Consider the following 250000-nt stretch of genomic DNA (forward strand, 5'->3'; position numbering starts at 1 on the left):
GATCCTCTCCATAGCCTTGCAGACTAAGCTAGTCAGGCTTATGGGGCGATAGTTTCCAGGGTCCGTAGAGGCTCCACCTTTGTGGAGTGGGACCACTGTTGCTGTACACCATTCTGTGGGCACATATCCTGTAGTGAGGCTGAGATTGTACAGCTGTTTTATTTGAGGGATTAGTTCCTCTTGGAGTTCATGTAGGACACAACCTGGGACGCCATCTGGTCCCATGGAAGTAGTGTTTTTTGCTTTGGAGAGGGCAGCCTTCACCTGAGCATCAGAGATGTTTGAGAGGCAGACCTCTGCTGGGATAGATACTTGTTCTTTTGGGGGGGGGTGGAGAAGTTTGCACTGAACCTGTCTGCCAGGATATTGGCGATGTCTGTGGGTTCAGTGTATTTTTTGTCGTTTAGAATCAACTCAGAACAAGTGTGGGAGTTGCATCCCAGGTTTCTAACATAACTGAAAAAAGCCTTATGATTGTCTTTGGTGTCCTGTGCAATTTTTCTCTCGAAGCTGGCCTTGGAGGATTTTATGAGGGATCGTAATTTTTTGCTAGTACTGATCAGAGATGCCTTCCCTATTAGGGATTTTGCTCTATCATGTAGTAGCTTCCTCCTTCTGTTGTACAGTTTATTTATGGCAGGGGTCCACCAGACTGGACGCCTGCCTTTGGATGATTGGGTCTTGGTTTTGTTTGGGATAGCATGATCCATGCATTCCTGGAGATGTCCGTAGAATGCGTTTATATAGGATTCTGCAGTTTGGGCGTAGTTTCCACTGGCCCTGGGGCCTTGAAGGATTCCACTTCAGTTTTGAGAAGTGAGAAGTTCGCTTTTGAGAAGTTTTTCACTGTGGTTTTCTGGGCTGGGGTGGGGTCGGGATGTGAACATCCAGTGAAATTAATTTATGGTCTGATCTTACCAATGAGGGATATACTTCTGGTGTGGAGCATAGAGTTCCCATGTTGGTAATGATCAGGTCTAGTATGTTGTCCCCTCTTGTGGGAGTGGTGACTAGTTGTTCCATAGCATTTGAGTTTATAATTTCCAGGAACCTTTGGGCTAAGGTGCTGGGGCTTGAGTAGTGCTCCCAGTCAGTGTTTGGGTAGTTGAAGTTGCCCAATATAATGGTGTTCGGAGAGATCTTCATGTTCTCCAATGTTTTCAGAAAAGCTGAGTGGGATTCCTGACTTTGAGAGGGTGGTCTGTAGGATGCTATAAACTGAAAAGCAGTCTTGCCCACTGTTAGTCGCACATGGATGGTCTCCGATACTTCGTGCAATGCCACTGACCTGGAGGTGTGGATATCCTTGATAAATATGGAAACTCCCCCTCCTTTTGTGCTTCGGTCTGGGTTTTGGAGCCGAAAAGCACGATATGAGGTATAGCCTGGTAGTGATGGGGTGCTCTCTGGAGCCTTGAACCAGGTTTCTGTCACTGCACAGATATCGATGCTCTCCATACTGAGGAGAGCTTGAGGTCTGCATCTTGAGGTTAAGACTTCTGGCATTTAGCAGCATTACCCTTAGTTTCTTGTTCCTTGTGCTGTCTATGGGGGTGGGTTTGACTTTTGAGCCTTGCCTAAAAAAGGCACTATGGGGGTGGCAAGAGCCTTTGCCAGTATCCAAAAGCCCAGTGGTGACAGGTGCAAGCCGTCCTAGCGAAGCAACGTGGCTTGTCGAGCATGTCATCCGAGGCTGACAGACACTGGATCCCCTTTGAATGACACCAAAATTTTAGCCAATTGTTAAAATTGATCATTTTGTCTTTGTACTGTGGCATCATTCTAGGTGAGGGTAAGATGCTGCTCAAGGTCAGGGTCATACCAGCCTGGGCTACATGATCAGAGAGCTCCTCTATGTCTCTTTTCATGTAGTCCAGGGAGGTACGTCTCAGGTCATTCACACCAGCATGTACAATGACTGAGTCATATTTGTATTTGCTTTGGAGTGACCTGAGTGCTTGCATTATGTGGCGGATCCTAGCAGCCGACAGGCAGCTCACCGTGACCTTCTCTTTATTCAGCCTGGTGAGCGGGACGTCAGTGTGTCTGACAATAGAGTCACCTATTACAAGAGTATCAGGTGTGTTATTCAGCCTTAAGGGCTGTGGCTGCTTGGCACACTGACTTTGTGGGCTATGTGTTGTGTGTTTTGTTTTGAGGTAGCGTTTGCTTGGATGTCTGCTCTGGAGGTCTCTGTTGCTTAGGTAGATTTTTATTTAGAGCCTCCAAGTATGTTTTTGTGTATTTTTGTGTTTGGTTCGCTGATGTGGTGGGACTATGTGATACTGGAATTGTGTTGTGTGAGGTTACCTTCTCCTCCTGACTGGTTACGCCAGTTTTGAGATGAGAGAGCTCAGCCTCCAGTTTGGCTAAATAGTTGCATCTCTCACATATATTTGAACCTGTTTGGAGGAGGAGAGGGTTGTCCGTGTACATGAGACAGTTGTAACATTGCCTCAAAATTCCCAGATTCACCAGCTGGACTGGAGAGGAAACCATTGACTGACCTTTGGACATGCTAGAGTAATATAGGGAAACTGAATTTAAGATGGACCAATAGAGGACAAGGTAATCGTAGAGAGTATAAGAGTAAGTAGTGCTTATGGTTTAATAGTGCTAACTTGTAGGATTACTTAATTGAACCAGTGAAGGCCTTAGAATGAGAATATGGTGTTTAAATTGAGAGATAGAGCAGTTCTAAGGGAAAAAGTGAAGAACAGACTTTGTGGAGCCAGGAATAATTTAAACCCAATTAGGCTGCCCGCTGTTGCGCTATGCACAAAAATGTGCAAAACCGCGCAAAAGAGGGTTTTAAGAGAGGAAGATGAAGGAGTTTTGGAATTGACCCAAAATGGCCAATAAAACTACAGTTTCAAGTCAGTAACCACTCCCACAGGGGCAGGCAGGCTGCTCAATGTTTTTCACTGCCACTGATCAACAGAGAGACTTCCCTTTAGCCCAAGCAAAAAATAGCCTCACAGAAACTTACAAACAGTTCAAGAACAGCAAGCCTGTAACTGAACTTTTTTAAATCTCAGAAAAGTGGGAAAAAAGCAAGATTTTTTTTTTCAGAGATAGCAGAGGTTCACAAGTATCAACAAGTTATAACAGTTTGGAGTTCATGTAGGACACAACCTGGGACGCCATCTGGTCCCATGGAAGTAGTGTTTTTTGCTTTGGAGAGGGCAGCCTTCACCTGAGCATCAGAGATGTTTGAGAGGCAGACCTCTGCTGGGATAGATACTTGTTCTTTTGGGGGGGAGGAGTTTGCACTGAACCTGTCTGCCAGGATATTGGCGATGTCTGTGGGTTCAGTGTATTTTTTGTCGTTTAGAATCAACTCAGAACAAGTGTGGGAGTTGCATCCCAGGTTTCTAACATAACTGAAAAAAGCCTTATGATTGTCTTTGGTGTCCTGTGCAATTTTTCTCTCGAAGCTGGCCTTGGAGGATTTTATGAGGGATCGTAATTTTTTGCTAGTACTGATCAGAGATGCCTTCCCTATTAGGGATTTTGCTCTATCATGTAGTAGCTTCCTCCTTCTGTTGTACAGTTTATTTATGGCAGGGGTCCACCAGACTGGACGCCTGCCTTTGGATGATTGGGTCTTGGTTTTGTTTGGGATAGCATGATCCATGCATTCCTGGAGATGTCCGTAGAATGCGCTTATATAGGATTCTGCAGTTTGGGCCGTAGTTTCCACTGGCCCTGGGGCCTTGAAGGATTCCACTTCAGTTTTGAGAAGTGAGAAGTTCGCTTTTGAGAAGTTTTTCACTGTGGTTTTCTGGGCTGGGGTGGGGTCGGATGTGAACATCCAGTGAAATTAATTTATGGTCTGATCTTACCAATGAGGGATATACTTCTGGTGTGGAGCATAGAGTTCCCATGTTGGTAATGATCAGGTCTAGTATGTTGTCCCTCTTGCGGGAGTGGTGACTAGTTGTTCCATAGCATTTGAGTTTATAATTTCCAGGAACCTTTGGGCTAAGGTGCTGGGGCTTGAGTAGTGCTCCCAGTCAGTGTTTGGGTAGTTGAAGTTGCCCAATATAATGGTGTTCGGAGAGATCTTCATGTTCTCCAATGTTTTCAGAAAAGCTGAGTGGGATTCCTGACTTTGAGAGGGTGGTCTGTAGGATGCTATAAACTGAAAAGCAGTCTTGCCCACTGTTAGTCACATGGATGGTCTCCGATACTTCGTGCAATGCCACTGACCTGGAGGTGTGGATATCCTTGATAAATATGGAAACTCCCCCTCCTTTTGTGCTTCGGTCTGGGTTTTGGTAAAGCACGATATGAGGTATAGCCTGGTAGTGATGGGGTGCTCTCTGGAGCCTTGAACCAGGTTTCTGTCACTGCACAGATATCGATGCTCTCCATACTGAGGAGAGCTTCGAGTGCGTGCATCTTGAGGTTAAGACTTCTGGCATTTAGCAGCATTACCCTTAGTTTCTTGTTCCTTGTGCTGTCTATGGGGTGGGTTTGACTTTTGAGCCTTGCCTAAAAAAGGCACTATGGGGGTGGCAAGAGCCTTTGCCAATATCCAAAAGCCCAGTGGTGACAGGTGCAAGCCGTCCTAGCGAAGCAACGTGGCTTGTCGAGCATGTCATCCGAGGCTGACAGACACTGGATCCCCTTTGAATGACACCAAAATTTTAGCCAATTGTTAAAATTGATCATTTTGTCTTTGTACTGTGGCATCATTCTAGGTGAGGGTAAGATGCTGCTCAAGGTCAGGGTCATACCAGCCTGGGCTACATGATCAGAGAGCTCCTCTATGTCTCTTTTCATGTAGTCCAGGGATCGCCGTCTCAGGTCATTCACACCAGCATGTACAATGACTGAGTCATATTTGTATTTGCTTTGGAGTGACCTGAGTGCTTGCATTATGTGGCGGATCCTAGCAGCCGACAGGCAGCTCACCGTGACCTTCTCTTTATTCAGCCTGGTGAGCGGGACGTCAGTGTGTCTGACAATAGAGTCACCTATTACAAGAGTATCAGGTGTGTTATTCAGCCTTGCTGTGGCTGCTTGGCACACTGACTTTGTGGGCTATGTGTTGTGCGTGTTTTGTTTTGAGGTAGCGTTTGCTTGGATGTCTGCTCTGGAGGTCTCTGTTGCTTAGGTAGATTTTTATTTAGAGCCTCCGAGTATGTTTTTGTGTATTTTTGTGTTTGGTTCGCTGATGTGGTGGGACTATGTGATACTGGAATTGTGTTGTGTGAGGTTACCTTCTCCTCCTGACTGGTTACGCCAGTTTTGAGATGAGAGAGCTCAGCCTCCAGTTTGGCTAAATAGTTGCATCTCTCACATATATTTGAACCTGTTTGGAGGAGGAGAGGGTTGTCCGTGTACATGAGACAGTTGTAACATTGCCTCAAAATTCCCAGATTCACCAGCTGGACTGGAGAGGAAACCATTGACTGACCTTTGGACATGCTAGAGTAATATAGGGAAACTGAATTTAAGATGGACCAATAGAGGACAAGGTAATCGTAGAGAGTATAAGAGTAAGTAGTGCTTATGGTTTAATAGTGCTAACTTGTAGGATTACTTAATTGAACCAGTGAAGGCCTTAGAATGAGAATATGGTGTTTAAATTGAGAGATAGAGCAGTTCTAAGGGAAAAAGTGAAGAACAGACTTTGTGGAGCCAGGAATAATTTAAACCCAATTAGGTTGCTCGCTGTTGCGCTTATGCACAAAATGTGCAAAACCGCGCAAAAGAGGGTTTTAAGAGAGGAAGATGAAGGAGTTTTGGAATTGACCCAAAATGGCCAATAAAACTACAGTTTCAAGTCAGTAACCACTCCCACAGGGGCAGGCAGGCTGCTCAATGTTTTTCACTGCCACTGATCAACAGAGAGACTTCCCTTTAGCCCAAGCAAAAAATAGCCTCACAGAAACTTACAAACAGTTCAAGAACAGCAAGCCTGTAACTGAACTTTTTTAAATCTCAGAAAAGTGGGAAAAAGCAAGATTTTTTTTTTTTTTTCAGAGATAGCAGAGGTTCACAAGTATCAACAAGTTATAACAGTGCAGTAAATGACCCCACACAAGAGTGCTAGGCCAAAGACAGATAAAATGCAAGTTTTGAGAAAAAAACAATTTTAAAAATAAGTGCAAACAGGAAATTCAGTAAACAGCTCTTGGTTGTGCTCTAAATACAGTTACTAATGCAGAAATCAAGTTTAACAAGCCAGAAAAATGCTCAAAATAGGCGGCTATGCAGAAAAACTTAGCAAATAAACAGAGGAAAAATACTTAAAATCTCAAAAGTGGCTCCTTTCTTCTCTCAGCGTTTTCTCCTCTTGGTGGGTGCTTCACCAACAGCCAACAAGCCTGAAAAGATGCCAAAACCATGAGGCAACCAGGTTTTAAGAGAGGAAGATGAAGGAGTTTTGGAATTGACCCAAAATGGCCAATAAAACTACAGTTTCAAGTCAGTAACCACTCCCACAGGGGCAGGTAGGCTGCTCAATGTTTTTCACTGCCACTGATCAAAAGAGAGACTTCCCTTTAGCCCAAGCAAAAAATGGCCTCACAGAAACTTACAAACAGTTCAAGAACAGCAAGCCTGTAACTGAACTTTTTTAAATCTCAGAAAAGTGGGAAAAAAGCAAGATTTTTTTTGTTTTTTTATTTTTTTTAGAGGTAGCAGAGGTTCACAAGTATCAACAAGTTATAACAGTGCAGTAAATGACCCCACACAAGAGTGCTAGGCCAAAGGCAGATAAAATGCAAGTTTTGAAAAAAAAAAACGATTTAAAAAATAAGTGCAAACAGGAAATTCAGTAAACAGCTCTAGGTTGTGCTCTAAATATAGTTACTAATGCAGAAATCAAGTTTAACAAGCCAGAAAATGCTCAAAATAGGTGACTATGCAGAAAGACTTAGCAAATAAACAGAGGAAAAATACTTAAAATCTCAAAAGTGGCTCCTTTCTTCTCTCAGCGTTTTCTCCTCTTGGTGGGTGCTTCACCAACAGCCAACAAGCCTGAAAAGATGCCAAAACCACGAGGCAACCAGGTTTTAAGAGAGGAAGATGAAGGAGTTTTGGAATTGACCCAAAATGGCCAATAAAACTACAGTTTCAAGTCAGTAACTACTCCCACAGGGGCAGGCAGGCTGCTCAATGTTTTTCACTGCCACTGATCAACAGAGAGACTTCCCTTTAGCCCAAGCAAAAAATGGCCTCACAGAAACTTACAAACAGTTCAAGAACAGCAAGCCTGTAACTGAACTTTTTTAAATCTCAGAAAAGTGGGAAAAAAGCAAGATTTTATTTTTGTTTTTTTTTTTCAGAGATAGCACATATTTTTCAGATAGCACATATATGACATGCATATTTATTATATGTGCATTTCTAATTGGAAATATAAGACATTATGTATTTAATATCTATAAATAAAGGGCAAAATGTTAAGAAAGAGATCACAGTTTTTGTAGTAGGCAGGCTATGAGCTGGGCTAATCAGAATGATTGGCAATGGGCTGTCAAGCATAGGTGAGAAATTCCAATTGTCTACAAAAGTATAGCTCTCAACCATCTATTTATAAAATGTAGGAGACTACCTCTCAAAGTGTGGTGCACGGAACAAAACTCAGATGGGAAAAAGTCCCTCAACTGTACAGATTTCCTCAGAATGTCCAGATTTTTGCATCATATTTTTTGGTCTGTTCCTCAGTTTTGTGTATGATTGAAATCAGAAAATATTAGGAAACATTTATGTTCCAGACTTCATACCATTCAGAAAGTGCAGGGTAGTGCAAAATCTGCCACTATTTTTTGGGTCTATATCCCCGCATTATGTCTTTGTCCAAATGTCTTGCGCTAAGAGGTTGCAAGATATGGGCAAAATGTAGAACACTTATAGGAACTTCAATTAGGAGGTTAAACAACATTGGCAATATAACTACATCTTTATACTTTCAAAAAGTTCTTTTGATGAATTCAAATGACTCTCTATTTACCATGAATATTTGTTAAAAAAATTAACGAATGCATGACACAATGACATTTCAATATATGACAGTACAGCGCATGGTGTTTTTAAGACTTAGAATGAGGTTCTTCATTTACCATATATTTATTCGCTACAGATATATACATAAAACGTGTAAGCATTCCTAGTAACCGTTCCTGAATTTCAGGGATGCCCCTTATTTTTACTCAAATTTTAGTTCTGTTTCTTTTAATTCCTCCTAAAACGGGTGACTTTTTGGGAAAAGATGGTGAAATGCACTAAATAATCAATGACAATAATTAGAGTTATAGACTTCTTTTACCTCAGAAAATGTATACTAATTCACATTCTGTTATCCTGTCAATGTCTCAAGTTATTAATACTAATATTTTAAAAATGCCCCTAATTATTGCATGATTTGTCCCTGATGAGTATTGCTAGTTTGTTCACGATTTGTTGAGAAACTTGAGGGCTATGCATGTAAACTCACACACTAACAGCTCCACTCAAAGTATCGAGCTATATGATAATATAACAACAATGCAACCTGTTTCCTAATAAACTGCAATCATCAATGCGTAACATACCACGATTTTATCATAGAAAAAAAGTTTACTCAGAATACACTACTGCGCATGCTCCTTAAAGGCTTGAAACACTTCCTAGTCGGACGTGCATTCTTCGGCTACAACAAAAGACGTAAAACATGCGACAATTCGGTGCAAACCACAGGCAAAGCTACCTGTTTGTTTTCAATTAGGAAGATGATGGGATTGGTGTGAATAGGTGACGTGGAAGGTTTTATTTACTAGTACGATGGATACGCAGCCAAAATTTAATCATACCGCATTCCCTTTTGATGCTGTTAAGCATCTAAGAATAACATCATTATGGAAATATCTTCTCTCTGTAAGATTTTTTTTTCCTTTGTAAATATTTGTTTTCTTAAAAATAACTATTTCACTGAAATACTCGGCGGCATTCTGAAAAGTTGACCTCACTTTAGAGCTTGTGGTATACAGATGTTTGGCTTTCCCAAGGTTTTTTTTTTTAATGTGAATTTAGCATGTTAACAATGTTAAACGAGAGTATAACAGTAGAAAGCGACATAAGGATAAGAATCATTGATGTTGGCCTTAGTGATGTTTGTTATTGGTCATGGGTCCTGACTCTAAGAACATTAGATTTATTTAAAAATAATAATAATAATATGTTCAAGTTCCAGAGGGTTTTCATTGCATTGCACCCAACAAGCAGTCTCACCTTCCGTCATACCTCTCCACTCTATACATTTTTGCAGAATGTCCAGATTTTTGGTCCTTTTTTTCATAAAATTGTGGTTTTCTGGCAAATTAGTGGCAAATCAGAAAATGATAGGCATTTGAGTTTCAGACTTCATACCCTTCAGAAAAATCAATGCTAAAGCAAAACCTGTTCTATCACATTTCTAAGTTTGTACGGGCAATATTAAAACATGTCCCTAGTTTTTGGCCTTTGTCCCACTTTTATTAATGGCTTTGTCCAGATTTCTTGCTGTAAGAAGTTGAGAGGTATGCCTCAGTATATTGCACTGCATGCATGCTTGCTTATATTTACACTGTTTTTGTGTATGGTGTGGCTGCAACGCTGCATCTTGCCAGTTTGTAGTTCCTAGAGAGGACACTGAGGTTTGTAGAAGTTATAATCATGCATGTAGGTAGGTTTTTGAATTAATTGTCTTAAGCAGAGCGTCACTTCTATGTTTTTAAGGACTTTCATTTTTTGGCATATTGTATGTTAGTATCCTGCCATACATAGTATAAAATAGTATGATATTTAGTTAATACGTGGTAACATTCTAGATCTAGTATCTGATTTGGCTTGACTGAAAGTAGAATGCAGAGGCATAAATGTAGATTTGACGTATAAATCTTGACCTGCTGCATGGTGTGTTTGCATTGATTATTTGCAGGTGTTCCAGAGTCTCCCTCATGCTGCTACAGCATCTATTTGTTCATTTATTCTAACTATTCACTTCATATGGCAGGCTTTCTTGGTTGTATTGCCCAAAACATACTGTTACCTACTACCATTTGCCCTTAGCCTGGCAGAACAGTACTTTTCCTTCTATAGCTTGCACTCCATGGGCATGGCTGTCTTATGGCTGTAGTGCTAACCTGCACCTGTTTTGACAGCTGGAAATATTTTATGTGGGGCTATATCTTTATAGCTTCTGACCTTCCTGGTGTGCCACAGGTAAGTGACACTACCAAACTCTAATATATTTCCACTTCTCTTGCTTATGAATCCTAAATACCTGTTATTACCTAAGAACTGTCTTGTGTCCCTATTGACAGATGAGATCTGATGGGTAGTGTTGTTACTTTTATTTTAATTAAAAGAATGATCTTTTGATCTAGTTATTTAATGTTAAATAATGTTATACTTAACCTGAGAGGTTAAAGTTTTATTTAAGAATTCCTTGTGGCAACCTCTTTTTTTTTTTCATTAGAGTTTTTCTATGCTTGTGTTGTAATGTTTTGTGTGTCCATAGTTAAAAGGTGATGTTAGGAAGTGGCCTACCCTGTGACAGTCTGCATTTAGACTCAGGGAAGTTTAAAAGATGCCAAGCTCCCTTTCCATTCGTGACTGGGCTGTATCAAAACTCCTTTAAAAGGGTTAGTGTATGTTCTGTCTTTTGGAAGCTTATGTGCCCTTTTAGAAAACACTGTATAATGATGTGTATGACATATGTATAGGCACACACACAAACAAATGTAGATGTGTATTTAAGGTTTTCAGTGAGTTTCTTCTTCAGTTGTATTAAGTCAGCTATTTTGAGTAAGTACTCCAGTATTCCTCAAAGCAGCAAATTATTTTGGTGAGAGGTTGCCTTCATATGTTTGTAACACATTTCTTTAATTTCACACAGTCATTTTTCTGTCTGCCTTTCTTTCCAAACTTGCACTGTCCTCATTTCATTATTTTTAGTTTCAGATTAGCAAAAATGTAATAAAGGAAAACACGAAATGGTAGTGTCTTGTCAGTCATACTGTGTGCATTACCCAGTGCCACAGGTAAAAGCCTGAATTTAGAAAAGGCACTGACTGACAGACAAAAGTGCTAACTGTACATGTACGAGTTTGCTTATTCCTGAGAGCATGAAGGAAGGTTCATTCAGTGATAATTTACTGTATAATGAAGAGAAGTTGTAGGTTACTATTTTTTGTGAATAAACTTGTGAAATGCTACGAGTATTTTAGGATGTTTTAATTCTTAAATGTTAAACATTTGAACGAGTAAGCAGAATAAAATGTAAACTTATTAACTTTTCTAGTTCTGGATCAAAAAAGCAAAGTGAATATCAGTGAAAGTGCCTTTTTTGGGTTGGAAAGAAGTCATAGGCTACTGAATAGTCCAGTCCACTAGTCGATCTACATTTTCATTGTGTATTGAGGTTAACGAAGAATTTGTTACAGGGTTAAGTATGTGATGATTTTTCATATTCTTGTCCATCTGTTACTTTTAAATAAACATGTTGGCATTTTGCAGTAATCTTTTTTTATGATTCAGATGTATTCAGAATAAATTGAAAGGTCTGGAAGTGTTTTCATAAAGTACCTAAACAAGAATGTTCATCATTGGGTATTATTTCAAACCCTGAGCAGACAGACTTTTCAGCTGTCACATCTAATGCCAGAATTTTGTGTGTTTATTTCCTCTTTGGATGAAAGTATGAAGATTTTGTTGCCATAACTAAAAGGTTCAGTCTGCATCACATGTGAAGGTTTGGACTTTAATGTCACAATTTATACGATCCAAATGAAAAAATTCCAGCACCAAGAATGAATTGAGTATAGTAACTTTATTTAAGCTGAAATTCTAGACCGGTTTCAGCACATGGCTTTCATCAGTAGATTGTTACACATAAAATGAGAAGGCCCTGCTATAAATACCTTTATAACTGGAAGTAGAATGACATCATTTCCTGTTTCAAGAGGAAAATGTAATTGTTACAAAAATAAAATAGAAATAAATATTAGTATACATAATGTAATACAATTCAGAATGCATGTGCTTTCAAAATATACATGTTCTAACATCAATATTAAAGTCAAAAAAGAAAAATGTTTGAATTATGATAATTTGTCATTAAGTCCAGGGGAAAACAAACTCCCTAATTTCACTATCCATCTTTTCTCTTTGTTATTCAGAATATCATGCCATCCAGTTTTAAAAGCACGGTTGCCTATAATGTTGTCAGTGATAGTGAATGAAAACTTGGCAGTGGGATGATTCATAGTGTGTCTGTATAAGGCATTTGTAATCCTACCATTTCTGATGTTCCCCAGGTGTTCAGATATTCTAATTCTGAACTGTCTGGATGTCTGTCCAACATAAAAGGCTTGACATGTGCATGTTGCAAGATAGATAATCCAATCTAACAACAGTTACCAAAAAAAACAATATCATATAAATGACCAGTGTTTTTGCTAGTAAAAGTTTTAGTTTTAAATATGTAGCCACAAAAGCTAAAATGACCCCAAGGTATATTCCAACTAGTTTCTCACCTGTTAATGTTCTTTGGGATAAAGTTTCATCCCTAGAGTTAACTTTCTTATAATGTGAGAAATGAGATCCCAGTGTTTTCCCTTTTCTGTATGAAAATGAACATTGCTCCCCCCAAATAGTCCTCTAAGAGTGAATGAGACTTCAGTATGTTCCAATGTTTATCTATAATGTTAAGAAGATGTTTAGTATTTCTACCATAGGTTGTAACAAATCTGCAAGTTTCTTGATTGGTCTGTTTTTGATGTTCTTTATATTCCAATAGTGAATCCCTAGATTGGTTTTTGCTCCATTGCATGGCAGAACTGATAGTATGTCTAGAGTATCCTCTAGTAAGAAACCTATTGGCTAAATCATCATGATGTTGTTTTAAATCTTGCTCAGAGGAACATATCCTTTTGAGCCGCAAAAACTGTGATTTAGGAATGTTATTAATTGTGTGTTTTGGATGTAGACTGTTGGCATGGAGCAAGGTGTTGAATTCGGGAAATTTTCGATATACAGAAGTTTTTAGTGTATTGTCTGGTTGGCGCTGTAAACCAAAAAATGTATTTCATTATGATGATAGTCCACCGTAAATTCTGTACCCCAAATGTTTCCATTAAGATGTTCAACAAATTCTTGAAGATAATCACTGCCCCCTTTCCACACTAGCCAACAGTCGTCCAAATATCTTCTCCAGATATCAATCTCTGGTATATATACATTGTGCAACTCATCATAGATGATGTGTTCCTCCACATAACCCATATAAAGGTCAGCATAAATGGGTGCAAATGAGGCACCCATTGCCGTACCCTGTATTTGCCAATAGCAGTCTTGTTTGAAGTAAAAGATATTCTTGGTAAGGATGTGTTCAGCCATGCAAATAAGTAATGTATTGAATCCTGGGGCATAAATATTAGCTTTGTTTAACCAAAAATCCAAAGCTGCTAGTCCTGCCCAGTGTGGAATACTAGTATATAGAGATTTGACATCTAGGGTACACATTAGCCAATCCAGCTCCAATTCTGATTCAGAGACAGTTTGCAGAAATTCAGTAGTGTCTTGAAGTCTGGCTCTAATTAAAGATAGAAGGGGTTTCAATTTTTCAGTTTAAGAAAACAGAAAGTGGTTCTGTAAGTGATCCAATCCCAGACACAATAGGTCTGCCTGGCGGTTCATGTAGAGATTTATGGATTTTCGGTAATAGATATAAATATTGTTTAGCTGGATCTTTGACCGTCAAATGTGATCTAATCTTATCAGAAATGATGCCGGCCTCCACAGCCTCCTGTAAAGTCATCTATTTTTCTTTTGAAATTAGGTGTAGGGTCAGTACTCATTTTCATGTAGTGATGATGGTTAGACAGCTGTCTATTAACTTCATCCCAATAATAATCGGCATCCATAACTACAACCGCACCCCCTTATCAGCAGAGAGAATGACAGTATCAGTATTATTTTTAAGATGTGTTAGGGCAAGTTGTTCAGATTTGGATAAATTATGATTGGTGTTGTAATCTGATCTCAAATGAAAATGTAAATCTTTGATAACTGCCTGTTGAAAAATAGCCACATGTTTGTCCATTGGAGGATTAAATGTTGATTTATGAAACCGAAATTCAGAAGATCTTTGAGGAGGATCAGAATGATCCTGTTGTCTGAAAAATAAATTCAGGTTAATCTTTCTACAGAATGCAATAGTATCTGATACTAGAGAACTCTCATCAATAAAAAAGCCAGGAATGAATCCAAGACCTTTATTGAGTAATGTGTATTCATCTTGTGATAAAACATACTTTGAAATGTTGAGCACATTAGTACAAGGTAAATCTATTTCACTACTGACATGAACAGATCCTCCAAACTTTTTATCCTTGTGTTTTCTGCCTCCCCTATGTTTTCTACCCCTAAAGGGTCATCTGATGTTCGTCCCCTTTTAACATTTGGTGAGTCACCAGTACCAAAAGATTCTGTGTCTGTTGTTGAAGACTCCTCACCAGAAGTGGTGTTGCTGAAGCCTGTCTTTTTTAAAATAGACCTAGGCCTCTTTTTACGCACATAAGTCAGATTCTTTGTACCCTGGGCAAACCTTACCCCCCCTGTGTGACTCAAACTGTCTTCCTCTATCATAATCCTCCATGTCTCTTGAGAATTTATGAAGTTTTTTAGTTTTAAGATTATTTTCAAGAGTCAACAGTTCCTTAGATAATTTGCTCAGGCCACTTTTGAAACTGGCCTGTTCTTCAAATTTTTTAAGATCATTGCATGTCTTTTCAACTTCCAAAATATTGGTCTGAACAGTTCTTTCGTAAAAAGATGCCAATATATTCACAAATGACATGGCTGCCTCCTGCTGTGCTAGCTGCCAATCTTTGAGTAAAATATCATCTGGTATTCCAATCAATGGTTGAATTTTTGACCTTAACCCCCTAGGGGATATTTTTTGATTCTGATAAGCCTTGAACAATTTGTGACGCCAAATGTTCGTCCTTAGTGTTTTGATTTGCTTGCCTAACTGATTAAACAAGCGGGAGCAACCGTCAACTGGATCTAATGTTAGACCACTAACCGATTCCATTGACATCATGCCAAAGCCAAAAACCTACCTGTATATCATCTTTATCCGCACATAGGCCGGATAATAACTTCTGTAGATCCATGACAATAAGTTGCCTGAGAATGATATTAATTGCTTGCAAATCAAAGCCTATCAAAAATGTGGCCTGAGCAAAGAACCAGGAACAGTATCACTATCCTAAAATTTAATATATGTATATGTATAACCGTATCAGTTTGTCAGACAGGGACGAAAGCATATAACCCATGGATGATCAAAAATAAAGATAAAGATAGACCTAGCTATCAAAATGACCTAAAATTCTAGTTATAATATCAATTTAAACAATAATACTGATATGATATTATCGTATAGTCTATAGAGGTCAAATTAGTCCAACATGTGGCTAGCTTTTATCAATGTTCCCCCTGAAATAACAAATCCAACAAAAGAGGGAGACTGTTCAGATATCTACCAAAAATAAGGTATAGAAATAATCATATAATGTTAATAAATGCTAACCTGGTGTATTCCTACTCAAGAGCAAAAATAAGGAACCATGTAATATGCTTAGTAGGCACGAGATATCATACCCAATAGAATGATACCAAAATGTATACTTTTATATTAACCTAGCAAGTATCTGTAGTCTTGACCCAAATTGTAAGCAATGCCCAAAAAATGAGAATTGCATAGGTTATAGTCATTCCAGTCACAACATAAATACCCTATCTAGATACTACTAGAAATATAAATAGTATACAAAGCCTGACCTAGACATCTTATATAAATAGTCATATAATATTGATGAGTATTGTGATGATATATTCCTGCTGGACAACAAAGGTGTGTTAAGCAGTATAATGTGCTTAATAAACACGATATATCATACCCTACTAGAATTTTTCAAGATGAAAATTATTATATACACATGGCTAGTATCTGTAGTGTTAACCTAAATTATAAGCAAAGCCCAAAAATTGAGATTTGCATAGGTTATAACCAATTAAGCCACAACATGAATGTCCCTATCTGGATACTGCCAGATATATGGACAATATGCAAAGCCTGACATAGACAATATAAAAGTAGTCATATAATATGGTATATTCCTTTAAGATGGCAAAAATAGTCAAGCAATGTAATGTGCTTGATAAGCATGATATGTCCTGCTATAGTCTTTCCAAAATATATATATTTTTAAATAAGCTTAGCAAGTATCCTGAGTTATAAGCAATGCCCAAAAAGCAGAAAATAATGACAGAAATTTATATCCCGCTAAATATATGAACAATATACAAAGCTTGACATAAATGACATATAATCCCATAAATGAGAAAAATACGTGTAAAAGCTTCTTGATAGATAGCAGGAAGTATTAGTAAAAATTAAATACATTAATCTGCTTGAATGAAGACATTCAGTTGCTGTTTAAACACAACATACCTTTTCATGAAGAATCTATAATGGTAATATAGTTAGTTATTCTCACTAAATAATGTGGCCAATACACTAAATACAATAATGAATATCGTTGTAATTTTATTTTTGCTCTTGAGTAAGAATACACCATGTTAGCATTTATTAACATTATATGATTATTTCTATACCTTATTTTTGGTAGATATCTGAACAGTCTCCCTCTTTTGTTGGATTTGTTATTTCAGGGGGAACATTGATAAAAGCTAGCCACATGTTGGACTAATTTGACCTCTATATACTATATGATAATATCATATCAGTATTATTGTTTAAATTGATATTATAACTAGAATTTTAGGTCATTTTGATAGCTAGGTCTATCTTTATCTTTATTTTTGATCATCCATGGGTTATATGCTTTCGTCCCTGTCTGACTCAAACTGATACGGTTATACATATACATACATTAAATTTTGGGATAGTGATACTGTTCCTGGTTCTTTGCTCAGGCCACATTTTTGATAGGCTTTGATTTGCAAGCAATTAATATCATTCTCAGGCAACTTATTGTCATGGATCTACAGAAGTTATTATCCAGCCTATGTGCGGATAAAGATGATATACAGGTTTTTGGCTTTGGCATGATGTCAATGGAATCGGTTAGTGGTCCAACATTAGATCCAGTTGACGGTTGCTCCCGCTTGTTTAATCAGTTAGGCAAGCAAATCAAAACACTAAGGACGAACATTTGGCATCACAAATTGTTCAAGGCTTATCAGAATCAAAAAATATCCCCTAGGGGGTTAAGGTAAAAAATTCAACCATTGGTTGGAATACCAGATGATATTTTACTCAAAGATTGGCAGCTAGCACAGCAGGAGGCAGCCATGTCATTTGTGAATATATTGGCATCTTTTTAGGAAAGAACTGTTCAGACCAATATTTTGGAAGTTGAATAGACATGCAATGATCTTAAAAAATTTGAAGAACAGGCCAGTTTCAAAAGTGGCCTAAGCAAATTATCTAAGGAACTGTTGACTCTTGAAAATAATCTTAAAACTAAAAAACTTCATAAATTCTCAAGAGACAGGAAGGATTATGATAGAGGAAGACAGTTTGAGTCACACAGGGGGGTAAGGTTTGCCCAGGGTACAAAGAATCCGACTTATGTGCGTAAAAAGAAGCCTAGGTCTATTTTAAAAAGACAGGCTTCAGTAACACCACTTCTGGTGAGGAGTCTTCAACAACAGACACAGAATCTTTTGGTACTGGTGACTCACCAAATGTTAAGAGGGGAAGAACATCAGATGACCCTTTAGGGGTAGAAAACATAGGGGAGGCAGAAAACACAAGGGTAAAAAGTTTGGAGGATGTGTTCATGTCAGTAGTGAAATAGATTTACCTTGTACTAATGTGCTCAACATTTCAAAGTATGTTTTATCACAAGATGAATACACATTACTCAATAAAGGTCTTGGATTCATTCCTGGCTTTTTTATTGATGAGGGTTCTCTAGTATCAGATACTATTGCATTCTGTAGAAAGATTAACCTGAATTTATTTTTCAGACAACAGGATCATTCTGATCCTCCTCAAAGATCTTCTGAATTTCGGTTTCATAAATCAACATTTAATCCTCCAATGGACAAACATGTGGCTATTTTTCAACAAGCAGTTATCAAAGATTTACATTTTCATTTGAGATCAGATTACAACACCAAGCATAATTTATCCAAATCTGAACAACTTGCCCTAACACATCTTAAAAATAATACTGATATTGTCATTCTCTCTGCTGATAAGGGGGATGCGGTTGTAGTTATGGATGCCGATTATTATTGGGATGAAGGAAATAGACAGCTGTCTAACCATCATCACTACATCCGACCCTACACCTAATTTCAAAAGAGAAATAGATGACTTCTTACAGGAGGCTGTGGAGGCTGGCATCATTTCTGATAAGATTAGATCACATTTGACGGTCAAAGATCCAGCTAAACAATATTTATATCTATTACCGAAAATCCATAAATCTCTACATGAACCGCCAGGCAGACCTATTGTGTCTGGGATTGGATCACTTACAGAACCACTTTCTGTTTTCTTAACTGAAAAATTGAAACCCCTTCTATCGTTAATTAGAGCCAGACTTCAAGACACTACTGAATTTCTGCAAATTGTCTCTGAATCAGAATTGGAGCCGGATTGGCTAATGTGTACCCTAGATGTCAAATCTCTATATACTAGTATTCCACACTGGGCAGGACTAGCAGCTTTGGATTTTTGGTTAAACAAAGCTAATATTATGCCCCAGGATTCAATACATTACTTATTTGCATGGTTGAATATATCCTTACCAAGAATATCTTTTGCTTCAAACAAGACTGCTATTGGCAAATACAGGGTACGGCAATGGGTGCCTCATTTGCACCCATTTATGCTGACCTTTATATGGGTTATGTGGAGGAACACATCATCTATGATGAGTTGCACAATGTATATATACCAGAGATTGATATCTGGAGAAGATATTTGGACGACTGTTGGCTAGTGTGGAAAGGGGGCAGTGATTATCTTCAAGAATTTGTTGAACATCTTAATGGAAACATTTGGGGTACAGAATTTACGGTGGACTATCATCATAATGAAATACATTTTTTGGATGTCTTTTTACAGCACCAACCAGACAATACACTAAAAAATTCTATATATCGAAAATTTCCCGAATTCAACACCTTGCTCCATGCCAACAGTCTACATCCAAAACACACAATTAATAACATTCCTAAATCACAGTTTTTGCGGCTCAAAAGGATATGTTCCTCTGAGCAAGATTTAAAACAACATCATGATGATTTAGCCAATAGGTTTCTTACTAGAGGATACTCTAGACATACTATCAGTTCTGCCATGCAATGGAGCAAAAACCAATCTAGGGATTCACTACTGGAATATAAAGAACATCAAAAACAGACCAATCAAGAAACTTGCAGATTTGTTACAACCTATGGTAGAAATACTAAACATCTTCTTAATATTACAGATAAACATTGGAACATATTGAAGTCTCATTCACTCTTAGAGGACTATTTGGGGGAGCAATGTTCATTTTCATACAGAAAAGGGAAAACACTGGGATCTCATTTCTCACATTATAAGTAAGTTAACTCTAGGGATGAAACTTTATCCCAAAGAACATTAACAGGTGAGAAACTAGTTGGAATATACCTTGTGGTCATTGTAGCTTTTGTGGCTACATATTTAAAACTAAAACTTTTACTAGCAAAAACACTGGTCATTTATATGATATTGGTTTTTTTGGTAACTGTAGTTCGGATTGGATTATCTATCTTGCAACATGCACATGTCAAGCCTTTTATGTTGGACAGACATCCAGACAGTTCATAATTAGAATATCTGAACACCTGGGGGACATCAGAAATGGTAGGATTACAAATGCCTTATACAGACACACTATGAATCATCCCACTGCCAAGTTTTCATTCACTATCACTGACAACATTATAGGCAACCGTGCTTTTAAAACTGGATGGCATGATATTCTGAATAACAAAGAGAAAAGATGGATAGTGAAATTAGGGAGTTTGTTTTCCCCTGGACTTAATGACAAATTATCATAATTCAAACATTTTTTCTTTTTTGACTTTAATATTGATGTTAGAACATGTATATTTTGAAAGCACATGCATTTTGAATTGTATTACATTATGTATCCTAATATTTATTTCTATTTTTATTTTTGTAACAATTACATTTTTCTCTTGAGACAGGAAATGATGTCATTCTACTTCCAGTTATAAAGGTATTTATAGCAGGGCCTTCTCATTTTATGTGTAACAATCTACTGATGAAAGCCATGTGCTAAAACCGGTCTAGAATTTCAGCTTAAATAAAGCTACTGTTACTCCATTCTTGGTGCTGGCATTTTTTCATTTGGGTCTTACTAGCTTGCTTGCCTTGCACCAGCCGTACTTGCTAGCTTCCTTTTTTCACAATTTATACGATATATGAGAGGAAAGAAATCCTGTAAGCAACTTCAGTATTGAAAAAGCTGTCTTTGGGGCATAGTGGCAAATTATGAAGACATTATGGAAGAAAGTCCTAATTCCTATCCACAAGTAAAGTCTTTGTCCTCTATAGCTTATTGATAAAAACAACACTAGACTGCAGGTTGCTTTTATGGCCCAACTTCACAAAGAAAATAGTTTTCACCCTCAGGAGCATTTTCCTAAATGAGCAAGATTTACGTTGATTTTGTCAGTTTATCCAATTTATACAAGTGTTACACACCCCTTGTGATAGAAATGCACATTCTCTCACTCTTTTCTTGCACTCTGACCAAACTGACTGGTAAACCCATTACACTCCCCATTATTGTCTGACATCAGTTGACAAAGTCTTCTTGTATAGTCCCAAAATTAGAAAGCCATTCCCATTCACATATACAAGTTTCAGTCTTGTTCTGTGTTTCAGGCAGCACAGAGGTTGTCTTTCTCATCCGTGCTTAGGACAGTGTAGAGTGCCGTAAAAGAAAGCATATTTTCCATTTTCACTTTCACTCTGGTCTGTGTAAACTCTGGTCTGCCCTATTAATCTCTTCCTGGAAGTGTGTACACTACATAATTGTACTATCCCCATCTCTAAACTACAAGGTGCCCCTAGATGATTTTAAACACTTGGGGCTCAAATAACAAAATTCACTTGCAAGCTCTCTGCAAACCTGCCAAAACACTATACATAAGAAAGTGTGTATAAATGTTTTTTCCTTTTAATCGTCTTTTCAATTTGCAGTGTTTGGCTTGAATAGTTGTGTTTAATATAATGTGTTTGTTATACTTGCAATCTGTGTAGTGTGCACACCCCCATCCCCCTCCCAGCTCAATTTCTTATGAATTGTACTTGCAGCAGTTTCTGATTCCACTGGGCATAGTTAAGGAGCAGTACCAAACACCCTTAAGCTGATTTTCTTTATAAACTGTAAATGTACCCTTATATACCTTACTACTTTTCACCCAATAACTGACTTTATAAGCAGATTTGTTGCAGCCTCACTGACAGTTTTTTTTTCTCTCTGAGTACTTACCTGCTGGTTCTTTTTCTCTGGGGTGTCATATATCCCTGTTTTACTCTTAGTTTTTCTTCTTCTTCTTCCCTGTCCCCCTTAACTGTGTTCTGATGCCTTCTTCCATGATGCTTTGCTCCATCAAATGCTATCCTAGCTGGCACCATTTTGTGGCCTGTTTTCCCTTTCACTGTGGTCTGCCCTATTAGTCTTTTCCTGGGAGTGTGTACACTACATAAGCATGTATGTATTTATTTATTATCTTTTATTGTGTGTTTGTTTTTTGTATAACTGTAGTAAGTGACGGCTGTGTGTAAGCATCTTATTTCACAAAAAGTAAAATCTTTGTTGTCAACTGCATGCATTGTATATTGTACATAGTGCTGCAGCAGTAGCTTGGATTGTGTATACTGTTGCACTTTGTGTTTTAGTTCATGTTTCGGCTTTGTATTGGAACACTCTCCCACTGGCATTTCTGCGCAGAAATGGGTGTGGTGAATTTGATTGGCATGCGAAGGCCATGTGATATTGCATGCTAATCATGCCTGACTGACAAGGCATACAGATTTGAAAGTGGAGTAATGAATATTCATAGAAAGTATTCATACCTTCGTCGTACTGTACGTTCTGCAGAAAAAGATAATTCTCGGGGAGTTATTCTGTCTTATTAATTCTGTATTTTTCAGTTGTATTACGCAGATTCACAAGGCTACTCTTACAGATGTATTATAGTATAATACAGTCTTGCAGCTTTACTGTTGTACTTTTTTAGCATAGTACAGTTTTTCTTGGCCTGGTTATGTCATGCTTTACTTATGCTATATAATGATGTATTAACACCCCCTTAGTCTTTACTGTACTTTTGTACAGTAATCACTTCTGCAGGGGGGCAGGACCCCCTGCACCCCCCCCCCATGTTTTTTGGTTAAATTGATGAGATGTTAAGTTGTCTATCTCGCCTTCATTCTTGCTGGATGGGTTCGGAGCCGACCTCGGCTCCGACTCGGCCACTGTAAAAGCTCAAGAGTTGGTTCCACCGGCTCGAGGCTCCCCTTATATCCCACAATGCTAGGCGTGAGTTACCTTAGATCTCGTTTGCCGCTACAGCGATCGAGGTGTTGGTTTTCTACCGGCTTCTTGGTAAGTAACTTTGAACTAAAGATGTTAAGTTGTCTATCTCGCCTTCATTCTTGCTGGATGGGTTCGGAGCCGACCTCGGCTCCGACTCGGCCACTGTAAAAGCTCGAGAGTTGGTTCCACCGGCTCGAGGCTCCCCTTATATCCCACAATGCTAGGCATGAGTTACCCCAGATCTCGTTTGCCGCTACAGCGATCGAGGTGTTGGTTTTCTACCGGCTTCTTGGTAAGTAACTTTGAACTAAAGTTAGTGTACTTAAACCCCTTTAATTTTAATTTTATCACTTGTTTCCCTTAGTTTAGTGGATTCCCTCCTACTTTCTATCTAAAATCCCTTTTATTTTCCACAAGAACTTATAAGTTCTTCCCTCGGGCCTACAGGCCTTCTTCCCTCATCCCCTAGTGGTGTGTGTGTGTGTTTCTGCTCTTAATTTAAAACCTTGATAGTTTTATTTTTTGAGTTTAAAATAGGATAGGGTGTAATCAGTGTGTTTGACTGTGTGTGTGATTACACTTTCTAATATGTCTAAAGACTCAAAGGTCTCAGGCTTCAAGAAGTGTGACGCGTGCTGTCAGAAAATGTCTCTGACAGACGGTCACACTTCTTGTGTCTACTGCCTGGGACCTTTGCACCTGCAGGACTCCTGTGCTGTATGCCACGGCTTCAGCCCCAGGGTCCTGCAGGAAAGAAAAAACAAACTGATACTGAGAGGTTTACTCAAGCCTGAGGATTCCCCAACTGTCTCTTCGGGAAAGCCCTCCAAGGCTTCTAGGTCCTCGGCTCCAGCTACTGAGCCGAGACCTAAGGCTTCGAAACCTCCGTCTACATCGGCTCCGGCTGGAGCCGATAAGTCTCAGGCTACAGTTTCTGTGGTTTCCTCGGCTCCGGCTGGAGCCGAGGTATTAGACATTTCCGTGTCGGCTCCGACCAAAATCTCGGAACCGACATCTAGGAAGAGGTCTAGGTCACCATCCCTTGGCTCCGTTCATTCGGCTCCAGCATCTCCTCTGCTGTCTGAACGGAGCCATAGATCTCACTCCTCTAGGTCATCGAGGCTGTCGGACCATGACCTTCAGAGGGTAGTGAGTCGACTTCTTAAGTCCGAGGCACTGGCCCAAATGCTTCAGAGCCCGACTCATCAGTCGATGTCTGCCCCTGTCCCTCAATATGTTCCTCCTCCGACTCCATTGAGCTCGGAGCCGGGGCGTTTCGGAACCGAGACTGTGGTAGCGTCGGAGCCGATACAATTGTCTTCGGCTCCATCGTCGGCTCCGATTTCTTCCTTAGAAGAATCTCGGCGCCGGACTTCCATCGTCGGCTCCGAGGGGGTGAGTGGCATCGGACCATTGTCCGACCCCGCTCTCCCTCTCGGCGCTTCGGCGCTGGTGAGTTCGGCTCCGACATCGGCCTCGGAGCCATCACTGTCGGTGCCGAGGGAGGTTCTTAGCTTTTCGGAGCGGGGACCTCTGGCTTTGCCTGACAGGGGTGCGTTCGAGGTCATGCGGAGTGTGTTAGAACCAGGTTCTACCCCACAGTCGGCTCCGTCTGCCCCCCCCTCTTCGGTGCCTCAGGTCAAATCGACTCACTCCCTCATCCCGGACAGCAGAGAGCCAGCTCCTCAGGAATCCCCTGTGGGGATCTCATCCTCTTCCGAGGCCTCTCCTGATTTGGCAGAAGAGCCCCCTCGGAAGAGAAAGTGTAAGAGGAAACACAGACTCACCTGAGTCCGTCACCTCTGACACAGATTTAGAGGATTCCGAGGGTTCCCCCCGTTCCCCTTCTGAAGATGTCTCTTTTGCAGACATTCTAGAAATCCTTAAGCAGAGGGGAAATTGGCCAGCCCTAAACCCTTCGGAGGATGAATCTGTGTACCTTGAGGCGTTTGGCTCTCGTCCTTCCACCTCCTGGGTATCTCCACCCTTTGACCCCCTCATGCAGGTGGTAGCAAAAAAGGCATGGACGGCTCCTGATTCAGTGGACCCCACTCCCAGGAGACCCTCAAAATTCATAACAGCACCAGCAGATAAACAGTTTTTGACAAAAGGAGTTTCTGTGGATGCTATGGTGGTTGCTGCTGCCACTAAGAAGGAACTAGCTGATCCTTCAGTGCCTGTCCATCCACCTAACAAGGAATCTAGGTCCATGGACAGGTACGGGAAGCGGATGTTCTCGTCAGCGACATTTGCAATGCGTTCGCTGAACTACCTATGCCATTTTACTCGTCTTCAAAGGGACTTGATCAAAGAAGCGAGTGACATGTTGAAGGATCCTACGGCTGCGGGTTTCAAGATAAGATGAACACTCAGCTGGCTACCCTGAACTCCATAGCCAACTCCTCCATGCGCCTCCTCTCTTATGCGGCTGATGGAGTGAGCAGGGCCGCAGGGACAGGTGTGGCCTTACGTAGGCATGCCTGGATGCGGCTATGCAACTTTGCGGACCCCTTTAAAACGTCTTTCACTAATTCCCCATTCGATGGATCATCTCTCTTTGGTCCTCAAGTGAAAGAAACCTTGACTAGGTGCGAGACTGATGGCAAGACTCTTTCTGCCGTCGGAGTCCGTTTTTCTACTCCTTCTAGGCCTTACCCCAAAGGTCAGAAAAGTGGAAAAATGTGGTTCTGCAAACAATCTCAAGGGTCTTCACCTGACGCACAGAGTCGATTCCCCGCCAGAGGCAGAGGCGGGAATAACAATGGTAGACGTCGCCCTAGAGGCAGGGGGGGTCCGCAGAACCAGGGCAATCGAGAAGCCTTCTCTGATAAGCCTTTTCAGCATCCCTGAGGTGTTGCCCGACTGCCCACCTTCGGAGGCAGTCGGGGGAAGATTGTCACTGTACCCAGAAGCCTGGCTATCCCTGACTCAAGACAAATGGGTACAGTCCATCATTTCCGAAGGCTATTCCATTCCCTTTCTTCGCATTCCAAACCAATCAAAAAAATCCCTTCCAGATGTTCCACCCGCTCAAAGGGATCTAGCGGCTTTGGAAATTTCAAAGCTGCTTGCGAAAAGAGCAATTCAGCCAGTTCCAGCAGACCAGCAAGGATCCGGAATCTACTCAAGGTTCTTTTTAGTTCCAAAGAAAACAGGGGACTGGAGACCAATTTTGGATCTCAGTATCTTGAACAGATCAGTCAAGAAAACAAGATTTCGGATGGTCACGCTGCAGTCCATCCTTCCCCTATTGGGAAAAGGAAACTGGATGTGCTCTATAGACCTTCAGGATGCGTACTATCACATAAAATGAACAGGCGCTCCAGAAGATTCCTCCGCTTCAGGCTGGGAACCAGTCATTTTCAATTCAGGGCCCTGCCCTTTGGTCTCACCACTGCCCCCGGTGTTTACCAAATGCATGGCAGTGGTAGCTTCTCACCTGAGACGACAAGGATTCCAGGTGTTTCCATATTTGGACGACTGGCTCCTCACAGCTCCCACCAAGCATCTTCTTCTAATGGCCAGGGATTACACCTTTCGCATTTGTCAAAAGTTAGGCATTTCAATAAATTGCGAAAAGTCTGTTTTGTCGCCTTGTCGTACTATTACCTTCATAGGGTCAAATCTAGACACAGTCGACATGTCTGCGAGACTAACAGATCAGAGAATAACAGACATACACAAACTGGTCTCATTCCTCTTCAGCAACAACAGAATCAAAGCCAGGTTAGTTCTGAAAGTGTTGGGAATTATGGCGGCTGCCATACCTCTGCTTCCATTAGCCAGATTCCACATGAGAATCCTTCAATGGATGCTCTTTACACAATGGTCATACCAGCAACTTCCAATGTCCCACACCATTATGATTACGCAGACATGCAGAAATCATCTCCTGTGGTGGATGTCTTCCCCTCAGCTCTTATTGGGAAGACCCTTTGTTCCTCCCCCTCCGGTTGCTACTCTGACAATGGACACCTCCCTGATCGGGTGGGGGGGCATTATCAGGGCAGGACTGTCCAGGGCACATGGCAACCAGATGAATGCCACTTGCACATAAATGTTCTGGAGATGAGAGCAGTGCTTTTAGCGTTGCAAGCCCTTCAAAACTCTCTTCCCTTGGGAACGATTGCAATCCAGACAGACAACATGTCTGTAGTGTGGTATATCAACAAACAAGGCGGAACCAGGTCCTACCCCCTGTGTCGAGAAGCACTCAGACTGTGGCAATGGGCGATTTCTTCTCAGCGGTTTCTGATAGCAATGCACATCCCCGGGAAGTCCAATCAAATCGCGGACAAGTTGAGCAGAGCTATCCTCATGCCTCACGAGTGGTCCCTGAAAGACTCTGTTGTGAGAGAAATTTTTCTCAAGTGGGGTCAGCCTTGCTGCGACCTTTTTGCTACTCCCCAAAACAGCAAGTGCAGAGATTATTTCACACTATTCCTTTACCAGGCCAGCCCAGCAGAGACGCTGTAGTCCAAGTTTGGCCCCGGGGACTTCTGTATGCATTTCCTCCTTCCCACTAATCTCTCAAGTGATACAGAGCTATCGCTCAGAAGGCCTCGTTGATCCTCATTGCTCCTTACTGGCCTCGACAGGTGTGGTTCCCCTTTCTACATCAATTTCTATTGGAGCGACCTTGGCATCTGGACCTAGTTCCAGATCTTTTGATCCATCAGTCGGGTCAGTTTCATCGCTCCCTTCCCTCTCTGAACCTCACTGCTTGGTTCCTCCAGTTCCAACCTTAGCCAGGCTTCCTCAATTATCTCACTCTGTTCGAGATATTTTGATAGCTTCCCATAAATCTTCCACTCGAAAGATTTATTTGAGTAAGTGGAAACGCTTCACATATTGGGCTCAAGGAAGGGACATAGATCCTTTCACTGCTTCCATCCAAATAGTCCTTGATTTTCTAGCTGAACTCTTCCATGCAGGTTCATCTCCTTCTACTCTTAAAGTTCAATTGGCAGCTATTTCTAACTTTCATGTGGGTATTTCAGAGTCTGCCATAATGTCCCACAAGCTTTGCAAAGCCTTTTGAAAGGAGTTTTTCTACTCAGACCTCCTATAAGAAATCCTCCTTCTCCTTGGGATCTAAATTTAGTTCTTACTTCTTTGATTCTTCTCCCTTTCGAACCTGCAGCCTCCTGTTCTTTAAAATTGCTATCATGGAAGACTCTCTTTCTGGTAGCTATTACTTCAGCTAGAAGAGTTTCAGAACTTCATGCACTCAGCTGTCGACCTCCTTATCTATTGTTCCATAAGGACAGGGTATCCTTACGAACCAACCCGTCCTTTTTGCCTAAGGTAGTCTCGACGTCTAACCTAAATCAAAGCATTGACCTCCCTGTCTTTTTCCAGAATATTCCAATAGGTCTGAACAAAAATTACACTGGCTAGATGTTCATCGTCAGTTGAGGTACTATTTGGATAGAACAAAACAATTCAGAAAATCTGACCAGCTGTTTGTCTCCTATGCAGAAGGCAGAAAGGGACTTTCAGTTTCAAAGGTATCATTATCTAGATGGCTAACATCTCTGATTTCCCTTGTTTATGAAATTAGACACCAAAAGCTGCCTAATAAACCTAAGGCCCATTCCACCAGAGCTTTGGCTACTTCTTTAGCCTTCCAAGACAGACTGCCTATTGACACCATTTGTGCAGCGGCTACTTGGGCTACTCCTCACACTTTCATTTCTCATTATAAGTTGGATTTAGCTTCTAGGCATAGAGCTAACTTTGGTTCCACTGTTCTCAGGAGTCTGTTCCGTTAGGCCACCGGGACAAGGTGCTAGGGACGCGGTCCCATCCAGCAAGAATGAAGGCGAGATAGACAACTTAACATATAGAAGTTATGTTCTTACCATAACGTTCCATGTTAGTTGTCTTCTTCTCGCCTTCTTCTTGTGTCCCACCCTCCTTCCCCCTGGCCTGGACAGACCTAGAGGAGTTGTGATTGTGACCTCTCTTTCTACCACCTCTTTTCTTAGGTATATGCTGTTGTGCATATTTCCTGGATCAGGATGTAGGTCACCCTTCTTTCTCCCTGGTTTAGAGGTGGACTTTGTTATAGTTATTCTGTTACTATTATAAGCTGGGGTTAGCTTACAAACGAGATCTGAGGTAACTCACGCCTAGCATTGTGGGATATAAGGGGAGCCTCGAGCCGGTGGAACCAACTCTCGAGCTTTTACAGTGGCCGAGTCGGAGCCGAGGTCGGCTCCGAACCCATCCAGCAAGAAGAAGGCGAGAAGAAGACAACTAACATGGAACGTTATGGTAAGAACATAACTTCTATATATCGCCCACCTGATCATGAAGGGATTCACATCTAGATCAAGGGAGGTCATCGTCCCCCTGTACTCATCACTCATTAGACCTATGATTGAGTACAGTGCCCCGTTCGGAATGTATCTGACCAGACACCTGATGCAGCTTGAAAGGCCCCAAAAGTTCCTCACCAAAAGGATAAAGGGTCTCAAAAATATGTCTTATGCTGCCCGACTGAAAGAACTCCAGCTCTATTCAGTCTCATACCGCTTGCTCAGAGGTGACCTGTGCCTGACATATAAGGCCATGTCAAACCCAGATTTGATGAATATGCTTCACCTCAAAAAATCTAGATCCCTCAGAACCACAAGAGCGGGAGACTTAAACCTTGACACGGTTATAAATAGAACGTGCTGGAGGGACAGATTCATCACCCAGAGACTCCCTATGCTGTGGAACAAAATCCCGGTACATGTGAGGCAGAGCACCTCGCTGGCCTTGTTCAAGAGGAATCTTGACCAATGGATGGGAGATCGCAGATGTACCCCAGGGATAATTTCAGTGTCACTGCTTGACAGAGGCACAGAAAAATGATAGGCATAGTTTTTATTCAAACTAAAGGGGTGGCGAAAGCCACATAACTATGGGCTAGGCTTATAAATGCCCTTGGGCAGATAGCCTAGTATGAACCTATGAACCTATAATCACAACAAATCTCAGCTAGAACCAACTCTTATATTATAAGAGTTTATTGGAGCTTTTATTCGACACAGTGTCCTTGACAACCTCCTTTTCTTTACCAAGGGTACAAACCATACGATTCCAGGACAAAAAGATAATTCAAAATTCCCCTCTCTCAGTTCGATTGATCCTTCAAGCATTGGTGCCAGTGTCTGCTGCATCTCAGCATAGGAAAGTTTTATGTTTGTTTTGTAGTGTGTAATTTTTTTGTGTTAATATGGATACTGATGGCCATCTTGTTTGACAGATTTGCCTCCATTTGTAAGAAGTATTTGCATTTTTCACATGTTGACTCCTTTGGTAATAGCAAATGGTTGTCAGTAAGCACATATACCAGGTCATACATAGCCTCAGTATGGATAATGCTATAAGGCTGACAATAGATGGAGCAGAGAGAAACTATGTGCTTATGGTTGATCTAGAAATTTAGCTTAGCATATGTTGTGTGAAGTTATTAAATTTAATGATCATTGATACATATGAAAGGGAGGGGGAAGCTGAATGCTATGTAAAGGAGGATTGCAACATGCAAACAGTCCAGTGTGCATAATGTTGCATAATGCAGTTGTGTAATGTATGAGTGGACAGTGAAAATGGTTATGGAATAATGCATCCCTATTCAATGTAGTGCAGTAGAGCACAATATGGTACTTTGTAGTGTAAGACAGCTAAATACAGTTCAGTACTGTGTGTCAGTACAACTGAATACAGTCAGAGTGTTGTAAAGTATTATAAGGATCTGCTTAACATAACATTGAGCTTGGATGCTCATGATAAACTTGGAGATGTGCAATAAACTAGTGAATGGAAGTGGAAGAAAATCGCCTACTGTACTGTTTATTACAAGATACAGATTATTGGCAGCTCAGAGTTAACTGCCAACCTGAAGATAAGTCTGTCCAGTAACATTGCACCCAGAGCCAACTCAGGCTCCTTTTTTCATCAAATGCACCGTAAACATCACTTCCTGCTGGACATATTTGCCCAAAGATAGATAATTGGCTATAAAAAATGTACTAACTGGTATACTTTCATCTTTGTGCGTCTCATGGCAGTGATTATTGTCTTGGTACCTCATCGCTGACTGTAAATGAGAATTTTCACAGACAGTTTGAGTCCAGTGTTCTCAAGAATTTTGAATGTGTGTCCTTTCACATCAGAATTTCCAAGGCTTGCAGTTCCTATCTTCTCTGGTGGTTGGATATGATCTAGGCAAACTCTTCCAGTTGTAGACTTCACAGGCATAGGTCATTATGGTTACATCTGCTCTAGAATGGAGGGTACTACAGGCTCCCTGGACTGTCTGTACAATGATCATCTCAGAAGTCTGCATCTTCTTATAACTGTTGGAAATCTGGGGGATTTTTCTGACCTTTACATTCAGAAATCCCTTCCACAATGGTTATATCTGTACATTCCAACACTGTGGCACTTGTGAGGTACATAGACAAGGGTGAATCATTTTTACCCAGAATATTGGAAAGTAGTGAGAGTCCATCACCGAACAATTCTTCACCACTGATTTCTTCTACTCACATTTTGAAGGCAACCAGTTCCTAGAAGGCCGACAAAGCCTTTGTCTACTAAACATATGTTTTACAATGTGGCCTTTTCACATCCCTGGCCAGTAAGTGCCAGAAATACTTTTCCCTGATTCTCCCCTACAAAGGTGAAGTCAGATGCCCTCATACATGGAAAACCACCTGGTCATGTTACACATTTCCTCATTTCCTTTGATGCTGATGTTAATTCAGAATCTACATTTCAAGGTCAACATTATCTTTGTAGCTGTTTTTGGCCTCAGCAGAAGTGGTTCCCCTACTGCAGATTCTGGAAGATGCAGCTGTCTCATTCCTCAGGCAAACTTCATTCAGTCCAACGACCTCAAAATCTGTCATCAAGACTTCAGCTCCAGTAACAGGCAGAAATCCAGCCTTTTCAGATAGAGTAGTAACCATTTCACCTTTTCCAAATACCTTTCACCCACAAAACTTGCAAGGATAAATTGACCCTTTTTCTCATTCTGGAATCCAACAGTGCTTTTAATAGCAAGAGTAGACGGATGGCCACTTCATCAAAAAGCACTTTGATAAAGCAAACTCAGATTTCATTTGCATGCAAAGCATCACCACTGTTGCACACTATTTATTTACTGAATATATATGGGATCATTTCATATATAATATATATATATATATATATATATATATATATATATATATATATATATATGGGTCTACTTTGAAACATGTAAAACCCATAACATCTAATTTCATAACATTGAGACCAAAGCATCTAAAACCCATAACATTGAATTTCATAACATCTAACACTACATATCACAAGAAAATAACACCCCCTCCACATATAACGACACCAAACTAACTTTTTACTACGTTTCTGCAGGGGGGCAAGCCCCCCCTGAACCCCCCACCCCCCCATAAATTAAATATACCAACTCCAAGATCGCACTACAGTGGGGAAAAAAGTTAATTTCCTAACCCCACTGCATCAAGCCCCCCTGCGGAAATGTAGTAAAAAGTGTGTTTGGTAGTTTGGTGTCATTGTGTCGTTATATGTGGAGGGGATGTTATTTTCATGTGATTTGTACTATTAGATGTTATGAAATTCAAAGTTATGGGTTTTAGATGTTTCAAAGGGGACCCTATATATATATATATATATATATATATATATATATATATATATATATATATATAAACAGTGGCACTTGGTCACCAGGTGTACAGCAAAGAGGATGGCACCAATCCATCCAGGGGCTATATCCCTTTTCAGCCCCCCCCCCCGTCTTTTCTCATATGGACTACTCTTTTTGCAGTTTTTGATTCTGACCTCTTCTACCATTGTGTCAGTGTTCATATAGCTGAAAGTTTCATTATGGAATGGATTTTTCTTCATTTTGCTTCCCTTAACGTCTGTAAAGCCTATGGACAAAGGGCACTTTTAATATTGGCCTTTCCCTCCCGATTTAAAACCTGTTTTCATGCTGAGATATCTACATCATACTAGAACACTTACCATCTTTCCTTTTAAAACCCAATCCCCCTGCAGCATCTAAGTAACTGTCCTGGAAGGACATTACTGTGGCCAGATGAATTTCTGAGATTCGTGCCATCTTAGAGCATCTTACTTAATGTTTCATAAAAGCAGGGGTGGCTAGAAATAGTCCTCCAAGAACCCGTTCTTCTAGAGATGTCATTACTCATTTAGCCTTTTTTCGTAATGCACCTGTACATGATATCTATGCAACTGCAATTTGGTCTTACCTCAACTTCTTTGTAAGGCATTACAAGCAAGGCATGTTGTCTAGCTGTAAGTCTTTATTTCATGCCACTGTTGGCCATGGTACCTTCCCATGAAGATGGCCACCCAGGAAAAATTAGCTAGGGACTCTACCCTGCTGATTATGGAAGATAGACCTGTTTATGAGATGTGAAAGTTGTGTACTTACGGTAATAACAAATCTGTAAGAAGAAAGTGCTTTTTCCCTTCCAATCTTCACTGTTCAACTGTCTGATAGATGTAAAGAGACAGGCATGTGCAGTACTTGATGGGATGGGGGAGAGGATCTGGAAACCGAAGAGTTTTACTTACCATGACGTCTTAATGCCTGTAGCATTAGTCACACTTGTTAAGAAGCATGGACCTTCTGACAGATCAATATCTGTGGTACACACTTAACTTTCATTTCTGCCAAATGGCTGCTAAGATGTTCTGATTCATGTAACATCAGTCCTGCTAGTTATGGAGAATGGACTTGTTATGGTAAGTGCAGGACTTTAATTTCGAAAACTGACACCGCAGACAGCTTTACTGGGCAGCAAGGGAAGGCAGAAACATTTCAGTAACATTTTCATGCCTTGAGAAAATAGTGATGTTCTTCATCTCACATTGCTGCAGTCCTTACATATGGGTAGTCCGCTGTCCTCGGTCGGCCCGAATACCAAAGTATTAGGCTGACGTCGGTCATGGGTGCTCAAATCTGACATCAGAGCGTCAGGGTATAAAAGCGCATGACCGACGTCATATCCTCAGTCTTTTTTGCCGCATGGTCCGATGCAGAAGCAGCGTTGCAAGTGCCGTTCGGCGTTCTGAAATTTTCGTATTCTGAGTTTCAGACCGAAACCAAGTTGGGCTAAGTACCCGTTGGGAATATTTTTGTTTTTTCTTGCCTCAGTTAATTCCGGATGTCAGAAAAAGTGAATAATTGTATTTCTTGTGGGAAACAGATACCGCATAGGGATTATCACTCTCTTTGCATTCCTTGTTTGGGACGGACCACGGCGTGTCGGGTGTCGGTTTTGTGCTAGGTTTAATAAGCGCACTATAAAAAGAAGGTTAGATTGTGCTAGGTTAGTCTTTGGTAAGCGGTGTAATTATAATATGCCGTCGGATCCTCCGATGCCCGCTTCCACGAAGAAGCGCAAAGGCAAATCCTTGAAACCCAGACAGGTTGATTCGTCCGTTTCGGACGCCGGTCCTGCAGAAACTACAGTGGAGCAGGTGGATCCGGCTGAAGTTTCTGTTGAGTCTCAGGGGGAAACTTTGATTTTGCAGGATGTGGCCTCACAGGAGTCAGGTCAAGCTGAAGGGGCCTCTCAGGTTACTGTTCTCCCTTCTATGCCTAAGGTGGTTAGGCCTTCTGCTACTATTTCTAAGGCTTCTTCTAAGGGCAGGTCTGTTTTGCCTTCCTCTGGTGTTCCTCCAGGTACTTCAGGGTCTGTGCCTAAAAAGCACATGCTTAAAATGGCAGAAGATTTGATTACTTTAATTAGAGGTTCTATGCCCCCTCCTGATAAGAGGCCCAGGGTGGAGCCAGAGTTGGAAAGTTTGGATCAGGCCTCAGAGGACTCAGACTCTTCTGCTGAAGATATTCAAGATTTTCCCCCTTATTCGGATTCTGATGCAGAGGATTCCACTCCTTCTGCTTCTCCTCCAGAGGATTTTTCATTTTCAGAAACTCTGCATTCCATGAGGGAGCATTTTAAGTGGGAAGGACAGGATTTCTCTGATTCACGGAAGAGGCTTAGGGAATTCTTGTTTTACCACAGCATAGACCCTTGGCTATACCTCCTGTTTTGGATGTTGTTCAAGATGTTTTCTCGAGGCTTCCCTTAATCCAGATTCTTTGCCTCCTGCCAGTTAAACCGGACAGGTATTACAGGGTGCCTGAGGCTCATAAATATCTGTATAAGAGTCCTAGGGCGGACCCAGAAACTATTAGTCAGGGGCCTAAGGGTGTTAGAGCTTCTGTTGTAAAGAATCCGGTTCCTCTAGATAAGGAAGCTAGAGCTTTGGATAGATGGGGTAAGAAGGTGTATACCTCTTCTACTTTAGCTATGAGGGCTTTAAATTGCCAGTTTCATATGTTGAAATATCAGAATTTCCTCCTTTCTCAGCTAAAATCTAAAGTGGATGCTTTGGCAGAGGGCATAGAGTGTAAAGAATTGCAGGATTTAGTACATGTCTCTGAACAGGTGGGTAAGCATTCTTTGCAGTGTGGTTTTGATGCTGTACAGGCCTCTTCTAGGGTGGCTGCCACTGGTTCAGTTCTTCGTAGGCACGCCTGGCTTAAGGATCAGAATTTGTCCGAGCATGTTAAGACTAAAATTCTGGATGCCCCTTTACAGTCTGAAGTTTTGTTTGGTCCCCCTATGGAGTCGGTTTTGAAGAAAATGGAAGACAAGGCTAAGTCCATGCAGACTGTTAAAGATTTTTTGCAGGTGCAACCTCCAAAGTTTAGTAGAAATTGGCCTACTAAGGGGTGGACCTACCCTTCTTCTGATTCTCAGTCTAGGGGTAGATCTAGACGTGGCAGGGGCAGAGCTCACAGTACATTCAGGCCTAGAACTTGGAGTTCACCTGCACAATCTGCAGGTGAGGGCAGGGGCCAGTCCTTTCGTAAACAGGCCCAATGACCTGCATTTTCAGCTGCCAGATTCTTGTTCCCTGGCAGCTCCTATAGGAGGAAAGTTGGCACTCTTCAAGCAAAACTGGCTTTTAGTCACCCAGGACAAATGGGTATTGGACATTATAAACCGGGGCTACAAGTTCTATTTCCATACATTGCCTCCTTTCAAAGGCATGCCAGACGTTCCTCCTCGGCAAAGGATAGAGGCTCACAAGCAGATTTCTTTACTTCTTCAAATGGGAGCTATACAACCAGTTCCTCTGTCAGAAGTGGGACTAGGATTTTATTCTCGCCTGTTTCTAGTACCAAAGAAAGGGAACACGTGGAGACCAATTTTGGATTTATCTATCCTCAACACTTATCTGGACATTCCAAAGTTCAAAATGCTAACGTTACAACAGCTTTTACCTCTGTTGGGAAAAGATCACTGGATGGTAACTCTGGATCTCAAAGAGGCTTATCTTCATGTTCCTATCAGGCCCAGTTGCAGGAGGTACCTGCGTTTTCGGGCTGGAAATTTACATGATCAGTTCTCTGCATTGCCCTTTGGCTTATCTACTGCGCCCAGAGTGTTCACAAAGGTTCTGGCTCCAGTGATAGCCTTTTTCAGGTTAAGAGGAATACAGATTTATCCTTATTTGGACGATTGCCTGATTATTACACAACACATAGACGAACTTCTACATCATCTACAGTATGTGATGGTAGTGTTAAGATGCCTAGGGTATTCTGTGAACGAAACAAAGTCCAGTCTAGTACCCTCTCAGGACATGTGCTTTCTGGGTGTGAGACTGAATACAGCTTCCCAGATGGCCTTTTTGACCCCGGACAAACAAAGGAGCCTTTCTCTTTTTTTCCATCAAATGTCTCTACAGTCCAGGCTGACTGCAAGGACAGTCCTTCAAGCCTTGGGGTTCATGGCATCTTGTATTCTGGTGCTTCCCAATGCCAAACTGCATATGAGGAAGCTTCAATGGTATCTCAAAAATGTATGGACACAACACTGCCAAGATCTAGACACTGTCATTCAGATAATACCTTGCATTCAGAAAGAATTTTTGTGGTGGGCTCAGGAATGTCACCTAAACAAGGGACTCTCTGTGACCCGACCAGAGGCGAGTCAGAGGCGAGTCAGATTCTAACGACAGATGCCTCAGACAAGGCTTGGGGAGCACACCTCAATGGAAAATGGGTGCAAGACACGTGGCCTGTCAGACTTCAACATTTGCATATCAACTTGAAGGAGATGTTAGCAGTCCAATTTGCATTGATGGCTTTCAAGGATTTACTTCACCCAGGACAGGTGTTGATTCAAGCAGACAACACTACTGTCATGTGGTACATCAACAAGCAAGGGGGAACCCATTCTTACCCTCTTTGCAGGCAAGCGATGATTTTGTGGGAGACTGCTCTCAGTTTACACCTCAATCTTCAGGCAAGGTTTCTACCAGGAGCACAGAACTCCTTAGCGGATGTGTTGAGCAGAAAAATTGTGGATCCTCACGAGTGGAAACTGGATCCTCATGTGTTTCAAAAGTTGACAGTGTTGTGGGGGACTCCAGACATAGATCTGTTCGCTTCTCCACTAAATTACCAGTTGCCAAAGTTTTGCATAAAAATGTTTCATCCCACAGCTTGGAAGGTGGATGCTCTATCATTCAGTTGGAGCAATCTTCATGTCTATGCCTTTCCACCTCTGCCTCTCATTCCCAAGGTACTCCTGAAGGCCAGAATAGACAAGCCATCCATGATTCTGATAGCGCGGATTGGCCTCGACAGCATTGGTACCCACTACTGAGGAGTTTGGCACGGAGCCTCCATGGCCTCTGCCTTTGATTCCATCTTTTGTCTCAGGAGGGCAATCACTTCCTCAATGTCAAGATTCAGTCTCTGCATCTCACAGCCTGGCATATTCTGTTTTAGGCCCTGGAGGGTCTCAGCTTCCACAACAAGTTTTGAATGTTATTTTGGAGGCCAGAAGGCCTAGTACAAGGAAAGTTTACGCTGATAAATGGAGGAGATTTTTTCTTTGGAGCAAAGCGAAGGATTTTGATGTTTCCAAGCCTGATTTAAGTGTTTCTCTTCAATATCTTACTGAGTTATTGGACAAGGGTTTGTCTTTCTCCTCGATAAAGGTTCATGCTGCAGCCATTTCTGCTCACTATGACTGTGACCCTCCTTTATTTTCCCATCCTTTGTTTAAGCAATTTCTTAGAGGGGCAAAGAACATAAGACCCCCACATAGAGCTCCTACTCCTGCTTGGGATCTCAATTTTGTGTTGGAAAAGCTTACTCTACAACCTTTTGAGCCTGCAGCTACTGCCAAGTTAAAGTATTTATCATGGAAGACTGCTTTTTTGTTGGCCATTACCTCTGCAAGAAGGGTCTCTGAATTACAGGCCCTTATGGCAGTGGAACCTTTCCTGATTTTTCATAAGGATAGGGTATCTTTGCGTACTAATCCTTCCTTTATGCCTAAAGTGGTTTCTAGTGTGGCGTTGAACCAAACTATTCATTTGCCTACTTTTTATGCAAACCCCCAAAATAAAGGGGAGAAGATTTTGCATACTTTGGATATTCACAGGCAGTTACGTTATTATTTGAGCAGAACCAAGGGGTTCAGGCAGTCTCAGCATTTGTTTGTTTCTTTTGCTTTGGGTTCTCAGGGAAAACCTGTTTCAAAACAAACTATTTCTAAATGGATTGGGTTTTGTATTTCTTTCTGTTATTCCCATCATGGTAAGGAGATTCCGGCTGGAATCAGACCTCATTCCACTAGAGCTACTGCCACTTCTACTGCCTTTCTAAGGGGGGGTAGCTACAAAAGATATTTTGGAAGCAGCCACTTGGAGTTCAGTACATATTTTTCCAAGCATTACCACCTTCCTCTTTATTCTAAGTCTAGGGCTGGATTTGCCACTGCAATATTACAGGGCATTTTAGCAGCCCCTAATGCTTTATGATTTTGCCATCCTCCCTTTACCTCTGCTTTGGGATTCTACCCATATGTAAGGACTGCAGCAATGTGAGATGAAGAACATAGTACAGTTTTGTACCTACCATAAATGTAGATGTTCGAAGATCCACATTGCTGCAGTCCAATTTACCCTCCCTCCTTCCCCTCTGTAGTTTAGCATGGTTATATGGTTTGGGTGATGGTTGTTGTTGGGCATGTTTTTGGGAGGTATCTTGTTTTTGGGCTGTGGCCTTTCTTTTTAGGGCCTTCTGACATCTGGGGCAAGAAAAGACTGAGGATATGACGTCGGTCATGCGCTTTTATACCCTGACGCTCTGATGTCAGATTTGAGCGCCCATGACCGACGTCAGCCTAATACTTTGGTATTCGGGCCAACTGAGGACAGCGGACTACCCATATGTAAGGACTGCAGCAATGTGGATCTTCGAACATCTACATTTATGGTAGGTACAAAACTGTACTTTTTAGTCTCTTAGACTAGCACATAAAAAAGTTGGTTTGTAACTAGTGTCATTTAGCTGTTGCTAAAACATTTGGATAGATGCTTTAAGAGCTGATGTTAAGTTGTCTATCTCGCCTTCATTCTTGCTGGATGGGTTCGGAGCCGACCTCGGCTCCGACTCGGCCACTCTAAAAGCTCGAGAGTTGGTTCCACCGGCTCAAGGCTCCCCTTATATCCCACAATGCTAGGCGTGTATTACCCCAGATCTCGTTTGCCGCTACAGCTATCGAGACGTGTTGCTTCACCGGCTTCAGGTTAGTGTAGGAACTAGTTTAAAAAAGTTGAATTAAAACCCTTTAATTTAGTTTTCCATACAGTTTCCCCTTACCTTAAAGGTCTTTTATCCCTTTAATCTAGTTTTTCTTTAATTTTTACCTTAAGAACTTATAGTTCTTCCCTTAGGCCTTCGGGCCCTCCCATTCCCTTGGAGTGTGTGTGTGTTTTCTGTAGGGATTTTTATACAGTAAACAACTAATTTCTTAGTTTAAATTTTCTATTTTTAGTTTTATAAGTGTAATCGGTGTGCTTGTGTTTGTGTGTGGTTACACTTGTTCCTTGTTATGTCCAAGGATTCGAAGGTCTCAGGCTTCAAGAAGTGTGACTCGTGCTGTCAGAAAATGTCTCTGACAGATGGTCACACTTCTTGTGTGTACTGCCTGGGACCTTTACACCTGCAGGACTCTTGTGCTGTATGCCATGGCTTCAGCCCTAGAGTCCTGCAGGAAAGAAAAAACAAGCTCATCTTAAGGGGCTTGCTTAAGCCTGAGGGTCCCCCTACTGCTACTTCGGGTAAACCCTCTAAGGCTCATAGGTCCTCGACTCCAGCCACTGAGTCGATGCCTAAGCTTGAGCTTCTACTAAGACATCGGCTCTGGCTGGAGCCGATGAGACTCGAACTGCTACTCCTGGAGCTGAGGCTTTAGAAATTTCTGAGTCGGTTCCGATCAGACCATCGGAACCGACATCTAGAAAGAGGTCCAGGTCACCGTCCCTTGGCTCCGTTCATTCGGCTCCAGCATCTCCCTTGCTGTCTGAACGGAGCCATAGATCTCACTCCTCTAGATCATCAAGGCTTTCGGATCATGATCTTCAGAGGGTAGTGAGTCGACTTCTTAAGTCCGAGGCACTGGCCCAAATGCTTCAGAGCCCGACTCATCAGTCGAAGCTTGACCCTATTCCTCAAAATGTTCCTCCTCCGACTCCTTTGAGCTCGGAGCCAGGGCGTTTCGGACCTGAGACTGTGATAGCGTCGGAGCCGATACAATTGTCTTCGGCTCCGTCGGCTCCGATTTCTTCCTTGGAAGAATCTCGGCGCCGGACTTCTCGTCAGCTCGAGGGTGAGTGGCATCGGACCCTTGTCCACCCTGCTCTCCCTCTCGGTGCTTCGGGCGCTGGTGAGTTCGGCTCCGACATCGCCTCGAGCCATCGCTGTCGGTGCCGAGGGAGGTTTTCAGCTTTCGAGCGGGACCTCTGGCTCTGCCTGACAGAGGTGCGTCGAGGTCATGCAGAGTGTGTTGGAACCTGGTTCAACTCCACAGTCGGCTCCGTCCCCTCCTCTTCGGTGCCTCAGGTTATGTCTACTCACTCCCTCATCCCGGACCGCAGAGAGCCAGCTCCTCAAGAATCCCCTGTGGGATCTCATCCTCTTCGAGGCCTCTCCTGAATTGGCAGGGAGCCCCTAGGAAGAGAAAGTGTAAGAGGAAGCACATAGACTCACCTGAGTCTGTCACTTCTGACACAGATTTAGAGGATTCGAGGGTTCCCCGTTCCCCTTCTGAAGATGTCTCCTTTGCAGACATTCTAGAGATCCTGAAACAGAGGGAAATTGGCCAGCCCTTAACCCTTCGGAGGATGAATCTGTGTATCTTGAGGCGTTGGCTCGCCCTTCCACCTCCTGGGTGTCCCCCCCCCTTTGACCCCCTCATGCAGGTGGTAGCTAAAAAGGCTTGGACGGCTCCTGACTCTGTGGACCCCACCCCCAGGAGACCTTCAAAGTTTATCACAGCACCAGCAGATAAGCAATTTCTGACTAAGGGAGTTTCTGTGGATGCTATGGTGGTAGCTGCCGCCACTAAGAAGGAGCTAGTTGATCCTTCAGTGCCTATCCATCCTCCTAACAAGGAATCTGGGTCGATGGACAGGTACGGGAAGCAGATGTTTTCATCAGCGACCTTTGCTATGCGTTCGCTGAACTACCTCTGTCATTTTACTCGTCTTCAAAGAGACTTGATCAAGGAAGCGAGTGAGATGTTAAAGGATCCTACAGCTGCGGGTTTTCAGGATAAGATGAACGCTCAGCTGACTACCCTAAATTCTATAGCTAACTCCTCCATGCGCCTCCTCTCATATGCGGCTGATGGAGCGAGCAGAGCCGCAGGGACAGGTGTGGCCTTACGCAGGCATGCCTGGATGCGGTTATGCAATTTTGCGGATCCCTTTAAAACGTCTTTCACTAATTCCCCGTTTGATGGATCATCCCTCTTTGGTCCTCAAGTGAAAGAGACCTTGACGAGGTGCGAGACGGATGGCAAAACTCTTTCTGCCGTCGGAGTCCGTTTTTCTACTCCTTCTAGGCCTTACCCCAAAGGCCAGAAAAGTGGAAAAATGTGGTTCCGCAAACAATCTCAAGGGACCTTGCCTGACGCACAGAGTCGGTTCCCCTCCAGAGGCAGAGGAGGGAACAACAATGGTAGACGTCGCCCTAGGGGCAGGGGGGGTCCGCAGAACCAGGGCAATCGAGAAACCTTTTCCGATAAGCCCTTCCAGCATCCCTGAGGTGTTGCCCGACTGTCCACCTACGGAGGCAGTCGGGGGAAGATTATCACTGTACCCAGAAGCCTGGCGATCCCTAACTCAAGACAAGTGGGTACAGTCCATCATTTCCGAAGGCTATTCCATTCCGTTCGTTCGCATTCCAAACCAATCCAAAAAATCCCTTCCAGATGTTCCACCCGCTCAAAGGGATCTTGCAGCATTGGAAATTTCAAAGCTGCTTGCAAAAAGAGCCATTCAGCCAGTTCCAGCAGACCAACAAGGATCCGGAATCTACTCCAGGTTCTTTTTAGTTCCAAAGAAAACAGGGGACTGGAGACCAATTTTGGATCTCAGTATCTTGAACAAGTCTGTCAAGAAAACAAGATTTTGGATGGTCACTCTACAGTCCATCCTTCCCCTATTGGGAAAGGAAAACTGGATGTGCTCTATAGACCTTCAGGATGCGTACTATCATATAAAAATGAACAGACGCTCCAGAAGATTCCTCCGCTTCAGGCTGGGAACCAGTCACTTTCAATTCAGAGCCCTGCCCTTTGGACTCACCACTGCCCCCCGGGTGTTTACCAAATGCATGGCAGTGGTAGCTTCTCATCTGAGACGTCAAGGATTCCAAGTGTTTCCATACTTAGACGACTGGCTCCTCACAGCTCCTACCAAGCATCGTCTTCTGATTGCCAGAGACTACGCCTTTCGCATTTTTCAAAAGTTAGGTATCTCAATAAATTGCGAAAAGTCTGTTTTGTCGCCTTGTCGTGTTATTACCTTCATAGGCGCAAATCTAGATACAATCAACATGTCTGCAAGACTTACAGACCAAAGAATAGCGGACATACACAAACTGGTCTCTCTTCTATTCCACAGCAACAGAGTCAAAGTCAGATTGGTTCTAAAAGTACTGGGGATTATGGCGGCTGCTATCTCTCTACTTCTGTTAGCCAGATTTCACATGAGAATCCTTCAATGGATGCTCTTCACACAGTGGTCATACCAGCAACTTCCGATGTCTCACACCATTGTGATTACGCAAACATGCAGGAATCATCTTCTTTGGTGGATTTCTTCCCCCCAGCTCTTCCAAGGAAGACCCTTTGTTCTTCCTCCTCCGGTTGCTACTCTGACAACGGATGCCTCCCTGATCGGGTGGGGGGGGGCATTATCAGGGCAGAACAGTCCAGGGCATTTGGCAACCAAACGAACGCCACTTGCATATAAATGTTCTAGAGATGAGAGCAGTGCTTTTAGCGTTGCAAGCCCTTCAAGACTCTCTTCCCTTGGGAACGATAGCAATTCAGACGGACAACATGTCTGTAGTGTGGTATATCAACAAACAAGGCGGAACCAAGTCCTACCCCCTATGTCGAGAAGCACTCAGACTGTGGCAATGGGCGATTTCTTCTCAGCGGTTTCTGATAGCAACGCACATTCCCGGGAAGTCCAATCTTATCGCGGACAAGTTGAGCAGAGCTATCCTCATGCCTCACGAGTGGTCTCTGAAAGATTCTATCTTGGAGAAAGTTTTTCTCAAGTGGGTTTAGCCTTGCTGCGACCTTTTTGCTACTCCCCAAAACAGCAAGTGCAAAGATTATTTCACCCTCTTCCCCTTACCAGGCCAGCCCAGCAGAGACGCTCTAGTCCAAGTTTGGCCCCGGGGACTTCTGTATGCATTCCCTCCTTTCCCACTAATCTCTCAAGTGATACAGAAAGCTATCGCTCAGAAGGCCTCATTGATCCTCATTGCTCCTTACTGGCCTCGACAGGTTTGGTTCCCCTTTCTACATCAATTTCTGTTGGAGCAACCCTGGCATCTGGACCTAGTTCCAGATCTTTTGATCCATCAGTCGGGTCAGTTTCATCGCTCCCTAACATCTTTGAACCTCACTGCTTGGATGTCCTTCAAGGATGCATCTGCAGTCCTTACAAATGGGTTGTCCTGTCGTCAGGCAGCCCTTGATCGGATTCCAAAGTCTGGGTCTGGCCTCGGCTGGTGTTGCGCTTCACCCGACGTCATAGCTGCAGTTATTCGGGTATAAAGGCATCAGCCGACGCCATTTTCCTCAGTCTTTCTTGCCGCGTGGCGCTCGAAGCAGAAGCTGTTCGCAAGTGCCGGTTGGTCAGAACCAGAGATTACTACTACCGAATACAACTTCGAAGACTTCTAAAAAGCTAAGTACCCCGTTGGGGACTCTTTCTTGCCTCAGCCGATGTCAGAAAAAGTGAATAACTGTTTAACTTGTGGGAAACAAATACCTCATAAAGATTTCCACTCTTACTGCTTACCTTGTTTAGGCCCAGACCACGACGTAGCAGCTTGTCTAGCCTGTGCTTCTTTTAACCGACGGACGCTTAGACGTCGGTGGGAATTTGCTGAGCAGTTTTTCGCTCTGATTTTGCTTATAAGATGCCGTCGGATCCTCCGACTACACAAATAAGCAAAACGCATGAAAGGACCGACACTCGCGGTCCGCGGTTTCGGCTGAAACCGCGGTTAAGCAAACCGCGAGTGTCTCGGTTTCGGCTGAAACCGAGCAAGCGGTTCTTCCTTCAGCCGAAAGCATGCCTTCTACCGAGGCTTCTTCTAACCTCGTGGAATCGGCTTCTGAAATCCAACCTGCTGTTGCGATTTCTCAGGAATTATCAGACACTATTCCCTTGGATATTTCTACTCCTGCACGTGGAGCTGCTAGGCCTCCTGCAGCCATGTCCATTAAGGCCTTTGCCAGGGCTAAAGCAGCTAAAGCTACAAAAGCTGTGCCTGTTAAGACCCCTTCTCACAGGCCCAGTTCCAGTTCCCAAATGCTTTCTTTGGCAGAGGATCTTATTTCTTTAATCCGGGGATCCCAGCCTCATCCAGACAGGGCCTCTCATCCACCTCCAGAGAAGAGGCCTAGAGCAGAGCCCCCTGAGCCAGTGTCCACAGATGATTCCTCTGATGATTCAGACAATACAGACCCTCCAGAGGCTCCTTATTCCCCTTACGAAGACTCTGATGCTGAAGAGTCCATCCCTTCTGCCTCTCCACCTGAGGAATTTTCCTTTGGGGAAACCTTGCATGCCATGAGGGAACAATTTCAGTGGCAGGGCCAAGTTTTTTCAGACTCCAGGAAAAGGCTTAGAACTTTTTTGCATTTACCACAACACAGGCCTTTAGCTATACCTCCAGTTCTCTCTGTTGTAGATGATGCATTTAATGATGCTTGCACTGCTCCTGATTCTTTACCTCCGGCCCCTGCTAAGCCCGATAGGATGTCCTTCAAGGACGCATCTGCAGTCCTTACAAATGGGTTGTCCTGTCGTCAGGCAGCCCTTCGGTCGGCCGGATTCCAAAGTCTGGGTCTGGCCTCGGCTGGTGTCGCACTTCACCCGACGTCATCTCTGCTGGTCTTCGGGTATAAAGGCATCAGCCGACGCCATTTTCCTCAGTCTTTCTTGCCGCGTGGCGCCCGAAGCAGAAGCTGTTCGCAAGTGCCGGTCGGTCAGATCCAGAGATTACTACTACCGAATACTACTTCGAAGACTTCTAAAAAGCTAAGTACCCGTTGGGGACTCTTTCTTGCCTCAGCCGATGTCAGAAAAAGTGAATAACTGTTTAACTTGTGGGAAACAAATACCTCATAAAGATTTCCACTCTTACTGCTTACCTTGTTTAGGCCCAGACCACGACGTAGCAGCTTGTTTAGCCTGTGCTTCCTTCAACCGAGCGCTTAGGCCGGTCGGAGTTTGCTGAACAGTTTTTCGGCTCAGATTTTGCGTACATTATGCCGTCGGATCCTCCGACTACTCAAATTGTTAAAAAACGCAAAGAAAAGGACCGACACTCGCGGTCCGCGGTTTCGGCCAAAACCACGGTTAAGCAAACCGCGAGTGTCTCTGTTTCGGCCGAAACCGAGCAAACAGGTCAATCTACAGCCGAATCCATGACTACTACCGAGGCCCCTTCTACCCTAGTCGAATTGGCCTCTGAAGTTTTGCCTACTAATGTGGTTTCTCCAGAATTATCAGACACCATCCCTTTGGATGTCTCTACCCCAGCACGTGGTGCTGCTAGGCCTCCTGCAGCCATGTCTATAAAGGCCTTTGCCAGGGCTAAAGCAGCCAAAACTGCTAAGTCTGTGCCTGTTAAGCCCCCCTCTCACAGGCCCAGTTCCAGTTCCCAAATGCTTACTCTGGCAGAGGATCTCATCTCTTTAATAAGGGGATCCCAATCTCACCCAGACAGGGCCTCTCAACCTCCAGAAAAGAGACCTAGAGCAGAGCCCCCCGAGCCAGTGTCCTCAGATGACTCTTCTGATGATACAGACAATACAGACCATCCTGAGGCTCCTTTTTCTACTTATGAAGATTCCGATGCTGAAGAATCTATTCCTTCTGCCTCTCCACCAGAGGAATTTTCCTTTGGGGAAACCTTACATGCCATGAGAGAGCAATTCCAATGGCAGGGACAAGATTTCTCAGATTCAAGAAAAGGCTTAGGACCTTTTTACACTTACCGCAACATAGGCCCTTAGCTATACCTCCAGTTCTTCCTGTTGTGGATGATGCATTTAATGATGTTTGCACTGCTCCTGATACTTTACCTCCAGCCCCTGCTAAGCCCGATAGGTTCTACAGGGTACCGGACACTCATCACCACTTATACAAGGCTCCTTTTGCAGATCCTGAGACTATCTCCCAGGGACCTAAGGCAGTAGCTTCGTCCTCAGCGAAAAACCCCCTCCCTTCTGAAAGGGAATCCAGGTCCTTAGAGAGATGGGGTAAAAAAGTATACACCTCTGCTACTCTCTCAGCTAGAGCTTTAAACTGTCAGTTTCATATGATCCAATACCAAGAGTTTATGCTTGATCAGTTAACTAAGAAACTGTCCTCTGATGATTCCTTAGATAAGAAATATGTTCTAGAAATGTTGAATAACATTCAGCAGGTTAGTAACCATTCTTTAAAATGTGGCTATGATGCACTGGAGGCTTCATTTAGATCAGCCATGACTGGCACAGTTATAAGAAGGCATGCATGGTTGAAAGAACAGGTCTTGCCGGATCATGTTAAAGCAAAGCTATTAGATGCTCCTATGGATAAGGTCAGTCTATTTGGTTCTCCTGCCCAACAAGTAATGAAGAAAATGGAAGAGAAGGCAAAATCTGTACAAACAGTTAAAGATTTCCTACAGGTTCAGCCTCCAAGGTTTAGCAGGAACTGGCCTTCCAAAAATTGGTCCTTTCCAGACTCCTCTAAACCTCAGAGAGGCAGGAATAGGCGTTCCAGAGGGAGAAATCAATCCATAGGAGGTGCCTACAGGGGACGCCAGTGGCAAGGCAATAACCAACGAGGCACAGATACAACCACTACCACTGCAACAGGACAATCACAGTGACTTGACCCTCACACCGCCTACCAGGGAACAAATAGCAGCACCCTTAGGCGGAAAATTAGCCTTATTTTCAAAAAACTGGCACTATATCACAAGAGACAAGTGGATTTTGCAAACTATAGACCAAGGCTACAGGTTTCACTTCCACACCTTACCAGTAAAAAGAGGAATGCCAAACCTACCACCAAATCAAAAGACAGAAGCTCTAAAACAAATAGCTCAATTAACAATGATGAGAGCTGTGGAAAGGGTACCACCTACAGAACAGGGCAAGGGATTTTACTCCAGACTCTTCCTAGTACCAAGAAAAGAGAAAAGTTGGAGACCTATTCTCGACCTGTCCATTTAAACACATTCATCATTGTTCCAAAATTCAAAATGCTGACCCTACAGCAACTTCTTCCCATGCTGGGCAAGGAGTATTGGCTGGTAACTCTAGAGCTCAAGGAGGCATACCTGCACGTCCCCATACGACCAAATTGCAGAAGATACCTCAGATTTCTTGCAGGATCAGAGCATTATCAATTCTCAGCATTGCCCTTTGGCTTATCTACTGCGCCCAGAGTGTTCACGAAATGCCTGGCATCAGTAATCGCTCATTGCAGGCTTCAGGGAATCCAAATTTATCCATACCTGGACGACTGCCTGATTCAAGCGGACAACAAAAGCAAGCTGACACAAGACTTACAAAGAGTCATTTGCTTACTACAAGCCCTGGGATACACAGTCAATTTAAAAAAGTCAAGACTGATACCATCCCAAACAAGAACATTCTTGGGTGCAGAATTGGACACAGTAAAACAGATGGCATTCCTAATTGCAGAAAAACAAGAACAACTTCCTCTTTACTTCTTGGTATTGACAAAACAGAACAAACTAACAGCAAGAAAAGTACTGCAGGCCTTGGGCTTCATGGCATCCTGCATAATCCTGGTCCCCCATGCCAGACTGCATATGAGAAAGCTACAGTGGTACCTAAAGAATTTATGGTCTCAACACAGGCACAGCTTGGAAACCGAAATACCACTAATCCCATGCCTGAAACAAGAGTTCCTATGGTGGGCTTAGGCATGCCAGTCAAACCCAGGTTTGTCCTTCCACAACATTCAAACAAGCCAAACCATCACAACGGACGCCTCAGACCTCGGTTGGGGGGCCCACATGCTGGACAAGTGCATTCAAGGCTTATGGACTCCAGATCAGCTGCACCTGCACATAAATCAAAAGAGATGCTGGCAGTAAAACTAGCAATCCAGAATTTCAGACCATTCCTCAAAGAAGGCCAATTGATGATAAGGACAGACAACACCACAGTCATGTGGTACATCAACAAACAGGGAGGCACTCATTCATACCCCCTATGCCGAATGGCTCTGGACCTATGGAATATGGCTCTCAGCTACAACATTCAGTTACAGGCAATATTTGTACCGGGAAAAGAAAACATCCTAGCAGACATATTAAGCAGAACTACCTCGGATGCTCACGAATGGATGCTACACCCGGATATCTTCAAGGCCATCACAAAGAAATGGGGAATGCCACAAATAGACCTATTCGCATCCCCACTCAATCACCAGCTCAAGAAATTCTGCACAAGGACATACCACCCACTTGCTTGGAAGGTGGACTCTCTATCCTTCAGTTGGAAAGGCCTGACAGCATATGCATTTCCACCCCTCCCTTTGATGCACAAGGTACTACTGAAAATCAAAGAGGAACGTCCAAGGTTAATTCTGATAGCTCCAAATTGGCCAAGACAACATTGGTACCCATTACTGAGAAGCATGTCTCTGGGGGAACCGTGGACACTACCCCTGATTCCTTTGATGTTAACTCAGAGCGACTACAACATCCTGCATCCAAACCTGAAAACTCTACAATTGACTGCCTGGAACATTACATAAGAGCAACTAACCCAGATTTATCCCAAAGGGTTAAAGACATTATCCTTGAGGCCCGCAGACCTTCAACAAGAAGGAACTATGCAGGAAAATGGAAAAGGTTTGTCATTTGGAGTACTGAAAGAGGGAAAGATGTGTCAAAGGTAGATATTGCCAACATCCTGGAGTATTTGGCAGAGCTTCTCCATACAGGCCTGTCCTATTCCTCCATCAAGATACATGCATCAGCTATTTCTGCAGAATACAGCTTGATCCCCTGTCTTCTCACATCCTCTACTCAGGCAGTTCCTGAGAGGAATTAAGAATGTAAAACCTCCTAGGAAACCACCATTACCAGCATGGGACTTGAACTTTGTGCTAGAAAAATTGACACTCCCTCCATTCGAACCAGCAGCAACAGCAGATCTTCAACACCTATCCTGGAAAACTGCTTTCCTACTGGCAATTACTTCAGCAAGAAGGGTTTCAGAACTACAGGCTTTAATGGCAGTACAACCCTTCCTAATCTTCCATCAAGATAGAGTGTCCATGAGAACTAATCCTACATTTATGCCTAAGGTGGTATCCAGAGTGTCTCTAAACCAGGCTATCCACCTACCTACCTTCTTTCCCAACCCACAGAACAGGGGGGAAAGACTGCTGCATACCTTGGATGTACATAGACAGTTGCTACTACCTGGACAGAACCAAGGGCAATAGAAAAACTGACCAGCTTCTAGTAGCTTATGCAACAGGAAGGGAAGGAAAAGCAATTTCCAAACAGACAATCTCCAAGTGGATAGGAAATTGCATAAGATTCTGTTACTCCTACCATGGAAAGCAAATTCCACAGAACATAAGGCCTCATTCTACAAGGGCTACAGCCACTACCACAGATTTCTTACGAGGAGTGGCTACCAAGGACATTATTGAGGCGGCTACTTGGACCTCCGTGCATACATTTGCCAAGCATTATAACTTACCTCTATACTCTAGATCCCGAGCAGGGTTTGCCACTGCTGTTTTGCAAGGGATCCTAACTACACCATAATTCTTCTTCCTCCTCCCCTAGTTTGGCTATGGTATTCTACCCATTTGTAAGGACTGCAGATGCATCCTTGAAGGACATAGTACAGTTTTGTACCTACCATAAATGTAGATGTCCGAACAGGATAGCATCTGCAGTCAGGATTACCCACCCTCCGTCCCCTCTGTGGTACTCCTAGGGTATTTGCCCACCTAATAGCTAGCTGGGGGGGGATCTCTTATGGTGTATTTGTTTGTATATATGTACATACATGCTTATTTTTTGTGTTTGCCTTCTACTTTTTTGGAAACATTGGCATTTACCCAAAATCTAGCTATCCAAGAGGGCAACTGGCATCTGGGGCAAGAAACACTGAGGAAAATGGCGTCGGCTGATGCCTTTATACCCGAAGACCAGCAGAGATGACGTCGGGTGAAGTGCGACACCAGCCGAGGCCAGACCCAGACTTTGGAATCCGGCCGACCGAAGGGCTGCCTGACAGGACAACCCATTTGTAAGGACTGCAGATGCTATCCTGTTCGGACATCTACATTTATGGTAGGTACAAAACTGTACTTTCTACAGGGTCCCGGACACACATCACCATTTATACAAGGCTCCTTTTGCAGATCCCGAGACTATCTCCCAGGGACCTAAGGCTGTAGCTTCTACCTCTGCTAAAAACCCCCTCCCCTCTGAAAGGGAATCCAGGTCCTTAGAGAGATGGGGTAAAAAAGTTTACACTTCTGCTACTTTGTCAGCCAGGGCCTTGAACTGTCAATTTCACATGATATAATATCAAGAATTTATGCTAGACCAGTTAACTAAAAAACTGTCCTCTGATGAACCTTTTGATAAGAAGTATGTTCAGGAAATGGTACATAACATTCAGCAAGTTAGTAACCATTCTTTAAAATGCGGCTATGATGCACTGGAGGCTTCCTTTAGATCAGCCATGACTGGCACAGTTATCAGAAGACATGCCTGGTTGAAAGAGCAGGCCTTACCGGACCATGTCAAATCAAAGCTATTAGATGCGCCCATGGACAAGGCCAACTTATTTGGTTCTCCTGCACAACAGGTACTGAAGAAGATGGAGGAGAAGGCAAAATCTGTGCAAGATTTCTTACAAGTCCAACCTCCAAGGTTTAGCCGGAACTGGCCCTCCAAAAATTGGTCCTTTCCAGACTCCTCTAAAGCACAGAGAGGCAGGAATAGGAGATCAAGAGGCAGAAACCAATCCAGGGGTGCCTACAGGGGACGCCAGTGGCAGAGTAACAACCAGCGAGGCACAGACGCAGCCACCGCCACTGCAACAGGACAATCACAGTGACTTGGCTCTGACACCGCCTACCAGGGAACAACTAGAAGCACCCTTAGGCGGAAAGCTAGCTTTATTTTCAAAGAACTGGCATTACATCACAAGGGACAAGTGGATTTTGCAAACTATAGACCAAGGTTACAGGTTTCATTTCCATACTCTACCAGGAAAGAGAGGAATGCCAAACCTACCACCAACTCAAAAGGCAGAAGCTCTAAAACAAATATCTCAGTTATTAAGGATGAGAGCCATGGAAAAGGTACCATCTATGGAACAAGGAAAGGGATTTTACTGTACCATCTATGGAACAAGGCAAGGGATTTTACTCCAGACTCTTCCTGGTACCAAGAAAAGAGAGCAAATGGAGGCCTATTCTCGACCTGTCCGCTTTAAACACATTCCTCATTGTTCCAAAATTCAAAATGCTGACTCTACAGCAGCTTCTTCCCATGCTGGGCAAGGAGTCTTGGCTGGTAACTCTAGATCTCAAGGAGGCATACCTGCACGTCCCCATTCGACCAAATTGCAGAAGATACCTCAGATTTCTTGCAGGATCAGAGCATTATCAATTCTCAGCATTGCCCTTTGGCTTATCTACTGCGCCCAGAGTGTTCACGAAATGCCTGGCATCAGTAATTGCCCATTGCAGGCTTCAGGGAATACAAATTTATCCCTACCTGGATGACTGCCTGATACAAGCGGACAGCACAAACAAGCTAACAGAAGACTTACAAAGAGTCATTTACCTGCTACAAGCCCTGGGATATACAGTCAATATAAAAAAGTCAAGACTGATACCATCCCAAAGAATAACCTTTTTGGGTGCAGAACTGGACACAACAAAGCAAATGGCATTCCTAACTGTAGAAAAACAAGAGCAACTACCTCTCTACTTCTTGGCATTGACAAAGCAGAACCATCTTACAGCAAGAAAAGTACTGCAAGCCCTGGGCTTCATGGCATCCTGCATAATACTGGTACCTCATGCCAGACTGCATATGAGAAAGCTACAGTGGTACCTAAAGAATTTATGGTCTCAACACAAGCACAGCCTAGAAACCAAAATTCCAATTATCCCATGCCTAAAGCAAGAGTTCCTATGGTGGGCTCAGGCCTGCCAATCAAACACAGGATTGCCCTTCTACAGCATTCAACCAAGCCAAACCATCACGACGGACGCCTCAGACCTCGGTTGGGGGGCCCACATGCTGGACAAGTGCATACAAGGCTTATGGACTCAAGACCAGTTGCACCTGCACATAAATTTAAAGGAAATGCTGGCAGTAAAATTGGCAATCCAGACATTCAGACCATTCCTCCAAGAAGGTCAGTTGATAATAAGGACAGACAACACCACAGTGATGTGGTACATCAACAAACAGGGAGGCACACATTCATACCCTCTATGCCGGATGGCACTGGACCTATGGAATGTGGCTCTGAGCTACAACATTCAGTTACAGGCAATTTTTGTACCGGGAAAAGAAAACATTCTAGCAGACATATTAAGCAGGACTACCACGGATGCCCACGAATGGATGCTACATCCGGACATCTTCAAAGCCATTACAAGAAAATGGGGACTCCCAGAAATAGACTTATTTGCATCCCCACGGAATCACCAACTAAAGAAATTCTGCACAAGGACGTACCACCCACTTGCTTGGAAAGTGGACTCCCTATCTTTCAGTTGGAAGAACCTGACAGCATATGCATTCCCACCACTTCCTTTGATGCACAAGGTGCTATTGAAGATCAAAGAGGAACGTCTAAGGATCATTCTGATAGCTCCAGACTGGCCAAGGCAACATTGGTACCCATTACTAAGGAGCATGTCTCGGGAACAAATATGGACACTACCCCTGGTTCCATTACTGTTAACACAGAACAACTACAACAACCTGCATCCAAACCTGAAAACTCTGCAGCTGACTGCCTGGAACATTGCATAAGATCAATTAACCCACATTTATCACAAAGGGTTAAAGACATTATCATTGAGGCTCGCAGACCCTCAACAAGAAAGAATTATGCAGCAAAATGGAAACGATATCACATTTGGAGTACTGCAAGGGGAGAAGATGTGTCACTGGTAAACATAGCCAGCATCCTGGAATACTTGGCAGAGCTTTTCCACTCAGGCCTGTCCTATTCTTCCATCAAGATACATGCATCAGCTATTTCAGCAGAATACAGCTTGGATCCTCCAGTCTTCTCACACCCTCTGCTCAGGCAGTTTCTGAGGGGAATTAAAAATGTAAAACCTCCTAGGAAACCACCATTACCAGCATGGGACTTTAACTTTGTGCTAGAAAAATTGACACTTCCTCCTTTCGAACCAGCAGCAACAGCAGAGATGCAATACTTATCATGGAAAACTGCTTTCCTGCTGGCAATCACTTCAGCAAGAAGGGTTTCTGAACTACAGGCATTAATGGAAGTACAACCCTTCCTGATCTTCCATCAAGATAGAGTGTCCATGAGAACAAATCCTACATTTATGCCTAAGGTGGTATCCAGTATGTCTTTAAACCAGGCTATCCACCTACCTACATTCTTCCCCAACCCACAGAACAGGGGAGAAAGACTGTTGCATACCTTGGATGTACACAGACAGTTACGCTACTACCTGGTCAGGACCAAGAGCAACAGAAAAACTGACCAGCTACTGGTAGCATATGCAACAGGAAGGGAAGGAAAAGCTATTTCAAAACAGACAATCTCAAAGTGGATAGGAAATTGCATTAGATTTTGTTACTCTTACCATGGAAAGAAAACTCCAGAAAACATCAGGCCTCACTCTACAAGGGCTACAGCCACTACCACAGCCTTCTTACGAGGAGTGGCTACCAAGGACATTATAGAGGCTGCTACTTGGACCTCCGTGCATACATTTGCCAAGCATTATAATTTACCTTTATACTCTAGATCCCGAGCAGGTTTTGCCTCTGCTGTTTTGCAAGGGATCCTAACTACACCATAATCTCTCCTGTTACCTCCTCCCCTAGTTTGGCTATGGTATTCTACCCATTTGTAAGGACTGCAGATGCATCCTTGAAGGACATAGTACAGTTTTGTACCTACCATAAATGTAGATGTCCAATAGGAATGCATCTGCAGTCAGGATTACCTACCCGCCTTCCCCTCTGTGGTACTCCTAGGGTATTTGCCCACCTTATAGCTAGCTGGGGGGGATCTATTATGGTGTATTTGTTTGTATATATGTACATACATGCTTATTTTTGTGTTTGCTCTCTACCATTTGGAAACATTGGCATTTATTCAAATTTAGCCTTCCAAGAGGGCACCTGGCATCTGGGGCAAGAAACACTGAGGAAAATGGCGTCGGCTGATGCTTTTATACCCGAATAACTGCAGCTATGACGTCGGGTGAAGCGCGACACCAGCCGAGGCCAGACCCAGACTTTGGAATCCGGCCGACCGAAGGGCTGCCTGACGACAGGACAACCCATTTGTAAGGACTGCAGATGCATTCCTATCGGACATCTACATTTATGGTAGGTACAAAACTGTACTTTCCTCCAGTTCCTACCTTAGCCAGGCTTCCTCAAATATCTCACACTGTTCGATATATTTTAATAGCTTCCCATAAATCTTCCACTCGAAAGATTTATCTTAGTAAGTGGAAACGTTTTGCCTATTGGGCTCAAGGAAGGGACTTAGATCCTTTCACTGCTCCCATCCAAATAGTTCTTGATTTTCTAGCTGAACTCTTTCACGCAGGTTCATCTCCTTCTACTCTCAAAGTCCAATTGGCAGCTATATCTAACTTTCATGTGGGCATTTCAGATTCTGCCATCATGTCTCGCAAGCTTTGCAAAGCCTTTTTGAAGGGAGTTTTTCTACTCAGACCTCCTATAAGAAATCCTCCTCCTTCTTGGGACCTTAATTTAGTTCTCACTTCTTTGATTCTTCCCCCTTTCGAACCTGCAGCTTCCTGTTCATTGAAATTGCTGTCATGGACGACTCTCTTTCTGGTAGCTGTTACTTCAGCTAGAAGGGTCCCAGAACTTCATGCACTCAGCTATCGACAACCATATCTGTTGTTCCATAAAGACAGGGTATCCTTACGAACCAATCTTTTTTACCTAAAGTAGCCTCTGCGTCTAACCTAAATCAAAGCATTGACCTCCCTGTGTTTTTTCCAGAATTTTCTAACAGGTCTGAACAAAAATTGCATTGGCTAGATGTTCATCGTCAGTTAAGGTACTATTTGGATAGGACCAAACAATTCAGAAAAACTGACCAGTTGTTTGTCTCTTATGCAGAAGGCAGAAAGGGACTTTCAGTTTCAAAGGTATCACTATCCAGATGGCTAACATCTCTGATTTCCCTTGTTTATGAAATTAGACACCAAAAGCTGCCTAACAAACCTAAGGCCCACTCCACCAGAGCTTTGGCTACTTCTATAGCCTTCCAAGACAGGCTGCCTATTGACACCATTTGTGCAGCGGCTACTTGGGCTACTCCTCACACTTTCATTTCACATTATAAGTTGGATTTAGCTTCTAGACATAGAGCTAACTTTGGTGTCACTGTTCTCAAGAGTCTGTTCCAATAGGCCACCCGGGACAAGGTGCTAGGGACGCGGTCCCATCCAGCAAGAATGAAGGCGAGATAGACAACTTAACATATAGAAGTTATGTTTTTACCATAACGTTCCATGTTAGTTGTCTTCTTCTCGCCTTCTTTCTTCGTCCCTCCTTCCCCCTGGCCTGGACAGACCTAGAGGAGTTTGATTGTGACCTCTCTTTCTACCACCTCTATTGCTATAGGTATATGCTCTGCTGTGCATATATTCCTGGATCAGGCTTCAGGTCACATCCTTTTTTCCTTTTTATAGAGGTGGATTCTCCCTTTCCAGTAGTTCTGGTTTTATTATTAGCTGGGCCTAGCTTACAAACGAGATCTGAGGTAATACACGCCTAGCATTGTGGGATATAAGGGGAGCCTCGAGCCGGTGGAACCAACTCTCGAGCTTTTAGAGTGGCCGAGTCGGAGCCGAGGTCGGCTCCGAACCCATCCAGCAAGAAAGAAGGCGAGAAGAAGACAACTAACATGGAACGTTATGGTAAGAACATAACTTCTATTTAATGCATCTGAATAGAGTACATGAAATGAGGTCCTTAGCCAGTTTGTAACCAGTGAAATATCATCATTGGAGAAGCACTCACCGTGGGGGTTAGAAATTCTCAGCACCAGCACTAACTGCCTAATGTTGGTTGGTCTATTAGTGCAATGTAAGAACCTTTGATTCAATCAGAAAATAAAGCCACATAGTGAAACACCTTGTTTAACTGGTGATAAAAAAATATATATATATATATATCCCTCATTCAGATTCTGCACGGGTACACCAGACTGTGCTAGTGTTCTCCGTACCAACCAATGTATCACTGTAGCATTGGCATCCGTCAATATGTGTACCTGAGATATGCCCCCACACACGCACACACACGGTGTGTATTTATATATATATATATATATATATATATATATATATATATATATATATATATATATATATGGATCTACTTCACAATGCCGAAATTTCATAGGTTCATAGGTTTATACTAGGCTATCTGCCCTAAGGCATTTATAAGCCTAGCCCAAATTTTTGTGGCTTACGCCACCCCTTATATGAAAAAATACTGTGCCCATTAGTTTGTTGTGCCTCTGTCCAGCAGTGACACAGAGATGATTCCCGGGGTAAACCTACGATCTCCCATCCACAGGTCTAGATTTCTCTTGAACAGAGTCAGCGAGGTGCTCTGCCTCACATGGACCGGGATTTTATTCCACAGCATAGGGAGTCTCTGAGTGATAAATCTATCCCTCCAGCACGTCCTATTTATATCTGTGCGAAGGTTTAAGTCGCTTGCTCTAGTGGTTTTAGTGGATTTGGATTTTTTGAGGTGGAGCATGTCCATTAATTCCGGGTTGGACATGGCCTTGTATGTCAGGCATATGTCACCTCTGAGCAGACGGTATGCGACTGAATAGAGCTGGAGTTTCTTCAATCTGGCAGCATATGACAGATTTTGGAGTCCCTTTATCCTTTTGGTGAGGAACTTTTGGGGTCTCTCCAATTGCTGCAGATGTCGGGTGAGATACATCCCGAATGGGGCATTGTACTCGATCATTGGTCTGTGAAGAGTACAGGGGAACAATGATCTCACTAGATCTGGATGTGAATCCCTTCATGATCAGGTGGGCAATGTAGAAGGTCTTTCTAACCACTTTAGCAATGTGAGTGTCAAAAGAAAGGCCACTGTCAACCTGGGTCCCCAGGTCCCTGATAACCTCTTCTGTGCTTAGTGGATTGCCACCTATATGGTAGCTTGGGGTTACCTTGTTTTTCCTGAAGGGTATGACTATACATTTTTTGGCGTTTAACTTCAGGCCATGGCTCTGGCACCAGCTATCTGTTTCCGTGAGTCCCTTCTGAAGGATATCCGTGTCTGATGCACTTTCCACTATGGCCAGTTTGCAGTCGCCTGCAAACTTTGTCAGCCAAAGTCCTCCTATGTTGGCCTGTACTTCTGAGAAGTAGATGCCAAACAATAGGGCCAAGGACCGAGCCCTGTGGGACACCACTTGTGACCGGCTTGGAGTCTGACACAGCGCCAGCAACTCTAACCCTGTGGGTTCTGTCCTTAAGCCAGTTTGCAACCCATCTTGTGACATATGGGTTTACATTTAAGCTGGTAAGTTTTTCTACAATACCCGAGTGGGGTATTGTGTCGAAAGCCTTTGCAAGGTCAAGGTAGGCTATATGGACTGCCTTTCCCTCATCAATGGCCTTGGTGACTGTTTCGAAGAAGTCGACCAAGTTCAAAAGGCATGATCTTCCCTTGACAAAGCCAAACTGGGTCGGGTCCAATGTCTGCAAGTCCCCTATATCTTTGTTTATGAGCTCCATTATGATCCTCTCCATAGCTTGCCGACAACCATATGGCCAACACCATATGACCGACATCGCCATTGTAAGTAGACCATGAAAAAGGAAAATAAAATTTCCTTTCAACTGCTAGCAGGGGGGCTCCACCACCCACACCCCCCATAACTTTAATTTACCAACTCCGAGATCGCACTACAGTGCAGGAATGGCAATCTTTCCATTCCGCACTATAGAGAGTTGCTGATTCTGCATTGTCGGCTTTATGAATGTCGATCATATGGTGTCGGCATTCAGGACTGTCGGCAATGTCAGGTAGACCCATATATATATATATATTTATGTATATATTTACGTATATATATATATATATATATATATATATATATATATGCATATATATATATATATATATATATATATATATATATATATGTGTGTATATATATAAAATGTGTATGTATGTATATGTGTATGTGTGTGTATTCTATACAGTGGATATAAAAAGTGTACACACCCCTGTTAAAGTGCCAGGTTTTTGTGATATAAAAAAAAAAAAAAAGAGAGACCAAAATAAATCATCTAAAAACTTTTCTCACCTTTAATCTGACCTTATAACCTGTACAATTCAATTGAAAAACAAACAAATCTGTTGGGGGAATAAATGTAAACAAATAAAAAATGTACAATATGCTGGTTACACAAGTGTGCACACCCTTAAACTAATACTTTGTTGAAGCACCTTTTGATTTAATTACAGCATTCAGCCTTCTTGGGTAGGACGCTATCAATATGGCACATCTTGACGTGGCAGTATTTGCCCACTCTTCCTTGCAAAAGTGCTCCAAATCTGTCAGATTGCACGGACATCGCTTGTGCACAGTCCTCTTCAGGTCACCCTACAGATTTTCTATTAGATTTAGGTCTGTGCTCTGGCTGGGTCATTCCAAAACTTTAATTTTCTTCTGGTGAAGCCATTCTTTTGTTGATTTGGATGTATGCTTAAGGTCATTGTCGTGTTGAAAGGTGAAATTCCTCTTCATCTTCAGCTTTCTAGCAGATACCTGAAGGTTTTGGGCCAAAAGTGACTGGTATTTGGAACTGTTCATAATTCGCTCCACCTTGACTAAAGCCCCAGTTCCAGCTGAAGAAAAGCAACCCCAAAGTATGATACTGCCACCACCATGCTTCACAGTGGATATGGTGTTCTTTTGGTTATGCAAAGAGTTGTTTTTATGCCAAATGTATCTTTTGGAATTTTGGCCAAAAAGTTCATCCTTGGTCTCATCATATCATAACACATTTTCCGATATGCTTTTGGGAGACCTAATATATTATTTTGCAAATTTTAGCTGGGTCTGGATGTTTTTCCGTGTAAGAAAAGGCTTCCGTCTTGCAACCCTACCCCATAGCCCAGACATATGGAGAATACGGGAGATTGTTGTCGTATGTAGTACACAACCAGTACTTGCCAGAAATTCCTGCAGCTCCTTCACTGTTGCTGTAGGTCTCTTGGCAGCCTCCCTGACCAGTTTTCATCTTGTCTTTTGTCAGTTTTGGATGGACGTCCACTTCGTTGCAACATCACTGTTGTCCCATATTTTCTCCACTTTTTGATGAAAGTCTTCACTGTGTTCCATGGCATATCCAATGCTGTGGAAAGTTTTTTGTACCAGTCCCTGACTGATACCTTTCAGCAATGAGATCCCTTTGATGCTTTATAAGCTCTCTGCGAACCATGGCTTTTGCTGTAGCAGGCAACTGAGTAAATGTCAGGAAAATCCTACTAGGACAGCTGAACTTTATTTGAGGTTAATCAGAACCTCTTTAATTGATGGCAGGTGTGTACCCAAGAAGATTGAATGCTATAATTAAATCAAAAGGTGCTTCAGCAAAGTATTAGTTTAAGGATGTGCACATTTATGCAACCAGCATATTGTACATTTTTTATATTTTTTCCCCTAACAGATTTGTTTTTCAATTGAATTGTACAGGTTATAGGTCACATTTAAGTTGGGAAAAGTTCTGAAATGATTTATTGTGGTCTCATTTTTTTATATCACAAAAACCTGCCATTTTAACAGGGGTGTGTAAACTTTTTATATCCACTGCATGCGTGTGTGTATGTATATACGCACACGCAGGCACACGCGCGCGCGCACGCGCACACACACACACACACACACACACACACACACACATATATTTGAAAAGGTTCGCGGGTGCCCTCATACACACAATTCTTTGGTTCCGGTTTACCTACCTGCATTCACAATTCAAACCACAACCAGTCCCATACAGTGGAATGGGTGAACACTTTCAAAAGACCTCATTCACTTTTTCCTAGTAACAAAAAATATACAACCTGTTAGAGGGATTTAGAGCAACTGCTCAGCATTAGACTTGTAGCACCATTTCTGGTGGAAAACACATGGCTAATTTGTGTTAGCCTCTCCCTCAGACTGAGCTGTTTGCATGCAGCTTTATCAGAGAGACCGATGTCCATGCTGTTGATTTTGCCAGGAGAAAAATAATGGTGGAAAAGAGGTCTGTGAATCGCTTGGGTATATACCACGATGAGGAAAGTTACGATGTTTGGACATCCACATTGGAACAAACCTTTAATATTATGCTTAGTCTAGTCTGATCTGTATAGTGATGCATCTGATTCCTGTGTATGTTGTTAAATCTGCCTTGCTTGGAAAATGATGGTGGCAATCCAGTGTAGACATAGCTGAGGGAATGCAACGGACAACAGAAGCCAGAAGTAGGGCAACAGTGGAACTTCCATGAGTAGAACGGCACCGATACTGTTTTATAGTTTCATTTTTACTTTGCAAGTAGTTTTAAACTCTTTCTGCATTACAGTATTTTTCAGAGATTTTTTTTCCTTAGATGTTTGGTATTTTTTCAAATCATTTGGCATTTCGTTGTATATTGCAGATTGATTGGACTGAACCATGGCTAATTGGTCTTGTGGTATTCCATGCAGTTTGCCTCCTAATCACCTTAGTTTCCTTCAAATTTTACAGACTTCAGGTTGCTCACTTTCTTATCATGGGTAAGTTGAGGAAGTTAATTTAAAATGCTTGTGAGTATTTGCATATGGTAAAATTTGAGTTACTTTACTGTAATCTTTATTTTATATAGAGGAATGGCAGGCAATTTGTTGAAATGATGGTGATAAAACTTTACAGGTACTGATGCATGCAAGCAAGTTGTCGAATACCACCTGCAGCTTTTATGCAGGAGAGGCAGATTCCATGCTGTTCTGGCAGCGTAATGATCATTTGAGTCCTTTAATGTTAAAATTCAAATAGTCACACATTGCTTTTGACAAAGTCAGTATTATTGTTTAATGTGCATCTACTTATTTCAGGATTGCAGTATTTTGGCGTTAGTAAAGGTTCCCCTTACCATCAAAGTTGCCCAAACTTGATATGAATTTTTACCGAGTGTACAGGAGGGTGGGGAGTGCATGAGGGCTTGCCTACTTGCAGAAACATGTTTTGTTTGTGTTTTTTTCTTTGACTTTATGATTGTGATGTTTTGTAGTCAAACTAGACGCCATGAACATATATTTACCATAAAAGACAACAGAAATTTCCTCTGTACTGTTAGCCAGATGACTCTGGTTTGATTAGCAGCCTATGCACTGAAGGGTTCAGGACATCACGTTCTTTGATCCAAGCTGCAGAGTGTAGAACATTTCCTTGATGTTATATGCAGTATAAATGCAGTTTGCCAAAAGAAGTCCCGGACATTTTTCCCAGGCTCTTTGTTGATGTATTCTAAGACCCCCCCCCCCCCAAGTTTTGAGTCATTCTGATTTTTCCACCTGTAGTTTCCACTTTCTGTGTTTTGAAACTTTAGTGTTTTTATTTTTATTTATTTATTTATTTATCTTTTTCCTCAAACTTAATTTTGTGCATCTTCTGTTTGTGATCAGGTAACATTCGATGTTCTTCATCTCACATTGCTGCAGTCCTTACACTTGGGTAGTCCGCTGTCCTCGGTCGGCCCGAATATCAAAGTATAAGGCTGATGTCGGTCAGGGCGCATTTGACTGACATCAGGACGTCAGGGTACAAATGCGCATGACCGACGTCATATCCTCAGTCTTTTTTGCCGCATGGTCCGATGCAGAAGCAGCATTGCAAGTGCCGGTTGGCGTTCTGAGATTTTTCGATTTAGAAGTTTCAGACCAAGTTCAAAGTTGGCTAAGTACCCCGTTGGGGAATATTTTGGTTTTTTCTTGCCTCAGTCATTTACCGGATGTCAGAAAAAGTCAATAATTGCATTTCTTGTGGGAAACAGATACCGCATAGAGATTATCATACTTTGTGTATTCCTTGCTTAGGGCCTGAGCACGACGTTGTTGGCTGTCGCTCTTGTGCTAGATTTAATAAACGCACTATAAAGAGAAGGTTGGATTGTGCAAGGTTAGTCTTTGGGAAGCGGTGCAACTATAAAATGCCGTCGGATGCTCCGGCCGCTTCTTCGAAGAAGCGCAAGGACAAGGCAGTTAAGCCTAGGCTAGAAGAACCGTCTGTACCGGACGCCGGTTCTTTAGAGATGTCGGTGGAGCCGGTGGCTCCACCGGAGGTTTCTTTGTGTTCCCAGGGTGAGACATTATTATTGCAAGATGTGGCCTCTCAGGAGACAAGTCAGGCTGAGGGGGCTTCTCAGGTTACTATACTCCCCTCCCTTCCTAAGGTGGCTAGGCCCTCTCCTTCGGTTTCAAAGGCTTCTCCCAGGGGCAGGCCAGGTTTAGCTTCAGTTGGTGTTACCCCTAGCTCTTCAGGTACTGTGCCCAAGAAGCATATGCTTAAAATGGCAGAAGATTTGATTACTTTGATTAGGGGTTCTATGCCCCCTCCTGATAAGAGACCTAGGGTGGAGCCTGAGCTGGGGGTTTTGAGCAGGCTTCAGATGTTTCAGAGTCTTCGGCTGAAGACTTGCAGGAGTACTCTCCTTATTCTGATTCTGATGTGGATGATTCTACTCCTTCTGCTACTCCTCCTGAGGATTTTTCTTTTCAGAAACTCTTCATTCCATGAGGGAGCATTTTAAGTGGGAAGGTCAGGACTTCTCTGATTCCAGGAAAAGGCTTAGGAATTTCTGTTTTACCCCAGCATAGGCCTTTGGCTATACCTCCTGTTTTGGATGTAGTGGAAGATGTTTTACAGAGGCTTCTCTTAATCCTGATTCTTTGCCTCCTGCTCCTGTTAAGCCGGATAGGTATTACAGGGTGCCTGAAGCTCATAAGTATCTTTTAAGAGTCCTAGGGCAGACCCAGAAACTGTTAGCCAGGGGCCTAAAGGTGTTAAGGCTTCTGTTGTTAAGAATCCGGTTCCTGCAGACAAGGAGGCTAGGGCCTTGGATAGATGGGGAAAGAAAGTCTATACTTCTTCCACTCTTGCTATGAGGGCTCTGAATTGCCAGTTTCACATGTTGAAATACCAAAACTATCTCCTTTCACAATTGAAGTCTAAGGTTGATGCTCTGGCAGTAGGTATTGATTGTAAAGAGTTGCAAGATTTAGTACATGTTTCTGAACAGGTGGGTAAGCATTCTTTGCAATGTGGTTTTGATGCTGTACAGGCCTCGTCTAGGGTGGCTGCCACTGGGTCAGTTCTTCGCAGGCACGCCTGGCTGAGGGATCAGAATTTGTCTGAACATGTTAAAACAAGGATTTTAGATGCTCCTTTACAATCTGACGTGTTGTTTGGTCCTCCTGTTGAGACAGTTTTAAAGAAAATGGAAGACAAGGCTAAGTCTATGCAGACTGTTAAAGATTTTTTGCAGGTCCAGCCTCCAAAGTTTAGTAGAAATTGGCCTACTAAAGGGTGGACGTATCCTTCTTATGATTCCCAGTCTAGGGGTAGATCTAGACGTGGTAAGGGCAGAGCTCAGGGCTCTTTCAGGCCTAGAACAGGGAGTTCTCCTGCACAGGCTTCAGGTGAGGGCAGGGGTCAGTCCTTTCGTAAGCAGACCCAATGACCTACCTTTTCAGCTGCCAGAGCCTGCTCGTCTGGCAGCACCTTTGGGAGGACGGTTGGCACTTTTCAAAGAAAATTGGAGTTTAATTACCCAGGACAGATGGGTATTGGATATCATACACCACGGCTACAGGTTTTATTTCCATACCTTGCCTCCTTTCAAAGGCATGCCAGACGTTCCTCCTCAACAAAGAATAGAGGCTCACAAACAGGTTTCTCTGTTGCTCCAACTAGGGGCCATACAGCCGGTCCCTCTGCCAGAAGTGGGCCTAGGATTTTATTCTCGCCTGTTCCTAGTACCAAAGAAGGGGAACACGTGGATACCAATTTTGGATTTATCTATCCTCAACACTTATCTGGACATTCCCAAGTTCAAAATGTTGACGTTGCAGCAGCTTTTACCTTTGCTGGGCAAAGATCATTGGATGGTAACTTTGGATCTCAAGGAGGCTTACCTTCATGTTCCTATCAGACTAAGTTGCAGAAAGTATCTGCGTTTTCGAGCTGGGACTTCTCACTATCAGTTCTCTGCATTGCCCTTTGGCTTATCTACTGCGCCCAGAGTGTTCACGAAAGTTCTGGCTCCAGTGATAGCTTTCTTCAGACTAAAAGGAATACAGATCTATCCTTATTTGGACGACTGCCTAATTCTGGCTCAAGGAAGGGAAGAGCTTCTTCATCATTTGGAATATGTGATAGCAGTGCTAAGATGCCTAGGGTATTCTGTGAACGAAATAAAGTCCAGTCTAGTACCCTCTCAAGACATGTGCTTTCTGGGTGTGAGACTGAATACAGCATCCCAGATGGCCTTTTTAACCCCGGACAAACAAAAGAGTCTATCCCTTTACTTCCATCAACTATCTCATCAAATAGAGCCTTTCTCTTTATTTCCATCAAATGTCTCTACAGTCCAGGCTGACTGCAAGGACAGTCCTTCAAGCCTTAGGGTTCATGGCATCTTGTATTCTGGTGCTTCCCAATGCCAAACTGCATATGAGGAAGCTACAATGGTATCTCAAAAATGTCTGGACACAGCACTGCCAGGATCTGGACACTGTCATTCAAATAATACCTTGCATTCAAAAGGAATTTTTGTGGTGGGCTCAGGAATGTCACCTAAACAAGGGACTCTCTGTGACCCGGCCAGAGGCGAGTCAGATTTTAAGGACAGATGCCTCAGACAAAGCTTGGGGAGCTCATCTAAATGGAAAGTGGATACAAAACAAGTGGCCTGTCAGACTACAACATCTACATATCAACATGAAGGAGATGTTAGCAGTCCAGTTTGCATTAATAGCTTTCAAGGAATTACTTCTTCCAGGGCAGGTGTTGATTCTAACAGACAACACAACTGTCATGTGGTACATCAACAAGCAAGGGGAACGCATTCTTATCCTCTATGCAGGCAAGCAATGATTTTGTGGGAGACTGCTCTCAGTTTACAGCTCTATCTTCAGGCAAGGTTTCTGTCAGGAGCACAGAACTCCTTAGCAGATGTGTTGAGCAGACGAATTATGGATCCCCACGAGTGGAAATTGGATCCTCATGTATTTCAGAAATTGACAGTGTCATGGGGAACTCCAGACATAGATCTGTTCGCTTCTCCACTAAACCATCAGCTGCCAAGGTTTTGCACAAAAAGGTTTCATCCCACAGCTTGGAGAGTGGATGCTCTTTCTTTCAATTGGAGCAATCTTCATGTGTATGCCTTTCCACCTCTGCCTCTCCTCCCAAAGGTACTTCTAAAGGTCAGACAGGACAAGCCAAGGATGATTTTAATAGCTCGGATTGGCCTCGACAGCACTGGTACCCATTACTGAGAAGTCTGATACGGAAGCCTCCATGGCCTTTGCCTTGATTCCACACCTGTTGTCGAGGAGGACAGCCATTTGCTAAATGTCAAGCTTCACTCTCTGCACCTAACAGCCTGGCATATTCTGTTTTGAACCATAGTGGGCCTCCACTTCCTCAGCAAGTTTTGAATGTTATTTTGGAAGCTAGAAGGCCTAGTACAAGGAAAGTGTACGCAGACAAATGGAAGAGATTTTTATTTTGGAGTGCAGCAAAAGATTTTGATGTTTCTGGGCCTAATTTGTGTGTGGCTCTTCAATATCTTACTGAGTTACTAGACAAAGGTTTGTCTTTCTCTTCTATTAAAGTTCATGCTGCAGCAATTTCAGCTCACTATGATTGCGACCCACCATTGTTTTCTCATCCTTTGTTCAAGCAATTTCTTAGAGGGGCAAAGAATATAAGACCCCACGAAGAGCTCCTACTCCTGCTTGGGATCTCAATTTTGTGTTGGAGAAACTCACTCTACAACCTTTTGAGCCTGCAGCTACTGCTGAGTTGAAATATTTATCATGGAAGACTGCTTTTTGTTGGCCATTACCTCTGCAAGAAGGGTTTCTGAATTGCAGGCCCTTATGGCGGTTGAGCCTTTCTTGATTTTCCATAAGGATAGGGTATCATTACGTACTAATCCTTCCTTTATGCCTAAGGTGGTTTCTAGTGTGGCTTTAAACCAAACTATTCATTTGCCTACTTTTTATGCAAATCCCCAAAATAAAGGGGAAAAGATTTTGCACACTTTAGATGTACACAGGCAGTTGCGTTATTATTTGGACAGAACTAAAGGGTTCAGGCAGTCTCAGCAGTTGTTTGTTTCTTTTGCTTTGAGTTCTCAGGGCAAGCCTGTGTCAAAACAAACTATTTCTAAGTGGATTGGGTTTTGCATTGCTTTCTGTTATTCCCATCATGGCAAGGAGATTCCAGCTGGTGTTAGGCCTCATTCCACTAGGGCTACTGCCACTTCAACAGCTTTTTTGAGGGGAGTGGCAACCAAGGATATTTTGGAGGCAGCTACTTGGAGTTCTGTGCATACTTTCTCTAGGCATTATCACCTGCCACTTTACTCTAAGTCCAGGGCTGGTTTTGCCACTGCTGTTTTGCAGGGCATTTTGGCAGCTCCTGCTTCCTTGTAGTTAGCCATCCTCCCTTACCTCTGCTTTGGGATTCTACCCAAGTGTAAGGACTGCAGCAATGTGAGATGAAGAACATAGTACAGTTTTGTACCTACCATAAATGTAGATGTTCGAAGATCCACATTGCTGCAGTCCAATTTACCTCCCTCCTTCCCTCTGTAGTTAGAGGTGGTTGTGTGGGTTGGGTTGTACATATTGTGTATATTGTATATATTGTACATATAGTTAGTGCAAGGGTGGTTGGTTGGTTGTTTGCTGTCTTTTGGTTTTGACCTTTATTTTTAGGGTCTTCTGACATCTGGGGCAAGAAAAGACTGAGGATATGACGTCGGTCATGCGCATTTGTACCCTGACGTCCTGATGTCAGTCAAATGCGCCCTGACCGACGTCAGCCTTATACTTTGATATTCGGGCCGACCGAGGACAGCGGACTACCCAAGTGTAAGGACTGCAGCAATGTGGATCTTCGAACATCTACATTTATGGTAGGTACAAAACTGTACTTTTCCTTGTGTGCCTGTGGGAGGAAAATTCCACTAGAAAATGGTCACAAACACATGCTTGTATTACCTTGAGAATACCTGTAATCTGCGAAGGTGTCAGATTTTTAGAGAATCCCCAGATTTTTTCCCCCCCGAGAAGTAGAAAGAAACAGTTAAATAATTTATCAAGTAAAACAGTTTCTCTCTGAAAGATTGCGCTTCACTTTGTTTCTTGTTCTGCATTTACACCAGGACATTAATATCTTTATCAGATTTGTCATCCCACACTAAAAAAGACATTATTATTCTTCAGCTATCGGCTAATTCTCTCCATCTCTGCCAGTAACACTGGATGAAACAAGTTAAATACTGTAGAAGTGTCTTATTCATTGTTTGAATTTGCATAGCTGACTGCATTAATTGTACCCAGACATGATTGTTTCACCTGGCCTTTCTTTTGCCACATTCTTTCACTGCCTGCTACAGGCTGGCAAATGCTGACATCTACAGCAAAGAAGGATCTCTTCTTCTGCTTCAGGTGTCCATTCCCCTCGCAACAATCTCAGGAAGGCCTACTATAGAGAGTGGTCATTGCATTTCCTTTCAGAGTCTGTCACTACAGGTGTAGATGGTGAGGAGGATGCTGATTCCCCTCCATTTCTGATGCATGACTTCAAGTTTGTGAACTCCTTGGTATCAGTAAGCAACAGAGGCAGTGGATGGCCCACTGTCACAATATACTTCCCACAGAGGAGATATTAAAGGACTTATTAGTCTGCTTAGAAATCTTTATGGGTAGTATGTGCTTTGACATCTTCCAGGATACCACACTCGTGGCCTGGGAAGAGCCCTCTATGCTTTGCCCCAGTCCCTGTAAAAGGTGACTGCATCTTCCATCTTAATTATCTGGAAGAATGCCATTGTAAAACCTCTCCCTAAGAAACCCAGTACCTTCAGTCAGACTTTCATTACATTCTTTTCTCCCTACCTTAGGAAAGATTCTGGGAAATTTACTTTTATATCTCATTTAATGCATCACCAAGTACTATCTTCTCTATCAAAAGCAGCATGGCTTTTGGTCTGGTCGCAATACATCCACAGTTGTCTGGACACTCGAACAGCATTCCTGTTAGAATGGACAAAGGCCTAATTATTGGACCAATTTTTACTGATCTCACTAACTCAAAAATCCTTGATCATCTTAATAATACTGTTGAAGGTATCACTTCATACATAGGAGGTTGATTGAGCCCCTTCCTAAATTTCCAACTTCACCTATACTACACACACAAAAAAATCAACTCTCTCTTATTATGGGTTAATACGCTGTCCCCTTTTATATCCAGACCCTGTAGAAATTTCATTGGTAAAGTTATCTTGTGTCTCAGCTAAAACATTGTATCTGTGAAACAATGTGGTGCCTTTTTTACTTGCCACTCCACTATTTAAACTGATCAAGAATGGCACCTTCCCTCCACTAGCTTCCAGACTGTTCAGAGATGCACCAGCATATAAGCTTAGTCATCTTAGTCTCTCCATGTCCAGTCCTCCAAACCCCCGTACTAGGCTTCACTGCACATAGCATGCTTTCTCAGTCATTTGTTCCAAATGATGGGACTCTCTCCCTTCTTTTCTTAAAGATCATTCATCTTACCCCACTTTTTTATTCACAAATAAAAGCACATTTCAGGACTCTAGGAAAATGCAACTTCTGTCTCTTGGGTCATGTAACTTAACCTCTTCATTCCCTTCTGTCTACATAATTTGCTCTGACTTTAGTTTTGATTGTGATTCTTTCAACATACGTACTCTGTTGCTACTCTGTATTTAGTCCATGTGTATTCTGTGTTTTTTCAGTCATTCTATATATGTAATGCAATTTATCTATTGCCTTTATACCGTCAAGCTAACTGTGATTCTTACTGTGTATATAATATATGTATATGAAGCATTTTGTCATTCTGTCTGCATATAATGTCATGTATCTCTTGTGTTTTTCCCAAGCATATCTGTTGTGTTTTTCCTAGGTTAAGACTGAAATGGGTCCAGTAGGATCAGTGCTGTACCCTGATTAACAGATTCAGAATAAAATAAATCTCCTGAGAATGTGGGTCTTAGTGTGAGACTTCCATTCACGGGACCCTGGTGTTGGTAAAGACCTTTAAAAAAGACTGATTCTCCACATTCCAGCTGGACATCCTCTAAAGAGGGAATCAGAAGAGAAGTACAGGCTATGAAAGTGTGTGTATGCATACACTACCCATACTATTCAGTTCTGAAAATCTATTATACATGCATTTGATTTTTGACCATGATGTAATTAATGAAGTTCACCATATGGTTGTTGGATGGGCCCATATAATAACAAGCTGCTTTCCCGTTACATAGCATCTTCAAACATGACAAACCTTGTTATGTGCATTGTCAGTAAAACCATGGAAGGTAATGACTACAGCGGTGCTGTCCAGTACATCTATGTGCTAGTAAGTGTGTATCCATTTGAATGACGACTTCAGGGTCACCAAAGCATCCTTCACTGACTCTCCAGGTCCATGTATCTTTGATCCAGAGATTAAAGTGCTCCTAGAGAATATGGATAAGGAAGGTAAGACCTTCGCAGTTGTGGGTGCACAGTTTCAGCCACCACAGTGCAGTTATTAGAGGATGCAGAGGAGTAAGTGCTATATGTGGTTCAAGTACAGAACCCAGCAATGAGCTGGAATGAAACCCATTAACTAGGACAACTTCCAGCATGGCTGTAGGCCCATTGATAAAGGCTGCTGGCAAATCCTGAAGGCAATCGGGGCCATCTGTCCTACCATCTTTCTGTGTGGAAGTTTTTTTTTAAAATGGACAGGTGGCTAAAGACAGCAGTGTCCAGAAGATTGTTTCCTTTTCAAACTCAACTCATCCCAGCATCTCTCTTCTTGTTGTATATTCCACATAATCAAAAAATCTCTGCAATGAGGGAAAGGCTCACACCCGTCACAAGGAAAGACAACCATGAGGTCCCATCAGTGTTATTTTTGTGCCCAAAAAGGATCTTTAACAAATTTTGACTTTGACTGTCCCAAATCGCTTTATCCCCATGGAAACCTTTTGCATGGTTATGATATAGCCGGTCCTTCCATGTCTGTCAGTAGTTGAGTGGATGTTCTGCTTTTCTTCCAGGGCACCTTCCATCACATCAAGATTGACAAGGAGGTATTTATAACTCTAGGCATGATCCAGCAATTACTATTTACAGACACTTCCCTTAAGTCTCATATTGGCCCCTGCTGTTTTGGACAAATGCACGTCTGTAAGAGTAAATCATCAGATGTTGCAGAGGGAGGAGGCAGTATTTTCATTTACTTAACCAGCTGCCCTCTAGATTCTCCTTCAATTCAGGATTTGTGGCTGCGGAGTTCCTATTCAAAGTTTTGCATTCCATAATGATCATAATGTTCATTTCAAAGTTCTTTGATAACCATCTTCATCCCAGCTGACTGTATTCATTAGCTGTAGTCCAGACACTGGTCACTGCAGGATGCAGTTCAGCCCACCTATCCCTCTAAACTCAAACTATGAGACTGAGTCACTTCCACTATTATAGTGTCTCACACCGGACTCTACATGAGGGGGTTGCACTAGGCACTGAGGTCCATTGGTCTCGGATATCTGACCCAATCTCACACTAAATTCAGTTTTCGAGAGTTTGCAAGCAGCACCTTTAGCAGTTGTGGGAGATCACCTACCTTACTACGGGGAAAACCTTTTCAGCTGTCCAGTCTCATGGCTGCAGTCAGCATGGCCATGTTTACACTAGATTGATGAGTATTGGAGTGGACAAATGATTCAGGACATCGGGACATTCTTTGATTAGATCCTAAGAATTGTTATACTGAGGACAATTCTTACTCTCCTAACTTTTCAAAACCACTTGGACAACATGGCTGTACTTTGGTATGTTAGCACATAAGAGGAAAAGATGCTTTTCCCTCCATGAGCTGAGAAATCATTAAAGTATGGAATGGACTGCTTAGTCTACTCTTTTACTGGTGATCGCTCACATTTTAGGAGAAGCCAGTTCTGTAATAGACAGTCTTGACTTGCTGTTCATTAATGTCCAATGTGATATCCCAGTCCTTTTGTGACCCAAAGTTGTTTCATTTATAGTACAAACCTTGCTTTAATCCCTTTTCATCTTCAAAAATTGCCAAGTGCCGCAGCTGTTGCTCCCTCTTCATCTTCTGAGGACGTGAATGGGGGATGCAGTGGTACAGAAATGGGTCCGTGAATTGCTTCATGCTTTTTCACCATTTGATTAGTTTGATCCAGAAAGCCAAATATGTGAGAGCAACCTCATTCCCTTAAACCCGTGCACATCTCTGCAGATTAATTTCTCTCTACTTCTGCCTTATCCAGTGGAAATGCCCATCAGGTTGTATACCTCTATAATTCTTTCTTACCCACCCATCAGACAAGTAGAACCAGCTGTTGACTACTTCGGGCTTGCCACTTGGTTTCTCTGTTTTAACATCATTCACCAGAAATCCTGTTTCTTCTCAAGTTGTTCAGATTATGTTGTCTTCTCAGAAAATGAGTACTCAAAAAAAAAAAAAAAAAAAAAACATATTGATAAATGGACCTCCTTCTCTATATGGGCCAGTGGCCAAATGACTTTACTATTTTTTGCCATTGTCCCATCTATCCTGGATTTACCTGTCTTAATATCTTCAGTACTAGACTGAGTTACTCCTCCATCAAGGAGCATGTTGGAGCTGTGCTGTAGTTTTCTTCATGGGTTGTAAACTGATGTTCTTCGTGTTTCACTGTTGCAGTCATCACATTTGGGTTATCTGCTTGCAGTAGCCCTCAGTCAGCCTGATTAACAAAGTCTTGGGTCCTGCATCGGTTGCCGTCTCTTCTTCCGTGACGTCAGGTCATCAGGGGTATAAAACATGCAGCCGACGCCATTACATCAGTCTTTCTTGCCGTGCGGTGCCCGAAGCAGAAGCAGTTCGCAAGTGCCGGTCGGCCGACTCCTGAAATTTTCGTTTTCGAGTTTCAGAACCGAAGTCTTCAACTAAAAGCTAAGTACCCTGTTGGGGAAACTTTTTCTTGCTCTAAACCGATGTCAGTAAAAGTAAATAATTGCATTTCTTGTGGAAAGCAAATACCTCATAAAGATTTTCATTCGTACTGTATTCCTTGCCTAGGCTCTGAGCACAACGTTACATCGCTGTCGGTTTTGTGCCTTATTTAAACCGCAAACTATCTGTCATCTGTATTATTTCCGCTTGTAAATGTTTTGGTGCTCGGTTCAATTATCCAGATATGTCTTCGGTAAGCCATCCGACTACCAGCATTCCGAAAAAACGCAAAGATAAAGACAGAGACAGGTTGCCTAGGTCCAAAACTGCCGATGACGCTTCTCCTAAGCCAGTCGCCAGTTCACCGGTACTCAGTGAGGCACTTTCGTAGCCCCTGATACCCGCTACTTCAGATTCGCAGGCCTCTACTGAGACCGCGAGATGCTTCAGCTGTGGAACCTGCAGATGTCTCTACCTTAGATGGGTCTGGAGCACCAGCTTCTGAAGGGTGTATTCAGGCCTACTGACTTGCATATTAAACTGATGCCATCTTCTTCTTCAAGGCCTAAAACTCGAACCATGCCTAGAAAACTGACGCCCAGACCGCATGGTCAGGCCTCTATGCCTAAAAAACAAATGTTAAGAATGGCTGAAGACCTTATTACTGTAATCAGGGGAAGCCAACTTTCCCCCTCTGAGACCTAGGACTGAGTTTGCTTATGATACTTCTGACCAGGATTCTGAAATTTCTGTTTCCTCTGATGACCAGGATTTACCCTCATCTACCTACGAGGATTCTGATGCTGAGGACTCTATTCCCTCTGCACCACCACCCCCCCCCCCCCAGAGGATTTTTCTTTTGGAGAAACTTTGCATACTTTCAGGGAGCATTTTCATTGGGAAAGTCAGGATCTCTCTGATTCTAAAAAGAGGCTTAGGGATTTCTTACTTCTGCCCCAGCACAGGCCTTTAGCTGTACTTCCTGTACTGGGCATTGTTGTTGATGCCTTTTCTGAATCTAGCTTGGCCACTGACTCTCTGTCGCCTGCTCCTAGAAAACCTGATAGATATTACAGGGTTCCTGACTCTCACAAGTTCTTTTTCAAAAATCCTACTGCGGATCCAGAAACCATTTCACAGGGACCCAAGGGCATTAAAGCTATTACTGCCAAAAATCCTACCCCCTCTGATAGAGACTCCAGGGCACTGGATAGATGGGGTAAGAAGGTATACACGTCTGCAGCTTTGGCCATTAGGGCCTTGAATTGCCAGATGTCCTTCATGGATGCATCTGCAGTCATAACAAGTGGGTTGTCCTGTCGTCAGGCAGCCCTGCAGTCGGCCGGATTCCAAAGTCCGGGTCCGGCTTCGGCTGATGTCGCACTTCACCCGACGTCATCTCTGTTGGTCTTCGGGTATATAAGCATCAGCCGACGCCATTTTCCCCAGTCTTTCTTGCTGCGTGGCGCCCGAAGCATAAGCTGTTCGCAAGTGCCGGTCGGTCGGATCCAGAGATTACTTCTACCGAATACTACTTCGAAGACTTCTAAAAGCTAAGTACCCGTTGGGGACTCTTTCTTGCCTCAGCCGATGTCAGAAAAAGTTAACAATTGTTTAACCTGTGGGAAACAAATACCTCATAAAGATTTCCACTCTTACTGTCTGCCTTGTTTAGGCCCAGCCCACGACGTAGCAGCTTGTTCGGCCTGTGCCTCTTTCAACCGACGAACGCTTAGGCGTCGGTCGGAGTTTGCAGAACAGTTTTTCGGTTCTGATTTTGCGTACATTATGCCGTCGGATCCTCCGACTACCCAATCTACTAAAAAACGCAAAGATAAAGACCGACACTCGCAGTCCGCGGTTTCGGCCGAAACCACGGTAAAGCAAATCATGAGTGTCTCGGTTTCGCGAAACCGAGAAAACTGATCAAAGTACAGCTGAACCTATTCTTACAACTGAGGCCCCTGCTACAACTCTTGAATCGACCTCAGAACTTTTACCCACTACGGTGGTTGACTTATCAGACACCATTCCCTTGGATGTCTCTACCCCAGCACGTGGTGCTGCTAGGCCTCCAGCAGCCATGTCCATTAAGGCCTTCGCCAGGGCTAAAGCAGCCAAAACTAGTAAAACAGTGCCTGTTAAACCCCCCACATCCAGGCCCTCTTCTAGCTCTCAAATGCTTTCTTTGGCAGAAGATTTAATTTCTTTAATTAGGGGATCTCAATCTCACCCAGACAGGGCCTCTCAGCCCCCAGAGAAGAGACCTAGGGCAGAGCCCCCTGAGCCAGTGTCTTCTGATGATTCTGCTGATGAATCAGACATAACCGACCAGCCAGAGGCTCCCTTCTCCAATTTTGAAGATTCTGATGCTGAAGAATCCATTCCAGCTGCTTCCCCACCAGAAGAATTCTCCTTTGGGGAAACCTTGCATGCCATGCGAGAACAGATCCAATGGCAGCAACAGGATTTTTCAGACTCCAGAAAAAGACTTAGGACCTTTCTGCACCTCCCACAGCACAGGCCCTTAGCTATACCTCCTGTTCTCTCTGTGGTGGATGATGCTTTCAATGATGTTTGCTCCGCTCCAGATTCTTTACCCCCAGCCCCTGCCAAACCAGACAGATTTTACAGGGTGCCAGATACTCATCACCATCTTTACAAGGCCCCACTTGCAGACCCAGAAACTATATCCCAGGGTCCCAAGGCAGTAGCCGCGACCATAGCTAAAAACCCTATTCCTTCTGAAAGGGAAGCAAGGTCATTAGACAGATGGGGTAAAAAGGTCTACACTTCAGCTACTCTCTCAGCTAGAGCTTTAAACTGTCAGTTTCACATGATGCAATACCAAGAGTTTATGCTCGATCAGTTAACTAAAAAACTAACCACAGATGAATCTCTTGATAAGAAATATGTATTAGAGATGGTAAATAACATACAACAGGTTAGCAACCATTCCTTAAAATGTGGCTATGATGCACTGGAGGCTTCATTTAGATCAGCCATGACAGGCACAGTGATAAGAAGGCATGCATGGCTAAAGGAACAAGTTTTACCGGATCATGTTAAAGCTAAGTTGCTAGATGCTCCTATGGACAAGACAAGTTTGTTTGGTACACCTGCCCAGCAGGTTATGAAGAAAATGGAAGAGAAGGCAAAATCTGTTCAAACTGTTAAAGATTTCTTGCAGGTTCAACCCCAAGGTTTAGCAGGAACTGGCCTGCCAAAATTGGTCCTTTCCTGACTCCACAAAATTTCAAAGGGGCAGGAATAGACGTCCCAGAGGCAGAAACCAATCCAGAGGAGGTGCCTACAGAGGACGACAGTGGCAAGGTAACAACAGAGGCACAGACACAGCCACTGCCACTACATCAGCACAACCACAGTGACTTAATCATAAATCCGCCTACCAGGGAACAAATAGCAGCTCCTCTAGGCGGAAAGTTAACCTTATTTTCAAAGAACTGGCACTACATAACAAAAGACAAGTGGATTTTACAAACCATAGATCAAGGTTACCGGTTTCACTTCCACACTTTACCAGTCAAAAGAGGAATGCCAAATCTACCTCCAAATCAAAAAACAGAGGCTCTACGCCAGATAATGGAGTTAGCAAACATGAGAGCTGTGGAAAGAGTGCCAACAGCAGAACAAGGAAAGGGGTTCTATTCCAGACTATTCCTAGTTCCAAGAAAGGAAAAAAGTTGGAGACCAATTCTCGACTTGTCCACCTTAAACTCATACATCATTGTCCCAAAATTCAAAATGCTGACCCTACAGCAACTTCTTCCCATGCTGGGCAAGGAGTCTTGGCTGGTAACTCTAGATCTCAAGGAGGCATACCTGCACGTCCCCATTCGACCAATCTGCAGAAGATACCTCAGATTTCTTGCAGGATCAGAGCACTATCAGTTCTCAGCATTGCCCTTTGGCTTATCTACTGCGCCCAGAGTATTCACAAAATGCCTGGCATCAGTAATCGCCCATTGCAGACTACAGGGAATTCAAATTTACCCATACCTGGACGACTGCCTGCTACAAGGGGACAACAAAAGCAAGCTGACAACGGATTTACAAAGGGTCATTTACTTGCTACAAGGACTGGGATACACAGTCAATTTACAAAAGTCAAGGCTGATACCATCCCAAACAAGGACATTCTTGGGCTGAATTGGACACAGTACAGCAAATGGCATTCCTGACTACAGAAAAACAAAAAGAACTTCCTCTTTACTTCTTGGCACTAACAAAACTGAACAAATTAACAGCAAGAAAAGTTCTGCAGGCCTTGGGCTTCATGGCATCATGCATAATCTTGGTCCCATTTGCCAGACTACATATGAGGAAACTACAGTGGTACCTAAAGAATTTATGGTCCCAACACAGACACAGTCTAGAAACAGAAATCCCACTAATTCCATGCTTAAAACAGGAGTTCCTATGGTGGGCTCAGGCATGCCAGTCAAACCCAGGCCTACCCTTTCGCAGATGTCTACCAAGCCAGACCATCACAACAGACGCTTCAGACCTAGGATGGGGGGCCCACATGCTGGACAAATGCGTGCAAGGATTGTGGACACAGGATCAACTTCACCTGCACATCAATCTAAAAGAAATGCTGGCAGTAAAACTGGCAATCCAAAAGTTCAAACCTTTTCTCAAAGAGGGCCAGTTGATGATAAGGACAGACAACACCACAGTCATGTGGTACATCAACAAACAGGGAGGCACTCATTCATACCCCCTATGCAGAATGACCTTGGAGCTGTGGACCCTGGCACTCAGCTACAACATTCAGTTACAGGCAATATTTGTACCGAGGAAAGACAATACTCTAGCAGACATATTAAGCAGAACCTCTTCGGATGCCCACGAATGGAAGCTGCACCCGGACATCTTCAAGACCATCTCAAAGAAATGGGGAATGCCACAGATAGACGTATTCGCATCACCTCTCAATCACCAGCTCAAAAAATTCTGCACAAGGACATTCCACCCACTAGCATGGAAAGTGGACTCACTCTCCATCAACTGGAAAGGCCTGACAGCATATGCATTCCCACCTCTTCCTTTGATACACAAGGTACTACTAAAAATCAAGGAAGAACGTCCAAAGATAATCCTGATAGCTCCAAACTGGCCAAGACAACACTGGTACCCACTACTGAAGAGCATGTCTCGGAACAATATGTGGCCAATACCCCTGATGCCTTTGATGTTAACTCAGAACAACTACAGCATCATACATCCAAACCTAAAAACGCTGCAACTGACTGTATGGAACATCACATAGCAGCAGCTAATCCAGAACTTTCACAAAGAGTTAAAGACATTATTCTTGAAGCGCGCAGACCTTCAACAAGAAGGAACTATGCTGGAAAATGGAAAAGGTTTGTCATTTGGAGTACGGAAAGAGGAAAAGAGGTGTCAAACATAGATATGCCTAACATTCTGGAGTATCTGGCCGAACTTCTTCATTCAGGCCTGTCCTACTCCTCCATCAAGATACATGCATCAGCTATTTCAGCAGAATACAGCTTTGATCCACCTGTTTTTTCGCACCCTTTGCTCAGGCAGTTCCTCAGAGGAATCAAGAATGTAAAACCTCCAAGGAAACCACCATTACCAGCTTGGGATTTAAACTTTGTGCTAGAAAAGTTGACACTATCACCCTTTGAACCAGCAGCAACAGCAGATCTACAACACCTGTCATGGAAAACTGCTTTCCTGCTAGCAATTACTTCAGCAAGGAGGGTTTCAGAACTTCAGGCCTTAATGGCAGTGCAACCCTTCCTAATCTTCCACCAAGATAGAGTGTCCATGAGGACTAATCCTACATTTATGCCCAAGGTGGTATCCAGAGTGTCTTTAAACCAGGCAATCCACCTACCTACCTTCTTTCCCAACCCACAAAACAGAGGGGAAAGAATACTGCATACCTTGGATGTACATAGACAGCTACGCTACTACTTGGACAGAACAAAAATAGCAGAAAGACTGACCAACTTGTAGCCTATGCAACAGGAAGGGAAGGAAAAGCTATTTCCAAACAGACAATCTCCAAATGGATAGGAAATTGCATACGATACTGTTACTCCTTCCATGGAAAACCAATTCCACAAAACATAAGACCTCATTCTACAAGGGCAGCAGCCACTACCACAGCCTTCTTACGAGGAGTGGCAACCAAAGACATTATTGAGGCGGCTACTTGGACCTCCGTGCATACATTTGCCAAGCATTATAATTTGCCTCTATATTCCAGATCCCGAGCAGGGTTTGCCACTGCTGTACTGCAAGGGATCCTAAACACACCATAATCTACTTTTATCCTCCTCCCTAGTTGGCTATGGTATTCTACCCACTTGTTATGACTGCAGATGCATCCATGAAGGACATAGTACAGTTTTGTACCTACCATAAATGTAGATGTCCGAACTGGATAGCATCTGCAGTCAGGATTACCCTCCCTCCTTCCCCTCTGTGGTACTCCTAGGGTGTTTACCCTCCTTATAGCTAGCTGTTGGGGGGGAGTCTTTTATGGTGTATTTGTTTGTATATATGTACATATATGCTTATGATTGTGTTTACCTCTATCTATTTGGAAACATTGGCATCTATCCAAATTTTAGCCTGCAAGAGGGCTACTGGCATCTGGGGCAAGAAACACTGAGGAAAATGGCGTCGGCTGATGCTTATATACCCGAAGACCAACAGAGATGATGTCGGGTGAAGTGCGACATCAGCCGAAGCCGGACCCGGACTTTGGAATCCGGCCGACTGCAGGGCTGCCTGACGACAGGACAACCCACTTGTTATGACTGCAGATGCTATCCAGTTCGGACATCTACATTTATGGTAGGTACAAAACTGTACTTTTTATTGGATCGCTTAAACAGAAAATGATGTTGATTCCTGATTGTGCTGAAAATAAGGATTTACAGGATTTAATGCATTCTGCTGAACAAGTTGGTAAACATACTTTGCAATGTGGTTTTGATTCACTAGAGGCATCTTACAGGGCAGCTGTAAATGGGTCTGTACTTAGAAGGCATGCTTGGCTTAAGGAGCAATCCTTGCCAGGTCATGTTAAAGCAAAATTACTGGATGCTCCCTTAAATCAGGACCACCTGTTTGGCAACAAGGCAGAAGTAGTTCTTAAAAAGATGGAGGAAAAAGCCAAATCTATGCAAACTTTTAAAGATTTTTTACAAGTACAACCTCCAAGATTTAGTAGGCATTGGCCTTCTAAGAATTGGTCCTTTCCTGCCTCTTCCAGACCTTTTCAGTCCAAACCCAGATCCAGCAGAGCACCCAGGCTTCAGTCCCAGGGGACGCACAGGACTAAGCAGTGGGGGGCTTCCACTTCCAAATTTGGGAGTAATAAAACTCCCCCCTATGGGAAACTGTCTCAATGACTTCATATTAAAACTTCCAAGCACTTCTCAACTGTCTGCCCCTTTGGGGGGAAAGTTTGCACTTCATGCAGAGAACTGAGGACTCATTACCTAGGACAAATGGGTTTTAAATATAGTGTCCCAAGGATACAGATTTCACTTCCACACGTTACCAACTCCAAAAGGTTGGCCGGATCTACCTACAAATCAGTGGGCAGAGGCCCAAAAGCAAGTACCCTCTCTCTTAAGCATAGGGGCTATTCACTTGGTACCAGAAGAGGAAAGGGGACAAGGTTTCTACTCAAGACTTTTCCTGGTACCCAGAAAAGACAGTTCATGGCGTCCTATCCTGGACCTGTCCACTCTAAACACCTTTTTGGTGATTCCAAAATTCAAGATGCTGACTCTTCACCAGTTGCTTCCTATGCTAGGCAAAGATGCCTAGTTGGCAACACTAGATTTAAAGGAAGCATACCTGCACATCCCAATCAGGGAATCTTGCAGAAGATACTTACGCTTCAAAGCAGGCTACACGCACTATCAGTTCTCTGCACTGCCCTTTGGGTTATCTACTGCGCCCAGGGTATTCACAAAGTGCCTAGCTCCAGTCATTGCATTTTGCAGGCAAAGAAATATTCAAATATACCCATACCTGGACGATTGTCTAATTCAGGCAGAAAGCCAAGACATACTTTTGAAACATCTGGCCTTTGTACAAAGGGTGCTCACTTGTGTGGGGTAGACTGGAAATGAAAATAAATCACACCTGGTACCCTGTCAACAAATTGTATTGCTGGGAGCAAGCTTGAATACAACTTCCCAGATGGCTTTCCTCCAGAGAAACTGATTCATTTCACAACCTACTTCAAACAGGTGGCCACAAAAACCCTGCTGTCTGCAAGGCAAGTACTACAAGCCTTGGGGTTCATGGCCTCCTGCATTCTTCTAATTCCATATGCAAGACTGCATATGAGGAAACTGCAATGGTGTCAACATTTTCAGGATCTAGAAACAATGATTCCTATCATACCTTGCCTACGCCTAGAGTTCCTTTGGTGGGCAGAGGCCTGCTACCAAAACAAGGAACTACCATTCACACTACCCCCTGCCACCCAAACCCTAACAGCAGACACATCAGACTATGCATGGGGGGTTCACCTGGCAGGGAAGTGCATTCAGGGCAAATGGAACCCAAGTCGAATGCACCTGCATATCAATCAAAAAGAAATGTTAGCTGTACAGAATGCTGTGACGGCCTTCAAGGACCACATTCTTCCAGGACAGTTAATGGTAAAGACAGACAACACCACTGTTGTGAGGTACATAAACAAACAGAGGGGTATGCATTCTTATTCCCTCTGCAGACTATCCTTGGCATTGTGGAACACAGCCTTGAGCTGCCAAGTGCATCTACAAGCTCAATTCCTGCCAGGGAAACTAAATACGCTGGCAGACGAACTAAGCAGAAACCTGATAGACCCACACAAGTGGAAACTGGACCCAGATATTTTCAACATGTTGACAAGCAAATGGGGGAGCCCAGATATAGACCTGTTTGCCTCCCACCAGAACTATCAGTTGGACACATTTTGCACAAGGACTCCCCACAGACAAGCTTGGAAAGTGGATGCTCTGTCCTTCAGCTGGAAAAATATATCAGTTTTATGCCTTTCCTCCTCTGCCTCTGCTCTCCAAGGTACTACTAAAGATCAAGCAAGACAAACCAAGGATGATTTTGATTGCATCAGACTGGCCACGCCAACACTGGTACCCCCTCTTGCGCAGTGTGTCACTGTTGGCCCCATGGCACCTGCCTCAGACTCCTACCCTGCTATCTCAGCAGGAGAACCAGATTGTGCACCCTCCGCTTCAAACACTGAACCTAGCAGCCTGGCTAATTACCTCATCTCTCCTTTACCATCCCTCAGTAAACCAGTGATGGATATCATTTTGGAGGCAAGGAGGCCTAGTACTAGAAAATCTTATGCTGAAAAATGGAAAAGATTCTGTGCCTGGAACCAATCGTAAGGGATGAGCACAGCAGTGCCCAATTTACCTCAGATGTTGCAATACTTAACTGAGATACTTCCCAAGGGCCTGTCTTTTTCCTCAATAAAAATTCACGCCTCAGCTATTTCAGCTCATTATAACATAGAACCTCCCCTCTTCTCTCATCCACTGCTCAAGCAGTTCCTTAGAGGGGTCAAAAATGTAAGACCACCCAGAAGACCTCCAACTCCAGCCTGGGACCTTAACTTTGCATTGGAGAAACTCACCCTTCCTCCTTTCGAGCCAGCCCTACTGCAGATTTAAAATTCCTTTCCTGGAAAACAGCTTTCCTTTTAGCAATCACTTCAGCAAGAAGGGTACCTGAATTACAGGCCCTTGTGGCAGTGGAGCCTTTCATTATCTTTCATACGGACAGGGTGTCCCTCGGGACCAATCCCTCTTTCATACCCAAGGTGGTATCCAGTGTGGCCCTTAATCAGTGCATTCATTTGCCAACCTTCTTTCCTAATCCACAGAACAAAGGGGAACGGATACTGCACTCCTTAGATGTGCACAGACAACTTAGATTCTACTTGGACAGGACTAAACCTCAAAGGAAATCTGAACAACTGGTGGCATTTGCTGCAGGGACAGAGGGAAAGGCTATTTCAAAGCAAACCAATTCTAAATATATAGGCCATTGCATTCATTTCTGCTATAAGCACCATGGAAAACCTATCCCACTGGGGATCAGACCTCATTCAACCAGGGCTGCATCTACCTCTACAGCCTTTCTCAGAGGTGTACCTACCAGGGACATCCTAGAAGCTGCTACCTGGAGCTCTGTACATACTTTCGCCAAGCATTACCATTTGCCAATTTTCACTAAATCCAGAGCTGGCTTTGCCACCGCAGTCTTGCAGGGCCTTATAGCTGGTCCTAATGCTATCTAATTTCCTCCTACCATTCTTAACTTTGGGAATCTACCCAAATGTGATGACTGCAACAGTGAAACACGAATAACCTAGTACAGTTGTGTACACTTACCATAAATGTAGATGTTCGAGTGTATTCACTTTTGCATTCCTGGTTACCCTCCCTCCAGACTTCTTTTGGCTATACCTCTTCTCTCCTTTACTATGCTTAAAAGGTTTTTGGTGTATTTGCTTTTTTGTTGGAGGTATAACCTTGTATATTTATAGATTTAATTGTTTCCCATTAGGGGAGCACCTGACATGTGGGGCAAGAAAAAATGATGTAATGGCGTCAGCTGCATGTTTTATACCCCTGACGACCTGATGTCACAGAAGAAGAGACAGCAACTGATGCTGGACCCAAGACTTTGTTAATCAGGCCGACTGAAGGCTACTGCAAGCAGATAACCCAAATGTGATGACTGCAACAGTAAATACACTCTAACATCTACATTTATGAAACGAACCAGGTAGCAGCAAAGCCAACGCTGACAAATGAACAAAATGAAAATTTAATAAAATAAAATAAAGCGCTTTTCGTTTGCCCTGTTAGCAAACTTCTTCAGACAATGTTACCATGTTACATTCAGGTTATATATACCTCCCCCTTATTTAATTGAATAATTAATTACACAAATTAAATTAAGTTAACTTCAAATAGAAAGTAACTTCAGAAAAAAATACTTTTCTACATTTCTTAATATATAATGAATACATCCACCTACTTGAATACAAATGTATAACAAAATACTTCTAAAAACTTTTATATATATAAAGTTAATAAAAATAGTATTTATAATTAATATTTTATAAAAACTTTAAAACCATGTTATGTTAATTTAAGTTACCATGTAGGTCCTTAAAATTCTTATGGATACTTAAACACATGTTGAATATGAAGTTTAAAGCATAAAATTAATGTAAACCACCAAAGTTTTTATTTTATTAAATTTTCGTTTTGTTCATTTGTCAGCATTGGCTTTGCTGCTACCTGGTTCGTTTTATAAATCTACATTTATGGTAAGTGTACACAGCGGTACTTTCTCCTCTGGCATCACTTAAAAGTTTGCAAAGTCTTCCTTAAAGGCACTTTCCTTTTTAGACATCCTTGATGAGATCCCTTTGAATCCCTGGGATTTGAACATATGTTGGAGAAGCTAACACTATCCCTTTTCAGTTTCCAGCTATCAAGATTTTACTGATTCTCTTGGGAATCATCATTTCTGATGTTGTAAATCCTTGTTCATTAATTATTATTAGGACTTCAGTTCCTTCCTCGGAACCGATATGGCCATTTCCAAGCTCGCGCCAGCCAAAAACTCTCAGCTAAGACCTACCCATAATGGCCCTCTCCTAGTTACATCAGATCTTGTTTGCTGAGTTCCTACTCAGACGTGCTAGCCGTCTGTCTCAAAGCTAAGTAGAAAAGTGTCATTTTTAAGATAGTTTCTCTTCAAAATTTTTTATTTTTTAGGTTTAATAAAGACACCTTTTTCGGAAGGCTCTATCTGGGTTGGAGGTCTTACCCCCTCCAAAGACCAGAAAACATAAGGAAAAACGGAGTCGCTCAGTTCCTGCTTCTCCGTCAGTTACGGAATCGAGTCGGCTCTGTGTTTCACCGGCGCCCTTGGTGCAGACCTTTGGCAGGCTCCACATCTTCTCCCTAGGTGCCGTCTATATTCACCCCTATTTCGGTTCCAACCTCGGCACCACTTACTTCGGTGTTGTCCTTGGTTCTGACATTGGCTCCTATGACTATACCTGACTTGGCACCATCCCCAGCCACGGTGTTGACAGTTTCTTCGGCTCCATCGACTTCAAAACTCTAATATCTGACAAGGGCAAAATACTCTCCAACTTACGACCATTTTTTGGGTCAGAGGTTATGCCCCTTTCTAGAAAGACCGGATTCTCCTTCAGCAGCCTCCTTTAGATCCACTAGGAGTTTTTCTGAATTAGATCTAGTGCGGGTTGTGGACCAGCTTATGGCAGCTAGGGGATTGCCCATTCAGGCTGGACTTTCCATCCCTCTTGGCTCAGAATCTTTTACTACATCTTCCCCTGTTTATCCTCCTGTGGCCTCTACCCATATCCTGGAGATCTCAGTACAGATGTCCACTCTGGTGCATACTCTCTCGGCTCTGACAGCAGTTTTTCCCCTGGCGGCACCGACCACCCTTGCTGCATCGGCTCAGGTGGAGCCGATGCTCTCTCGGAGCAGTGCTTGGACTGTCTGTGCCTTGGTACCTAGCTTGGCGCCTCTTTTCTCACTGGCGCTGTCTATGTCCACGTCTCCGATGGCTTCCAGTCCTCTCAGAGCTTCTCACCTGGAGGTGGGCTCCTCAGGGCTGGGTGTGACCTTTGTTTTGAGGTTGTCCTTCCCGGTTCCGGGCTCCCATCCCTCCTCGGGCAGGCCTGCTGTCCAGGTGATGTAGAGGGTCCTTGACTCCGCAGGCTCACAGTCAGCACCAATGACATCAGTATCAGACCCCCCCCCCAGCATGCACCTCTCCCAACCCTCTATTTCAGGACCCCAGGCACGGGAGTCACAAGACCCCCCCTTTGAAAGGAGCCCCTTCTCCAGAGTCCTCCTCAGAAGATCCCACTGGGGAGCCACCCCGGAAGAAACAGTGCAAGAGGAAGCACCTTGATTCCCTGGAGGAATCAATCACCGAAGACACTGATTGTGATGAGGGTGTCTCCCCCAGACGTCTCATTCGGAGACGTTCTCAAAATCCTCAAGCAGCAGGGAGACTGGAGAACTTGTCCCCTGGAGGCTAGACAAAATTTTATCTACACCTGAAGACCAGCCCCACTGGTCCAAACAGTTGACATTTGATTCTATGGTCGTGGCAGCGTCCACCAAGAGGTAACTGCAGAAGATAGTTCCACTGTCCATCCTCCAAACAGGGAGTCCCGGACCATGGACAGACTAGGGAAGTAGACCTATTCTTCAGCGACCTTTGCCAATTGGTCGCTGAACTATCTGGCACACTTTCCTCTCATCCAAAGAGACCTAATTTCCAAAATGTCTTCCTCTTTGGTGGGCCTAATGAGGTGCGTGACACTGTCGCCTTGCAGCTAGTGACCCTTGAATCCATCTCCTCTATGCGTTTGATATCTCACACCACTGAGGAGGCAGCTCGAGCTGCCACATCAGGCATTGTCATGAGATGTAATGTTGGATGTGGTTGTGTGACTTCACAGACCCCTTTAAATCTTCCTTCATCAATGCACCTGTCGACGAATCTGCACTTTTTGGACCCAAAGTACGAGACACACTTACACGTAGTGAGAAGGACTGAAAGACCTTGTCTGCTGTAGGCATATGCTTTTCCAACCCCCAGAGGTCTTACTCCAGGAATTCGAAGGGAGGAAAAATGTGGTTCAAGAAATCCCAAGGATCTTTTCATGACACTCGTGGTGAACAATCCCCCTGGGGCAGAGGGGACAACTCATATGGAAGACACCCCTTTCGGGGTAGAGGAGGGTCCACATAACCAGGGCACTAGAGATTCTTTCTCTGGCAGACCCTACCAGCTGTCCTGAGCAGCGGCGATTGCTTTCCTCTGGAAGTAGTCGGGGGTCATTTTTCTTTGCACCTATCAGCCTGGCATCTTATTACTACCAATGTTTGGGTGCAGAGAATAATATCCAGAGGCTACCAAATACCATTCGATTTAATTCCCAAATCCGTCAAACGAATCCCTGATGTACCACCCAGTCAGAGGGAATTATCAGCCTTAGAAATATAAAAGCTGCTAAGAAAGTGTCATCCAACCAGTCCCACCAGACCAGACAGGATTCGGGTTTTACTCTAGGTTCTTTTTAGTGTCAAAAAAGACAGGGGACTGGAGACCAATCCTGGATCTCAGCATATTGAACAAATTTATCAAATCTCAGAAAATTCCTGATGGTCACAGTACAGTCCGTTCTTCCCTTCCTAGGGATGGACAACTGGATGTGCTCTGTAGACCACCAGGACACATACTACCACATAAAGATGGATCACCGCTCCCGAAGGTTTCTCCACTTCCGGCTGGGAGCCAATCACTACCAGTTCAGGCCACTACCATTCGGTCTCTCGACAGCCCCCCCCCCCGAGTGTTCACCAAATGTATGGCAGTTGTGGTAGCTCATCTTCAAGTACAAGGATTCCAGGTGTTTCTGTATCTAGACAATTGGCTCCTTACCGCTCCGACCAGGAATCTCCTAGTCCGCAGCCTCTCTTACACTCAAGGTCTCGCTCTCCGCTTGGGGATTACAGTCAACAAGGACAAATCTCAAATGTCCTCAGTGAAGACACTGGAATTTATTGGAGCGGTCTTCGACACAAAATCCTGTCAAGCTTCTCTCCCCCCTCACAGGCTTTTGAAAATAAGACACCAAATCCAAGACCTCCTTCCTCAGACTTATGTACCAGTACGTCTTGTACTGCAACTCTTAGACTCCATAGCGGCTGCCATTACTTTAGTACCACTGGGAAGGTAGTTTCTAGCTCACCCACTTGACCACATGATATGTCTTACAAACTGTTGCAAGGAAGAAATTCTATGGTGGATGCAGCCACAAATGAATCTTTGTTGTCGACCGTTCTGTCTTCCCCAGCCCACGGCCACGATGATCACGGACGCTTCCCTGTTAGGGTGGGGGGGAGGGCATTTCCAGGGAAAGACGGTCCAAGGCACCTGGTCCCCCATGGAGGCCAATTTGCAAATAAATGTCCTGGAACTGAGGGCAGTTCTCTTAGCGTTGCAAGCGTTCCATGCATTCCTAACCTCTGGAACCATTGCATTTCAGTCAGACATCATGTTAGTCGTCTGGTATATCAACAAGCAAGGCAGAACCAGGTTTTACCCCCTGTGTTGGGAAGCGATGAGGATTTGGCACTGGGCGATAGCTTTCAACCACTTTCTTATAGCAACGCACATTCCCGGGAGATCCAACCTTATTGTAGTAATCTGAGCAGGGACATCTTGATGCCTCACGAGTGGTCCCTCAACCCTGTAGCAGTGGATCGGATCTTCCAATGCTGGGGCAAGCCTTGCTACGATCTGTTTGCTTCCCTCATAAACTACAAATGCAGAATCTACTTTGCCCTGATCCCCCTTCAGGGGGAACCCCCGATGGATGCTCTAACGCATGATTGGCCCCCAGGTCTTCTGTTTGCCTTTTTCCTCAATGTTCATCGTGTTACCCTGCTGCAGTCATCACACTTGGGGTTATCCTGTCGTCAGGCGGTCCCGCAGTCGGCCAGATTTCCAAAGTCTTGGTCCGATGTCTGTTGCTGTCGCCTCATCCCTGACGTCAGTGCGCCAGGGGTACATATACTGCAACCGACGCCGTTTTCTTCAGTCTTTCTTGCCGCGTGGTGCCCGAAGCAGAAGCAGTTCGCAAGTGCCGGTTGGCCGACTCCTGAGATTTTCGAATTCGAATTTCAGACCGAAGTCTTCTATAAAGCTAAGTACCCCATTGGGGAAACTTTTTTTGCCTCAGACCGATGTCAGAAAAAGTTAACAATTGTATTTCTTGTGGGAAGCAAATACCTCATAAGGATTTTCATTCTTATTGCATACCTTGCCTAGGCCCTGATCACGACATCACTTCTTGTCGTTTTTGTGCTAGATTTAATAAACGTACTATTAAAAGACGATTTTATTTCGCATGGCACTTTTTTGTCAGAAAATTTAATTATAACATGCCGTTGGAGCTACCGACTACCGGCGTGCACAAAAAGCACAGGGATAAGGATCAACAGCCCAGGCCTAAGCTCGATTCCGAGGCCTCGGTTGATCCGGTCTCCAGTTCTCCGGTTATCAGTGAGGCCCCGACGCAGCCTCTAACTACCGCAGTTCAGGAACCCGAGACTGCTACGGATATTTTGACGGAATGTGCTAGGCCAACGCAGCCTTTTACTTCAGGCCCTTCCGACGATTTACCTTCCAAGGACGTCGGTACTTCTGAAATGCCATCGCCTTCTGAAGGCGTTTTCAGACAGATGACTCTTACAGTCAAAATGTTTTCCAAATCGAAGACTCCTTCCAAATCGAAAAAGGCTTCACTGTTCAAGGCCCTATGCCTAAGAAACAGATGCTCAAGATGGCTGAAGATTTGATTACTCTTATCAGGGGTTCTCCGCCTCCTCCTTACAAAAGGCCTGGACAAGAGGAAGAATCTGCTTCCTCTAAACAATTGTCTGTTTCTTCGGATTCCTCTGAGGACCAAGACTATTCCTTCTCTTCTTATGAAGATTATGATGCTGAGGACTCTATTCCCTCAGCTTCCCCTCCAGAAGATTACTCTTTTGGGGAAACTTTACACACTATGAGGGAACATTTTCACTGGGAAGGTCAGGATTACTCTGATTCCAAGAAAAGGTTCAGAGAGTTTATTTTACTCCCCCAACACAGACCTCTAGCCATCCCTCCTGTTTTGGGCATTGTGGATGATGTCTATTTAGAATCCAGTTTCAACCCTGACTCTCTGCCTCTTGCCCTGGCCAAGCCTGACAGATGCTACAAAGTACCTGATTCCCACAAATTTCTTTACAAAAGCCCAGTAACTAACCCAGAGACTATCTCCCAGGGTCCCAAGGGGGCTAAGGCTTCCATGGCTAAAAATCCAATACCTTCTGAAAGGGATTCAAGAGCACTAGACAGATGGGGGAAAAAGGTTTACACCTCAGCCACTTTAGCTATGAGAGCTCTAAACTGTCAATTTCATATGCTTAAGTATCAGCAATTTCTGATCTCTCAGTTAAAACAAAAGATAACCTCCCTCCCTCAACAATCTGAATTGAAAGAAGTACAGGATTTGTTGCACGCCACCGAGCAGGTGGGCAAACATACCTTACAATGTGGGTTTGATTCTTTGGAGGCCTCCTGCAGAGCAGCTGTCACTGGATCAGTTATACGTAGGCATGCCTGGTTAAAGGAACAAAGTCTGCCTGATCATGTTAAAGCAAAACTACTAGATGCTCCCTAACAGCAGGATGTTCTTTTTGGTGTTAAAGCAGAAGAAGTTTTAAAGAAAATGGAAGATAAGGCAAAATCAATGCAGACAGTCAAAGATTTCCTACAGGTACAACCCCCTCGCTTCAGCAGAAACTGGCCAACAAAAAATTGGTCCTTTCCAGCCACTGATAGGCCTCAGAGGGGTAAATACAGGCGCCCAAGGGGACAACTGTAGCAGGGTGAACACTCGAACATCTACATTTATGGTAGGTACAAAACTGTACTTTTCCCCTCATTCCAAAATTTCTCCGGAGAGCTCAGAGGTTGAGAAGCAAAGTGATCCCCATTGCCCCCTATTGGCCCCGTCATGTCTGGTTCCCGTTTCTGTGGCCTCATCTGATTCGCAGCCCGTGGATCCCTGGATCATTCCCAAGACCTGTTATCTCATCCTCAACCTCCACAGTCTCAAGCTCACAGCTTGGTTCCTCCACTTCCAGTGATTGCCAGGCTGCCTGACATCCCATCTCCTGTTCGCAAAATTCTTCTGGCTTCACACAAACCTTCCACCAGAAAAGTTTATTCTAGTAAATGGACTAGGTTCTCGATTTGGGCCAAAGATCAGAACTTAGACCCTTTCTCTATGCCTATTCAAATGATCCTACAATACCTGACTACTCTTTTACACGCAGGAGCCTCAGCATCGACAATCACTGTACATTTAGCAGTTGTTGCTAGTTTTCATAATGGACTTGATAATTCGTCGATTATGTCACACTGCCTATGCAAGACATTTTGTAAAGGCGTGTTATATGTTAAACCTCCGGTCAAGCCTTCCTTAGAACCCTGGGACTTGACTTTGGTACTTCCGTCTCTCACAGGTCATCCTTTTGAGCCCTTTGATTCATGTGATTTAAAATTTTTGTCATGGAAAACCTTCTAGTAGCACTTACCTCAGCGAGAAGAGTATCTGAACTGCAGGCCTTAAGTGTCAAGAGACCAGACGTGATCTTCCACATGGATAGGGTATCCCTTTGTACTGACCCTTCTTTCCAGGGTATCCCTTCGTACTGACCCTTCTTTCTTGCCCAAGGTCATGTCTGGATTTTCCATTAACCAGTCTATTTACCTGCCAGATGTCCTTCAAGGATGCATCTGCAGTCCTAACATATGGGTTGTCCTGCCTCAGGCAGCCCTTCGGTCGGCCGGATTCCAAAGTCTGGGTCTGGCCTCGGCTGATGTCGCACTTCACCCGACGTCATAGCTGCTGTGAATTGGGTATAAAGGCATCAGCCGACGCCATTTTCCTCAGTCTTTCTTGCCGCGCGGTGCCCGAAGCAGAAGCTGTTTGCAAGTGCCGGTCGGTCAGATCCAGAGATTACTACTACCGAAGACTTCTAAAAAGCTAAGTACCCCGTTGGGGACTCTTTCTTGCCTCAGCCGATGTCAGAAAAAGTAAATAACTGTTTAACTTGTGGGAAACAAATACCTCATAAGGATTTCCACTCTTACTGCCTTCCTTGCTTAGGCCCAGACCACGACGTATCAGCTTGTGTAGCCTGTGCTTCCTTCAACCGACGGACACTTAGACGTCGGTCGGAGTTTGCAGAGGAGTTTTTTGGTCCCGCTTTTGCTTACAAAATGCCGTCGGAGACTCAGACTTCACAATTAGCTAAAAAGCGTAAGGAAAAGGACCGACACTCGCGGTCCGCGGTTTCGGCCGAAACCACGGTTAAGCCAACCGCGAGTGTCTCAGTTTCGGCTGAAACCGAGTCCTCGGTTCTTCCTTCGGCCGAAAACATGCCTCCTATAGCCGAGGCCTCACACAGCATGGCTGAATCTGCTACTGAAATTTCCACTGCTGTTGCAGGTACCCAGGATTTATCAGATACTATTCCTTTAGACATATCTACTCCTGCACGTGGAGCTGCTAGGCCTCCTGCATCTATGTCTATCAAGGCTTTCTCTAGGGCTAAAGCAGCTAAATCTTCTAAGGCCTTGCCTGCTAAAACCCCCTCACACAGGCCTACCTCTAGTTCCCAGATGCTCAGCCTGGCTGAGGATCTCATTTCTTTGATCAGGGGATCCCAACCTCACCCTGACAGGGCCTCTCAACCCCCTCCAGAGAAGAGGCCTAGAGCAGAGCCCGAGCCCCCGGATCCAGTTTCTACAGACTATTCCTCGGATGATTCAGAAAACTCAGAACCTCCAGAAGGCCCTTATTCCCCTTATGAGGATTCTGATGCAGAAGACTCCATTCCTTCTGCCTCTCCTCCTGAGGAATTTTCTTTTGGGGAAACCTTACATGCTATGAGAGAGCATTTTCAATGGCAGGGCCAGGATTTTTCAGATTCAAGGAAAAGGCTAAGGACCTTTTTACATTTACCACAGCATAGGCCTTTAGCCATTCCTCCAGTACTAACAGTTGTTGATGATGCATATAATGATGCCTGTACTGCCCCTGACTCTCTTCCCCCGGCCCCTGCCACACCCGATAGATATTACAGGGTCCCGGACACACACTTTCACTTGTATAAGGCTCCTATTGCAGATCCTGAAACCATTTCACAGGGCCCCAAAGCTGTAGCAGCTGCCTCTGCCAAAAACCCCCTCCCCTCTGAAAGAGAATCTAGAGCATTAGAGAGCTGGGGTAAAAAAGTTTATACTTCTGCTACTCTTTCGGCTAGGGCCTTAAACTGTCAATTCCACATGATTCAGTATCAGGAATTTTTGTTAGAACAGCTAAATAAAAAACTGTCCTCTCCTGAACCTATAGACCGTAAGTCCCTTCAGGATTTGGTACATAACACTCAGCAGGTCAGTAATCATTCCTTAAAATGCGGCTATGATGCACTGGAGGCTTCCTTTAGATCAGCTATGACTGGAACAGTGATTAGAAGGCATGCATGGTTAAAAGAACAATCCTTACCAGACCATGTAAAGTCAAAACTCCTAGATGCTCCCATGGAGAAACAAAGTTTGTTTGGTTCCCCTGCACAGCAAGTGCTAAAGAAGGTGGAAGAAAAAGCAAAATCTGTCCAAACAGTCAAGGAATTTTTACAGGTCCAGCCTCCAAGGTTTAGTAGAAATTGGCCTTCGAAGAATTGGTCCTTTCCAGACACCTCCAGAGCACAGAGAGGCAGAAATAGGCGTCCAAGAGGCAGAGGTCAATCCAGAGGTGCCTACAGGGGACGTCAGTGGCAGACTAACAACCAGAGAAGTACTGCCACAGATCCGGCTACGACCACTTCCACAGGACAGACACAATGACGTGGCTCTGATACCGCCTACCAAGGAACAACTGGAAGCACCCTTAGGCGGAAAGCTAGCCTTATTTTCCGTAAACTGGCATTACATTACAGGAGACAAATGGATTTTACAGAAAATAGACAAAGGCTACAGGTTTCACTTCCACACTCTACCAAAAAAGAGAGGAATGCCAAACCCTACCACCAAACCAAAAAACAAACGCTCTAGAACAAATCAACCACCTATTAAGGATGAGAGCTATAGAAAAGGTACCGCCTATGGAACCAAGGACAAGGATTTTACTCCAGACTTTTCCTGGTACCAAGGAAAGAAAACCAATGGAGGCCTATTCTTGACCTGTCCGCTCTGAACACATACCTCATTGTTCCAAAATTCAAAATGCTGACCCTACAGCAACTTCTTCCCATGCTGGGCAAGGAGTCTTGGCTGGTGACTCTAGATCTCAAGGAGGCATACCTGCACGTCCCTATACGACCAGATTGCAGAAGGTACCTCAGATTTCTAGCAGGATCAGAGCATTATCAATTCTCAGCATTGCCCTTTGGCTTATCTACTGCGCCCAGAGTATTCACGAAATGCCTGGCATGAGTAATTGCTCATTGCAGGCTTCAGGGAATTCAGATTTACCCATACCTGGACGACTGCCTAATACAAGCGGACAACAAGACCAAATTAACAAAGGATTTGGAAAAGGTTATACAACTACTGCAAGCCCTGGGATACACAGTCAACATGAAAAAGTCAAGGCTGGTACCATCCCAAAGGATAACATTCTTGGGTGCAGAACTGGACACATCAAATCAGATGGCATTTCTCACAGCAGAAAAGCAAAAGCAACTACCACTCTATTTCATGGCATTAACAACACAGAACCAGCTTACAGCAAGGAAAGTCCTGCAAGCCCTGGGTTACATGGCATCCTGCATAATATTGATTCCACATGCCAGGCTGCATATGAGGAAGTTGCAATGGTACCTAAGGAATGTATGGTCTCAACACAAGCACAGTCTAGAATTCCAGATTCCAATAATCCCATGCCTGAAACAAGAATTCCTGTGGTGGGCTCAGGCCTGTCAGATGAACAGAGGACTGCCTTTCCACAAACCTCGCCCAAGCCAGACTATCACCACGGACGCCTCAGACCTAGGCTGGGGGGCACACATGGTGGACAAGTGTATACAAGGCCTATGGACACAGGACCAGCTGAACCAACACATAAATCAAAAAGAGATGCTGGCAGTGAAACAGGCACTACAGACATTCAGACCTTTTCTTCAACAGGGTCATTTGCTGATAAGGATGGACAACACCACAGTCATGTGGTATATCAACAAACAGGGAGGCACGCACTCATATCCTCTATGCCGGATGGCAATGGACCTGTGGAATGTGGCCCTGAACCTCAACATTCAACTCCAGGCCATATTTGTGCCAGGAAAAGAAAATATACTAGCAGACACCTTAAGCAGAACTACCACGGATGCCCACGAATGGATGCTGCATCCAGACATCTTCAAATCCATTACAAAGAAATGGGGACTACCAGAAATAGACCTGTTCGCATCCCCACACAACCACCAATTGAGGAAATTCTGCACAAGAACATACCACCCTCTTGCTTGGAAGGTGGACTCCCTATCCTTCAGTTGGGAAAACCTGACAGCGTATGCATTCCCACCTCTTCCTTTGATGCAAAAAGTGCTACTGAAGATCAAAGAAGATCACCCAAGGATCATCCTGATAGCTCCAGACTGGCCGAGGCAGCATTGGTACCCGCTACTGAGGAGTATGTCTCGGACACACGCATGGCCTCTACCTCTAGTTCCTTTACTGCTAACACAGAACAACTACAAGATCCTACATCCAAACTTGAAAACACTGCAGCTAGCTGCCTGGAACATTACATAAAACAAAATAACCCAGATTTATCTCAGAGGGTTAAGGACATTATCCTGGAGGCTCGCAGACCCTCCACAAGGAAGACTTATTCAGCCAAATGGAAAAGATACCTCATTTGGTGTGCAGCAAAAGGAGAAAATGTATCATTAGCAAACATAGCTAACATCCTGGAATATTTAGCAGAACTTTTCCACAATGGCCTGTCTTACTCCTCCATTAAGATTCATGCATCAGCAATTTCAGCAGAATACAACATGGATCCTCCAGTCTTCTCTCATCCTCTACTCAGGCAGTTTCTGAGAGGAATTAAAAATGTAAAGCCTCCAAGGAAACCACCTTTGCCTACATGGGACCTTTAACTTTGTGCTGGAAAAGTTAACACTTCCCCCTTTCGAGCCAGCAGCAACAGCAGAATTACAGTTCTTATCTTGGAAAACTGCTTTCCTGCTTGCAATCACGTCAGCAAGAAGGGTTTCTGAATTACAGGCATTAATGGCAGTACAGCCCTTCCTTATCTTCCATCAGGATAGAGTGTCCTTGAGAACCAACCCTACTTTTATGCCAAAAGTGGTCTCCAGGGTATCATTGAACCAAGCAATCCACCTACCAGCATTCTTCCCCAACCCACAGAACAGGGGGGAAAGATTACTACATACCTTGGATGTGCACAGGCAATTGCGCTACTATCTGGACAGAACCAAGACCAACAGAAAAACTGACCAGCTTCTGGTAGCATATGCAACAGGAATGGAAGGAAAAGCAAATTCAAAACAGACAATCTCAAAATGGATAGGAAATTGCATTAGATTTTGTTATTCTTTTCATGGAAAGGCAACTCCAGAAAAGATCAGACCTCACTCCACAAGGGCTACAGCCACTACTACAGCTTTCCTACGAGGAGTGGCTACCAAAGACATTTTAGAAGCTGCTACTTGGAGCTCCGTGCATACATTTGCCAAGCATTATAATCTACCTTTATACTCCAGATCCCGAGCAGGTTTTGCAACTGCTGTTTTGCAAGGGATCTTAACTACACCATAATCATCTTAGTGCCTCCCCCAGTTTGGCTATGGTATTCTACCCATATGTTAGGACTGCAGATGCATCCTTGAAGGACATAGTACAGTTTTGTACCTACCATAAATTTAGATGTCCGAGAGGTATGCATCTGCAGTCAGGATTACCCACCCTCCTTCCCCTCTGTGGTACTCCTAGGGTATTTGCCCATCTTGTAGCTAGCTGGGGGAATCTATTATGGTGTATTTGTTTGTATATATGTACATACATGCTTATATTGTTTGCTCTCTACTATTTGGAATCTTTTGCATTTATCCAAATTTAGCCTTCCTAGAGGGCACCTGGCATCTGGGGCAAGAAACACTGAGGAAAATGGCGTCGGCTGATGCCTTTATACCCAATTCACAGCAGCTATGACGTCGGGTGAAGTGCGACATCAGCCGAGGCCAGACCCAGACTTTGGAATCCGGCCGACCGAAGAGCTGCCTGACGCAGGACAACCCATATGTTAGGACTGCAGATGCATACCTCTCGGACATCTACATTTATGGTAGGTACAAAACTGTACTTTGTCCTGCCTCAGGCAGCCCTTCGGTCGGCCGGATTCCAAAGTCTGGGTCTGGCCTTGGCTGATGTCGCACTTTCCGTCTGGGGTATAAAAGCATCAGCCGACGCCATTTTCCTCAGTCTTTCTTGCCGCGCGGTGCCCGAAGCAGAAGCAGTTCGCAAGTGCCGGTCGGTCAGATCCTGTGATTCAGCTACCGAAGACTTCGAAAAAGCTAAGTACCCCGTTGGGGACTCTCTCTTGCCTCAGCCGATGTCAGATAAAGTAAATAATTGTTTAACTTGTGGGAAACAAATACCTCATAAGGATTTCCACTCTTACTGCCTCCCTTGCTTAGGCCCAGACCACGACGTCTCGGCCTGTTCAGCCTGTGCTTCCTTCAACCAACGAACTCTTAGACGTCGGTCGGAGTTTGCAGAGGAATTCTTTGGGGCTAATTTTGCATATAAAATGCCGTCGGAAACTCTGACATCGCATTTGGTGAAAAAACGGAAGGACAAGGACCGACACTCGCGGCCCGCGGTTTCGGCTGAAACCACGGTAAGGCCTACCGCGAGTGTCTCGGTTTTGGCCAAAACCGAGTCCTCGGAACTTCCTTTAACCGAATCCACTCAACCGACCACCGCGGCCCTGGAGGCCCCGGCTGAGTCGGCTACTGAGCTACCTACCGAAACCAGTGTCCAGGAAATGTCTGACACCATTCCTTTGGACAAATCTACTCCTGCACGTGGTGCAGCTAGACCCCCTGCTTCCATGTCCATTAAGGCTTTTTCCAGGGCTAAAGCTGCTAAACTTCCTAAAGCTTTGCCTCCCAAGACTACCTCTGAGACCTTCTTCTAGTTCTCAGATCCTCAGCCTTGCAGAGGATCTTATTTCTTTAATTAGAGGTTCTCAGCCTCACCCGGACAGGGGCTCTCACCCACCACCAGACAAAAGGCTCAGGACTGAGCCCTCTGACCAACACCCTTCAGATGAGTCTACGGATGGATCTGAGTTGTCAGATCACCAGGAGGGGGCTTATTCGACCTACGAGGATTCTGATGCTGAAGAATCTATCCCTTCGGCCTCCCCTCCTGAAGAGTTTTCTTTTGGTGAGACACTACACTCCATGAGAGAACATTTTCAATGGCAGGGTCAGGAATTTTCTGATTCTAGAAAGAGATTAAGGACCTTTTTGCATTTACCTCAGCATAGGCCCTTAGCTATACCTCCTCATTTTAATGTTATTGATGATGTGTACAATGATGTTAGTACAGCTCCTGATTCTCTCCCTCCGGCACCTGCCAAACCTGATAGATACTACAGGGTCCCGGATTCTCATTTACATCTGTACAAGGCCCATTCTGCAGACCCAGTTACTATTTCTCAGGGCCCTAAAGGGGTTGCAGCTGCCACTGCCAAAAATCCTCTACCTTCTGAAAGGGAGTCTAGAGCTTTAGAGAGATGGGGAAAGAAGGTATATACTTCTGCAACTCTTTCCGCGAGGGCATTAAATTGTCAATTTCATATGATACAGCACCAAGAGTATTTGTTAGATGAATTGCATAAGAAGCTTTCTTCTTCTGAACCCCTTGACCGTAAATCCCTTCAGGATCTGGTACATAACTCACAGCAGGTTAGTAATAATTTTTTGCAGTGTGGTTATGATGCACTGGAAGCTTCATGTAGGTCAGCTATGACTGGGGCAGTTAGTCGTAGGCATGCCTAGCTGAAGGAACAATCTTTACCAGACCATGTTAAAGCTAAACTCCTGGATGCTCCAATGGAAAAACAAAAATTATTTGGTTCCTCGGCTCAGGAGGTCTTAAAGAAGTTTGAAGAAAAGGCAAAATCTGTGCAAACAGTTAAGGACTTTCTGCAAGTACAACCACCGAGATTCAGCAGAAACTGGCCTACTAAGAATTGGTCCTTTCCAGACTCGGACAGATCCCAGAGGGGCAGGAACAGGCGTCCCAGAGGTAGAGGGCAAGCTAGAGGCTCCTACCGAGGCCGTCAGTGGCAGCCTACAAACCAGAGAGGTAGTGCAGGAACAGCAACAACTACTACTACACCTGGACAGACTCAATGACTTTTCTTTGATTCCGCCCACCAGGGCTCAATTGGAAGCACCCTTGGGCGGAAAGCTTTCTTTATTCTCAAAAAACTGGCATTATATCACAAGGGACACATGGACACTGCAAATAATAGACAAAGGATACAGGTTCCACTTCCACACTTTGCCAAGAAGAAACGGAATGCCAAACCTGCCACCAAATCAGAGGGCAGAGGCTTTAAAGCAGATCAACAACTTAATTCAAATGAAAGCCATAGAAAAGGTACCTCTTTCAGAACAAGACCAAGGATTTTACTCCAGATTATTCCTTGTTCCAAGAAAAGAAAATCAATGGAGGCCTATTCTCGACCTGTCCGCACTGAATACTTGCCTCATTGTGCCAAAATTCAAGATGCTGACCCTACAGCAACTTCTTCCCATGCTGGGCAAGGAGTCTTGGCTGGTGACTCTAGATCTCAAGGAGGCATACCTGCATGTCCCTATTCGACAAAGTTGCAGAAGACACCTCAGATTTCTTGCAGGATCAGAGCATTATCAATTCTCAGCATTGCCCTTTGGCTTATCTACTGCCCAGAGTATTCACGAAATGCCTGGCATCAGTAATTGCACACTGCAGACTTCAGGGGATTCAAATCTACCCATATCTGGACGACTGCCTTATACAAGCAGACAACAAGAAAAATTTGATAAAGGACTTGGCCTATGCCATCCACCTACTACAGGCCTTGGGATACACAGTCAACATCCAAAAATCAAGACTTGTTCCATCCCAAAGGATAACCTTTTGGGTGCAGATCTAGACACAACCACCCAAATGGCCTTTCTCACAGAAGAAAAATAAAAACAACTTCCGGATTACTTCATGAATCTGACAAGACAAACTCAGCTAACTGCAAGGAAAATCCTGCAGGCCCTGGGTTACATGGCATCCTGCATAATTCTGATTCCACAAGCCAGGCTGCATATGAGAAAATTACAATGGTACCTAAGGAGTGTATGGTCTCAGCACAGTCACAGTTTGGAAACTTTGATACCAATCATTCCTTGCCTTCAAAAGGAATTCCTGTGGTGGGCTCAAGCCTGCCAGTCCAACAGAGGGTTGCCTTTCAACAAACCAAAAACACAACAAACCATCACCACGGACGCTTCAGACCGAGGATGGGGAGCACACATGGAGAGCAAATGTATCCAAGGCCTATGGTCTCAAGGGCAGCTGCGCATGCACATAAACCAAAAGGAAATGCTGGCAGTGATACACGCAATCGAGGCCTTCAGACCTTTCCTCCATCAAGGCCACCTGTTAATAAGGACAGACAACACCACGGTCATGTGGTGCATAAACAAGCAGGGAGGCACGCATTCCTACCCTCTATGCAGACTGGCTATGAATCTATGGGAACTATGCTTGAAATTCAGTATCCAGCTACAGTCCCAGTTCGTGCCAGGGAAAGAAAATGCACTGGCAGACAGCTTAAGCAGAACTACCATGGATGCACACGAATGGATGCTGCACCCAGACATCTTTCTACTCGAATCAAAAGCATGGGGAAAGCCGGAGATAGATCTGTTCGCCTCGCCCCACAATCATCAACTGAAGACATTCTGCTCAAGGACATACCACCCACAAGCTTGGAGGGTGGACTCTATCTCTTTCAGCTGGAAAGCTCTAAAAGTATATGCCTTTCCACCTCTCCCATTACTGTCCAAGGTTTTACTGAAGATCAGGGCAGAACAGCCAAGAGTGATTCTGATAGCTCCAGACTGGCCAAGGCAGCACTGGTACCCACTATTGAGGAGCATGTCACAAACGAAACCATGGCCTCTCCCCCTATGGCCTCTTCTTCTGATGCAGAACAATTTCAAGATCATGCATCCCAACTTGAAAACATTGCAGCTAACTGCCTGGAAAATTCCATAAATCCCCCTCTAAATAACTTATCACAGAGAGTAAAGGACATTATTATGGAAGCTCGCTGGCCTTCCACAAGGAAGACATACTCAGCAAAATGGAAAAGATTTCTCATTTGGAACACAACAAAAGGCTTAGATGTGACAGTGGCGAGCATGACACATATTCTGGAATACTTAGCAGAATTGTTCTACAATGGCCTGTCGTATTCTTCATTAAGATTCATGCCTCAGCAATTTCAGCAAAATACAATGTTGACCCACCTATCTTCTCGCACCCTCTCCTCAGGCAATTTCTGAGAGGGATCAAAAACCTCAATCCTCCAAGAAAACCCCCTTTACCTACTTGGGATCTCAACTTTGTGCTGGAGAAACTAACACTTCCTCCCTTTGAACCAGCAGCATCAGCGGATCTACAGTTTCTGTCTTGGAAAACTGCATTCCTTCTGGCCATAACTTCAGCAAGAAGAGTATCTGAGTTACAAGCTTTAATGGCAGTACAGCCATTTCTTATCTTCCATCAGGACAGAGTTTCACTAAGAACCAATCCTACTTTTATGCCAAAGGTGGTATCTAGGGTATCCCTGAACCAAGCTATTCACTTGCCTGCATTCTTCCCAAATCCACAAAATAGAAAGGAAAAACTTCTACACACTCTGGATATACACAGACAACTATGCTACTACTTGGACAGAACTAAAAGTTACAGAAAGACTGACCAACTCCTTGTAGCATATGCTGCTGGGGTACAAGGAAAAGCAATTTCCAAACAGACAATTTCAAAGTGGATAGGAAATTGCATTCGATTTTGTTACTCATTTTATGGAAAGACGGTTCCTGCAAACATCAGGCCTCTTTCCACGAGGGCCACAGCCACCACTACAGCCTTCCTAAGAGGGGTGGCTACCAAGGACATTTTAGAAGCTGCTACATGGAGCTCCGTGCATACATTTGCCAAACATTACAATTTACCTTTATACTCTAGATCCAGAGCAGGTTTTGCTACAGCAGTCCTGCAGGGTATCTTAACTACACCATCCTTTAGTACCTCCTCCCCCAGATTGGCTATGGTATTCTACCCATATGTTATGACTGCAGATGCATCCTTGAAGGACATAGTACAGTTTTGTACCTACCATAAATGTAGATGTCCGATAGGTATGCATCTGCAGTCAGGTTTACCCTCCCTCCTTCCCCTCTGTGGTATTCCTAGGGTACTTACCCCTCCATTAGCTAGCTGGGGGATCTGTTATGGTGTATTTGTTTGTATATATATGTATATATTTTTTGGAAAATGTTTGGAATTTATTGCATTCCTCCAATTTTGGCCTTCCTAGAGGGCACCTGGCATCTGGGGCAAGAAACACTGAGGAAAATGGCGTCGGCTGATGCTTTTATACCCCAGACGCTCTGACGTCGGGGAAAGTGCGACATCAGCCGAGGCCAGACCCAGACTTTGGAATACGGCCGACTGAAGGGCTGCCTGAGGCAGGACAACCCATATGTTATGACTGCAGATGCATACCTATCGGACATCTACATTTATGGTAGGTACAAAACTGTACTTTCAGCATGATGTTCTGTTTGGATCTAAAGCTGAGGAGGTTATTAAAAAGATGGAGGATAAGGCAAAATCTATGCAGACTGTTAAAGATTTCTTACAAGTTCAGCCTCCTAGATTTACTAGAAATTGGCCCTCCAAAAATTGGTCCTTTCCCACGTCTGACAGGCCTCAAAGGGGAAGATATAGACGCTCCAGAGGTCGGGCTCAGGCTCAGGCCTCTTACAGTTCCAGACAATGGACTGCTTCATCCCCTAGAAGGGGAGAAGACAGATCTCAATCACAAAGGAAGCAGACCCAATGACTCTCTCTGTTGGGCTACAGGTCCTCTTTGCCTGGAAGCCCCTCTCGAAGGAAAACTGTCTCTTTTCTACCAAAATTGGACTCATATTACCCAAGACAAATGGGTTTTGGAAGTGATTTTAAGAGGTTACAAATTCCACTTTCACACTCTGCCCAGGTCTATTGGTTGGCCGGATCTGCCAAAACATCAATGGTCAGAGGCCTTAAATCAAGTGGACGCTCTATTGGCCATGAGAGCCATAGAACCTGTTCCTCTTTCACAGATGGAAAAGGTTTTTACTCAAGACTATTTCTGGTCCCAAGAAAACAAAGCTCATGGAGACCTATTCTGGACCTTTCAGTATTAAACACCTTTCTGGAAATTCCAAAATTCAAGATGCTTACTCTACAACAACTTCTTCCAATGCTCTCCCAGGATGCTTGGATGGTGACATTGGACTTAAAGGAAGCCTACTTACACATTCCCATCAGGCAGGAACGCAGAAAATACCTCAGGTTCAAGGCAGGTTTGAGGCACTTTCAATTCTCTGTACTGCCCTTTGGTTTATCTACTGCGCCCAGAGTCTTTACCAAGTGTCTGGCTCCAGTAGTAGCTTATTGCAGACTCCAGGGGATTCAAATTTACCCCTATCTGGACGACTGCCTTATTCAGGCGGACAGCAAAGACCTTTTACTCCAACATCTGGATTTTGTTCAACATCTTCTCCTACTACTCGGATTTTCAGTGAACACAAAAAAGTCACATTTGATCCCTTCTCAGCAAATGATTTTTTGGGAGCTCTTCTAAACACAAGCTTGCAAAGGGCCTTCCTCACTCCAGAAAAACAATTACAGCTGGCCTCAATTTTCAAAACCTTGGCAACTTTACCTCAGCTCACTGCAAGGAAATTCCTGCAGGCTTTGGGCTACATGGCTTCTTGCATCCTGTTGATTCCAAATGCAAGGCTTTATATGAGAAAACTTCAATGGTACCTAAAGAGTGTATGGTCTCAGCATTACCACAGTCTAGACACAATGATTCCACTGATTCCTTGCCTCCAAAAGGAGCTCCTTTGGTGGTCCAGGGCTTGTGCTTTGAACAAAGGGAATCCCTTCCGTCTGCCTCAACCTTCTCGGATCATAACCACGGACGCTTCGGATTATGCTTGGGGAGCTCATTTTCTAGACATTGGCCAGCAGGGCTCTTGGACAAAGAAGCAACTACTCTGGCACATCAACTTGAAAGAAATGTTGGCAGTCCAAAATGCTCTTCTAGCATTCCAGACTCTTTTGAAACCAGGACCTCTTCTGATTCGTACAGACAATACCACAGTCATGTGGTACATAAACAAGCAAGGGGGCTCTCACTCTTACCCCCTTTGCAGACTAGCCATGAATTTATGGGACACATCTCTAAATCTGAATCTCCATCTTCAAGCTCAGTTCATTCCAGGAAATCAGAACCTCTTAGCAGACAGCCTAAGCAGAAATCTTTTGGATCCTCATGAATGGATGTTGGACCACAACTTATTCAGCAGAATAACTGCAGTTTGGGGTTGTCCTCAGATAGATCTGTTTGCATCCCATCTCAATCATCAGTTGCTTCTCTCTTGCACCAGGTCCTTCCACATAACAGCTGGGAAAGTGGATGCCCTGTCATTCAGCTGGAGGAATCTTTCGGGATATGCCTTCCCTCCTCTTCCTCTTCTGCCTCGGGTGTTACTGAAAATAAAACAGGACAAACCCAAGACTATCATTTTGATAGCTCCAAATTGGCCTCGGCAGTTTTGGTATCCAACTTTAAAACACCTATTCTTGGAACCTCCTTGGATTCTTCCTCTGATCCCTTCTCTTCTGTCCCAGCATCAGGGTCAGATGCAACATTCTCAAATCAAGACTCTTTGCCTAGCAGCTTGGCTCTTCAAGGGCCTTTGATTCCTTCTCTTCCCAAACAAGTTTTGGATGTTCTTTTAGAAGCTAGGCCTAGCACTAGAAAATCTTATGCTTCAAAATGGAAAAGATTTTGTATTTGGATGCAGGATCGAGGTTTTGATCCTCTTTTGCCTAATATTTCCTCCATTTTACTTTACCTGTCAGACCTTCTGCTTAAAGGCCTTTCCTTTTCCTCCATCAAAATTCATGCTTCTGCTATCTCGGCTCATTATAATACTGATCCTCCCATTTTTTCTCACCAGCTGGTGAGACAATTTTTGAGAGGAGCTAAGAATTTAAGACCTCCCAGAACTCCTCCTGTTCCTGCTTGGGATCTTAATTATGTTTTGGAGAAACTTACTTTGCCTCCTTTTGAGCCTGCTGCGGCTTCGGATATCAAGTTCTTATCCTGGAAGTCGGCCATCTTATTGGCATTGACTTCTGCCAGAAGGGTTTCAGAGTTGCAAGCTCTCATGGCTGTGGAACCATACATTATCTTCCACCAAGACAGAGTTTCCTTGAGGACAAATCCTACATTTATGCCTAAGGTGATTTCTAAAGTGGCTCTAAATCAGACTATTCACCTTCCTACCTTCTTTCCTAATCCTCAAAATAAAGGGGAAAGGATCTTACATTCATTGGACGTACACAGGCAACTACGATTTTACCTGGACAAGACTAAGGATTTCAGAAAATCTGATCAATTGCTTATCTCTTATGCCTCCAGTTCTCTAGGCAAGGCTATTTCTAAACAAACTATTTCCAAATGTATTGCTCAGGGAATAAGGTTTTGTTACTCTCACTATGGGAAACAGATTCCAGGTACTGTTAGAAGTCATTCTACTAGAGCAGCTGCCACTTCAGCAGCTTTTCTCAGAGGAGTTCCTACCAAGGACATTTTGGAAGCTGCCACTTGGAGTTCAGTGCATACTTTCTCTAAGCACTATAATCTCCCTTTGTATTCTAAGTCTAGGGCAGGCTTTGCCTCTGCTGTTTTGCAGGGTCTTCTAGCTGCCCCTTCTTCTGCATAACCTCCTCCCTCATTCACAGCTTTGGGATTCTACCCTACAGTTATAACTGCAACAGTGAAACACGAAGAACATAGTACAGTTGTGTACACCTACCATAAATGTAGATGTTCGAGTGTCTTCACTGTTGCAGTCGGTGTTTCCCTCCCACCAGTCCCCTCTTATTTTTGCTTGTTTTCTCTTCCACTTCTTTTGTGGTGTATTTGTGTTCCTTTTTAGACACCTTTTGGTTTGTTTTTTGGGGGCTTCTGACATCTGGGCAAGAAAGGCTGGAGAAGATGGCGTCGGCTGTCAGCTTTATACCTCTGCATTCTGACGTCAGGGTACTTGCTGGTACAGCCGACGCCGGACCCAGACTTTGGAATTCTGGCCGACCTCGGGCTGCCTGCTGGCAGGATCACCCTACAGTTATGACTGCAACAGTGAAGACACTCGAACATCTACATTTATGGTAGGTGTACACAACTGTACTTTCCCCTGGCTCGTTTTCACATGCAGATTCTTCAGTGGATGCTTTTTACCCAATGGTCTTTTCAACAACTCCCGATGTCTCACAAGATAATAATCACTCAATCATGCAAAGACCACCTGGCGTGGTCGATGGTCTCCCCTCTAGTACTCCAGGGCAGACCGTTTGTTCTTCCTCCTCCTGTTGCCACGGTGACCACGGATGCCTCTCTGATTGGGGGGGGCATTTTCAGGGAAGGACTGTCCAGGGCACTTGGCAACCTCTAGAGTACCACCTGCACATAAACGTCTTGGAGATGAAAGCGGTGATTTTGGCGTTGCAAGCTCTTCAGGACTCTCTACCCACCAGGACTATTGCAACAGACAATATGTCTGTAGTGTGGTACATCAACAAGCAGGGCGGAACCAAGTCCTATCCCTTATGTCGAGAAGCACTCAGAGTCTGGCAGTGGGTGATCTCCTCTCAACAGTTTCTGATAGCAACGCACATACCCGGGAAGTCCAACGTCATAGCGGACAGGCTAAGCAAAGCTATTCTCATGCCTCACGAGTGGTCTCTCAATCAGTAAGTAGTGGACAAAATTTTCCGCAGATGGGGTCAACCTTGCTGCGACCTTTTCGCAGCTCCTCTCAACAGCAAGTGCGACTATTTCTTCACTCTCTTCTCCCTTCCCGGGCGCTCCCCCAGATAAGCTCTAGTTCACGATTGGCCCTGGGGCCTTCTCTATGCATTCCCACCTTTTCCCCTAATTCCCAAACTAATTCAGAAGACGACCGCATTGGGATCCAGGATGATCCTCATTGCCCCTTACTGGCCTCGAAAAATTTGGTTCCCATTCCTGCATCGTCACCTACTGGAGCAGCCTTTGAATCTGGACCCAGTGCCAGACCTCTTGGTCCATCAGTCGGGCGGGCTGCACCAATCCCTTCAGTCTCTCATCCTCACAGCTTGGTTGCTCCACTTCCAACCTTAGGCAGGCTTCCACATATTTCTCAGCTGGTGCGTGAAATCATCCTTTCTTCGCACAAATCTACCACCAGGAAGACTTATGCTAGTAAGTGGAAACGTTTCTCTTTCTGAGCAGAGGCTAGGAATATAGACCCCTTTACAGCCTCTGTCTATCACGTTCTAGATTTTTTAGCAGAACTCTTTCAAGCTGATTCCTCGTCTGCCACCATTAGGGTCCAATTAGCTGCTATCACAAATTTCCACGCTGACCTCTCAGAAACAAGCATCATGTCCCAAAACCTTTGCAAGGCCTTTCTTAAAGGGACTATTTTGCTTAGGCCCCCGGTCAGAGATCCCCCGTCTCTGTGGGACTTAAACTTGATATTCCTTGATTCTCCCCCCTTTTGAACCTGCGACTTCCTGTTCCTTAAAATTGCTCTCCTGGAAGACTCTTTTTAGTAGCCATCACCTCAGCTAGGAGAGTTTCGGAAATTCAAGCCCTCTGTATTCGTCCTCCTTACCTTGTGTTTCATAAGGATAGAGTTTCACTCAGGATTAATCCTTCGTTTCTGCCCAAGATACCTTCCGAAACAAACCTGAATCAGGCCATTGATCTACCTGTCTCTTTTCCTAACTATTCAAACAAAGCTGAACAAAAGTTACACCAATTGGGCGTTCATAGGCAATTATGTTTTTATTTGGATAGGACCAAGCAAACAAGGATATCAGACCAACTCTTCCTGTACTATGCTGAGGGCAAACAGGGCCTGCCAGTTTCTAAAGTAACCTTATCCAGGTGGTTGTCATCTATTATTACTTCGATTTATCAGCTGAGACATAAAGAACTCCCTACTAAACCTAAAGGTCATTCCACCAGAGCGTTAGCTACTTCGGTAGCTTTTCAAGCAAGACTACCAATGGAATCTATTTGTGCCACAGCCACATGGGCCACACTTCATACTTTCATTTCACATTATAATTTGGATATGGCCTCTAGGAGTAGAGCTGCTTTTGGTTCCACTGTGCTCAAGAGTCTGTTCCGATGAGCCACCCAGGTCTAAGGTTCTAGGGACACTGTCCCAACCAGCAAGAATGAAGGCGAGAGAAACAACTTAACATTAAGAAGTTATGTACCTACCATAACGTTCCATGTTAGTTGTCTTCTTCTTGCCTTCTTTCTTGTGTCCCACCCTCCATCCCCCTAGCCTGGACAGACCGAGAAGAGTCCCTTTTTGAGGCCTTCTTCCTCTGGCTGAGTCTTATCTTGGTTACGTCCTCCTCTGTCTTAGTACTGTAGGAAAACCTTGTAGTATGGACAGGTGTCCTTGTATTTTCTATGGTGTTAGCTGTGCCAAACGAGATCTGGGTATCTAGCACCAGGCATTGTGGGATATGGGGAGGCCTCGAGCCAGTAAATAGCTCTCGAGCTTTAGTAGATGGCCAAGTTGGAGCCGAGGATCGGCTCCGAACCCAACCAGCAAGAAAGAAGGCGAGAAGAAGACAACTAACATGGAACGTTGTGGTAGGTACATAACTTCTTATTTCTGTTCAGTTAGAAGGAGCAATGTCTATCAATTTCTGTATGGCTCTTTATAATTAGGATACTAATTGCACTTCTTTTTCATGTGGCAACAAGCCAGTTTCTTGAAAATGTATACCACCAAAATTCGAGCAAGCCGAAAAACAATAAAAACGCCAACAGAAGAACAGAAGGCTGACGAAGTTCACATTTTATAATAAAGTGGAAGAAAGCACTAATTTGCATCTACTTTGTGGTATCTTTTTTGCAACGGCTGAGCCTTCTGTTCTTCTGTTGGCGTTTTTATAGTTTCTTGAAAATGTTCCTGTCAAAGACCACTCTGCAAATGGTGCGGCTGCCTCCATTGGTTGTTTCAGGAGTGTATGTTGCTGATATTTGTGCCTCACCATTTAGTTATTTTCTGCATTTTCAGCAATCATTGTTATTTAGATCGTGGTTCAGGTCTTCTTGCGACCCATTTGGTACTTTGATGCTTCAGGACCCCATCTTCTGTGCCCTTTTCTTTTGGCAGTCCTCCAGCTGCTGCCTCCTGCAAGGTTATTACACTGAGAATTCTCCCACTTTTAATACCTAGTTTGTAGACTACCTAGCACAGGTACTGCATATATGTACTGTACGTATCATTATCATTAAGGAGACCCTCATTGATGTGACCCAATTACCCTCCAAGTGACCCCTGTCTGGGCAGAACCACAACTTTATTGGCAGCTGTCAGAGAGTTCCCTCTAAGCTGGGCAGTTGTTGTCATCATTCTGATATGTGTAATGAAAAACATGCTTATTTTTGTTCTGCAAAAATAATTGGGAAGGTAGTTTGACCTGAAAGGTTTATTGACTTTTTCATGCTTATTTACACAATTGGTAATGGATACTTGCCCTTTGAAAAGTTGTTTTTAATTTCATGATGAAATATTCCATCCAAAGAGCAAAATGGTCAAAAAAAGATTCCCTAGGATTCATCAACACCTACACTAAGTGTACACCATTCTGAATTAACAGACAACACAAGCATAACTCGCACCTTCTTCCTAATTTTAGATGTTAAGTTGTCAATCTCGCCTTCATTCTTGCTTGATGGGTTCGGAGCCGATCCTCGGCTCCGACTCGGCACTTGCTAAGCTCGAGAGTCACTTTTACCAGCTCGAGGCAGCCCCATATCCCATGATGCAAGGCGGTAAGTACCCAGATCTCGTTTGCCGCTTCGCTGATGAGGTCCTCCTTTTACCAGCTCCTGGTAAGTGAATTGTTACTTTACTTTTTTAGCCCCTTTTCACAAAAAAAACTTAAAATTATTAGTTTTAACTTAGTTTTAATCTCTTTCTGACAGAAAATTTCCCTGTCTCCTCATAACTTTTAGTCAGACTTTCACCCATCCCATCCCCCCCCCTGTTAGGGTGTGTGTGTGTTTCTGTTATTGGTACCTTTTGGTAAATTTAATTTAATTTCTTGAACTGGTGTTGTGTGTGTGTGTTTATCACCATGTCTAAAGAAAGGGTCTCAGGCTTTAAGAAGTGTGTCTCGTGCTGTCAGAAGATGTCTCTGACAGACGGTCACACTTCTTGCCTTTACTGTCTGGGGCCTCTTCACCTGCAGGACTCCTGTGCTATATGTCATTCTTTTAGCCAGAGAGTCCTGCAGGAAAGAAGAAATAAACTGATTTTAAGGGGCCTTCATAAGCTGGAGGGCTCTCCGGCTAAGTCGGCCCCATCTAAGACTTCTAAGTCTTCCAAGGCCCAGGCTTCTGTGTCCAAGCCTGTGGCCTCGGCTCCGACTCATTCAGAGTCGAGATCGGCTCCGGCTGGAGCCGATTCTGGTTTACCTAAACCTTCGGCACCGGTGGCTATCGGTGCCGACTCTGGTTCGACCACTTCGGTGTCGGCTCCGATCGGTTCCGACCACCATGTGGCCCAGGCATCGGTGTCGGCTCCGATCGGCTCCGACACCCTTACATTTATGGCTGTATCGGCTCCGGCTGGAGCCGATGCATCGGAGCTACCTGTCGGTGCCGATAAGTTGTCGGCTCCGACAGTTTCAGTGGTTTCATCGGCTCCGATGGTTCCTTCGAGGAAGAGGTCTAGGTCCCCTTCCTTGGAGCCGATACTTTCGGCTCGGCCTCTCCTCTCGGGCGGAGCCATCGGAGCCGATCTTCAAGGTCATCCAGGCTTTCTGACCATGATTTGGAGAGAGTGGTCAGTAGATTACTAAAGTCACAGGCACTGGCCCAAATGCTGCATAGTCCGTCTCAGCAGACGACTATTAGTCCACACCCCATTGCAGTTCCTCCTTGAGTCTACCTAAGAGTTTGGACTTCGAGTCTTCCGGCATACTTTCTCCTATGGCTGAGGGACAGATACCCCTTTCTGTTCCTTTAGCCTCTACTCTTATCTCCTCTTCGAGACCTTCCTTAGAGGGATTCGGTGGCCGGGCTTCCCTGGTCTCCTCCGAGGGGGTGAGTGGTATCGGACCCTTGTCCGAGCCCGCTCTTCCCCTTGGAGCCACGGCCTTGGTGAGCTCGGCTCCGACATCTGCCTCGGAGCCCTCCTTTTTGGTGGGTCCTGGAGTTCCTAGTTCTTCGGAGCGGGTTCTCTCGGACCTTCCTGGGAGGGGGGCCTTCGAGGTGATGAAGAGTGTGCTGGCCACTGGTCTCAGCCAGCAGTCTGTTCCCTTAGCTCCTCCCTCCATGGTGCCTGTTGACATCTCTGCCACTTCTCTTGCTCCAGGACCCAGAGATCCTCCGCCTCAGGTTTCCCCACTGGGAATATCCCCCTCTTCCGAGGATTCTCCTGATTTGTCGGGGGATTCTCCGTGGAAGAGGACATGTAAGAGGAAACACGTAGACTCCCCCGAGTATACTGACTTAGATGAGTCAGAGGGATCCCCAAGATCCCCCTCTGAGGATGTCTCCTTCTCAGACATCCTAGAACTCCTTAGACAGAGGGGAAACTGGCCCACCAATAATCCCTCTGAGGATGAGTCAGTATACCTAGAGGTGTTTGGATCTCGGCCCTCCACCTCCTGGGTGTCTCCGCCTTTCGACCCCCTTATGCAGGTGATTGCTCGAAAGGTGTGGACTGCTCCTGACTCTGTAGAGCCTGTCCCTAGGAGGCCTTCTAAATTTGTTACTGCCCCGTCGGACAAGCAATTCCTTACAAAAGTTGTCCCCGCTGATGCCATGGTGGTGGCGGCTGCCACCAAGAAGGAACTTGCAGATCCTTCCGTACCTGTCCATCCTCCTAATAAGGACTCTAGGACCATGGACAGATATGGTAAGCGGATGTTTTCTTCAGCGACCTTTGCTATGCGTTCGCTGAACTACCTTTGTCATTTCACCAGACTCCAAAGGGATATCCTTAAGGAGCTAGGTGAAGTTGTGCAGGATCCTACAGCTGCGGGGGCTCAGGAAAAAATTGCTTCGCAGCTAGGAACCCTTAACTCCATTGCAAACTCCTCCATGTGGCTGATATCATATGCTGCTGATGGAGCGAGTAGGGCCGCAGGTACAGGTGTGGCTCTTAGACGCCAAGCCTGGATGCGGCTATGTAATTTTGCAGATCCCTTAAGGCGTCCTTCACAAACTCTCCCTTTGATGGGTCAGCTTTGTTTGGCCCTCAAGTGAAGGAAACGTTGACCAGGTGTGAGCAGGACGGCAAAACTCTTTCTGCCGTAGGAGTCCGTTTTTCCACCCCTTCTAGACCTTATCCCAAAGGACAGAAGGGTGGCAAAATGTGGTTCCATAAATCCCAAGGAGTCACGCCGGATTCACGTGGTCAGTTTACCCCTAGAGGCAGAGGGGGTAACAACAACAGACGCCGCTCTAGAGGCAGAGGGGGTCCACAAAACCAGGGAAACAAGAGAGTCTCTCTCTGACAAGCCCTTTCAGCATCCCTGAGATGTTGCCTGGCTGTCCCTCCTTGGAGGCAGTCGGGGGAAGACTATCGCTGTACCCAGAAGCCTGGCGTTCTCTCACTCAAGACAGATGGGTACAGTCGATCATATCCGAGGGTTACAAAATTCCTTTCGAGGAAAGTCCTTTCTATCCCTCAAATTCCCTTCCAGATGTACTAAGGGAAATTGCAGAGTTAGAAGTCTCAAAACTACTGCAAAAAAGAGCCATTCAGCCAGTTACAACAGACCATTCAGAGCCCGGAATCTACTCAAGGTTCTTTTTGGTCCCCAAAAAGACGGGAGACTGGAGACCAATATTGGACCTCAGCAGACTCAACAAGTCTGTGAGGAAGACAAGATTCCGAATGGTCACTCTTCAGTCGATTCTGCCCTTCTTGCAGAAGGACAACTGGATGTGCTCAATAGATCTTCAGGATGCGTACTATCACATAAAAATTCACAGACGCTCCAGGAGATTTCTTCGCTTTCGGCTGGGGTCCAGTCATTTCCAGTTCAGAGCCCTGCCCTTTGGTCTCACCACAGCCCCCAGAGTGTTCACCAAATGCATGGCAGTGGTCACGGCTCACCTGAGACGTCAAGGATTCCAGGTGTTTCCGTATCTCGACGACTGGCTCCTGTCAGCCACCACCAGGCATCAGCTTGTTCAAGCCAGGGATTACACAATAAATCTTTGTTCTCATTTGGGCATCTCGATCAACTTCGAAAAGTCATCCTTATTGCCCTGCCAGTCTAGTACCTTCATAGGCGCAAACTTAAACACTGTTCGAATGTCAGCTACCCTTACAGACCAAAGAGTTTCAGACATTCAAAGTCATGTCAGGATCATTCTAGCCAACAAGAAAGTACAGGCCAGAATGGTTCTAAAGGTATTAGGTCTCATGGCTGCGGCCATTACTCTTCTTCCCCTGGCTCACTTCTACATGCGCCTTCTTCAGTGGATGTTGTTCACTCAGTGGTCTTACCAACAACTTCCAATCGTCACCAAATTCTGGTGACACAGATTTGCAAAATCATCTTGCTTGGTGGATCACTTCTCCCCAGATTCACCAAGGCAGACCCTTTGTACCCCCATCCCCGGTAGCCACTGTCACCACGGATGCCTCCCTGATCGGGTGGGGGGGGGGCATTATCAGGGCAGGATGGTTCATGGGACGTGGCAACCGTTCGAGTACCACCTGCACATAAATGTCCTAGAGATGAGAGCAGTGCTTTTAACGTTGCAAGCCCTCAACGACTCTCTTCCTGTAGGGACAATTGCAGTCCACACAGACAACATGTCTGTAGTTTGGTATATCAACAAACAGGGCGGAACCAAGTCCTACCCCTTGTGTCGAGAAGCGCTCAGACTGTGGCAATGGGCGATCTCCTCTCATCGGTTTCTGGTAGCAACGCACATCCCTGGGAAAACCAACATTTTAGCGGACAGATTGAGCAGAGCTATTCTCATGCCTCACGAGTGGTCTCTCAAGCAATCTATAGTGGAGGAGATTTTTCTGGAATGGGGTCGCCCATGTTGCGATCTTTTTGCTACTCCCCAAAACAGCAAATGCCCAGACTTCTTCTCTCTCTTCCCTCTGTCAGGCCATCCCCAGAGACGCTCTGACCCAGGATTGGCCCCAGGGACTTCTTTATGCCTTTCCTCCTTTTCCTCTGATCCCTCAAGTTATCCAGAAAGCTACCGTTTTGAGAGGCAAAATGATTCTCATTGCTCCTTATTGGCCTCGACAAATTTGGTTTCCGTTCCTCCATCGTCACCTTTTGGTGCAGCCGTGGCATCTGGACCCAGTGCCAGATCTTCTGGTTCACCAATCCGGTCAGCTGCACCGGTCTATCCCTTCTCTCAACCTCTCAGCATGGTTGCTCCACTTCCTTCCTTAGCCAGGCTTCCTTTGATCTCTAACCCTGTTAGAGACATCATAGTAGCTTCTTTAAAATCCTCCACCAGGAGGATTTATACAAGCAAATGGAAACGTTTCTCTTATTGGGCTAAAGCCAAGAATATTGATCCCTTCACTGCCCCAGTTCAGGCAGTTTTGGACTTCTTAGCGGAGATTTTTCATGCAGGCTCCTCTTCTTCCACAGTTAGAGTTCAATTGGCTGCTATCTCGAACTTTCATGTCGGGATCGCAGATCACAATATTATGTCCCATAGGCTTTGTAGAGCCTTCTTGAAAGGAATTTTCCTGCTAAAGCCTCCAATCAGGAATCCTCCTCCTCAATGGGATCTAAATTTAGTGCTGACATCCTTGATTCTTCCCTCCTTCGAGCCAGCTGTTTCTTGCTCCCTAAAATTTCTTTCTTGGAAAACATTATTCCTAGTAGCTATTACATCGGTCAGGAGGGTGTCTGAACTTCATGCTCTATCGGTTCGACCCCCCTATTTGGTCTTTCACAAGGATAGAGTATCATTGAGAACTAATCCGACCTTTTTGCCTAAGGTCTCCTCAAAGACTAATTTGAATCAATCCATTGATCTCCCTGTATTTTTTCCAAACTATTCAAACAGATCGAACAAAACTACATTATCTTGATGTCCACCGCCAACTCAGATATTATTTGGACAGAACTAAACAATTTAGGAAATCCGATCAACTCTTTGTTTCCTATGCGGATAACAAGAAAGGCCTTCCTGTCTCTAAAGTATCTTTATCTAGATGGCTTTCTTCTGTCATCTCTGAAATTTATCTGCTCAGGGGAAAACAGCTGTGCTCAAAACCTAAAGCACATTCAACTAGGAGCTTAGCTACTTCTACAGTCTTTCAAGTTAGACTTCCTTTAGACACTATTTGTGCAGCGGCCACTTGGGCCACTCCTCATACTTTTGTTTCCCATTACAAATTGGACTTGGCCTCCAGGGACAGAACCAGTTTTTCTCTACAGTCCTCAAGAGTCTGTTCCATTGAGCCACCCAGGATAGAGGTGCTAGGGACGCGGTCCCATCAAGCAAGAATGAAGGCGAGATTGGCAACTTAACATTAAGAAGTTATGTACCTACCATAACGTTCCATGTTAGTTGTCTTCTCTCGCTTTCTTTCTTGCGACCCTCCCTCCTTCCCCCAGGCCTGGACAGACCTTTCTACAAGGAATTATTATGCTGAAGACCATTCAGAGCTGGTCCTTCTTCCATCCTGTAGGCTTTCTTTCTTCCTTTGGGAAGTATTTATGCTTGGTGCTATTGCCCTTTGTCATCAAACGAGATCTGGGTACTTACCGCCTTGCATCATGGGATATGGGGCTGCCTCGAGCTGGTAAAAGTGACTCTCGAGCTTAGCAAGTGCCGAGTCGGAGCCGAGGATCGGCTCCGAACCCATCAAGCAAGAAAGAAGGCGAGAGAAGACAACTAACATGGAACGTTATGGTAGGTACATAACTTCTTATTTTCCTACTGCTTTTCTTGCAGCCTTAAATATCGAGTGGGATTTGTAAAGGTTACCACACATTGTAGACTACATGTACACTCGTGTAATCTTTCTGAGTGACTAGAAAGCACAAAAAATGTGGTAGGGATGTTCTTGGGTACAAATTGTGCGCACTTAGTGTAGACATTAATGAATCTGACCCATTGTTTAATATCATTTGTTTTTTGTCCCTGTATGTAGAGATTGAAATTGCAATCCCTATTCCACCAAACGGAATGTTTTGAAAGATATTTTCAGCAGCTGTTTAATGCTAAGTTTTTGTCTATTGCTACTTTTAGTATGTCGTACAGTTATTTGTTTTATGTTGTGTTGATTATAAAAGCCAAGTCACGAATTGTGAAGTTTCTGCCTTGCTTACATTTCATGCTAATTTCATATTTGATTTAACAGATTTTAAACCATTTGACAAAGTAACATGTTTCTCATTGTGTCACTTCATTTACGGTCTTTTATAGAATTTCCTTAGCAGTACTGTCTGTTAATCTGTGAGCATTCATCAACAAAAATGGTTCAGAAAATTTTTGAAATGTGTTGCTTTTCTGTCTTTCCCCCCAGTCGGTTCCCACACTGAGGTGATTTCTGTTTTCCTTTCTAGTGACATTAGTATTCTGTGCTGAATATATCAATGAGTTTGCTGCAATGAACTGGAGGTAATGTAGTATTTGATTCTCTTCTTGTTTGTCATTATTTAAATCTGTGTTACAAATAACAGCTTTGAGCTTCTTTTGGAATTTAGTTAAGGAAGTGTTTAATGCTTATGCATTGTTAGCCTGTTGGCAGTGACTGAAAAGGTAGTGCCCGGCGTGACATGTTATAGAGACTGATCTGCTGTAAATTGTGAAGTCTGGTTCCAGTTTCCTAAATCAGATCTGGACATGAGGCATACAAGTTTGAATTATTTAGTTGAATGTGGTTACTTGTTTTATGCATTGGTTTTTAAAAAGGGCATTTTCTTCACTTTAAATGTGCTATGTCCTCCGAGGTTATTCACTTAGCCCTGCATAGTTGGATGTATCCTGTATCCACATAGATTTACACATTATGCTCATGTCTGCGAGTGCATTCCAGATCCTTACCATACTGTATGTGAAGCAGGGTTTTTGAAACTGATATGAAATTCCCAACCATCCAGCACACAATTGCCACACTTATTCATACTGTTTTTCTCTCCCATTTAAATTTTATGCTTTCTTATTACCTCAAGGAGTTGACTGTATCCAAGATGGAGGCTTCTTTTCCCGTTTTCTTCAGTCATATAAATTTAAATTGCTTTAAAGAGTTTGTCACTCCATGTTCTCTGTTCTTATTTTGTTAATCCTTTTTGAACACTGTGTGGTCAACTTGATATCCCCCTCCTGATGTGGTTTTAGAAGCAAGCATAATATTCCAGATGATGACTCGCTAGCACTGTGCGTACTAAGAAATTTACATCTCTAGACTCTAAACCTTGCAGTAGACTTGCGTTATTTTATTACCTTGCCATTGACCTACATATTATACAGGATGATTCATCTGTGAGTATTTAAGACGCCCAAATGTTTTATGTCCTTTGTCTGTTTTGCTGGATGTCCATCTGCTCTCATGTTGCAGTATTCTCACATGTGGGATCGTCAGCCTCAGATAACCCGAATGTCTGGCCCGTATACAAAATGTTAGCCTAGCTATATGAGGTGAGTGGGACGTCACACACAGGGACCATAAATTGTGGGCCATAAGTGTGACATCTGTACACACAGACCTCAGAACTTCTCTGCCACCGTTGAACGTCAGCTTGCTCGTTCAGCTCCGCTCTGCTACCTCCAACAAAGATAAGTACCCCCACTGGGGAATCATTTTCTACTTTTGGCTAAAGCTTAGATTGCTGTATACCTTTTATGTACCTGATTCCGTCCATATCATTTAGGAAGGGAAAATGTAGTGCGGTCATCAAATTGCGCACAAAAGCAGCCATGACCTCTGGTTGTTTTGGGGGAATATTTCAAATGGAATTACACCCAAATGACAGTGATGCAGAAGAGGTATCACATGCTTTTGCAAAGGGCTCTCCCCCACCCTCTGCTATCCCTCCTGTAATGCCAGCATACTTGGATGCCTTTGCCTCTGCTTCCAAGACCCCTGAATCTCAGCCACCCACCCGAAAGAGACCTGACAGGTTCTTAAAGTTCCTGACGACTTTCAATTCTTCATTAAACCTCCTGTGGCAGACCCTGCCAAGATTGCTTTCTAAGAAGATAAACAATCCAGGCAACTTCCCTCTTCTTCTCTACTGCCACCAGATAAAGACAGTAAAGTGATGGACAGAGTAGGAAAGAAGATTTACACTTCTTCAACCCTGGCTTTTAAGCCACTAATTACCAAACACATGTGGTTAAGTATGCTCTAGACCTAGTCTCCCACACCTCAGCACTGCTCTCCGCAATGCCAGATTCTCCAAACAAATCTCAGGTTGCCACTAAGCACTCTTTGGCTGCCCACGTAACTAGACATTCCACTGAATGCAACTACAATGCTGCTGAAGCATCAGCTACATCTGCTGCATTATCCTCAGTTCTGCATAGGTACTCCAGGATCAGGCTACAGCTCCTGCCAGATGATTTTAAAAACCGTCATGGATGCCTGTCTTAACAAGTTCCTTTTTGGAAAGCAGTCAGCAGAGCTTGTTTAAAAATCTGCAAAGATCTGCAGGATCTCAAACATTTCTTTGTCTCCCCAGTCTCAAAGTTTCATAGGAACTACCCAGCCAAGCCAAGTTTTGTCAGAAAGGCCTATGGCCCCAATTCCTCTAAACCAAGAAAAAGTACCAGGAAGCCTCTTTCCTCCAGGACTGGTTCCTCTCACACTTCTCCAAGACCGGTCTTTCCTGATAGACCTAACAATGGCTGACTGGATAAACAACCTTTCTTATCTTCCCCTTTCTGCCCACCTCTCTCACTGTCTTCCCCTGTGGCATCAAATCACTTCAGACAACTGGGTTCTTTCACTTGTGGAAAGAGGGTATTTCATGACTTGGCAGGAAAATGTATCCCTCTCCCTCCAAAAAAACAAGTCCATCTCATACCTCAGGTCATTCAGGATTTGCTCCAACAAGGTACAATAGAGAGGGTTCCCTCAGGAGAAGAAGGTTAAGGCTTCTATTCCAGGCTCTTCCTAGTTCCAGAAAAGGATGGCCCATGGAGGCCCATCCTGGACTTGTCCCTTTTAAATCCATTTCTCCAGGTGCTTACTTTCCGTATGCGTCCCTACCAACCCTTCTACTCTTGACACCCAATGCCTTCATGGCCACTTTAGACCTGAAGGAGGCATATCTTAACATCCCTGTCCACCCACTCTTTCATAAATTCCTGCATTTTGCTGTGCCATCCTCGCACTGTCAGTTTACTGATTTGCCCTTTGGTTTATCCACAGCACCAAGGGTATTTACAAAGTGTCTAGCCCCAGTGGTAGCCTTCTGCAGAACAAAAGGCATACAAATATTTGTGTACTTGGACTACAACCTCATTCAGGCAGAGGAGGGGCAAGTACCTTAGAAAGACAACTCACATTTACTGTGTCTCTCCTAAGAAGCCTGGTGTTCACTGTTAACCTACTCAAGTTCTCCCTTACTCCATCCCAGGACCAAATTTTCTTGAGTTGCAAAATAAGGACGGACCTGATGATGGCCTTCCTCCCACCAGAGAAGGTAATTTCTCTGACCAGCTATTTTCAGGATCTACTCCTATTCCCCTCTATTTCAGCCAGGGAATTTCTTCGCCTTCTGGGTTTCATGGCAGCCACTCTTCCCATGTTGCCCCTTGCAGGGCTACACATGAGGAAGTCCCAGCGGTACTTTAAGAATGTTTGGTTTCAGCACTCACACCCCCTAGACTTTCAGGTGCCCTTCCTTCCCTACCTGAACAAGGAAATAAGGTGGTGGATTCAGTAATTCCACCTGAATCCAGGATTCCCATTGTAGCTTCTCCCTGTAGATCAACATATGTACACAGATTCATCAGATCTGGGATGGGGGGGGGCACTAGGAATGGACTTAAGGTGCAGGGTAAGTGGGAGCCTTGCCTCCAGAAAAAACACATAAATGTCAGGGAAGTGACTGCTGTTCTCCTAGCCATGAAGGCATTCCTCCCCCTCATACATCCAGGCCCCCTCAAAATCTTCACAGACAACACCACATTCCTGTGGTGTATCAGCAAGCAGGGTGGGACCAGATCTTACCTACTCTGCAGACTGGCCATACAAGCATGGGAGTTTGCTACTCACTCCACCCTACAGGCAGTTTACATCCCTTCACAGAACAATGATCAGGCGGATGCCCTCAGCAGATCATTGTCTCAGAATCACAAATGGGTGTTACACAGAGATGTCTTCCTGGGCATAGTTCACCAGAGGGACACTCCTCAGATAGATTTGTTTGCCTCCCCTCAGAACAGACTACAGCTATTCTGCTCAAGGTACCCCTCCCCACAAGCTTGGAGAGAGAGGACTGCTTTTCAGTTTCATGGAAGGGGATGATCCTGTATGCTTCCCCCCTTCCCCCTAATACAGAAGGTCCATCTAAAACTTCAGTAGGACAAGACAAAAATCTTGCTGATGACCCCCCCCCCCCCATTGGCCAAGGCAGCACTGGTTCCCCCTTCTATTGTCACTAGCCAAGGGCAATCATCACAATCATCACATCTTGTCTTACAAGGTGGACCTCATTACACAACACAAGGGATCTGTCATCCACTCACATCTGCAAACACTCAGTCTTACCTTGTGGGTGATAAACTTCAGATCCCTTTCAGACACCTTTATTCAGGGGACATGCTATCTGTCATGCAGGAGGCCAGGGCACCTACTACTATGAGACCCTATTTATCCAAATGGAAAAGATTCTCTACTTCATGTCTTAAAAGGCAACTAGACTTCTTTCAAGTGGATGTACCTTTAGTTTTGTTCTGTGTGTGAGTGCCTAAAGTCTGAACTTTCAGATTCTTCAGTGAAATTCCACTTTTTTACTACCTCAGCTTGTTTACCTCTTGATCCATCCTTGTTATCCAGATTAGAGGTGAAGCTTTTTCTCATCAAATCACAGAGGAAATCCATATCTCCCTCTTGGGACTTAAATTTAATTCTGGAGAAACTTAATTACTATCCCCTTTGAACCAACAGCTTTAGCTACATTAAAAATGTGTACCTGGAAGACTTTTCTGCTAGTAGCCCTGACTTCAGCCAGAAGAGTCTTAGAATTTCAAGCTTTCATGGCTATCCCTCCTTGCCTCATTTTCCATAAGGATCGGGTATATCTGCGCACTAACCCTTCCTTCATGCCTAAATTGGTCAGTGAACTTTCCCTTAACCAATCTATTCATTTACCTATGTTCTTTCCTTCACCACAGACTGACAGAGAGCTCTGCATTCCCTAGATGTTCACAGGCAACTTAGATTCTGTCAGGATAAGACTAAGGACATCAGAAAGTCCAACCAACTCTGTGTCCATTCACCCCAGGGCCCTTAGGAAAGTGGTATCCAAGCAGACCATATCTTCTTGGCTATCCAAAACTATTTCCTTCTGCTACTCCTTCCATGGAAGACAGTTACCACACGCCATGAGAGCCCCACTCTACCAAAGCAGTGGCCTCCTCACTGGCTTTCCTAAAAGGTCTAGATATGGCCACCATCCTAGAGTCCGCAACATGGTCCTCAGTCATCACTAAACACTATAAATTGGATTTTATCTCCAGAGCTAATGCAGGATTTGCCAAAGCCATCCTGCATGGATTCTTGGAGACTGCGACTTCTTCCTCCACCCATGTCACAGGTTGAGCTTTGGTACTCTCCCACATGTGAGAATACTGCAGCATGAGAATAAAAAGGACAAAGAAAAAGTGTAAAATCTTATCATAACCGTAGATGTCCTTCTCTTCCATGTTGCAGTATTCCTATCCCTCCCTCCTTCCTCTTATAGGACCCTTTCCCTTGACTGGATGGCGTCCTTTCAGCTGACCTTAGACTATTGTCCCACTGGACATTCAGTTCTGAGGTCTGTGCATGCGGATGTCACATTTATGGCCCACGCACCTTACAGCAGCCAGGCTAAGGTTTTGTATATGAGCCAGATGTACAGGTTGCCTGAGGAGGAGGATCCCACATGTGAGAATGCTGCAGCATGCAAGAGAAGAACATCTATGGTTATGGTAAGATTTTATACAACTATTCTTTCTTCTGGTATCTTGTTTATACGTTGAGTCTTTCCATCAGAAAGTGTAATTTTGCACCTTTTTGTGCTGAATAAATTGTCTGTTACCTGCTTACTCTTTAGAATACTTTAGGTAATGCAGGAGGCTCTCTTCTAAATCCATGACCTCTCTTCTGATCCTGGTGTCGTCAGTGAGCAGACTGACTTTATATTCTGGTTCCTAATGTACTGCAAAGGACTAGCCCACGTATCAAACTCTTTAGCTGTCATTAGTCACTTTGTTTCCAGTCAGTAGTTCTGTTACTTCTATATGTCCCTATTACTTAACCATTTCCCTCACCACTTTCGGACCAAAACTTTTTCCTCTTAGCTTTTCATCAAAGTCCTGCCATTAGATTAGTTGGAGAACCTTTCTGTTGCCATTTTATTTTTGCCTTTGTTTGTTGAGTAAACCCATCACATTCCAACTTTCTATTTTCAAGGACGACCCAGGAGCACTGTCTGAACTTTGTCAGAGTTCCTCAGTAGATAAATGGAAGTGGATGGTCTCAACCCTTGTATTCTGTACCACAGGAACCAGCTTGCTAACAACTCCTTGTCTTCATCCTCTATGCAAACTGCTGTATACACTACATGTTTCTAGTGCTCCTTGGCAGTAACCCTGATACTGAACTGGCTTAAGTCGGTATGACGAGATGTGTGTCTGTTAGTCTGTTGACCTGCTACTCGAAGTTTTGATTTCAGGAATTCTACCTCATGTACACATGTAGAATTATCTCCATTACCTTTTGATTGATGTAGGTGAAGCATACTGTATGATTAAACTTTCCCTTCCTGTAGTCTGATTTGTTCAGAGTGAACGCTCTTGTCATTTTTCTTTTGTTTTTCAGTGTTAGAGTTGAGGTGACACTCCATCTCCATGTGCAAAAAATGGGGAAGGGGTTGTGGATGGATGGATGGATGTAGGCTTCCAAGGAAAGATAGTGCATGTTTGCAGCCATTTTGCAATGCATTTGCAAGTTCTACCAACATATAGAAAAAAACTTCTTATGCAGTTCATCCATGTGAAATTTTGTATCTTTCTGTACCTGCTTTCTCATCAACTCTCAATTTGTTACCATCTTTGCCCTACCTTCCTTGTTCATATAAAAGAGGAATTCACTTCCTTGGTCTGAGGCCCACATTGTTTAGTTTAAAAATGTCACTTCTATCTTAATCTTAGTCTTTTTTCAGGATTACCTAGATATAAAATGGAATATTGTGGCAGATATTGTAACCATGGTAGTGTGAACAGCTTTTCTTGCGTAGTAGAACAACTTTTTTTTCAGCTGTATAAAAAGTATCTATTCCCAGAATCTGATTGTTATGACATGCAGCAAGATAAAATGGTTTGAAAAACTGAACATTGTAATTCATTACTGAACAGTGTTCATCATTTGATCTCTGCTGCAGTCTTTGCTTTATGGGGTTATATACAGCTAGCTAGTTTCCAAAGCTTAAGGGAACCTTCCTAGTTTGTGTGCTAAGCCCTTCAGAGCTTCCCTGCCACTGAAGATCACCCCATTTGTGAGCTTTCAAAGGCTGACAGCTAACACTATTCCAGACAAGTTCCCTTCTGGGGGAAGAAAGTTCCTTTCTGGAAAAAAAACTTCCACTTTTTATTTTTATGACAGAACTTTTCCTGTGATAATAATATTTTTAAGGAAAAAACTATTTTTGTAGATTGTCATGTAACCAGTTACTTTTTAACATGACCGTTACATTTTGCTTTTGAGAAAAAAAGTTAAAACTTATTTTTTTCCCTGTAAGTTTTATTAATTTTGGATGCTGTTTCACTGACTACTGCTACCAGGCTTCCCCAGGATTCTGGCATTTTTTTTTTCTTTTGTGCTTCAGCTCAAACAACCTGCTGGTTTCTTGGTTCTTCCTTTTTCCTGCCACAAAAACTAATACAGTTGTGAAGCAGGCTTTGCCACTGCAGCAGGATGCTAAAGATGGCTGACTCTGCTGTGTTCATACCTGGTTCAGCAGACCGTTCATCTTCCTTGGCTCCTTGTGGTGTAGTCCATTCAGCCACCATGGATAGACATATCCTCTACGTCAGTTAGCCTGCCCTTAGCGGGCCAGTGGGAACCACTCTTCTCTGTCATGGAAGAAAGAGCAGGAAATACCCTTCTGCCTAGCTAGACTGGATTGTATGTCCCTAGGGAGGCTTTGCCTGTCAAAAAGTAGGTCTGCTTATTCAGAAATTCCTGTCAAAGAAGCAGTATGTTTGACGCATGTTTTATCCAGTCTCACTTATTCTGAACAGGAGTAATTTATTATGCTTAGCTTGGGGTAAAATTCAGGCTGTTGACTCTTCTAGTTCTGTTTTTGTTTTTAATGCTGAAAGAAAAGGGTATTTTTTTAGTGTTTGGTAATAAAAATTCTGAGCAACAAAATGATTGTGAAGGGGCAACTTTTTTTTTTCTCACCAGGTTTCTGATTCTGAAGAAGGTATAGCTTCTGCCAATCCCTTAAAATGATCTTTCTTTTTCTGAAGCACTTTCGAGAATGATTCAGTCATTTCAGAGGGAACATAATGATCTTCCACTGTCTCTAAAGGAATATTTATTGTAAGTGAAATTTCCTGAGTAGTCTCCATTTCCTCCAGTTTCACTGGCATTGGAGGATATATTTATTACATAATATAACTTGCCTGATAGCCAGATTGTGTAAAGTTCCTCTTATGTTTTTGTTCACTAACCATAGATCAGACCTAGCAGTAATTTCACTGCTAAACACAGCTGCTGTTAATAATCCCTCCCCCTCTGACAAGGATGGGAAAGCTTTTGAAAGATTTGGGAAAAGTGTATTCTTGTGCAACACTTAATTTTAGAATTCTTAATTGTCAAGCTCATATATTAAAGTTTATGCTAGCCTATTTTGAGAATATGAAGAATATTCCGTTGAGGAAAATGCACTTTTGTGCAATCTTATTGATTATGTGTCTCACGTGGCTAACTAGTCTTTGAAGTGTGCTTTATGATTTATCTGATGCCACTTCCAGAGTTGCTGATGCTGGATACATAATAACCTTTCTGAGGATGGTATAGCTGAAATTTTGGATTCTCCCTTAGACAAGAGCGGTATTCCGTAAAGTATAATGAGAGAGGCAAGATAATTCAAGGAATTTCATTTTTTTCTGCCTTTTATTAGGAGATTACTGCTAGCTCTGCAACACAGCAAGCTGCTGGTAAGCAAAAGACAGTAGCAGGGGGGCTCCAAAAAGAAAGGAGGAGCCTCCCCAGAATAAAGGGCAGGCTAAGAAGTCTGAATGACTGTCTTCAGAATATACCCCCTTCCCACCCTGCCAAATGTTTAATTCTTCCCAAACATTTGAACCCCCATTTATATCTTTGGCAACAGTTCCAAACAAATTGGTTCTGAAAGTGATTCATCACAGATGTAAATGGCAGTGGGAATCTCTCCCTCCCTTTTAAGAAATTCCTTCTTATCCACTAAATCAGTTTTCTCTTTAGCCCCTGTCATTAAGCACTTTTTGACTCTGGGTGGTAAAAGCTGTCCATCCTCACACAAGAGAAGGTTTTTACTCAAGAAAGTTTCTGGTGCCAAGCTTCATGGAGTCTCATAGCATGCATCTTTCATTTTAAAAAACAGTTTGTGACCATACCAAAGTACCAAAATGTTATATTTTCACACCCTGTTGTCTATTATTCCCAGATTTTTTTTTGTGAGCTTAGATTTAAAAGATGCTTATCCCATTCCTTTCGCTTCAGATTTTAACCATTTCTTAAGGTTTTCTGTGTCTGGATCATACTTTCCATTGCCTGTATAACCGTTTGGGTTATCCACTGCTTCTAGGATATTTGCATTGTGTGTTTCCAGTGACAGCCTGTGGCACACTGCAAGTTATCAACTGATGTTCTTCGTGTTTCACTGTTGCAGTCATTACATTTGGGTTATCTGCTTGCAGGTAGCCCTCAGTCGGCCTGACTAAAAGTTTTGGGTACTGCGTCGGTTGCTGTCCCTTCTTCCATGACGCCAGGTCGTCAGGCGTATAAAACATGCAGTCAATGCCATTACACCAGTCTTTCTTGCCGTGCGGTGCCCGAAGCAGAAGCAGTTCGCAAGTGCCGGTCGGCCGACTCCTGAAATTTTCATTTTCGAGTTTCAGAACCGAAGTCTTCAGCTAAAAGCAAAGTACCCCTTTGGGGAAACTTTTTCTCGCTCTTAACCGATGTCAGTAAAAGTAAATAATTGCATTACTTGTGGAAAGCAAATACCTCATAGAGATTTTCATTCGTACTGTATTCCTTGCCTAGGCCCAGACCACAACGTACCTTGCTGTCTGTTTTGTGCCTTATTTAAACCACGACTATCCATAGTCTGTATATTTACGCTTTTAAATATTTTGGTGCTTGGGTCAATTATCCTGATATGTCTTTGGTCAGCCATCCGACTACCAACATTCTGAAAAAATGCAAAGATAAAGACAGAGACTAGGTCCAAAGCTGCCGACAACGCTTCTCCTAAGCCAGTCGCCAGTTCGCTGGTACTCAGTGAAGCGCTTTCGCAGCCCCTGATGCCCACTACTTCTGATTCACAGGCCTCTACTGAGACCCATTCGGAGTCCAGTATGCAGCGAGATGCTTCAACTATGGAACCTGCGGATGTCTTTACTTTGGATAGGTCTGGAGCCGCTGTGCAGGCATCGGCTTCTGAAGGTGTATTTAGGCCTACTGACTTGCGTATTAAACCGACGACATCTTCTTCTTCAAGGCCTAAATCTCGAACCATGCCTAAAAAACTGATGCCCAGACTGCATGGTCAAGCCTCCATGCCTAAAAAACAGATGATAAGAATGGCTGAAGACCGTATTACTTTGATCAGGGGAAGCCAGCCTTCCCCCTCTGAGACCTAGGACTGAGTTTGTTTATGATACCTCTGGCCAGGATTCTGAATTTTCTGTTTCCTCTAATGGCCAGGATTTACCCTTCTCTACCTGTGAGGATTCTGATGCTGAAGACTCCATTCCCTCTGCTTCCCACCAGAGGATTTTTCTTTTGGTGAAACCTTGCATACTCTCAGGGAGCATTTTCATTGGGAAAGTCAGGATTTCTCTGATTCTAAAAAGAGGCTTAGGGATTTCTTACTCCTGCCCCAGCACAAGCCTTTAGCCATACCTCCTGTATTAGACATTGTTGATGATGCATTTGTAGAATCTAGCTTGGCCCCTGACTCTGTACCTCCTGCTCCCAGGAAAACTGATCGATATTACAGGGTCCCTGACTCTCAAGTTCCTTTTCAAAAATCCTACTGCGGATCCTGAGACCATTTCACAGGGGCCTAAGGGCATTAAAGCTACTACTGCCAGAAATCCTACACCCTCTGATAGAGACTCCAGGGCGCTGGATACATGGAGTAAGAAGGTATACACTTCTGCAACTTTGGCAATTAGGGCCTTAAACTGCCAGTTTCATATGTTGAAGTATCCGCAGTATATTATTGGATTGCTTAAACAGAAAATTATGTTTCCTGATTGTGCTGAAAATAAGGATTTACAGGATTTATTGCATTCAGTTGAACAGGTTGGAAAACATACTTTGCAATGTGGTTTTGACTATCTAGAGGTATCTTGCAGGGCTGCTGTAATTGAGTCTTTACTTAGAAGGCATGCTTGGCTTAAGGAGCAATCCCTACCAGATTATGTTAAAGCAAAATTACTGGATGCTCCCATAAACCAGAACTGCCTATTTGCCAAGGCAGAAGAAGTTTTTAAAAAGATGGAAGAAAAAGCTAAATCTATGCAAACCGTTAAAGATTTTTTACAAGTACAACCTCCAAGATTTAGTAGGCATTGGCCTTCCAAGAATTGGTCCTTTCCTGCCTCTTCCAGACCTTCTCAGTCCAAACCCAGATCCAGCAGAGTTCCCAGGCTGCAGTCCCAGGTTACTCACAGGACTAAGCAGTGGGGGGCCTCCACTTCCAAATCTGGAAGTAATAAGACTCCCCCTTATGGTAAGCTGTCTCAGTGACTTCCTTCTAAAATGTCCAAGCACTTATCAACTGACTGCCCCTTTGGGGGGAAAGATTGCTCTTCATGCAAAGAACTGGGAACTCGTTACCCAGGACAAACGGGTTTTAAATATAGTGTCCCAGGGATATAGATTTCACTTCCACAAGTTGCCAACACCAAGCATATGGCCAGACCTACCTCCAAATCAGTGGGCAGAGGCCCCAAAACAAGTACTTTCTCTCTTAAGCATGGGGGCTATTCAGTTGGTACCAGAAGAGGAAAAGGGACAAGGTTTCTACTCAAGACTTTTCCTTGTACCCAGAAAAGACACTTCACGGCATCCTATCGTGGACTTGTCTACTCTAAACACCTTTTTGGAGATTCCAAAATTCAAGATGCTGAATCTTCACCACTTGCTTCATATGCCAGGCAAAGATGACTGGTTGGCAACACTAGATTTAAAAGAAGCATACCTGCACATCCCAATCAGGGAATCTTGCAGAAGATGCCTAGGCTTCAAAGCAGGCTACATGCACTATCAGTTCTCTGCACTGCCCTTTGGCTTATCTACTTTGCCCAGAGTATTTACAAAGTGCCTACCTTCAGTTATTGCATTTTGCAGGCAAAGAAATATTCAAATATACCCATACCTGGACGATTGTCTAATTCAGGCAGTAAGCCAGGACATACTTCTGAATCATCTGGCCTTTGTACAAAGGGTTCTAACTTGTCTGGGGTACACCATAAACTAAAAGAAATCACACCTGGTACCCTGTCAACAAGTTATATTCTTTGGAGCAAGCTTGAATACAACTTCCCAGATGACTTATCTCATGCCAGAGAAACAAATTAATTTGACAAACTACTTCATACAAGTGGCTACAAAAACCCTGCTATCTGCAAGACAAATACTGCAAGCCTTGGGTTTCATAGCCTCATGCATTCTTCTAATTCCATATGCAAGACTACATATGAGAAAACTACAGTGGTATCTAAAAAGCCTATGGTGTCAACATTCTCAGGATCTAGAAGCAATGATTCCTATCATACCTTGCCTATGCCTAGAGTTCCTTTGGTGGGCAGAGGCCTGTCACCAAAACAAGGGACTACCTTTCACACCACCCTCTGCCACCCAAACCCTAACAGAAGCATCAGACTATGCATGGGGGGCTCACCTGGCAGGGAAAGTGCATTCAGGGCAAATGGAACCCAAGTCAAATCCACCTGCATATCAATCAGAAAGAAATGTTAGCTGTACAGAATACTGTGACAGCCTTCAAGGACCACATTCTTCCAGGACAACTAATGGTAAAGACTGACAACACCACTGTTATGTGGTACATAAACAGGCAGGGGGGTACACATTCTTACCCCCTCTGCAGACTAGCCATGGCATTGTGGAACACAACCTTGAGCTACCAAGTGCACCTACAAGCTCAATTCCTGCCAGGAAAATTAAATACACTGGCAGATGGACTAAGCAGAAACCTTATGGACCCACGCGAGTGGAAACTGGAACCAAGGATTTTCAACATGTTGACAAGCAAATGGGGGAGCCCAGATATAGACCTGTTTGCATCTCCCCTGAACTATCAATTGGACAAATTTTGCACAAGGACTCCCCACAAACAAGCCTGCAAAGTGGATGCTTTGTCCTTCAGCTGGAAAAACCGATCAGTGTATGCCTTCCCCCCTCTGCCTCTGCTCTCCAAAGTACTACTAAAAATCAAACATGACAAACCAAGGATGATTTTGATTGCATCAGACTGGCCGCTCCAACAATGGTGTACCCCCTCCTGTGCAGTGTGTCATGGTTATCTCCATGGTACCTGCCTCAGACTCCTTCCCTGTTGTCTCAGCAGGAGCACCATATTCTGCACCCTCAGCTTCTAACACTGAACCTTGCAGCCTGGCTAATTACCTAATCACTCCTGTACCATTCCTCAGTAAACCTGTGATGGATATCATTTTACAGGCATGGAGGCCTAGTACTAGAAAATCTTAAACTGAAAAATGGAAAAGATTCTGTGCCTGGAACCAATCTCAAGGGATGAGCACAGCAGCACCCAATTTACCTCAGATTTTACAATACTTAACTGAGAGGCTTCACAAGGGCCTGTCTTTTTCCTCCAAAATGCACGCTTCAGCCATTTCAGCTCATTATAACACATAACTTTCCCTCTTCTCTCACCCACTGCTCAAGCAGTTCCTCAGAGGAGCAAAACATTCGAGACCACCCAGGAGAGATCCAACCCCAGCCTGGGACCTTAACTTTGTTTTGGAGAAACTCACTCTACCGCCTTTCGAGCCAGCTGCTACTGTAGACTTAAAATTTCTTTCTTGGAAAACAGCACTACTTCAGCAAGAAGGGTATATGAATTACAGGCCCTTTTGGCAGGGGAGCCTTTCATCATCTTTCATGCGGACAGGGTGTCCTTCAGAATCAAACCATCCTTAATGCCCAAAGTGGTATCCAATGTGGCTCTTAATCAGTCCATTCATTTGCCAACCTTCTTTCCCAATCCACAGAATAAAGGGGAATGGATACTGCATTCCTTAGATGTGCACAGACAACTTAGATTCTACTTGGACAGAACTAACCCACAAAGGAAATCTGAACTGCTGGTGGCATTTGCTGCAGGGTTAGAGGGGAAGGCTATTTCAAAGCAAACCATGTCTAAATGGATAGGCCAGTGGTTTCATTTCTGCTATAAACACCATGGAAAACCTATCCCCCAGGGGATCAGACCTCACTCTACCAGGGCTGCATCTACCTCTACAGCCTTTCTCAGAGGAGTCCCTACCAGGGACAACCTAGAAGCTGCTACCTGGAGATGTTCTTCGTGTTTCACTGTTGCAGTCATTACATTAGGGTAATCTGCTGGCAGGTTGCCCTCAGTCGGCCTGAATAAAGTATTGGGTCCTGCGTTGGTTGCTGTCTCCTCTTCCATGACGTCAAGTCGTCAGGGGTATAAAACATGCAGCTGACGCCATTTTATTCAGTCTTTCTTGCCGCCCGGTGCTCGAAGCAGAAGCAGTTCGCAAGTGCCGGTTGGCCGACTCCTGAAATTTTCGCATTCGAGTTTCTGAACCGAAGTCTTCAAACTAAAGCCAAATATCCCATTGGGGAAACTTTTTCTTGCTCCTTACCGATGTCAGTAAAAGTTAATAATTGCATTACTTGTGGGAAGCAAATACCTCATAAGGATTTTCATTTGTACTATATTCTTTGCCTAGGCCCAGATCACACTGAAGAAGGCTGTGTGTTGTTGCCAGCCGAAACCGGTCTGGTTATCTGTTTTTATGGTACTACAAGGATTATAAAGCATCTTTGATCACAGTTTGCTGGCTCCGCTTGTTTTTTTGTATTCCAGATCACAACGTGTCTTGCTGTCTGTTTTGTGCTAGATTTAACCAACACACTATTAAGCATCGGTATATTTTTGCTTCTAAATATTTTGGTTCAAGATTTAATTATCCTGAAATGTCGTCGGTTAGCAATCCGACTACCGGAGTTCACAAAAAACGCAAAGAAAAAGACAGAGACAGACTGTCTGGGTCCAAAATTGACGACGAAGCTTCTCCTAAGCCAGTCGCCGGTTCGCCAGTACTCAGTGAGGTGCTTTTGCAGCCCCTGATACACGCTACTTTTGAGTCGCAGGCCTCTACCGAGGCCCATTTGGAGTCTGGTATGCCACGAAATTCTCAGAGTATTGAACTCGCGTACGTCTCTCCCTTGGGTGGGTCCGGAGCCGCTGAGCAGGCACCGGCTTCTGAGGGTGTTTTCAGGCCTCAACATTTTTATATTAAACCAACGCCAGCCTCAAAAAACAGGTCAAAAACAGCTTCTGTGTCTAAAAAACCGACTCATGAGCCACGTGCTCAGGCCCCTATGCCTAAAAAACGGATGATCAAAATGGCTGAGGATTTAATTACCTTGATCAGGGGTTCCCAACCCCCCCTGCTAAGAGGCCTAGGCAAGGCACTGATTATGAATCTTCAGATCAGGTTTCCATTTCTTCTGATCGGGAATTTTCTATTCCACCCTATGAGGATTCTGATGCAGAGAAATCCATCCCATCTGCATCTCCACCAGAGGATTACTCTTTTTTAAAGAGACTTTGCATACTTTAAGGGAACATTTTCACTGGGAGAGTCAGGACCTCCCTGAATCAAAAAAGGGGCTTAGGGATTTCCTTCTTCTTCCTCAGCATAGGCCTTTGGCAATACCTCCTGTATTAGACATTGTTGATGTGTTTTCGGAATCAAACATGACTCCTGATTCCCTGCCTCCGGCTCCTCGTAAGCCAGACAGATATTACAGGGTTCCTGACTCCCACAAATTTCTATTCAAAAATCCTGCTGCTGATCCCGCGACTATCATGGTCCCAAGGGTGTAAAGGCCTCTACAGCCAAAAATCCTACCCCCTCTGACAGAGATTCCAGGGCGCTGGATAGATGGGAAAGAAGGTTTATACGTCTGCAACCTTGGCAGTCAGGGCCTTAAAACTGCCAGTTTCATATGCTTAAATATCAACAGCATGTTATGGGCTTACTAAAACAGAAAATTATGTTGATTTGTGATTGTGTGGAAAAAAGAGTTACAAGAATTATTGCATTCAGCAGAACAGGTTGGAAAGCATGCTTGGCAATGTGGTTTTGATTCCTTGGAGGCCTCTTGTAGGGCCGCCGATGTTCTTCGTGTTTCACTGTTGCAGTCATTACATTTGGGTAATCTGCTGGCAGGTTGCCCTCAGTCGGCCTGAATTCCAAAGTCTTGGGTCCTGCATCAGTTGCTGCCTTCTCTTCCATGACGTCAGGTTGTCAGGAGTATAAAACATGCAGCCAACACCATTTTCTTTAGTCTTTCTTGCTGCGCGGTGCTCGAAGCAGAAGCATTTCGCAAGTGCCGGTCGGCCGACTACTGAAATATTCATGTTTGAGTTTCAGAACTGAAGTCTTCAATAAAGCTAAGTACCCCATTGGGGAAACTTTTTTCTTGCTTTTTACCGATGTCAGAAAAAGTTAATAATTGTATTACTTGTGGGAAGCAAATAACTCATAAAGATTTCCATTTTTACTGCATTCCTTGCCTAGGCCCTGATCACAACGTGCCTGGCTGTCGATTTTGTGCTAGAATTAACCAACGCACTATTAAGCGTCTGTATATTTTTGCATCTAAGTATTTTGGAAACAGATTTAACTACCCAGATATGTCGTTGGATAGCAATCCGACTACCGGAGTACATAAAAAGCGCAAAGAAAAAGACAGAGAAAGGCAGTCTAGATCCAGAACCGACGATGAAGCTTCTCTTAAGCCAGTCGCCGGTTCGCCGGTACTCAGTGAGGTGCTTTTGCAGCCCCTGATACCCGCTACCTTAGAGTCGCAAGCCTCTATGACACCCATGTGTAGTCCGGCATGCTGCAAGATACTGAAGGTATTGGACTGACGGATGCATCTCCCTCAGATGGGTCCGGAGCCACTGAACAGGCACCGGCTTCTGAGGATGTATTCAGACCTCAACATTTTTATATCAAACCGACCAAAGCTGCAAAACCAAAGGCAAAGACACCTTCTAAAACTAAAAAAAATGATGCCGGAGTCACTTGCACAGGCCTCTATGCCTAAAAAGCAGATGATCAAAATGGCTGAAGACCTTATTACCTTGATCAGGGGTACCCATCCCTCCACATAAGAGGCCTAGGCAAGACACTGACTATGAATCTTCAGATCAGGTTTCTATTTCTTCTGATTCCTCTTCTGATCAGGAATTATTTTTACCTCCCTATGAGGATTCTGATGCTGAGGAGTCTATTCCATCTGCATCTCCTCCTGAGGATTATTCATTTGGAGAAACCTTGCATACTCTTTGAGGGAGCATTTTCACTGGGAGAGTCAAGACTTCTCAGAATCAAAAAAGAGGCTCGGGGATTTCCTCCTTCTCCCTCAGCACAAGCCTCTAGCCATTCCCCCTGTGTTAGACATTGTGGATGATGTTTTTTCGGATCATAGTAAGCCTGACCCCTAACTCTCTACCTCCGGCTCCCAGTAAGCCTGACAGGTACTACAGGTCCCTGACTCTCATAAATTTTTATTTAGAAACCCTGCTGCTGATCCTGAAACTATTTCACAGGGTCCAGAGGGAGTTAAGACCTCAACAGCAAAAAACCCTACCCCTTCCGACAGAGATTCATGGGCGCTGGACAGATGGGGAAAAAAGGTTTATACATCTGCAACCTTGGCAATCAAGGCCTTAAACTGTCAGTTTCATATGCCTAAGTACCAACAACATGTTATGGGATTGATGAAACAGTAAATTTCAGAATGTGCAGAAAATAAGGAATTGCAGGAATTATTGCATGCAGCTGAACAAGTTGGAAAGCATACTTTGCAATGTGGTTTTTATTCTTTAGAGGGCTCCTGCAGGGCCGCAGTTACTGGATCTGTGATTAGGAGGCATGCCTGGTTAAAGGAACAAAATTGACCTGACCATGTTAAAGCTAAATTGCTTGATGCACCTTTACAGCATGATTCTCTGTTTGGTATTAAGGCAGAAGAGGTTTTAAAGAAAATGGAAGACCAAGCTAAGTCTATGCAAACTGTTAAAGATTTCTTATAAGTGCAGCCACCTAGATTCAGTAGACACTGGCCTACAAATAATTGGTCCTTTCCTGTGTCAGACAAAGCTCAAAGGGACAAATCCAGATGCCCTAAGGGTTCCAGGTACCAGGCTCAAGACTCCTCCAGGTCAAAGCAATGGGGCGCATCCACCTCCAAATCTGGAGGAGATAAAGCGCAAACTTACAGAAAGTAATCCCAATGACTTCCCTCTGCCTACACCAAGCATTTATCTTTTGGCAGTACCCATAGGGGGGAAATTAGCACTTTTTGCTCAAAATTGGCAGTTACTAACCCAGGACAAGTGGGTACTGAACATCGTATCACAGGGATACATATTCTATTTCCACACTCTGCCAATGCAAATGGTTGGCCAGACCTGCCAAAAAAAACAATGGGCAGATGCACAGAAACCAGTTATGTCCCTCATGGATATGGGAACCATTCAGACAGTACCAGAACAGGAAAAAGGACGAGGTTTTTACTCAAGACTGTTCTTAGTACCCAGAAAGGACAAGGCCTGGCGGCCAATACTGGATTTATCGATTTTGAACACACACCTGGACATTCCAAAATTCAAAATACTCACTGTGCAACAGCTTCTGCCCATGCTGGGCATGAATGCTTGGCTGGTGACTTTAGACTTAAAAGAGGCATACCTGCATGTCCCAATAAGACAGCCGTGCAGAAGATACCTTAGATTCAAGGCTGGCTTAATGCATTGCCAATTCTCTGCACTGCTCTTTGGCTTATCTACTGCGCCCAGGGTCTTTACAAAGTGCCTGGCACCAGTAATTGCATTTTGCAGACAAAGAAGTATTCAAATAGGGTTTATATTAGATCAGCGAACGCTTAAACAAGCAAACGCTGATTGATCGACCTTATTTTAGCGAAAGTTAAAAATATCACAGCAACAGAAACTCAAATTTTTTCCTAGGGAAAGAATTTGGTTGTCTATTTCTGTTGCTTCGGTATTTTCAGTGCTGTGGTGGAAAGCTACGGGTCTGATTCAGGTAAGTGTGCGATTGTGTGGATGTGAGTGTTAGGGTGGGTTAGGTGAGTTAGAGTTAGGGTTAGGGCTCGGGTTAGGTATGTGTGCGATTGTGTGGACATGAGGGTTAGGGCAGATTTAGGTGAGTTAGGATTAGGGAGCGGGTGAGGTGAGTGTGCAGTAGTGACGGACCTTAGGGTTTGGGTTTAAGGTAAGTGGATAGTTAGTGGTGTGTGCATAGTTTAGTGTAGGGTTAGGTGTCAGATTTTAGGTGTATGTGTGTGGATTTCTGTTTGTTCGGTGTGCTTGTGTTGTGTGCATGTGTTTTGGATCAGCGAATTTTTTTTTTTTTTTTTTTTTTTTTTTTTTTTTTTTTTTTCCCCCTAGGAAAAAAATCGCTGATCTGACCGTTCAAGATTGTAAGCTTTCACTTACATAAGGCCGATCAATCAGCGTTCGCTTTTTTAAGCGTTCGCTGATCTAATATAGACCCTCAAAATATACCCTTACTTGGACAACTGTCTCATTCAAGCAGAGAACAAGGACACTCTTCTACGTCACCTGGCGTTTGTAAAAAGGATTCTAGCCTAGGGTACACAATAAACGAAAATAAATCATAACTGGTACCCTCTCAAAAGATAACATTCCTGGGTGCAAGCTTGCATACAACTGCCCAGATGGCTTACCTCACGCCAGATAAAGGCAATTGACTACTTACTTCAAACTGATGGCAACAAAAACCCAGTCTTCTGCAAAACAAATTCTGCAGGCTCTGGGCTTCATAGCATCCTGCATCCTACTAATTCCATATGCAAGACTGCATATGAGGAAACTTCAGTGGTACCTAAAAAGTTTATGGAGTCAACATTCACACAGTCTGGAGACCATGATTCCTCTCATCCCCTACCTGCAACAGGAGTTTCTCTGGTGGGCAAAGGCCTATCACCAAAACATGGGACGGCCCTTCACTCTGCCCCCTGCTAGCCAAACCTTAACAGACTCATCAGATTATGCCTGGGGGGCCCACATGGCAGGAAGATGCATTCAGGGCATATGGGCACCAAATCAAATGCATCTACATATCAACCAGAAAGAGATGCTAGATGTTCAAAATGCCCTAACAGCCTTCAAGGACTTACTTCATCCAGGGCAACTACTGATAAAGACGGACAACACCACAGTAATGTGGTACATCAACAAGCAAGGGGGCACACACTCATACCCCCTTTGCAGATAGCCATGGCACTGTGGGACTCAGCTTTGACCTACCAAGTAAATCTTCAAGCTCAATTCCTGCCAGGAAAACAGAGCACTCTGGCAGACGATTTAAGCAGAAACCTTATGGATCCTCACGAGTGGAAACTAAATCCACAAGTATTCAGCATGATAACAGAGAAATGGGGAAGCCCAGACATCGATCTATTTGCCTCTCCTCAAAATTATCAATTGAAAAGATTCTGCACAAGGACTTATCACAGACAAGCATGGAAAGTGGACGCCCTATCCTTTAGTTGGAAAAACCTGTCAGTTTATGCCTTTTCTCCACTGCCTCTTCTACCCAAGGTCCTCCTAAAAGTCAGACAAGAGAAGCCAAAGATGATATTAATTGCCCCAGACTGGCCCCGCCAATACTGGTACCCATTCCTAAGGAACTTGTCTCAATACCCAGCTTGGACCTTGCCTCAAAGACCACAACTACTATACCAGCAAAGCACTCAGATCCTGCACAATCAACTACAGACTCTGAACCTAGCAGCATGGCTAATCATGTAATCATACGAACAACACCTCTCAGTAAAGTTGTGATGGATGTCATTTTGGAAGCCAGAAGGCCTAATACTAGAAAATCTTATGCTGACAAATGGAAGAGATTCTGTGCTTGGAATCAAGCACAAGGAACAGATACAGCAGAATCACATATTCCTCAGATATTACAATACTTAACTGAGATGCTTGACAAAGGCCTATCTTTCTCATCAAACAAAATCCATGCCTCTGCCATTTTGGCTCATTACAATACAGAGCCACCAATGTTTTCTCATCCTTTACTTAAGCAGTATCTTAGAGGAGCCAAAAACCTAAGGCCTCTTAGAAGATCACCATTACCTGCATGGGACCTCAATTATGTGTTGGAAAAGCTCACTCTGCCTCCATTTGAACCAGCCGCTACTGCTGATATAAAGTTCTTATGGAAGACAGCTCTGTTACTAGCAATTACTTCAGCAGGAAGAGTTTCAGAGCTACAGGCCCTCATGGCTGTAGAGCCTTTTTATCATATTTCACCCAGACAAGGTGTCTCTGAGGACAAATCCTACTTTTATGCCTAAGGTGGTTTCCAGTGTGGCTCTTAATCAAACAATTCATCTGCCAACTTTTTATCCTAATCTGCAGAACAAAGGGAAGAGAATTCTGCATTCCTTGGACGTACACAGACAGCTAAGATTCTACTTGAGCAGGACAAAAGCTGTATGAAAAACTGAGCAATTACTAGTGGCATATGCTGCAGGATCAGAAGGAAAGGCTATCTCAAAGCAGACAATTTCAAAGTGGATACGCCACTGCATCCGTTTCTGCTACTTACACCATGGTAAACCTGTGCCCAAGGACATTAGGTCTCATTCCACCAGAGCTGCAGCTACTTCGGCAGCCTTTCTCAGTGGAGTACCAACCAAAGACATTCTAGAGGCTACTATTTGGAGTTCTGTTCACACCTTTTCAAAGCATTACCATTTGCCTCTCTACTCTAAGTCCAGGGCAGGCTTTGCCACTGCAGTGCTGCAGGGCCTTATAGCCGCACCTAATGCTGTTTAGCTCTAGCCTCCCAACCATAGCTTTGGGATTCTACCCAAATGTAATGACTGCAACAGTGAAACACGAAGAACATAATACAGTTGTGTACATGTACCATAAATCTTTCCTTCTCTATCTTCTACAACCTATGTGGTGTATTTGCTTGTAGATGAAGGTAAAGTTTATATTGATGCATATGTGTGTGTGTGTGTATATATATAAATATATATATATATATATATATATATATATATATATATATATATAATGTATTGCTACCTTTTTGGGGGCACCTGACATCTGGGGCAAGAAAAACTAAAGAAAATGGTGTCGGCTGTATGTTTTATACCCCTGATGACCTGACGTCATGGAAGAGAAGACAGCAAGCGACGCAGGACCCATGACTTTGGAATTCACGCCGACATAGGGCAACCTGCCAGCAGATTACCCAAATGTAATGACAGCAACAGTGAATACACTCGAAAATCTACGTTTATGGTAAGTGTACACAACTGCACTTTACTGGATCTGTGATTAGAAGGCATGCCTGGCTCAAGGAGCAAAATCTTCCTGATCATGTTAAAGCTAAATTGTTGGATTCCCCTTTGCAGCATGATGCTCTGTTTGGTAATAAGGCAGAAGAGGTTTTAAAGAAAATGGAAGACAAAGCTAAATCTATGCAAACTGTAAAAGATTTCTTACAAGTGCAGCCACCCAGGTTCAGTAGACACTGGCCTACTAAAAAATGGTCCTTTCCTGTGTCCAACAGAGCCACTCAAGGCAAATCCATGCGCTCAAAAGACTCCAGATACCAATCACAGGGTTCTTATAGGTCAAAGCAATGGGGTGCCTCCACCTCCAAAACTGGAAGAAACAAAGCACAACCCTACAGTAAGCAGTCTCAATGACTTTCCTCTACCATCACTAAGCACTTACCTTTTGGCAGCCCCCTTGGGAGGAAAACTACCACTTCATGCTCAAAATTGGCAGTTAATTACCCAGAACAAGTGGGTATTAAACTTAGTATCCCAGGGGTACAGATTTCATTTCCATACTTTGCCAATTCCAAACGGATGGCCGGATCTGCCTCAAAACCAGTGGGCAGAGGCCCAGAAACAAGTCCTGTCCTTCATGGATATGGGGGCTATTCAACCGGTACCAGAAAAGGAAAAAGGACAAGGTTTTTATTCAAGACTTTTCCTGGTACCCAGAAATGACAATTCATGGTGTCCAATACTGGACCTATCGATTTTTAACACGTTCCTGGGCATTCTAAAATTCAAAATGCTGACTTTTCAACAGCTACTACCTATGCTAGGCAGGAATGCTTGGTTAGTAACTAGACTTAAAAGAGGCATAACCTGCATATCCCAATAAGGGAATCATGCAGAAGATACCTCTGCTTCAAAGCAGGTTTTTTGCATTACCAATTCTCTGCACTGCCCTTTGGCTTATCTACTGCGCCCAGGGTCTTTACAAAATGCCTGGCACCAGTAATTGCTTTCTGCAGACAAAGAAGCATTCAAATTTATCCTTATCTGGGTGTTCAAGCAGAGGACAAGGACACTCTTCTTCAACATCTGGCGTTTGTAAAAAGGCTTCTAGCATGCCTAGGGTACACCATAAACGAAAAGAAATCACAAGTGGTACCCTCTCAAATTACATTCCTGGGTGCAAGCTTGAATACAACTGCCCAGATGGCTTACCTTACGCCAGACAAACAAAGGCAACTGACAACATACTTCAAACAAATGGCAACAAAAACCCAGTTATCTGCAAGACAAATTCTGAAGGCTTTGGGTTTCATGGCATCCTGCATTCTGCTAATTCCATATGCGAGACTGCATATGAGGAAACTCTAATGGTACCTAAAAAGTTTATGGAGTCAACATTGTCACAGTTTTGAAACTATGATTCCTCTCATTCCCTGCCTATAACAGGAGTTTCTTTGTTGGGCAGAGACATGTCACCAAAACAAGGGACTGTCATTCACTCTACCCCCTGCCACCCAAACCCTAACTACAGACACATCAGACTATGCTTGGGGGGCCCACCTGGCGGGGAGATGCATTCAGGGCAAATGGAGCCCAAACCAATTGCATCTGCATATCAACCAGAAAGAGATGTTAGCTGTTCAGAATGTTCTGACAGCCTTCAAGGACTTGCTTCATCCGGGACAACTACTGATAAAGACGGACAACACCACAGTTATGTGGTACATAAACAAGCAGGGGGGGTACACATTCCTACCCCCCTTTGCAGACTAGCCATGGCCTTGTGGAACACAGCCTTGACTTACCAAATACATCTTCAAGCTCAATTCCTGCCAGGAAAACAAAATACTCTGGCAGACGACCTAAGCAGAAATCTTATGGACCACCACGAATGGAAATTGGATCCCCAAATCTTCAGCATGTTAACACAGAAATGGGGGAGCTCAGACATAGATCTATTTGCCTCTCCCCAAAAATTATCAGTTGGACAAATTCTGCACAAGAACTCATCACAAAAAAAACATGGGAAGTGGATGCCTTATCCTTCAGCTGGAAAAACCTATCAGTCTATGCCTTTCCCCCTCTGCCTCTACTCTCCAAGGTCTTACTAAAAGTCGGGCAGGAAAAAACAAAAATTACTGTAGTTGCTCTGGACTGGCCTCGCCAGCACTGGTACCCACTTCTAAGGAATATGTCTCCACTTCCTGCATGGTACTTGCCTCAGATACCTCATCTACTGCCTCAGCAGAACAATCAAATTCTGCACACTCGGCTCCAAACTCTTGCATCTTGCAGCATGGCTGATCAGTTAATTATTCAAACAACACATCTCAGTCAATCTGTGATGGATGTCCAGAAGGCCTAGTACTAGAAAATCTTATGCTGATAAATGGAGGAGATTCTTTGCTCGGAACCAAGCACAAGGAACGGACGCAGCAAAGCCCAGTATTCCTCAGATTTTACAATATTTGACTGAGATGCTTGACAAGGGCCTGTCTTTTTCTTCAATAAAAATCCATGCCTCTGCCATCTCGGCTCATTACAACACAGAGCCTCCCCTCTTTTCTCATCCTCTGCTTAAACAGTATCTTAGAGGGTCAAAAATTTAAGGCCTCCCAGAAGATCACCATCTCCTGCATGGGACCTCAATTTTGTGCTGAAAAAACTCACCCTGCCTCCTTTTGAACCAGCAGCTACTGCGGATATAACATTTCTATATTGGAAAAGAAGCTTTTCTCTTGGCAGTCGCTTCAGCAAGAAGGGTTTCAAAATTACAGGCTCTCATGGCAGTGGAGCCTTTTATTACATTTTACCCCGACAGGGTGTCCCTCAGGACCAATCCTTCTTTTATGCCGAAGGTGGTATCCAGTGTGGCTCTTAACCAGACCATTCACCTGCCAACATTTTACCCAAATCCGCAGAACAAGGGGAGCGGATTCTGCATTAATTGGACATACACAGACAACTAAGATTCTACTTAAACAGGACCAAATCTCTAAGAAAGTCTGAGCAACTACTGGTAGCATTTTCTGCAGGGTCAGAGGGGAAGGCTATATCGAAGCAGACTATTTCTAAGTGGATAAGCCACTGCATTCGTTTCTGCTACTTGCACCATGGTAAACCTGTGCCCAAGGGGATCAGATCACATTCCACCAGGGCTGCCTCTACTTCACCAGCTTTTCTCAGAGGGGTTCCAACCAAAGACATTCTAGAAGCTGCTACTTGGAGCTCTGTTCATACCTTCACAAAGCATTATCATTTGCCTCTCTTCTCCAAATCCAGGGCAGGCTTTGCCACTGCAGTTCTGCAGGGCCTTATAGCCACTCCTAATGCTGTTTAGTTCTATCCTCCCATCCATAGCTTTGGGATTCTACCCAAATGTATTGACTGCAACAGTGAAACACAAAGAACATAGTACAGTTGTGTACACTTCCCATAAATGTAGATGTTCAAGTGTATTCACTGTTGCAATCCGGGTTACCCACCCGCCGTCCCCCTTTTTATACCTTTTATTCCCTTCACTATACACTAAAGCCTTTGTGCTGTATTTGCTTTTAGATGAAGGTAAAGTTTGTTGCTAAAAGTGCATCTATATATATTTCTGTTTACAAATATATATATATATATATATATATATATATATATATATATATATTCTTAGGTTCTTAGGTTAGTACTAGGCTAACTGCCCTTGCAAGCCATTGTAAGCTTAGCCAATTATCCCTTGTGAGGCTCAAACCCTGCACCTTGTCTTTATAAGGCAAACACCTTAACCACTAGGCCACCCTCCCAACAAATAAAACACCTCTGTCAGTCTCAAACCCCAGACCTTGGACACACTAGACTGCATGAAGTACCACTAGGCCACAGTAGATTTTATATATATATATACACACACACACACACACACACACACATATATATGTGTGTGTATATATATATATATATATATATATATATATATATATATATATATAATTTTTTTTTTTTTTTTTTTGCTCCCCATTTGGGGGGGCACCTGACATCTGGGGCAAGAAATAAGAATAAAATGACGTCGGCTGCATGTTTTATACCCCTGACGTAATGGAAGAGGAGACAGCAACCGACGCAGGAACCAAGACTTTGTTATTCAGGCCGACTGAGGGCAACCTGCCTTCAGATTACCCTAATGTAATGACTGCAACAGTGAATACACTCGAACATCTACATTTATGGTAAGGGTACACAACTGTACTTTCTGTACATACTTAGATTACCCTAATGTAATGACTGCAACAGTGAATACCCTTGAACATCTACATTTATGGTAAGGGTACACAACTGTACTTTCTGTACATACTTTCACCAAACATTATCATTTGCCAATTTTCTCTAAATCCAGAGCTGGCTTTGCCACTGCAATCTTGCAGGGCCTTATAGCTGGTCAAAATGCTATCTAAATTCCTCTTCCCAACCATAGCTTTGGGAATCTACCCAAATGTGATGACTGCAACAGTGAAACACGAAGAAATAGTGCAGTTGTGTACACTTAACATAAATGTAGATGTTCGAGTGTATTCACTGTTGCTGTCCTGGTTACCCTCCCTCCAGCCTCCTAACTTCTTTTGGCTGTACCTCTACTTGCTTAAAAGCTTTTTTGTGTATTTGCTTTTTTGTTGGAGGTATATCATTGTATTTTTATATTTAATAGCTTCCCCTTAGGGGGGCACCTGACATCTAGGGTAAGAAAAACTGATGTAATGGCATCAGCTGCATGTTTTATACCCCTGACGTCAAGGGACAGCAATCGAGGCAGGACCCAGGACTTTGTTAATAAGGCTGACTGAGGGCTACCTGCAAGCAGATAACCCAAATGCAATGACTGCAACAGTGAATACACTCGAACATCTACATTTATGGTAAGGGTACACAACTGTACTTTTTCTTTATTTAGAAGGCATGCATGTCTTTGCAGAGTCTTTTTTGATTTTTCAAAGTGTCTGGGATGTCACTGTTGAACAAAAAATCTCCTGCATAGACTGGGGTTTCAGGAGAACATCCAAAAGTTTTAACTCCTCACAGGATTATTTTCCCTGGAGTGTCTCCTAGATACCTCAGTTCAAAGAGCTTTTCTTCTACAGTAAAAAGTAGATCTACATCTAGATGTTTTTTCTGGAATTTTCACTCAAACAAATGTCTCAGTAAGGGAATTCCTCAGGATGCTGTGATTCCTCTAGCAAGACTCCACATGAGAAAAATTCAGTGGTAACTAATATCTGTATGGTCTCAGTATCGACATCCCCTAGCATTCCAGATTATAATTTTTAGGTTGGTGAGAAGAGTAATTCATTGGTAGAGAGCAAATTTATCAGAATCCAGGTCTGCCGTTCTCTCTTCTATCTCCAACACAGTCTGCAATAACAAATACGTCTGACTTATCCACATGGACACTTCTACCCAAGTAAAAAGTGCAGGGTCTTTTGGGGGGGGGGGGACACAGACCAAAACACAAAAACCTAATGTAGATGCTGGCAGTTATAAATGCTGTCAGGTCTCTTAGTAATCTGATGATATCCAGGACCATTAAAAGTGTTTCCGGGCAACAACATAATGATGTGGTACATAAACGTACCATCTTACCAGACTAGCTATGGTAGCCTGAAATATAGCATTTCAACATAATCTCATTTTGTAGGCATCTGACATGCCCTCAGAGTAAAATTATGTGTTAGACAAGCTGAGCCAGGACCAGGGCATGAAAATTGAAATTTGGGGTCTTCTAGGAATTAATCCAGTTATGAGAAACCCCACAAGTAGGTCTTTTTGCCTTCACTTATAACAACCAGTTGGCAAAGTTGTACCCTGGGACTTCTTGCAAGAAGGCCTGGAGAGCAGATGCTTTTCATTGGACAGGAATGTTCTTGTATGCTTTTCCACGAATATCTAGGGTCATTCTGAAAACTCAGAAAGACTCTGAAGATCTTTGTGGTAACTCCCTGCTGGCTCAAGGATAACGTCTATTTGATATGTCTTAAACCTGAGCAACTGCAGCTAACTGCCTGGATGATAGAATCTAGATACCTTTTGGACACCTGTTTTGTGAGGATTTGCAGCAGGCAGGGCCGGTGGTAGCATTTTTGGGGCCACCAGCAAGTTTCATGTTTGGGGCCCTACCTAGGAGGATTTAAGGTTTGACCATGTTGCTGCCACACCCCCTTCCCTTTAGTTCAAGCCTCAACGTTTGCTAGAAAACAAAAATGTTTTGATGAACAGATAGCAAATATCAAGCAAACAGTCTCAAAGCCCATACCCACACCATCAACCTCTCAGAAAAATAATTATGGACAAAACTACAAAAAAAAATTAAAAGGAGAAAGACATAATAAAAGGGATTTAAAGCACTAGGATTATGAACTACTAAAGATGTTAGAACAGGTTTTGCAGTAGCATGCATTGTGTTACCCCACATGTTTTGTGAAAAACAGACCAAAAATACCAGGCAAACATCTTGACATTGTACAACATTCTCACAGCCCCTACACCCTCCTAACATCTCAGCACAATTCTAGACAAAGCCAAAAATAATCACAGAAGAATGGCATAGCATCAGGGATAGCTTTAAACATTATTATAAACTTAGAAAGGTATTAAAATAACAGGGTGTACGTTATTATGCATTAAAACATCAGTATATCATGCAGTATTCTCACAGCCCCTACCCCCAGTGTCTCAGCACAATAATTCTAGATAAAGCCAAAGTTAATTGCAGAGCAAACACATAGTGTTAGTGATAGTTTTAAACATTTTAGTTTTAAATTTATAACAAGTTTTTCATTAGTGTGCATTGCAATAGTGCCTGTACATTTTACATTCTCACAGCCCCCACCCCCACCCCCACCCCAGCCTTTCTGTAACTATATTTTTCATGTTTTCATCACAAGAATTCTGGGCAAAGCAAGAAGTCTTAGGACAAATGCTAAACTGTAGGGAAAACTTTTAAAAATGTGTTTATAAAGTTATAAAAATGACCAAATGTTTTTTCCTGTAATTTGCTCTTACTTTACTTCAGTCCTCAAAATTTTGCTAGAAAACCAAATTGTTTTGCGGGCCAGACCACAGATCCACGGCATTCTCAATGCCCATACCCCTACCACCAACCTCTCAGCAGAGTAATTCTGGAAGAAGCAAAAATAAACAATTAAAAACACAAGACAAAGGGATAACATTAGAGATTTAAAACACTGGGCTTATGAAACAATGAAAATGCTAGAATAACATTTTTTAGTAGCATGAGAAGCAGACCAGAAATACCAAATATTAAAACATTGTGCAACATTTTCACAATCCCTACCACCCTTCTAGCCTCTAAACACAACTTTAGACAAAGCCAAAAATAATTGCAGAACAAAGGCGGAATATCTGTAATGGTTTTAAACATTCTCATAAATTTAGAAAAATTTGTAGAGCAGGGTTTGTATTAAAATTATTTCTGCACATTTTTCAACATTCTCATAGCCCCTGTCCTATCAATACCAACCTTTCAGTACAGTTCTGGACAAGGCAAAAAAAAAAAAAAAAAAAGAAAATCACAAGACAAAGGCATCACATCCAAATTTAGGGGTGGGAAGTTGGCATAATGGTTAAGGTGTTTATCTTACAAACACAAAGTGCAGCATTTGACTCTCAGATGGAGTAATTGGCTAGGCTTAAAATGGCCCACAGGAGCAGTTAGCCTAGTACTAATTTATAAACCTATAAAACACTCGTCTAATAAACTTATAAAAATACTAGAACAGGTCTTGCAGTAGCATGCATTGCTTGAATTCACATTATTTGTGAGGGAGAGAGAGAGAGAGACCAAAAATACCACACATAAATATGAGGACATTCTACAACATTCTCACAGCCAGTTCTCCCTGCCTAACCTCTCAGCACAGCAATTCTTGACAGATCAAAAAACCATCAAAGAACAAAACCATAACATCAGAGGTAGTTGTAAATACTGATAGTATAAACTTAAAAAAAAAAATATATATATATATATATATAAGTCCCGAATCCATAATCACCAAACATATGTTAACGAAAGCACTTTCGCCGAAAAAACGCTTTCGTTAATATATGTTAAAAAAAAAAAAAAAAATGTTTGCTTCGCCCCCCCCCCCACACCCCCCACACCTCCCCTACTTTAATATTTTCACTCCGAGACCAAACTACAGTGAGGAAAAAGGAATTTTCCCTTATCTACACCATAGTGCGATCTTGCAAACGGGCATACTTACGCGAAAGTGCTTCTTCGTTGAAAAGCACTTTCGTGTAAGTATGCCAAACTGAAATTAGTTTGGTGATTTTGTCTTCGGGGATCTGTACGGATCCCATATAGATATTTATATATATACATATATATATTTATATATATATATATATATATAATATCTACTACAGCACCAGGGTTTGCATTAGTCTGCATTAAAACATCATCTGCAACATTCTCACAGCCACTGTCCCCTCCCCCCACTACCAGCCTACAGCACAATTCTTGACAAAGCAAAAATAAATAAATAATAAATGAATATTTTTTATGCAGGACTGAAATTTCTTGGCTCAAGAATTCTGGACAAAGCTAACATAAAACTATTTAAACCACAGCATTGAAAGAGGCAATCCATTGGCAGGCATGCTAAAATCCTCTTAGCCCAAGAATTAAATAAAAAAATTACAATCCTCATCTTCCTGTGTTTCACCAACCCCTGCCAAAAAAAAAAAAACGGCAACTTACCTTTTCTGCAGTGGAAGGCTGCTACTAATCCTCTGCTCACTCTAAATAAATGATTGTGGGATAGACCCCTATTTGCATCCACAGAGAAGTTCAGGCCTTTTAATTTGTCCTTAAATAGACAGTTTTTCAGACCTTTTAAAATTTGCCTTACGAAAGTAGTTGAAAATGCAACTCCTTGGCTTGTTCTAGTAATCACTGCTGGAAGACTTTCTTCCAGAGTCTTTGTCCTCCTCATGCCACCAGTAATCCTGTGAACGTTCTGCCAAAAATCCAAATAGCAAAACAAACTTTTCCCTTGAGAAACAAGAGAAAGGAATGCTTGATACGCATGTGCCTTTTTTCAAGGCAACTGGCACATGAAGTTCTTTGCAAGGACCAGTTGGGTCCCTGCATTGTCACTTCCTTAAAGAGAAAAAAATGCACAGAACTTAATTCACTGAAGCGGACCTGATGGGAGTGCAGCTTTCAGCTGACATCACAGCTTACAGGGTAGGTGATAAAAAAAGTTTTGGTGGTGCCACAAATCACTCCATGCTGCCAGGCAAACAAGTCGGCCATAACCAGACAAGGAAGAAGGAGAGACCCACGGCTGCTTGTGTTGAAGTTGGCTGCATCCTTTAGGTGGGGCCCTTGTATGCAGGGAGATAATCAGGGGCCCCAGTGGGTTCTGCGGGTTCCTAATGCCAGCTTTGGCAGCAGGTTATTACTAGAAAATCATATTAGTAAGTGGAAAAGATTTTCTAGTTTGTGCAAAGGCAGAAACCAGCACCCTTTCAGGGCTAGTGATTCTCTGGCTTTGCATTATTTGTTTGCACTACTATTTGTGGGAGTTACTATTCTATAGTGCAAGTACTTTATCAAAGTTCTTTCTGTCAACTCCTTTAGTATGTCTGCCTATGGATTGCCTCTTTCAATGCAATTTCCTATGAAAATGTTTTTGAAGGGGGTGCTGCATACCAGAATTCCTAGCAAACAGGTTGTTCATCCTTGGAATCTTAATTTTGTGTTGTAAAAAAAATAACTTTTTCATTTGAACCAGGTCATCAGGCTGACTTTTCAGGCCCTTAACATGGAAAACAGTTTTACTTATTGCTCTGATCTCTGCAAGAAAAATATCAGAGTCACAAGCTTGTGTAGTGAGTCAACTGTATCTCATTTTCCACAAAGATAAGGTTGCTTTGAAAACTAGTCCTTCACTCTTGACTAAATTAACTGAATGTTTTTACCCCAGGCTTTGTACACTTGGCTGTTATGGATAAAGGTAACATAAATATCTGTGCCAGGTTATTCCTGCTTATAAAGTAAGAACTGTGGGAAATTTCACTTAAAATATGGTACCTTTCTGGCTGGGTTTGTATAGGCCCCAGGGCCGATAGCCTAGTACGTACTTATGAACCTATGAACCTATAACTTATCGGGTATGCACACCTAGGCTTCAGTAAGATCCTCATGGAATATTAGCCCAGTAAATTTCTGTGGACCTGGTTACTATCTTGAAAGAACGAAGTGTTTTAGGAAGTCTTTTTAGTTGTTCAATTCTTGTCAAGGTAAGGAAAAAGGACAAGCTGTATCAAAGCAGACTATTTCCAAGTGGTTGTCTTATGCTATTACCTTTCATTATATCCAGCAGAGCAAGGCAATTCCAGGCAAGGTCATTGTTTTTTGGAATGGGTTGAATTTTAGAAGCATTATAGAATCAGCATCTTGGTTCTTTGTGTATAGCTTTGCAAAGTAATATAAACTAGATACCTTCTCCAGGTCTAGGACAGTCTTTGCTAGCACCATTCTATAGGGGCTGCTTGACCCTCTTCCTTCCTCCTCCCCATCAGTCTAAGCTATGGTAATTTACCCATATAGCCAAGGCTGCTGCAGCAGTGATCATAATGATGGACATAATATGGTTGTGTATGTAAGCCTACCATAACTGTAGATGCTAGAAACATCACTTCTGCAATAGCCACTCCCTCCCTCCCCCTTATTTTTGTTGCTAGGGTGTGCATACGTGTGTGCGTGTTTTCTCATTTTTTAATTTCTCCAAATCTTGTGGGTTTCTAATACCATGATGGGAATGGACTCCATTCCTAAGTCCAAGTACAGTTAAAGTTCATGAAGTTAGTATTTTCACTCTTTGATGTCAGCCAAAAGTGCTGTTTGCAGCACCCACAATGTGCACAGTAATGACTCCTGCAATTCGTACGGAGTTACACGTATTGGTAGCATATCCAAATATGATTGTAGACTCTTTTTATAAGACCCGTTGCTCCTACTATTATTGGAACTATCTGGGTATCTCTTCCACATTGCTCTCATTTTTCCTTGCAAATCCTGATGTTTTATGACTTTGTTTCTCTCTGTACACAGGACACTGTAGTCACTGGGTGTGACGATTTCATTGATGAATGCTACTTTTGTCTTCTTTTCTTTGACCACTATATCCAATTTTCTGTCATCTACCTTTTGAATTGTTGGCAGTGGATGATCCCATGTTATGTAGACTTAATCATTTTCTGTGATGCTTTGTGGCTCATATTTCCAGTGTTTTTCGGACACTTCAATACCGTAATGTTTGCACAATCCCCAGTGCAACAGTCTCGCCTCATTATTATGCCTTTCAATATACAGTTCTCCTGTCATTAGTATGTCACAACTAGCAACGAGGTGTGCAACTGTTTACAATTCTGTTTTACAAAACCTACATTTGTCTGTTTCTCCCACATTTTCAATTTACTTTGTAAACCAACGTGTATGTAGCCCACTGTTTTGTGCCACTAATAGTAACCTTTCATCTCTTGCTTTGAATTTGCCTCTCCTTAACCATGTCTGCATTTGTTCCCGATCAACATGAGGTTCTTCCAGAAGTTTTCTCTATTTTCAACTATATTTATGCATTTTCCACATTTCTTGCCTTCTCATCTGGTCCTTCACCTTATATTCTCTTTCACATTCAGTTGCTGCCTGGTTTTTATCCATTTGGGTTTGATTTCCATTCCTGCTTGATGCCAATATGCTTCTGCTAGCCTAAGCAGGGAAGTCATCTTAGATTTATTCTCCTTATGTTTCAAAACTTTCACTACATTTGGGTCCTTTGAGGTCAGCAGATGTGTGGAGTCCAACTGTTGCAGGTGTTCATCGTGTGACACTGCTGCAGTCATTACACTTAGGTTATCCTGCCGTCAGGCGGTTCCCCAGTCGACCTGAGTTCCAAAGTCTTGGTCCGGCGTCGGTTGCTGTCGCTTCTTCCCTGACTTCAGTGCACCAGGGAGATATAAGATGCAGCCGACGCCATTTTCTTCAGTCTTTCTTGCCGCGCGGTGCCCGAAGCAGAAGCAGTTTGCCAGTGCCGGTCATCCGACTCCTGAGATTTTCAATCCGAATCCAGAAAAAAAGTCTTCTAAAAAGCTAAGTACCCCGTTGGGGAAACTTTTTCTTGCCTCAGACCGATGTCAGTAAAAGTTAATAATTGTATTTCTTGTGGGAAGCAAATACCTCATAAGGATTTCCACTCCTACTGTATTCCATGCCTAGGCCCAGACCACGACGTCACTGGTAGTCGGTTTTGTGCTAGGTTTAACAAGCACTATTAAACGTTGGTTTGATTGTGCCCGACATTATTTTGGCAGAAAATTTAATTACACCATGCAGTCGGAACATCCGATGACCGGAATTCATAAAAAGCGCAAGGACAAGGACAGGCATCCGAGGCCCAAGACTGATGACGAGGCCTCTTCTAGGCCGGTCGCCAGTTCTCCTGTTTTCAGCGAGGCACCTACGCAGCCCCTGACGACCGCTTCAATAGAACCACAGACCACCTCTGACTTCCACGTGGAGCTGGCTTGGCCTTCGGACACTCTTGGTATTCAGATTACCGAACTTAATCCTACAGAGGGAACCGAAGTAGCTGAACAATCCACAGCTTCAGAGGGTGTTTTCAGACCTACCCAGTTAACCATTAAAACCCTCTGTTAAGTCTAAGCCTCCCTTAAAAGCAAAGAAACAGACACAGCAATCTCCAGGGCAGGCTTCCATGCCTAAGTAACAAATGCTAAAAATGGCCGAAGACCTAATCACCCTGATCAGAGGGTCCCAACCCCCTCCAGATAAAAGGCCCAGACAAGATGCAGACTATGAATCTTCAGACCAGGTGTCCATTTCCTCAGACTCATCCTCAGACCTAGGGTATTCCTTACCCCCTTATGAGGATTCTGATGCTGAGGAATCCATTCCATCAGCCTCTCCGCCTGAGGACTACTCCTTTGGGGAGACCTTACATACCATGAGGGAGCATTTCCACTGGGGAAGGCCAGGATTACTCAGAATCCAAGAAAAGGCTCAGAGACTTCCTTTTATTGCCCCAACACAGACCCCTTGCTATTCCGCCAGTGTTAGATATTGTGGATGATGTATACACTGAATCCAGCTTAAACCCTGACTCCTTACCACCAGCCCCAGTTAAGCCAGATAGATATTACAGAGTCCCTGATTCCCACAAATTTCTATACAAAAGCCCTGTTGCTGACCTGAAACTATTTCTCAGGGACCCAAAGGGATTAAGGCCTCATCAGCTAAAAAAACAGTTCCCTCTGACAGAGATTCCAGATCATTAGACAGATGGGGCAAGAAAATTTATACATCTGCAACTTTAGCCATGAGAGCCTTGAATTGCCAGTTCCACATGCTAAAATATCAGCAATTTTTTAATGTCTCAGTTGAAACAAAAGATGCTTCCAGACTCAGATCCTCCTAATTTGAAAGAAATGCAGGATTTATTGCATGCAGCTGAATAAGTGGGAAAACATACTTTGCAATGTGGTTTTGATTCCTTTGAGGCCTGCTGTAAAGCAGCAGTTACAGGCTCTGTCATTAGAAGGCATTCTTGGTTAAAAGAACATACGCTACCAGATCATGTTAAGGCCAAATTACTGGATGCACCTTTGCAGCGGGATGTGTTGTTTGGAGTTAAGGCAGAGGAGGTATTAAAAAAGATGGAAGATCAAGCAAAATCTATGCAAATGTCAAAGATTTCTTACAGGTTCAACCTCTTCGTTTTAGCAGAAAGTGGCCAACAAAAAATTGGTCCTTTCCAGTCGCAGACAGACCTCAAAGGGGCAGATATAGACATCCAAGAGGTAGAGGTCAAACACAAGGCCCTTACAGACCTCGACAATGGGGTACACCAGGCCAGAAAGAAGGGGAAGACGCACCTCAGCCTTATAAAAACCAGTCTCAATGACTTCCCACTACAGCTGCCAAACAACCCTCTCTTGGCAGCCCCCTTAGGAGGAAAACTGTCTCTTTTCTATCACAATTGGCATTGAATTACCAAAGACAAATGTTCTCAACATCATATCTCAGGGTTACAGGTTCCACTTCCACACTCTTCCAAGGTTAAAAGGAATGCCAAATCTGCCACCAAATCAATGGGCAGAGGCTCAAAAACAAATTACAGCACTCATGGACATGAGAGCTATTCAAAAGGTACCACCACAAGAGCAAGGACAAGGATTTTACTCAAGACTCTTTCTGGTTCCCAGAAAGGACAAAGTCATTCAAAATGTTGACACTACAGCAGCTTCTTCCCATGCTGGGCAAGAAAGCTTGGCTCGTGACTTTGGACCTGCATATCCCTATCAGACAAAACTGCAGAAGATACCTCAGATTTCTAGCAGGTTCAATGCAGTATCAATTCTCTGCACTGCCTTTAAGCTTATCTACTGCGCCCAGTCTTTACAAAGTGCCTGGCACCAGTAATTGCATTTTGCAGGCAAAAAGGAATTCAAATTTACCCATACCTGAACGACTTCCTAATCCAAGCAGAGAGCAAGGACATTCTTCTAAAGCATCTGGCGTACGTAAAAAAGTTATCAAGTTGCCTGGGATACACAGTAAACGAAAATAAATCAAAACTAGTGCCCTCACAGCAGATAATATTCCTGGGTGCCAGCTTAACACAACAGCCCGGATGGCTTTTCTCACGCCAGACAAGCAAGGACAACTGACTCAGTATTTTCATTTAATGGCAACAAAGACCCAGCTCCCTGCAAGAAATATTCTGCAGGCTTTGGGCTACATGGCATCTTGCATACTACTAATTCCATATGCCAGACTGCATATGAGGAAACTACAATGGTACCCAAAGAGTGTATGGTCTGAACACTGTCAAAATTTGGAAACCGTTATACCACTAATTCTTTGCCTACAGCGGGAGTTTCAATGGTGGGCTCAAGCTTGTCACCTCAACAAGGGACAGCCTTTTACTCAACCCACAGCCAGGCAGACACTGACAACAGATGCATCGGATTACACCTGGGGAGCACACATGGCAGGAAAATGTATTCAGGGCGAGTGGCCCGCAGAACAAAGACATCTCCATATCAATCAAAAAGAGATGCTAGCTGTACAAAATGCAATTATATCTTTCAAGGGCCTGCTACATCCAGGACAACTACTAATAGGCAGACAACACCACAGTTATGTGGTACATAAACAAGCAAGGGGGCACACACTCCTACCTCCTCTGCAGACAAGCCATGAACTTGTGGAACACAGCTTTAAACTACCAAGTTCATCTGCAGGCACAATTCCTGCCAGGAGAGAAAAACACACTGGCAGACGACCTAAGCAGAAACATCATGGATCCTCACGGATGGCAATTGAGTCCACAAATATTCAGAATGATAGCACAAAAATGGGGGAAACCAGACGTAGATCTGTTTGCATCCCCAATGAACTGCCAACTACAGAAATTTTGCACAAGGAGCTACCATCCACAAGCATGGAAAGTGGATGCCCTCTCATTCAGCTGGAAAAAACAAGTATACGCTTTCCCTCCTTTACCTCTCCTTCCAAAGGTACTCGTAAAAGCCAGGCAGGAAGAGCCAAAGATGATCCTGATTGCACCAGACTGGCCACGCCAGCACTGGTACCCAATCTTAAAGAACTTAGCACAAGAACCACCCTGGATTTTGCCTCAAATCCCACAGCTGTTGACACAGCACAAAAGTCAGATACTTCACAGCCAGCTAACGACCTTAAATCTAGCTGCATGGAAAATTCCTTAACCAAGCAAGCATTGCCTCTCTCCAAAGCTGTTATAGATGTCATTAGGGAGGCCAGAAGGCCTAGCACCAGGAAAGTCTACTCGGATAAATGGAAGAGATTCTGTGCGTGGAACCAAGCACACAGCCTTGACCCTCTTGTCCCAAACATTCCTCAGATACTTCAATACTTAACTGAGATGCTGGACAAGGGCCTCTCCTTCTCATCCATCAAGATTCATGCCTCAGCCATTTCTGCTCATTACAACACGGATCCACCAATTTTTTCAAATCCTTTGCTCAGACAGTACCTCAGAGGGGCTAAAAACATAAGACCGCCCCGCAGAGCACCTACACCAACTTGGGACCTCAACTTTGTTTTGGAAAAATTAACTTTACCTCCTTTTGAGCCAGCTAACACAGCAGATTTAAAATACATCTCTTGGAAGACTGCTCTGCTACTGGCAATAACATCAGCAAGAAGAGTTTCAGAATTACAGGCACTAATGGCAGTGGAACCTTTCCTCATCTTCCACCAGGACAGGGTGTCCTTAAGAACTAAAAATCCACAAAAATGAACCAGCACGTAAAGGATTGCTTGAACTTGTGTTTATTGGAGACAAATATAAACCAAATGTAATGGCTAGTAAGCCATTACAAAATAGCAAACCGGTTTCGGCTTGAAGCAGCCTTTTTCAATGCTCAAAAAAATAAAATTAAAAACATCTTCACCATGTCCTGGTCTTATATAGTGAAGCCCTTAAAGAGACATGCACCGCACACCACCACAGTAGTCAACCCAAATTGATAAAAAATAAAATATAAGGACAAATAAGAATAAACAATATATAAGAATAAATAAAAATAATTGCAAGTAACATCCCATACAATGATATCAAACTTGTGTACCAAAATATGAATATTACAAAATTATACATAAATTATATACATAAAAATAAAAATTAAACATAATGTATGTATAAAATTATACACAATATGTACCTAATCAATATCAGTCTAATGATTCGAAAAATTCAAAAGACAGAATAAACTATGTATAATAGTCTATAGTATTGTTCTGATTCATTTAACCCAGGCCTGAACAGGCCCCCTAATTTAATAATCCACATGTTCTCCATATGATTTAGTTTAGTATGCCATCCTGCTTTGAAATTCCTATGCAATACTATCTTATCAATAATAACAAATTTGAATACAGCAGATGGGTGATCAATAGTAGGTTTAAACAGTGCATTGGTTAAGCGTTTGTTCCTAATGGCACTCATGTGCTCCCCTATTCTAAATTTGACAGGCCTAGATGTCTGGCCTATATAAAAAGCAGAGCAAGTGCACGTTGCTAAATAAACCACCCAATCTGAACTGCAATTCACGAAAACTCTAATGTTAAAAACCTTAGAAGTATTCTTACTTGTAAATTCAGTTGTTATATGTTGACAAGCAGTACAATGGCCACATGGGAAACAACCCACTAATATGTCCCCAAATAAGGTAGTTTGTAGTGGAATAGTAGGAATATACCTTTTATAATGAGTGAGGTATGAATTAATGTTACGTCCTCTACGATATTGAGAACGAACATTGTTCAGGTAGGATAATATTGAAAAAATCATGTGACTTCAAAATATCCCAGTGTTGATTGATAATGTCTCTGAACCTATCAGTGTTGGTCCCATAAGTCGTTACTAACCTCAAAGATTGATCAGAAGATTGATCAGAAGATACCCTGTCTTTCGATTTATATTCCAATAAGCCTGTTCGTGTCAAACCTTTGGTTTCATCCATAGACAAAGAGAGATTGTGTGGATTGTATCCACGATTGATGAATCTTTCTGACAAATCAAGGCTGCAAATAGAATAGTCTTGTTCCGAAGAGCAAATGCGTCTAATACGCATGAACTGAGATTTTGGGATATTACGGATGATGTGGCGTGGGTGGGAACTTTTGGCATGTAATAATGTATTATATTCCGGAAATTTCCGATGAACGGAAGTGGCCAGGGTGTTGTCTGAAAGCCTAGTGACGACCACGTCTAGAAAGACAATATTAGCAGTGAATTTGATGCCAAAAGAGTTGTTATTCAAATAGGACACAAATTCGGCCAACTGGTCCCATTCTCCATGCCACACCATCCAACAATCATCTAAATACCTGCGCCAGATATCTAGATCTTGAATGTATATATTTTGCTGGACATCATATACAAATGTTTGTTCATAATATCCCATAAAAAGATCTGCGTATATCGGTGCAAATGATGCCCCCATAGCAGTACCCTTGATTTGCCAGTATGTTTTTCCTTTAAAGTAAAAAATATTTTTACGTAACACAATTTCAGTCAATTTAATCAAAAAATTGTTAAAGCCTATGGAGTACAAATCAGATTTATATAGCCAATAAGAAACTGCAAGAATGCCCACATCATGAGGAATGCTGGTCTATATGTCCTTAAGAACTAACCCTACGTTTGTGCCAAAGGTAGTATCAAGTGTGGTTCTAAACCAAACTATTCACTTGCCGACTTTTTATACAAAACCACAGAACAAAGGGGAGAGACTACTATAGTCCTTGGACATTCACAGACCGTTACGCTTCTACTTAGACAAAACCAAAGCTTTCAGAAAATCAAAGCAATTATTGGTAGCATACGCTGCAGGAGCACAGGGAAAAGCCATTTCAAAGCAGACTATTTCCAAATGGATAGCTCACTGTATACATTTTTGCTACACCCACCATTGGAAACCTGTACCTAGCAGCATTAGATCTCACTCCACCAGGGCAGCAGCCACTTCACCTACCTACCTCAGAGGAGTGCCTACCAAGGATATTTTAGAAGCAGCAACATGGAGTTCTGTACATACCTTCACCAAACATTACCATTTGCCTTTATATTCCAAATCCAGAGCTGGCTTTGCCACTGCTGTGCTGCAGGGCCTTATAGCCACCCCTAATGCCTTATAGATCCATCCTCCCTACCTCAGCTTTGGGATTCCACCCAAGTGTAATGACTGCAGCAGTGTCATACGATGAACATAGTACAGTTTTGTACCTACCATAAATGTAGATGTTAAAGTGCAGACACTGCTGCAGTCCAGGTTACCCTCCCTCCTTCCCCTCTTACTTTCTGGTACGTACCTAGATTTTCTACCCTTATTTCCTCAAGGGAGTATTTGCTGGTAATTAAAAATGGTTGTTTGCTTTTCTATTATATATTTTACTAGCAATTTTAAAGGCCTACCTATTTGGGGGCACCTGACATCTGGGGCAAGAAAAACTGAAGAAAATGGCGTCGGCTGCATCTTGTATCCCCCTGGCGCACTGACATCAGGGAAGAAGTGACAGCAACCGATGCCGGACCAAGACTTTGGAACTCAGGCCGACTGGGGAACCGCCTGACGGCAGGATAACCCAAGTGTAATGACTGCAGAAGTGTCTACACTCGAACTTCTACATTTATGGTAGGTACAAAACTGTACTATCTATCCATGTAATCATTTTCAAGGAGGCCCATCCCTCCTCCGGAATGGGAATATATATATCTTTGTATGCACTGATTTTTATAAATCATTTGGTGAGCATGAAGCATCCTTTTTGTTTTCCTATCTAATCTATCCAACTCGTTTTGGGGCCAGTCAGTCACTCCAAAACTGTAAGTTGGGACAGGAAGAGCAAATTGATTTATAGCTTGAATTTTGTTCCTAGATGTCAGCGTTGTTTTCAGGATTAATTTAAGTCTTCTAAAGTACTCCTTTAAGTTTTATTCGCATTTATTCATGTTTTATTGTTCCTTCATCAGTTCTGAAATATTTATACACTCCCTCTTGCTCAAGTTCTTTTGTATCACATTCTTGTCCCAAACTGATATTTTTCTGGTGCTGCAGTTTTCTTTTTGCTTTTGCACATTTGTCAAGACCGAGTGACATTCTTATGCCATCTGAAAAAGTTTTGATAACCTGCAGTTGTGCTTTCAGTTCCTCATCTTATAAGCTGTACAGTTTTAAATCACCGACAAAGAGAAGATGAGAAGAAATTATAGCTATGGCCTAAGCTGTTAAGTAAATAGCTTAATGGGTTAAGGGCAAGGCAGAATAGCAACAGTGACAGAATCTCCCTGAAATACTCCCCTTTGAATTTTTATCCCTGGAGTAATAATTTGCCCTTTATCATGGCTTAATTGCAAAGTGGTCTGCTACTGTTTCATGGTCACTGTAATGTAGATGTTCATCGTGCATACAGCTACAGTCATTACAGATGGGTTATCCTGCCGTCAGGCGGGCCCTCGGTCGGCCGAATTCCAAAGTCTAGGTCCGACGTCGGTTGTGGTCGCTTCTTCCCTGACGTCAGTGCGGCAGGGGTATAAAAGCGGCAGCCGATGCCATTTTCTTCAGTCTTTCTTGCCGCGCGGTGCCCGAAGCAGAAGCAGTTCGCAAGTGCCGGTCGGCCAGCTCCTGAGATTTACGAAAATATTTCAGCCGAAGTCTTCTTTAAAGCTAAGTACCCCATCGGGGAAACTTTTGCCTCAGACCGATGTCAGACAAAGTTAATAATTGCATTTCTTGTGGGAAGCAAATACCGCATAAGGATTTCCACTCTTTCTGTATACCTTGCTTAGGCCCGGACCACGACGTCTCGGCCTGCCGTTTTTGTACTAAGTTCAACAAGCGCACTATTAAGTGCTGGGCGGAGTTCGCCCAACATTATTTTGGCAAAAAATTTAATTACATCATGTCGTCGGATACTCCGACACCAGTTTTAGGCAAAAGACGCAAAGATAAGGACCGACATCCGAGGTCCGCACCAAGTACTGAGACCACGCTTAGGCCGACTACCGGTTCTCCGGTTCTCAGCGAGGCGCCTACGCAGCCCCTGACTACCGATGAATCTATTTTACCGGTGACTTCAGTACCCGAGGTCGCAGGATCCTCGGTCTTCATTCCTACTACAGATACCGATGCCACTCTTGGCGGGGAAACTCAAAATTTAGTCAGACCTGCCATTTCTGAAGGCGTCTTCAGGCCTTCCACCTTCTCTATTAAATGCTTCACTAAATCTAAAGCAGCCATGAAAACTAAAAAACAGGGTCCTCAGACCTCCTCCCAAGGCCCCATGCCTCAAAAACAGATGCTTAAAATGGCTGAGGATTTGATATCTCTCATCAGGGGTTCCCACCCCCCTCTGACAAAAGACCCAGATTGGAGGAAGACTACCCTTCCTCAGACCAGGCTTCTGTTACCTCAGAACATTCTGAGGACCAGGATTATGCCTATTCTCCTTTCGAAGACTCTGATGCTGAGGAGTCTATTCCCTCGGTCTCCCTCCCTGAGGACTACTCTTTTGGGGAAACCCTGCATACATTGAGGGAACACTTTCACTGGGAAGGTCAAGATTACTCAGATTCCAAGAAAAGGCTCAGGGAATTTCTACTGCTCCCCCAGCATAGGCCCCCTGGCTATCCCTCCTGTTTTAGATATTTTGGAGGATGTGTATGCAGAAGCCAGCCTTAATCCAGATTCTTTACCTCCAGCCCCTGTTAAACCAGACAGGTATTACCGGGTCCCTGATTCTCACCAGTTCCTTTATAAAAGCCATACTGCTGACCCAGAAACTATTTCACAGGGTCCCAAGGGAATCAAGGCCTCTACTGCTAAAAACCCTTTACCTTCAGAGAGAGATTCCAGAGCATTAGAAAGGTGGGGGAAAAAGGTGTATACATCTGCCACGTTAACCATGAGGGCATTAAACTGTCAATTCCATATGTTAAAGTACCAACAGTTTTTGTTATCCCAGTTAAAAAGCAAAATGACACAAACAGAACAACCAGATTTGAAAGAGTTGCAGGATTTGTTGCATGGTGCAGAGCAAGTGGGTAAACATACCTTGCAGTGTGGTTTTGATGCTTTAGAGGCCTCATGTAGAGCTGCTGTCACGGGGTCTGTTATACGTAGACATGCCTGGCTCAAAGAGCAAACCTTACCAGATCATGTCAAAGCAAAGTTATTAGATGCACCACTTCAAAAAGATGTATTGTTTGGTGTTAAAGCTGAGGAGATACTAAAGAAAATGGAGGAAAAAGTGAAATCTATGCAAACAGTGAAAGATTTCCTGCAGGTACAACCTCCATGCTTCAGCAGAAACTGGCCTTCAAAAAATTGGTCCTTTCCAGCCACGGACAGACCTCAAAGGGGCAGATACATACGCCCAAGGAGTAGAGGACAACCTCAAGGATCTTACAGAGCAAGACAGTGGCAAGCACCAACCCCAAGAGGTGGAGAAGATAGATCACAGTCATTTAGAAAACCGACACAATGACTTCCCCCTATGCCTGCCAAGCAAAGCTTTGATGGCAGCACCTTTGGGCGGAAAACTGGCATTATTTTCAAAAAACTGGCATATTGTTTCAAAAGACAAATGGATTCTGGACATTATAGACAGAGGCTACAGGTTCCACTTTCACACCCTTCCAAAAATGAGAGGCATGCCAAACCTGCCACAAAATCAAAGGGCAGAGGCACAAAGACAAATTTCCGCTCTCATGGATATGAAAGTGATTCAAGAGGTACCTGCAAAAGAACAAGGCCAAGGTTTTTATTCCAGGCTATTCCTGGTACCAAGGAAAGACAAAGATTGGAGACCTATCTTAGACCTATCCATCCTAAACACATATCTACAGGTGCCAAAATTCAAGATACTCACATTACAGCAGCTTCTTCCCATGCTAGGCAAGGAGTCTTGGCTGGTAACATTGGACCTCAAGGGGGCATACCTGCATGTCCCTATCAGACAAGATTGCAGAAGATACCTCAGATTTCTTGCAGGTTCAACCCATTATCAATTCTCTGCATTGCCCTTTGGCTTATCTACTGCGCCCAGAGTGTTTACGAAATGCCTGGCATCAGTAATTGCCTTCTGAAGACTACAAGGAATTCAAATCTGCCCATATCTGGACGACTACCTGATCCAAGCGGACAACAAGGACATTCTATTGCAGCATCTGGCTTTTGTAATAAAACTGTTAAACTTCCTGGGATACACAGTGAACAAAAAGAAATCAAAACTAATACCTTCTCAACAGATAATTTTCCTGGGGGCCAGCTTAAATACAACTACCCAGATGGCCTACCTCACGCCAGACAAACAAGGGCAACTGTCTCTATACTTCAGCAAAATGGCAACTCTCACCAGACTAACTGCAAGGGAAGTCCTGCAGGCTCTGGGATTCATGGCATCTTGCATCCTACTAATCCCATGTGCAAAGCTGCATATGAGGAAACTGCAATGGTACCTAAAAAACTTATGGTCTCAACATAGCCACAGCTTGGAAACAATTATACCACTCATTCCATGCCTTCAAAAGGAATTTTTGTGGTGGGCTCAAGCATGCCAAAGGAACACAGGTCTCCCTTTCTGTGTACCTCAGGCAACTCAAATCATCCCAACGGATGCCTCAGACTACGCCTGGGGAGCATACATGGCAGATCAGTGCATTCAGGGAAAATGGTCCCAAAAAGAGAAGCACCTACACATCAACCAAAAGGAGATGCTAGCCATGCAAAATGCTCTTACGACTTTCAAAGACCTACTGCATCCAGGCCAGCTATTGATAAGGACAGACAACACCACAGTCATGTGGTACATCAACAAACAAGGGGGAACTCATTCATGCCCCCTGTGCAGGCAAGCCATGACCCTATGGAACACAGCACTGGAATTGCAAATTCAACTATAGGCACAATTCCTTCCAGGGAAGGAAAATACACTGGCAGACAACCTAAGCAGAAATACAACAGATCCACACGAATGGAAGTTGCATCCTCAAGTGTTCTCAAAGATAGCTCAGGCATGGGGACAGCCAGACATAGATCTATTTGCTACCCACAGAAATTACCAGTTGAAAAAATTTTGCTCAAGGACCTATCATCCACGGGCCTGGAAAGTGGACACTCTCTCTTTCAATTGGACAACATTGACAGTCTATGCCTTCCCGACCCTTCCTCTACTGACCAAAGTTCTATTAAAAGCCAGAGCAGAGAGGCCACAAATGATTCTCATTGCTCCAGACTGGCCACAACAACACTGGTGTCTGCTCCTAAAGAGCCTGACACACTCCCCACCATGGATCCTACCTCTAGTTCCTCTTCTGTTATCCCAGCACAACTACAAAACCCTGCACAGCCAGCTCAAAACCCTAAATCTAGCTGCATGGAGAATTCCTTAATTGCCCAACAGACTCTCCTCTCCAAGGAGGTGCAGGATGTCATCTTGGAGGCCAGAAGACCTTCTACTAGAAAAGCCTACTCCGCCAAATGGAAACGATTTTGTTCCTGGAATCAAGAAAAGGGACAGAATCCTTGGGTAATAAATATACCTCAAATTTTACAGTACCTAGCTGAGATTTTAAACAGTGGCCTTTCCTTCTCCTCCATCAAGATCCACACTTCAGCTATTTCTGCACAATACAACACAGACCCTCCTCTATTCTCACATCCTCTATTAAGGCAGTTTCTCAGAGGGGCAAAAAATATAAAACCCCTAAGGAAACCACCAGTTACATCTTGGGACCTCAACTTTGTATTGGAAAAGCTAACCCTGCCTCCCCTTGAGCCGGCTTTTTCAGCAGAGCTACAATACTTGTCATGGAAAACAGCCTTCCTTCTGGCTATCACCTAAGCACACAGGGTTTCGGAACTGCAGGCACTCATGGCTGTGCAACCTTTCATCATTTTCCATCAGGACAGAGTTTCCTTACGAACCAACCCTACCTTCATGCCAAAGGTAGTATCCAGTGTAGCTTTGAATCAGACTATCCACTTACCTACTTTTTATCCAAATCCACAGAACAAAGGGGAGAGACTACTACATTCCTTGGACATTCACAGCCAACTTCGTTATTACTTGGACAGAACCAAGCCATTCCGGAAATCTGAGCAACTCTTTGTGTCCTATGCTACAGGTGCTCAAGGAAAGGCTATTTCCAAACAGACAATTTCAAAATGGATAGCCCACTGCATACGCTTTTGTTATTCATTTCATGGAAAATCTGTGCCTGCGTGCATCAGATCCCATTCCACCAGGGCCACAGCTACCTCTGCAGCTTTCCTCAGGGGGTTCCATACCAAGGACATTTTGGAAGCAGCTACTTGGAGTTCAGTGCACACTTTCTCCAAGCACTACCACCTTCCACTATACTCTAAATCTAGAGCGAGCTTTGCCACAGCAGTCCTGCAGGGCATCCTCGCTCCTCCTAGTTCCACCTAGTGCCTACCACCCTTATTTAGCTTTGGGATTCTACCCATCTGTAATGACTGCAGCTGTATGCACAATGAACATAGTACAGTTTTGTACCTACCATAAATGTAGATGTTCGAGTGCTCATGCAGCTGCAGTCCAGGTTACCCTCCCACCGTCCCCTCTTAGGACAGGCCTTATGACAAACACCTTTATCATACAACCTATTTGCGGTATTCTTTTATGGTGTATTTGCTTGCAACTACTGTTTTTTGATTTATCTATATTGCATGTTTGCATAACATTATGTTTTGCCTTCCTTCTGGGGGCACCTGACGTCTGGGGCAAGAAAAACTGAAGAAAATGGCATCGGCTGCTTCTTTTATACCCCCGCCGCACTGAAGTCAGGAAAGAAGTGACCACAACCAACGCCGGACCTAGACTTTGGAATTCGGCCGACCGAGGGCGTCTGTTGTCGTCGCTTCTTCCCTGACGTCAGAGCAACAGGGGTATAAAGGAACCAGCCAACGCCATTTTCTTCAGTCTTTCTTGCCGCGTGGTGCCCGAAGCAGAAGCAGTTCGCAAGTGCCGGTCGGCCAGCTCCTGAGATTACGAAAATTTGGAAACCGAAGTCTTCTTAAAAGCTAAGTACCCGTTGAAACTTTTCTTGCCTCAGACCGATGTCAGACAAAGTTAATAATTGTATTTCTTGTGGGAAGCAAATACCGCATAAGGATTTCCATTCCCTCTGTATACCTTGTTTAGGCCCAGACCACGACGTCTCGGTCTGTCGCTTTTGTGCTACATTCAACAAACGCACTATTAAGCGTCAGGCGGAGTTCGCCCAGCATTATTTTGGAAAAGCATTTAACTATACTATGTCGTTGGATAATCCGACTCCGGTTTTGTCTAAAAAACGCAAAGACAAGGACCGACACACGAGGTCCGCGGCCTCTACCGACACCACGCCAAAGCCGACTACACGTGGTCCGGTTCTCAGCGAGGCGCCTGCGCAGCCCCTGACTACCGACAACACTTCTTTGACTGTGTCTCCTGTGCCCGAGGTCGTAGGCTCCTCGGCCCACACCCCGACTACAGATACCGAAGCCACTCTTGGCGTTGAAACACAGAATGTGGACAGGTCCACCTCCACTCAAGGTGTTTTCAGACCTTCCTCTTCTTTCTCCATCAAGGCTTTCACAAAGTCTAAAGCAACCATGCACTCTAAGAGGCCAGCTACACAGGGCCATCTCCAGGCCCCATGCCTAAGAAACAGATGCTTAAAATGGCTAAGGATTTAATTACTATTATCAGAGGTTCTCCGCCCCCACCGGACAAAAGGCCCAGAGTGGAGGAAGATTCCCCCTCCTCTGATCAGGGCTCTATTATTTCAGAGCATTCTGATGATCAGGAACATTCTTACTCCCCTTTTGAAGACTCTGATGCGGAAGAGTCCATCCCTTCTGTCTCTCCCCCAGAGGATTACTCATTTGGGGAAACTTTGCATACCTTAAGGGAACACTTCCACTGGGAAAGCCAAGATTATTCAGATTCCAAGAAAAGGCTCAAATAATTTTTCTTGCTACCTCAGCACAGGCCTCTGGCTACACCTCCTGTCTTGGACATCCTAGATGATGTTTACTCGGAGGCTTGCCTTAACCCAGACTCTCGACCACCAGCCCCAGTTCAGCCTGACAGGTACTACAGGGTTCCTGACTCACACCAATTTCTATACAAAAGCCATGCTGCTGACCCAGAAACCATCTCACAGGGCCCCAAGGGAGTTAAGGCCTCCATTGCTAAAAATCCACTACCTTCCAAGGAGACTCCAGATCCTTAGAAAGGTGGGGGAAAAAAGTATATACCTCGGCTACCTTATCCATGAGGGCCTTAAACTGTCAGTTTCATATGCTAAAATACCAACAGTTTTTGTTATCACAATTGAAAAGTAAAATGTCACAACCTGAACAACCAGACTTGAAGGAGTTGCAGGATTTGATGCATAGTGCAGAACAAGTGGGTAAGCGTACCTTACAATGCGGTTTTGATGCTCTAGAGGCCTCATGTAGAGCTGCTGTTACAGGATCAGTCATACGTAGGCATGCCTGGCTCAAGGAACAAGCCTTGCCTGATCATGTCAAAGCTAAATTACTAGACGCCCCTCTTCAAAAGGATGTACTATTTGGTGCTAATGCTGAGGAGGTGTTAAGGAAAATGGAGGAAAAGGCTAAATCAATGCAAACTGTGAAAGAATTTCTACAGGTACAACCCCCACGTTTTAGTAGAACTTGGCCTTCCAAAACTGGTCCTTTCCTGCCACGGACAGACCCCAAAGAGGCAGATACAGGCGCCCGAGGGGCAGAGGACAATCCCAAGGATCATTTAGAGGCAGACAATAGCAAGCTCCTACACAAAGAGGTGGTGAGGATAACTCGCAATCTTTCAGAAAGCAAACCCAATGACTTTCCCCTTTGCATGCCAACCAAGTCTCAAATGGCAGCCCCCTTAGGAGGAAAGCTGGCATTATTTTCAAAAAGTTGGCATATTGTCACAAAGGACAAATGGATCCTGGACATTATACACAGAGGCTACAAATTCCATTTTCACACCCTTCCAAAAATGAGAGGCATGCCAAACCTGCCACACAATCAAAGGGCAGAGGCACAAAGGCAAATTACAGATCTCATAAACATGAAAACTATTCAAGAGGTACCTACGCACGAACAAGGTCAAGGTTTTTATTCCAGGCTATTTCTGGTGCCAAGGAAGGGAAAAGATTGGAGACCTATTTTGGACCTATCCATCCTAAACACATTTCTACTCGTACCAAAATTCAAGATGCTCACTCTACAGCAACTTCTTCCCATGCTGGGCAAGGAGTCTTGGCTGGTAACATTGGACCTCAAGGAGGCATACCTGCATGTCCCAATCAGACAAAATTGCAGAAGGTACCTCAGATTTCTTGCAGGTTCAACCCATTATCAATTTTCTGCATTGGCCTTTGGCTTCTCTACTGCACCCAGAGTATTCACGAAATGCCTGGCATCAGTAATGCCTACTGCAGACTTCAAGGGATGCAAATATACCCCTATTTGGATGACTGCCTGATCCAAGCGGACAGCAAGCACATTCTTCTGAAACATCTGGCTTATGTAATAATGTTGAACTCTCTGGGATACACAGTCAACAAAACAAAATCAAGGCTAATACCCTCTCGGAAGATAATTTTCCTGGGTGCCAATTTGGACACAAACACCCAGATGGCCTACCTCACACCAGAGAAGCAGGGGCAACTAATTCAATACTTCAGAACACTAGCAAATTGCACCAGGCTGACTGCAAGGAAAATCCTGCAGGCTCTGGGATTCATGGCATCTTGCATCTTACTAATCCCATGTGTAAAGCTGCATATGAGGAAACTACAATGGTACCTGAAAAACGTATGGTCTCAACACAGCCACAGTTTGGAAACAATAATACCACTAATTCCATGTCTGAAAAAGGAATTTCTGTGGTGGGCTCAAGCATGTCAAACAAACACAGGTCTTCTATTCAGCAAGCCTCAAGCAAATCAAGTCATCACAACAGACGCCTTGGACTACGCCTGGGGGGCGCACGACAGATCTGTGCATTCAGGGCAAATGGTCCCAAAAAGAAAAGCACCTTCACATCAATCAAAAAGAAATGCTAGCAGTAATAAATGCTATTATAGCTTTCAAGGACCTTCTACAACCAGGTCAACTATTGATAAGAACGGACAACACCACAGTTATGTGGTACATAAACAAACAGGGAGGAACACATTCTTACCCCCTATGCAGACTGGCCATGTCACTTTGGAACATGGCCATGGACTTACAAATGGAACTACAAGCACAGTACTTGCCAGGCAAGGAAAACATGCTGGCAGACAACCTAAGCAGGAATATGACAGATCCACACAAATGGAAATTGCATCCAAAAGTTTTTACAGAAATAATCCAAGAATGGGGAAGGCCAGACATAGATCTCTTTGCCTCCCACAAAAATCATCAAGTGACAAAATTCTGCTCAAGGATCTTCCATCCAAAGGCCTGGAGAGTGGACGCTCTCTCTTTCAGTTGGACATCAATGACAGTTTATGCCTTCCCACCTCTTCCTCTGCTGCCCAAAGTTCTATTGAAAACCAGAGCAGACAGACCAAAGATGATTCTCATTGCTCCGGACTGGCCAAGGCAACACTGGTACCCACTCCTGAGGAGCCGTACGCATTCCCCACCATGGACCCTGCCTCTAATGCCTCTTCTTCTGACTCAGCACAGCTTCAAAACTCTTCACAGCCAGCTAAAAACACTCAATCTAGCCGCATGGAAGATTCCTTAGCATAACAACAGGCCCTACTCTCCAAGGAGGTGCAGGATGTCATTTTGGAGGCCAGAAGGCCATCAACTAGAAAAGCTTACTCCGCAAAATGGAAACGTTTTTGTGTTTGGAATGAGAAAATGGCCAGGATCCTGGAAAACTGAATTTACCTCAAATACTACAATATTTGGCTGAACTGCTAAGCAGTGGACTTTCTTTCTCCTCCATCAAAATCCATGCCTCAGCCATTTCTGCAGAATACAACACTGATCCACCTTTATTCTCTCACCCTCTCTTAAGACAGTTCCTCAGAGGGGCTAAGAATCTAAGACCTCCAAGGAAACAACCAATACCTGCTTGGGATCTTAATTTAATTCTGGAAAAACTGACCTTGCCTCCCTTTGAGCCAGCTGCCTCATCAGATTTGCAATATTTGTCCTGGAAAACAGCTTTCCTTCTGGCTATCACCTCAGCTCGCAGATTTTCAGAACTACAGGCTCTCATGGCTGTCCAACCTTTTATCATCTTCCATCAGGACAGAGTTTCCTTACGAACCAACCCGTCTTTTATGCCTAAAGTGGTATCCAGGGTAGCTTTAAATCAGGCCATGCATTTACCTACTTTTTATCCTAATCCTCAAAACAAAGGGGAGAGATTACTACCTTCCTTGGACATCCACAGACAACTGCGTTATTATTTGGACAGAACAAAGCCTTTCAGAAAATCAGAACAGCTCTTTGTGGCCTGTGCGGTGGGAGCTCAAGGAAAGCCAATTTCCAAACAGACAATCTCAAAATGGATAGCCCACTGCATACGCTTTTGCTATTCCTTTCATGGCAAAACTGTACCTACAGGCATTAGAACTCATTCCACCAGGGCCACAGCCACCTCTGCAGCCTTCCTCAGAGGAGTTCCTACCAAGGATATTTTGGAAGCAGCCACTTGAAGTTCTGTGCATACCTTCTCCAAGCACTACAACCTACCATTATACTCCAAATCTAGAGCAGGCTTTGCCACTGCAGTCTTGCAGGGCATTTTGGCTCCTCCTAGTTCCACCTAGTGCCTACCACCCCTTTCTTAGCTTTGGGATTCTACCCATCTGTTATGACTGCAGCTGTATGCACGATGAACATAGTACAGTTTTGTACCTACCATAAATGTAGATGTTAGAGTGCTAATACAGCTGCAGTCCAGGTTTCCCTCCCTCCTTCCCCTCTTGGGACAGGCCTATAGGCTAACACATCCTCATACAACCTGATTGGGGTATTCATTTATGATGTATTTGCTTGCAACTACTGTATTTTGATTATATTGCACTGCATTATTACACAAATTTATGTATTGCCTTCCTTCTGGGGGCACCTGACATCTGGGGCAAGAAAAACTGAAGAAAATGGCGTCGGCTGGTTCCTTTATACCCCTGTCGCCCTGACGTCAGGGAAGAAGTGACGACAACCGACGCCGGACCTAGACTTTGGAATTTGGCTGACCCAGGACCCGCCTGACGGCAGGAGAACCCATCTGTTATGACTGCAGCTGTATTAGCACTCGAACATCTACATTTATGGTAGGTACAAAACTGTACTTTTTCCTTAAACACTTTTTTTTTTTTTCTCTTTACAATCTGTTTATACCTCTTTATATTATCTACCTGCTTCTCACTTACTTATTGTAGCTATTTTCTTCTTCTACCATTGGTAGACTGTTGAATACCGTTGTTGGTACATTTTTCTTTTGTTACCTTTTTTAATGTAATCTCTAATACCATCGTTGGTATTCCCTGTCACTATCCATTAAAAAAAAATAAATACATTTTCTATCTGTATTCTTTCCACATTGTTTTTGTCACGTGATTGTGTGACAGTTTTCTATCTGTCATTATGGCTGAACAACAAAAACCGTCCTCTACTAAATCTTCTTAAAGGCACCTCCGGGTTTGAGGTGTCAGAAATGTGAGGCCAAAATGCCTAACTCTGACGGGCATACCCTAGGCGTATATTGTCTTGGGAAGATCCATCTCCAAGAAAACTGTTCTTTTTCTCCCTGGTTTTCAACACAAACCTTGACTGAAAGGAAACATAAATGAGTCTTAAAGGGAATCCTCAAATCCGGATTTGACGAGGCCATTTCTGAGTCCCAGGATAAAACTAGCACTTCTACATCTTCATCTCCTGCTTCAAAGAAAAGGCCTTCCTTGGTTCCAAGGTCCTTGGAAATGGCTAAATCAACTTCTGTACTGAAGAGTTCATCTGCACCAGAGGGTTTATCTGGAAGTAATTCTAAACTGGCCTCTGAGCCGACAGCTACTTCTTTGGCACTTACTGATGCATCGGTACCGAAGCAATTGCCTCCGCTCCCAAGAGTATCTTCTTCTCCATCACCAGACCCATTTAAAGACAGACCCCAAGTCCTTTTCTGGAAGTGAGACCCCTTAAATCTCCTTCCAGTGCATCAGTTCGGTCTACTAAGATTCTGTCAGAGGCAGATATTATGAGACTGGTGGTTCATCTGCTGACGACGAGGGGATTGTCCTCAGTTTCGAGCCACACTGGCGTTCGAACCATTATTTCTATGTCACCCCCATATCCTGTTCCAACTCTTGCTGAGCCTTTGGAGCCCTCTGGTCCGACTCACCCAGCTTCGAATGTCTCTCTTCTGGTAGCATCTTCATCTCTGATTCCAAGAATTGCCTTCAGTTCCTCTGAGATTTAGGCACCAGAGACCTCCCGGGGTTGAGACTCTCTGGTTGAGTCCGAGGTGCATGGTATTCTCTGCTGCTTTGGAGCTGTCCATGTCCGTTGGTGCCTCGGCCTTTGTAGCATCGACCCAGGCTTCTATTCTCCTCCGTGCGGGGTATGACCCTGGTTCTGAAGGAGGCGATTTTGATTCCGGGCTCCCATCCCTGAATGGGGGGGCCAGCCATCTGGATTATGGAGAAGTCCATGTCTGTTGGAGACTCTCAGTCATTGCCTTCCCTGTCGAGACACATTTCTGCAGCTTCTCGACCTGAGCTACCATCAGTCTCATCCCTAGGATAGAGGGCACAAAAGTCCCAGTTAACACTTACTTTAGTGGTCTGTTATTCGGATACTTCCCACTTCCCCGGATCATCCTACTGAGGAAGTCCTGTGAAAAGAAAGTGAAGAGGAAGCATTTAGACTCCCTGGAGGAGTCTTTCACTGAAGTTACTGATTTTGATGAAGGAGAGGGTTCTGCTTGGTCACCCCATGATTATGTTTCCTTCATGGGCCAAAGAAATTCCCATTGATGCCTTGGTGAGAGCGGCAGCCATCAAAAAGGAACTTGCTGAGGAAAGTCCTACTATCCATCCTCCTAACAGGGAGTCTAGGACTTTGGATAGATTTGGGAAGCGTGTTTATGCTTCAACTTCCCTCTCGGGTCCTTGAATTATATTGCACACTTTATCAGGTTACAGAGGGATCTGAACAAAGAGCTCTCAGATACTCTGTCAGAAGCAGTGGCTGAAGGGGTACGGGACAGTTACTTCTCAGCTTGCAACCCTTAAAGCAATTTCTAACTCATCCATGAGGCTCGTTGCTCATGCAGCTGTAGGGACAACTAGGGCAGAGGGTTAAGGCATAGCCATCAGAAGGCATTCCTGGATATGCTTGTGAGACTTTGTGAAGCCATTTAAAGCATCATTCGTCAACTCTGCATTTGATGGATCTACCCTTTTTGGTGCCAAGGTAAAAGATGCCCTAGCCAGATATGAAAAAGATGGCAAGACCCTTTCTGCCATAGTCAGCGTTTCTCCACCCTCAGAGGCCGTACTCTAGGAACCAGAAGAGTGGGAGACTATGGTTTAAAAAAATCCAAAGGGCCTTTCCAGGATTCATGAGGCAAAGACATTCCCTGGGGCAGAGGGAAAAGCAATAGAGGATGCCACCCTAGAGGAAGAAATGGACCACAAAACCAGGGATCCAGAGAGTCTTTCTCTGGTACTTCCTACCAGCACCCCTGAATGGGGGCCTGATTGCTCGCCTCTGGAGGCATTTGCAGGACGATTTTCTCTGCATCAGTCTGCCTGGCTAATACTTACAATGGACAAATGGGTGCAGGGAATTATATCTAGATGTTACAAAATCCCACTATCACTACCTGCAAAATCCCAGAAAAAACTCCCAGATGTGCCACCCAGTCTCAGGGAAGCAGCAGTACTAGAAACTCAAAAACTGCTAAGTAAAAGAGTCATCCAGAAAGTCCCACCAGACCAGAAAGCATCCAGATATTACTCAAGATTCTTTGTAGTGCCCAAGAAAACAAGGGACTGGAGACCCATCTTGGATCTCAGACAGTTCAACAATCCAAATTCTGGATTGTCACGTTTCAGTCAATACTTCCATTCTTGGAAAAACAGAAGTGGATGTGCTCTATCGACCTCCAAAATGCTTAATTACCACATAAAAATGGAAGAGAGCTCCAGGAGGTCCTTGCGCTTCCGGTTGGGAGCCTGTCATTTCCAATTCAGAGCAAAGCCCGTTGGACTCATCACAGCCCCCAGGGTGTTCGACAAATGCATGACAGTGGTAGCAGCTCATCTAAGACTGCAAGGAGTTTGAATATTTCCATACCTCGATGACTGGCTCTTCATCACTACCACCAGGCATCGGCTAGAACGGGCAAGAGATTGCACCATACATCTCTGTAAATCTATAGGAATAACTATAAATTTCGAAAAGTCCACACTTCATCCCTTTCGACAGCTGGATTTCATTGGAGCCCACTTAGACACTGTTTCGGGAATTGTGTCTTTCCCTCCAGAAAGGCTACAATGCATCAGATCCCAGGTTGGTCAATTACTACGGAACAACAAGGTCCTAGCAAAATTAGTTCTTCAAACATTAGGCTCTATGGCAGCAATCACTCTAGTTCCCTTGGTGAGATATCACATGCAAATATTGCAATGTTTACTAACTTCCCAATGGTCTCACATGCACCAGCCAATGTTTCAGTTATTTATGATTACCAGTCACTACAAACAGGATCTACTGTGGTGGCTACACACTGTCCATATTCTCTTGGGTCGCCCATTCGTTCTTCCCCAGCCCCAAGCCATAGTGACCACGGATGCTTCCCAGATTTGGGAGGGGGGCATTATCTGGGAAGGACAGTCCAAAGCATGTGGTCCCAACTGGAGGCCAACTTGCACATCAATGTCCTGGAGATGAGGGCAGTGCTACTAACATTGCAAGCATTCAAAGATATCCTTTCTCTAGGGACAGTAGCGATTCAGACGGACAACATGTCTGTAGTCTGGTACATGAGTAAGGGGGAACCAAATCTTAACCGTTGTGTCGAGAAGCACTGTTTGGCAATGCTCATTTCTTCCAACAGCTTTCTCAGACTCTGCACATTCCAGGGAACTCCAACGTGATAGCGGACAAATTGAGTAGAATCATTTTCTTGCCTCACGAGACCTTTTTGCCTCTCCTCTAAACAGCAAGTGCCGAGGTTACTTTGCCCTAATTCCCCCCTCAGAGGGAGCCACCCAGAGACCCTCTTCTCCACAATTGACGCCTCAGGTCTGCTGTATGCCTTTCCCCCAGTTCCCCTCATTTCACAGTTCCTAAAGAAAGCCAAAAGGATGGAAAATTCAATAATCCTCATTGCTCCCTTCTAGTCTTGACAAGTTCAGTTTCCCTTCCTGTGGCCTGACTTAATTCAGAAACCATGGATTCTGGACCTAGCTCCAGATCTGCTGCGTCACCCAGAAGGGCATAGTGCATCCAAACCTCCAACATCTCAAACTCACTGCATGGCTTCTCCAGTTCCCATGATTTCCAGATATTCTTCTCTTTCTTCACCTATCTGACAAATTATTGTAGCTCATCACAAGTCTTCTACAAGGAACTTATACCAAAGTAAATGGGAAAAAAATTGCTAGATGGGCTCTTGGTAAAGAGCTAGACCCTTATTACAGCCCTATCCACAAAGTGTTAGATTTCCTGACTTCACTTTACCAGTCGGGTTCTAATGTCGCACAAACTTTGTAAAGCATTCTTAAAAGGTCTCAAATGCTAAGACCTCCATTTAAGGAACCTCTTCCCCTTGGGATCCAACTGTAGTTCTTCAGGCCCTTATTATTTGAAAAACATCTGTCTTGGAAAACTTTATTTTTGATGGCTGTCACTTCTGCCAGTAGAGTCTTGGAACTTCAAGCCCTATCGTGCAAAACCCCCTACTTCATTTTTCATAGAGCCAGAGGTGCACTTTGAACTAATCCATCTTTCTTGCCCAAGGTTGTCTCCGAAACTAATATTAATCAGGCTCTACAGTTACCAGTCTTTTTCCCAAAATTTACCAACAAAGGAGAATATGCCCTCCACTTACTTGACATGCATAGGCAATTACGTTTTATCTCCACAGGACTAAAGACTTTAGAAAATTTAACCAACTATTTGTAGTGTTTGCTTCTCTCCATCTAGGTAATCCAGTTTTGTAGGTTACTTTGGCTAAATGGCTTAGAGACTGCATCACCTTCATTTATCATTCTAAAGGACTCCAACTTTCAAAACCAGTTCATTCTAAGTAGCTATGTCTACAGTCTTTTCTGCTAGAGCTTCTTTAGACAATATTTGTGCAGCAGGCAATTGGTCTTCTCGTCATACCTTTATCACTCATTACAAATTGGATCAGGTCTCAAGGGAATGAGCCTCCTTTGGCTCTATGGAGCTTAGGAATATTCTTCCGTGAGACCTCCGGAGGCTAATGTAGCTGGGGACTCTGTCCCACTGTCAAGGACTGGGTGAAGATTGACAACAATAGATAAAGAAGTTATGTCTTACATAACGTTCCATCTGTATTGTCGATCTTCAGTCCTCGATATCCCCAACCTCCTTCCCCATCCTAAGACTCTTAGTAGACCAAATTTAGTTTTAGGCTAGTTTCCTTTTTAGGGACTCGTACCTGGCCTTTCATTTAACCATAACTTTTCACATCTTGTCTGCCACTTTTTATTTATTTTTATTTAACATTTGTTAACCGGGAAAGTCCGACTTATAATGAAGCCAATTTTCAGCGGAGGCCCGAGGAAAAACACTCCAGTCTTTGAAAGTGAGAGGAAACTGGAGCACCCGGAGGAAACCCACACGAATGCAGGGAGGACATGCAGACTCCACACAGAAGGCACCCCAGCCAAGAATCGAACCGGAGAACCTCTGCTGTGAGGCGACAACACTACCGCTGCACCACTGTGCCACTTCATGGCAAATGCTATCTGAGGTAATGTCTGAGAGGAGCATTAAGGGTGGAGCCTGGCTCAAGAGTTTTGAGGGAGCGAGCTCAAGTAACTGCCGACTCGGTTCCAAGGTTCGGAACTGAACCCACTGTCAAGGATTGGTGAAGATCTACAACACAGATGGAACGTTATGGTAGGACATAACTTATATATTCAGTCACCCCTACTTTATAGGAACATTCCTAATTTTGATTGAAAAGTTTGTTTTGCTTCTCCTAAAAGTGGATATTTTTTGAGAAGTGTTAAGTTATTAGTGCAATTATTTGTAAGTGTCCCTAATTTGGGGCCTTTTTCTGTAATTATTTTTGTTTTGTCCTTAATTCTGAAGATGAAAGATTGAGAGCTATGCAGTAAACCACTATAAAAAGAGCTATATTTCCGGATTTTGTTTTACTCTTTTAGCATATTGCTTGAAGATCATCAGTTGGAATTGTACCCCTCTGTAATGTGTATAATGTTTGTTCTAGATTATATTGCTGTCATAAATAACTAATGCACAGCATATTTACAGATTTAACCTAATAATTTAAATTCTGTAATGTTTAAAAATTAAGTATTCTTTCTTCCCTTATGCTGTTCAGAATTGTAATATAGATGTTAAGTGGAGGTGCATGAGGCTTAGCTTCATCATGGACAGTACAAGAATCCTTCCTCCTTTAAAATGTATTTATTTAACATTTGCTTACCGGGAAAGTCTGACTTGGAACGAGCCGATTTTCAGCGGAGTCCCAGGGAGAAACACTCCAGATGCATGTTTGTATAACATGGGAGGAAACCGGAGCACCCCAAGGAAACCTACACAAATGCAGGGAAGACATGCAGACTCTGCACAGAAGGCACCCTACATGAGAATCAAACCGTTGAAGCTCTTGCTGTGAGGCGACATTAACCGCTGCACCACTGCACATCCAGTGTGTTTAATGTATTAACTGCATTTAATTTGTGACCGGGACCAGTTGGAAACCTGCATTCTGGTAAGTTATTTTTTGGCAAGTTTAAGTTTGGAAAACAGACTCCATGAAATACAACCTATGCATTAAGGAGTGTGTGTCATATCCTGTGATTAAAAATAGCTGTAGGCGGTCGAAACTTCAGGACTTGGTTTATGTTGTCTGGAGGACATGCGCATGTTATAAAATTATCCATGCTTCTTGATTAATAAATTATCCATTCTTTTTGATTGTATTGTATACATATTGTAATTAGCTTTTTCTTACCTTTTTACAGGTTGTTTTCAAAATACCAGTATTTTGATTATAAGGGAATGTTCATTTCAGTGGTATTTTCAACCCCTATGCTACTGAATGCTGCTGTTATTGTGGTAAGTATCATTTTTTCCCCTAGCATAATGTTTTTTTCTAGCCAGAAAAGTAATATTTTTATAGTGTGTAATGCTTTCTTTCCATTTATTACAGATTGCTTGGGTATACAAAACCATAACAGTTATGGGAGAATTGAAAACCATACAGATGAAAAGAAAAGCAAACAGAGAAGGCCGAAAAAAAGCAGAATAATTTGTTCTGATCTTAGTGCTTTGCTTGTGCCAGCTTTCAACTGTGTTTTTATTAAAAGTCTTCCATGAAGAAAACACATTCCTTGCTTGACTTATGGACAGAAATGTCTCCGTATTGAAAAAAAAAAAGATTTTATTATTCCTTGTGCTAAGTAAGCCATAAGCTGTAATGATAAGTCCTGTAGTATTGAACTAAAGTGGACTGGTGAAGTGACTTTGACCAGTTCTTCTTAACTGTTACAGTACACTTTCATTTGATTGTAAAGTTGCAGTTAAAGGAGATGTTTTATATTTGTTTTTCTTTTGCTATACATACATTCAGTGTTTTCCTAGCTATAAGTAAACACTTTCATATATGCGAAATGAACTTTAAAAAAATAAAACCATTTCCATCTAATGTTTTCTAAATGTCTTTTAAATATTTTACAAATAAATTCCTTTAATTATATGCTGTTATTGAGAAGACTTGTAGATAAAAACTGATGCATGAGAATTTCAGATCTGCAGCTGATTTTACAGCACACTACTTTGGTTGCGTTTAGTACATGGAATATGCAGCCAGAGAAAGTTTTAGTATAAATGGGTAACTAACTTGTACGATTGTGATGAAGATCTACAAGTAAATTGTGATCTGTAAATTGGTCATCACTTCCCACCTCAAGTCTAGCATACTGAATTGGAATATCACCAGCTTAATAGATAGTGTTTTGGGGAGGAAAGCTCCAATAGTACCCATGCAGAAACAGACTACCTGCACTCCTTTTCTACTATAACTAAATTTGACCTCACCAAAACACAGAAAAGATTTTAGCCAAGTGACCTTGCACATCACATTTGATTAATTAGTTACAACCAATGGATGCATAGTCAGGTGACTGAACTTCTAGTCTACAGTTGTTGACTTGCTGTAGAAAATTACATAGACGAACATGTGAAATAACCTTATTAAATTCAACCAAATATAGCCAGTAATCACAACATGGAGTGCTATTTAAGTGTTCATTTAAGTAGAATCACATATTGTTAATTCAGTTAAATTGAAGTCATGAAGAATGTTAAAAGTTAACAGTCAGTTTAGTATCCTGTGTGGAAAATGGCTTCACCTTTAAATACTGTGCATATTTCCTTAACTTTGGTTATACACAGAAGAAATATTTTAAATAAAACAAGACTATCTAAACACAGTTATAATTATAATGGATAATCATTCTAGAAGTTATTCATCTGTATCAGCTTTAACAGCTTCTACTTTGCATCTCATAGAAACACATGGAGTTTGTTGTCATAAGAAGCAGCCTTACAGATGTAAAGTTACTTTTAGGGAAGAGGCAGAATGTTCCAGTGGAGAGGAACTCGGGAGTGCGTGTAAGTGACATGCTCCAAGAATATCACAAAGTGTCAAGTGGAAATAATCCATGCCTTTTAACAGTTTAACGTTGTTGTCCAAAGGCAAAAACCTTGCTGAATGTTCATTAGTAACAAATACTATATTAAGCTGTAAATCTGACAAATTTACAGCAACCCAGTGAGGATTATGTGATCATACCCCTACTATGGTGCCAAGTACATCTGTTGCGGTGGAAGGACAATCAAACAGCCATGAGAGGATGGCTCACATAATTCATCAAGTGCTGGCAGGTACATCCATCATCAAAGGAGCCACTTTAGAAATGTATTATTGATTGTAACAGGCTGTTGAGCTTCCAAAAAGTGTTTGTGGCTCACCAAGAACATTTGTCAGTGTATACTAATACACACACCATGTAACAGCACTGCAAAAAGACTGTGCATTAGATAGATCTTAAACTAAATGATTTGGAAAATCTTACTTGGAAAAATACTCTTAATGTCCATTGGTCTCCCATTGACTAAAGAGAAGGTAACCATCCATTTAAATTCATTTGACAAGGGTTCATGAAAGCAGTGCAACTGCTGCCTTATAGGGTAATGGAAGTAAAGCATACCTGATCACACCAAAAAGTCTGAATAGTAAGCTGCCAGTATACTTCATTATCCTCTTTATGGATTACAGTGATTGAGAACATGTTCATAGGTAGGTACTAGGCTATCTAACTTGAGGCTTATATAAGACTACCCAAAAAGGTTCCCTGTCTTTTGCCACCCAAGAAAATTATTTTCCTGTGTCCCTGTCGAGCAGAGCCACAGAAGTGATCCCCAGGGTGAATTTCCTATTTCCCATCCAATTGTCAAGATTTTTCTTAGAGGGCTAATGAGGAGCTTTGTTTGACATAATTGATAGTTTGTTCCAGAGTATGGGAAGTCACTGTGACAGGAATCTATCCCTCCAGCATGTTCTGTTTATTGTGTGGCTCGGAGAGCTTGGGATTTAAGTGTAGCACGTCCAACAGCTCTGGGTTTGACATAGCTTTGTATGTTAGGCAGAGATCACCTTGAGTAGGCGATATGCAAAGTAGTAGAGCTGGAGTTTTTTGAGACTGTCTGCGATCTGTTTGAGGCCAGTAATCCACTTAGTGAGGTATTTCTGTGGCCTTTCCAGTTGTAGATGTCTTGTGAGGTACATGCCAAATGGGGTGTTGTACTCTATAATGGGTCTGATGAGGGATAGGTAGAGAGGAACAATGACCTCCTTTTTTCTGGAGGAGAACCCCTTTGTGGTGATTTGATTATCAAAGGAGAGATTACTGTCCATCTATGTCCCAAGGTCTCTTATCACACTTTTGGTGTTTAGTAGGCTACTGACTATGTGGCAGTTCATGGGTACAGAGTTTTTCCCAAAGGGGATGACAATGCACTTTTGGCATTGAGCTTGAGGCCATGACTTTGACACCAAGCATCTGTCTCAGTGAGGCCCCTTTGTGGAATGCCCACATCATTAGGCAATTCTATTTTGACTCCTAGTTTGCAGTCATCTGCGAACTTCATTAGCCACAGACCTTCTGTGTTAGCCTGAACTTCAAAGAAGTAGATGTCAAACAGGTGAGGGCCCAGGATTGAACCCAGTGGTACTCCACTTGTCACTACTCTGAAGTCGGATTTGGATTCGGCTCCTTTCACTGTGTGGGTTCTGTCAGTGAGCCAGTTGGCCACCCATCTTATGGCATAGGGATTTATGCCCAGTTTAGTGAGTTTATCTATAATTAATGGGAGGGGGTGTCGAAAGCCTTGGCAAGGTCAAGATAGGCTGTGTGCATGACCTTACCCTCGTCCACAGCTTTGGTGACTGCTTCAAAGAACTCAGTCAGGTTTAGGAGGCAAGATCTACCTTTTACAAACCCAAACTGAGTGGGGTCCAGAGTTTGGAGGTTACCTATGTCTTTGTCTATAAGCTTCAAGATGATGCGTTCCAGGGCCTTGCAGACCAGACTTGTCAGGCTAATGGAGTGGTAGTTCCTGGGGTCCTTGATGACACCCCTTTTGTGGAGTTGGAATACCGTCGCTGTGTAGCATTCAGTAGGCAAAATGCCTGAAGTGAGGCTATGATTGAACGTGGTACTTAGGTGGGGTACCAGTTCGTTCTGTAGTTAGTGCAGAATGCACCCTTGGGATGTTGTCTGGCCCTCATGGATGCTGTGCAGTCTTTACTTGTGCATCCGTGATTACAGGGGCCTTGCATTGTTCTGGTATTGAGATAGGCCCTTTGGGGGCTGAGAGGGGAGTAAAGTTAGCACTGAACCTATCTGCCAGGATGTTGGCAATATCAGTTGGCTCTGTATATATATTGCCATTGTGCTGTAGCTCAGAGCAGATCTGAGTGTTGCCATTGAGATTCTTGATATAAATGTAGAATTTATTTTATTTTATTTATTTTACATTTGTTGACCGGGCTAGTCTAGCTGGATATATGTCCATTTTCAGTAGAGGCCCGGGGAGAAAAGCTCCAAGGGTAAATTACAGATATAAAAAACATATAGGAAACAGATCATAGACATTGGTAAATACAATTTTTACAAAAAAGCAGTAAGTAGGGAACATTAATTTAAAAATTGCAAACAAAATATGTATGAAATTTTTTTTTTTTTGTCAGGAAGCATACATATAAAGTTAATGTAAGGATAGAGAGGATAGAAGAGGAAGGAGTGAGTTAACCTGGGTTGGTGCAGGAGCATAGCCAGTGTTTGTTGAGATGATTTTTCACTTCTCTTTTAAAAAGTGAGAAAGAACACAAAGATGTGATGTCAGAGGGTCATTTATTCCACATTTTTCCAACAGAGTTGGAAAAGAAGCAATCTCCAGCAGTATTATTAGGTTTGATAATATTTATCAGTAGCTTGTTGGAAGAACGTAGATGCTTCAGGTTATTGTAAGGTGAAATGAGGTTAGTGAGTATGGGTGTTTTAGTTGGCTGGTATAGGATTGTATGAGCTATTTAGAATTGTTGAAATAAGAGTTGGTTAGGGAGTTCTAGTCAACCTAGTTCTCTTAGGTTCAGGCAGTGAAGAGTTCTAAATGGGGTTACTGTTGCAAATCGAGCAATATTATGGTAAGATTGAGTTAGTTTATTGATATTGTTTTTGGAGAGGTTAGTGAGTAAGGCAGATGCATATAGTAGAGAAGAGATTAGACGGGATCTGGCTAAGGTTGTCTTTGCTTCTGGTGAAAGGAAGGCTTTGATTCTGTAAAGGGAACCTATTTTCTTATTAACTAGTTTGATAGTATTGATGATGTGTGTATCAAAGCTGAGGTTGATGTCAATGGTTATTCCTAGTAGTTTGGTAGTCGTTTCTGGGAAAATAATGGTGTTGTCAGTGGAAGTAAGAGTGAAGTTAAGAGGGGTAGATCTATGGGAAGGTGAGAACAATAGCAGTTTGTTTTTTTTTTTTTAGGGTTGAGCAGTAGGCAGCGATCAGTGAACCATTGCTCGACAGTAGTAAAAGCTTTTTGTGTGATAGACTGTAGTTCAGTTTGTGTATTGGCAGAGCAGATAATAGTAGAATAGTCAGCATATTGTATGCAGATAGTGTTTGGGATAGCTAGATGGAGGTCATTTATTAAGATAGAAAATAAAAGGGGGCCTAGGATAGAGCCTTGAGGAACTCCCAATGAGATGGGGAGGAGACTAGATAATGTATTTTTCCAGAGAACTGCTTGCTGACGGTTTTCTAGGTAAGATGTAAACCAAGTTAAGGAAGGAGGATCAAGTGACAGTGATTTAAGAATATGCAGAAGAAGTTTGTAGTTAACCATATCGAAGGCTTTAGATAAGTCCATGAAGACTGAAGATGATAGGATGTAGTTGTTACGGTTACAATTAATGGAGTTGGTAAAGGAGAGTAAGGCTCTAGTAGTACTATGTGAAGGTCTGAATCAATGTTGGCAGTTAGCAAGTAGGTTATTGTGTAGGAGGTGGTTAAGGAGTTGTTTGTGAATACATTTTTCCATGATTTTAGCGATAGGCGATAAGTACTATAGGACGGAAATTAGAGAGGTTGTTGGACTTACCCCCTTTGTGTAGTGGGATGATATATGATATCTTCCAAATAGATGGGAAAATTCCTTCCTGTATAGATCTATTTATTAGTATAGAGATGGGATAGGCAATAGCTTTAGCACATATTTGCAAGTATTCTGCAGGAAGTTTGTCAGCAGAAGGAGTGGTGGGTTTTAGCTTTTGAAGCAGTGATAAGATAAAGGAGGTAGATACAGGTTGCAAATGAAAGGAAGGAGGTAGATTTAAAGTAGAGAGGGGTAGTTTAGAGGTATCAGGAGATAGGTGGCTATCAAGAGTTTGGATAGTATTAGTAAAAAATGAATTAAAGTCATTGGCTGTTTGTGTGGGATTTTCTGGGTTGGAGCCCTCAGGGCTTGGTGTGATAGACTGGCTAGGGGATAAAAGATTATTGATGCTGGACCAGAATCTTTTAGGCTCCTTGTTGGAGTTTTGTTGCAAATGTAGGTAGTAATTCTTTTTGTCCGTTAGGATGGCTTTTTTAGTACTGTTTCTAAGTTCTTTGAAGTTTTGGTGATCTGTTGGATTCTTGGTGGCACGCCATTTTACCCAGTATTTGTTTCTAAGGGTAATTTGTTGTCGAGTGGTTTTGGTTAGCCAGGGTGCTACTTTAGCATTAGTTCTAATAGTGCGATTTGGGGCATAGTGGTCTAGGATAGATAGGAATGTGGAATTAAAATGTTAGATAGCTTCATTTAGAGGGAGATATTTTAGGGGAGACCAATTAAATTGAGTTAATTCGGCAAGAAAGTGTTCAGAGTTGGTGTTTTTTTGAGCGAAGAGTTCTATATATGGTAGGTAAAGTTAGGTTGGTGCTATGCCTAATGATATAGGTCAATGAGTGGTCGCTTAGTTCTTCAGGGAGAGTGCCAGATTGGTAGGTTTGTTGAGGAGTATTAGTAAGAATCCAGTCTAAGATGGTTTCTTTTTTGTTGGTTTTATTTGTTCTAGTAGGGTTATCTATGAGTTGTGTGAATCCATAAAGGTTAATATGGGAGGTAGGGTTTATTTTGTTACAGGAATACCAATCAATGTTAAAATCACCTAGGAGTATTGTTTCATGAGGGAGGTATGTGTAGAGTGTGTTGAGTATGCATTCTAGAGTGTTAATGTTATTTCCTGGTGGAAGATAAGCACATATGATATTAATGGTTTTAGAACTATTGATTTGAAGTTTAGAGGCAAGGATTTCTGCATTGTTATCGGGGCTAAGAGTCTGTTCTATAATGCTAATTTGGATATGAGCTTTATGGAGAATTGCTATCCCCCCACCCTTTTTAGTAATACGATCGAGTCTAATGATGTTATACCCAGGAGGAGTGATTTCACTGTCTTTGATGGATGGCTTAAGCCATGTTTCAGTTAGGCATAAAATGTCAAATTGAGGGATTTCTAGTAGGGCATGTACTTGAGATGTTTTATTACAAATACTACGTATATTGGGATGGGCAATATAGAGAGAGTTAGTTGGTCTGGTAGTAGATCGAGAGGGAGTTTGTCTTGTTTTTTATAAGTATTTGAATGTGTATGGTTTGGTCCAGGGTTTGGATTTATGTCCCCGTCCAGGAGTAGATGGAGATGTTTAAAATCTTTAGGTTTAAGAAGTTCGTTTAAGCTGTCTATTAGCTTTTTAGATTTTGATTTGTTTGATTTGATGTGAGCAAGTTTGTGGTATTTGGCTGGAGTGCATTTTGCTAGAGTTGTGAGATTTGGGAGGGTAGAATTGAAGGTTGATATAGGTGCAGAGGTTTCTTTAGATGAAATAGTAATATTAGGATACAGTGGGTATTCATAGAAGGTTAAGAAATAAGTAGCAATAAGACATGAGAGAGATGAAAAGCAGATAAGAAGTTTTAGTTGTGTGGAGTTTTGAGATGTGTGCATTTCAGTAATAGGGGAGGTGAGTAAAGGAGAGAAGTTTGTGTGCAATTCAAGTAGTTTGAATAAGTAGTTCGGGTGGAGGTAGGATGTTACAAATTAGTGGGTGTGGTGATTGGCAGAAGAGGTAGAGTGAGTGTATGATGTGTAGTAATTTGATTGAAGTAGATGAAAGAGGGGTGTGGTTTCTAGTGGTATTAATGTAGGAGCACTGGGGGTGGGTGAGAATTGGGGGCAGGGTAGGGGAGCGGAGTGAGCCCGCAGGGCGAACGTAGCGGGTAGAGACAAGAGAGTGGACAACCAAAGAAGACAATCAGTAGAAAGGGAGTAATCAGTAGGTAAGTTTGAGTGGGAGAATGAAAAAGTGAGTAAAACAGGCTGAATCTAAAGTGCCTATAGACAAGAGTAGGTTGCAGGGCTACAGTAAGGTACGTATATGTAGGAGAAATAGAGAGTAGTCGGTAAATCCAGGGGAGCGGATAGAGAGGAGTAGAACAAAAACTAAGAATAGACGGATTAGAAATCAGGGCTAGAAGTAGGGTTGGGAGGTCTAGTGAGGAGAGGGTTGTGATCAAGATGCAGAGCAGTAGAGGTAGTGCGCCACCTAGTGGCCAGAGTTATATTTTCCACAAATCCCTCACATGCAAGGTAGATAGGCTACAGGAGGGGGAAGAGGGCAACTTACTACGAACAAGAGAGTCTAGGCTGTCTAGAAGGGGTAGATTGAAGATGAAAAAGAAATGACTAGTTAGAGGTGAGTTGTAGGCTGCTGGTTACCTGTAATGGGGAACTAGCCTAGCGAAGCAAGGTAATTTGTCAAGCGTTATTAGTAAAAATTACTAGTTACAAGCACAGTACATACTTCCACTGTTCTACAAAAACAAACAGCTGGTCACTCAGGGAGCCCAAGGGTAGTTTCAAGGTCCAGATTTATGTTCAGAGAATTTCAGGAGGGTGTTTTGCAGGTGTTAGATACTTGAGGTTCCCAGGTTCCACTGTTCTACAAAAACAAGCAGCTGGTCACTCAGGGAGCCCGAGGGTAGTTTCAAGGTCCAGATTTATGTTCAGAGAATTTCAGGAGGGTGTTTTGCAGGTGTTAGATACTTGAGGTTCCCAGGTCAAGGACCAGAACCCAAAGCAGAGCGCACAGCAGCCAGGTAGTTAGAGAAGAATGCTTTGTGGTGGTCTTCAGAATCAGTGGTGATTTTATTTTTGTAACTAGCTTTGGAGGATTTTATGAGGGATCTCAGCTTCTTACTGAGGCTGACCAGGGAGTTCCTCCAATCATGGGATTTTACTCTTTTTTTTTTTTTTTTTTGCAACAGCTTCTTCCTTATGTTGTAGATTTTGTTTATGGCAGGGGACCACCAGATTGGCTTCCTTTTTTTGGAGGATAGCATCTTGGTTCTGTTGGGGATGGTACAATCCATGCACTCGTGTATGTGCTTATACAGTGCGTTTGTATAGGATTCAGCAGTCGTACCTCTATTTTCCGTTTGCATGGGTATTGTGAAGTTTGCCACTTCTGTCTGAAGCATGAAGTTGGCTTTGGAGAAGTTTTTTTTACGGTGGTTTCTGTGATGGGGTGGGGGCGGGATATGGATGTCTAGGGTGATTAGCTCGTGGTCAGATCTGACCAGCGAGGAGTTGACCTCTGGCGTGGAACACCGGTTACCCATATTGGTAATAACCAGGTCCAGGATATTGCTGCCCCTGGTGGGGGTATGGACAAGTTGATCCAAGGCGTTGGAATTTATGAATTCCAGAAAATGTTGCACAACCGGGTTAGTACATGAGTAGTTTTCCAAGTTGATGGTGAGGTAGTTGAAATCGCCCATTATTAGGGTATTGGGCTATACCTGAATATTTTCCAGTATATCAAGAAACGAGGAGTGAGAATCCTGGGGCATGGTGGGGGATCTGTAACGAGCTACAACCCATATTGCAGTTTTGCCCAGCGTTAGCTGCACTTGGATAATTTTAGATGCATTATGTTGAGCAAGTAGCCTAGAGGTGTGGAAACCCTTAATGAATATTGAGACACCTCTTCCTTTAGTGTTTCGGTCCAGGTTAGGTGGCCGAAAGGTGTGGTATGAATTATAGCCTGGTAATGCAGGGGTGCTGTCTGGAGCCTTGAACCAGGTCTCTGTCACTGCACAGGTGTCGATGTTCTCCCTTTTAAGGAGTGCATCGAGTGAGTGCATTTTGAGGTTTAGACTTCTAGCATTGAGTAGCATTACCCTCAGATTTTGTTTGCTTGTACAAGTTACAGTGGTGAATTTGTCATTTGAACCGTGCCTAAATCCCCTAAGAGTGATATAGAAGCTTAGCCAATTGTTGAAGTCAATTAATGTTCTGTAGTCCTATCTCACCTTCATTCTTACTGATGGGATCGGAGCTGATCATCTGTTCCGACTCGACCTATTTACATGCTCAAAGTCCTCTAGTTGGCTTGTGGCTAGGTGGGTATCCCATGGTGCACCAGTACAATCCCCAGATCTCATTTGCCGTGTTGACGAGTTTGGATGTGCTTCTTCTTGGCCATGGCTAAGTCTTACACATTTTGTTTAAAATTTTGGAAAAATCTTCTATTTTCAGAATTTGATAGTGTTATATAGTTTTTTTTTTTTTTTTTTGTAGCTATAGTAAGTAGTGTTTGCAGATAGCGTTTATTAAATGACTTGTGTGCTATTATATTGAGTACAGTTGGCCGTTGGTCTTATAGTACTTGGTATCCTGTGTGCCAGTTTTCACTTGGTTGATATATATATATATATGTGTGTATATATATATATATATATATATATATATATATATATATATATATATATGTATATCGTGTGCCAGTTTTCTTGCTATTGATATTAGTAGCTGTAGGCACCTTTTGAGCTTAGTTTAGGCCTTGTGTGATTGTTTAAATTTTATAAGTAATTACCCTTTTGCAGAGCTTTCTGCTTGTTATTTCCTGTTATTAGTGTTGCAGACAGGACGAGGTTCTGTTGACCTTTGTTCTTTGTGTTTTCCATAAATTAGACTGTATTCCTGTTCTAGTGTGTGCGCGCGAGGCTCTACTACTTGTTTCTGCCCCCAGGTCCGTTTTAGAGTACCTTGTTTCTCTCTTTCCTACCCAGGCTAGGCCCATTTAAGTTAGAGGACCTATCCCTTTCTGCTTTCTTTAAGGCTAGGCCCATTTAAGTTAGAGGACCTAGTCCTCCCACTTTCTTTCGTGTGTGTGTGTGTGTGTGTGTGAGTTCTTCTTCTGTGAGATGTCTAAGAAAGGCAAGGACCATAAGCCAACTGGCTTTAAAAAATGCGTTAAATACTCACAGAAGATGTCTATAATGGATGGTGACAGTAACTGCGTTTACTGTCTTGGGACCATCCACTTACAGGAAACTTGCTTATTTTGCCACTCATTTAGTGCTAGGGTGTTGCAAGAGAGAGAAAAATAAGCTAATTCTAAAAGGTCTCCTAAAGACTTCTTTTGAGGAAGATCTGGCTAGCTCTTCCTCCTCTGCTAGATCTCCAGGATCTAAAAAGGAAAAATCCATATCCTCTAAGAGGCCCTCCCCGGTGCAGGCTGGTGTCTCGGAGCTGCCTCTTAAAATTACTAATTCTGACAAAATTACTGTCTCATCAGCCTCACTGAGTTTGGAGCCGATCGAGAGTTCTACTACTGTGGTTACAGGGTCGGCACCAAGTAGTTTGGAGCTGACAACTGAGAGTACTCAACGGAGCTGGTCTACAGTTCTTTTACTGGTCTCCCCTACATTATGGTCACCCATACTGCAGAGATCCCATTCTCCTACTCTGTCCTCCAGGTCTTCCAGTTTATTGGAAGAAGATGTGGAGAGGGTAGTGCTGAGATTTCTGAAGTCATCTGCCTTGCTTAAATTGTTGGATCTGACCCAGTCAGTTCCGGGGCCTCTTGAGTCTGCCCCCCCCCTTCGTTGATTCCTCCTTGGAGCCATGCTGGCCTTTTGCAGCCGGAGTGTTTGGTACCGCTGGTGGAACTCTCAGTTCCAGCTCCCCCTGAGGTTGCTTCGTAGCCGGGTTCTGCTCCAACACTCTCGGTGCCATCCATGGTGTCTAGGAGCCGAAGCTCCACGGTCGGCCCCAACAGGGATGCCTGAAAATGAACCTCTTCGGTTCCGAGCCTTCCTCTTGTCGTGTCGGCTAGGGTGAGCTCAAACCCTACGTCTATCTCAGAGCCATTGGCTCTGGAACCGATGGCATCCTCAGCCTCCTCGGAGCTGAGGAGGTCTTCGGAGCCAGAGAGGTCGGCATTCGAATTGAGTGTGCTGTCTCGATCCATCAGCTCTTACCTCGTATACCGACACTCTTCCCCCGTAGGGCACCTACTTCTGTCTCACTTCCTTCTCTCTCTCTGGACAGCAGAGACCCGCAGCCTCAGGAGCCATCGGCTGGTGGCCCCCATTCTTCCAAGACCTCCCCAGAATATCCTTCCGAGGAGCCCCCATGGAAGAGAACATGGAAGAGGAAGCATGAAGACTCCTAGGATGAGTCTCTTACCTCAGACACTGACCTCGAGGAGTCAGAAGAGTCCCCTATGTCATCTTCTGATGATGTCTCCTTTGTAGACATCCTTGAAATCCTTAAGCAGAGGTGCTGCTGGCCCACTGTCACCCCTTCTGATGAGGAGTCAGTGTACCTGAAGGCTTTCAGGTCTCAACTTTCAACCTCTTGGGTGTCTCCACCCTTTGACAAACTGATGGAGCTAGTTAGTCGGAAGGTGTGGGATACTTCTGATGCTGTGGAGCCAGTCCCCAGGAGACCAAATAAGTTTCTTTCTGCACCCAGGGAAAAGGAATTTTTATCTAAGTGTTCCCATAGATGCCATGGTGGCGGCGGCTGCCACTAAGAAGGAGCTAGTGGAAACTTCTGTTCATCTGCAGAATAAGGAGTCTTGAACGATGGACAGATATGGGAAGCGTATCTTCCCGTCTGCTGCATTTACTCTTAGATCGTTGAACTACCTTACACACTTCATGAGGCTTCAGAGAGTTCTTCTTAAGGAGTTAGGAGATTCTGTACAAGGTACTTGTACTGAGGGAGTCCCTGACAAGGTGTCTGCCCAGTTATCCACCTTGAGCTCTATTGTCAAGTTGTCCATGAGGCTCATCTCCTATGCAGCTGATGGAGGGAGTAGAGCAGCGGGTTCAGGAATTTCTCTAAGACATCATTCCTGGATCCATTTGTGTAATTTTGCGGAACCGTTCAAGTCTACCTTTACCAATGCCCCTTTTGATGGTTCATTGTTTGGACCCAAGGTAAAGGACACACTCACCCGGTGCGAGCAAGAAGGAAAAACACTCTCTGCTGTGGGAGTACATTTTACTGTCCCCTCTAGACCATACCATAAGGGTCAAAGAGGTGGTAAAATGTGGTTCAAGAAGTCCGAGAGGTTTTTCCAAGATGCACAGGGTGACTCCACCTTCAGAGGCAGAGGAGGAGGAGGAAATTGTAGACATCACCTTAGAGGCAGGGGTGGACCGCAAAACCAGGGTGACTGCGATTCCTTTCGGGGCCAACCTTACCAGCTCTCCTGATGTGGAGGCTGACTGTGCTTCTCTGGAGCCGGTCAGGGGTCACATTTCTTTGTATCCAGAAGCCTGGCTAAGTATCACTCAAGACAAATGGGTATAAAGAATTATTACCAGAGGCTATGTCATACCCTTTTCTCTGCCACCCTATGTTCCCAAAAGGATCCCGGATGTTCCACCCAATCACAGGGATCAGGCAACTGTGTAGGTCAATAAGTTGCTGGCAAAAAGAGTCATCCAGATTGTCCCAGCAGACCAAATAGGATCCGGAACTTACTCCAGATTCTTTTTAGTGCCAAAACGAACAGGGGACTGGTGGCCCATCTTGGACCTCAGCAGATTGAACGAATCAGTAAAGAAGGACAAGTTCCGGATGGTGACACTGCAGTCTATACACCCGTTACTAGGGAAAGACACTTGGATGTGCTCAATAGACCTCAAAGACGCTTACTACCACATAAAAATGGACAGGGCATCAAGGAGTCATCTACGCTTCCAGCGGGGAGCCAGTCATTACCAGTTTCGTGCTCTGCCCTTTGGTCTCACCACAGCCCCCAGGGTGTTCACCAAGTGTATGGCAGCAGTGAAAGCTCACCTGAGACGTTGTGGATTCCAGGTGTTTCAATGTCTGGACGACTGGCTGCTGACCCCCCCCCCCACCAGGCATCTACTTCTTCAGACCAGGGATGCTACTATTCAACTTTGTGCCCAATTGGGGATTTCTGTCATTGAAGGCTGAGCCAACATCTTTTTGCAACATTAATAAGATTTCAATATATTATGAATAGAACATTGACTTTTTGGAAATGTTTTTTCCTTACGGTGGTTATTCGGTATTGTGGCATGGTGACTATCATATATTAAGCACCAACCACTAACCTTTTTGATTTATGTGGGTTAGCAACAGATATTGACATAGCAGAGACGAAGGTCGGCTATTAAGTTCAGGCTTTAAAGATTTCTTTCATGGTTTTTGGCTTGAACAATTGAACATTGGTAACACTGGTTTTTGCTGACAGTAGGGATATTTAGTCGGCAACATTTTGGTTACATCATGCTGTCTTTACCATTGCCACTTACTGTAAGGTAAAAAAGTTTTTTCAATTATATATACAGACTGGTTTGATATACACTCAATTTGATTGGTTGCATTGGGTTGTGCTGCTTCATTGTGGACATTTCTTGTATACAGATGCTTACACTTTCTTGATATATCTATTTTTGTATGTTCACCCACATACCTGTGGTTGGTTCAATGGCCTTATTGTAAGATAGTGAGTCATATACACCATTCAGCTTCATCTAATACAAGATTAATCATAATTATGGATCTCTGTGGAATTTTACAAGGGCTTTCGGCCGACAAAGATAATTTAGAAGTTTTTGGTCTAAACAATAATATGGGACAAAGTTAAAATAACATTCCAGGAGATGGTCAACAAAGATGTGGAGCCATTTTTTCAAAACTTAATAGACATATGAAAACCTTACGTTCAAATGTTTGGCACTTGAAACTGTTCAAGGCATACAAGATTAAGGACATTACACCAAGGGGACTTAGGGTGCGTTTACAACCCCTAGTTGCCAATATAGACACTGAACTATCTAGGGAATGGGTAGAGGCCCAGCATCAGGCTTCCATGCACTTTGTTGACTGTCTATCTAGATATTATGACAGGATAATACAAAGTCAATTAACAGAGATTCAAGTTTTATGCAGTGAAGCTGAAAAATTTAATAAAGAGGGGTTTTACCCACAATATATCTCTGACCTTACCAAGGATTTATCCTCACTAGAACAACAACTTATGAAACGTAAAATTCATAAGTTTAATAGAGACATCATGGATTACGATAAAGGTAAACCGTTTGTTAGTCAAAAGACAGTCAGATTCACTGATCATACTAATACACACAACACTAGTAGGAAACGACCTAGGTCCATTTTAAGACACAAGAAGGTTACATGTGATGCAACCTCTGAGGATGATACATCATCTGCTACTGATGGTGAGGTCCCCTCACACCAGGCGTCCCCAGCTGCCAAAAGAAAACAACCACCCCCTTTAGATCTAAGTGTAGGAGGAGGAGGGGGGTAGAAAGCACCAATCTAGATTTAGGGTCTCCAACCCCACAGTGCCTACTACAACAGATGGTCAAATAACCAACAATGTTTTTAACATTTCATCCTTTGATCTTTCTCCTGTGCATATACGATTACTCAATAAAGGCCTTAATTTCGTTCCCAGTGCACCTGTCTCTGAAAATCATTTATTACAAGATGTAAATGACTTTTGTAGATTACTTAATCTTAAGTTATTTTTTTGCAGATTCTGATACCATTCCAAGATCATCTGATTTTAGATTTGGTAAATCTACTTTCATTCCACCTATGAATAAACATGTCTCGATATTTAGAGATTGTGTAATGAAAGATTTACATTCTTCTACTTTGTATGAGCCCAAATCTAATAATCTCACTTCAGCTGAAAGAATGGCTCTCTCTGAACTTAAGGATAACCATGACATTGTTATCACCATGGCTGACAAAGGTGGTGCTATTGTAGTCATGGATTACACAGCATATACGGAAGAAGCCCTACGACAATTATCAGACTCCAGTTATTATATGGAAATGATGATTAATCCCACCTCTAATTTTAAGGTGGAAATTGATTCTTTTTTGGATCTGGCAGTGGAACAAGAAATTATAACTGAGCAGGTAGCCACACAACTGAAGGTGGATGAACCCATTCTACAATATTTATATTTGCTACACAAAATACATAAGGACCCTCTCCATCCTCCGGGCAGACCTATTGTGTCCGGTAGAGGCTCCTTAACGGAGCCACTGTCAGCTTTTCTTACATACCATCTGAAACCATTATTAAAACAAGTTAGATCCCGAATAAAAGATACTACGGAATTTTTAAACATCATTAATGATTCTCAACTGGAGCCCAATTGGTGGCTTTGTACATTGGATGTGGCATCCTTATATACCAGCATTCCTCATGATGTGGGCATTCTTGCAGTTTCATACTGGTTATATAAATCTGATTTGTACTCCACAGGCTTTAACAATTTTCTGATTAAATTGACTGAAATTGTGTTACGTAAAAATATTTTCTATTTCAAAGGAAAAGCATACTGGCAAATCAAGGGCACTGCTATGGGGGCATCATTTGCACCGATATACGCAGATCTCTTTATTGGATATTATGAACAAGCATTTATATATGATGTCCAAAGAAATATATATATTCAAGATGTAGATATGTGGCACAGATATTTAGATGATTGTTGGATGGTGTGGAGTGGAGATAGGGACCAGCTGGCTGAATTTGTGTCCTGTTTGAATAACAACTCTTTTGGTATCAAATTCACTGCCAATATTGAGCATGATAAGATTGTTTTTCTAGACGTGGTCATCACTAGGTTTTTAGACAACACCTTGGCCACTTCTGTTCATCGGAAATTTCCGGAATATAATACATTATTACATGCCAAAAGCTCCCACCCATGCCACATCATCCGTAATATCCCAAAATCTCAGTTCATGCGTATTAGACGCATTTGTTCTTCGGAACAAGACTATTCTACTTGCAGCCTTGATTTGTCAGAAAGATTCATCAATCGTGGATACAATAAACATAATCTTTCTTCTACTATGGATGAAACTAAAGGTTTGACACGAACAGGCTTATTGGACTATAGATCAAAAGAGAGGGTATCTTCTGATCAACCTTTGAGGTTAGTAACGACTTATGGCATCAATACTGATAGGTTCAGAGACATTATCAATCAACACTGGGACATTTTGAAGTCACATGATTTTTTCAATACTATCCTACCTGAACAATGTTCGTTCTCATATCGTAGAGGACGTAACATCAATTCATACCTCACTCATTACAAAAGGTACATACCTACTACTCCACTACAAACTACGTTATTTGGTGATATATTAGTGGGTTGTTTCCCATGTGGCCATTGTACTGCTTGTCAACATGTATCTAAAACCACTGAATTTACAAGCAAGAATACTTCTAAGGTTTTTAATATCAGAGTTTTCGCTAATTGCGGTTCAGATTGGGTGATTTATCTAGCAACGTGCACTTGCTCTGCTTTTTATATAGGCCAAACATCTAGGCCTGTTAAATTTAGAATAGGTGAGCATATGAGTGCTATTAGGAATAAACGTTTAACTAATGCACTGTTTAAACATACTATTGATCACCCATCTGCTGCATTTAAATTTGTTATTATTGACAAGATAGCACTGCATAGGAATTTTAAAGCAGGATGGCATACTAAATTAAACCATATGGAGAATATGTGGATTATTAAATTAGGGGGATTGTTCAGGCCAGGGTTAAATGAAACAGAATAATACCATAGACTACTATATATAGTTTATTCTGTTTTTTGAATCTGTTGAATTATTAGACTGATACTCATTAGGTATATATATGCTTAATTGCATATACTTTTACTTATGTATCATGTTTAATACTTAATTTTTATGTATATATTTTGTAATATTCATATTTTGGTACACAGGTTTGATATTATGGTATGGGATGTTATTTGTAATTATTTTTATTTTATTTTTTATATATGTACAATCTTTATTTTTCCATGTTTTGGGTTAACTACTGTGGAGGTGTGTGGTGCATGTCTCTTTAAGGGCTCCATTGTATAAGACCAGGAAATGGTGAAGATGTTTCAAATTTTATTTTTTTTGAGCATTGAAAAAGGCTGCTTAAAGCCGAAACCGGTTTGCTATTTTGTAATGGCTTATCAGCCATTACATTTGGTTTATATTTATCTTCAATAAAAGAAACTTCAAGCAATCCTTTACATGCTGGTTTATCTTTGTGGACTTCTATTTGGGAAAAATCTGCCTTATTGTCCTCTCAATTTGTGAATTTTATAGGCACAAAAATAGACACAGTAGACATGTTGGCTCGTCTTCCAGTAGAAAGGGCACAGGACCTGGTTCTTCAGATTCAGCATCTTCTACCCCTACGAAAAGTCAAGGCCAAGACTATTCTTAAGCTTCTAGGGACCATGGCTTCCACCATACTACTAGTGCCGCTAGCCAGATTACACATGAGAGTTCTTCAGTAGCTGCTGTCGTCCCAGTGGTCCTTTCAACACCTACCAATTATCTCATCACATACTGCTGACAGACTCTTGCAAAAAGGACCTCATTTGGTGGACTCAACCCAACCAGTTAACCATGGGAACTTCATTTGTCCCTCACCAACCCGTTGCTACTGTGACCACGGATGCCTCACAGATAGGGTGGGTAGGCAGGACTGTCCAAGGCACATGGCAAGATCACAAGGCTCACCTGCATATCAGTGTTCTAGAGATGAGGGTGGGGCTCCTGGCATTGCAAGCACTTCATGACCTTCTGCCTCTGGGGACGATTGCGATACAATCAGACATGTCGGTAGTATCGTATATCAACAAACAAGGTGGAACCAGATCATACCCACTCTGTCAAGAGGCCATTCGAGTTTGGAAATGGGCGATATCTTCCAAGCATTTTCTGGTGGCAATGCACATTCCAGGGAGAACCAACGTGATAGCCGACAAGCTCAGCCGGGCAATCTTGATGCCTCACGAGTGGTCTCTAAAACAAGAAATAGCGGAGCAGATTTTCCACAGATGGGGACAGCCTTGCTGTGACCTCTTTGCCAGCCCGATCAATGCCAAATGCAGCAGCTATTTCTCCCTCATCCCCCCCTCCAGGGGAGTCACAGAGAGAGACGCACTTGTTCACGATTGGCCCATGGGTCTGCTTTATGCTTTTCCTCTCATACCAAGGTTATTCAGAAAGCGAAACAGCTGGGAAGCAAACTGATCCTCATTGCTCCTTACTGGCCAGGTCAGGTTTGGTTCCCCTTTCTCGGGCCTCTTCTCTTAGGCAATCCTTGGATTCTGGACCCAGTGCCATATCTCTTGATGCACATGTTAGGCTCACTTCATCCTGCTTTACACACCCTCAGTTTGATAGCTTGGCTGCTCCAGTTCCATCCCTAGTCAGGCTTCATGACTTCTCACCCTCCATGACTCATATTCTAATGTCCTCTCTTAAACCCTCCAATAGGAGACTATATTCCAGTAAATGGAGATTCTCTATCTGGGCTGAGAAAAAGAATGTTGACCCTTATACCGCCTCCATTCCGGTGGCTTTGGAATTCCTGTCTGAGCTTTTCCACCAGGGATATGCAGCTGCCACTATCATGGATCAATTGGCAGCAATTTCTAATTTTCATCTTAGGCGTACAAGATTAGCCGTGGTGTTGCAGCGGTTAGTGTTGTCGCCTCACAGCAAGTGGTTCTCCGTTCGATTCTCAGCTGGAGCATCTTCTGTGTGGAGTCTGCATGTCCTTCCTGCGGTCGAGTGATGTTAAAGACATGCAGGTAGGTGCGATCGTGAATGGGTGTGTCTTTTTTAAAGGTTGAGCGTCGGGCTGGCAATTTGGCACCGTAAAAATCTACTGCCAATCATGAGCGGACCGGAGTTTCGCTGTGGCGACCCCTAAAGGGAAAAAGCCGAAAGTCTTTTATCTAGGCATACAAGATTCTTATCTGATGTCACATAGGCTGTGCAAAACCTTCCTCAAAGGTGCCACGTTTTTAAGACCCCCATTTCAAGAACCTGTTGCTTCATGGGATTTGAATTTTGTGCTATCCAAATTGGCGTCTTCACCCTTTGAGCCTTCTCATTCATCACCTTTGAAATTTCTGTCTTGGAAGACTGATGTCCTTCATGGATGCATCTGCAGTCATAACAAGTGGGTTGTCCTGTCGTCAGGCAGCCCTGCAGTCGGCCGGATTCCAAAGTCCGGGTCCGGCTTCGGCTGATGTCGCACTTCACCCGACGTCATCTCTGTTGGTCTTCGGGTATATAAGCATCAGCCGACGCCATTTTCCTCAGTCTTTCTTGCCGCGTGGCGCCCGAAGCAGAAGCTGTTCGCAAGTGCCGGTCGGTCGGATCCAGAGATTACTTCTACCGAATACTACTTCGAAGACTTCTAAAAGCTAAGTACCCCGTTGGGGACTCTTTCTTGCCTCAGCCGATGTCAGAAAAAGTTAACAATTGTTTAACCTGTGGGAAACAAATACCTCATAAAGATTTCCACTCTTACTGTCTGCCTTGTTTAGGCCCAGCCCACGGCGTAGCAGCCTGTGCGGCCTGTGCCTCTTTCAACCGACGAGCGCTCAGGCGTCGGTCGGAGTTTGCAGAACAGTTTTTCGGTTCTGATTTTCCGTACATTATGCCGGCGGATCCTCCGACTACGCAATGTACTAAAAACGCAAAGATAAAGACCGACACTCGCGGTCCGCGGTTTCGGCGAAACCACGGTAAAGCAAACCGCGAGTGTCTCGGTTTCGGCCGAAACCGAGAAAACTGATCAAAGTACAGCTGAACCTATTCTTACAACTGAGGCCCCTGCTACAACTCTTGAATCGACCTCAGAACTTTTACCCACTACGGTGGTTGACTTATCAGACACCATCCCCTTGGATGTCTCTACCCCAGCACGTGGTGCTGCTAGGCCTCCAGCAGCCATGTCCATTAAGGCCTTTGCCAGGGCTAAAGCAGCCAAAACTACTAAAACAGTGCCTGTTAAACCCCCCACATGCAGGCCCTCTTCTAGCTCTCAAATGCCTTCTTTGGCAGAAGATTTAATTTCTTTAATTAGGGGATCTCAATCTCACCCAGATAGGGCCTCTCAGCCCCCAGAGAAGAGACCTAGGGCAGAGCCCCCTGAGCCAGTGTCTTCTGATGATTCTGCTGATGAATCAGACATAACTGACCAGCCAGAGGCTCCCTTCTCCAATTTTGAAGATTCTGATGCTGAAGAATCCATTCCAGCTGCTTCCCCACCAGAAGAATTCTCCTTTGGGGAAACCTTGCATGCCATGCGAGAACAGTTCCAATGGCAGCAACAGGATTTTTCAGACTCCAGAAAAAGACTTAGGACCTTTCTGCACCTCCCACAGCACAGGCCCTTACCTATACCTCCTGTTCTCTCTGTGGTGGATGATGCTTTCAATGATGTTTGCTCCGCTCCAGATTCTTTACCCCAGCCCCTGCCAAACCAGACAGATTTTACAGGGTGCCAGATACTCATCACCACCTTTACAAGGCCCCACTTGCAGACCCAGAAACTATATCCCAGGGTCCCAAGGCAGTAGCCGCGACCATAGCTAAAACCCTATTCCTTCTGAAAGGGAAGCAAGGTCAATAGACAGATGGGGTAAAAGGTCTACACTTCAGCTACACTCTGAGCTAGAGCTTTAAACTGTCAGTTTCACATGATACAATACCAAGAGTTTATGCTCGATCAGTTAACTAAAAACTAACCACAGATGAATCTCTTGATAAGAAATATGTATTAGAGATGGTAAATAACATACAACAGGTTAGCAACCATTCCTTAAAATGTGGCTATGATGCACTGGAGGCTTCATTTAGATCAGCCATGACAGGCACAGTGATAAGAAGGCATGCATGGCTAAAGGAACAAGTTTTACCGGATCATGTTAAAGCTAAGTTGCTAGATGCTCCTATGGACAAGACAAGTTTGTTTGGTACACCTGCCCAGCAGGTTATGAAGAAAATGGAAGAGAAGGCAAAATCTGTTCAAACTGTTAAAGATTTCTTGCAGGTTCAACCCCCAAGGTTTAGCAGGAACTGGCCTGCCAAAAATTGGTCCTTTCCTGACTCCACAAAATTTCAAAGGGGCAGGAATAGACGTCCCAGAGGCAGAAACCAATCCAGAGGAGGTGCCTACAGAGGACGACAGTGGCAAGGTAACAACAGAGGCACAGACACAGCCACTACCACTACATCAGCACAACCACAGTGACTTAATCATAAATCCGCCTACCAGGGAACAAATAGCAGCTCCTCTAGGCGGAAAGTTAACCTTATTTTCAAAGAACTGGCACTACATAACAAAAGACAAGTGGATTTTACAAACCATAGATCAAGGTTACGGTTTCACTTCCACACTTTACCAGTCAAAAGAGGAATGCCAAATCTACCTCCAAATCAAAAACAGAGGCTCTACGCCAGATAATGGAGTTAGCAAACATGAGAGCTGTGGAAAGAGTGCCAACAGCAGAACAAGGAAAGGGTTCTATTCCAGACTATTCCTAGTTCCAAGAAAGGAAAAAGTTGGAGACCAATTCTCGACCTGTCCACCTTAAATACATACATCATTGTCCCAAAATTCAAAATGCTGACCCTACAGCAACTTCTTCCCATGCTGGGCAAGGAGTCTTGGCTGGTAACTCTAGATCTCAAGGAGGCATACCTGCACGTCCCCATTCGACCAATCTGCAGAAGATACCTCAGATTTCTTGCAGGATCAGAGCACTATCAATTCTCAGCATTGCCCTTTGGCTTATCTACTGCGCCCAGAGTATTCACAAAATGCCTGGCATCAGTAATCGCCATTGCAGACTACAGGAATTCAAATTTACCCATACCTGGACGACTGCCTGCTACAAGGGGACAACAAAAGCAAGCTGACAACGGATTTACAAAGGGTCATTTACTTGCTACAAGGACTGGGATACACAGTCAATTTACAAAAGTCAAGGCTGATACCATCCCAAACAAGGACATTCTTGGGCGCGGAATTGGACACAGTACAGCAAATGGCATTCCTGACTACAGAAAAACAAAAAGAACTTCCTCTTTACTTCTTGGCACTAACAAAACTGAACAAGTTAACAGCAAGAAAAGTTCTGCAGGCCTTGGGCTTCATGGCATCATGCATAATCTTGGTCCCATCTGCCAGACTACATATGAGGAAACTACAGTGGTACCTAAAGAATTTATGGTCCCAACACAGACACAGTCTAGAAACAGAAATCCCACTAATTCCATGCTTAAAACAGGAGTTCCTATGGTGGGCTCAGGCATGCCAGTCAAACCCAGGCCTACCCTTTCGCAGATGTCAACCAAGCCAGACCATCACAACAGACGCTTCAGACCTAGGATGGGGGGCCCACATGCTGGACAAATGCGTGCAAGGATTGTGGACACAGGATCAACTTCACCTGCACATCAATCTAAAAGAAATGCTGGCAGTAAAACTGGCAATCCAAAAGTTCAAACCATTTCTCAAAGAGGGCCAGTTGATGATAAGGACAGACAACACCACAGTCATGTGGTACATCAACAAACAGGGAGGCACTCATTCATACCCCTATGCAGAATGACCTTGGAGCTGTGGACCCTGGCACTCAGCTACAACATTCAGTTACAGGCAATATTTGTACCGGGAAAGACAATACTCTAGCAGACATATTAAGCAGAACCACTTGGATGCCCACGAATGGAAGCTGCACCGGACATCTTCAAGACCATCTCAAAGAAATGGGAATGCCACAGATAGACCTATTCGCATCACCTCTCAATCACCAGCTCAAAAATTCTGCACAAGGACATTCCACCCACTAGCATGGAAAGTGGACTCACTCTCCATCAACTGGAAAGGCCTAACAGCATATGCATTCCCACCTCTTCCTTTGATACACAAGGTACTACTAAAAATCAAGGAAGAACGTCCAAAGATAATCCTGATAGCTCCAAACTGGCCAAGACAACACTGGTACCCACTACTGAAGAGCATGTCTCGAACAATATGTGGCCAATACCCCTGATGCCTTTGATGTTAACTCAGAACAACTACAGCATCATACATCCAAACCTAAAACGCTGCAACTGACTGCATGGAACATCACATAGCAGCAGCTAATCCAGAACTTTCACAAAGAGTTAAAGACATTATTCTTGAAGCGCGCAGACCTTCAACAAGAAGGAACTATGCTGGAAAATGGAAAAGGTTTGTCATTTGGAGTACGGAAAGAGGAAAAGAGGTGTCAAACATAGATATGCCTAACATTCTGGAGTATCTGGCGAACTTCTTCATTCAGGCCTGTCCTACTCCTCCATCAAGATACATGCATCAGCTATTTCAGCAGAATACAGCTTTGATCCACCTGTTTTTGCACCCTTTGCTCAGGCAGTTCCTCAGAGGAATCAAGAATGTAAAACCTCCAAGGAAACCACCATTACCAGCTTGGGATTTAAACTTTGTGCTAGAAAAGTTGACACTATCACCCTTTGAACCAGCAGCAACAGCAGACCTACAACACCTGTCATGGAAAACTGCTTTCCTGCTAGCAATTACTTCAGCAAGGAGGGTTTCAGAACTTCAGGCCTTAATGGCAGTGCAACCCTTCCTAATCTTCCACCAAGATAGAGTGTCCATGAGGACTAATCCTACATTTATGCCCAAGGTGGTATCCAGAGTGTCTTTAAACCAGGCAATCCACCTACCTACCTTCTTTCCCAACCCACAAAACAGAGGGGAAAGAATACTGCATACCTTGGATGTATATAGACAGCTACGCTACTACTTGGACAGAACAAAAAATAGCAGAAAGACTGACCAACGTTTGTAGCCTATGCAACAGGAAGGGAAGGAAAAGCTATTTCCAAACAGACAATCTCCAAATGGATAGGAAATTGCATACGATACTGTTACTCCTTCCATGGAAAACCAATTCCACAAAACATAAGACCTCATTCTACAAGGGCAACAGCCACTACCACAGCCTTCTTACGAGGAGTGGCAACCAAAGACATTATTGAGGCGGCTACTTGGACCTCCGTGCATACATTTGCCAAGCATTATAATTTGCCTCTATATTCCAGATCCCGAGCAGGGTTTGCCACTGCTGTACTGCAAGGGATCCTAAACACACCATAATCTACTTTTATCCTCCTCCCTAGTTGGCTATGGTATTCTACCCACTTGTTATGACTGCAGATGCATCCATGAAGGACATAGTACAGTTTTGTACCTACCATAAATGTAGATGTCCGAACTGGATAGCATCTGCAGTCACGATTACCCTCCCTCCTTCCCCTCTGTGGTACTCCTCGGGTGTTTACCCTCCTAATAGCTAGCTGTTGGGGAGTCTTTATGGTGTATTTGTTTGTATATATGTACATATATGCTTATGGTTGTGTTTACCTCTATCTATTTGGAAACATTGGCATCTATCCAAACTTTAGCCTGCAAGAGGGCTACTGGCATCTGGGGCAAGAAACACTGAGGAAAATGGCGTCGGCTGATGCTTATATACCCGAAGACCAACAGAGATGACGTCGGGTGAAGTGCGACATCAGCCGAAGCCGGACCCGGACTTTGGAATCCGGCCGACTGCAGGGCTGCCTGACGACAGGACAACCCACTTGTTATGACTGCAGATGCTATCCAGTTCGGACATCTACATTTATGGTAGGTACAAAACTGTACTTTTCTGGTGGCTATCACATCTGCCAGATGGGTATCAGAGTTACAAGCACTGCCTGTAAAACTGCCTTATCTGATTTTTCACAAAGACAGAGTATCTCTTCGTACTAATCCATCCTTTGTCCCCAAGGTCTGTTTCTATAGCACTTTGAACCAACCCATAGAACTCCCAGTGTTCTTTCCAAACCATTCCAATGCAGCAGAATACAGGTTTCATCAGTTGGATGTCCGTAGAGAATTACGTTTTTATTTGCACCGGACCAAGGAATTCATGAAGTCAGATCAATTATATATTTCCTTCTCTGAATCCAGGTCAGGTTTACAAGTTTCCAAAGTGACCCTGTCATATTGGATCTCTAACTGTATAGCTTACATTTACACCTCTGAGGGTAGGCCTTTACCTTTCAAAATCAAGGCTCAGTCTACAAGATCTCAGTCTACCTCTGCAGCCTTTCAAGCTAGGGTCCCACTTGATAATATCTGTGCAGCAGCAACTTGGGCTACCCCTCACACATTTATTACTCATTACAAATTGGATTTAACCTCCAGGGGTAGAGCATGCTTTGGTTCCATGGTACTCAGGTGTATTTTTCCTTGAGCCACCCAAGAAAAAGGTGCTAGGGACGCTGTCCCATCAGTAAGAATGAAGGCGAGATAGGACTACAGAACATAAAGAAGTTATGTACTCACCATAATGTTCCATGTTTGTAGTCCATCTTCATTCTTACGAACCCACCCTCCAACCCCCATCCTGAAAGTACCTGAAGACAGAAAAATATTGTTATTATTCACTGGAGACCTTTTATTATTGGCTTCTGTCTGTATGTTTATTATTTTTCCTAATTAGCAGCAAACAAGATCTGGGGATTGTACTGATACACCATGGGATACCTACCTACCCACGAGCCAACTAGAAGACTTCAAGCTTGTAAATAGGCCGATTCGTAGCCGAGTATCGGCTCCGATCCCATCAGTAAGAATGAAGGGCGAGATGGACGACAAACATGGAACGTTATGGTGAGTACATAACTTCTATTTTTGTCCTTGAACTGTGGTATCATTCTGGGTGATTGCAGGATGCTACTCAGGGCTAGGGTCATACCTGCCTGGGCTACAAGATCAGAAAGCATCTCCATGTCTATTTTCATGTAGTCTAGGAATGTACGTGTCAGGTCATTCACACCAACATAGACATTGACAGAGTCATATTTGTACTTGTGGAGTGACCTGAGTGTGTGTGTTATGTTGTGGATCCTGGCACCCGACAGGCAGCTGACAGTAACTTTCTCCTTGTTTAGCCAACTTTCTCCTTGTTTAGCCTGGTGAGTGGGACATCAGTGTGCCTGATATAGAGTCACCTATGACCAGTGTGTTGCCTTATAGGCTGAGGTTAAGTAGCACACTGATTTTGTGGGCTATGTGTCATTTGGGTAGTGTTGGGGTGGTGGTGGTTGCTTGCATTCCAGCTTTGGAGGTCTCTGTTGCTTGGGCAGATTTTTATTGAGAGCCTCCATGAATGTAGGCGTGTGTTTTGTGTTTCTATGTGTGGGTTTTGGTGGTGTAGGTTTTGAAGGACTATGTGTTGAGTGTGATATGGTGCAGGTGTTTACCTTCTCCTCTTGACTGTCTAGTCCATTCTTGGCTGGAGAGAGCTTGACTTCCAGTTTAGCTATACAAGTGAATCTCTCACAGGTTGTAGTGTTGGGTGGTAGAAAGAGAGGGTTGTCAGTGTACATGTAGCAATTGCTACATTGCCGCAAAATGCCCAGATTCATCAGGTGGACAGGAGAAAACACTGGGAGCTGACCCTTAGACATGCATGGATAGGTGCTTATAACTTTAAGTACTAAAAACTGTTTTCCTCTTGACAAGTGAGGAAAGTTGAGTGCTGTAGTAATTTGTAGGTTATTTAATGCTTACAATGAGTTCTGAACAAGTGCTGAGCACAAAGAAACAGTTTTGAGTGCTGAAACTAGAAAACTGTCCGGTACTAAGGGAAAATTTGAAGAGCAGACTTTCTGGCACTGGGAATAGTTTAACCCTAGCTAAGCGGTGCTGCACGATGAGCAAACCCATGCTAACATGGTGTTTTAAGCCAGAAAGTTGAAAGGGTTAGAAACCCGCCCCAAACGGCCAATGAGGTACAATTCCTGAGCTGGAAACCACTCCTCTAGTGACAGGCAGATCAATGCTTACCACTCCTACTGTTAAGCAGAAAGACTTCCCTCTACCACAGCAAGGTCTGGACAGCTCAGAAGCACAAAACTAAAGTCCTGAAACCAGCAAATCTGGGACCCAGACTATTCTAGTATAGAAAAAAGGCAGGAAATGAGCAAACAGAGTATTTTTTTGTTGTTTTAGGTTAAATTCAGCAGAACAATGCAATTAAACAGTAAATAAGCACAGAAAAGCCTATCACACTCGACTTTGTAGCCTGGAACAGTAAATACAGTTTAAACTTTGAAATTAAACAGGACATTTTGATTGGCCATTCTTATTAATGGCTTAGGGAATCAGATTCCTTGAAAGAGGATTCAGTGTTTGATGATTGGTCTTTGTCCTATTCTTTACAGATGCCCTTGGTTTATGGTTCTGATAAAGAGGTGTATTTTAGCCCTGAGTATCCTTTTGAGGAATTGTTCTTTAGGGACACAGTTGCTAGGATGATGGAATACATTAAGTGGGGTTCTTCTCAAGTATCTTATATTCAGAGAAGATAGGAGATGCTTCAGGTGGATACTCCTAAACCATTGACAGTTCCTCCTGTTTTGGCTGCCTTTTTAGATAATTTGATTGCTGCTTCCAAGTCTCCAGATTCTCAGCCTCCTGCTCCTAAGAAACCTGATAGGTTTTGTAAGGTTCCTGAGAATTGTCAATTTTTATTTAAATGTCCTTCTGCTGATCCTGCTGTGGTGTCTGTCTCTTCTGACAAACATTTAAGCTTTTGTCCTCAACCTAACTTTTGCCTCCTGATGTAGGGGAATGGGGATGGATGGTAAGAAAATTTACATTGCTTCCTCTTCTTTGGCTTTTATTGCTATTAATTACTAGACCCACATGGCCAGTTAAGCTGTGGCCTTGATTGCTTAGGCTTTTCAGATTATTTCTGACCTCCCAGATTCTGTAGGCAAATCCTCTGCCTTATATGTTTTAGGTTCTCAGGTGGCTTGCCACTCTATTAAGTGTAGCCATGATGTTGCTGACACCTCTTCATGGCTGCAGCTTTTGGGTCTGTCATGAGGCATTATTCTTGGCTTCATCTCCAGTCTCTGTCTGGGGACATTAAGGCCAAGTTGTTTGGTGCTCCTGTGGATAACAAACATCATTTTAGCACTGCTGCTACTGACATGTTTGAGTTTCTTCAAGAGAAAGGCAAAGCCTTGCAGGATCTTAAACATGTTTTTGTCACTCTGATTCATAAATTCCTGAGGAATTATTCTTTTGAATCTGCCTTTGTTCACAGCCAATCCCTCCTGGCCTCCAAGGGGAGGAAGGATGGTAGGTGGGCCCCCTCTGATAAAGAATCTCAGATTTATATGATCCAGAAGCCTCTTTTATCTGTTAAGCTTGCTATGACAGTTAACCCTCCCCCTTCTTTTTTTACTAGGTTCCTTTGTCCCTTCAGCCTTCCCTTTGTCTTCCAAATTGGCATCCCATCACTTAAGACTTTTGGGTTCTTTCTGTTATCTGTCAGGTTTACTTCATGGTATGGAAGTCTCTCCCTCTTTTTTCAGGGATTTCTCAACCTCCTCTAGAACAATGTCCTAATTTCCTGGAGGTTCTTGAGTCCCTGGTGAACCAAGGAATCATTCAACCTATCCCACCTTCAAAAATAAGAAAGTTTTTTTTATTCCAGGATGTTCCTTGAAAGGAGGGCACTTGAAGACCTATTCTAGATCTCTTTTGGTGACTCAACACCTTTTTCTGAGTCCCTTTTTTTGGATGCTTACTCTTTAAACCCTGTTTCCTCTTTTATTAACCAAGGCTTTTCTTATGTCCTTGGATCTGAAAAATGCTCACTTTCATATCCTTGTCCACCCTCTTTTCATGAAGTTTTTACATTTGTCTGTGTCTTCCTTTCATTTGGAGTTTTCTGCTTTGCCCTTTGGCCTCTCTATTGCCCCAATGGTATTCACAAAATGCCTGTCTCCTACAATTGCTTTCTGCAGGCTCCAAGGCATTCATATTACCTGTTATAGGATCTGAAGATCACCATCTCTCTTCTCCAGTCTGGGGTTCACTACCAACTTCCAAAAGTCCATCCTGACTTGCCTTTCAGGATCATTTGTATCTGGGATGCAGGATTCTGTTGGTGCCAGTTGTTGGCTTCGCTTCAACCTCCAAAAGTTGTAATCATTGACAGCCTTCTTTCACTCTCTTCATCTTTGACTACCATCCCATCCAGGGAGTTTCTTTGAGCCTTGGGATTCATAGCCTCTATTCCAATGATTCCGCTTGCTAGACTGAATATGTGGAAGCTTCAATGGAACCTCAAGTCATTTTAAGCAGAAAGACTTCCCTCTACCACAGCAAGGTCTGGACAGCTCAGAAGCACAAAACTAAAGTCCTGAAACCAGCAAATCTGGGATCCAGACTATTCTAGTATAGAAAAAAGGCAGGAAATGAGCAAACAGAGTATTTTTTTGTTGTTTTAGGTTAAATTCAGCAGAACAATGCAATTAAACAGTAAATAAGCACAGAAAAGCCTATCACACTCGAATTTGTAGCCTGGAACAGTAAATACAGTTTAAACTTTGAAATTAAACAGAAAACAAGTGCACAACAGTAAAACGATTTAAAATCCAGTAGAAATAGTAGCAAAAAGGCTTAGAGAAGTGTGTCTCGTAAAGCTTGATCACTAGGGACTGCTTTTACCGTAGCAGGTGTGCAAGTTTGGGTAATCACTGACTAAAGCAATACCATGTTCAGTAAAATGAAAGCATAGTCCTAGTCATAAGGCAACTGAGAAACAGGAATAGCTTACTAGCTGTGGTTTCCATTCTCCTCTGGTAGTCTCCCATTCTGAACAACAGGTTATATTTGAGAACCCAGCTAAAGATGATGCATTTATGGATACTCTAGTGGGTAAACTGCCATAGCCTAACAAACTGGTGGCAAGGAATGCAAATACATTTGGAATAAGAGACCAAAACATGAAAACACTTCACTGACTGCACCAGATATATTGCCTCATAACAAAAAGAAAAGGATGTCTGGGTCATTTTATTACAGGTAAGCCACATCTACCAAGTTCAGCAGTAAGACACAGGTTGTTCTCCTCAGCAATAAAATATGATCATTTTGCCAAACAGACTGCAGCTTATGAGACCAAGAATGAATTGAATGCCTTGTGCAAGGCATCTGCAACTCTTGCAGAGCTCTCGATGTTGGACAGCATCAGCTGTAGGGATGCCGCTATTATGACTGTGGCCACAATAACAAGTAAACTGAATGGAGCATAGCAGTGCTGTACTAGCATTTATGAAGAACTAGATGGTTTGATCGGCTGCTTTCAGGTAGCACTTTTGGCTCTATCAGCAACATGACAACATTAGAATAAGTCATTGATTACTCCAATTAGACCTTTCTGTTTGTACAATTGTACGTGAATGTTATTATTTTGACATTGGGAAGATACATTAATTAGCAAATTTAGTGTATTTTGTCAGCAAGTTTACATTCTGGCAATCCTAGCCAAATGCATATGTTGAAGGACAGTAACCTAGAATACAGTCCACATCTTTGCTTTGGATTGGGTACATATGGAACTGCGGGTCCCTTTCAACAAGCTAGGCCATCAGGCAATGCTTGGAGGAAAATAATACAGAGTAATTTTGATTAGCTACCACTGTTTTCTTGATATTTAAATTGGTTCCCAAGCCATCCAGATAACATGACTCTTCTGACCCCTTACTGATTGTTCCAGGGGGGCTACTCACACGAGAGTTTGAAGTGAAACACTAGTGGGCCATTTGTCACCAGCTTAGTCAGGCCAGCATTTTTGATAAGATTGTGCACATTGAATAGCTGTATTTTTACAGTACAGCATATCGCTCAGGCCATCTAATCTGAACTGTGGAGGTGAAGGTATCACTGATTTTAATTGCCTCTAGTAACATTAGAGGCATGAATGCAATGTACAAACTTCATGAGTGCGTTAGCCAAGTTAAAGAAGAGAAAGCACATGTATTTTTCCAAAGGGATTGTGTCTAGATCTACGGATGTCATAGTCTCCCTTGACTCAGGCCTCATTAGGCCAGTCATTGAATATAATGCCCCCTTTGGCATGTATCTGTCTAGACACATGCAGAATGCCCATAATAAAGGTCCTTACTAAAACAATGCAAGGCATAAATAACATATTCTGCATGGACTGATGCAAAGCCCTGTCACTATGCTGTGTATCCTACAGACTGCTAAGAGGTGAACTGTGTCTGGCATACTAGCATCCTCTGACCCATTACTGATGGATTTACTGCTCATCAGCAAGTCAAATGACATCAGAAATGCTCATTCTAGGAATGTAAACCTCTTCTGCAACATCAGCAGAATGGTTTGGGGGGACAGTAGTATCACACAGGGGATACTACTACTGTGGAACCAACTTCCCATCCACATAAAACAAAGTTCATCCCTGTCTGTATTCAAGTGCAACTTAGATTTATGGATAGGAAACAGAAAATTTACCCCAGGTGTTCCCTGTGTGCTACTAATGGATAGAAGCAGCTCTGAAATGCTGTATCCCATGAATAGGTCCTGTAAATTATCGTATGATCCCAGTTATTTTCATTAGGGGTATTATTGACCATGAGATGGGTAAGGCCAAGCACAAAAAAGGGACATTGGCAAGGCTTAAAAAGTCCTGTAAAGGCAGTTAGTCTAGTACTTGCATACAAACCTATAAAAAGTAAAGATTAATATCAGAAATAATTGTAGGTTGAGTGAAGTATAGTAGAGATAAATAGAAACTAGCATGGTTGCTCTTGCCAGGAGGGCCAGTGACAGTTTAGTATCTGTTAGGGGTAAACTGGTTCAAGATAGAGAAGTTGAACGATAAAGAGGGAAGATGACTGGTAATGAAGGTCAAAGCTGACATTTATGTGCCCCTTGGCAACATTTATATGGCTACTGAGGACTTCCAACTTCGATCTGTTTAATAAAATAATAAGGAAATTAATAGGGGCAATTCATCCGCTAATCTTAGTGGCAGACTAATTTGAAAATCATCCCATACAGAGATTTCTGCAAGTAGAGCTTCTCTCTAGCACTGTACGTGATTATATGATTGTGTCACAGATCTAGGACTGTGCATACTGTGTTAATCATCCTAACAAGTGTGACTACTCATATTATGTACCAGCAATTAACATGGTCAGCTCAACTACATACTCCTGAATATGCAAGTGGCCACAAGTGTCCTACAGGTGAATATGATCCCCTCTATTATCTCCAGCCATGGCTGTATTACTTTACAGAGATACAGGCTATGCTTTCTTGTTCCCACAGTGGAAACTTGATCCCCTGATGTTAATCAGAACGGAGAAATTTGAACTGCTATGCAAGTGTATTAATTTCTTTTTGGGTTTACAGCAGGTGGATGCATTTTATAGTGCTTGTATGTCTGTTCTGACAACCTTTTATCCTCTTCCAAGCTTTTGCCTTCTGATAAGGATAGTAGGGCAATGGAGAGGACTGGTAAAGTTTACACTGCCTGTAAGGCAACTATGAGAAACAAGATGTGTTAATGCCAGTGAACAGCAAATAAAAGCACAAAACATGCACATTTCAAGTTTGCTAACTTTTCAGATACAGTGTGACACATTAAAATAATACAGCAGTAATGTAAGGCTATGCAATTTGGGAACCTGCAAAAAAAGTTTTGAAAGGGGCAAAATACTACATTAAACAAGTAATATAACCTCTCCAAACTACATTGGGCAAGTATTATAACCTCTCCAAAATTGTTGGCCCTAAAGCAGAAGAAAAGGAAGAAAGAAGTGGCCATCCTTAATATAAAAATGGCAGCGAGAAATTTATGACAATGTCAAGATTGGTGAATACGAAGGAAAATATTTTATCAAGCTGTATTGAAATACAGTTGCAGTACTACCTGAAGCTGTCTGTGCTTATTTGTAACCTCTGTCTGTATCACTTCCGGAAGGTGAAGCCCTCTATTATCTCGGAAAATATCCCCCCCAATCACACCAGATCATAGAAGCAGTTTGTAGCCTACCCATTAGCAAAATACCCATACCTGATGGATTACCTATTAACTTTTATAAACTTTTTTCGAGAGAACTAAACCTACCTCTGTGCAAACTATATTCTGCAGTAGTAACCATAAGATAATATCAATGGGGACACTTTGATAAGAGACATAACTAATCAGCTGACCAAATGAAAATTTTTTAAATTGCCCTTCCTTGCAAAAAATTGTTTCATGTACTTTGCCTGTCTAAATTCTTGATGTCTTTCTATGTCACTATTGCAGTATCCCAAACAGAAAGGATCTCCTGCCCAGGGCAGCCCTTTGCTCTGCCAGTATACAAAAGCCTAATGATCTTGTAAACACCGTACACTACATTTATAATTCCCATACAGAATGCAGGGCATAAAAGGGGTGTACAGATGCAACTACTCAGACCTTCTTTGCCACCAGTTTGAAGGCCATTATTGCTTGTTAGTCTGAATGCCTTGCTGCTATACCTGAATATTTAGACACCAGATATGTGCCCTGTTAAGGTTTGTGACGCCCACCACTGAACCAATAATCAAGGAGCCTCATTCCCCACCACTGGCACCAGTTGGTGATGTTCACTGGGAGGGTAAGAACACAGTGTTTCCAGATGCAGCTCTCTGCATGGAGTGCAATTTCCCTTAAGAGCCCACAAAGACCACAGTCAGTCTGGGGCTGGTTTCTCCATCTTTCTCCAGATCCCAATTAAGACTCCCCACTGGCACAGTTATAGAGTTGAGTCCTTAGCCAGGGTTCCAAGCCAAGTCCTCCAACACTTTCTCTGTCCAACCAGTGCTTTGTGTCCCTGCCCAAGTAACTGACACACACACATACACACACACAGTCTTGGAGACTTGATTTACACACACACACACACACACACACACACACACACACACACACACACACACACACACACACTCTTGGAGACTTGATTTACACACACACACCTGGGAAGGCTGGCACAGGTTTACTAGCTATGCCCACTTCTGCCCAGACTATAAGATAGTTACCACTGCCACCAGAACCCCTTATCAGCTACTTTAAGGCCATTAACAAAGGGTGCCCACTCTTACTGTGTAATATTAACACAAATGGTAGTTTGACCAAGAGCAAGGCTATCAGGAGTGGCCGACAGTGTTATCAGATGAATATGCAAGTTCTCAAAACTTAAATATCTCTACATAAATCAGCCACAGTGAAAGGTTTAAATATATTTAATAATAAATAAAAGAACAAGCAATGGTAAATATATATTCACAGTGACAGAGTTCAAAACCACAGGAAATATTTAAAATAACATTGCAGGACAGTCTCAAATAAGTAAAGACAAATATCAAACCTAAGCTTTACTATATTCCTGACAATATCTAAGAGGAGAATTATCCCTAGAAACTTCATTAGAGCAACGCAGATGTGGTGAATGGATATTCTAGTTGTTGTCAGGTCCAAGACAGAATACAGAATGCCGTCTCACTAATAGACTTCTCAAATTAATATCTAAAATATTACTTCTGGAATAGCTCATAGAATGACAATTTCTGGTCTTCTAACTGCTAGTACCAAGGCCAACCAATCATTGATGAAGCTGGCAGTATTTAATATCTACCTGTAAAAATATACAGACAAGGGCTTCTCCTCAGATTTCTGAAAGATGCTGGAAGTCATAAAACAATTGCATTCCTTCATGCTTTCAGAACTAGTAATTAGTTCACCCTAAAGACAATACAGAAAGCTTCCTAGTACAGATATCATGTCTGTTGCCTTACTGAAAACTGAAAGTTACCATCTAGCCATAAAGTAATTTAATTTTAGTTATTTTTCTGAAGCTAACTTTCTGTATTCCAGTTTCCATGGTTAAAGCATTTTTTTACTTGTCTTAGTCTTGTGTATTATTTTGCTACCTAGAGTTCATGTTATTCATGAAGGGAAAATGTCCATTTGGGAGGCAGATTCCCCATAATGATCACAAACGGTCTTTTTGTGTTTGGGTGCTTCCCACAACCATATGTCTTGTAGTAGCTGTAAGGCATTTGTATCTAAGACACTCAGAGGCTGTTTGTCTTCCCTGGTCATTTATCTTGAAAACCAATGGCTTAAACAGTTAGCCCAAGGTAAGCTGACAGAATCCTTTAACCCTAAGTTACTCCTGCTAGGTAAAAAGAAGACCAAGAAGTCTCAGCTGGATTCTTTAGCTGTCCAGCCTCCACCTGACAGCCCTCTAGAAGAGGGTAATTGCATAGGTTTGGCAGCTATGTTGGATTCCTCTGCTGTGACCCCATCAGATGCTGGCATTCATTCTTTTCTCACATCCTCTGAAGCTTTGCAGGCATCTGCTCCAGATGTTGAGGAGGAACTGCATTGATTATCTTGAAGGGTCTTAGACATATTTCACAGATATTGGTCACAGAGTAGGTTCTGGGTTCTCCTAACGAATCTTGCCAAGTGTCAGAAACTTTGGTATTTGTTAGGGCTGAAGTCCCTTCCAAGACAAGACAAAAACTGAAGTATGTTACGGTCCATCCTAAGGATCCTCAAAGGCAGTGGTAAGAGTTTACTCAGGGCTTCTTTTCTGCTTTGATGGCCTTAAAGCCTCCTCAAGGGGTTCTGGTACCTGCTCCTCCTTGGACCTCTACTCCTTATTAATGGCTTAGGGAATCAGATTCCTTGAAAGAGGATTCAGTGTTTGATGATTGGTCTTTGTCCTATTCTTTACAGATGCCCTTGGTTTATGGTTCTGATAAAGAGGTGTATTTTAGCCCTGAGTATCCTTTTGAGGAATTGTTCTTTAGGGACACAGTTGCTAGGATGATGGAATACATTAAGTGGGGTTCTTCTCAAGTATCTTATATTCAGAGAAGATAGGAGTTGCTTCAGGTGGATACTCCTAAACCATTGACAGTTCCTCCTGTGCTGGCTGCCTTTTTAGATAATTTGATTGCTGCTTCCAAGTCTCCAGATTCTCAGCCTCCTGCCCCTAAGAAACCTGATAGGTTCTGTAAAGTTCCTGAGAATTGTCAATTGCTATTTAAATGTCCTTCTGCTGATCCTGCTGTGGTGTCTGTCTCTTCTGACAAACATTTAAGCTTTTGTCCTCAGCCTAACTTTTGCCTCCTGATGTAGGGGAATGGGGATGGATGGTAAGAAAATTTACATTGCTTCCTCTTCTTTGGCTTTTATTGCTATTAATTACTAGACTCACATGGCCAATTAAGCTGTGGCCTTGATTGCTTAGGCTTTTCAGATTATTTCTGACCTCCCAGATTCTGTAGGCAAATCCTCTGCCTTATCTGTTTTAGATTCTCAGGTGGCTTGCCACTCTATTAAGTGTAGCCATGATGTTGCTGACACCTCTTCATGGCTGCAGCTTTTGGGTCTGTCATGAGGCATTATTCTTGGCTTCATCTCCAGTCTCTGTCTGGGGTCATTAAGGCCAAGTTGTTTGGTGCTCCTGTGGATAACAAACATAATTTTAGCACTGCTGCTACTGACATGTTTGAGTTTCTTCAAGAGAAAGGCAAAGCTTTGCAGGATCTTAAACATGTTTTTGTCACTCTGATTCATAAATTCCTGAGGAATTATTCTTCTGAATCTACCTTTGTTCACAGCCAATCCCTCCTGGCCTCCAAGGGGAGGAAGGATGGTAGGTGGGCCCCCTCTGCTAAAGAATCTCAGATTTATGTGATCCAGAAGCCTCTTTTATCTGTTAAGCTTGCTTTTCTATGACAGTTAACCCTCCCCCTTCTTTTTTTACTAGGTTCCTTTGTCCCTTCAGCCTTCCCTTTGTCTTCCAAACTGGCATCCCATCACTTAAGACTTTTGGGTTCTTTCTGTTATCTGTCAGGTTTACTTCATGGTATGGAAGTCTCTCCCTCCTTTTTCAGGGATTTCTCAACCTCCTCTAGAACAGTGTCCTAATTTCCTGGAGGTTCTTGAGTCCCTGGTGAACCAAGGAATCATTCAACCTATCCCACCTTCAAAAATAAGAAAGGGTTTTTTATTCCAGGATGTTCCTTGAAAGGAGGGCACTTGAAGACCTATTCTAGATCTCTTTTGGTGACTCAACACCTTTTTCTGAATCCCTTTATTTTGGATGCTTCCTCTTTAAACCCTGTTTCCTCTTTTATTAACCAAGGCTTTTCTTATGTCCTTGGATCTGAAAAATGCTCACTTTCATATCCTTGTCCACCCTCTTTTCATGAAGTTTTTACATTTGTCTGTGTCTTCCTTTCATTTTCAGTTTTCTGCTTTGCCCTTTGGCCTCTCTATTGCCCCAATTGTATTCACAAAATGCCTGTCTCCTACAATTGCTTTCTGCAGGCTCCAAGGCATTCATATTACCTGTTATAGGATCTGAAGATCACCATCTCTCTTCTCCAGTCTGGGGTTCACTACCAACTTCCAAAAGTCCATCCTGACTTGCCTTTCAGGATCATTTGTATCTGGGATGCAGGATTCTGTCGGTGCCAATTGTTGGCTTCTCTTTGACCTCCAAAAGTTGTAATCATTGACAGCCTTCTTTCACTCTCTTCATCTTTGACTACCATCCCATCCAGGGAGTTTCTTTGAGCCTTGGGATTCATGGCCTCTATTCCAATGATTCCGCTTGCTAGACTGAATATGTGGAAGCTTCAATGGAACCTCAAGTCATTTTGGCCTCCCCATCAGAAGTCAGACCATATCAATATCAAAGAGAGCACTGATTCTCTGATTCTGGCCCTTAAAGCTTTTCGCCACATGTTCTCTCTAGGCCCCTTGAAGGTGGTCATGGACAACAGTACAATGATATGGTATGTCAACAAGCAGGCCTGCACAAAATCTTACCTCCTCTGCAGGATGGCTTTTCAGGCTTGGCAGGTTGCTGTCAGTTATCAGTTACCTGTTCATACAGTATACATTCCTTCAGAGCACAGTCTAGTGGCAGATTCTCTGAAAAGGTCCAAAACCAAGGGTAACGAATGGATGCTTCACAGAGATGGGTTGCTGGGGTTCTACTTCTAACTACCAAAATACTACTTACCCGAGTCTCACTATATCAAGACAGTAGGACTGAACCTTCACTTAAACGAATGTTCACATCACCAGAATTTTAAACAGAAAAGGAGGCACTTAGCCAACATTCACCCCCATACCCCCCAACTATATATACCAACTCTGAGATTGCACTATAGTGGGGGAAAGGGCAAATTTCCCTCTTTTCCCTGTTTAAAATTCTGATGATGTGAATGTTCATTTAAGTGAACGAACATTCAGTGTTGTTGTCTCAATCTAGCGAGATTCGGGTAAGTGGTATTTCGATAATTAGAAATAATTAGAAGTAGACCTATTTCTGGACATTGTTAGTGGAGTATTCCTTAGATAGATCTTTTTGCCTGCTTTCTGAATAGGCAGCCTCCTGTGTTCTTTTCCAGAGTGCCATAACATCTGGCTTGAAAGACAGACGCCCTTTTTTTTCCTTGGAAGGGGATGTTTCTTTATGCTTTCCTTCCTCTTCCTCTACTTCCAGAAGTCCTACAGAAGATTCAGTTGGACTCCCCAAAAACTTGCTAGTGACTCCCTTTTGGACAAAGCAGCACTGGTCACCCTCTTAATGCATCTGGCCAGGAGCAATCACCACAAGTTACCTCACCAGTTGGATCTCCTTCAAACAAGACAAAGGGTCTGTTATCCATCCTCACTTGTCCACTCTTCAGTTGACCCTATGGGTGATAGGGTTTTAGTCCCTTTCAGACATCTCTTTTCTGAGGATGTGCTCAGGGTTTTACAGGAGGCAAGGAAACTCTCAACTAGAAAATTTTATATGTCCAAATGGAAAAGATTTTCTGTTTGGTACCATGCTCATAACCAGGACCATTTTTCAGTGGGGTTCCCTCTGGTCCACTCTTTACTTATATAAGTTACTTCAGTCTGGCCTGGTCTATTCTTCTGTGAAGGCCCATTTGTCAGCCATTTCTGCTGTCTGCCCTTAAATCCTCCTTTGACTTCTCATTTTGAGGTCAAACAATTTCTTAAAGGTGTCCTGCATATTAAGCCTCCAATTAAACCTTTTCTTCTCCTTGGGACCTTAATTTGTGTTAGAAAAATGACTCAGGCTCCTTTTGAGCCTGCAGATTCTGCTTCTTTGCAAAATTGCACCTGGAAGACTGTTTTGTTGCTGGCTCTTACTTCTGCTCGGTGGGTTTTTGAGCTCCAGGTCCTTATAGCCATTCCTCCTTTTTTTTTTTTCTCCACAGGGAGAGGTTGTCCTTTCATACTAATCTGAACAAAAGAGGTACAAAACTCACACACCAAAAGTGCGAACAGAGAGCCAAGCGCCTAGTTGTGAGTAGTAATGAACCACGAGGTACTGTATAACGTATAACTAGTTTATTTTAAAACAAGACACGTTTTCGTCTCTCACAAAAGAGAAACTTCTTCAAAAATGAATCCAAAACAATTCTGGAACTATTTAAAAATTTAAAGAGTCTCCTTGAATGTAAAAAATCAAGAGTCCATAACAGAATATGTGGGTCCTTCCCTTGTGGAGCTTGTAGTATGTGCAGGCATATTAAAAACAGCAGTTTTTTTGAAATAGCCGGTAGAAAGTATTATATTACTCACAAACTGGATTGTAACTCTAAGAGAATTATTTATCTGGCTTTGTGTAAAAACTGTAATGCTTTCTATGTAGGAAAAACCGACCGCAAATTCCGTGACAGAATCTATGAACATACGTATGCGGTCTCTAAAAATAAGAATGACAATGCCTTAGCTAAGCATGTCAACAAAAAACCTGGTCATTCTTTCCAATTTTTTGCCATTGACCAGTTAGCCTTTGACACTAGAGGGGGACCTACTTCTATTCTATTAGAATGCTGTGAACTTGAATGGCAGTTGTCATTAAATGCGTTCTGTTTCCCTGGACTTAATGAAAATTGTAACATCACATGCTTGTTGAAACTAAGAAACTGTTTAAGACATTAAATTTTCATCCTTTAGCTTTGTTCATATAACACTTTAAGTTACTCATTTGGTGATGAACGACAAGTCATTCACTAATCTTGAACTAATAATGCTATATCTCTAGTTTACTATTCCATCTTTTATTGCAGTGAAACTTTTCACTATTATTCGAGACTATAGGCATTAATTAATTTAGGTAACTAGCTGTATACAATGTTTTTTGTACATAGGAGCTGTTTCTGCTCATTTTGGTGTTCCCATGTCCTATTTACACTGTTTAACGTTATATTTTTAACATTTTGTTTTTAATATATACTTTTAACAGGTTTCTGCTTGATATTACTTTAAACCTTGAGCTCTTCTCTATTAACGAGACCAGCTGATTGGTTTATATTACTAACCACTCTTAAGCGGAACTTTTAAATAGTTCCAGGATTGTTTTGGTTTCATTTCTGAAGAAGTTTCTCTTTTGTGGGAGACGAAAATGTGTCTTGTTTTAAAATAAACTAGTTATACGTTATACAGTACCTCATGGTACATTACTACTCACAACTAGGCGCTTGGCTCTCCTTTCATACTAATCATTTTTTATGCCCAAAGTAGTAAATGAGTTGTCCTTTCCATCAGTCGGCACAACTCCCTTCTTTTTTCCCTTCTCCTTGTTCTGCTAATAAGAGGGTCCTGCATACCTTGGATTTGCACAGACAACTCAGGTACTATTTGGATAAAACTAAGGACATTCGTAAGTCTGCATTTGTTTCCTATCATTCCAGGACATTGGGTTTGGCTGTATCTAAGGAAACTGTCTCATTCTGGATATCTAAGGCCATTTCCTTTTGTTATTCTTTTCACGGCAAATCTCTGCCTACTTCTGTTAGAGCTCATTCCACTAGGGCTGTTGCCTATTCTGGTGCCTTCTTCAAGGAGTTGGACACCAATTCCTTCCTTGAAGCTGCTACTTGGTCTTCAGTGCATACCTTTACTAAGCATTATACGTTGGATGTGGTTTCTAGGGCTACAGCAGGTTTTGCTGAAACCATTTTATGTGAGTTTGTTGACTCCTCTCAGCCTTCCACCCCCCATTCTGTTTCTTGATCTATTTTACTCTGCCTTCTGTTTTGGATACTGCAACAGTGATATAGTACAGTTGCTTAAAATCTTACTGTAACATTAGCTGTCCATCTCTTCACTGTTGTAGTAGTCATTTCCTCACTCCAAACCCGTCTTTGTTTTGGTTTTTGTTTTAGATTCCCTTCTTGCTGAGGGTTTTCTAATTTTCTTCTACATTTTTTTCATTCTGGATGTATATGGACTCCTTTGTCCTATGGAGACTGTTCTCGTCTGGTGCAATTCAGTTCTCAGTAGTTGCAGCCATACGCCCCTTTTATGCCCTACTTTCTGTACAGGGCGTATAAATGTGATGTATGGTGCATACAAAATCATTAGGTTTTTGTATACTGGCCGAATGTTGGCTACCCTGGGTAGGAGAGTCCTTCTGTTTTGGATACTGCAACAGTTAAGAGAAGTTCATCTACTTTTATGGTAAGATTTTATACAACTGTACTTTTTTGGATAGACACATTTCTCAAAAAGCCCTCCCATTCATTCAGTAATTCTTATTTTGTACATTTCTTAGTGCATAAACATGGAAAATAGCAAGTGTCCCAGTAGAAAATCTTGAGGTATTCCATGGGAAATGGCACATTTTCAATTTTTGAGCTAACCTTATCCATAATTTTAGTATAACAGATCTCAACTTCTGAAATATACAGTTATTTTTGGTATGTTACAGTTGTATATCTTCTTTAATACTATTAAAATAGCCCTTAGAAGTGCATTTTAGCTGCCTCATTAAAACTTTAGTTAGAAGCTAGCTGATTGGTAATGGACCCCCCCCCCTCCCAGTGCCACTGGCAACTTGAGTTTGTTCTTTGTCCTTGGGACTAGGGCAATGGCTGTTTGGGATAGGGCTAAGAAGCCAACTTCCCTCTTTTACATCCTAGTAGACAAATGCTGGCATTTGACATTATATTGCTCAGTGGTAGAGGCCAGCAGGAGTAGCAGGCAGGCCATTATGCAGGCCTTATAGCACAAACAAGAGCCCTGAGTGCTTACACTAGAAAATGTATAGACTTTATTCTCTCTCTCTCTCTGCTTCCCTCTTTTTCTCTATTTCAGTCTGAATCATTGACTAGAAGTGCTGTAGAGTGAGGGGATGTATATATTCCTTAGAACTTTCCCACTGACTGCAGGTGATGCCTATGCGACTATGTGGATAAATTTAAGGCATCCTTCACAAATGCACCCTAATATTGCTCATCCAACTTTGGTCCTGTGGTGAAGGAAATACTCCTGAACTGTGAACAGGAAGGCAAGATATTGTCTTAAGTATTAAACTGGAACCCCTTCAGAGATCCTATAACAGGACTCAGAAGGGGTCCAAATCCTTATGGTTTTGAAAATCCTGTCATCAACCCTTTGACTCCACTTCAGAAAGAGCTGGTCAAGGCAGAGGCAAATCCTCAAATGGATGCCAATGCAGACTTCAAGGTGGTTTGCAAAATCAGGTATATAATGGTCCCTTTTTAGTTAAATGATACCATCATCATTGAAATGCTGCTTGACTGCTCCACTTTAAAGGCAGCCAGGGGCCATTTATCCCTCCACTCTCCTGCATGGATGACCATTACACAGGGCTCTTGTGTGAGAAGAATATTATCCAAAGGCTATACAATTTCCTTTTCCTTTCCTTCACCACCACTAGAACTACCCACTAAAAGGCATTCCACCACGTCAACAAAAAGAGGAAAAAGAAAAATTCAATCTCTTTTAGTAAAAAGAGACATCCAGGAGGTCCCACCAGATTCTTTTTTGTTCCAAAGAAGAAAAAGGACTTTTGGCCTGTGTTTGTACCTCTGTGACCTGAACATGCACATAACAAAGACCCCATTCAGAATGGTGACAGTGCAAGTGATTTTGCCAAGTCTTCAGGCAAGCAGCTGGATGTCCGCCATTCATCGTTTGGATGCTTACCTCCACATTTAAATAGCAAAATCATCCAGAAGATTTTTACACTTCTGTCTAGGAGTCAGCTATTTTCAGTTCAGATCCCTGCTTTTTAGATGCACCAAAATCCCCCAGGTGTTTAGCAGTTCCATGCCAGAAGTCAAAGCCCATTTTCTGCTCAAAGTGATCCGTGTGTGTCCATATTTGGATGACTTGACTTCTCACTGCTATGTTAAAATAACTCATCACAGCCAGATACTATTTCCTTCAGTTCTGCCTATACTTGGGTAAGAAAACTAACAAGTTAAACCTTCATTCCTCTCAATCCATTCTGTTTATCAGGTGCCATCTGAACACAACAAAAGTGCATAATATGAAAGGATACCATCCCTCAGAGTTGCAGTCCATTCTCTCTTGGATCACCACTCTCCACCAAGACTAGTGTTTTGGACTCTGGTTAATGGCTTTAACAGATGCTATAGTTCATTTCATTCACTTCCACACGTGAGTCCTCCAGTACCTACTCAGTTTGCAGTGGTCCCAGCCATCAGATCATCCTCCAGTTCCAATCATCATCATCAAGTTGTGCAAGGTCCATTTAAGATGGTGGCTAGCTTCTCCCAACATCCGCATAAGAAGACATTTCCTCATGGATTCCCATCCCTCAACAGCAAAAATCACCTGGGACACCTCCTTTCTGGGTTGGGAATTCATTGAGGGGAGGGATAGTCAAAGGATGCAGGATACAAATGAAGGCAAATGTATTTATTTTTCTTTAATAACTGGGAAAGTCCAAATGAGTCAATGGCCTATTTTCAGTGGAAGCCCATGGAAGAAAAAAGCTGCACAACAGATTCAGAAATATTTGAACAGTAGTCAATGAGTAATTATATAGAAGGGGAGAAAAGCCTCACAACAGATGAAATATTTTACATTGAGATAGGGAGAAAGGTTTCACAAAAATACACATAAAACATTTTACAGTAGATGATAAGTAATTATGTACAAAGGGACAAAATCCCCACAACAGATAAAAACACAAAGATTGAAATGCATTTACATAAATATTACTAGGATAAACCTTAATAAAGAATACAATGTGTATTGCAAGTAGCAAGACACACTGCAGAAGTGGATAGCCTATGTCAAGCAAACAAATACATAGTTATTCAAAATATTGACTATTTTAATAATATGTGGAGGTGAGATATTCTGCTGTCAGAATAGAAAACTAGAATGAGATGAGGGGAAGTAATGAGCAGGAATGAAAATTAGGGACATGGAGAGAGAATTGATTGTTATTAAAAAATGAGAATGTTATGGAAGGACACAAGAGGGGGAAAAGAAATAGTAGTTAAGTGTTGGTTGAAGAGGTAGAAGAGCATACATTAGTATTGTATCATTAAAGAGAGAGCTTCTTTTGATGTTAGGCCATTACTATCTGCTATGATATGGAGGTGTTAATGAATTTAGAGTGAGAAAGGCATTGTTATAGTGAGTAGGTGGTCATGCGTGTACAGTTCCAGATAGATATTTTTGTAGTTTGCTCTTGAAACTGGAAAGATTGCCAGCATGTTAAAGGGATAAGGAGATAGAGATTCAAGAGTGGGCTACGTAGCTGTAATACAGAGAGATTCCTGCTGACAGGTGTGGCTTGTAGGTAGTGAGGGGCATTTTGTTTTCAGATCATAGTGGCCTAGCAGGGGTGTATGTGTGAAATAAGTCTAGTAGGGCTTTGCTTTATTTTGGTTTGTGTATTAATTTGTGGACTATGAGTAGCTGTATGTAAGTGAGTTGCTTGAGTACTTCAAGACAATCAAACTGTTTTAGGTCTAAGCAGTGATGAGTTCTGTTGGACAGCAATTGACGCAGGACCCAAGACTTTGTTAATCAGGCCAACTGAGGGCTACCTGCAAGCAGATAACCCAAGTGTAATGACTGTAACAGTGAATACACTCGAACATCTACATTTATGGTAAGTGTACACAACTGTACTTTCTTCTTGTGTTGCAAAAATTTCAGGACATCTTGTCCCCAGACGTGATTTCTGTTCAAACAGACCCAATTTCTCTAGTATAATATTTGAGAAAGCAAGGAGAAACTAGATCCTACATACTGTGTGAGAGGCCATGCGGGTTTGAGAAGGGTGATTGCTTTGCATCACCTTCTTATAGGAAAGCATATTCCCAGAAGGACCACATACCTTGCAGACTATCTATTCTGATGCCTTACAAGTGGTCTCAGTCCAGTGCTTGCTCAACAGATTTTTGACTGCTAGGTCCAGCCATGCTATGATCTCTTCTCCTCCCCAGTCAGCGTTAAATGTTGCTGATATTTTGCTATGGTCTCCCCACAGGGACAATCTACAAGGGATGTCTTAGTTGTGCATTGGTCATCTGGACTTCTTTATGCATTTCCCCCCTTTCATGTTGAGGCTTCTATGGAAAGCATCAGGATGCAAAGCCACAATGATCCTCATTGTGTCATGTTGGCCTTGGCAGGTTTCATTTCCTCTACTGAGCTGGGAGCCCTCACCTCAAACAGCTCTCCTGGAACATAGGACTGCTACTTTTCAAGTAACCACAGGACCATAAGATGCCTAAAATATACACCTTTAAGTAGAGAAACTTAAATGTTCTCACCATCCTTGTCAAGCACTTAATATTGCTTAGCTCCCAAATCAAGCAGATAATGTTGCTGTAAATTTGTGTCTTTCAATCCAGTCATCCAAACTAGCCTTAAAGGTAGCTAAAGTAGCACTCTGACTTATAGTGACAACTTATTCATTAAGCTAGCAATATACTGTCTTAGGAACCTAGCCCTCCAGCTCATCTTCTGGCTTCTCAATCCATGTTACCATCTTCCATCTCACCTGACTGGGCAGCCATGCACAGACCTCGATCTCAGATTAATTGTTTGGTTTCTCCAGTTCCCTAGCCTGACTGGGCAGCCATGCACAGACCTCAATCTCAGATTCATTGTTTGGTTTCTCCAGTTCCCTAAATGGAATGGAGAAACTCCAATAACCTTAATGCCCAAGGACACTTCCTTATCTCAGAATTGTATCTATATTCCTATTGCATTTCAGAAATAATCTACCCACAAAGTTTATTGCAGTAAATATAAATGTTCTGCTTTATGGGCAGCCAGTTTAGGTATTGATCCTTTCAGCATGTCAATCCAAGACATTTTACACTTCCTTTCATGTTTGTTTGACTCAGGCTGCAGGCATTCTACAATTAATGTACATCTGTCTGCCATGTCTGTCATATTTGACTTGACTCCCATTTCTTAGCCCCTCTCTCTGCCCTGGCCGGGAGCGCTCCCGCCTGGGTGAGAGGGTCCCGACCCCCCCCCTCCAGGTGGAAGTCCTCAAGGGAGCGACCTGCGGCACCTCGGCGGGCGGGCGGGCGGAGGGATGGGGGGGCCAGAGTCCGCCGCCTCCGCCCGTGGGAGGGGTCCCTCTCCCCGCAGAGGGGGCACCCCGGGGCCGGCCGGAATCGGACGAGGTCCCCTGAGAGGCTCCGAGGGCACGGCGGACACAGAACGATCCGGCAGCCTCCGGGAGATATGAGAATGAGTTCCTCCTTGGTGCTAGATTATGTAAGGCTTTTTTTAAAATATATCTTTTCTCTTTAACTGCCAGTAAAAGAATGAGTTCCTCCTTGGTGCCTCATTTTTGTATTAGAAGCCTCTGCAAGGACTACTTTTGAGATGATGACTTCTGTTTAGCTGAAGACCTTATTATTACCTGTTACTGCAGCTGATAGGTTTCATAATTACAAGCCTTGTTTTCCAGCCCTCCGTACTTAATTTTACATAAGGATATTTCTCTGGATAAATCATTCCTTCATCCCCAAACTCAGTCTGAAACTAACTTGAACCAAACTATTCATTTAACAAGTTTTCTTCCCAAACCATTCCAATAGGAGAGAGTACATTTTCCATTTGCTAGATGCCCAAAGGCATCTAAAGTATTGTATCCACAAAACAAATTCCTTTAGGAAGGATTCTTAGCTTTTCATGTCCTTTGCCCATAACAAGCTGGGGAGGAATGTATCCAAACTGTCACTGTTCAGAAGGCTATACAATGCATTTTTTGTGTACTCTCACAACAATTCTCTGCCTGTCAGGACAAAAGCTCAGTTGACAAGGTCTATGTCTTCAAGAATTCTACTGTGGATGAAATATAGTCTCTAGCAACTAAGTCTATATTAAACATCCTTGTCAAATATTATACGTTGTATATCTAGACCGTGGGCTCTTTTGTTGGAGCCACTGTTCTTAATAGTTTCCTGTCATGATCCTACTGAGGTTCCTAGTTGCCTCGGGATTCTAACCCATCAGTCAGATTGGACAGACTGACCGATTAGGATATGGTCATTATGTACTTACCATAAGGCTATACTATCCAGGTCCATCTGAAATAACATCAGTCCCTTCATCCTATTCAAATTTACATTTTTTTCCTGAGGATCTGAGAGACTGTGATGATGTTCTTTAATATTAGTCCCCTTCCTCTAAAACAGCTGATTCATAGCAGGCAACAAACTCAAACTGAAAAGAGACATTACATTAGGGGACTATGGGATGGAAAGGTTTTATGGAGCTCGAGTTTGGAACACAAGCAGTACTACACCAGTTCTAACAAGCAGATCAATGATTGATCAGTCATATCGGGCAGACATGGATGAAAAGATCCAGTGCTATGGTATGTATTTAACTACCATTTTCTTGACCTTCAGCAATGTCCTTTGATATTGCACCTATCAAGGTTATGATTTGTGCACCTCCTTGCAAAGTGCATAACTTTTTTAAAGGCTGTCAAATATCCTCAAAGTACCATTCAAAACAGATCTTTATGTAGAGCTATGATGCTCTACCCCATCCCTACATATTTCAGTTATGCTTGTATCATCAACATATAAGCTGATCTTGCACTCCAAACTTAATATGGTATCTGATTAGTCACAACACTAAATCTTTTAATACTCTACTTTTTAATTTTCCTTTTTTATTACAACACTATCACAAAATTACATGTCCATGTAATCAATAAGGTGCACATCAACTTTCACTAACATCAGCCAACTCCTTTCAGCACCCAAGTACATATGCTACAATTAGACAGAAATTAAGATACATGTTCACTCCATGCCAATGAGACCTTACTCCTATTACAACTCCTATGGCAGTTCGATAATGTCCTAAACCATGTAGCCATACCTTTGCTCAGTACTGTTCATACAGTGGAAGTAGAGACCATATCAACTACATGTAAACCACACCTTCTTGTCTCCTGTCCTAGTAGTCAGTCTTTAACCCTCTCCTCACTACAGTATCTTCCCATCCCCTGTCCCAGTAGCTGTTTAATGTTAGTCTTTCTTTACCAGGTTTCTTATGCTTGCAATACTCTTTTGAATGCTGTCAAAACTAGCCCTTCTGTACTTTGTCTTCAAGTCTAATTGACCATTCCTTCTATTATTAGTTATAGTATCTTGATCCCCTTATCCAAAATCAATAACTGGCATTCCCACTTGTCAGATCAACTATCCCCAACTCATTCCAAAAATAATAAACTTACAGCCATGTGGGTGAACTTTTCCATAAATCAGTTCCAACACCATCAGTCAAGAAACTCTGTAAACTTCTCACATTCCAAAATATTTGTCTCAGTATCAACAGTCACTGACACATATCCAGTGCCATCCTCCAAATCATGTCTGTATTATGCACATCCACTGATCCTAATATTTCTCTAACTCAGTTATTCTCCCTGTGTTTTCAGGCTTTAATTCCATGCATCCTCTAACCATCTTAGGCCCTTCACCCTCTCACATTCCTTCATCTTCTTTCATATTTATCCTTAAGCATCCTCTGCCTCAGTAAGTATTTTTGTATGATTCTACATTTCCCTGTTATATCCATCCATCCATCCACAACCCCTTTTCCCATTTTTGCACAGATAATCACAAAGCTCTCTCTCCTCATACCAGTATTGGTGTTATAACTTCTCTTCTATTCTCCCTCTCTACTATTCCACTAGTACCTCTCCTGTCATTACTGGCAACTATCAGTCAACCATTCTGTCATCCTAAAGTAGATCCTTGCCTCTATCTCATTCACTTGCTTGCTCTTCTTGCCTCACCTTCTTCCAGCCATAATACATCTCTTATTTTAATATTTCCTGCCCTCCTGCATTCTTCCATCCATCTAGACTCCCCAATACTTTTTTCGTTTGTATTGTCCCAGGGATCCCATTCCATTGGTCTTTCAGTGAAAATCATCTAGATTTCTGCCGTCTGCCATGCTTTCCCTCTAAACATACCAAGCCATCCACATATCCTGTCTTCCAATCCTCTGTGTTCTAGCAAACCTCACATTCTGCATATTAGCCCCTTGCAGGCAACAGTTCCAGGCTTTTATTTTTTTCCCTCCTGCCCTGCTTCTTTTCCTTCCCAGATTCCTTTCCTTTTCTTCCTTCTCCAAATTAATGTTTTACAATATCTCTGCAAACCATTCACTTCTTAGTGCTAAGTACATCATTATACACGGTACTGTATCCTAACTGTTAGAATACTACATACTCAATCCCATTTCTGTAAGAGTTTCTAAATATCACCCTGCAAAGCCATATAGTTCTACTGTAACATTTCATCCCACTGCTCAAAACTGTTCAACCCTGGCTATTTCCTTTGCAACCAGTTTTCATTTTTCCTTCAGTACTGGATTATTCACCTCCCAATCTTAGTTCTATCCTCTTGCTTCAGTTACATATAGACCAGATTACTCTGTATATACTTTGAAGGTGTTCCACATCTTAAGGAGGACACTGTCAAGCTCATGTATGATCAGACTGCTAATATCCACAAATGTCGCAAAGCATCCCAATTCATAATGGTTTTTGCTTATAAAATATGTAATCCTTTAAACTAAAACTTTAATAACTAAGAGAAAAATAACTTGAAGACAGTGGAAACACCTGCATAGTGCCCTTTTCAAACTTAGCCTTGTTTGAAAGAGACCTGTTCACCATTGCTTTTCCCTTGATGAACTATTACTCCACTTTTATTTTCTGCAACACCCTGAAAAGAGAATGCTGTTCAGTGGTGTCGTTGTGAAATACTGGAACATTGTGGAAAAAAATAGCATCAGCATTGCCTTTCTTCTGCCTGCTACATTTCTTCAGAAAAGCTCCTAGAATCTACCACCACCTCTACTCCATAGGTTCATCGACAAGTACTAAGCGGTCAGATTTGAGGAAGGCAAAACAAAATGGACTGGGGAGAGTTTCACGCTCTGCATTCAATTATCCAATAATTTAACTTTAACAATTCCCTGTCCTTCTCTGACGATAAAACTAGATGATACCTTTCTAACATCCATGACAGAGTTTTTGACCAGATCTTTGCCTTCATTGTAAGGAGGGAAATTGTCCTTTAGTTCATGGGTTCTTCTCCTTCTTTGGCCCCTTTGGGCAAAGGGACTTCTTTCATTCTAACTCAAGACTTAGGCAAAGCTGTTTCTTTCTTAACCCATTTGAAAGTCTTTCTTTACTCCCACAACACCTCCAGTGGAAGGTCTTTGCAAATCTTACGTGATAGTGCACCCTCTCTTGTCTTTTTCTAGTCTTCTTAGTGATCATTCCCTTTACATATCCTGTAACTCAGTTTCAGAATTCAGTCCTCTCCCTCTTTGTCTACCTTCTACCTTACCTTGGCCACCCTCCCTGCTAAACCCCAATGTCTACTCTTCCCCATGCCTTGTTTTGTATATACATGCCCAACAAAGTTATGTTTTCCCATCTTTCCTTTGTTGTATGCCACCTGTCAGGCTTTTTTTTATCCTTAAGCTTTAACATTTGCTCCTCTTTTCTGCTATTGTTTAGCCTCCAAGCTAGAGCTTTGCCTCTTTAGATCTTTCTACTTACCAAAAGTCTTCATGGCCACACCTTCTGTGCTAATGTTCTCTCTCTCTCAGTATCTCTCTGCACTATGGTACTGCACTATCTAACATCATTTCTGCACTTATTTCTACTGTAATGAAGGCTCTGCTTCTCACTAATTTCAGATCCACTCCATTGTGTAGGCTAGACCTAATCATTTTTAAAATGCCTTCTAACCAACTGTAAGACACAGTGCAAGAGATCTTGCTTGAAGTCAAGATACATCACATCTACTAGGTTCCCCAGGTTCACCTCAGTAGTGAATATGTCTTGAAGCTGAATCAGACTGGGTTGCCAAGATCTGTATTATGTGAACAGCACCATTTGTCATTAGCCAGGAATCAACATGCAGGAATTCCCCCAGTTTGCTACTCAGAGCCTTTTCCATAGCCATTGACAGGCAGTAAGTTCATAGGTTCATAGGTAGGTACTAGGCTATCTGCCCAAAGACATTTATAAGCCTAGCTGCAATGTGTCTGCTTTCACCGCCCCTTAGATTAGTTTGCTGTTCCTCTGTCCAGCAGAGCCACTGAAGTGATCCCCGAGGTAAACTTTCTGTTTCCCATCCACTCGTCAAGGTTTCTCTTGAAGAGGGTTAGCGAGGAACTCTGCCTAATGTAGATTGGAATCTTGTTCCAGAGCATGGGAAGTCTCTGGGACAGGAATCTATCCCTCCAGCACATCCTATTTATTGTTGTGGTGAGGTTTAGATCCCTGCAGCATGTGGCTCGAGGGGATATGGATTTCTTTAGGTGGAGCATGTCCATCAATTCTAGGTTGGGCATGGCCTTGTATGTCAGGCAGAGATCACCTCTGAGTAGGCGGTATGCAACAGAGTACAGCTGGAGTTTCTTCAGTCGAGCTGCATAGGGCATCTGCTTGAGGCCAGTGATCCTCTTGGTGAGGTACTTCTGCGGTCTTTCCAGTTGTTGCAGGTGTCTTGTAAGGTACATCCCAAATGGGGCATTGTACTCTATGATGGGTCTGATGAGTGATACGTAGAGGGGCCCAATGACCTCTTTCGATCTGGATGCAAACCCTTTTGTGATTAGGTGGGCCACATAGAAGGATTGTCTAACCACTTTGGCAATGTGATTATCAAAGGAGAGGTTGCTATCTACTTGGGTCCCCAGATGCCTTATTACGTCTTCCGTATTTAGGGGGCTACCACCTATGTGGTAGTTTATGGGTGCTTTGTTTTTTCCAAAGGGGATGAGTATGCACTTTTTGGCATTTTTGCTTGAGGCCATGCTTTTGACACCAGGTATCTGTCTCAGTGAGACCCTTTTGGAGGATGTCTGTGTCAGCCGGAGAGTCAATTATAGCCCCTAGTTTGCAGTCATCTGCAAACTTAATCAGCCATAGTCCTCCTGTGCTTGCCTGTACCTCTGTGAAGTATATGCTGAACATGAGGGTTCCTAGGACTGAGCCCTGGGGAATTCCACTTGTAACCTGTTTAGAGTCAGACCTAGCTCCCGCAACTCTTACCATGTTGTTTCTGTCCATGAGCCAGCTGGCAACCCATCTCATGACGTAGGGGTTTATGTTCAGGCTGGTGAGCTTGTCTATAATACCTGAGTGGGGAATGGTGTTGAAGGCCTTTGCGAGGTCTAGGTAGGCTGTGTGGACCACCTTTCCCTCATCTATAGCCTTGGTAACTGTGTCAAAGAAGTCCACCAGGTTTAGGAGGCATGATCTGCCCTTAACAAAGCCGAACTGGGTAGGGTCCAGTGTTTGGAGGTTTCCAATGTCTCTGTTAATGAGATCCATGATGATGCGCTCCATAGCTTTGCAGACCAAGCTAGTCAGGCTTATAGGGCGATAGTTCCTGGGGTCCGTTGTGGCTCCACCTTTGTGGAGTGGAATAACTGTTGCTGTGCACCACTCTGTGGGCACGTAGCCTGTGGAAAGGCTGAGTTTAAACACTGTGTTTAGGTGAGGGGTTAGTTCATCTTTGAGCTCATGTAGGACGTAGCCTGGGACACCGTCTGGTCCCATTGATGCTGTATTTGTGGCCTTGGAGAGGGCTGTTTTAACCTGAGTGTCTGTGATTTCAGGGGCACTACATTCTTCTGGTATAGTTACGGACCCTTTTGGGGGTGAAAGGGAATGAAGTTTGCACAGAACCTATCTGCCAAGATGTTGGCTATATCGGTCGGTTCACTGTATTTTGTGCCATTCTGCACTAACTCTGAGCAGATCTGAGAATTGCCACTTAGATTCTTGACATAGCTAAAGAATGCCTTGTGGTTATCTTTGGAGTCCATGGCAATTTTTCTTTTGAAGCTAGCCTTGGATGATTTGATGAAGGAATGTAGTTTCTTGCTGATACTGATCAGGGATGTCTTCCTTTCTTGGGATTTTACTTTTTTCTGTACTAGTTTCCTCCTTCTATTGTATAACTTGTTTATGGCAGGGGTCCACCAGACTGGTTTCCTTTTCTTGGAGGAGTGATTCTTGATTTTGTTTGGGATAGCACGATCCATGCATTCTTGTAGGTGCCCATATAGTGCATTAGTAAAAGATTTTGCAGCTTGGACAGTGTTATCCTTTAGCATAGGGGCTTTGAAACTTCCCAACTTGGTCTTAAGTAACGTGAAGTTTGCTTTTGAAAAGTTTTTCACGGCGGTTTCTTTGACCGGGGGTGGTGGCGAAATGTGGATATCCAGAGTGATTAGTTTATGTTCAGATCTAACCAGCGAGGGGTTGACCTCCAGTCTGAAATACCAATCACCCATGTTGGTGATGACCAGGTCCAAAATGTCACCTCTGGTGGGGGTGTTGACCAGTTGATCCAGGGCGTTTGAGTTTATAAATTCTAGGAAATGTTGAGCAAGGGAGTTTGTACTTGAGTAGATGTTCATCGTGTTTCACTACTGCAGTCATTACACTTGGGTTATCCTGCCATCAGGCGGGCCCACAGTCAGCCTGAGTTCCAAAGTCTTGGTCCGGCGTCAGTTGCTGTCGCCTCTTCCCTGACGTCAGTGTGCCAGGGGTATATAAGAAGCAGCCAACGCTATTTTCTTCAGTTTTCTTGCCGCGCGGTGCCCGAAGCAAAAGCAGTTTGCAAGTGCTGGTCAGCCGACTCCTGAGATTTCAAATTCGATTTCAAAACCGAAGTCTTCAATAAAGCTAAGTACCCCGTTGGGGAAACTTTTTCTTGCCTCAGACCGATGTCAGTAAAAGTTAATAATTGTATTTCTTGTGGGAAGCAAATACCTCATAAGGATTTTCATTCTTACTGTATTCCATGCCTAGGCCCAGATCACGACGTCACTAGTTGTCGGTTTTGTGCTAGATTTAACAAATGCACTATTAAACGTCGGTTTGATTTTGCTCGCCATTACTTTGGGCGAAGGTTTAATTATACAATGCCGTCAGAACAACCGATGACCGGAATGCACAAAAAACGCAAAGTTATAGATAAGGAAAGGCATCCGAGGCCCAAAACTGACGACGAAGCCTCTTCTAGGCCAGTTGCCGGTTCACCGGTTTGCAGTGAGGCGCTTTCGCAGCCCCTGACACCCGCTACCTCAGAACCACAGGCCGCGACTGGCTCCCATGTGGAGGTGCCTAGGCCTCTGGATACTCAAGGTGTTGGGCAAAGGACATTAACCCTTCAGATGGGTCCAGAGCTGCTGAGCAGGCATCGGCTTCTGAGGGTGGTTTCAGGCCTACTCAACTTACCATTGCAACTACAGCCAAGACTAAGCCTACATTAAAGACAAAGAAGCAAGTACAGCATTCACCTGGACAGGCCTCCATGCCTAAAAAACAGATGCTCAAGATGGCCGAAGACTTGATAACTCTGATCAGGGGTTCCCATCCCCCTCCTGATAAAAGGCCTAGGCAGGATACAGACTATGATTCCTCTGGCCAGGTTTCAATATATTCTGATTCCTCTTCAGACCAGGGATATTCTTTACCCCCTATGAGGATTCTGATGCTGAAGAATCAATTCCTTCAGCCTCTCCTCCTGAGGATTACTCTTTTGGGGAAACTTTACATACCATGAGGGAGCATTTCCATTGGGAGGGCCAGGATTACTCAGAATCCAAGAAAAGGCTCAGAGACTTTCTTTTACTGCCTCAGCACATGCCCCTTGCTATTCTGCCAGTGTTGGACATTGTGGATGATGTGTTCTCTGAATCTAGTTTAACTCCTGATTCTTTACCCCCAGCTCCAGTCAAGCCAGACAGGTACTACAGAGTCCCTGACTCTCACAAATTTCTTTATAAAAACCCTGTTGCTGACCCAGAAACTATTTCCCAGGGTCCCAAAGGGGTTAAGGCTTCCACGGCTAAGAATCCACTTCCCTCGGATAGGGTCTCTAGAGCATTAGACAGATGGGGAAAGAAAGTTTACACCTCTGCAACTTTAGCAGTGAGGGCTCTAATTTTCCAGTTTCACATACTTAAACATCAACAATACTTACTTACCTGACTATAAGGAAATGCAGGATTTATTGCATGCAGCTGAATAAGTGGGAAAACATACTTTGCAACGTGGTTTTGATTCATTAGAAGCTTCTTGTAGAGCAGCAGTTACAGGATCTGTGATTCGAAAGCATGCTTGGTTAAAAAAACAAAGTTTACCAGATCATGTTAAGGCAAAATTATTGGATGCTCCTTTGCAGCAAGATAATTTATTTGGTATTAAGGCAGAAGAGGTATTAAAGAAAATGGAGGATAAGGCAAAATCTATGCAAACAGTGAAGGATTTCTTACAGGTACAGACACCACGATTTAGCAGAAATTGGCCTACAAAGAATTGGTCCTTTCCAATGTCAGACAGTCCACAAAGAGGCAGATACAGACGCCCAAGAGGCAGATCTCAGCCACAAGGCTCTTACAGACCACGACAGTGGGGTGCTTCAAACCCAAAAGGAGGTGAGGACAAGTCACAACCTTACAGGAAACAGTCCCAATGACTTCCCCCTTCCAATGCCAAACTCTTCCCTTTTGGCAGCTCCCTTAAGGGGAAACTAGCACTTTTTTCCTCAAAACTGGCAAGCAATCACCCAAGACAAATGGGTGCTGAATATTGTGTCTCAAGGTTGCAGGTTCCACTGTCACACTTTTCCAAGGCTAAAAGGAATGCCAGACCTGCCACAAAATCAATGGGCAGAAGCACAAAAACAAATTACAGCTCTCATGGACATGAGAGCTATTCAGAAAGTACCACAGCAGGAAAAAGGACAAGGATTTTACTCAAGACTCTTCCTGGTACCCATAAAGGACAAAGCCTGGAGACCCATTCTGGACCTTTCCACTCTAAATACTTACCTGGATGTTCCAAAATTCAAAATGCTGACACAACAGCTCCTTCCCATGTTGGGCAAGAAAGCTTGGCTTGTTACTTTGGACCTCAAAGAGGCATACCTGCATGTCCCTATCAGACAAAATTGCAGAAGATACCTCAGATTCATAGCTGGTTCAATGCACTACCAATTCTCTGCACTGCCCTTTGGCTTATCTACTGCGCCCAGGGTCTTTACCAAGTGCCTGGCACCAGTAATTGCATTTTGCAGACAAAAAGGAATTCAAATATATCCATATCTGGACGACTGCCTGACTCAAGCAGAGAGCAAGGACATTCTTCTACAGCATCTGGCGTTCGTAAAAAGATTGTTAAGTTGCCTAGGGTACACAGTAAACGAAAAGAAATCAAAACTAGTGCCCTCACAAGAGATAATATTCCTGGGTGCCAGCTTAAATACAATGGCCCAGATGGCTTATCTCATGCCAGGCAAACAAGAACAACTGACTCAGTATTTTCAATTGATGGCAACAAAGTCCCAACTCCCTACAAGAAAAAATCTGCAGGCCTTGGGATTCATGGCATCCTGCATACTACTAATTCCATATGCAAGACTGCATATGAGGAAATTACAATGGTACCTAAAAAGTGTTTGGTCTCAACATTCTCACAGCTTGGAGACAGTAATACCACTAATTCCCTGCCTACAACAGGAGTTTTGATGGTGGGCACAGGCATGTCACCTCAACAAGGGTCAGCCTTTCACTCTTCTTACAGCCAGGCAGACTTTAACAACAGTATTACGCCTGGGGAGCACACATGGCAGGAAAATGTATTCAGGGCAAATGGACCACAGACCAAATGCATCTGCACATCAATCAAAAAGAGATGTTGGCTGTACAAAATGCCTTTGCAGCTTTCAAGGATCTTCTGCATCCAGGACAATTACTACTAAAGACAGACAACACTATTGTAATGTGGTACATAAACAAACAAGGGGGCACTCATTCTTATCCCCTATGCAGACAAGCCATGACCTTGTGGAATACAGCTCTAACCTATCAAGTTCATCTGCAAGCACAATTCCTGCCAGGAAAGAGAAACACTCTGGCAGACGACTTAAGCAGAAACATCATGGATCCTCATGAGTGGAAATTAAATCCACAAGTCTTCAGCATGATAATGCAAAAATGGGGGTGCCCGGATATAGATCTTTTTGCCTCACCATTGAATTACCAACTACAAAAATTCTGCACAAGGACTTATCACACACAAGCATGGAAAGTGGATGCTCTTTCGTTCAGCTGGAAAAGCCTAAATGTTTATGCCTTCCCACCTCTGCCTCTCCTTACAAAGGTACTCCTAAAAGCCAGACAAGAAAAACCACAGATGATTCTGATTGCTCCAGACTGGCCAGGCCAGCATTGGTACCCAATCTTAAAGAACTTAGCTCAAGGCCCACCTTGGATTTTGCCTCAAATTCCACACCTTCTGACTCAGCAAAACAATCAGATACTGCAGTCAGCTCAAAACCTTAAACCTGGCTGCATGGCAGATTCATTAGCCAAACAGACAACGTATCTCTCTAAAGCTGTTATGGATGTCATTTTGGAGGCCAGGAGGCCTAGCACCAGGAAATCTTATTCAGAAAAGTGGAAGAGATTCTGTGCCTGGAACCAGACTCAAAACCTTGATCCTCTGATCCCTAACATTCCTCAGATCCGACAATACTTGACTGAGATGCTGGACAAGGGACTATCCTTCTCATCCATTAAGATTCACGCTTCTGCCATCTTGGCTCATTACAACACAGATTCTCCTATTTTCTCTTACCCATTGCTAAAGCAGTACCTCAGAGGGGCTAAAAACATAAGACCGCCCCGGAGAGCACCAACACCAACTTGGGACCTAAATTTTGTTTTGGAAAAGCTCACTTTGCCTCCTTTTGAACCAGCCAATTCAGCAGAGTTAAAATATATATCATGGAAAACTGCTCTGCTTCTGGCAATAACCTCAGCACGAAGAGTCTCAGAACTGCAGGCACTAATGGCAGTGGAGCCTTTTCTCATTTTCCACCAAGACAGGGTTTCTTTAAGAACAAACCCTACCTTTATGCCTAAGGTGGTATCCCGTGTGGCTCTTAACCAAACTATTCACTTGCCAACATTTTATCCAAATCCCCAGAATAAAGGGGAGAGACTTCTACATTCCTTGGACATACACAGGCAATTGCGCTTCTACTTGGACAAAACAAAAGCTTTCAGAAAATCTGAACAATTGTTTGTATCATATGCTGCAGGATCACAGGGAAAGGCTATTTCAAAGCAGACCATTTCAAAGTGGATAGGACACTGTATCCCGTTCTGCTACACACAACATGGGAAACCTGTACCTAGTAATATTAGACCACATTCCACCAGGGCAACTGCCACTTCTACTGCCTACCTTAGAGGAGTACCTACCAAAGATATCTTGGAAGCTGCAACTTGGAGTTCAGTGCACACCTTTACCAAGCATTTCCATTTGCCTCTTTATTCTAGATCCAGAGCTGGCTTTGCCACTGCAGTGCTGCAGGGCCTCATAGCCACACCAAATCCTCTACAGAGCCAGCCACCCAAACTCAGTTTGGGATTCTACCCAAGTGTAATGACTGCAGCAGTGAAACACGAACATAGTACAGTTTTGTACCTACCATAAATGTAGATGTTTGAGTGTCTTCACTGCTGCAGTCCAGGTTACCCACCTGTCAGCCCCTCTTTCTTATCTGGGACTAACCTATACTACCTATTTGGTTTATTTGCTGGTTACTGAAGGTTTTATTTTTACCTTTTTTGTATGTTTTATTAGCAATATGTATTGCCTACCATTTTTGGGGGCACCTGACATCCGGGGCAAGAAAAACTGAAGAAAATGGCGTTGGCTGCTTCTTATATACCCCTGGCGCACTGACGTCAGGGAAGAGGCGACAGCAACCAACGCCAGACCAAGACTTTGGAACTGAGGCCGACTGCGGGCACACCTGACAGCAGGATAACCCAAGTGTAATGACTGCAGCAGTGAAGACACTCGAACATCTACATTTATGGTAGGTACAAAACTGTACTTTCTCCCAGTTAATGTTTGGGTAATTGAAATCACCCAATATCAGGGTGTTTGGTAGGACCTTTATGTTTCCCATTGTTTCCAGGAATGCAGAGTGGGGGTCCTGGGACATGGTGGGTGATCTGTAGCAATCTATAATTTGAAAAGCAATTTTGCCTGTTGTAAGTTGCACGTGGATGATCTCTGAAGCATCGTGCTGTGCCACTAACCTGGAGGTGTGGGTATCCTTGATGAATATGGATACTCCCCCACCTTTTGTATTTCGGTCCGGGTTTAGTGGCCGAAATGTATGGTATGAGTTGTAGCCTGGTAGTGCTGGGGTACATTCTAGAGCCTTAAACCAGGTTTTTGTTACTGCACATATATCGATTTTCTCCATACTGAGGAGTGCCTCAAGTGCATGCATTTTGAGGTTTAGACTTCTGGCATTGAGTAGCATTACCCTCAGTTTTTTGTTACTTGTGCTATTTACGGTGATGGGTTTGTCTTTTGAGCCTTGCCTAAAAAAGGCACTATGGGGGTAGCAAGAGCCTTGGCCAGTATTCGAAAGCCTAAGGGTGACAGGTGCAAGCCGTCTCTAACGAAGCAGCGTGGCTTGTCGAGCATGTCATCCCAGGCTGACAGACACTGGATGCCCTTTGAATGACACCAGAATCTTAGCCAATTGTTGAAATTGATAATTTTTTCTCTATACTGTGGTATCATTCTTGGTGAGGGCAGGATGCTACTCAGGGTCAGGGTCATACCGGCCTGGGCTACATGATCAGAGAGCTCCTCCATATCTCTTTATCTCTCTCTAGTCCAGGGAGGTATGGCTCAGGTCATTCACAACAACATGGACAATGACAGAGTCATATTTGTACTTGTTCTGGAGTGACCTGAGTGCTTATGTTATGTGGCGGATCCTAGCACCCGGCAGGCAGCTAACAGTAACCTTCTCCTTATTCAGCCTAGTGAGTGGGACGTCGGTGTGCCTGACTATAGAGTAACCTATTACTAGTGTATTGGGTATGCTATTTTGCCTTAAGGGCTATGATTGTGTGGCACACTGGTTTTGTGAAGTATGTGTTTCATGGTTTGTGTTGGGGGGTGGAGGTTGCTTGGATGTCTGCTTTGGAGGTCTCTGTTGCTTTTGCAGATTTTTATTTAGAGCCTCTGAGTATGTTTTCATGTATTTATGTGTGTTTTTTTCCGATGCTGGTTTCATAGGTCTATGTGAGACTGGTGGTGTGATGCAAGTAATTCCCTTCTTCTCTTGACTGCCTGGCACAGTCTTGGGTTGAGAGAGCTTGGCTCCAGTTTGGCTGTATAATTGCATCTCTCGCATGTATTAGTGTTTGGTGGAAGGAGGAGAGGGTTGTCTGTGTACATGAGGCGATTGTAACATTGCCTTAAAATGCCCAGATTCACCAGTTGGACCGGAGAGTACACCTGAAACTGCCCTTTGGACATGCCTGGATAGGTACAGTGAACTGTTTTACTGACTGGCAGGTAAGGTTGAATAGAGAGCCTTGTCCTTTTCTACAGTATAGGGGGGTCTAGTGCTATGGTTTATTAGTGCTTGCTATGAGTTTTGAGCAAGTGCTGGGATGAGAAGTGAATGGCTTGAGTGTTTAAGTTGAAAGTTTGTCTAGTTCCAAGGGAAAAATTGAAGAGTAGACTTTGTGGAGCAGGGAACAGTTATACCCTAGCTAACCGGTGCTATGTTATGTCTTCCTATAGTCTGATTAATGCAGGTGAACAGTCAGTGTCCAGTTTTGCAGTGTCACTCTTTTCCCTAGAGACTCTAAAGTTCCTCTAGTGGCTCAGCAGGCACCACTGGCAACAATTTTGACTTTTGGAGAACTCAAAAAGAAATTGTACCTTATCTCTTTGAAGAATGTTGTAGCCTGCTTATCATCTCCTCAAACTACAGCCCCAAATTAGGATCTTGATCACAAGTCATTTTTTGAATCTATGTCCTTGCACACCAACCCAAAATATACCAACTCCAAAGTCACCACACCTTAGAGAAAATTAATTTTTGTTGTTGGGGTTAGTTTCTAATTTGAGATCCCTTTCTTGACCTTCTGGTTAGGACCTCATTATTTAAGAAGGTGTAATTTAAGGAGCCATTATTCTCCATCTGACATCCTATAGCTGCTGTCTGTAATGCTCTGCCCAGTGGCCAAATCCAAAGCCGCTAACCCTCCTATGGCTCATGCTATCACTCATCGTAACCTAAATGTTCTTTGCAGTGAATTAAGATGATCTTTAAGTCTTCCTTTTGGCACTGTTATAAAGATGCACATGCCTCTTGTCTGATCACTTCAGTCTGCTGCTCTTGACTGCAGTAGTCATGAAAAGGTTGTTTCACACATGCCAGTTATTCATGAATCAATACTTTTGAAAACTGCTAAATGAAATTTGCTTTTAAGCCATGGGATGTTCACTAAAAATGGCTTTGGGAGGTATGATTAATATAAATTGCCTTTTTGTCTGTTAAGAAGACAGTGGGAAGTAAATTAGCAGTTGTAAAACTTTTAAATAACTCATTCTAAATGTTGTAAAAAAATTGCACACTTAGAAGGCCGAATGTATAAACAATAAAATAAAAAGAAAAAACACACTCAGGTGTCTGAAATCACTCCTGTTATCCTGGCCTTAATGACATTATCTGCAGTCAAAGGAGAGCTAATAATTGCTGAGGGCTGTTTTTTGAAGTTTTTTAATTGTTCAGTGTTTTTTGTTTTTTGTGTGGTTGATGTATTTTTAACCTATTTACTTATTGCATGATGTACTACAATGAGTTTTTGCCTTATTGTTTTTATGGGATCTTTTCCCTTAAGTTCGGGAGGGGTATATATATTGGCACATTTTTTCAATTATATGTTGAGTAAAGTATTGCTGTTCTGGGGTCTGATGATGTCTTTTTGTGATGAAAATGCTTAACTTGTCAATGTTTGTGTGCAGCTAAACATTAAAGCTATTCGGGAGTGATTTCAGACACCCGAGCATGTTTTTTTCTTTTTCTTTTCATTCTAAATGTTGTTTAATTTTGCATGGATTTTAGCCAGTAATGATTTTCAGCTCATCTCTTACCTGTACTCCTTTATCATTATCCCATCTACGTGCTGCAAAATGTTTTAATATGAAAAAAGTCTGCTTCATCATTTTTGTCAGTGATGAAAGACAGGGAACTTAAAGTAAATACATTTCTAGAAGTGGTAAAAAGAAAAGATACATCAAAAATGAGTTACAGAGAGACTTTGAACAACACATCGGGCCATATTCCAAAAGAATTGCTCTCAGAGTAAGTTACTTACTCAGACATACTCTTTTGGAATCTACCCCTCTGGTATAAGCCTGTTTATATGTATTAATTTATTGACATTTGATTACCGGGAATGTCTATCTGGGTAGGAATACATTTTCAACAGATGCCCAGGGAGAAAAGCTCCAAACTACTACAAAAACATTTTAGAACAACAATTTTTAAAGTCTTCAAAAATAATTCAAAAATATCTACAGTTAAAATAGTTATACCAAATTAGACATAATGTGACGTTGGTTAAAAATAGGTACAACTTATATGAAAAATATTTAGAGAAATTTTAGCCAGTTAAGAGAACTAAAACGTAAGTTAGAATAATAAAAACAGGAATTGCAATATGAAGTGAGTTAAAAAAAGAACAAAAGAACAGGGTTTTGGCAAATTTAGATAGAGATTCAAGGGAGAGAAATTGACAGAAGTTAGGAAGTGAGTGAAAAAGGGAGAGTATGGAGGTATAAGGAATGAATAGGTAATTGATCATATTTAGGGATATAGTTTAACGTGGGATTGAACAAGAACAGAGACAAATTTGTCTAGAGCATTTTTCAGAAGGATGTTGAAGGACTGGATGGAGGATCTTGACCTGATGGATATAGGTAAGGAGTTCCAGACCTTAGCAACATAATAAAAGTACACACCATGCCCAGAAAATTTGATAGGTTTGTGGAAAGAGAGAAGTTTTTGGTCACTGGATCATAGTGACCCACTAGGAACATAGTTGTGCAGAATTATATTTAATGCTAGACAAGCAGATGGATGCTAGATAATTTTATAGGTGGTAAGAATCTGTCTATATATTAGTTGAAGGGGTATTCTAGCTAATTTAGGCTTTTTATTGCTATACAGTGATGGTTTCTACAAGGGACATTTGCTGTAGATTTAGTCACTTTATTATAGCAATGTTTCATAGATGATTTCATTATGTATAGATGGGCTTATACTGAAGTAAGCCACTTACACCGAGAATAAGTCTTTTTAAGATTCAGGGTAGACCTACAACAGAGTATGTCACTTACACTGAGAGCAAGTCTTTTGAAATCAGGCCCAGTGTATCTTTTTTAGCAAATTAAGACACTCATGGAAAGGCTACTGTTATAGGCTATAAACTGTCTTTCCTTCGTATTATGTTTGACTCTTTCTCTAGCTTTTACTTCTGATTTTCACTGTACCACACATCCATTAGACGTCCACCCTTCCACCCAGTCCATTCTATTCCCTGTGCTTTACAACATCAGATAACTAGTCTAGAGTATTTCCTAAGTGGACACTTGTACTCATGCAGTTAATTACATTGCTTGGCCTATGCATCTTTTTCACATCTACCTGCTATCCAGATGTGTTTCTGTGAATACAAGAAGAGTTCCAATGTTAGTTTCATTTCCAAAAAGGTCTGTATTTGATTCTCAAATGGGGTAATTGGTTAGGCTTAAAATGGCTCATATGAGCAGTTAGCCTAGTACTAATCTATGAACCTAGGAACACCCTCACAGATTTTGCCTACCGATTATTGTGATTTGATTATGAGTAATTTACTGAAAATGTTAGACAGTTGCAGTTCTTAATCAGGATTCCCTTAATCTCCTACAGGCAGACTTTGTTTCAGCTCATCACAACAACAAGATCTGCTGTTCAGTAATTTAAGTATGACCCTAAACCTGAGAAAGTGAGACTTGGACCCAGCAAGATAAACATGTTATATGTGCTATTCTAAGGCATTTCTCTCTCAGGACAAAGAAGATCACATGTTTTCTACTGGACTATCCTAGAAATCTTTTTTTTTTTTTTTTACCCAGCAAGACAGAATTCCAGACCTGGGGTTCATGTTGTCTGGTATTCTGAGGGTTCCATTTACCAGCCTCCACAATTGTCATGTTGCATGGTATTTCAGTCTTTGGTATCAGAATCAAAATGTTCAATATTTCCATTGGTGAATATCCAATTTTGAATAATTCCAAACTTGTTATTTCAGTAGATGCCTCTCTCAGTTTTTGATAGTAGGTGTAACTGGCCTGTCTTGAGAGTCTTACCAGCAAAACACAAAAATGCAGGAACATTCATTTTCAACTCAAATGGTGTTGTATTTCACCATGAAAGAAAATAATATTCAGTTAACTCCAAAATCATTTCAGACTCACAAGTGGGATTTCTAAGTTTAGTGAGGAAAGTTTGGGATTAGGTTTAATGAGTGAATGGGACTTAGGGTCAGGAAGCAAGTGGAATTTTTCTGGGGGTATAGGGATATAGTAGGTTCAAGCTGCTTGGCAACCTGGAACTTGTCATTATGAGCAAATGGCAATAATCATGTGAGTTACTAGCAAATGATACATAGGCACTTGTAGTACATCCTTTCACTATATTTAATTTTAATTTGTTTATATTTCTGATCACTTGTTTTATGGATGTATCCATACATTCTTATTCAATGAAATTCTTTATCTGTATGTTTAACATATAAGTTTATATATGTTTAACATAAGCTACAAAATAAATGATTTGTTAGTTAATGTTTATGTCACTGCAGCCTGAATAGACTCATGTTGTTGTGAGAGACAGTTCAAGCCAAGGTAGGGTCTATTTGCTTAAATGTCTTGCTGTTGGAAATGAGGCATTAGTGACAGTGCAAGAGTTACAACTTGTGGCAACATAGATCATCCTACTATTGAAAGATCTGTGGGTATGGTGAGTTCTACACATAGCTGTACCTTCATTCTGTGTTTCTTCCCTTAACATTATTCTGCCTATCCAATTGAAGCTATTCATACTTCTGTTATTACCTTACTATGGCAGGATTCTTTTATGTCACTACTGGAAGCAGCTAGGCCAATAATTAATTCAGTAACCCTGCCTTCTTTGTATCTGTTTTAAATGTTCCCATTTTTTTTCCAAAAAAGGGATATTCTGCCCTCCCTTACTTATATTCCAATTTTTCTGCTCCTTGCTGTTCAGTATAAACATGTATAATGTACTCGCAAGCAAAAAGTCAATGGCAGCTCTAGAAAAAATGATTGATATAAAGAAGTTGTTCATGTTAACCAGCATATGAACTGATAAGTCGTGGTCCAGTTTAATGTAATGCCATTATGAAATCATACCTCTCAACTTCTCAGCACAAGAAATCTGTACAAAGCCAAAAAAAAATGGCGAGACAAAAGTCCAAGACTAGGGAGAGGCTTTAAACTTATAAAGTTGTTAGAATCAATCACAGGATTTATGTTAGCATGCATTTTCTGAATGATATGTAACTCATATGTATGCAATTATTTGATGACTTCAGTCCTCAGTGATGTGCCAGAAAACCACACATTTTTTGAGGAAGAGACCAACAAATATAAGGCAAAAATCTAATCTGGACATTCTACAAAACCTTGGGCAGTTGAGAGGTATGAGATCCAAGCTTAGTGCAGTTAAGTTTGTTTTCCTTTATTTAGTGTGTTTGGTTATAGAAAGCCATGACCAAGGCAAAAATTCCATGGTTGCCCACTGCTCCTCTCTTATGTGTGTCAAACTCTTTTATGAACTCTCTCTTTGCCAAAAGCCAAGAGCAACAAGGTTTGTCCTTAATCATTTATGAGTTACAGCCTCTGGGGCTGTGATTGATTGCTCAATTGATTGATTGCACCCATTATGTATGCAAACATTTTTCAACTGGACTAATCTTTTTTTACCTGATTGTTTTATTTGTTGGAAGAAAAATAATGTAGCATTTTTTTTTTTTGCTGGGGGGCTACAAAGCACTCAGTTCTATTGATCTACTATGTATGTAGAAACTACTAAGCTTTAAAGTGTGTCTTAGATTTTGATGGGCTTACATTATCAGTTTTTGTTAGAAATCTATGCAAAACAAGCTATAAACAGGACAGCTTGTAGTCTGAAAAACATTTCTTAGTCCATTTCTCTTCTAGTATGTACTTTCTTTGGTAAATGCAATGGAACCACTAAAGTGTAAGCCACTGTCTCCTCATTAAAATACAGTTTCATACCTACTTTTTGGCCTTTGGCCTTATAAGAATATTCAGGATTTTTAAGTATTTATTTCTGCTTAACTGAAAACACTACTTGGATATTTGATTTCAGTTTCTTCCACTGAAGTCAGTGTTAAATTGCTGTTATACTAAACATTTTACCTTTTATGTCAATTATAAAGTCATTAAACATTTTATTTTCATGTCAGTTATAAAGTCATTTCCTGCCTACACTTGACTATCTCTGAGTGCATTCACTTTGAGGAATGCTTTATCTTGAAACTATAACCCCGGGATTCATGAAGTTTGGTGCAAGGACGGTTTTAGCCTTGCGCCGATCGTCCCCATTACAGATGGTGCAGCAGCACCATATGAATATTTATGAGGGTGCGCTGCTGCACCCTCGACGTGCGCAGGAAACGTGTGCGAGCACAGGGGGCATGTTCAAGTGCTCTACGGAGGCGGAAACATGCCCCCACAGTTGCACAACCTACTATGCTTACTATTAGAGCCTGCCTCTAATAGTAAGTAATTAATTCAGTGCCCGTTGATACTGAAATGTATGATAAGCATACAAGAGTGTCCACGAACACTGAAATAAAATCAAAGTAGTAAACACACAAGCACATAGCGGAATGGTGAGCCCCGTTCCTAGAACTTTCACAATTAGATTCCCCGTGTCCCTATTTTACATTTGTATTGCTTTAATATCGAAAGTGTAAGTGAAGCGCAGCATGTTTGTGTGTTGCTGCTTCTTGCTGAGTGTAGCTTACACAACATAACCATTCAAATAGAGAATAACATGCAGAATCAATGTTAATATCAATAGTATAGTGGTTAGAGCATCTGCCTAATGAACAGGCAATCATGGCTTGAGTCCAACTATAGCACATATCATTTTTCATGTGGAATGAATGTCATTTTGCTGTAAAACCTACATAATAACATGTAAATGTGAACTGGAGTACCGCATGAAATGTTTAACAAAATTTTCATTCAAGCAAAGTGGTACTGTCATAATGAATAAGGCACTAGTAAGCAGGTATAAGCACAAATAAGCAGTAGTAAACATATATAAGTACCAGTAAGCAAGTATGAGTATGCTTGCCCGGTGTAAGCAGTGCCCAGCATAGGAAATATAGGAAATGTATATAAGTATGTACAGATATATAATATATATATATATATATATATATATATATATATATATATATATATATATGAAGAATGAACGTCGTAACAATAAAGCATGCAAAAGGAATGAGAAGGGAATCAACAGCAACTCCAGTATTATATCAAGCTGGGAAGGAGTGAGCAAAGCACTGCTACTCACACCACAGGCAGGATACTACCACTGGGAGTAACATTGTCGATCTGCTAAGTCTACTTTACAAACAATCAGAGGGTAGTTCCTGGTGGGACTACCCAGAAATTGATAGGATGATTGAACCTCCGACCATTGCACAAGCAAGGGCAGGTATGTTCAAGGACTAAATGGTGCGAGAGCCTGATAATACATGGGTTGGTGAAAAAAACACCCTTGCAGGTCCAGCGCCTTTAAACTCCTGGATTCAAATAGGTGTGTACAAAGTTCTTTATAATCCACAGGTCAAATTGAGAAGTCTAGTGAGGTGAAGCCCCCTGGAGTGACTTAATGCCATCTGGGAACATATTTTTGGGTCTCACCATTTTTCATTATATTTGTGTTCACCGTTTATTGTTTATGTCAATGTTTATATTAACACTTGTGGGAATTTTTTTCCACTTTTATACTTATTTTTAACATATATTATAATTTTTCTTGTGGTTATTGACACATTTTATCATTTGTATTTATATATAATTATGGTGGCTTTAAGATTCAATATTTGGAGCATTATAGGTTTACCAGCATTGATGGCAGGTATGAGTAGTAGATACCAAATTGTTGAATATTTTGGCCGCTTCTTAGTTAAAAATTTCAAAGTGTAATTATGTGCTTTTTAAAGCGGAGCTGCTAGGGGGTGCATCTGAGTTGAGTAGTGATGTATTTATAGTGAGACAAATGTGTGGTGCAGTTTGTTTTCTGAGGAAGTTGGTGCAGAGCGCCGACAAAAAGCTTGTTTTTAAGCTTAATAAAATTTCAATTTGGGTTTTTTCGTTTATTGGCGTTCTTGTTTACAACATAACCTGTGGATTATAAAGAACTTTGTACACATCTATCTGAATCCAGGAGTTTAAAGGCACTGGACCTGCAAGGGTGGTTTTTTCACCAGTTTGTTTTTTGTTTTTTGAATTTTTAGAAGGTTTATGTCTTCCACCATGCAGGAAGCCAGTGGCACTTCAGACTTAGGCGACTTAACTATACTTATTAACCTCCTAACTGAGAAAGTCGATCATCTTTCACAGCGAATTGATGGGCTTTCACAAAGCGGTTTTTTGAGTCCAACGGTGTGCCCCTCCAGTGGATTATCGACAGAATCTCCAGCCTTGTTATCGGCTAGTGGAACCGGAACTGACTCGAGAGTTGTTACCATCGACAACAAGGCTTCACATAATACCGATAGCAGCGGTAAGCCTAAGGGCATTTTGGAAGGCCATACAAGTTCAGGTGAGAAAATTGGTGCCTCTCCAGCTATTCTCTGTGAAACTGAGGCACCGAGGAGCGGCTATGTTGAATTAAACTTGAACAATTGGCTTCAGTTTTCCTACTGGGGAAGACATCGGTAATATTGATATTCAAACTGAAGGATTGTCCGATTTACCTACTAAGCGCAACAATTTCGACCAAAAATTACTGAGGTTAAGGAAGCTACAACTTGAGGTATCCTACTTTGGGGAATGTCGACGTGTGAAGATTGTTTCGAAGGGGCTTCGCTCGTGGCAATACCCTACACTTTTGGAAGATGGGTCGAAATGCCACCTTGACCTCTTGGCACTTTTTGATAGACATGGGAATGAATTGATCAACTTGATCTGCGCCCACTATCAGGAAGTTATTAATCAACTAACCATGGAACTTTCCAACTTAGATGAGGAAATTAAATCCGACACTCATTTTTTCAGATATCATTATGAATACGAAAGAGTCTTCACCAGTATCAGCCAACACATTTCTAAGACCACTATAACTAAAGTAAAGAAACTGCAGAGGGACATAAAAGCCTATAAAGAGGGGGTAGCCTACCCCAAACCCCCTAAATCTCAAGGGAATTTTCTTGGGAATAGCAGAACCACCATGGGGTTGCTATCTGGCCCCGAGACCAATGGCCAACCGATGCACCCCCGTGAACCAGAGAATGGATCCCTATTGAGGCAAACAAACCAGAGAATTTCAACGGAATGTGTTATGAGTATCGGGCCGGGCGTGGGCCAGGAAGAGCTGACTCTTGACAACTATGACGAAAATTTTCAAGTCTGAGCCTCATCCCCCTAGCCACAGTCGGGTTGGATGATGGGGAACAAATACAAAACCAGGAGGAACTGAGAGACCATGGACTAGTTATTCCTTCAGTACCCCCAACGCAACCTTTCGAAATACTCTACAACACGGGTAAAGACTTCAAGATTTACAATTTTTCACAGTTTGTTTTTTCCCAACCTTTGGTGGATGTTTTGGCTAAAGGATTAACTTTTGTACTCTCCTGTAGAGCTGGTGTTGGGAGGACTATATTGGACCTGAAACTTTTTGTGAGAAAGTTGAAACTGTCACTGTTGTTGGGTGATTCCCAAAAACACAAGAACCCTTACCACATACCAAGTACTTATAATCCACCATTACTCTCAGCTGTCGGAATTTTTGAACAATTGTGTGATCTTGACATCTGCCACCTCCTCAATTCAAGGCGCCAGGCTCATTTTAATATCACTGAGAAGGAGACGGCCTTGTTAGAGGCACTCAGGTTTGCATCAGTTAGACTTATGCAACCCGATAAGGGAGGGGGATTGGTGGCTATGGATATGAATGACTACAATGACAGGATGTTGGCTATTTTATCTTATGATACTTACCAGGAGGTTTCTAAGAATGAATTGAATCTTAGCTTGTGCCACATCCGGTCATATTTTGAGGAGATGTTCATCAATGGCGTTATGGATGTGGATGTATACAATTTCGTTTCTGTGGTATCACCTAAAATTCCAGTCTTGTTTGGGAACCCCAAGATACACAAGAACAGCTATGATCCACCTATGCGGCAAATGGTCAGTGCCAGAGGAAGCATCACTTATACAGCAGCCAAAGTGGTGGATGAGATTCTCAAGAAGTATGTGGACAGAGTCCAATACATTTCGAGAGATTCTTGGGCATTTTTGGAAAAAGTGGGTTCTGTTCCATTTAACGCTGATTGTATTCTCTTGACCATTGATGTTGTTGACCTGTATTCATCTATCCCCCATTTGGCGGTGGTTGAGTGGATCCAATTGGAAATGGTTTTTCACCATACTCCTGCAGAAGAAGTTACGATGGTCAGTGAACTGTTGGAGGTTATTCTTACCAGCAACTTTTTTACATTTAATCACCAGTGGTTCCACCAATTGATTGGGGTCCCTATGGGATCGCCCTGTGGAGCCAGTGTGGCCAATTTAGTCATGGCCCACTGGGAGAGGTCTTTATCTAATTATTTGGTCCAAGAGAAACTAGCGTTATACACTAGATTCTTGGATGACATTTTTGTCATCTTCAATGGTACTCTAGATGATGTTAATAACTTGGTGTCGTTTTTTAACGGCTCCACAGAATTTTTGAAATTCACATCTGAGTTCGTCATTGACAAGATTACCTACTTGGACGTGGAACTAGAGAAAGATAGAAGCCTTAATCGCTTCGTGGCCAGCATACATCGGAAGCCGACCTTCTCGAATTCTTATTTACATTTTGACAGCGAACACCCATTACATCAAAAGAGGGCTATTGTGAAAGGCCAATTTGTTCGAGCAGCCCGCATGACATCAGAAGATAAGAAATTTCATGAGGAGTGCAGGTTCATCTTTGGCATGTTCGTCAGCAGAGGGTACCCCGCTGATTTTGTCACAGAATTGAGTTTGAAAGTGCAGGGGAAGAGGACCAATGGCCACTTCCACCCCATTTTGGGGAATATGGAGGATGGGTCTTTAGGTTTACCTCGCCTCGTCAGTGAGTCTGATACTTTCAATTGTACTTTTGTAATTTCATTCAACGTGGATGCAATGGACATTGTGTCCATTATAAAGAAAAATTGGCGCTTATTAACCACCGAGTCAATAGGAGGATTTGGACAATTATCACCCCCTAAGGTTACTTTCAGGAGGGGCCTTAACATCAAAAACATCCTGGAGTCCAAAGTTGCTGGTGCCTCCCCCAGATCTTGGATGTTCAAATGTAACATGTGCAGGTACTGCAGATACATAAAAAGTTCAGCTTTTTCCATCAGGGACAAGAAGTATCTCATACAAGGAAGATTCAATTGTGCCAGCAATCGGGTGGTATATTTAGCCCAGTGTTTGGTCTGTCCAGGTTTTTACATCGGCAAGACTGATAGGAAACTACAGGAATGGGTATACGAGCACTTTTATGCCATCAGGAAGGGGAAGGTCGACAACACTCTGGCCAAACATATATTAGATAACCCAGGCCACGAATTTTCGTTTACAGTGATCGATCAGCTAAACCAAGAGTTTACGGGGGGACCCAATTCTTTAAGACTAGAATGCAAGGAGTTGATGTGGCAACTTAAGTTGGAAGCTTACCATTTACCTGGACTTAACAGTATGCTTTCCATCAGTTGCTTCCTCAAATTGAGAAGTCTAGTGAGGTGAAGC

The 250000-nt window shown here is 43.0% G+C and overlaps 1 protein-coding gene across 1 annotated transcript; it reads left to right on the top strand.

Annotated features, from left to right (window-relative positions):
- The first annotated feature begins 8649 nt into the window (after positions 1-8649).
- TMEM18 (transmembrane protein 18) lies at positions 8650-177622 on the top strand. Its single transcript, XM_044073609.1, has 5 exons — positions 8650-8871; positions 61284-61401; positions 116585-116639; positions 176940-177033; positions 177128-177622. Exons 1-5 carry the CDS (start codon positions 8779-8781, stop codon positions 177224-177226), a joined length of 459 nt encoding a protein of 152 aa, XP_043929544.1. The 5' UTR covers positions 8650-8778; the 3' UTR covers positions 177227-177622.
- Positions 177623-250000: the final 72378 nt, after the last annotated feature.

This window comes from Protopterus annectens, chromosome 1.part1 (genome assembly GCF_019279795.1).
Source record: "Protopterus annectens isolate FY-2018-M chromosome 1.part1, PAN1.0, whole genome shotgun sequence".
Lineage (NCBI taxonomy): Eukaryota > Metazoa > Chordata > Ceratodontiformes > Protopteridae > Protopterus > Protopterus annectens.

What these genes read in the sequence shown, in the direction of transcription:
- TMEM18 (XM_044073609.1), top strand. Translation starts at nt 8,779, where the DNA reads ATGGATACGCAGCCAAAATTTAATCATACCGCATTCCCTTTTGATGCT. An exon ending in TTTGCTGCAATGAACTGGAG is followed by an intron (nt 116,640 to 176,939) that starts GTAATGTAGTAT and finishes ACCTTTTTACAG; the next exon opens with GTTGTTTTCAAAATACCAGT. An exon ending in TGAATGCTGCTGTTATTGTG is followed by an intron (nt 177,034 to 177,127) that starts GTAAGTATCATT and finishes CATTTATTACAG; the next exon opens with ATTGCTTGGGTATACAAAAC.